Here is a 286,142-nt window from a genome sequence, read left to right as displayed (position 1 = left end):
AGTTTAAAATAGATTCTGCCTCTATCACTGCTTCATTCTTTATCAAAATTATTCACTGTATTTCTCAGAATTCAAATTCAAAAGGAAGAGGGTATTCCTTAACATAAGACTGACAAAGTTAAGTGATAAAACTAAATTTGATAAATTTAACTTAGATCTCAAGTTTGGGGGCATTTATGAAATGTTTTTAGAATGGTGTGGGGCTTTTTTCTAGTGTTTAAGGCATTTTCTTTGATATTCTAATTAAGATTCAGAGCCAAGTAGAAATAGCTACATAAAGGACTCAATTCTATGAGGTATGGATTTAAACCACTGATTTTATAACTTCATACAATTTTAAAGTAGAAAATAATTATTCCTATTAAGAAAATGACACAATTTAATTATTATACATATGGTATGCATTTAAAATGAGTGATAATAGAACTGGTCTATTTTAATCTTGGTTTTACCTCCAGGTTTTGTTTGGAATGTTCTCTTCTGATTCACTTGGGGTCAACTATTCTACTGCAGGGATTTAAATTCTTGATCTTTAGGCTTTTGATATTAAAGGCTTTTAGGTTTGCTATTTCCCTTGGCAACCAGTTTAATTGCACAAATAGAGTCCTTTCTGTGATCATAAACATAAAGGGTTGTTTTTAGTTTGTTTTTTAAAATATTCCCTCTCATCTAAGATCTCTCATTTCCTTTCATGTAAAAAACAGCACAAGTGGTCATTGCTATAAAGATTGTCCCTCTATTTTTGAAGCCCTAAGTATATCATGTTGTTTTTTTCCCCTGTGAAGTGGTTTCTGTTTCTTGACTCTGTAACAAATCATAACAGTTGTATACTGTCTCATAATTTATAAATCACTTTTATATTCCCATTTAAACTTTATAATAAGCCCATGAAGTTCAGAGTCATTTATTGAACCCTTGGCATGTAGTAGGTTGTTCAAGATTAACAGAATGAAGTGTACATATTAACATCTAATAAGATTTATAAGATTTATTTATAAAAAAGCTTTTGAAACGTTGAGAAGTTCAAATGTTTGTCTAAGGTTGCTTGGTGGAGTTGGATTCATTTTCAGCTTTTCTAGATCACGGGACAAGGTTTTTTCTACCATTCCAGACCATATTGATCATATTTGTGGTTTTAATTTTTGTTGCTTTTAAGGTAAAAAAATTACACAGATTCAAACATTTAGGTAGTAAGTATATAATTCAAGTTTAGAGAAATGCATTCACCCGCGTCACCAACACACCACCCAAGATAAAGTATTTCCACTTCCCCACCTTTTCTTAGGGATTTTGCCCCTACTCCTCATCCTGGGCAATCAGTGTTACAATTTCATTTCCTGCTATAATTTAATTTTACCTGCGAGAAAAGTTCTTTTTTAAAATTTATTATTTTTTAAATTTTTAATTTTAATTTATTATATATGATAGTAGAATACATTATAATTCTTGTTACATATATAGAATACATTTTTCCATCTCTCTGCTTGTATACAAAGTATATTTACACCATTTGTGTCTTCTTCATACATGTACTTAAGGTAGTGATGTCCATCTTTTTTCACCCCCTTGTCCCCTCCCTCCACTTTTCTCCCCTTTGCCCTATCTACAGTTTGTCTAAACTTCCCATGCTCCCCCTCCCAATTCCACTATGAATCAGCCCCCTTATATCAGAGAAAACATTCAGCATTTGGTTTTTTGGGATAGGCTAACTTCACTTAGCATTATATTCTCCTACTTCATCAATTTGCCTGCAAATGCCATAATTTTATTCTCTTTTATTGCTGAGTAATATTCCATTGTGTATATATACCACATTTTCTTTATCCATTCATCTACTGAAGGGCATCTAGGTTGGTTCCACGCTTTAGCTATTGTGAATTGTGCTGTAATAAACATTGATGTGGCTGTGTCCCTGTAGTATGCTGTTTTTAAGTCCTTTGGGTATAGACCAAGGAGTGGGATAGCTGGGTCAAAGGTGCTTGCATTCCAGTTTTCCAAGGAATCTCCATACTACTTTAAAGATTGGATGCACCATTTTGCAGTCCCACCAGCAATGTATGAGTGTGTCTTCCCCCCCATCCTCTCCAACACTTATTGTTGTTTGTATTATTAATAGCTGCCATTCTGACTGGAGGGAGATCTTAGAGTTTTGATTTGCATTTCTCTAATTGCTAGAGATGTTGAACATTTTTTCATATATTTGTTGATTGATTGTATATCATCTTCTGAGAAGTGTCTGCTCAGTTCCTTGGTCCATTTATTGACTGAGTTATTTGTTTCTTTGGTGTTTAGCTTTTTGAGTTCTTCATACACCCTAGAAATTAGTGCTGTATATGATGTGCGTGTGGTCAAAATTTGCTCCTAAGCTGTAGGCTCTCTATTCACCTCACTGATTATTTCTTTTACTGAGAAGAAGCTTTTTAGTTTGAATACATCCCATTTATTGATTCTTGGTTTTAATTCTTGTGCTATAGAACTCTAATTTAGAAGTAGGGGCCTAATTGGATATGATAGAGATTTGGGCCTACTTTTTTTCTATTAGATGTAGGGTCTATGGTTTAATTCCTAGACCCTTGATATACTTTGAGTTGAGTTTTATGCATGGTAAGAGATAGGGGTTTAATTTCATTTTGTTGCATATGAACTTCCATATTTCCGAGCACCACTTGTTGAAGAGGCTATCTTTTCTCCAATATATGCTTTTGGCACCTTTGTCTAATATAAGATAACTGTAATTATGTGGGTTAGTCTCTGTGTCCTCTATTCTGTACTATTGGTCTACCAGTCTATTTTGGTGCCAATACCATGCTGTTTTTGTTACTATTGCTTTGTAGTATAGTTTAAGGCCTAGTATAGTGATGCCATCTGCTTCCTTCTTCTTGCTTTAACTATTCTGGATCTCTTATTGCTTTAGCTATTCTGGATCTCTTATTTTCCAGATGAATTTCATGACTGCTTTTTCTATTTCTGTGAAGAATGTCATTGGAATTTTGATTGGAATTGCATTAAATCTGTATAATGCTTTTGGTAATATGGTCATTTTGATAATATTAATTCTGCCTATCCAGGAACAAGGGAGATCTTTCCATCTTCTAAGTTCTTCTTTATTTTCTTTCTTTAGCATTCTGTCTGTAGTTTTCATTGTAGAAGTCTTTCAATTCTTTTGTTAGGTCAATTACCAAGTATTTTATTTTATTTGTTTATTTATGAGGCTATTGTAAATGTGGTAGTTTTCCTTGTTTCTCTTTCAGAGGATTTGTCACTGATATACAGAAATGCCTTTGAATTATGGGTGTTGATTTTATATCCTGCTACTTTGCTGAATTCATTTACTAGTTCTAGTGGAATTTTTGTTTTCTAGTGGAATTTTTAGGGTCTTCTAGGTATAGAATCATATCATCAGCAAATAGTGCTAATTTGAGTTCTTCTTTTCCTATCTGTACCCCTTTAATTTCTTTCATCTGTGTAATTGCTCTGGCCAGTGTTTCAAGAAGTGGTGTTAAATATGAATGGTGAAAGAGGGCATCCCTATCTTGTTCCAGTTTTTAGAGGGAATGCTTTCAATTTTTCTCCATTTAGAATGATGTTGGCCTGGAGCTTAGCATAGATAGCTTTTACAATGTTGAGATATGTTCTTTTTATCCCTAGTTTTTCTAGTGTTTTGAACATGAAGGGGTGCTGTATTTTGTCAAATGCTTCTTCTGCATCAATTGAGATGATGATATGGTTCTTATCTTTAAGTCTATTGATGTGATAAATTACATTTATTGATTTCCGTATGTTGAACCAAACTTGCATCCCTAGAATAAACCCCACTTGATTGTGGTGCACTATCTTTTTGATGTTTTTGTATTTGATTTGCCAGAATTTTATTGAGAATTTTTGCATCTATCTTCAATAGGGATATTGGTCTGAAGTTTTCTTTCCTTGATATGTCTTTTCCTGGTTTTGGAATCAGAGGGATATTGGCCTCATAGAATGAGTTTGGAAGTGCTCCCACCTTTTCTATTTTCTAAAATAAATTGAAAAGTATCGGTATTAGTTTTTCCTTAAAAGTCTTGTCGAACTCAGCTGTGTATTCATCTGGTTCTGGGCTTTTCTTGGTTGGTAGGCTTCTGATGGCATCCTCTATTTCATCACTTGAAATTGATCTGTTTAAATTGTGTATTGCCGCAGTCCGGCTGCAGCAAAATAACCGGGGGGTGACGAACAACTTGTGTATGTTGATACAGCAGGAGTGGGAGCCGTTTATTGCAGGACAACAGAGGTATTTATACATTCCGCACAGCTTATCTAATTAACATAAACTAGATACATCAGTCAACCAATAAGAAATCTCCACACTTAATGGCTCGCTTTTGTTACTTCTCAAACCACTCCCTCTGGCATTTTGCCAGATGCCATCCAGACTTGTTTACAGACCCTAACATTTCTCTGGCAAAATGCCAGGTGCCATCCTGACTTGTTTACAGACTCTAACAGTGTATATCATCCTGATTCAATTTGACTCTAGAACAAATCATATGATTCTAGAAATTTGTTAATGCCTTCGATAGTTTCTATTTTATTGGAGTACAAGTTTTCAAAATAATTTCCACTTATCTTCTGTATTTCTGTGATATTTCCTTTTTCATTACATTAGTAATTTGAGTTTTTTTCTTTCTTTCTTTTTGTTAGCATGGCTGAGGGTTTGTCAATTTTATTTATTTTTTCAAAGAAATGACTTTTTGTTTGTCAATTTTTTCAATTGTTTCTTTTGTTTCAATTTCATGAGTTCAGCTTTGATTTTCATTATTTCCAGTCTTCTACTGCTTTTGGTATTGATTTGTTCTTCTTTTTCTAGGGCTTTGAGATATAATGTTAAGTCATTTATTTGTTGACTTTTCCTTCTTTGAAGGAATGAACTCCATGCAATGAACTTTCCTCTTAGTACTACCTTCATAGTGTCCCAGAGATTTCAGTACACTATGTCTGTGTTCTCATTCACTTCTAAGAATTTTTTAACCTCCTCCTTGATGTCTTTTGAAACTCATTGTTCATTCAGTAGCATATTATTTAGTCTCCAGGTGTTGGAGTAGCTTTTATTTTTTATTTTATCAGTGATTTTTAATTTCATTCCATTATGATTTGATAGAATGCAGAGTAATATCTCTACGTTTTTATATTTGCTAAGAGTTGCTTTGTGGCATAATATATGGTCTATTTTAGAGAAGGATTGACATGCTGCTGAGAAGAAAGTGTATTTATTCATTGAAGGATAAAATATTCTATATATGTAAGTTAAGTGTAAGTTTGATTGTATTGTTGAGTTCTATAGTTTCTTGGTTAAGCTTTTGTTTGGATGATCTATCCAGTGGTGAGAGAGGTGTGTTAAAGTCACCCAGAATTATTGTGTTGTGGTCTTTTTGACTCTTGAACTTGAGAAGAGTTTGTTTGATGAATGCAGATGCTCCATTGTTTGGGTTATATAAACTTATTATTGTTATGTCTTAGATGAATGGTTCCCTTAAGCAGTATGAAACATTCTTCTTTATCCCTTTTGATTAACTTTGGCTTGAAGTATACTTTATTTGATATGAGGATGGAAACCCCTGCTTCCTTCCATAGTCATGTGAGTGGTATGATTTTTCCTAACCTTTCATCTTCAGTCTGTGGATGTTGTTTCCTATGAAATGAGACTCTTGGAGGCAGCATATTGTTGGTCTTTTTTTCTTTTTTAATCTAATCTGCCAGTCTATGTCTTTTGATTGGTGAGTTTAGGCCATTAACATTCAAGATTATTATTGAGACATGATTTGTATTCCCAGCCATTTTTGTTTGTTTTGGTATTTAACTTGAGTTGGTTTCTCCTTTGATTAGTTTTTCCTCTAATGTAATACCTCCCTTTGATGATTTTCATTGTTGTTTTTCAATTCCTCTTCATGGACTATTTTGCTGAGGTTGTTCTGTATTTTAGGCTTTTAAGATGTAAATTCTTTTAACTTTTGTTTATCATGGAAGGTTTTCATCATTAAATCTAAAGCTTAATTTTGCTGGATATAAGATTCTTGGTTGGCATCCATTTTCTTTTATAACTTGACATATGTTATTCCAGGATTTTCTAGCTTTCAGGGTCTGGGTTGAAAAATCTGTAGTTATCCTAATTGGTTTCACCCTATATGTAATCTGATTTCTTTCTCTTGTGTTTTTAAATATCTCCTCTTATTCTGTATGTTAGGCATTTTCATTATAATGTGTCCTGGTGTGAATCTGTTGGTTTTTTTTTTATATATTTGTCATCCTGTATGTCTCTTGAATTTGGTTTTCCAATTCATTATTCATGTTTAAAATTTTTTTTGATATTTCATTGAATAGATTGCTCATTCCTTTGGTTTGGAAGTCATTCCTTCCTCTATCCCAATAACTCTTAAATTTTATCTTTTTATATTGTCTCATATTTCTTGAATGTTCTACTCATGATTTCTTACCATTTTAACTGTGCTGTCTACATTCTTTTTAAGATTACATATTTTGTCTTCATTGTCTGAGGTCCTGTCTTCCAAGTAGTCTAATCTGTTGGTGATATTTTCAATTGAGCTTTTTATTTGGTTTATTGCTTATTTTTTTTATTTCAAGGATTTCTGATTTTTTTTGAACCTCTGTCTCCCTATTGAAATAATCTTTTGCTTCCTCTATTTGTTTATGTAGCTCTTTGTCAAAATGATCTTTTGCTACTGTATTTGCTGTCTTATATCTTCCTTAAGTTCACAGAACATTTTATCATGTACATCCTGAACTCCTTCTCTATCATTTCTTCTGCTGTGCTTGCCATGAATTCTAATAATATGGTACCTTGATATGTTTGGGGCACTTTCTTCTCTTATCTTTTCATATTGCTTGTGTGTCTTCCCTTCTAGCACTGTGGATCTGAGGAGGAGTTACTGTTTTTACCCTATAGGCTTATAATGCCCCTGTTGGGATCCAATACCTTTCCTTTCAGATCAAGGACAATGTTATCAGATTCCAATATAAACAGTATACACCCTAAAAACAAATGTTTGCTATTAAGACGTTTTGGTCACAATGTACAGAAATGATGAATTAAATTATTATCTACAATATACTCATTAGGTTTGTAAAAGGGTTTACAGTTTCTGATGGTGGACAAAGAACTGGGGAGAGGAAAAGTATGCTATGCTGAGGAAGTAGGAAGTGAGGATATAGAGTTGTTATATCTTAGGAAGTGTGAAAGAGAGATCTAAAGATGAAGGTTAGTAGCAGGAGAAGGAAGAGGACGTATTTTTGGGTAGACAGTAAGTGGGAAGACAGTAGAGTACACAAAACAAACACACATATATATTGAGAAAAATTTAAAATGTTAAAATAGTAGAATTTGGTAGGATAAAAGAATATATATATATCACAGCTGTAATATACTATTCAGATGTCTCAGTCCTCAAAATCCTACTTCATGTAAAGTACTTGGTTGTTGGGGATGTGAGGGCTGGAGAATAGAGAGGGAGAGGGGAAGAAAAATATCTTGAAGGAAGAAACAGGATTGTTTTGATTGGAGATCCATATCTTTCCTGCTTCCTTTCTTATCCAATAGGTGGGGCTGTCTATTGTTAGCTGGTATCTCCACCCTCTGTTGGTGAAGTTAACCCGGGTGTCACTTTGCAGGGGTAGCGGCTGCTGAGGAGAGGGTGGAAATTAGAAACTGGGTACCTGGTCAGCCAGAGTTCCAAACTGGTGTTGCCCCCCACTGAAGAGGGTGATAAAGGTTGCACAAGATGGGGGCTCCTGCTTTCAGAGGTGGGTTGTTGGGTCATGTGGCAGGAGCCGGGCAATGGAGTGGGAGGTTGAGTTCAGAGATGAACTCGTGCAGAATGTGTCTGTCAGGTGACTTCAGAGCCTGTGTGAAGTTCTTGGGTGCAGGCCACTGAGCTCATTATCTCCACTGCTACAGAGTCCCAAGATGGTGGTAACCCATCTTGGAAGATGGGGGTCCACCAGGGAGTGGTGGCCTGAGTTCCTGCATGTGGGAAGCTACCGGATGTCCTGCATGGGAGTGGTGTTGGTGATTTCTGCTCAGGTGGGTGGTGGAATATTCTGTGAGGGTGTTTATGGTGCCTAATAGGGTACCTGGTAGTCCTGTGTGGGTGAGTATTTGGGAGATCTACTCTGACGCTGAGGCCTGGAGCCCTGGATGGGAATGGTGGCTGTGATTCCCATGTGGGAGCAGGAATATCACTCGTAGAAAAGCATTATTCTCACAACTTGAGTCTCAGGTCACAGAGAAACACAGAATGCTGCCCCCTCTGGCCCACCGTCTTGGATTCCCTCTCTAAAACTAAATGATAAATGGCATTATATAGAAGATAGTCTTTTATGCTCCACTTATTTCATCTCATATAATGCCTGAGATTAATCTACATTGTTACCTATAGAACGTAAAATTGCTGCATAAAATTCTTTATATGATTATAGCAAAATTTGTTCATCTGTTCTCCTATTGATGAGAATTTTGGTTATTTCTAATTTTAAGCTATTATAAATCAAACTGCTATTAACATTTAAGTACAAGTTTCTTTGGGGACATAAAATTTTTATTTTTGTTGAAGAGTTGCTAGCTTTTAAAGAAAACATAAGAAATTGCCAAGGCTTTCCCAAATGTTTATGCCAATGTATACTTCCACCATTAATGTACAAGCATTCCATTTGTTCCTCATCTTGTTGCTATCTAGTGTTAGTCTTTTTAAATATAGCTACTGTAGTGAGCATATTATAGTGGATTGCAATAGGTTTTACTTTGCATTTGCTTGGTTAATGTGCAGGCTCTTGTGCTTATATGTAATTTTTGTATCTTTCTTAGTTAAGTGTCCAAATTTTTTCTCCCTTTTTATGAAGGATTGTCTTTTTGTCGTTGAGTTGAGTATATGTATATATATATATATATATATATATATATATATATATATATATATTGCAAATATGTTCTCTAAGAATGTAGCTTGTCTATTGTTTTCTTGATAGTGTCTTGATGAGCAGAAATATAAAATTGATAAGTCTTTGTATGAGGGATTTAAATTTTACTAATCTTTCCAAAGAAATAGATTTGGATTTAATTTTTATGTTATTTGCCTTTAAAAAAAATGATTTAACAGTCTTATTCCCTTCTTCCTAATTCCTGGATAAGAAAATTAAACCTAAAATATTTTGAGCAATTTTACATTCTTTTAATTCTAATTTAATTCTGTTGTATTTAGAGTATGTACTACATGAGAAAATCTTTTAAAATGTACTTAAATTTATTCTATGGCACAAGATATGATCCATCTTGATAATTCTCTCTTATATAGTCTGTCTGTCTATCTTTCTATCTATCTATCTATGATTCAGTTGTTGCATATAATGTTCAAAATACATATGAATTAGGTCAAGTTGGTTTTCTGTATTAGCTATTTTGCTGCTATGACTAAAAGATCTGACCAGAACAACTGTAAAGAAGGAAGAGTTTATTTTAGGGCTTACATTTTCAGAGTTCAGTTCTTGGTCCATAGAAGCCCAGCCTCATTTCACAGGGCTTGAGGTGAGGCAGAATATCCTGGTGGAAGAGTGTGGCAGAGGGGAGCAGCTCACTCATGATCAGGAAGCAGAGAGAGGGTCTACTTGCCAAACACAAATATATACCCAAAGCCCATCCCCCAATTCCACCTCCTGCCACACCCTGCCACTTCAGTTACCCCTCAGTTAATCCCTATCAGGGGATTAATTCACCGATTGTGTTAAGACTCTTATAACTCAATCATTTCTCCTCTAAACCTTCTTGCATTGTCTCACATGTGTGAGCTTTGGTGGGGGACACCTCACTTCCAAGCCATACAATTATAGTGTTAAATCTTTTTTCTCTTTACTGCCTGATTTTGTGTAATTGTTCTATCAATGTTGAGAAAGGGGTATTGATATCAAAGTATCTTTGTGGATTTCTCTGTCTTTGGTTGTGTTGATTTATTGCTTCATGTATTTTGAAGTTCAGTTATTGGGTCTAAGCATATTTATAATTATTATTCTTTCTGTTGAGTTGGCTATTTTGTCATTATGAAGTAACTTTGGGGTAATGCTCTTTATCTTCAAGTGAGTTTACCCCACCAGCTGTTAATATAGCTGCTCTAGGCTTCTGTTGTTTCTCTTTGTGGTGCATTGTTTCCACCTCTTTACTTCCAATTCAGGGTCTTTATTTTGAAAATATTTTAGTATGCTTCTTATATACAGATGAAGTTGAGCATTTCTTTTTCACTCAATTGGAGTACCTCTATGTTTTTTTGGAGAGTTTAGACCATCACATATAATTACAATGACTGATATAGTTGGATTTGGTACTATTATATATTTTTAAATTTTTTTCATACAAATTTTTTTCAAAACACTTAACTTTCTCTTTTCTTGATTTTTTTAAAAGATAAATCTCTGTGTTTGGCTATGTGCATGCATGTGGCATATGTGTGTGTGTTCCAAGTTAACTCTTTGGATATTTAGCTATGCATTGTTTGTATTTTTTTTTTTTTAGTGGTTGATTCCAAAGGCTTCAGCATGCATCCTTAGCTTATGAAAGTCCACTTCAAGGTGATATTTAAGGCCTCTATATACGAAACTTTTAATATTCTATTTACCACATCCATTTTACTATTGTTGCTATATGTTTTACATATATACACTAAGAACCCCACAGTATAAACTTATTTTTGCTTCAAAGACTTATCTTTTCACAACATTAAGAGCAGAAAATGATATTTATTTACACACATACTTTAGTACTTTTGGCACTCTTCATTTTTCCTGCAGATTCAAATTTATATTCAATATAAATATCACACATCAAAAAGAATTTCCTTTAGGATTTCTTGTTTTCCTATATTACTATTATATATCAATATAGATAATTATTAAGATGATTGATGTAATACTTTAATATATATATTATATATGATATTAATGTTTATATATCCCCAAAATACATGGAAATTCTAACACTGAGGTGATGATATTAGGAGATAAGGACTTTGAGAGGTGATTGGGGCTCTTCCTTCATGAATAGGATTAGTGCCCTTATAAAAGAGGGACCCTGGAGGCCCAACCTCCTGCCTAGTGAGACACTTACCTCTTCTACCACGTGAGGGCATGTCAAGAAGGCCCCGTGTGTGAATCAGGAAGAATATCCTTATCAGGCACTGAATCTGCCAGTATTTTGATCTTGGACTTCCCAGCCTCTGGGGCTGTAAGAAATAAATTTTGTTTGTTATAAATTGCACAGACACATATATACTATTATAGCAACACAAAACATATCTATGATATAAAATTGGTACCTAGAAGGGGGCTGTTTCTATAACAAATATTTATAAATGTGGAGATGGTTTTGTAACTGAGTAATGTGTAGAATTTGAAGTAGCAGATGAATTTGGCGAAACAGGCTAGAAAAAGCCTATATGGTCATGAATGGAACATGATAAGCAATTCTAGTAAGGGCTCAGAAGAGTTTCAGAGAAAGTCTGAAACTTCTCAGGGATTAATTATGTAGTCATGATCAGAACACTGCAGAAATATGCACAGTAAAGACCATCTTGCTTCAGTCTGAGATGGAAGTGAAAAACAAGATATCGGAAACCAGAGTCAGGACTATTCTTCTTATAAAGTTGCAAAGATCTTGGCTGAATTCTGTAACTACCCTGAGACTTCACAGAAGGTGGGATTTTAGAGTCATGAGCTAAAGTATCTGGCAGAAGATTTGTCTAAGCAAAATATTGAAAGGGCTCTATGAAAGCTTTAACCGTATACAGTACGCTGTGAGTGGAGGGTAATTATTAATTATTTAAAGACAATTTATAAGAGGGAAGCAGAATAGAACAATTTAGAAAATTCACAGCGCAACCATGTTAAGATTATAAAGGCATGTTTAGTAGAGCAAATCAAGACTGTGGCCAAGTGACTGTTTGCCAAATCGATTAGTTTGTATAGAAGGGAGCCAAGTGCTACTGATTAAGACCATGAGAGAGAGACAGTTCAGAGATCTTCCAGGCCCAAAGCAGGGCCTTGAGGGCAAGGCTTTCAGGGAGATGGTGGTTGAATCTCAGCATTTGCTGCCCAAGGCTGCTCCAGGTTCCTGCTTTCTTCAGTCCCACTCAGTGCTCCTCAGCTGGTGCAGATGTGGCTCAAGTGGCATAGGTGTGATTCATGCCATTGCTCCAGAAGGTTCAGGCTGTTAACTTTAGTAGTGTCCATGTGGTGCTGACTCATGCCTTATCCAAGATTTGTGAGGACATGGAAATCTCCACCAATATTTTTTTAGGATGTCCTGGACAGCCCAAGGACCCAGGCAGGGTTTTATCACAGGGGTGAGCCCTCTCCCCCTCCGAGAGCAATGCCTACTGGAACTGTGGGCGTGAGACAGTCCCTGAGATTGTAGAACCTGTAGAACCACCAATATGCAAAGTGCAGGAGTAGATCGCAATCTGTAAGAGGTGCTGGGTGGACACTGCCCAGCAAAGCTAGAGGGTTGGGGTTGTGTGAGGCTCCGGAGGCCCAACCTCCTGCCCAGTGTGCACAGGATGTGGCACATGGAGTCAAAGAAGATATTCTCCAGCTTTAAGACTTAATGTTTTCCCTTGGGGTTTGGACATACTTGGGAAGAGTCAAAGCTTTCTTCTTGACTATTTCTTTTAGAGTGGGAAAGTCTCTCCTGTGCTTCTCCCACTATTGTATTTGGGGACTACATAACTTGTTGATTTCACAGGCCCTGGTGAGAAATTTGCCTCAGGATGAATCATGCCTGAGTCTTTTCTGATTCAGATGAGACTCTGAATATGGAACTTTTGAGTGTGTGGTATGAAGCTTCTGGAGTTTGGGAGATGGAAAGAATGTATTTTGCATGTGTCTGGGGGGTGTAGGGGAAGGATGCTGTGGTTTGAATGCCCCCCACCAACCATGTTTGTTTAGAAAACAAATCCCTGGGCTCAGCGGTAGAGCACTCCCCTAGCACAGGCGGGACCCAGGTTTGATTCTCAGCACCACATAAAAATAAAGGCATTGTGTTGTGTCCATCTACAAAAAAGATTCTCTCTCTCTCTCTCTCTCTCTCTCTCTCTCTCTCTCTCTCTCCTTTAAAAGCAATCCCTACTGTAACACTGTTGACAGGTGGGACTTTAAACAGATGCTTCATTAAGAATGAATTAAGACTGTTAACTTGGGAGTAGTTTAGGAATTGCAGGAGTGGTTTCCTTGTAAAAGAGTAAGTGAGGTCTCTAATCAATTGTGTTCTCTTTCCCATGTGCTCTCCTCCTCCATCTTATGCCCTGGGATGCCCCACCTTGAAGGCCCTTGTGAGATATGGGCTCCTCAACTGTGGACTTCCCAGTCACATATTCTTTCTTGTGTCAGTTTCTTTACTTACTAATGAAGGCTATTGAAGCAGATGATGCATGATTCTTTCTGGTATGTAATTTAATAACTATAAGAAATAAATCTCTGTTCTTTGTCAATTACCCAGTCTACAGTATTCTATTATAGAAATACAAAACAGACTAAGGAACTCTTATTTGTGCTTTAATATGATAGAAAGCACAGTCCAATAAGGGCTATGTGGAGAAGGTTCTAAGACCTATTTCTGCTACTAAACTAAATTACTATGAGGAAGTTACAGAGCCTTTTAACTTCAGTTTCATTAACTGTAAGATAAACATGTGTCCCTTCTATATAAAAATCGTTTTCTTTCAGTTTTTTAGGGGCAGCTTTTTTCTCTCTTCTGATCATAAAGTTTCTTCTTTACTAAAATATTCTTGTGAGCTAACAGATTGTTCAATATATCTGTTTTTTTCTTCCCTCTTTTAGACCATATTCCCCTCTCATTCCAAAAAAATAGACAATTTTCCTTTAAAATTCCGCTCTACCAAACATTCTATTGAAACTTACTTAAAAGAGGAAGGGGATGGGACTCTTTGAATCTATAGGGTAAATTTTATGTATTGTAAAGTAGCTCTAAGTAGTAGCATTTAGTATTCCTCTACTAACCTCAAACCTGCCTGCCATTATTTGTCCTTCCAAATTTATTTGGAAGCCTTTGTTTTATACATATTTTCATACAAACTTGCTTCTAAAATCAGCAGATTCATATGTATAGTTGAGATTATTATTTGAAAATTTTATACTTTTTAATTTGATTCATGCCCATTTACTGCTTTGAAAAACTACCCACAATTTTCATGGTTATCAGTATGCAATATTGCTCTCATCAATTCTGGTTGTTGGAACAAAAATACCATAGACTGGCTGACTTAACAGCAAACACTAGTCTTCATAGTTTTGGAAACTGGAAAAACCGAACTCAAACTTCCACCAGATCTGGTGTCGATAAGAGCCCATTTTCTGGGTTGTAGATTAATTTATCCTGACAGCATAAAAAGTGAGTTTGAGTCTTTTTTCTTGTAAAGATTTAAATCCCACCATGGAGGCCCCTGTCTCATGACTTCATTGAAACCTAATTATCTCTCAAAGTCCCCACCTCTTAATACTGTCCTATTGGGAATTAGGTTTCAACATATAAATTTGGGGGAGATTAAAAACATGTAGTCCATAAACAATATTTAATCAAATGTTCTTTACTGGTAGAAACATTCTAAGTATCATTTTATTAACAGAAAATATTGCAAGTGTTAAAACCAAATGATTGTTTATGGCTCACTTTTGTCTTCTATGGAATTCAGCCTGTATGAATAAAATGAGGGCTTTTGCTTTCTTGGGCAAATGTGTTTTCAGTAAAGTCACAGAGAAATCAGTTACCATGACTACAAGATTAGTTGCCCATTCATTCACTTATTAAATTACTGTCTAACAATAGTCATTCCTACTTTCTGGCCCAGGGACATGATCTGACCTTTCATTTTGAATTGCTAAGTAAAATTATAAATTCATGTATTCATTTTCCTATTTGAGAAAACTGGTTTTAATGTTTTTGGTTATCAAGATTAATTTTTTGGATTGATTTGACTCAATCTTATTAAATGAACTCGTAGGGTGGACTCACGTTTTATTGGTATCACAAGGACTCATAAAAAATAATTGCCTGCAATGAAAAATGATTTTTTTTCTTTTCTGTGAAAATTATAGCATGCTGATGAGTATCTGATACAGGGATTACTAATGCTTACATATGGGATTTTATATGTTTCTTGAAATGCATTCAATCAAATAAGCCAGCCATAACCAGAAACATTCTACATATTGCTTAAAGGAATTTTCTCAAATTAAGTTTGAGGTAGGATCACATTAGTTATTGATTTTTGCTCTGATGGTTAAAAAGTTTATTTTATAAACAATGCTTTTAGGCATAAGAGAGGTCTATTTTTTACATGATTTTCATTACTTAATACTTTCACTCTCCTGTATGCAGTCCTGGGAGGTATGTAAAAACAGGCTTTGGAAACTTTTGAGCCTCTGGGGGAAACTATGAAATTAATTCACGAAAATGTATTGTAATGTACTCTAACCCTTTATAAACACTGAGGGAAAGATTGGAATGGAGTTGATTTAGGAGTATTGGCATCAGGAGAAGTTAACAGAGAGTTGGTATGGTTGCCTTCATATGAATTAAAAATTTTCCCTCTCAGTATGTGCGAATCTTCTTTTACAAAATGGCTGTGAAGGGCATTGGACCTTCCTGAAGAAGTGATATGCAAAGATGAATGCAAAAATGTAGTGCTAAGTATTACTCTTCATTACTGCTAGTCTAATATACTAATACTACAGCACGCTGACTTGAAGATGAGCTATAGAATCATCCTGTGTTATGTTTCAGCTACTGCAACCCTAAGAACAGTCACATACGCTTTCTGCCCTCAGTGTTATTAGAAATAAACTAAAGATCTTGAAGTAGATGACCTAGGATTCTTTCTGGCATCTAATATCACATTCTGGGTTTTACTGATAAGCTGTAAATTACCTTTCTGGTGATAGCTGAAATCATTTGAATGTATATAGATTTTCATGAGCATTGTCTTCATAAACTCCAAGAATGTTTGAATAAATATGCCAACTATGTTAGACTTCTAATATATCGTGTTACTTTCCTAATTTTGTTTTCAAACTAGAAAGGCAAGATGTATCAACTCCAAAAGTGGTTTTGTCATTTTTGTGTTGGACAGTTAATTTTGGATATGAAAAGAACTCAGATCTTGGTTCTGCCTGTATCTGGTAAATATGTTAGTGAAACTTACAGAGAAAAGAAGTAAGTTATTTTAATCCCCAACAATGATGTCTCTTTCATGCCAAAAATGAACTACCCAATAGTAGGATTCTATTTTTCTTTTTTAAATGGAAGTGCTTGATTATCTTTAAGCATAAAATTCCTCTTACTCCACGGTCCCTCTATTATTTACCTATTCTGTGTTAATTCTTTTACTTGACAAATGAATAAGTTGAGACTGAAATAAGCATGTGAGGGGATTGGTGTTGAAGTCATTATGAATAAAAATGACGGGTAGGTTATACTGTTTCTTATTACTTTAAGAAATCAATGTTTATCTTCTCCTCAATGTTTAGGAACAAAATAGCTTCTGGATAAATACTAAAGTACTTACATGACCCAAATACAAGCCACACAGAGATTGGTTTGGGCCATAGAAAGAGTCTGTGTTAGTTGCACACAGTGTTGTTTAGTAGCCAAACCAAATGGAACTACGTTAGCACTCAGGAAGACCCCAGGTGAAATTGGTAGCCCATTGGCTCCCACCAGGTACCACTCTAGTGACTGTCAACAGATAATAGTGATGAGTACTTCCTCCTATAAACCTATAATCTTCAATATTAGTATTTAATTTGCCATGGTAAGTCTGACACTTACAATTCTATTACTTCATGAAGAGGTATAATTATGTGTAAATAGATGAAAGGAGCATTTACCATGATTTAAGGACAAAAACGTAGTCACAGTTTTTTGAAAGAAGATACATCGGAGCAAATTTTCAAAGCATTTCAAGTTTCATTAATCTTGAAGTATTATGCTATAATCATATTGTGCTAGACACGTGATTTTGTGAACCAGTGTAGATAATGAACATACATCATTTCATAAATAACAGTTTATGTTTAACAGTGGCAAAATTCAACACCAAGCCAGCTTTGCTTATCTGTACCCATTCTTTGTGTCTAACTCATACAATTTGATAGGTGAACTGCTGTTCTCATTTTTTCTTCTTTTTCTGTTTTTTTTTTAATATTTATATCTTTAGTTGTAGTTGGACACAACACCTTTATTCCATTCATTTATTTTTATGTGGTGCTGAGGACCGAACCCAGGGCCCCGTGCATACTAGGTGAGCATTCTACCCTTGAACCACAATCCCAGCCCCTTATTTTTCTGTTTTTCTTTCTTTGTTCTCGTACACCCACATGGAGCTGGCTTTAGCTCAGCCTTCCAGATGCAGTTCTGGCATTCATTCTCTGCCGCAAGGCTCTGAGACCCTCCTCACCCATTCTGCTTTATGGATCAGGTGTTTTATCTATAATTACCTCTATCAGAGCACAGTATTGTACCAATATCAGTATAATGTTTTAACTTGTCTTTATTCTCCAGTAGACTCTGAACTCTGAGGTCCGATCATTGTCTTATTAATTTTTGTGGCTTGTGTAGCATTGAGGTCAACTTAACATAGTAAGCCTATAAACAAAGTGAATAAAATATCTGAAATATCACTTCTGCCTGGATAGAACATCAGAATTGTGAAATTATTTGGTATTAGAGTGACACTAGCTTCATGGAATGAGTTTGGAAGTGTTTCCTCCTTTTCTATTTCATGGAATAATTTGAGGAGGATTGGTATAAGTTCTTTGAAGTTCTGGTAGAACTCAGCTGAGAAACTGTCTGGTTCTGGGCTTTTCATTGTTGGTAGGCTTTTGATGGCATTTCAGTTTCATTGCTTGAAACTGATCTGTTTAAATTTTCTATGTGCTCCTGATTCAATTTGGATAGGTCATATGTCTCTAGAAATTTATCAATGTCTTCATGATTTTCTATTTTATTACAGTATAGATTTTCAAAATAGTTTCTGATTATCAAAGAAAGAAAACTTCAGACCAATAAGCCTAATGAACATAGATAAAAAAAATTCTTAATAAAATACTGGCAAATCAAGGCTGGGCACAGTGACACATGCCTGTAATCCCAGTGGCTCAGGAGGCTGAGGCAGGAAGATCATGACTTCAAAGTCAGCCTCAGAAAAAATAAGGTGCTAAGCACCATCAGTAAGACCCTGCCTCTAAATAAAATATAAAATAGTACTGGGGATGTAGCTCAGTGGTTGAATGTCCCTGAGTTTAATTCCTGGTACCCCTTTCCCCCCAATACTGGCAAATCATAAACAAAAACATATTTAAAAGATAGTGCACCATGATTAAGCAGGGTTCATACCAAGGTTGCAAGGTTGGTTTAGCATGGAAATTAATAAACATAATTTATCACATCAACAGACTTAAAGACAAGAATCACTGGATTATCTCAATACATGCAGAAAAAGCATTTGACAAAACTTAGCATAGATTCATTCTCAAAACACTAGAAAAACTAGGGATAATTGGAACATACCTCAACATTGTAAAAGCTATATATGCTAAACCCAAGGTGAACAGCATTCTAAGTGGAGAAAAATTGGAAGCATTCCCTTTAAGAACTGGAACAAGACAGGGATGCCCTCTTTCACCACTTCTATTCAAGATAGTCTTCGAAACTTTAGCCAGAGCAAATAGATGAAAGAAATTAAAGAGCTATCAATAGGAAAAGAAGAGCTCAGACTATCCTGATTTGCTGAAAACATAATTGCACATTTACAGGCCCCCCCAAAAAACTTCACCAGGAACCTTCTAGAACACATAAACAAATTCAGCAAAGTAACAGGAAGATCATGACTTCAAAGTCATTGACACCCATAAATCAATTGCATTCCTATACACCAATGATGAATCAGCTGAAAGAGAAATTAGGAAAACTATCCCAATCACAGAGCTTTGAAAAAAATAAAACACTTAGAAAATAATCTAACAAAAGAAGTGAAAGACCTCTACCCAGCACTAAAGAAAGAAATTGAAGAAGACCTTAGAAGATGGAAAGATAGGCAGAATTAATATTGTAAAAATGGCCATACTACCAAAAGTGCTATATGGATTTAATGCCATTCCTATTAAAATTCCAATGACATTCTTCATATAAATAAAAAAGGCAGTCATGAAACTCATTTGGAAAAACAAGAGGCCCAGAATAGCCAAAGCAATCCTTAGTGACAAAAGTGAAGCAGGAGGCATCACAATACCAGACGTTAAATTATACTTCAGAGCTGTAGTACAAAAAAATGGCATGGAATTGGCACCAAGAACAGACATGAAGACCCCAATGGAACAGAATAGAAGAGACAGAGGTAAATGTAATATCTCATATTAGACAAAGGCACCAAAAACATCCATTGGAGAAGAGATAAGCCTCTTCAACTAATGGTTCTGGGAAAACTGGAAATCCATATGTAGCAGAATGAAAATGAACCCCTATCTCTCACTCTGTACAAAACCCAACTCAAAGTAGATCAAGGACTTAGACATTAGATCAGACACCCTGTGCTTACTAGAAGAAAATGCAGGCCTAAATCTACATCGTGTTGTCTTAGGAAACAACTTCTTCAACAAGCACAAGAATTAAAATCAAGAATAAATAAATGGGATAGTATCAAACTAGAAAGCTTCTTCACAGCAAAGGAAACAATCAAGAATGTGAAGAGAGAGCCTACAGAATGGAAGAGAAATTTTTGCCACCCCCATCTCAAACAGAGTATTAATCTCTAGGATATATAAACTTAACACCAAAAAGAAAAAATAAATAAATAAATGGGCAAAGGAACTGAACAGGCACTTTCCAGAAGAAGAAATATGAATAGTCAAAAAATACATGAAAAAAATATTCAACATATCTAGCAATTAGAGAAATGCAAACTACAACTATACTGAGATTTCATCTTACTTCAATCAAAATGGCAATGATCAAGAATACAAGTAACAGTAAATGTTAGTGAGAGGGATGTTGGAGAAAAGGCTCACTTATACATTGCTGGTGGACTGCAAATTGATGCAACCATTATGGAAAGTAGTATGGAGATTTCTTAGAAAACTTGGAATGGAACCACCATTTGAACCAGTTTTCCCACTCCTCTGCATATACCAAAGGATTTAAAGTCTGTGTACTATAGTGATGCAGCCATATCAATGTCTACAACAGTTCAATTCACAATAGCTAATCTATGGAACCAACCTAGGTGCCCTTACAGATGAATGGATAAAGAAAACGTGGTACATATACCCAAAGGAATATTACTCAGCCATTAAGAGAATGAAATTATGGCATTTGCTAGTAAATGGATGGAATTGGAGACTATCATGCTAAATAAAAGAAGCCTGTCCCCCAAAACCAAAGGCTGAATGTTCTCTCTGATATGTGGATGCTAACACACAATAAGGAGTGGTGGTGGTAACAATAGAAGTTCATTGGATTAGACAAAGGGGAATTAAGGGAAGGGAATGGGGATGGGAATAGGAAAGACAGTAGAATGAATCGAACATAACTTTCCTAGTTTCAATGTATATGACTGGTGAAACTCCATATAATGGGTGAATGGGATCCACATGAATGGGATCTTAATTAGAATAAGTTATAATCCATGTATGTATAATATGTTAAAATACACCCTACTGTCATGTATATATAAAAAGAACAAATAAAAAAATTAGAAAAAGTTATGAAAATATGGAAAATATCAAATTTTGATATCATTTGTTATATAGCTCTGGTTCCTTAAAAGTATCTTAAGTGTCTTTAAACAGACACATCTTATTTAGATCAATTCTTTAGGATTACTAGAGAAGCAATACAGTTAACAATGTCAACAACATGGCTATGATGACATCAATTTTTAATTTTTAAAATTTGTACAACTTAGGCGAGGCAGGGAATATTACTTTAGCTTTATAATGAAAGGTGATTGCCGCAATCTGGCTGGGCACAAAATAACCAAGCCGCCACGAGGTACTTGTAGGTTCAAACAGGAACTACTTTATTGCCCAAACTCCACCGGCACTCCACGTGCACTCCCCGGGAACTCTCCCATCTCTCAATGGGGCTCTGTGAGAACTCAACGGAAACTCCAGTGTGAGAACTCAAAAGTAGTGGGCACCCGAGGCAGCAGGAGCCGCCCTATTGCCGGACAGCAGGGGTCTATATACAACTGAATACACAGCCTGTTTCAATCCAGCATCATCCAGTCACAGCAATTATACACAGCTTAACTTAATTATCATCATCTTAATGGCTCCATGGCATCACCTCTCAACTACTCCTTCTGACAAAATGCCAGGCGCCATCCCAACTCGGCTGTGGCTCTCAACATCTCCCCCTTTCTGTTTAATTAAACAACAAGCATGTGGCTTAGGGACCATGCCTGTCGTAGGTTGTCCAATACTACATATGGTCCTTAACCGTCATCGGATGAGCTGACCTCAAGGCGTCAGCCTCCTGTCTTAGGTTGGTACCATTGCAATTGAATCTTACCCATCATTGACTACCGGCCCAGCATACAGCCATACTTGTGGATAGGCCTTTGCACCAGTGGGGGGGTGAGGTTCTTTGCCTCACCTCTGTTGGCCCCCAAATTTTAGCTGAACGACCATCACAAGCAGAAGGGAGGAGGATAAAAAAATGCCACAACACCAAGCCAATTGATGGCTCCTTTTGGAAAAATTGTACCACCGATGACACCATCAGCAAAAATACCCCGGCACTACCATAGGTCGCTGCACCAACAGATAGTTCACAATGCATACAAGTGATACATAGTCCAGGCAAGTTCTGCAAGCAGTTCAAAGCAGAGGAATCCATTAATATGTCCATTTCCTCCCAAAGCAAATCGACTTCTTGATTGAGCATCACTTGTTGAGTTACATTATTCATTGATGCATCAGTTTATACAGTTTGTTGTGATAGCTATCGCAGAAGCTGTAGTTTGGTTTTATCTTTGTCTTCACTGGCACTGGGATGAAGATAGGAATTCTGGCAATGATAGCTAAAAAAAAAATTATGTAACATTCCAGCAGGCACTAAAAAAAAGCAATTTTCTAAACAATTTAGTATTCTGAATAGAATTAGATATAATGAAAACAAAAGGTGAAAGTAAACAAACAGATCTGTTAACCTTTTTTGTTCACATATTAAAACAATCCTCAACAGCTGTTTACCCAATTTAAATTAACCCATTTAAATCACGTGAATAATAAAAAAAAATATTTGGATCCATTTTTTCATGAGCTCTCCTCATATATGATATATGGACATACGCACATACAGACATACAACACAAAACACAAGTGTGCACGCATACAACACATAAGACATTGTCGCGCTCAGAGTCCCTCAGTGCAGGCAGCCTAGGCGGAGCCAGCGGTGGCGGGTTGGCGGACGCTGACAAGCCTGAGGTGGTCGGGGCCTCTGGCCACAACAGCCCTCATCAACTGCCCACAGAGTCTCAGGGTGAACGGGGGGGGGGGGGGAGAATCGCACCCCAGCCGGAGAAGCAGACTCCGCAGCACAGCAGTAGTTCCAATGGCATTAAAATGGAGAATGATGAATCAGTGAAAGAAGAAAAATCTGACTTAAAAGAAAAATCTTCGGGAAATAAGAAGGCCAGTAGATTTCATCCTTATTCAAAAGACAAGAATTTGGCATTGGAGAAAAGAAGGGTCCAAATCGTAACAATTTTCATTAGCAACATCCCGTATGACATGAAATGGCAAAATGCCAGGCACCATCCCGACTCGCCTGTGGCTCTCAACAGGTGATCTTGGGCAAATATCTATAAAATCATGCTATAGATAAAGCAGGGTCACTTTCAGACATTTGGATCAGTTTACTTTCTTTAGCAGCATGAGGATTTGTGTTTGTAATTGGGGTTACCCTATTTCAGAGAGACCCTGTGACTATTGATCAGACGAATGCCACTACAAACTATTGTACTATTGCCAAGTTCATTGATATTCCTCTTTAATATTCCTGACACTTCTGTTTAACTGTTTCAAGATTGTCATTCCAGATTATATTTTCTGGTGATGCCTTGTCAATCTCTATTGTTTGAGGGCAACTTCAAAGAGATTATAATACTGTGTGTAGCATTTTAATTCAAAATTACACTCTTTAAAAAGAAAACAAACCTCAAGACTGTTCCTTGCCATATGATTTGACTTACTGTGTGAAAGAAAATTTCAAATACAAGGGAATAGACCTAGAAAATAATTTTTCTTGATTGTCCCAAAGGATAAATTATAAAAACATGCTTTATAAAAATAAATTAATTATATAAGTTTTTTAGGTGCCTAAAGAAAAATCAGACAAATTTCCATAACAGGCAAATATTTTATTAGGAATCTTGATTTCTTGCTCAAATAAGTCTTTCTGAATTGACTTATATTTAGTTTAATAATATACTTCTGATTTACTATAGTTTTCATTTTTGGTCAGTTAGACTAATTTTAAATTTTATCACTTTGCTCATAATTTATAGTTTGATTGGACTCCTCTTCACACTGTCTTAAGCATTGGATTAACTGTCATGAACAAAATATCCTGGACATGATGTTTGCCTCTGTGGAGCTTACAGCAATCTTGACAGCAATTTTGGCCCAGGATCAATATATGGTCCTATAGTAAGGCTGTCACACTATTGGCCTATGCTGATCTACTCTTAATTCTTATCCAATGAATTCATTTCAGATATATTTCAGATACTGAAAATTGAAGTTCTAGAATACCCACTGGGAATTTCTTTTTAGCTTCCATTTTTACATTTAAATATTACTTTCCAGTTTGTTCATCTTTTCCCTTTATTTTCTTTATCATATTAACTAATCATTTTCAGCTGTTTCTTTGGTCTGTTCGTCTTTCTTTCTATCCACATTTTGACAAAACATTTAAAACATGGTCTTGAGGAGGCCAAACATTATCAGTTTGCCCTTGAAAGGAGTGGGGCTTGCCAACCTGTCCAGTGTATGAGATAGAGGGAAAGAGCGCAACAGGGGATAAGTCAGTCTCAAAATCCCTTTAAAGTACTATGCCTCTCTTCCTCCAGTTGTTTTCAAAATTTTATCTTTGAGGTCTTTAATTTTCAGCAATCAGTGAGTAGGTATGGGTTTCTTGGTATTTTTCCTGTGTTAGAGCTCAGTGTTAGTTGCTATTGCTCATTAGATCTGAAAAATTCTGTCATTATTTCTCAAATATACCTTCAGTCTCCTCCTCTCCCCCCTTCTTTTGGAACAAGAATGAAAGGCTTTAGACTTTTACAGAATGTCTTATCTGTTTTATTCTATCCATTCTTTTTCTCTCTATGCTTCAGTTTTGATAATTCCTTCTGAACTATCTTTGCATCTACTAATCCTATGTTCTGTGTTTGTCTACTATTAAATCTATACAACGAGTTCATTCCCCATATATTTCAGATACTGAAAGTTGCAGTTCTAAAAAGTTTACTTAACTTCTTTTTAGATTTCATTTCTACATTTAAATATATTTTTTTCCAATTTGCCTATCTTTTCCCTTTATTTTCTTTATCATATGAATTAATCATTTTAGTCTGGCTTTTATTGCTATAGCTGAATACCACAGATTGAGTAATTCTTAAGGAATAAAGGTTTATTCAGCTCATGATTCTGGAGACTGGGAAGCCTAAAGTCAATGTACTTGTGGGACTGTCTGCAGGAGGTAAAAAAAAAAAAAAAAAATCACATGGCATGTTTTAGTCAGCTTTTTCTTTGCTGTGACTAAAATACCTGACAAGAACCATTTTAGAGAAGGAAAAGTTATTTTGGAGCTCATGGTTTCAGAGGTCTCAGTCCATAGATAGCTGGCTCCATTCCTCAGAGCTCATTGATGCTGAACATCATGGCGGAAGAGCATGGTGGAGGGAAGCAGCTCATATGATCAGAAAGCAAAGAGAGACAGAGACTCCACTCACCAGATACAAAATATATACCCTGAAAGTCATGCCCCCAATGCCCATTTCCTCCAGCCATGCCCTGCCTACCTTCAGTTAGCAGTCAGTTAATTCTGTCAGGGGATAAGTTCTCTGGTTGGGTTAAGGCTCTCATAACCCTATCATTTCTCCTCTTGCATTGTCTCACACATGAGCTTTGAGGGGATACCTTACATCCAAACCATAACATGGCAATATATAATAAACTTGCTTCCCTGTTCTCTCTTTTCTTACAAACACTTCACAACCTCATGTAATACTAATTACCTCTTAAGGATTATATGTTAAAATACCATAGTTATTTGGTAAATAAGTTTTCAATACATAAAATTTGGGGGATATATTTGAATTATGACATTTTCCTCATGGCTCCGCAAATTCATGTCTTTCTTACGTGTGAATTACATTCATTCTATTCCAATAGCCCCAGAACTTTAACTCACTCCAGCGTCATAACAAAATCCAAAGTCAAATGTTTCATCTGAATCGACATGGAGAAAACTCAAAACATGCCTGAGGTAAATTACTCCAACCTTGAATGTGTAAACTCCAAAACAAGCTATCTACTTCCAAGATATAATGGTGGAATAAGCATTGGGTAAAATTCCCATTTAAAAAGGGAGAGATTGGCCCAAAGAAAGGTAACGTACCCCATGGAAGTCTAAAATCCAACAGGGTGAACAACATGAAATTTTAAGGCTCCAAAATAACCTTTCTCAATTCCATGTCTTAGTTCCCAGGCACACAGTTTATGAGTTGGTCTCCAAGATCCTCATGCAGGACCACTCCTATGGACCTTCCTAGGTTCAGCCAACACTTCAATTCTCACAGACTGGGGTCTCATATCTGTACTCTCCCAGTCTGGCTTTGCATGCTGGTAGCTCTATAGTTTGGGGATCTTGGTGGTGGCTCCCATTCTGCAACTCTACTATGCATTGCCCTAATGGGCACACTGCAGCAGGCCTAACCTCACATTTCTACCAGGAATTGCCCTGGGGGAGGTTCTTTGCAGTGTATTCCCCCTGGCAACAAGTCTTTATCTAAGACCAGGTTGTTTCAAACAACCTTTGAAATCTAGATTCAGCAACAAATAGTCCTACCTGGGGTGGTTGAGGCATGCTGCATTGGAATGTGGGAGGTAAGACTTTGAAGAGCACCATAGGTCCACCCACTGCAAGTGTTTGGCTTTTCTGGAATCTTGGACCTGTGATGGGAGTGGCAGCCTTGGAGATCTCTAACATGCTTAAGAGGTCTTCCTCCCATTGTCTTGATGAGCCCTTCTATCAGTAATCATCTCCTTATAGTTTCCTTTCCTGAAAACGCCTTTTCATTTTCTACCACATAGTCAGGCTGAGAGTTTTCCAAATCTTTCCACTCTGTTTCCCTTTTGATTATAAATTTTTGTCATTAAGTCATTGTTTCCCCTTTTACAGATTAATAGAAGCAGTTAAAAGTAGCCATGCAGCAGTCTGGATGTTTTGCTATTGAGATGTTTCTTCTGACAGATACCCTAATTCATTGTTCCCTAAGTTGTGTTTTCCACAAAACACAGCTAGGGCATAAAGTCTAGCCAAGTTCTTTGTTTATAACAAGGTTTGTCTTTATACCAGTTTCCAATACTTTCATCTCCAGTTCCATCTGAAACTTCAGCAGAACGTTCTTTACTGTCCATCCTTTTATCATCTGTCTGGTCACAATCACTTAATAATTTTAATAAGTTCCAGCCTTCACCTAGTCTTCTTTTCTTCTGAGTTGTTATCATATTCACCCGTAATGCTCAATTTATGGCAACACAAGTTTTTCCTAGCCTGGTCCTTCAAATTCTTTCAGCCTCTACCCATTACCCAGTGCTAAAGCTACTTCCACACTCCCAGATAGCAAAAGCCCCACTTTTTTGTTCCATTTTCTTAGTCAGTTTTCTGTTGCTGTAATCAAATACCACAGACTACAAAAGAATAAAAGTTGATTTGCATCATGGTTCTGAAGGCTGGGAAGGGATGGCCACATCTGGCGTAGTCCTTCAGGTTAGTAGAAACTCTATAGAATCCCAAGGTGGTACAGGTAATCACATGGTGAGACAGAATGTCTTAACTCAGGTCTCTTCCTTTTCTTGGAAATCTATAGCCTCATTTTAATAGGATCACCCTAATGGAGTCATTTAACTTTAATTATCTCCCAATGGTCCCAACTCCAAATACCATAGTTGGGTTAAGTTTCTACCTACATAAAACATTGTAATAGGGATTAAATTTCAACATGAGTTTTGGTGGGGACATTCAAAACACAACATTGTTGTTATATACTAACTCTATATGTGAGTCATCCCTGGGTCTAATTATTTTAATTTCTTATCACCTTTTTCTGCTAATCACACTTTGGATAATATACATCATCATATTCCACATTATGCTGTCTTCCTCTAACAAGTGTTGAATGTTGTTCTGATGATTAAATTATTAGCAGACCACTTTTTTTTTTCTGTGGAGACTAGATTTTAGGCTTTTTAATAGCAGGTCGATTTTGTTTTGCTTCTATTTTGGGGGTGCAAAATGTGTGGGTTTAATACCCAAATACTAGAGCATTCACCAATGTCTCTGCTCTCTGATTCAGGCCAAACTCCAACCTATAACTTCCTAGAACTGTGAAGTATTCCCTGCTGATGTCTTAGAATTTTGCCTCATGGATACAGGGCTTAGAGTTAGCTAAAGACTCAAAAGAAATTTTTTTCTTTTTAAGAGAGAGAGGGAGAGAGAGAGAGAGAGAGAGAGAGAGAGAGAGAGAGAGAGAGAGAGAGAATTTTAATATTTACTTTTTAGTTTTCGGTGGACACAACATCTTTGTTTGTATGTGGTGCTGAGGATCGAACCCGGGCTGCACACATGCCAGGCGAGCGCACTACCACCTGAGCCACATCCCCAGCCCTCAAAAGAAATTTTTATCATAAACTTTAAAGTTCCTATTCTGTGGTCCTTGTCTCCAAGAACCTGTTCTGTGATCCTACCTGCCTTCATACCCCCATACAATGACTGTGTCTTCCTGCCAGAAAGACCACTTCTCTTTGCCTGGACTCTATATCCTTGCACTGGGGTTTGGAAGATGCTCTCCATGAGAGCAAAGGGAATCTAGGGCTCACCTTGTCTTTTCCCTTCTCTCAAGGACTGTAGCTATTCTCCAGTTGCTATTCAGTGCCTGCAAAGACTGCTTATATGTTGTAATGGTTAATTTGAATGGTCAACTTGATTGGATTAAGATATGCCAAGAATTAAGAGGTTTATGGGTGTGTCAATAAGGGTGTGTCCAGGAATGATGGGCATGTGGGATAGCCAACTGAAATGGAGACCTTTCTTAAGCAAAGTCCAATAGAATGATGGCTTGGATGCAATAAAAGTTGGAAGAACAAGGAAGGAGGAGCAGATGCAAGCTCATTCTTCTTGAATGGGTTCTTGATTCTGCTGTGATCTCTGAGGATATCGGACTCTCACTTCTTCACTCTTCCAAAGCGAACTCCGCCAGTGATTCTCTGGAAGCTTTTGCTGGCAGACTAGGGTAGCACTGTTGATCCCTCTTTTTCTGGGGCTTCAGCTTCTTGGACTATGCAGCTACTGATTCTTCTAGCTCTTTGGCCTGCAGAAAGTCACTGTGAACTATCCGGCTTCTGCTCATGTAAGCCAACCTGATAAATCCCCTTTTTATAATTATACTTCCTGTTGATTGGGTTCCTCTAGAGAACCCTGACTGATATGTATGTCTTCTATAGCTTTTAACTATTTATAGTAAAAGGATAAGTACAATACTAGTTAATCCCAATTTGTCTTTGATAGCATAGATTTTTAAAAATGTTTATCAAAATGGTTCTCTTCATGTGAAATCTATCACTTCTTCCAGGAATGCTGAAATAGGGAGTAGGGAGAATAGTTTATAAACTCACCGACTTTTGAGTTTTTATTTCTGGCCCTGCCAATATGATTTTTGACACCTTTCCTTTTCTTTTTTCTTCTTTCCTTTCTTTCTTTCTTTCTTCTTTCTTTGTACCAGTGATTGAAGCCAGAGGCACTTAACCACTGAACCACAACCCAGCCCTTCTTATTTTTTATTTTGAGACAGGGTTTTTCTAAGTTGCTTTGGGCCTCACTAAATTGCTGAGGCTGACTTTGAACTTGTGATTCTCCTGCCTTAGCCTCCTAACCCACTGGGATTGCAGGCATGTGCCACCATGCCCAGCTGGGAAATATTCTTTATAAGTTCAATGACTTTTTAACTTTAAATATTAGGCATATCTTGATCTTCCATCTCCCTGACCTCTGTAGCACTTGTCATTAGTAAAAATTATGCGATTCTTAATAGTTTCTTCTTTAAATTATTTTATTTTTATGTCTCCAACTTCAATAGACTAAATTTTTATGTTTCTTCAATTCCATGTTAAAATCAAGACTCCCAAGGTGACGGTGCTGGGAAGTGGGGCCTTTGTGATGCTTTGTCCTCATGAATGGTGTGAGTGCCCTTATAAAAGAGACCCCAGATATCTTCCTTATCCTGTCTGTAGTGTGAAATTATATTGAGAGGCTTGCCCTCTGTGGGGAATGGGGCCCTCATCAGACACTGGATTTTCTGGAATTTTAAACTTTATGCTGTTGTTTGGACCTTAAGTGTTCCCTGACATCCATGTGTTAAAGGCTTGGTCCCCAGCAAGATGCTATTGGAAAGCGGTGGAACCTTTAAGAAGTGGAGCCAAGTAGGAGGCCTGGAGGTCTCTGGGGTATGGCCTTGAAGGGATAATGGAACCCCAGTTTTCCTCTCTTCTGTCTTTATTTTCTTGGCCACAAGGTGAGTGGCTTTGCTTTACCATGCAGTCTTGCCAACATGTGCTGCAGCTCCACAGGTCCAAAAGCAACGTGGCCAACTGATCACTGAGAGCTCTCTAAACTTCCAAAACTGTGTCCCCCAAACAAAAAGTTAGTTCTTTATATGTATTTTATAGGTATTTGTCATAATGATAAAAAGCTGTTTAATACATTTCAGAATGTTGAGAAATAAATTTTTCTGTTGTTTATAAACCATGAAGTTTATGGCATTTTGTTTTAGCAGCCTAGACATACTGCAATATTGACAGTACTTCATTAAAATCTCTAGTTCATGTTTCCTGTATATAATTAAAAGGTTTGTCTCCTGAAAACATATTCTTTTTATTCTCCTTAGCCATTCTCATTGATTTCTGTGGCTTCCACCATAGCCACTAAGAACATGACATTTTTGGCTTAGAGTTGTAGCCCTAAACTTTCTCCCAGGGATGTGACTTCAATTATCTATTTTTTTTGAGGATATGGCGTTATTGAAATGGCATTGGTCTGAGCATCTCTGCTATTGTTTTGTAGAAAATTAAAAACAATTTATCTAACAACTGTGGAAATCCCTCTTTTCATCCCAAATGCTTCTCCAATGATTATCTACTGGTAAAAGCTCTGAAAAGACAAAGACAGAATCCTATTCATCTGTGTATATTTCCTTAGTGCTTTGGAAACAGTTGGAATACATTTTATTGAATAAACATCTGTCATTCAAGTCCATTTGAAGGGACTGCTTATATTTTCAGCACAATTGTCCTACTGGTCACCAACTAGATTTTGAGTGTGTAATTTTTAAGGTAATTTGAGGTGAACATTTTATTATAAACATTTAGCACAAATAAATATCTTTTAGAGAAGATTTATTAGTTTATATGAAAGATAATCAGGTTTAGGGTTTGGAAAAGCTGGTCACGTTGGGAGGCAGGAAGGTAAGCAGCAAATGAGACCTAAACTGTAGAAGGAGGTAAAGGATGAGAGGAAAGGAGTGAGGAGACATGAAGTCTGGGTGCTGGGGAAGGATAAAGTCAGAGGGAAACCGTAAAGGCATTTTAGGTATAAGGAAATCCAATCCATGATTGGAATCTGCCTTCAGTATAGAAAACTTTTCATCACCCTCAAATCTCCAGTGAAACTAACTACATTCATGAATAGTTTGGGCAAATGTTTTGTGTTTTACTTTACTTTGATCCTTAGAATTTGGAAAAGACTATGTTTCATATCCAGACCAAAAGATCAAGGATCAGTGATATCAGGTATCAGGAGACAGATGTGGCCACAAAAATAATTTGTAGAAATCTTTAGAATATCTTATATAATCTGTGGGGATTCTAAATCATTTACCTAGATCTTGGTGGGCAGGGAGGACTTCATTTAATTCCTAAATAATGATAGCATTAAGTCTCATTTTAAAAAATCTTCAAATATACTTTTTAATTTTTCTTGGTATAGTTAAGTTCCTTGTTTTAATAAGTTTGTCATCACTGTGATGAAAAAATCTGACAAGAACAACTTAGAGGAGGAAAAGTTTATTTTGTCTTATGGTATTGGAGATTCAGTCCTTGATTGATGATCTCCAAAGCTCTGGGACCCAGGTGAGGCAGAACATCATGGCAGAAGGGCATGGTGCAGGAAATCAGCTCAATTCATGACAGCCAGGAAACAGAAAGAAAACTCCATTCCACTGGCTAGGTACAAATTATAGATCTCAGAGGCATTCCCCCAGTGGCCTACTTCCTCCAGTCACACTCTACCTGCCTACAGTTACTACCCAAATAATCCTTATCAGTGGATTAATCCACTGATTAAGTTAAGGATATCATAATAATTTCATCTTTGAAAATTCTTGCATTGTCTCACACCTGAGCTTTTGGTGGACACTTCATATCTAAACCATAATACTCTTCAAGTGTTCTTTTCTTTTTTTCGTTTCTATTTTTCCATCTCTAAAACACAGACCAGTGACTTATATGATAAAGTATACAATTGATAAGTTTGAATGAGGAAAGTAAATTCATTAATTAATTTAAGCTCTTTTCTAACTGTTTAGATTTAACAAATGATCAGATTGACTTGATTTCAAAGCATCTAAAAAATAAAACTGAGGGGGTGGGGTTTTTTTCTATATGTTTAAACAATCAGAGATTTTAGGAAGCAACAAGATCAATAGTTCTCAGATTTTGACATACCTGAGAATGAGCTGTAGGGTTTATTAAAATGGACTTTAGGAGCTCCACACAGAGTTTCTGATTCAATAGGTCTGGGCAGGGCCAGGACTATGTTTCTAACGAGTTCCCAGGTGATGTGGTTGCTGTTGATCTGAAGACCATGCTTTGCAAACCACCCATCTAGGTGACATCATTAAGTCACACAGAATTCTCTTCACAGAAAACACTGCAGAAGCACTCTGTTCCTGAAATGTTTAAAATATCCTTCGCTGCCCTATAGCATAAAAAAGCAGGAGTTACTCACATTGTGCACCCTTAGCTCTGCCACCCACTCAGGGTGACCAGAGATGAACCAAATCATCTCTGCCTACTTTGGCTTCTTCTTATGAAAAGGTCCATGGTCACCTTCTTATTTTGCAAGCTGTTTCCAGTGTTTATGAAATGTAAATTCTTCTATGAAACTGAAAGTATATAAACCTTTTATGAAAAGCATTATCTAAGCTCTAGTAATTCAGTTACATTTTTCCTCTAGAAACTTTTGTTATGATATTCTTATCATTAGCCAGACCTGGAAAGGTGGTTTACTAATATTGAGTCTAATTAAAGCCAGAAAGTGACCTTAGTCAATATTTCATACTTTCTGTGACTATAAGGATATCAAATGCTTCTAATTTGCACTGGGGTCTAGTCTTTGTCCTTCCACATCATATGAGAATAGGCTGCACAGGGGAATGGGGCAGTTGCCTTCTTTGTGTCCCAGGAACACTTGAGCTATTGAGTACATACACAGTAATTTGAATAAGATAGTCATCCAAAATGAACAAGACAGTAATAACTTTCCTTTTTCATATTCTTTAGAATCAGAATGCCTTTTTGGTTTTTGTACATATTTGACTTTATGGATTTATGGATGTTACATAATTTGACAGCATAGCTTGGCAAGGCCTAACGTTAATGGTGGGCTTCTAGATATCATAATAGGTAACCAACTTGATTGTGAGCACTTCAAATTTACTGGCCATTAGTTGCTGTGCTTCTTTTTTCCATGGTTGACATTGACTGATACTGTCTAGATGAAACAATTGATTGTATTTCTTGTTCTTTCCAAGAGAAGATGTGCAACATCAGGGAGTCACTAGATGCTAAAACATTGGGGTTTTCTGCTCTGCATTCCTTTAGTTCTACATACTAGACCAACATTTGGATTCTGGTAGAAAGGAGAAAAGTGATATAGATAGCAACAGACTGAACACTTTTAATGAAAATCAAGTTACTCTTAGAATAATACTATATGTAGACATCAGTTTCCTTTCCTTGATACTACAGTATTTTAGTCAGCTTTTTTATGATCAAAAGATCTGACAAGAACAATTACAGGAGAAAAAGTTTATTTGGCTCACAGTTTCAGAGTCCTTAGACAGATGGTCAACTCCATAGCTCTGGGCTCCAGATGATGCAGAAAATCATTGCGCAAGGATGTGACAGAGGAAAACAGTTCAGGACAAAGCAACAGGATATAGATAGAGAGCTCTGCTCACCTCGGTAAGGAGATAAACCCCAAATATAAAACCCAGTAACATACCTCCTCCAACTACACGCTAACTGTCTAAACTTACCACCCAGTTAATCCATATCAGTGGATTAAACCATTGATTAGATTACACCTCTTGTACCCTAACCATTTTGCCTCTGAAAATTCTTGCATCCTGTCACACATGAGGTTTCTGGGGACATCACATATCCAAACCATAACATATAGCAAAAGGATTTACCAGTGGGATGGCCATAGATGCAGTGTTATTTAGAAAAGTCCTGCTTTATATCTGTTGTCTTGGTAAATCTACTAATATTTCTCTCTTTTATTCCCAAGTGCTTTAGTCTGTATGGTAAACATGGTCACCTTATTTATTAGGAAGGGCAAACCACACTAAAAATACAATGTTAAGATATTTGTTGAAGAGGTAAACATTTCCTGATTTATGATATACATATTGTTTCTCAAACATTGGGATGAAAACAGGCATTTACTTCAAATAATTAGCCTTTGATCTGGAGTGGATGGTCCCCAAAATACACATGGATGTACAATGCGATGAAATACAAGATGAGGCCTCTGGGTGACACAGTCCTTTCATCAGTGGTGCCTCAAAAGTTGTAATGAATTATTTGCATATCTGAAAAAAATGACTAGATATCATGTTGTGTTCTGAATTATTATGATTGGTCTCTAAAGTGCCAATAGATCTAGCAACTATTTTTAAAAATTTTCAGGAAATAGTAAAGAATTGTAACAGGTGATATTTATAGATGGGAGGGTCCATGATGTATGGAGGGGTGGAAAGTTTCCTAGGAAAGGAGGATTTCCCTGTAATAGTCATTACCAAATTATGCTGAAGTATAGATTCTATTTCATAATATCAATAAACATCACAAGTTTATCATAAAATTATGTTCTGATAAGTGTTTTTGGCTTAAAGTAAATGAAATATTTAGCACCAACTTTGTTTTTAGTACTATATTTGGTCCTGGAGAACATAAAGACATAATTTAAGGTTTAGTAAAGAACCACAAAATAATTACACAAATATAAGATCTTAACAAATAGGATATAGAATCATGAGACAAAATGTCTGACTTATAAAATTTTAAAGGCATTTTAGAGGTGGCAGCTAGAATTTCCTTGTTATTTGGGACTTCAAATAATGTATGAAATGTCCATGCTTATAACACACACCAAACATTGACCCTTCAGCAGCAACCCATGCCAAGTGCATGAAAATGTTACTGCCAGATTTGCAGTGCAATTAAAGAAATGCACAATAAAGAACTTTCTTTGTATTCTCGAGTCTGTTATTCAGACTTAGGAGACATTTTCCTCATGGAATAAAGTTGCTTTTTGGATATTTGGGCACAGGGACCGAAGGGGAAAAAGAGATTGAATTATCTGATGCTCTGAGAACATTAGATGGAATGGTGATTGATACGACTGACATTAAATTATACCATTTTGAAAAAGCCAAGTGGTTATAAATTTTACAGTTTTCTTTATTAGGGTTAAGTGTTCAATTGGAGAGCATGTCAGTACATTCTGGGACATTTTAAAATCCTATTTTTTTTCCTTGGGAAGTTACTAAAATGAAGAAGGGCTTAGAACTATTGGAATCTTTGCCTGAGTCTCTGTTCATGGCAGAATGAAGTCAATTAGCTTTGACCAAGCAAAAAACTTGGTATTGCAGAGTGGTGACCTCTGGCTTCTTCATCCTCTCCTCCTAAAAGTAGTAGTTCTTCATTTTCTACTTACCCAGTCTAAGGAGGCAAGTAGCACATTTTATAATCCAGTTGTCAAAAAGTACCAAAATAATGATTTTGCTTGAAATGTTGAAGATCTAATCCTTGAGAAAAAAGATGCCTACTTGTACAATTTTAGACAAGAGAAATAGAAAGTGGTCATTTCCTCAATCAAGGAAGCAAGCTTTCCTTGAGAAATTCAAGATGAGAAAGTTTGAGGTTTCTTTTCTTTTTTTTTTTTTAAGACAAAATGTGGTCACAAGGGTGGTTCCTAACCTAACAACACTGATGTCCTTTCTACGAAAAGGAGATTAGGACACAGACAACACAAAGGGAGGGACCATCAAGGAGGACACAGCCACAGAAGCCTATTAATAACCCTCTTTCCCTCTAAAGTCTCAAGAAAAAGTGGAGGTATAAATACTGGAGGAAATAAAGACCAGGGGAAAGGGTGTTGACAACAGCTCCCCACGACAGGAAAAAGTCATAAAACTCAACCTGAACTCTCACCTCTTAAGCTGCACACTCCTGTGTCCGCGCTTTCCATAGCTGAGATACAGAACAATTTCAGTAGGAATTCTTGCAGGGAAATTAGGTAAAGTAGTTTCCCATTGTTTCAAAAGCAACCTACATAAAATTCAAAAGAGCATTTGGAAATACCTCTGAAGTCTTGGAGATTATGCTTCTCCATCTGTTAAAAATCTTACTCATCTATAAAGGAACAGCTGTGTATTCTCCACAAACAGAACTGATTTAAATTAAAACATAGATTAAAAAAAATCCAACATACAAATCTCACCCAGACCAATTAAAGCCGCCTCTGGAGGAGGAGGAGGAGGATTGGCTTTGTTACAGGGAAGGCATTTTCATCAGTTTGTAGGGGTGCCACAATCAAGTATAAAACAAGGTGGCTTAAACAACAGAAGTGCATTTCTCATAGTCCTCCAGGCGAGATCAAGGGTGCCAGCAGGTTTGGCTCCTCTGAGGCCTCTCACCTTGGCTTACAGATGGCAGCAATTCTCACTGTGTCCCTTGGCTATGTTGTATGTATGTCCTCATCTCTTCTTATAAGGACACTAGTTCTATTGGACTAGGTTCCACCAACATGATGTCATTTTATCTTAATTACCTCTTTAAAGGGCCCATCTCCAAATGCAGTCCACATTCTCAGGCACTTGTTGTTAGGGCTTCATCATGTAAATTTGGATGGAAACAGTTGAGCTTATAACATCATACTTAGATTTGAAGTCCTACTTTAGAGGGCCTCTGGGCTGCTTAAAGGCATTGTACACCTGAGAATATTTAGTAAAAACTTCACGTGGTTTATAATTTTCCTAATAACAGGCTGAGTCTTGAAGGTAGTCTCTGAAGTCAAAAGCCTCGGCTTCTGCAGAGCAGTAAGGGAGGCTAGAAATGTACTGAATTTTTCAATAGCAAAATTATTTGTCTTATAGCTACCAGTAGCTATAAGAATTTAGGTGAGTAATTTAACCATTCAAAGCTCTACTTTTCTTATTCGAGCAATAATGCCTCATAGGTTATTTTATAGGCTGTGATAACATTTGAAATGATTAATATAGTGACTGATAGATAGCAGAACTGAAATATTAGTAAAAACAGGATTCTGGTCTTTTCCCTGCCGCTTATCAACTGTGCATCTGTATCATTTTTCTATTGCTGTATAACACATTACCACAAATCTAGTGGCTTAAAATTGCAGTAATTTATCATGCTGTAGTTCTGGAGGTCAGAAGTCTGATTCAGGTCTCAGTAGGATGATATTAATGTTGGCAGAGCTGCGTTCCTTTCTGGGGGGATCCAGGAGCTGTTTCCTGTTTCCTGGCTTCTAGGGACCACTCGCCATTTCTTGGTTCATGATCCGCTTCCTCTGTCTTCAAAGCTAACAACTGTGGGTCTAGTTCTTGTTTCTCTGACTCTACCTTGGTCATTGTCACATAGCCAGGAAACTTTCTCTGATGTTAAGTATCCACGTGGTTAGATTGAATTCCGTTTAACAATCCAGGTTAATGTTCTCATCTTGAGGTTCTCAGCACAATCACATCTACAAAGTCCTCTTTGCCAAGGATGGTGGCAAAGTCGCAGGCTCACAATAATGGGGCCGTTGCTCTGCCTACCACAGTCTCTTGGACACATTTTTCTGAGCCAATTCTTTAACAGTAAAATGGACACCTCCCTTGAGAGGCTTATTGTGAAAATTTGTTTCCTATTTGAGAATAATAGTACTATAATGAATAAAATATCTTTCCTCTACAGCCAAATGAGAAAAGAAGACTGATTATCAAAGCCATTCATAGAAATTCTATCAATTCTCCTTACATAGTGCTGATTTCTTACCTTTACTTTTTCTTTTTTCCCTTCTGTCCCTGACTGACCCTAGCCCTACTGATTCCCTTTTACTCTGGTGATAGTACTTTCTTATCTTCCAACTTCAAGTCCCTGTTCCTACTTTATCCTTGTACCACAAAGGCTACCACATCATTTATATGATTAGAATGTCTCATTTTCCAACTATTCTCCAAACAAAAACCTGAAACTTGGACATGATCCATGTCTATTTAATATTAACCTCGATACTGAGCTTTACACTAGATCCCAAGATTCTGAAAGCCTTAATTTACTGAGCTGATTCTAAGATAAACTGATGAAGTAGTCAGGAGAACACATGACTTTTTCCCTTGGTATGTTTCTCTTCTCCAATCAGTATGCAGAGGCCAGTGCTCCTAGGTGCATGGGAGATAAAGGAATATAAGGCACATTTTCTACCTTAATCTGTTATATCCATACACTATAAAGCAGTACTTTAAAATTTGGATTTTAAAATAAAATATATTTGATTAGCTCTTGGTTTGTTATTTACTAGCTGAGTGACCTTGTGAAATTTTTACTTTATTTAAACCTTTATTCATATATCGAACATAGTAACATCAAACCTATAGGCTTCATTGGGTATTAAATAAGGCAAGAAATAAATTAATCACAATGTTTAATACTATAGTAAGAAATCAATATTTTATTAACTTTTGTTATATTTTATCTTCAGTGTCCCAGATGGTTGCTCAGTAGAAAATGGGAAAAGAAAGCAACATTCATTTGTAATGATTAATGAAAATAAGTCTTTCCTTTCTTATATGAAGATTCAAAGGCATTTATTGGAAGGAAATATGGTGAGCCCATTAAAAGTTGTAAACATTTCTCAGATGAAAACTTTCCCTTCCCAACAAAAATGATCTTAGCTTTTCTCTATCAGTTTCTTCCTCTTTACTGTTCATTGAAATAAATTTCTGTCACTTTTAGATTTATCCTTTGAGTTTTAATAATGTACAATCTGGAAAAATGGTTGGATGGAGAAGAGGAAAGGGTGGGAAAGTATTTTCTGTACTATTGGATTAAAAATGTTCATTTGGCTGACCACAGATTTGGTGTGAAGACTTAACTGGCTTTGCTGGGCATGTTGATGCACGCCTGTAATCCCAGAGGCTAAGGCAGGAAGATTGCAAGTTCAAAGCCAGCCTCTGCAACAGTGAGGCACTAAGCAACTTAATGAGACCCTATCTCTAAATGGAATACAAAATAGGGCTGGGGATGTGGCTCAGTGGTTGAGTGCCCCTGGGTTCAATACCCAGTACCTTCCCTCCTCCCACCAAAAAAATAAAAAATAAAAAATAAAGATTTAACTGGCTTTCATTTGTGATTCTAGAATCAATGCCTCATTCTGTAAAATAGAATGAATTGGGGCAAGACAGAACAGTTGGTTTTTGTAAGGTGGGAATAAGAAAACTGAACAAGAAAAAAAGCACATTGGTAAACATCAGATTACTACAGGTGACTTCTCTTATAAAAGTTGAAGTAGAGGGGACTTCTTACTATGCTGTTTAAGGTAGACTTAGTTGTTTCTGATTGGTTTCTGTAAATATACTGTTTTCAAGTAAAATTGCTTTAAATTTTCAGTTTGATTAAATGGCATTTAGCATAAGGGACTCCATTTTGATTTGTTCTGGTCTGGTGGGGCCTAGTATAAGAGGCATTCACAACAATACACTCTCATAAACATTTTAACAGAGTTTAAAAAAAAAGGGAGGTATGTTAGTCAGCTTTGCATCTCTGTAACAAATATACCAGATAAGAACAACTTAGAGGAGGAAAAGTTTAATTTGGCTCACAGTTTCAGAGGTTCAGTCCATGGTCAGCTGACTCCATTGCTCTGGGCCCAATGTGGGACACAACAGCATGGCAGAAGGGCATGGCAAAGGAGTGCTGCTTCACTCTCATAGCTAGGAATCAAGAGCTTGAGTGCAAGGAGCCAGGGATAACATGATCCCCAAGGACACTGTTATGGTTTACATGTGGTATCCCCCAAAAGCTCACATGGGAGACAATGCAAGAAGGTTCAGAGGAGAAATGATTGGGTTGTAAGAGTCTTAACCAAATCAATGAATTAATCCCCTGATAAGGATTAACTGAGTGGTAACTGAAGTGGTAGGGTGTGGCTGGAGGAGGTGAGAATTGAGGTGTGGCTTGGGGGTATTTATTTGTATCTGGTCAGTGGAGTCTCTCTCTTTCTGCTTCCTAAACACCATGTGATCTGCTTTCTTTTGCCACACACTCCGCCATGATGCTCAGCCTCATCTCAAGCCCCAAGGAATGGAGACTGCTGTCTATGGATGGGGACCTCTGAAACCATGAGCCCCTAAATAAACCTTTCTTTCTTTACAATTGTTCTGGTCAGATCCTTTATCACAGCAATGAAAAAGCTGACTAAAACAACACTCCTCCAGTCACCTATTTCCTCTAGCCATGCCCCATCTTCCTATAGTTACCACCTATTATCCATTCAAATTATGAATCCAATGAATGGATTAATCCACAGATTAGGTTACAGCTCTCATATTCTAATTACTCAACCTTTGAACATTTGTCTCACATGTGAGTTTTCCAGGAGACATCTCATATCTAAACCATAAGGGGACTAAAAAACAGGTGTGAACTATGTGTTTACTTCAATTTATTAAGAAATGGAATAAAGAGATTATTATTTTGAATGTAGGTTTTACTTATGAAAGTATTTATTTTCTTCACAGCTCTGAATTTGGACCACATGAATCATAGCCTTAATAGCATTATACCAAGACAGGCTGGGGTCATCAAATAACAATGCTAAGTTTTGGATGTAGTTTGTGTGTGTCTCCCCAAGGTTCACATGCTTGGAGCTTGGTCCTCAGCATGGTAATATTGAAAAGGGGAAACCTTTAAAAGGTGGAGCATAATGCAAGGTATTTAGGTCATAGGTGACCATCTTCTAAAGGAATTAATACTGGTCTCATGGAGTGAGTAGTTCTTACAAAAATGTGTGGTTATAAAAAGAGTAAACCTATCCCTAAATCTCTATGGCTCCCTGTCTCATGTTATCTTTTCCATTATCATATAATTTCATCATGATGCTATCACAATGTTGTGATATGGTTTGAAGGGCTGGTATCATGTTCTTGAATCTCCAGACTTGTGAATTAAATAATCATTTTTCTTTATAAAATACCCAGTGTCAGGTTTTGTATTATAGTAAGAAACTATGACTAAGATAAGCAGATATTGAAAAAGAGAGAGAGAGAGAGGAAGGGAGGGAGGGAGGGAGAGAGAGAAACACAGAGAGAAAAAGAAGTAGAAATAAAGAATGGATATAAATAATGAAAGGGAGGGAGACTGCAGACAAACTGTTAATTTAAAAATACTGACTGAAGTAGAGCCCTGCAATATGGGTTGTTTGTATCCAAATTCAACTACTCAAAGTTCACATTTAAGTCCCATTTTAGGCAAGGCAATACCACAGATCAATTTGCTAACCTCAGATTTTAAAAGTCTTAACAAGAAGCTTATTTTAGGTCCTATGGATACAATAACTGGCTTTACTAACTTCACATTTTTAAGCTGGTGGTTTTGGCTCTGGGTAGTCACAGCTAGAATCATGGATCAAAACCAAGCCTTGATTGTGACTGAGTAAATGCTAGGATGTTAAATAACAAGCAACATTTTCATCTTGGACAAAGATCACAGATTACATGATCCTGAAATTTAAAGTCTGGCTCTGCCTTTGGGCTATAATTCTAATGCTGGTATGACATCCCATTTTGTTCTCACTCCTTTCTGGAAACAAGAGCAATTTTCATCCAGAAATGAATCTTGTGTCCAGGTAGCCGATGTCTCATATTTATGGGCAGATGCTGGTTTTATTTATTTATTTTTAGTTTTTTAGTTATTAGTCACATCCTCTGAAGCTTATTTATATGGAAGATAGGAACTATAGTAACTGAACATTAGAACAATAACTCTTGCACTTTCATATAATACAACAAAGTGTGGCTGAGTGCCACAATTCAGGCTATAGAAACCAAAGTCAAAACAAGGCATGTGTGGCTTTTCCAATTAAATGCATGATTATCTGGTTCAAGAGAACAACAAAGACAGAAATCACCACAATGCAAGTCAGAAAGAAGTCATTAAACTAATCTATGAGTGTAAAGGAGAAAAAAAATAAAGGTCAGGAGAAGGGTCATTTAAAAAGTGATGTTTAACCTGAATCTTCAAGTTAGGTAGCATTCATTTTTAAAAATGTTTTTATTAGTGCATTAAAGTTCTACATAGTAGTGGGGTTCATTTTGACATAATCATACAGGGCATGCATTTTAATACCATCTATAGCTATTTTCTTATCCTAAAATTATACATGTGCAAGTCACTGGGAAAAGACCAAAACTAGTCCTCTGTAATCTAGTAAAAGATTACCACACTGGCATTTTATTCTTTCAGTATTTATTCTTTTTATGCATGTTTTTTATTTGAGATTTATCTCATAATTTGTATCCTATTATGCTTCTCAAAGAATCTCATAAGCACTGTCCAATATTTAAATTTTTTAAAAAATAATATTGCAATGTTTATATAACACTTATTTACCTAGACTATGTCTTTTAACAAACCCCTTATCACTGAATGTGTGTTCTATTTTTTTTCTTTGTTTGGTTTTTGTTGTTATGGGAATACCTTTAATATGAAGTGTTCACTGCATTATTTTATTTCTTTAAAATAGTTTTCTAAAAATGAACTTGGGTAGAAACACTTGAGTCTATAAAGGCACAGATTTAGAAATAGTGTTCTAGGCACAGGTAATAGAATAATCACTGCCAGGCTATTTCCCTAATCATAAAAATAGCACAATTCATAATAGCTAAACTGTAGAGCCAACGTAGATGCCCTTCAGTGGATGAATGGATAAAAAAATGTGGCATATATATACAATGGAATTTTACTCAGCACTAAAAGAGAATAAAATCATGGCATTTGAAGGTAAATGGATGGCATTGGAGAAGATAATGCTAAGTGAAGTTAGCCAATCCCTAAAAAATAAATGCCAAATGTTTTCTCTGATATAAGGAGGCTGACTCATAGTGGAGTAGGGAGGGGGAGCAAGGGAGAATTAAATGAATTCTAGATAGAAAAGAGGGGTGGGAGGGAAATGGAGGGGGCAGGGGATTAGCAAGGATGGTGGAATTTGATGGACATCATTATCCAAAGTACATGTATGAAGACACGAAGTGGGTGTGAACATACTTTATATATAAACAGATATGAAAAATTGTGGTATATATGTGTAATAAGAATTGTAATGCAAAAAAACACAAAGTACATGTATAAAGGCATGAGTTGGCATGAACATACTCTATATACAAAGATATGAAAAATTGTACTCTATATGTGTAATAAGAATTGCAATACATCTGCTGTCGTGTATTTAAAAATAAAATCAATAAAACTAAAAAAATAGTTTTGAAATAACAAATATCATCCAGGAAGATGATTTTAAATATAGAGATGATTTTCCCATGAAGCATCATTGAGGTTGTTTGGCTGGTTTTCTATCTACAGCTGCTGGGAGAAGCTGACCTCTTTAGAAATTAGTCAGAAATTAGTGTATTAATCTCCTTCCCCTTATACCTTCAATGTGGTTATGCATAATTGAAATAAGGGTTTACCATTAAAGGAATCTGACAAGTTAATGCCAAGGTTATTTAAAAGAAATATCTGTTCTGGAATACAAAATAGAAAGAAGACTAAGGAGACTTTGGCATTCTCAAATGAATGATGGTGGCCAGAGTTCTTTATACCTTTTTTTAGTTAAACAGGTATATGAGTATGAAGTTGAAGAAGAGAAGCTTTGTTTTAAACTTAATTTCATTCCACCTCTAGGATCTATACTGATTACCCATATATTTCATCAAACCTCTTCTAAATTTAAGAGCCTTGGAGAATTCTGGCTGTGGCATGGGAATGTGAAGGTTTGTTGGATGGCCAAAAAATGCTACAATTTAGAGATGATTCCAATCCTATTAAGAACCATAAGTTTTTCAGAAAATAGGGTTGACAAAGGTTTCTCTTTCTGTCTCTTTGGCTCTACTGCAGAAGCGGTCACACTCTGATGTCCATAATCATCACCTAGCTTGTTATAGTGCCAGTTTCCAGATTTCACACCTGAATATTCTGATTTAGTGGTTCTGGAGTGAAACTGGGATTCAAATATTATACAAGCTTCCCAGATGATTATTGAAAATGTTCCATGGACTGGATTTTGAGACACACTGCCACAGGAAACAGAGCAGCCAGTGGCAACAGAACCAAGAGGCAGTCTTATGGTCCTCTGGCCATACATAAGCTTGGAGTAGAGATGGGATACAATGATTTACTCTTAGTGTCTTCCCCAAAGATTTTATCCAACATGGTCTAGTCCTCTGTAATCTAGTAAAAGATTACCACACTGGCAATAAGGACTACTTATTCATAGGTTCAGTTTTTCCACCTTACTCTTTGGTAAGGACACAATCTGCCACATGGAGGAAACACCTGGCAGGTTTGCAGTGTGGTGTATAACCTAGTTTTATGCTAAGTAGCATTCAGAGACAGCAGTATGGTTTGTGGTTTATGGTTGGTGCCTAGTAATTATAGTGGGTGGAAGAAGAGTTTTATTTTGTTTTAATTGCACATAGTGTTTTATGATCACAATCAGATCATTTAGCAGCATCATATATTTGTCTAGCATAATTTCTGTTCTCCACTTTAACTGTGATTTTAATGGATTGTTTATAGCCAAGGTGGTAGCTAAAGACAGGATGTTGATTCACTGTTAATTTATGTCAACTGGGAAGATTACCAAACAAGCATATTTCTTGTTTGCTTATTTGTCATTGTCTGTGAAAAATAGAGCTTCCCCTGCCTTGTTCTCACCTATTCTTTGATTGTATGGCTTTTCTAACCAAAATAGCTTTCATTTGGTACACACATGGATGCATAATATTTATTACTGCTAGAATTTAGAGTAATAAATTTAAACTAGCAAATTAGAGACCTACTTTTTAGCAAAAAGTCAAAATAGATGTGAAATGTTCCAATCTTCTCTGGAAAAGTGGTTTTAATAAATGTGTAGCTAATTAAATCTTAATTAGCTTATTCATCTACTAGCATTTTAATATTTTAATATTTATATTTTTCCCAAGGTCCTAATGGGTTTAATGGAAAAATTAAAAAACTGAGTTTTACAATTCAAGTTGTAAGTGATATCATTGGGCTTCGGGATGAAAGCTAAGCAGATAAATTGAAACTGGATCCCAATTTTCTTGAGAGAAATGAAGAACTAGTATATCACTAATTTTGTTGAAGAACCTGAATTTATTATATGTTTGTGCTGCATTTTCATACAATGTAAATATAGCAGTAGACAAGAATTGCTTTTAGCTGTGTATGGTGGCACACGGCTATAATCCTAGCAGCTTGGGAGGCCTGAGGCAGGAGGATGATAAGTTCAAATCCAGCCTCAGCAACTTAGGGAAGCCCTGAGAAACTTAGTGAGACCCTGTCTGAAAAATAAAAATGGGTTGTGGATGTGGTTCAATGGTTACACACCCTTGGGTTCCATCCCTGGAATACATCCCCTGCCCCCGCCACCGCCAAAAAAAGAATTGCTATTTAATCTACAAAATATGCCCTGATTTTATGTTGGCACTAAAAAAACAAGAATGTGGCATCACTTTCTGCTGTGGATATAGTCTGAAAAATGTGTTTGCAAGTTGAATTTTTGTAAAGATCATGTGTTAAGTTTTCTGGAAGTATTCAATTTTTAAGAGTAATTCTCTAGTAATCATTTTTAAAATAAAGTTAGAAATTCTTCTTATAAATTCAAATTTTAATGGAAAACGTTTAAACAGTATGGTATAACAGGGCCAGGTGTGCCGCAGTCTGGCTGGGCACAAAATCAGGAGCCACTCAAGCAGGAACAAACTTTATTTCCAAAACTCCCGCGAATGCCATGCACGCGGCCTTCTCCCGGGACACACTACACCAACAGGAAATCCCTCCTCCGGAATTCCCTCCTACCGTACTTCCCCAACCAATGGGAACTCTCTGGGAGTCCCAAGAGAGCTCCAAAGTAGCAGGCCTAGGCGGACAGCAGGGGTCTAATCTCCAATTGAATGCACATCTTAACATAATCATTATCATCTCAATGGCTTGCTGCTGTCACCTTTCAACCAAAAATGCCATGAATCATTCCTACTTGGCTATGGCTCTCAGCACAGGTGCATATAACCTAGCCATCAAGAGACCTGCATCCCAATTCTGTCACTATTTCATTATATTGTTGTAGAATTCAGAGAATTGTATTATGTGATTTCTAAGAATACTGTAAAATTCCCAGATTCAAATTTAAAATTTTTAGTGACTGGATTTGTTTAAAATAAAAGATTATGTCTCAGTATATGGTATAATAGTCTAAAGTTGCACCAGCCAGTGCGGTAACTACTAGCCACACATAGGAGCACTTGAAATACGCATGGTTGAAATTGAAATGTGTTTTAAGAATGAAGTACACATTGGATTTCAAAAATTTGATGCAAAATAATGTGAAATAGCTCATGAATTAATAATTTTTATACTTCTTATGTTTTGTAATGATAATATTTTGAGATAGTAGGTTAAATAAAACATACTAAAATAAATTCACTGTTTCTTTTATTTTCTAATGTAGACATTTTAAATTTAATTTTTTTTTTTTTTGTGGTACTAGGGATTGAACCCAGGGCCTTATGTATGCTTGGTAAGCACTCTACAAACTGACCTATATACCCAGCCCCTAAATTTAAGTAATTTAAATTTAAGCAGTTAATAGTCATTTGATGGTCTAATAGAAAATTTTAATTTCCATACATGGCTTATATTATTGGTGTAGAGCAGCAGCATTCTAAATGGACAGCACATGGTACAAAAGAAACTTCCTGAGGACCAGATAATTCTCCATATCTGGTATTTTTCAAGAAAAACCTTCATGATGTAGAAGAGATTATCATCATTTTCTGTTGCTTACCAGAATACCTGAAATTGGGTAATTTATGAATAAAAGATATTTATTTAGCTCACAGTTTTGAGGGCTGAAAACTCAAGATAAGGTAGCCCTATCTGTTCAGCCTCTGGTGAGGGCCTTCTGACCAAATCCCAGTATGGCAGATGGCATCATGGGGGAGTGTGTGAAAGGATTTCATAGCTAAACAAGGAGCAAGAGAGATACAGGGGCCAGGTTCTGTCTCTCTCTCTTTACAACAACTTACTTTTTCAGGGACTAAACTGGGTCCCCTGAGAAATATAAATCCCTTCTGAGGTGCTCCACCAATGACCTAATGACCTTTCATTAGGTCTCACCTCTTAAAGGTTCCAGAACCTCTCTATATTGCCACAGGGAGGATTTAGCCTCCATGAACCTCTGGAGATATACTCAAACCATGTCCAAATCATAGCAGAGACCCTTTGAAGATAAGATGAAAGTATTATCCCCAAAACATAGTTCATAGTCCACTAGTCCTGCAAGAGGCACCACGATAGTCAAGTAAGTACAGGCAATACTATACTAACTGAGCCCCTCTTACTGACAACATTCATTAACCTAGTGAAGTCAAAGTTTAGAAACTTGCTTTACTTGAGTCAATCCAATTCTTTCCAAATTTATTTGAGAAAGAATCTTGTCTTTCCCTATCACCGCACCACCTTTTATTTTTTAATAGTAAAATAAAAAATAAGAAAGTCACTAAGACAAATGCTGGTGAATTAGATAATCATTATTTCCCATTTTTCTGTTGTTTGTTTATGGGCAGTACATAGGAATATATCTGAGGGGTTAGGTGTGCTTGCTTTGTTTATGTATGCTTCTATGCTAAAACCCTCCTATTATGCATAAAATGTTTTCCTTAATGTTCCTAGGATATTTGAAATATTGCCAGCTAGATGTGTTTATTTTAAATCCCTAATTTGACTTATACTGCTAAGAAGATTTATAGTCAGGGGTTCAAGGAAGGGCTAACAGAATATGTGGAATAGATACAGAAGAACAGGTGAGGAAATGTTGACAGGATATTTGCACTTTCTGAAATGTTATGTTTAGTGTATTCCCCAAAGAAATATGCTGCTATGTATGGTTTCAATAGGCTCCCATGGACTGGCAGGGACGCTTAGATATGATTTACAACTTTGCTTTCCAGGGAAACTGCATCCAGCATTCCAATTCAGCAGTGAATGTTCGGAGCATAAATTTTAAGTTGAACACAACTGGTACAAAGATTGACTCCAAAGCCCAGGAAATAGATGCAATCCGCATCCTTTATTTGTTTCAATGAACTATCTTGCTTTTGGTGGTAAGCCTTTTACTTCCCCAAACTCAGAGAAGATGGAGATAATGATAGAACAAAATTTTCCATGACAATGTTCATAGGATCTCACAAATCATAAAGGAATATTAAGAAGCCCTCATCAAGAATTTCCCTAGCTTTCAGCCTTAAAAAATACTCCTTCACAGAGTAAATCAAGTTATTTTCTTTTCTCATATGACATGTATAGAATAAATGTATACATATACATGAAAACAGCCCAAACTCAAAAAGCTTCCTACACTCATCTATAGTTTCTTAAGGAAAAATATATTTTTTCTTTAACTCACAGGAAATAAAATGACAGATTTCATTTGTAATGGCTGGATGTACTTCAGCATGAAGTAAAACAAAAGCAAAGATAATTTAAGTAAAACTACTATTTTAAAGTAAAATATTGACATTTCATTAATATTGGAAAGATGCAAAATGAAAACCTATGCTTAGACATTGAACATTTGTTTTCAGTAGGTTTCAGGAGGCTTACTCATCCAAATGGCTACATAGCAGGTGTCCTATGAGAGCCCATTGGGCTGCCAGTTTCTGCTTAGGGACAGCTATTATATTTCCAGTACTATTCATTCTGTGTGTAGAGTTATATTTCTACCTGGTATATTTTCTTTCTGCCTAAAAAATCCTTTAACCTTTCTAGCAGCACAAATCTGCTGGCATTTGGCAGATCTTTTTATCATATAAAATGGTCTTAATTTTACATTTATTATTGAAAGATATTTTCACTTGAAATAGCACTCTAAGACATTTTCCCAATAATTGAAATATGTTATTCCAATGCATTTTGGCTTGCATAGTTTTGGGAGAGAAATCAGCTTTATCTTTGTTCTACTGGATGTGATGTGTACTTTTCCCCTCACATTGCTTTTAAAACTTTCTCTTTATCAATATCTTTCAGCAATTTGATTTGGATGTACCATATTGTTTTCTTTCTGTTTTACTCCTTGGGTTTTTTTATTTTTTGAGATTTTTTGGGTTTGAGGGCTTATGGATTTGGAATGATTTTTAGTAATTACTTTTTTAAAAAAGTTTTTTTGGTCCTACCATCATCTCCTCTACTTCTTGTAGTTCAATTATCTATGCATTAGACTGCTCAATTTTATCCCAGAGATCACTGATGCTGTGCTCATTTTTGTCTTTTTAAGTTTTTTTTTTTGTTTGTTTGTTTCTTGTTGCCTTTGGATGATTTCTATTGCTGTTTCATCAAGCTGACGGGTTATTTTCTCAGGATAAAATCTGATGTTCATCATACTCAATGTATTATCATTTCATACAGAAGTTATATTTGGGACACATTTATATCTTTCATTTATATCCTGACTATGTTCATGTCTTTCCTTACTTTCTTGAACATATGGAATATATTTGTAATAGCTATTTTATTTTCCTTCTTTGGTAATGACATCATCTGCCCTTTCATAATCTGATTCTATTGATTGACTATTATTCTACTTATGGGACATATTTTCCCTGTTTCTTTGTGTGCATAATAATTTTTGACTGGATGCCAACCATCATAATTTTTAACCTTGTTAGGTACAGGATTTATTTTGTATAATTTTATATAGTATGTTGGATTTTTTTTTTTTAGCTTGAAATCAAGTTACTTGAACTCAGCTTCATCAATTTCAGGCTTTTTAAAACTTTGTTAATACTTAGCATCTTGATCTAGGGAAAATGTACACTCAAATACTACAATATCCCTTTGAATGTCATGTGTACTACTTATATATTACAAGGTCTTTTCAGCGTGGCTGGTAAACTGTTCCCAGTCCTATGTATGGCTTACCTGAAATTTGACCTACTACTTTTCTGTATTTCTTATTTCAACTTTAAGTAATTTCCTCTCACCATGCATTCATCCATATTTAGTCAAAGGCTGAAGGAACCCTTTCACAGATCTGTAGGGTTTTTTTCTCTGTTAAGATCCCTTCCTGCAGACATTATATCCCACAGATCTTAAGACCTTGGCCTCCTGAAGTTCTAATTTTTGTTTCTTCAACTCAGTGAGACCACCATGGTCTATTTGAGTATTTCTTCACAATATTGCTTTCTAGAACCTGCTACTTGGCTACTGGTGAAATCAGAGGTATTTTTCTCAGTTCTTTATTGCTTATTATTCAATGTTTAAATACCATTGTTACATATATTTCATCTGTTTTTTCTAGTTGTTTGATATGTAAGAGTAAATATGGCACCTATTATACCATCATGTCTAGTATGATATGCTTTTAACGCTGAAAATAAAACCCTATCCCTACTCTTTACTAGATGAATCTTCTTGCATCATTGGCACTCATGAAAATGTGACTCAGTTTCCAAATTACTAGTAATATTAACCTCTTTGTGACCTTTCTCTGTGGAGGAGCCTGGGCATGAGAGAAATAGCTAATTTATGTTTATGTAATCTCATGTTCTTCTATAATCACCAGTTGGAACTTATGTCAGTGGTTCTAGGATTTTTAACAGGTCTGGATTTGAATTCATATGTCTAGGGTAATTACTGGTGTTGCTGGCTGGGTATTTAACTTTCTTAGATTTTTTTTTTTTTTTTTTACTGGAAGATGACACACAAGTATTTTACTGTCTCCCTAGGAGCTTGATTTTAATAGGAGCTGAGAGAGCTATATTTCCAAACACAAATATGAGAGAATGGAAGAGATTATAAATATAGAAGGTACCAAATTTTCAAAGTAATTTTTACTGCATCCTTTCCCTTTACATTGTCTAAATGGACATTACTAAAAATGAATCACAGCTGAGTTTTCTAACTTAGTCCTTTAATAGGTAGTTGGTTGCAAGACTATGAATTTTTGGCATTTTATTCTTATTTCCTATTCCTTTACTCCTTTTCTTTCTATTCTTCTCTTCTGATATCCTCTCTTTTTCCCCCTAAAAATTACATATGTGGCCATATAAATTCCTTTAAATTCTCACACTTACCATCAACTTTCATGTCTCCATGAAATGTGCCTACAATATTCTTTGCCTATGATAATTTCACCATTTTTCTTTCTTAAATTTTTCTTATATATTCCTTAAAGTTCAGGTCTGACACCATCCAGTCGACAAACTTGTATTGAATTGTGTATATGATATATATACATCACAATGCATAGACACTGCTGATGCTGATAATAACCCCTTAATCACTATTCTTCATATCCACTTTTGTTAAATGTCTTGGTTGTTTGCCTTCCCAAGTTTACTTTCTCAATGAGTTTGGAATAGGAGCATTCCTTACTCATATCAAGATACTTCAGGCAATTCAAAAGGTTCTAACTCATAGACTAAATTTCTACTTTTAATTTTTCTTGCTATATTCTTACATATATATATATATATATATATATATATATATATATATATATATTCCTTTATCTTCATACCTACAGTTCAAGGGTAAGAACTACATAGTGGGTAGTAGTGTGGACTGTACAGTCTGAGTCTTTGACCCTCTGAGTTCAAATCCTGGTTCTACCCACTAAATTCTGTGTAGATGCAGCTGCATTACTTTGTTCCCCTTATGACTCTTTGTCTTTAACTGTGATCATTGTAATACTCTTTCATAGGGTGATTGTGATGATTTGGGGGAATAATATATAACATGCCTAAAATAGCACCTAAGCACTCTAAAAGTAGCAGCTATAATTATCAACAGGAGCTAAATTTTAAAAATAGGGCTTACTTGATTTTTCAACTCTGCAATTCAATTGCTCCCTCAAGTGTCTCCTAAAATTACAAAATGTTTCATGTTTTTATTATAAAAAAGACTGCCAAAATTTGAAAATTATGCTTTTTATTATAGTCACATAAAATAAAGTCAGTTACACCAAGTTGTCCAAATACATGGTGAACTAAAGCTTCCAACACTTACAAATTTTATACATATATCTATGCATTTACAAATACATACATATGTAAAAGATATATATTTTCTTCTAAAATAAAGTGCCCAAATGTTGATATATGGGGGCATAAGAGGGAGAAGAGAGTTATAAAGCCTTGTTAGTTATAGGCTGTACTTTTATAAGAATCTGTTTTATGCACATTTATTCAGATATAATGAACTCAAATCATCTGTTCTTTTCTGAATTCTTCTAAGTGAATTAATTTACCTAAAATTTTAAAGAAGTCATGTGGTCATCTTAATGAAGCAGAAGCTTCTTTTTCTGATGTGGCTGGCACAGAGCCTTGGCTTCCCTACAGAGGGGTGTTTAAGCTCCATTCCTAATTACCCTGTTGTTTGGATTATTGTCTTTCTGCTAGGGTGATAAACAGAGTGAGAAACAATCAGGCATCTCTAAGACTAACTCCTACATGCATGCAATGAAATTAGAATTTGGTGAAAAGATTGCTAATGTTTTACATCACCTTGGGTTTGAGGAGAAAGCTTTATCAAGATTTGAATAGTGGGTCTTGCTGCCTCTGTTATTACAGAGGTGTATAAGCCAAGCAAGAAGAATCAGGGCATAATGGTTAATATGTCATTGAGATAATCAACTCAAATTGAAATGAACTCTATTACAGTGAAAAACCTTCACGAGTTCATGTTTCAAGGTAAGAACAAATTGCAGGGTTAAAGAAAAACTCAGTGATTTAAGATAATTCAGAAAATCCTCACTTCAAAAAGGAACTGAGTTCTAGTCTTAGCTCCAACAGCTCAGCTGTCCTTATGGTGTTTTTACTTTATTTTCTGCTATCTCAGACATTTATGATGATCATTGGTAGTCTTTGACAAGAAATGGAATTTAAAATTTAATTTAAAATGCCTCTGAAAAGACTAACTTGTTTAAGCAATGTGGAGATGCCTAAAAATAGCTGAATATGAGCCCAGCCATTTCTCAATTTCTGGTAGCTACATCTTCAAGCTGTAGCGGAGTGGATCCTATGCAAGCAGGAAAGGGAATAATTGTCAGCATTGAAACTGCACAAGACACTCTAAAACCCCCAACATATGAAAGGTGGGGAACAATGAGAAGCCCAGACAATTCCCCTAGTCAAAACAAGGAGTGGGGTATTTCATTTCATTTTTGGAAGGAAAAAAGAAGGGCACAATTTCCAATGACCCAACCCACCTCTGCAGTGCCTCTGAAAGACCAGAGCGGCCTAACTACTGATTTTGGTGAGCATCTTGTTGATGGCCTGCTTGACATGTGTGGTGGAGCTGCGTCTCCTCGTCTTGCCCTGCACCATCCTCCGGCGACGCACCTCTCGACATAACTCGTAGAAGATCTCTGTGATGTTCCCTTCTCCAGTGCAGGCAGAACACTCATAAAAAGCACATGCTAATTCTGTGGCCAGCTTCTCCCCTTCTTCTGTACTCACTTGTCTGGAGTGGTCCAAATCAGCTTTGTTTCCAACCAAGATTAAAGTCACATTCTTGGGCTTTTTGATCTCATCTAGGATGTTCTTCAGTGGTAGCACTTCCTCAAAACTTCCTCGGTCAGTAATGTCATAGACCAGCACAAAGCCTTCCCCCCATCGCATGTGCCCTTCTCTCTGAATGGTGTCTTCCTGTAGGCCAAGAAAAAATAGCAGCTCAGAAAATTGGAGGTGATCACAATGCATAGACACTGCTGATGCTGATAATAACCCCTTAATCACTATTCTTCATATCCACTTTTGTTAAATGTCTTGGTTGTCTGCCTTCCCAAGTTTACTTTCTCAATGAGTTTGGAATAGGAGCATTCCTTACTCATATCAAGATACTTCAGGCAATTGAAAAGGTTCTAACTCATAGACTGAATTTCTACTTTTAATTTTTCTTGCTATATTCTTACTTTTATAATCACAAGAACTATTAATAAATTATACCCTTGGTTGAGCATATTGCTATTGAGACTTTTTCTCATCACAATTGAAAATTAATAAATTAATAATAGACAAGTGGTTGTTACCCCAATATTTAGGTGTCAGAATTAGAGCCAAAATTCAGCAAGATGTACCCTCTCCCTTTTTTGGTTTCTTTGTGTGTTTTAATCTCCTTTTTTATTGAAGACAATTAGGGAAAGAAAGAGTCCAACTTTAAGGTGGGCCTTTTTTTTCCCCCTATGCCAATACCCCAAATATGTCACATAGTACCAATAATGATGGAAACTTATTGAAGTGATTCTTCATGGGAAGGTATACCTATAATTTGAGAAAGCATTGCCTTTAAAGGTTCAAGTGGTTTCTGGAGGCTGTGGCCTCTCTCAGTAGGCTCAGAGTGTGAAGGTCAGAGCATAAGGAGATGGTGATGAGAAGTAAATGTGTGAAATTCATTTCAAGAACATTTCATGGATTAAACTCTTCAATTCAAGTCTTGTTGGAGTTACAGATTATTGACAAAGGACCATGGAAAACTCCAGTTTCTTAACTCATCCCACTGGTCATTTCTATACAAAGATATGAAAAATTGTGTTCTATATGTGTAATAAGAATTGTAATGCATTCCGCTCTCCTGTATTTAAAAAACTAAAATCAATTTAAAAAAAGAATTAAACCTATCTATGAATCATTTCATCGTTTCAGATCTAACTGACCTCAAATTAGATTTACAAAGAAAATATTTCAGGAGAGAGTTCCAAAATAAAGCATTTTGAAGCAAACAGACAAATTTATATAAGGCCAGAGAAGTCCAGAGAAGTCAATATATACTATATACTTTCTCTTAAAGGGTTACCTTGCATATTAGCATATAAAACCTCTGCAAACTATCAGTAAAGGCACTTGTTTAAGTATATCTAAACATTTCAAAATACATTTGACCATGAAAAACTTATTATCCTGCTAAGCCACCAAACAGGTGGGAGATTCCAACCTGGACAATATATGAATATTACAGTATTTTCAAAACCTTCTTGAAGCACAGGGAAGTTTACATAAACATTATACACAGGCTCTTAGAAATGTGTTAATATATAAAATTGTAGAAATAAGTTTTTAGTTATGCAAAAGTTACTTGAATGACATGCCTCAATTTTGTGCACATTATTCATGTCTTTTTTTATTTGATGCAGAAAATATTTTAGTTCAATTTCTATTCACCTGACCAGCAGTATCAAGGATCTCCATGGAAACAACTTCGTCATCGATGGTTGCTTGGTGTCGGTAGGTTGATTCTGAGAGAATGAGCAAATAAAGAAGACAAACAGGTAAATAAATGCAAGATTTAATTTGATCCTTAAAATGAGAAATTAGGCATGGAGCAGCATATCTGTCTTGTAGTACAGGGGATTGTGCAAGCTAGAGAAGCAAAGAAGAATGTGCAAGAATATAGCATCTTTGTACTCACAGAGCTTCAGGCATAATTCCTAATGAGCCACTACTTCAGGGCTTAGAATGTGAGAGCTCTCTTTGTTTCCTTGATCCTCTGTCTGCTCCTCTTAAGGTTCCATTTTATTCCATTTTGAGGTCAGTTCTCTATAGTCTCTTTTCTATCTCAATAAACTGAGGCTTCTATTTTCTAGAATGATAAGGTGGTTTTCCACAAAATGGATTTGGTCATGATGGCCCTAAATGTCCAGTTTCTGTAAAGCTCTGTTAATTTATTTTCCTAACAAAGTTACATACAATCAGAAACTAATATTTTCTTTCTAAACCTCAACCCAATAGATATTAGAGGGAAGTGGATAGATCTTACCAAATGATGTAAAACATGGGAAACACTTGGGGCAGTAATAGACAGGTGGGACCCAGTGTTTGTAGTTGACAAGGAACAGTAACCCATATTAGAGGTGGGCTGGGAAGCTTGGAAGAGAAAAGGAACAATGCAGATTTCTCTCATTTATGTTGCCTCTTCAAAGCAGGGTGCAGTAGCTACTCAGTATCAGCTGAGGTGGGTCAAGAGCAGAGTGGTACCCAAGCTGTGAGCGGGTGAAGAGAAGTTAGCAGGTGTAAGAAGACTAGGTAAGCTTGAATGTAACCCTCATCACATAAGTGAAAACCAAAGGTAAAAAACAAGCGCTTTATATGAAAACTAGAACAACTGAAATAAAGGAATCAATAAATAATTGGCAGCTGATGAAAATCAGGAGGAGGAACTCTCCCAGAAGGTCTCAGGAAGTGATAATAAGAAAACTGGAAGCTGAAAACTTAATAGGAAGTATGGTCAATACAATTAGAAATTTCGTTCTTTATAAAATGAACCTCAAAGACAGAAGAAGAAAATACACAGAGATGTGGAAATATTCAAAGTTGTAATGACTAAGAATTTCCCTGGATGAGAGTCATTGAACTACTTCAGATCAAAATGACTAATGGAATATGTGAGGAAAAGGTTTTCAATCTAAATTTCGGTGAAATTTAAGATATAAATGGAAAAGAAAAAAAATCTAAAGAGATTTAGAGAATAAAAGCTCTTCACCTACAAAAGGATATGACTCAAATTTGACATTGGACTTCTTAGCAGTGACACTGGATTTATGACATCTATGGCATAAAAGAAAATAACAAAACTATACCAAAAGCAGTCCACAGTTACAATTCCATGTGATTCTAATATATTATATCAGGGTGGAGGTGAGGAGAAGACCTGGGAGGCAGGTGTGAGTAAACACACTTATTTCAGAAGACAATAAAATACAGAAAAAGTTAAAAAAGCAAAAGAGAATAATTTTTAAAATATATAAGAAAATAAATAAAATACAAAATATCATGAGAGAAAAAGTATAACCTTTTATGAGAAATTATTCTGACTCCATTAACTAGTAGTACAAAAGTAACAAGAAGAAAACAAAATAATAATATATATTTGAACATAGATTCAAAACTTATAAATAAAATATTATCCAATTGAGTTCAACAGTTTAATAAATATATTATGAAAATAGCATTTATTTCAGGAATGGAAATAGTGTTTAAATATTATCAACACAATTTAATATATTAATGAACTAAAGAAGACAAATCACATGACTATCAAGAAGAAAAATACTTTCCTCCCTATATCTCATTATCAATTTAAGATTTTTAAAAATATTCAGAAAACTAAGAATAAAAGGAATTCCCTGACATGAAAAAAAATGTTACATATAAAACCCCACAGCATACATAAAATAAATGGACTAAGTATACAGATTGTCTTCAAACTCTTAAGCAAGGAAATTATGTGCTATACAACAATATAATCCAACATGGACTACAAATACTGGATAATTCTTTTTTTCCTCTGTTTTTTTGTGGTGCTGGAATTGAATCCATTGCTTTGTAAATGCGAGGCAAGCACTCTACCAACTGAGCTATATCCCATTGTAAGGCATTCTGCTGTCATATATAACAAATTAAAATAAAAATACACACAAAATTTTAAAAAAACACTGGACAGTATAAGATAGGAAAAAATAAATAAGAGACATAAGTGTAATGGGAGTCCACTTTTCGATCTGGGTACAAACCTTGATGCTTGATCATGATTGACTTATTTTAAACCTGTCACGATTGTTTTTCCCTTTCTTCCTCTTCTCCTTACCCTCCCTAACAGTGGGGGAAAGGGAAATGACATGAACATTTTTCCTGTCCCAAGCTAAGCTGTCATGTCCTTCACTGCCTGGAAGAATGTCACTGCCCACAAGAATAAACAAACTCTAGACCTGGGAACTGGAGCAATGGCTTTCTCAAGGACAGCAGATTGACACTAATTAATTCTATCTACTCATAATATTTGGATCCCCACCCTTTATTCCTCTTTTAAAATCCCTGCGTTCCCTCTAGCAGGGAGAATCACAGCTTCTGGGACAGGAGTCCTCTGCTTCTCCTTTGCTAGCAAAACAACAAAACATTCTTCTTTATATCAAAACTTGTTCTCATTTTTGGATTGGAAATGGAAACAAGGACTGAGCTTTTAGTATCATAAGGGTGGGAAAGGGATTTAAAAATCAAGGCTATGAATTTGAGGTCTATCAGAATGAATCACTAAAATTCTTCTATATCAGCAAAAACCACATAGGAAATATAAATGACAAGTAACCACTCCCAAGAGCAGTAAAATAAATATCAATATCTAAGAAACAATAAAGAACAAACACAACTAGCAAAGTTCAGAACTTCATGAAAAGGCCCTAAAGATACTCGAATAGATAGGAAAATTTCCAAGAAAAGGGCATGAGCAACAATTTTTAAAAGATGTTAAATTTCCCTCAGAGTGATCTCAAATTTAATTGCAATTCAAACTCAAAGTCCAGTCAGACTTTTTGAGGAACTAAATAAGCTTATCTAAAATGATGTAATGCAAAGTAAATAACACTACCCAAAACAGTATGGTACTAGTGTCAGAACATGCAAACTCACAAAGCCTTAAATAGATGCTCATTTATATAGGAATTTAGTATATGACTGAGGTGGCACCACAAACCACCCGGGGTGGGGGAAGAATACATTGTTCCATGGATGGTAATAGGAACAACCAAGAAAGAATAGGTCACTCTATGGACCCCCTGGAGCATGCACTAAAAGTAAATCCAGATGGATTAAAGATTTAAATCAACTAGACTTGAAAAGTAAACTTAAAACAATAAGTTAAAAATATAAAAACACACACAAAATGAACTAAAAATAAACAAGTTGACTATATTAAAAAATTATGCAATACAAAATAAGCTAAAATCTGGAGAAAGTATTTGCCACATCAAATCCCCAAACTGGTAAATACCTAAACTATAGAGAAGCATTTAGAAATTAAAAGTAAAAAAAAAATACGGATGAGGAGAAAATAAATATAAGCAAAATATACAAAGAGGAAGTTTGCGGAGAGAAAGACCAAGTGTATATAAAATGATGTTTTACCTGGTTACTTACCAGAGGGAAGCTTATAAAATTATTTTACAACCATAAGAGTGGCCTAAGTTAGAAAGTTAGATAATGAAATGCTTGGTTAGATTCTAGAGAGGTTCCATGTACCAGCAACTGGAGGGTAGACTGGCTCAGCATTTTGGAGGGCAATTTAACAATATTAAATATTCATACACCCTAAGATCCTGCAACTTCCTCCCAGGCGAAATTATAAAACAAAACAAAAACCTGGTCCAGGCTCTTATAGAAGTGTTTCTCAAAGTCTAGTGTCTGGATCAGCAAAATCAGTATCAATTAGGAATGTGTTAGAAATGCAAATTCTCAGGTTCCACCCCAAACCTGTTGGGTATGGGATCCAACAACATTATGTTCTGACAAGCCCTCCAGGTGCTTATGATGAATGATAAAGTTTGAGAACCATTGATTTAAGGCAAGGTTTTCCCTGGTGATAGAAGGAGTTCACTTTGAAGGTAACTAACTGGGTGTTTAACACAGGGAAGACGTGTTAAATGTGGCACACTAAGGAACGCTATGCAGAAAACTAGATAGATATATAACAACATACATGGACTTTATAATGTTCTGTTATAAAGATTAGAAATAGAGACACAACACAATAAAACTTATGTAAATTTAAATGAATAGACAAAAATTTATTCTTTATATATATAATAGCACAAACTGAATGTTTGAACAAAAATTGTTCTCAATGCTTTATTTATGTTAACTCATTTACTCTTCACAAACATCTCATAAAGTGTTTATTACTATTAGCTCCATTTTAGAAAAAGAAACTGAGACATAACAGGAGTAAATAATTTGCTGAAGGCCACAAAGGTGATAAGTGGTAGTAGTCAGATTTTGGACCAGGAAGACTGGCTTTGGAGTGGCTTTGGAATGTAATAGAAAACCTACATTTAGTATCAAACACACTAGAATATACTTATGGGAAAGAGGAGCACAAGGGTGTCAGAATAAGGTATACAGGGACAAATAAAACAATAATATAAAGGCTTCATATATACAATAATGGCAAAGTACAATGAAAAGAGAATTTAACTAACATAATTACTATCTTGATCAAACTACCTAAATGACCAATCAACCAAGCAAAAGTTTCTGCTTCCACAGGGATAGGCTATGAACAAGTGCTCCTATTATTATTATTATTATTATTATTATTATTATTATTATTTTGTCTATCTACCTTTCTTCCATTTCATCCACTATTTTGCAGAATTTTAACCATAATTTTACCATAAATATAAATTCCTACCCAAAATACAAACTGTAGAAAGGAAGCTGAGTGAAGTAGCATGAACTTAGCCTCAACGTTTACGTATGTGCCATCTGCACTGGGCCATAATGGTCACCACAGGCATGTACCTTGTCATAGTATTTTCCAAAAGTAGTATTTTAAAATGAGATTAGGTGTATTTTGTACTATTTTCATTCTCTTAGAACTTGCAATCTGTACACAGTATGAATGCTGATTCTCAGTTCTAGAATATTCCATCCCTATCATGAGAGATTATTAGTTTTGTATGATGGAATGCTCTAAAATTCCGTTTACAGCAGCTACTTGTCTCTAACTGTTCTCTCAATGATCTCCTTCTTCCATCTTCGGTGCCCAAGCTCAGGGAGAAGTCTGGGCAGCGTCACACGCCCTTTGGTTTTCGGCTTCACTGTTCTTTATACTGACTTTCCTTTTCAAAAGACTGGCATCAGCCCTGGAGCCTGGAAAACAGAATTCTGGGCTCTAGTCCATCTTTTTTTTGCACCAAAAGTTGTCTGAGAGACAGGGCAAATTTTCTGTGTTGCTTCCATGATAAATAGGATATGTATTTCAACCACAGAAGGCCGCAGCAGGGGGGCAAATAGGATAGAATGAAAATTGTATGAAGTCGTGTGACTCTTTGGCTGTTTGTGATTGAAAAAAAAAGGATGAAATGCAGGAAATGAGAGAATGTCTGCCACAGGCTTAGCAGTGGGTGGCAATGGGGATTTCATCTAAGACCAAAACCAGTTTCACACCATTTTGAACATATTTTCTTTAAGTGTCTTTCATTAGGAACCCATTTTCTCTATATGTGAAACTCTGGAAGTACTAGCCACAGAGTCAAAACAATGTACATGTATGTGCTAGCTTCTCTGAGATAGTTTTGAAAAAATGCACTAAGTTATTTTTTTTGTAATAAATGCTGATGTTCATTTTAAAACACATGAGAAAAATGTGTATGTGTCTGGATGGTGAACAGACTTTTTATTTTCTTCCTACTAACAAAAATGATAATTCGAGTCTCTGTTTTTATTTTTTATTTTTGAAGGGTAGGGGATTATTGTTTAGGAGGTACTTCTAAAATGAATCAAAATGTTGTTTACTGCAAAACAAATATTAGCTTCAAAATGGATTTAGGCATATTAAAAAATCTTAGTTTCACTGTGTATATGATTTAAAACCTGCATTCAGTCATATTTTTATAAGTAGAAATATATTTTGTATACTCCGAGAGGAGTTCATGCTCAAAGGGATGTTGAATGTGGTTAACTCTTACAGTAACTTAGTTGGTACTTTTTTTTTCTTCAAATTTCAGCACTTTAGTATGGACACTAAGCAGCACAGAAACAACAGCAGTTAATAATGTTATTTATTTTGGAGTGGAAATTGCATTGACTTCAGTTCTACTGCTGGTCTAAGTAATCTTGGATAAAAATTTACTTTTTTGGACCTGCTTCCTTATTTGACAAAGAACTATCTCCAGGTTCCCTGCAGTGCTGTATTATATAGCGCTCTGAGTTGGCTGAGCACTTCTGCTTTGGTATCCAGTTGAGAGAATTTGTTCTGGGTGTGTATCTCTCTTTGTATAAATCTTTCCAAGCAGAAAGAGCTGTAAGGCAGGCAAGAAGAACCACATAGGGAATCCAAACACCAGTGGGTCTAATCTGTCTGAATCCCACCCTTTTACTATGCAGATACAGAGAGCCTCCATCCATTCAAACACAATGCAATGTGCCTCCTATGCACCAGCACAGAAATGTGTGTACCAAAATGCAGTCTCTCTCCTCTCCAAATGTCTCCAACACACACGCGCGCACACACACACACACACTCACTCACTCACGGGCACATACACAATTGAAGACAATCTAAGTCTCTGTGTGTATCCTCTTCTATGACTCACATTCTTAGAGGGCAATTTAGCTCTTGGAGGTAGAAATTCAGTTCTTGGTTGAGATTGTACAATATGGATTCTGTTTGTCTACAACCAGAATTTTGCAGCCATCCCCATTAGGGGTTTTCTTGGTTAGATGGTCCACATCCCAAATATTACACACTTGAGTGGTGGTTTGTTCATAAACAATTACTGGCCTTTGACAAAGATTTTATTGGTCTGCTGTGAAATGCAAAAAAAAAAAAAAAAAAAAAAAAAAAAAAAGAGGGGAACTAAAATCATTCAATGAAAAGGATTAAAGGATTAAATGGTTTATTTTTTTTTTTTTTTTGTATCCTTCAAAACACTGGATATTTTTTTTAAAAACTCCCATTTTTATGAAACAGAAGTTTAAATATGTGTAGATTTAGTTCCCTTCACTTTCTACCCCTTACATCTCTAATTGAAATTCTTATGATAGACCCTCTTTATAAAAAATCGAAACAAAATAAAACAAAAACGAACAAACAAAAACCAGTGGGCTTGCCATCTAGAAGTTTGGGACTACTACAGTAGCAAGCAATTTCTTTCTAGAATTATTTTGTAACAGTAAATATTCAAGTTTTGTTAATATGTAGAATGGTATTTATGGCTTCCAACTACATGGAGCAACAATTCTGTTACAAGTTTAAAATGCTGTCCCTTGTTTCTGAGGAAGACTGAATTCGGAATGCAAGACTATTTTTTCCCCTAGCTATGTCAGTTTGCTCTGTAATGTAGCCATTGCTGTTGGTGGTTGTCTTGGACTTTTAAAATAGCCATGACTTCAACAAAGGATCTGGTCTTCTCTATAGTAATGTGAAGTTAAGCCCAGGAAATGCTAATTTCTCTTGAATCAAATGAATTGGAGTCTCCTTTATGGCAGAACATTAGTGGTTTCTAGTGGTGTGCACACCCACACAGATCCCAGTCTCCAGAGTGAAATCTAAAGGAAACCATCACCTGGGAGTGAGTCATGCACCTGTTACTCCTGAAGTCCTAGGTCAGAGCACTCTTGTTGCCTAGTAGCCACAGTACTCTCCTAGCAGAGCTGAGCGAGGGCACTCAGAGAAATCTTGCCATTCTCAGTGATGAAGCCTGCATTGCCAGCAATGGAAGCAGGCTGGTTCTATTAATAGCAGTTGTTTTTCAGAATGAATAAAACAAAAGGAAAATGGTCCACCTAAGACTAATTAAAAATAATAGCGTTAGTTACTGGAACATATTCAGAGCAAGAGCAAAAAATGATTATGAGATCCTTTTTAGAGCATTTCATCTTCATTGAGATGTGTGAGTATAACAAATAATTAGTATTTTTTAAACTCCTGTAGATCATTGAGATTCTCAGATAATCTCTGTAAACTTATATAAATAATGAAAATATAAGAAGACAACAGGTGTCTACTTAAGTGAGGAAAACAATAAAAAATAATTTTTTAAAAAACAGGTGCATTTTTAGATCCAAATAGATCATCTTAAATTTAGTGTGTATATATTTAAAAAATATGTTGAAAAATTTTGATGAACAAAATATTTAAAAGAAAAATCCTAGAAGAAGAATAAATGCAGAGAGATATGCTAGGTTAAAAACTTGAATAGCATAAAGATATGAATCTTCTAAAAATAATTTTTAGTTTTACTACAATTCCAATCAAAATCATATCATATTATGACAGTTTTGAAAACTGACCTGAAAAAAATACACTGGAGAAAGTAGCCAAGATGATTTTGTAAAACACAGTAATGAAATAAAATTTCTTAGTAATGCTGAGTAGTAAAATATTGCATACAAATATCAAGAGTGTACTATTGAATGTGATGTGAAAAGCGAATCTAAATTGTGTCCTATCATAAATGATTTACTACACAAAGACAATACTGAAAGTAATGTGGGGAAGATAGGAGTTATTTAACTATGGGAAAATTGCTCAAATATTTGGAAAAAAATGTTTGGTCTTTACCTTGTACTTCTCACTCAAGTAAGTATTGAATAGACTTAAAAATTAAATATTAAAAAAAATAAAGTGCAGAAGCATTCATTATTTCCTGTTCAGTCCTCCTTTACAGCATCATCTGATATATATCTATTTACTTACTGATTCTTTTCTTTACTAGACTGTTAGCAGGGAAAAAAAAAAAAAACAGAGGTTTTTCTTTTTTTTTTTTTTTTTTTGCCATTGAATTTATCTGCAGTATCTGAATATGACTGACACACAGAAGGCAGTTCATAAATATTTGTCAAATGAGTGAATGAAAATAATAAGGCACAAGAGAGAAAGAAGGCTCCCCTTTAAGCTGAACATATGTAACCTTAGAGTGATAACAAAAACCAAACCAAAACAAAAGAGCTCAGAAATAGTCTGCCCACACTTTATGCATAAACATTATTGTTACTTTCAAGATCTGCAGACCACACATTTTGCATCTTTATTTAAACACATTTTAGTCTGATTCATAGGAGAGAAGAATTGGTGGGAGGACATAGTTTATTCTTACACTTTCCCCAAATTGGTATTCAGAACTTTGGGATTTTGTTAAACTGCCTTCAGCTTGCCATTCTACCCCACACCAAATTTGCTTTGTCTGTTTTTTTTTTTTTTTTCTCATTGGAGTGAGGCTCTTTTTTGATGGGCGGGCATCATATTGCCACTTCCTTATGTCTTAGGTTTAACTTAGTCTCTTCATTTTCACGTTAAAATCTTGCAGGGTTCTAAGCATATACAACATGAATCACAGCTCTTGCCTCTTAGAGAGATTCTTTGCATGATATGATAACTATCTTACTTCCAAAGCAGCTGCAAGGGGCTTTAAAATGTCATAATGGAAGATGATAGAAGGAAACAAAATTTGACCTACCGAGGGTGGGATCATATTCCCAGATGAACCGTTTGGTCAGAAATCTCACTACAAGAGCTGTGGGGGGAAAAAAAGAACAGCATGTCAATCAAATTTGCACGTTTGATAGAGTTCTTAATCTTCTAAAGAAAGGGAAAAGGTTTATACAACTTTATATGCATTTAATATTTCTGTAGTGAATATAATCCCAATAAATTTATGTTTATTTGAATACTTTTTCAATTTCATATTGAGGCCTAAAACTGAAATCATGTTGTAATGTGTTTATTATACATTAATCAACAGCTTAGATGTGTACCTTCAGTCAAAGGGTTAAAAACAAAAATATCACCATGTGACAATGCTCATCATACAAAATTTTTAGGAATACAATGATTTCAGATAAAAAGAATCAAAATAGAGGTGTCCAAAGTTTAAATACCGATAAAGAGTGAACAAAATTATGTCATTTGCAGGAAAATGGATGGAACTAAGAGAGCACAATGTTAAGGGAAATAAGCCAGACTCAGAAAGGCAGTATCATGTGGTTTCTCTCTTATGTGAAAGCTAGAGGAAAAAGATAGATAGTTAGATACATACATACATACATACATACATACATAAAAATAGATCTCTCCAGGCATATGGCACATGCATGTAATCCCAGATGTTTGGGAGATTGAGACAGGAGGATTTAAAGTTCAGGGTCAACCTCAGCAATGTAGCTAGGTCCTAAGCAATTCAGTGAGACCTTGTCTCAAAAAAAAAAAAAAAAAAAAAAAAAAAAAAAACGGGTTTAGGATGTAGCTCAGTGGTTTAGTGTCCCTGGGGCTTAATCCCTAGTACCAATACATACATACTATGAAAGTAGAAGGGAGACCAATACAGTAGGGGAAAGCAGATAGAAGGGAGTATTGAGGAGTGAAATTGATCCAATTATATTATATGCAAATACTAATATGCCAGAATGAAATCCACTATTCTGTAGAGTTAATATGTACCAATAAAAGAAAGATTGACAATCATGAGTTAAAATCATGATAAGTTTTACTATAATGGAAAGATCACAAGCTAGTATTGTAGATTATAAAAACATAGATATTCAAAATTAAGAATTCTACTGAAGATTCATTAAAGCTCCTCCAAAATAACATTGATGAAATACAGTCAGAGCCAGGTCTGGAACTGTCCTAAGCACTTTACATGAAGGAATGTCTCAAACCTCATTCCACCCCTGAGGCAGGTACTATGTCCCATTTTTTAGATAAGGAAACTGAGGCCATGAGAGGCTAATTCAGTTGCACTCATCTAACTAGTTAGTGTCTGAGTCAGGATTTGAATTCGGGAAATTTGTTTACAATGATTATAATGTATCCATTGTATCCAACTGATTTTAAATCCTAGGTCACCTGAACCATATTTCACTGGAATATGGGTTGGAGAAAAAATTTGGAGTATATGGACTCTATTGTCCTTAAAAATTGATGGGACATATGCTGAACATTTTCCTATACTTGTATTAGAGTTGATTAATACTGGTTGTTAATACTAGGAAAGATTTCAAAGGGGTCATCACAGATGCTTTGAATATGGACTGAAAACATTGGATCCTTTTTCTAGAAACATGTACATACAATTTGGCATGAAATTACAGCAGACTTTCAAGCCCTCTGGAGACCCTTGATGGTCTCCCTGGGATTCCACTGACCTTAACTAAAGAATCAATGTCTATCATTTTCTAGTTTTAAAATATTGGTTATTAGTGCATTTTTATTTTTACTGAAATGCCTTGAATGTAGTAGCCAAAAGATACTCTTGAAGAAATAATACTAATTAGTTGAAGATTATTGCCATTCTTTGTCTGTTGTCACTTTTAGGAATAACAGGGTTTTTGCCTGCTATCCTAGTGTCTCATGTGGGAGATGACAGTGAAAACTGAAATGAGGACTTTATAAAAGAGACCATATCCCCTGGAGACTAAAAGTAGCAGTGTCCTTTCTAATTACAGAGTGAGAGTGTGAGGCTGGATTTGAGCCGAATCTCTGCAGAGCCTAAAGTAGCAAGGCCACTGACCCTATAATCCTTCCCACAGTGAGCCTATCTGTGGTTTGATCTGCAATGTTCACAGTCTGTCGCTGTTCATTCTCTGGAGACTGGGATTTTAATTTTTTTTTAATATATGAAGTAGTAAACACAGACAGATTTTTTTCTCTTTTTAAAATTAGCAATGTTAGTAAACATAACTGCCCATGGGATTCAAAGAGTTTCATCTTTTGTTAGAATATGTAATTTTAACTATGAAGGCTGTAACCTAGAGAAAATAATTGTTTGTCATCTTTAAGAAAGGAGATATCAAAATTAACTAATTTTCTTTTTTTAAAAAAACATTTTTTAGTTGTTGATAGATGTTTATTTTATTTATTTATATACAGTGCTGAGAATTGAATCCAGTGCCTTACACATGCCAGGCAAGTGCGCTACCACTGAGCCACAGCCTCAGCCACCAAATTAACTAATTTTCATATAACTGAAATTGGAAGTTCTCCCATTCCAAAATCATTGAAATGTTAATCATTTCTCAATCTTTCTGAAATGTATTAGGCACTTGCTTTTCAAAATAAAATACACTGAACATAATTACATCATTTTTAAATGTCTGGATCTGGTTAAGAATCTTGATTAGTGGCCTGTGCAGTTATGCAGCAATACTTTTGTGAAGTGGATGAAGCAAAATAAATCCAGAGTGCTAGGGCTTTCAAAGTTTTAAAGCTTTTGAATGTGCATATATAATTTTATTCTTCCTTCACATACTACATCTGTCTTCTTTGGCTACGGCCACTGAAACCACCTCTAATAAACTACCTGTTCTTCTCTGTTGTTATTTTATTATGTCATAAATTGATAAGCCACATTTAAAAACTTGTTACAATTTTGTATAACACAGGAGGAAATTAGCTCTGGGGTTAGGTCAGAAAGAACATGACTTCTATGCAACATCGGGTCATAGTGTTTGTTGCTGAAAAAGTTGTTCCTATCGACTTCTGAGTTATTGGCTCCATTTTTACAACATAACCAGAAAGGCTAATTCAGGTAATCCCCATAAATATTTTCAAGTATTCTTTTAAAAGAGACACATGTGAATAATTATTTTTAATAACATAATCATGCATTTCAGAAAATCTATTTCAAATATTTTAAAGACACTGAAAAATTGACATATTAGCTATGCAGTCTTTGAAGATATGATTTCATGTCTTATAGGTTACTTATAGAAAAGAGTTCTTCAAAAATGTTTCAATTTAAAACTATTAAAGAATAAAAATAATAATTTTACATCTGTGGACATGATGTCTTTTCAAGGTTTTATTATTACTTAAATTGTGTCTGAGGTACTTAGGTGACATTTCACCATTTACTGGTGTGATCATCAAACATCATCAGTATTATTTATTCCCAATTTTTATTTTAAGTTTACTACGGAACATGGTAGCCATGTGCAATGTATCCTTCTGTCTCACCTCCTCAGCCACTGTGGCTCCCATTGCCTGTTCTCACCGTTAGCACCCAGTTACTTCCTCAGCAGCTCTGCTTCTCCAACCCTCACAACCCCTTAGACTACTGTTCACAAAGCAGCCAAAGATTCTGTCAAAACGTAAATCATCTCATGTTATATCTTCACTCTCAATTCTCCCTGACCTTGTGGCTTTATCCAAATCCTTATGGAGTGCTTCTTCCATGCTGTGTTCTGCTCTAAGCATTTGGAATAATCCAAAGATCCCTGACCTTGTGGGGTTTACCTACTACTAGGGAGCTACTGCTACTACTACAGCCACCACCACTGATGAGAGAAATAAAACGACCAAGATGATTCTATATCATTATTTTTATCATTATGCTTGATTTCCTCTTTGTTATTGTTTTTTTCATTCTTTTATTTGTTCATATAGGCTATACATTACATTAGGAATCATTTCATCCATAAATATATGGAATAAAATTTGCTCTAATTAAGTCTTCAGTTTTTCCCTCCATACTCCCCCCTTCTCCCTCCCCTTGTTTCCTTTATTCCACTCTACTTATCTTTCTGCTATTTATTTACAGTTTTTTTTAAAATTAGTGTCTCATAAATATACACAAGATTCACTGTAGTATATTCATATATGTACATAGAAAACTTAGGTCAGATTCATTCCACTCCTTTTCCTTTATCTCATCCCTCTTCCCTCTCCCTCAATCCACTTCTGCTACTCTAGTGGTCATCATTCTCCTCCTCCTCCTCCTCCTCCTCCTTCTCCTCCTCCTCCTCCTCTTCCTCCTCCTCCTTCTTCTTCTTTCGGGAGGGGGTACTGGGGATTAAAGGAAAGACATTCAATCACTGAGTCACATCTCCATCCCTATTTTGTATTTTATTTAGAGACAAGGTCTCACTGAGTTGCTTAGCACCTTGCCGTTGCTGAGGCTGGCTTTGAACTCATGATTCTCCTGCCTCAGCCTCTGGAGCCACTGGGATTATAGGCATGTGCCACCACTTAACTCTTTCTTCTATTTTGATGGAATCCCCCAGTCATTTATTTTCTCTATTTTCTTATTTATTTTAGACTAGCTTTTTCATATCAGAGAAAACATTCAAACTTTGACTTTCTGGGTCTGGCTTATCTCACTTAACATGATTTCTTCTTCTCTATTGCTGAGTAATACTCCATTGAGGACATAAATACATTTTCTTATCCATTCATCTGTTGAAGGGTACTTAGTTTGGTTCCATAGCTTGGCTATTATAAATTATGCTGCTATAAACATTGATGTGGCTATATCCTTATAGCCATGTTGAGTTTAGATCTTTTGGATATATACTGAGGAGTGGGATAGTTGGGTCATACAGTGGTTACATTCTTAGTAAAAAAGGCACCATACTGCTTTTCAGAGTGGTTGCACCAATTTGTAGTCCCAACAAAAACATGAAAGTGTATCTTTTCCCCAAATCCTTGCCAACATGGTAGACTAAAAACTACTTATTGAATAGATGAAAAAGATGCATCAGTATATGCCACAGATTACCACCTTTAATAGTTAAAGAAGCAGAAGAAAAATTAACACAAAAGAGCTCACATTAGAATCATGCCATCTTTCCATCTTTCCATAACTATTTTCTTGAAAGGTTATAAGAATATATAATTGAAATCCTTTATAGTAGCTATTCTATGATCCTTACACAAATTATAATTCTATTTTTTTATTAAAATGATTATTACAAAAAGTGGTCTAATTTTCTTTTGAATTCACACTCTCTCTTTCCCAACAATGCTGGGTGAAGTTTTTGTTTTGAGTTAAATGATGACGTTGATCATCTTAACTTCCACCACAAGTCTGATATAAAGTTTTTTCTCCTGAGTTTTAAGGTTTGACCTGTTTGGTTTGTTACAGTTAATTCTCTGTATTCTAAAATTATTTTTTTCTTCTCCACTGCCTTGAAAACCCATACTTTTCTAGTAAATATGTTAAACAGATCTAATGACAAGCTTAAGGAAGAATATTTTCCTCCTTTTGCTTAATTTATAACCTACTTGGATAACTCTTCATCATATGTGATTCATTTTTAGTATTACTAGACTATAAATTTCCTTATTAATGAAAGTTTGTTTCTAGTAGAATGGAAAATTCAGTATGGAGAATTTAACCCAAGGAAATATTTTTAAAAGTCAATGTCATAAATCAGGGGGATGATATTCTATTCATAAGTAGAGCTAACTGGCAAAATTGCTACATTAAAATACCCATGCTATTTTAAAGATTAACAAATTTGCACTGGTTACTCAGAATAATTCTTCATGTGGTTTTAATGAAGAGAGAAGCATCACAAGTGCCAATTTTAAAGATCAAAATAATATGTTTAAATTAAAATTGATTAGATATGTTCTGTACAATAAATATGTTAGAAAGAAATAAACTTTTCATGGTAAATGAAAACTGACACTGATATTCTTACATTCTAAAAAAAAGTTAAAAGCCATACTTCAGAGAGATGTAGACAGAATTTTCAGATGGTAACCTTTAGGATAATACTCTAAAATTCTGTTAGGCCATTAGTTTTCACTTATATAGTTTATGAAATAATGTGATTAGCAATGTATACTTTAACAAAAATTACCTGCTAAATATCTGGGATTGTTTTTCTCTCTATTGGTATATGATAAATCTGTCCCCAAACACAGTGCACACAATGATAAGTGCTTATTTTAAGGCAGAGAAAAAACTAGCATGCACTTACAGAGTTATGGTCAGTAGTTGGTGGTATTGGAGAAATTAAGCTGGAAGTGTTTACAATGGACAGGCCACATTTTTTATAAGAGAATTTTTGTTTCAATGAGGAACATTTCAAGAAACACAACTCATAATCTGGTCATCATTAATACCTTCTGAATTTTGCCTATAATTCTTGTAACATACATAAAATGAAAACTCTTGGTTTAATTTAAACTATAAGATAGTGCTTTTTCATTTCTTAACTTATATAATAATGAAAAGTTATTATGGACCTATATTTGTAATTTATATTCTTTGTATTTTGTAAACTATGAGACCTTCATTTGAAAAAACAACAACAAAAACAAAAAACAGTTTTAAGTTGTAAGATCAGGTAACTTTAAAATACTTTTTAATGGACAATTCTGTCCATTAAGACAGGTCTGTCATAGTTTTAAATATTCTGTGAAAAATAAGAATTTTTTTTCTATATAAAATGCAGGCAAACATGGATAATACTAATACAACCATAGTCTGTTAGGGTTTGGGGTAAGTACAGCTATCACTTATTTTCTTAATTATTTTTCTCATATACAACCAAATTTCTCAATTTTTAATAAATAGAAATATTAAAACTTAAAAACTGCACGAAGATATTATAAAAAACTTACATAATATTCTAAGTGTGAAACTTTTCAAAAGCAGGATGCACCCAGGAAAAAGAGTGTCTCCTTCCTTGCCTCTTCTTCTTTTTCATTTTATTATAGTAATTGCTTGACCTTAATACCAACAAAAACCCCATAAAGCAATGGTATGTATTACCAAGCCCACACAAGTTGCAAAATCAACACTCAATCTCTTTCAGTTTGAATTTTATGACCTATACTTAAAATGCCATAATAAATAAAGCAAGCATTAAAAATAATGAAAGAGAGAAAGATGAGAAGGTTTAATATCACTTGGGAATTGCTTATTCACATCACTGAACACAGCCTTAATTTAAAAATACTGTAAAATTTATAATGGGAAAAAGTTTTAAATTAATGCAGTGATGTTAGTATCATCCACCATCATTTACTGAGTGTGCACTATTAGGTCAGACATTGTGCTAGATATCTGCATATATTTCATTAATTTCCACTCCCTTATAATATGAAATATATAAATATGGATATGGATGACTATCAATGTAGAGATTAAACCTGAAATCATTTATATTTTTGCCTAAAATACAAGCCTACTCTTTCAGGCCTCAAGATCCACAGTCTTTGAGTGCATCACCCTAACTCAATGCAATCCCCTCTTTTCACAGATGAGGAATTTAGAACCAGAGACCTTAGGGGTCTTATTGGTACTCTATTATCATTAAACCTTCAATGTGAAAAAGTTCACAAGGAATGTTACATATAGCTTATACATGGGTACATTGTTACACACATACATACAGGTATTCTTCATTTTGAAAAAAGACACATTGTCTTACTCAGCATTCCTTTTGTTACAAAAGAAAAGAATCAAAACCCTGCTAAACATAAAGTTCAAATTATCTCTCAAAAAATGGTTTTCCAACATGCAAAAATCAATACCTTTGAAATAAGTCAATCCCCCCCAAAAAAAACAAAGGCCAAATGTTTTTTCTGATATGTGGATGCTAATTTACAATAAGGCTGGGAAGACTGGGGGAGTGAAGGAGAGGAGAGGAGGGGATATGGGAATAGAAGGATAGAAGTATGAAACAGATATTATTAACTATATTATGTTACATATATTACATATATGTACCTACATATATGGCTGCATAACTGATGTGATTCTACAACATGTACAATCAGAAAAATGAGAAATTATACCCCATTTATGTATGATATATCAAAGTGCATAAATGCATTCTAATGTCATGTATAACTATTTAAAACAAAAGAAAATCAATAGCTTTCCTATATGCCAACAATGAATCTGCTGAGAAAGGAATCAGGAAAATAATTCCATTTACCATAGCCTTAAAAAATACTTAGGAATAAATCTAACTAAGGAGGTGAAAGACTTCCACAATGAAAACCACTGAATATTAAAGAAAGAAATTTCTTCAGAAGACAGAAAGCTCTCCTCTGTTCATGGATAGGCAGAATACATATTGTTAAAATGGCCATATTACCAAACATAATACACAGATTCAATGCAATCCTCATCAAAATACCAATGACATTCTTCACAGAACTAGAAAAAAACAGTCCTAAAGTTCCTTTGGAAGAATAAAAGACTCAGAATAGCCAAAGCAATTCTAAGCCAAAAAAGCCATGCTGAAGGCATCACTATACCAGACTTCTTATACTAAAAAGCTATAGTAACATGATACTGGCATAAAAACAGACACATAGACCAATGGTACAGAATAGAAGTTGCAGAGACAAACTTACACATCTACAATTACTTGGTTCTCCCCAGAAGTGCCAAAAACCTTGGAGAAAAGATAGTCTTTTCAACAAATGGTGGTGGGAAAACTAGTTATCCATATGTAGAAGAATGAAACTAGACCCTTAGCTCTCACCCTGCACAAAAAGCAACTCAAAATGGATCAAAGACCTAGGAATTAGACCAGAAACCATGCAACTCCTACAAGAAAATGTAGGGTCAACACTGTAGTAAAGGAAATAACTTTCTCAAAGGACCCCTAACGTTGAGAAAATAATGCCAGGAGCTAATAAATGAGATGACATCAAATTAAAAAGCATCTACACAGCAAAGGAAACAATTAGAATGTGAAGAGATAACCTGTAGAATGGGAGAAAATCTTTGCTATCTACTCTTGACAGAGAAACATCTAGAATATATAAAGAACTTGGGGCTGGGGTTGTGGCTCAGCGGTAGTGTTCTTGCCTAGCATGTGTGAGACGCTGGATTCGATCCTCAGCATCACATAACAATAATAAAATTAAAAGTATTGTGTCCAACTACAACTAAAAAATATTTTTAAAAAAAGAGCTCAAAAATTTGATACCAAAAATCAAGTAGCGAATTAATAAATGGGAAATCAAATTAAACAGTCATTTCTCAAAAGAAGACATACAAATGGTAACAGAAACATGAAAAAAATGTTCAAAATTGTTAGAAATGAGGAAAATGCAAATCAAAACTACTGAGAGTTCATCTCACACCAGTTAGAATGGCAATGATCAAGAATACAAATAATATTAAATGCTGGAAAGGATGTGAGAAAAAGGAATACTTTTATACTGTTGGTGGGACTATAAATTAATATAATCACTCTGGAAATCAGTATGGAAATCTGAAAAGACTAGACATGGAAGCATCATATGACCCAGCTGGTATTTATCCTGAGGAATTAAAGTGAGCACAGTGTAGCAATATGTGCATATCCGTGTCCACCATATAACCCAACTATCCTACTTCTTGGCATTTATCCTAAAGAATTAAAATCAACGTGCTATGGGGATTCATGCATACCATGTCAATAATAGCACAATCTGCAATAGCCAAGTTATGGAACCAGCCTAAGTGTCCCCATTGATGGATGAATGGATAAAGAAAATGTGGTATGTATACACAATGAAGTTTTAGTTGGCTATAAAGAAAAATGAAATGATGTTATTTGTAGGAAAATGGATAGAACTAGAGACCATTATGTTGAATAAAATAAGTTAAACTCAGAAGGTTAAGGGTCATAGGTTTCCTCTCATATGTGGTAGCTAGATAGGAAGAAGGAAAAGAAAGGTGGGAGCAGATCTCATGAAAATCAGATCAGTAGAAGAAAGGGCAGGAAAGTAATAGGAAGTAGGGAGAGAAGAAGAAATACTGGGGAATGATATTGGCTAAATTATACTGTTAAATTGTGTATAGTGTGCATGTATAAATTCCATCAGCATGTACAACTATAAAAAATTGCAAATCAGGGAAGAAATAACCACTGAATGTGGAATTTTTTGTAGGATCCATATAAGTAAAATAATAATAAAAATAAATGTATAGTCTAAAAAAAATGATTTTCTAGAGGTAAACTTCTAAATATTTACTTGTATTGCCTCACTATTGAACATGACAATAATAATTTACCATTATTAATTTAGTAATATTATAGATAATAAATTATTAGTAAACTTTAATAAAAATATTATTTGAAATATAGTAAAAATCACTATATATTTGGGGTGCAACATAAATACCTTTGGGCTGATTTTGTTTAGTTTGGCCCTCTTAAAATTCCAAATAAACTAATACTTATTCAACATATTGGGAGGTAATACAGAATAAAACTAAATCAAGTAAAGGAGAAAATATGCTAGAATACAATAGACTCATACATAATGTTACTCTTCATCAGATAGTACATCTATCCGTAGTAAGTGATGAGGTATATTTTCCCTTTTAAAGTATCCCTTGGCTTTGCCATGCAAGTAACTGCTCCTTCTGTGACATGGAATTGTCACTCATTTCATCTCTGTTACAGAAGGCATACACCTATTTTGTAAATATTCTTTTATATTACTGTATGCCTTACCCATTATAAATGATCTAAGGTCTGAGATTAAATCTTACTGATCTTTATCTTCATCATTATCATAAGTGCCTGATAAATCATATATGCCCAATATACATTTGATAAATGAATGAGGAAACATTTAAAATGTGAATAAATTATTTGGTTCCAATTTTACTATTTTACTGGGGTCTGTATTCTGGAGTGTTTATATTGTTTGAAAACCATGGTCTTTAAAGTAGAACTTCTATTTCTTGAAAATATATCAACTATTTCTCAGGTTCAATGTCTGGTTGAGATACCCATCTGGTCTGCCTGCCAGATGATTATGAAGCTGAGGATTTGCTTGACCTCAGCTTGCCAGGCCAGAGAAGAATCACTATCCCTACCCTCACACTACAATCAGTTCTAAATTTCATTCCAATCCCTTAGGTAGTCAACAGTTTTCAGAGATTTAAAAATAAACATTACTCACAAAACAAGAAGACCCCCTACATTAGATTTGTGAACAGTTTCTTGGGGAATTAATTTTGTGAAGAAAAATACCTATTTATTAATCATATTAGCTATTGGATTACAGTGTATATTCTCTTGGTAAATTCCATTAGGTAGGTTTTAGTTGTTTGAAATAAAAACACTAAAGGAATGTTAAATAGCCAAAGGGGAGTTAGGTATATATTGGATACTGACTACAAACTTATTTATTTCTCAAGAAAACTCTGAAAAGAAGAAATTAATGTTCCTACTTTACACATAAGAAATCTGAGGTAAAAAAAAAATGAATACACTTGTCTATGCTTAGAGAGCAGTTAAATGACAGAACTGAAATTGAACCCAGTTTTATTTACCTTAAAACACATGCTTTTTCCAATACACAATATTTACCACTATATGTTAACATTTCTATGAATACAATTTAATTCTGCATGGTTGAACTTGTTTTTTCTTATGAGCATATATCCCATGGAGAAGCATGCTTTGAGAAAAGAATTTTTAGTTCGTGACTAGAGTTCTTCTTCAACAGAGAAAATATCCATGACCAGAAGCCATGGCAACACAGAATAGGAATTTCAAGAAACGAAAGGGAAACTTTAAGATAAATAAGACTTTTTTTTTCCTCTTCAAAAAGTCTTTAAGAAGGCAGTACATGAGGAAAATAAGAAATATACAAAATGATGTAGTATATAAAGTAGTATGTGATAAGCAACTGTCTAATTAGTAGTTTCCTTAGTCATTAAGAAGTTCATTCTATCAAAAACAATAACAAAAAATTAGAATTTTAGGAACCATTTTGGCAATGAGAAAGACAGCAAAGAAAATCAGATACACTTTCTATTTTTGAGGAGTTTTCGGTCCCTTTTCATGTCCCAGGAAAAATAAAAAGATGTGTGAGTAATTTGGAGTACAATCTAATAATCTAAATCCTGCCTTGAGGCCTAGCATTCTTCTTGTAAGGACTGGGTAAATGAAGGAAAGCCAGATGCAGAGTGGGGTGGGTGGGCACTCATTTTAATGCCTCAGAGGGAGGAAATTTGTGTTTTTTGTAGGAGAAAATATAATAGATAAAATCGTAATAGCACTTTCTGAAGTGTCAACTCTATGTTCCAGTTTAGAGGCAGCAAACTTGTATTCTTTCATACTTAACGCCTGGGTTTTTTCTCAACCATTTCCTATGTACAAATTTTTCCTTTCAATAGTCCTTCCTCTCTTTTTTGTTACTGTTCTGGCCTCCTCCAGAAAACTTGGGCTATTGTGCCCTGGGGGAAGAGTGAACCCAGAAGATCCCAGCATTGAGCTCTTAGCTAGTCAGCCCTGTGGGGGCCAGAACAGCTCTTTGAAGCTTTGGCTTGTTGCAGAGGCTGAGAGCAAGAATATCCCAGTTTGAAACCTCAGAATCCTTCATGAAAGGAGACTAAAAGCCCTTTCTGAATGAGCTATGCTAAAAGGAAATGGAAATGAACTGGATTAGAAACGGGATGTCAAAAATACCAAACTAAACCAAACCAAACCAGAACAACAGTAACAACAAAAAACCAGAAACCAAAAACAACAACAACAACAAAATCAGGTTTTAAACATATTTATAGATAACTGAATTTAACATTTTTAAAATTTCTAGTTAGATCTCCTTTCTTTCTCTTCTCCACATATGTGAATTTCACATGCATTCATTTAATTAATAAATAGTTATTGAGTTCTGCGCAAAATGCCAAAGAAAGCAAGACTTAGAAGATTCAATAGGCAAGATATTCAAAATGACTTCATATTAGAGCTAAATGGTGAGCTCAGCTTTGGATGAATTGAAGCTCGGTAATTTAGGAAAAGCAGTTCAAGCAGAGAACAATCGTGTTCAAAGGCCTAGACAAAAGAGAGCCTCATTGAGCTAGGAATCACATGGGGTTTGGGGTAGGTAGAGTAGTATGTAGTGGAGGTATGTTTGGGCAGGTTGTAAGATTTTTTGAGCCCAGAATATGTAGGAACTTGTATGTCACTTTGAGGAGCTTGGATTTTACTCTGATTTATGAACAGATAGAGGTTCTGAGTAGGAGGACCACTGGGTTTGATCTGGTCCAGAAATTTTAATTGATTTGATATGGAGATTGAGGGAAAGGGATTAAAGTTAGCATTCCATATGGAATAAGTCTGGAGGTAGAGGTATTATTTGAAGGAGAATGTAATGAGGAAATGAGTTAAAAGCAAGTGATATTGAACTTGAATGTGTTGAGCCTAAGATATTAATGAAAACATTAGGAGAGAATTACCATTCATCCATTCTTTATCATTTCATTCATCCATACATCTATCATACATTCAACATGTATATACTGACTGTCTATCATGCACCAGGCACTTGCAGGTAATGTTCTATGGGCAGCAGACATTATACTCTGTAGCTGAAAAGAGTGATCCTTGCCAGAGTGCCACCTTCTAGTGGGTTTTAAATGTAATGGGTATGGTTGAGATATCCCAAGTAAACATTGAAAAGTAAAAGAAGAGGAATTAGTCCAGCACTCTCAAGGTGGCCTCCCTTGTTTCCTATGTTTCCTTCCACCTAAACTCCTCAAAGTTAATAGATCAAATCAGGGTGCACAAATATTTTTATATAGGTGTACTTTCTGAAGAAGCCCCATCCTCCACCCCTTATCTCACCTTCCTCATTGTGCTACTCCCCATGAAGGTCAAAATAAGCTGACATTAAAAGCCCTTAAGCCCCATAAAAAATAGACATTGAGCAATTGAATGGAAATGCAAAATGAATGCAATATAAAAATGCATGCTTTATGCTGCCAGAAGTTAAAATGAGAAGTAAATTAGTTCCAGATGGGGTCTAAGGATTGCTTATAAATTACTGTGTTTGTTTAAGCATGAAAATTTTGACTTATTCTGCATTCTGACAAAAATGCCACTCTGAGAAAGAGTTATAGAATAAATGTAAGTTCTATGTGCAAGACACTTCTTAGGAATATATGGTGCAATCTCCAAGAATTATTAGGAAACACTTTTGTTTCTAAAAATCTAGCTGGAGTGTCTAGCTTCAGTACATCTCAAGTCTTTAAAACTGAATTATTTGCTATGGAAATAGTAAGTCAAATATTAATTTGATGCTGGCAACTGGCTTTTAAGATGACAACTTAAAGATTAAAAAAAAAAAAAACCCGGCAGAACCATGGCTTATAATTCCTGACATGTTTGTCGATGCTTACAAAGAATGTAAAATCAAGAAAAAGCTTTAATATTAAATAGAAAAATCAACTTGAATTGATTTTTTATATGATTGAATGATAATGGTTTCTTACAGAATTTTTGTTGAAAGGAGAAACAAGAGGAAATCAATTTGGAATGTGGTAATCAGCTGCTTTGGTTTTATCTTTGTATCCTAAAGTTTAATAAATCAAAAGCTATGAGTTCCATGTCTAAGTCTAACTATTTCAAACTAGTTTCATATAAATTGAAAATTATTATTGCCTTAATTTAAGAGTGACAAATAAAAATGAAATTATTGAATTTCCCAAGCCAGTACTTTTAAGTTTACAATTTATAGTTTGTAATATATGTATCTTAAAAATAACATGTCATTCCAAGACATCATGTCTTTACAGAATTGTCTGTTAAGTATTAAGTGGTTTTTTTTAAGTTATCAAGGGATTTATAAAATTTGGATTTTTAATCTTTGCTTCTTTTGAAAGAGGGAATACATATGGTGTTAATGTCTAAAATTTTTTTCCTATGCTTTTATTACTAGAGCATATGAGAAATTGACAGATGGAAACATTCAAATTTTATTGTGGACATAAAAGTGATTCAGAATGACTAAGTGTCCCAAGGAAGCAGAGAAATATCTGGTGTAATTCTTACTGAGTCGCCTCTTCTACTCAGTCTCTGGATCTTACAAGCTACTCTGCTCATGCAAGTCCTTTTTCTCCAGCCAGATCTTGCTTCCTATCAATGTGGGCACATACAGTTTAATAGACTGTGCCTGCAGACTCTATTTGAGGTCATAACCTCTGGCAATAGGAAATCTCCATTTTCAACCCCATCATCACACCCACTGCTATCTGGGTAGCCCCATAAAAAGACATGGAATGTATGAAAACACTAGAACCTGGCAAAACAAGGGTGTAGGTGAGAGGTAGTATAGGTGAGTGGGCTGGAAAAGTACCTACATGATGAAGAGTTTATAAGCCAGGCTAAAAATTCCAATTGTTCTTGAAATGATGAGAAGCCATTATAAGCAGAAAGACATAATCTTTGTTTTACTTTATACAGGTCACTGCTATTTTACTGCTGAGATGACCTGGGGGATGTATGTGGATACGACTAGAAATAGAAGGACTAGTTAAGAAGCTCTCCCAGCACTACTGAAGGAAAAGTGCTAAAACTGAACAGCTTTCCCTTCACTCCTGCCATTAGTAAATGTGCTGAATCATAACTAGAAAAACATGTGGGCTTTTAAACTAGCTTCCTTCACTTTGCAACACACACTTAAGGCTCATCCATGTCATTTCCTGGCTTGATGGTTTATTTCTTTTTATTTCTGATTATTCCACTCTCTGTTAGTTAACCAATAAATAACTACTTGAAGAATGTCTTAGTTGCTGTCAATTTGGGATCAATATATTTTGGTGATAAAATATTCATATATAGATATTTCTGTAGACATCAATCATCAAATTGGGTAAATATTTAGGAGCACAAGTGCTAGTTTAGATAAAACTAGCTTTAGATTTATAAGAAATTGTGAAAATGTTTTACAATGAGGCTGTAACATTTTACATTTCCACCGGTAATGAACAAGACATCCTTGGCAGCATTAGAATATAATAACATTGTCAGGTTGTTTTACTTTTAGCTATTCTAGTACATTTTTTCTTCGACTTGCAATTATCTAATGAAAATTGATACTGGGAATCTTTTCTTATGATTATTTATCATTTGTATATCTTCTTTGGGAAAGTGTCTGCTAGATCTTTTGCTCATTAAAAAAAAGAAAAGAAAAAAACAACTATTTCCAGTGCTGTTTTAAGCTTACAGCAAAATTGAGCAGAAAGTATGCAGAATTTCCATATACTTCCTGACCCAACACATGCCCAGCCTCCCCCATTATTCACATTCCAAACCAGAGCGGTGCTTTTGTTATGATTGATAAGCCTGCATTGATACATAACCAGGCAATGTCTATAGATTATACTAAAATTCACTTTTTTTGTGGTATTGGGGATTGAACCTCCTGGCACTCTAAGAATGCCAGCCTTTTTTATTTTTATTATTTTACATTTTTTATTAGTGCATTATAGTTACACATAATATTTGGTTCATTTTGACATGATTGTACAAGCATAGAATATAATTTGCTCCAATTCAGTCTCTAGTACATCTTTCCCTCCCCTCTTCCCTCTCCCATTTCCTTTCCTCTATTCTGTCTTTCTTCTGTTCATATATAAAAATATATATATTTTAATTAGCTCATTCTAGATACATATAAATGTGAAATTCACTGTGCCATATTTATATATATGTATTTACATAGTTCCCTTTTTGTTTTTTATTTGAGACGGGGTCTGGCTAAGTTACCAAAGCTGGCTTTGAACTTGTGATTCTCCTGCCTGAGCTTTCCAAGTTGCTGGGATTACAGGCATGAGCTACCATGCCCAGCTTGAGGTTTGTTCTTGAGCTTGTATATGCTATGGATTTTGACACATATGATGACATGTAGCCAAAACTGCAGGATAGTTTTACTGTATTAAAAACCTTCCCTGCCCTGCCTTTTGTTCTTACCTCCCACTAAATTCTGGTAACCTCAATCTTTTATTGTCTTCATAGTTTTACCTTTTCCAGAATGTTGTGTTGTTAGAATCATACAATATGTGGCCTTTCAGATTAGCTTCTTTCATTTAGTAATATGCGTATAAGGTTCCTGCATGTCTTTTCATGGCTTAATGCTCACTACTTTTTCGTGATGAATAATATCCCATTGTCTGATGTACCACAATTTACTTATCCATTCACTTACTGAAGGATATTTTGGTTGCTTCCAAGTTGTGCCAGTTGTGTGAATAAACATTTTTCTACAAACATCTCTGTGCAGGTTTTTGAATGGACTGTAGTTTTTAACCTACTTGGGTAAATCTCAGGAGTTGATAGAAGAGTCTGTTTAGTTTTGTAAGAGACTGTGAAACTGTCTTCCACTTATGTCGTGCCAACAGTGAATCAGAATTTTTGTAGTTCCACGTGCTCTACAGAACTTTGTGTTGTTCGTGTTTTAATTTTGACCATTCTAATAGGTGTGTAGAGAGGTGTTTGTCGTGGCTATTTTCTTTGCAAACCTAATTTATATGAAGTTGAACATCTTTTCATATGCTTATTTGACATATATTTTTTGGTAATTCTTTTGGTATATTCTTCTGAGATATCTGTTCAGATCTTTTACTCTTTTTTTTTTAAGTCAAGTTGTTTATTTTCTCATTGGTGAGTTCTAAGTGTTATTTGCATGTTTTGGATGAGTCCTTTATCAAATATGTCTTTTGCAAATATTTTCACCCAGTCTGTGATTCTCTTTACAGTGTTTTTCATAGAGAAGTTATTAATTTTAATGAAGTCAAATATGCCATTTTTAAATTTTTTTCTAGATCTTTTTCTGTTGCTGCTTTTAAAAAGCCATTACCAAGACCAAGGTCACCTATATTTTCTCCTATATTGTTATCTAAATTTTTATAGTTTTCCATTTTGCCTTTAAGTATGATCCATTTGAATTAATTTTTATAAAGAGCATATTTCTATCTCTTTTCTTTCCTTCTTTCTCTTCTCTTTCCCTTCCCTCTCCTTCATTTCCCTTTCCCTTTTCCTCCCTCCCTCCCTCTTTCTCTCTGCCCCCTCCTTGAACAGTCCCTTGTTCTAGAACCAAATTATTGATTAGAAATTCTTTTTCTACTAGGTGTGGTTGCCCACTCCTGTAATCCCAGTGACTCAGGAGCCTAAGGCAGGAGGATTGAAAGTCTCAGGCTAGCCACAGCAACTTAGTAAGAACTTGTCTCAAAATAAAAAAGGACTGAAGGTGTGGTTCAGTGGTAAAGTGCCTCTAGGTTCCATCCCCATTACAAGAAGAAGAAGAAGACGAAGAAGAAGAAGAAGAAGAGGAGGAGGAGGAGGAGGAGGAGGAGGAGGAGGAGGAGGGAGGAGGAGGAGGAGGAGGGAGGAGGAGGAGGAGGAGGAAGAAGAAAGAAAGAAAGAAAGAAAGAAAGAAAGAAAGAAAGAAAGAAAGAAAGAAAGAAAGAAAGAAAGAAAGAAAGAAAGAAAGAAAGAATCTTTTCCCATGTCCATAGCCTTTGCTTCTTGGTGAAATTTCAGTTGACATTATTTGTGTAGGTCTATTTCTGAGCTCCTTGACCTGTTCACTAAGTTACACGTCTCTTTTTTCCTAAGAATCATGCTGTCTTGTTGCGATAAGTAAGCCTTGAAGTCTGGTAGTCTTTGTGACAGACAGAATTCACTCTTCTTTAATATTGGTTAGGTGATCACCAGTCTCTTGGTTTTCCATATAAACTATAGATTTTACACATAAACTATAGATTATTATTATCTACAAATTGACTTGCTGAGATTTTGCTTGAATTGCATTGAATCTTTGCATCAAACTGCAAAGAACTGACATCTTAACAATATTGAGTCTTCCAAACCATAGACATCAAATATCATTCCACTTATTTAGATGTTTAATTTCTTCTATTAGAGTTTTATGATTTATCTCACAAAAATCTGCTATGTATTTTATTATATTTATACCTAAGCACTTCATTTTCTTTGTGCTGTTTTAAGTGGTATTATTTTTAATTTCAAATTTATTTTTTTCATTGCTAGGAAAAACAATACACTTTTATATATTAAACTTGAATCTCATTATGTTTCTATTATTGCTTAATAATTGCAGAGATTGTGTGTTAATTTGGAGGGGGGTTATATAGAAAATCATATCATCTGTAAATAGGAAATTATATTTCTTTCTTCTGTTCTGTATATATTTATTTTCTTTTCCTGTCTTAATGTACAATATAGGGCTTCTGGTGCAAGGCTGAACAGGGTGGAATGAGAAATGTATTTTCCTTTTTTCTGAAATATATCTATTTTCTTATTCACTAAGTATGATATTAGCTTTATATTGTTTATAGATATTCTATATCAAGTTGATGATGTACCTCTTTATTCATAATTTTTTGAGTGAACATGTGTTGGATTTTTTCTTTTCTATATCAACTGATGTACGATTTTTCTCCTTTAGACTTTACCACTGTTGATGGGGTAAATTACGATAATTGATTTTTAAGGTTTCTTTTGTTTTTAATTGTCAAAAATATTCATTTTATTATTATAATACTATGTATTATAATTATCTATTATTGTATATAATTATGGGTTAAGTGTGATGTTTTGATACATGTACACATTGTTTAATGATCAAATCAAAATATTTGTCATATCCATTATCTCAAACATTTATTTACTTGGGAGGGTGAGAACATTTGATATCTTCTCTTCTATTATTTTGAAAATTGAACATAAGGCAAAATTCTCTTTATACACTGTTTGATTAAATTTACTAATAATTTGTGGAGGATTTTGCATCCATGTTTATGAAAGACATAGGTTTGCAGTTTTCTGTTTTGCAACTTCTTTGTCTTCTTTTGGAATTAGGTTAATGCTGGCCATATAGCATGAGTTAAGAGGTGTTCTCTCTGCTTCTATGATACAGTTTTCTATAATTCCCTACAACCTTTCTTCTTGAAATGTTTAGTAGGATTTACCAGGGGAACTGTCTGCTTTCTTCTTGGAAAATTGTTACGGACTAAATGTGTTCCCCCAAAATCAGTGGGTGGAGAAACTCCCAAATGATGGTATCAGGAAATAAGTCCCCAGGGAGAGAATAGGTCCTAAGTGTGAAGCCCTTCTAAAAATGTCTCTACAGACTTCTTTCACTCCTTTCCCCCAAGTGAGGGTAGAGGAAAAAGACAATCCTTTGGAAGGAGGCCTTCACCAGACTCTGAGTCTCCTAGCCCCTTGATTTTGACTCACCAGCATCAAAAATTGTGAGAAATAAATGTGTGCTTGTTTAAGCCATCATTCTATAGTACTGTGTGACAGCAGTCCACGCCGACTAGGACAGGAAGTTTTTAATTATTAATTCACTTTTATATAGGCTTATTTCATATAGGTTTATTAAGTTATCTATTTCATACTATGTGAGTTTTGATTTGTATCTTTTAAGAAATTGGATTTAATTTAAATTATCAAATTTGTGAGCATAGAGTTGTTATGGCACTCCTTTATTACAAATTTAATGTTCAGAGGACACTAGTAATAATTTCTTTTTGATTCATAATATTAATTTGTATCTTTTTTTGTTTGTTAGCCTGATGAGAGATTAGTCAATTTTATTGACCTTTAAAAAGAACCAGCTTTCAATATTGCCAAATTCATTGATTTCCCATTTAAAATTTCATTGATTTATGCCCTGATGATTATGATGATGACTAACATATTATTATTTTATTTTGCTTGTTTTTGATTTAATTGTTCTCATTTTTTCTACTTTCCTAAATTGGAAGCTCAGATAATTGATTGTTACTATTTTCTCATACTTCCCTATAAACACTGCTCTTACTGGATGGCATAAATTTTGATAAAGTACATTTTTATTCCTTTTGCTTCAAAATATTTCTAATATTTCCTTTGAGACTTTTTTTTGTCCTGTGTATTATTTAGAAGTACTTTCTTTAATCTCCCAGTATTTGGGGGAGATTTTCCAACTATCTTTCTGCTATTGATTTCTAGTTTACTTTCACTGTGGTCTGAGAACATACTTTGAATGATTTGTATTCTTTTAAAATTGTTTAGATGCATTTTATAGCCTAGAGTGTGGTCTACCTTGGAGAATATTTCATATGAACTTGAAAAGATGTGGGTTCTGCTGCTGTTGCTGACATTCTATAAGTGGCAGTTAGGTCAAGTTGATGGATGGTGCTGGTCAGGTCAACAGTATCCTTCCTGCTTTCTTCCTACCTCCCTGGTCTATCAACTGCAGAAAGCAGGGTATGTCTTCTCTTGTTACAAGAGTGGGTTTGACCATTTCTCCTTGTAGTTTGCCTCTTATGTTTGGATGCTTGTTTCTGGGTGCTCTTTAAGAATGTTATGTCTTCTTGAAGAATTAACTCTTATTATTATGTGATCCCCCTCTTCCTTAGTCCATTCAGGCTGTTGTGACAAATACCATAATTTCAATGCCTTATAAACAAGAAACTTCCATTTCTCACAGTTCTAAAGGCTGGGGAGTCCACCATCAACATAACATCAGATTCACCTTCCTAGTTAATAGATGGTGCTTATCACTGTGTCCCAATATGGTAGAAAGAAATGTCTAGCTCTCTGAGGACTGCTTTGTTTCCCTATGATCTAATTACCTCCTAAAACTCCCATTGCCTAATACCATCACCTTGAGAGTTAGGATTTCCACATACTAATTTTGGGGTGAAACAAATACTCATGCCACAACACCCTATTTATCCCTGATAATTTTTCTTGTTCTCAAGTTGACTTTGTCTGAAATTAATACTCTTGAGTGGTATTAGGATTGTATGCCATTCTCAATTCACTTACTTTTAATCTGTGTCTTTATATTTAAAATCTATAGGGTTTTTTTCTGTTTGTTTAATCCAATCTACGATATTTTTAAGTTGATGTGCCGACAATTCATATGTGAATTGATGATTGATATAGTTGGATTAATATTTACCATGTTTCTAATTGTTTTCTATTTGTTGCAATTATTTTACTAGAGTTTGCAGTGTACATTTACAATTAATCTAAGTCTACTTTTGAATAATACTATACTGCTTCACACATAGTACAGTTTACTTCATAACAAAATATTTCTTACTCCTCTCTCCTTGTTCTTACCACCTTACCGTCATTCATTTTACTTATTCATATGCTATAATCACCCAATACATTGTTAATATTATTATTTGAACAACAATGATCTATGAGATCCTTTAAATAGTAAGAAACAAAAGGTATTATTTTACCTTCATTTATTCCTGCTCCATTTTTCCATTCTTATGTCATTTCAGTTTCTGATCTATATAATTTTTCTTCTCCAATGAAGTTTTTTTTTTTTTCCACTTCTTATAGGGCAGGTATGGTAGTAATGAATTCTGTTAGTTTTTCTTTAAGACAGATCTGAATTTTTTCCTTCATTTTTGAAGGATAATTTTATTGTGTGTGTTATATGTAATTCTAGGTTGGTGATTTTTTTTCCTTCAGCACTGCATATTTTATTTCATTTTCTTTTTGATTGGTTTCAAATGAGAAGTCTACTATATCATTCTTATACCTTCGCCTCTCTAGGAAAGGCCTCTCATTCCATCTTCCTTCAAGATACCTTTTTTGTCTTCCTTTTCTTTCATCCTTCTTGTTTAATATGAATATGTCTATATGTAGATTTTTATTGATATTTACCTTCCTCTGAGCTTCTTATATCTGCAGTTTGGTGTCTGTCATTAGTTTTGGAATATTCTCAGTTATTACTTCAGGTATTTCTCCTGAACCATTTTTTCCCTCTATGGTATTCTCACTAATGTGAGGTATACCTTTTGATATTATCTTATGCTTCTTGGATACTCTGGAAGGTGTGCTTTATTCATTCTCTTTTTCCTTCACATTTTGTTTTGGCGAGGGTCTATCAACATATCTTAAAGCTTATGGATTCTTTCCTCTTCTGGGTCCAAGTTACTGATGAGCTGCAAAAGCATTTCTGTTACAGTGTTTTTTTCTTATTTATAGCACGTGCTTTTGATTTTTTCATAGAACTTCTTTCTGCTCACACTATTAGTCTTCTTAAATGTCGCCTTATTTTTAAAGTAGAAAACAGTTCATAGTTCCATCAGCTTCTGTCCAGGAAAACTGATTTTGGATATGATTATCTGTATTTTCCTGTTTCTTTCCAGATTTCAAGGTCTGATGGATTGTCCAGAACCTTCAATTTCATGATTGATCCAAGAAAAGTAATTGATTTTAAGTTTATTTAGCCTTTTCCTTGTTTTTAAGGATGGCGTTATGATTTACCAGATCTTTACTTCAGGACACAAATTGTTTTTTTGTTTATTTATTTTGCAGAATAAGAAAGTCTCCAGAGCTCCCTTGCGTGTTGATTTTTTTCTGCCTTTTAAATATACTCTCATTTTTATTTCGGCTCAGCCATGCAAAAAAAAAAAAAATACCCCCCCCCACACACACACACATATGGGCATGGTGGCACGCATGCCTATAATCCCAGCAGTTCAGACTCTGGAGGCTGAGGCAGGAGGATCAAGAGTTCAAAGCCAGCCTCAGCAAAAGCTAGGTGCACACTAAGCAATTCAGTGAGACACTGTCTCTAATTAAAATACATAATAAGGCTGGGGATGTGGCTCAGTGGTCCAGAACCCCTGAGTTCAATCCCCAGTAAGCACCCCCCAAAAAAAATTATGTTCATTTATTTATGATAATCACAATCTCAATATGGATATATAATTGATAAAGATCATGTGGCATGATTTGAACATCAATTATGTTTTATTTGGCAGTGATTTATCGGTTAATCTCTCTATTTTCCTTCTTCTTTCTCTAGCATTTCTATGGATAATAATAAATTTGGAGATCTCAAGGGAGAGAAAAGAGACAGAGAGTAACAGAGCACAAAGAAAAAGGCAATACCAGTTTCTCCCATCCCATTAGGTAGTTAAACCATTTAAGAAATTCATAGCAGTACTTTACATATATATATATTTTTTTGAGAGAGAAAGAGAAAATTTTTTTTTAATTTTTTATTGTTGGTTGTTCAAAACATTACATATTTCTTGATATATCATATTTCACACTTTGATTCAAGTGGGTTATGAACTCCCATTTTTACCCCATATACAGATTGCAGAATCACATCAGTTACATATCCATTGATTTACATATTGCCATACTAGTGTCTGTTGTGTTCTGCTGCCTTTCCTATCCTCTACTATCCCCCCTCCCCTCCCCTCCCCTCCCCTCTTCTCTCTCTACCCCCTCTACTGTCATTCATTTCTCCCCCTTGTATTATTTTTCCCTTTCCCCTCACTTCCTCTTGTATGTACTTTTGTATAACCCTGAGGGTCTCCTTCCATTTCCATGCAATTTCCCTTCTCTCTCCCTTTCCCTCCCACCTCTCATCCCTGTTTAATGTTCATCTTCTTCTCCTGCTCTTCGTCCCTACTCTGTTCTTAGTTACTCTCCTTATATCAAAGAAGACATTTGGCATTTGTTTTTTAGGGATTGGCTAGCTTCACTTAGCATAATCTGCTCTAATGCCATCCATTTCCCTGCAAATTCTATGATTTTGTCATTTTTTAATGCAGAGTAATACTCCATTGTGTATAAATGCCACATTTTTTTTTTTTATCCATTTGTCTATTGAAGGGCATCTAGGTTGGTTCCACAGTCTTGCTATTGTGAATTGTGCTGCTATGAACATCGATGTAGCAGTGTCCCTGTAGCATGCTCTTTTTAGGTCTTTAGGGAATAGACCGAGAAGGGGAATAGCTGGGTCAAATGGTGGCTCCATTCCCAGCTCTCCAAGAAATTTAATATTTATCTTTTAGTTTTCGGCAGACACAACATCTTTATTTGTATGTGGTGCTGAGGATCGAACCCGGGCCGCACACATGCCAGGCGAGCGCGCTACCGCTTGAGCCACATCCCCAGCCCTACGTATATTTTTTTTGAAACTGTATTTTCATCTGTTATGTTCACATTTTGAAAAACATTGGCATGAATCTTCATACCTGTATCAGCAAAAACACATAACCAGCTAATTGTTCTGAACTGACTCTTCATAGTGTGGGTTAGAAAAGCAAAGCACACCTAGGAAGAGTGTATTTGCAGAATAGTGTATCTCTAGCCTGGCTCTCCACCCCCAACTCCATCCTATTGTGTATAAGCATCTCCATTGCACATGTAAAAAATATCACCAACTTATGTTGTTCAAAGCTGGTGTGCAATCTTTTCTCTAAAAACCACTTTACCTACAATATTCTTCCATCTGAATAAGGTCACTTGGAGCCAGTTTAGTTCTCGAAGCACCCTGAGCCATGAGTCACCTCTAACTTTTAACAGTTGAGTTAATGAGGTAAAAACCAGTGGGGGTGACAGGAAGGTGAAGTAGAAGGACCACCAGGAGAGTTTAGAATCCTGGAAGCTGAACAAGAAAGTTTTCTATGGAGAAGGGATTGATCAGTTCTTTCAAATGCTGCACATAAAATGAGGACAGAGAATTGGATTTAGTGTGTAAAATCATTGCTGATGGATTAGTATAGATGACAGCTTAATTGGGGTGGGCTCAAGGGAATATGGAGGAGAGGAAACAGCAAGAGTGAATGTAGGCTTTCAAGCTTTTAGCAAATGGTTCTGAATCACAGTCAATTCACAGCAACATACCCATTTTAAACATCAGTCATCATTATGCATGAAGATAAATTGTGAATCACACAAATCTGATGATACATCCAGTTATATTCAGTAGTGTTCCAAATATAGTTTAATTGCACAGTGGTGTAGAAACAGGACTAAAACAAAATGACCTAAAGTTGTAAAATGTGAGTGATAACACAGCGAAGCATTTTCTTAAATATTTTTTAGGTTAATTTTTTTTGTTTCTTTCATTTTCCTTTCCTCTTAACATTGTACCTTTATCTCCATGTCCCTCAAGGAAGGTAAGCCAAAGATTTACTTATGCCTGAATTTCAGCATACCACATGATCTTGGCATTAACAATGAGATTCTAGCCAGAGAACTCTGCTTCCCCAACCCTCATACGATTCCCATCCTCAGATGCCTGACATAGCACTCCATCTGGGCTAGGAAGACAGGACTATTTTGAAAAGCATGCAAGAGAAATTTTGATGTCTCCCTCTTAGGTCGAACCAGTGATGTGGAGCTGGAAAAGAAGCTGGCAAAGGAATCCCTAGTTAGATTTGGTGGACTTAGAATAAGAAGAAACTTCTCCTCTACGACTGTCTGGGTCCTGAGAGCCCTCACCAAACCCCTATGAGTAAGGAGAAACAGGAGGAATAGCTCTCATGGGAGGGATAGGCAAATGGACCTCAAACAGAGCCACTGTCCAAAGGTAGCCAAGGTGAATCCAATACTTGCTCCCTGGCTCACAGTGTGCAATAGGTGTTCACATGTGTGCCAGCAGGAGCCAGTCCTATGTGCTACAGCCTACCAATGGGATTTTGACAGCAGTTGTGCTTAGAGTCCTCAGTGGATACAGCACAGAGTGGTGACTATGTCTGACCAAATGATGAGGATTTTCCAATGCCTGGGTTAAGTTAGATTTCACACCAGGAGTGAAGAGGCAGTGGCAGTAGACTATAGTTGGTTGAATTTACCACGAGTCCACCAAGAGAAATCTGAATTACCAGGCTAAATTCATGGAAAAGTGATTATTTTTTTTAAGTTTCATGTTAGGAAACAGAATAAAACTTGGCATTGAGAATGGGTTGTTATAGAGAAAACAGAGGTACAGTTACTTTCCATGCCCGTGGTTTGAAAAATTTTCAAACCACAGACTGAGAAATTTACACTGGGCCAAATGAACCCACAGTTGCATAGAAAATATGTTTATAAACATTTTAGGAGAAATTTGTAAGATGGGGTAGAAAAAAGTACTCCACTTGGAATATCAAGAACTGATTGAGTCCCACCTTGTTACTCTCCCTACGATCCAAAGCAAGATAGCAATGCTGAATCCTATCACTTTTATTTACAAAATGAAGACAAGTAAATGCATCTTACAAGAATGCTGTGATTGTTAAATGTCATAAAGTATGCAAAAGTATTTAATAAACTTTAAATGGTCCAAAGTAAAGGATGAAGAAATTGATATCAGGTATTGTAACATGCTAAGTTCCTCATTTTATTTTAAATCTGCATTTATACATATTTTTATTTATATATTATGTATAGCTATTGCATTATTCTATTATGCTCCTGATTTACCTGAGTCTGATTTATTTTACTTCATTTTTTTCTGGCATAATTTTTAATAATACCCATTTTATTTTAAAATTTTTTGGTTTGAATGATGAATTGTATGGTCACTCTATATATTCTTTCTATCCAATATCTTTGCAAGGTAAAGCAGGTGTTTTATTCTCTTTTTTACAGGTGAGGTCACTGATGCTTATATGGTTTGAGAAATTAACCTATGCTATAACCTAGTTATGTTGCTATATTAAAAATTAAAATATGGTCCATTGACTTGGAATATCAGACAGTTCTATATATAAAGCCATCATGCAAGGTACACTATTATCTTTCCCATGTGCAGTAGAACCATATGTATGTAAAATTACCACTTTCTATGAGGCACAGGGCATGGAACCCAGCCACCCTGACCTTAACAGGCTAAGAGTAGAGTGAATGCTAATCCTTGGATTCCTGAGCCAGCAGCCACCCAGCTCTCTTCATTGGAAGCTATTTTGCCTTGGTATTTGAATTTGCAAGCAGTGCAAACATGTAGATTAGCCCTAAGCAAATTAACTTAGAAATATTACACTATAGTCCTCTCTTTATTTTTATTTTTATTTGGGTTTTATTCAATATTCCTAAATGGAAAACCTATATCTCTCTTAAATCTATACTTTCTTTGGCATTCTAAAGCTTTTAATTGTGTTCTACTTCTAGATTTAATTTAATTAAGTGTATGTGTATATATACATATATATCTATGTGTATGCATATATATATGTATATATAGGTGTGTGTGTATATATATATATATATATATATATATATATATATATATATTTATTTATTTATTTATTTATTTATATAAAGCTATGCATGTTTCAGTTTAGTCTGGAGTTTCATGCCAAATCTTGTTTAAATAAAACAAATTCACTATTCCTAGTAAACGTGGTGTGAAACTTATAATTATTGTAATTGACTAGAAAGATTTGGTTAGCTTTGGTTTATAGAATTATGTTGACTAGAAAGACTTGGTTAGCTTTGGTTTATAGAATTATGTGACATTAAACTGGTATTATAAGTCAAAAGTGACTGCAATATAGGTCTATCAATGAGCATAATTTCAATTGTAAAACTTTATTTTCTGAAAAAAGGCATTTTATTACATTCTTCATTAAAACTATGTCTTAGCCAAATGTGATGGGTAAATGAGGGTCAATCTTAGGCTGAAGCAATCTAAACAGAGGGGGAGGAAAAGTGGCATCATGTTATAACTACTTCTGCAGATGTTTACTTTTAAAAACAGTGAGGGCATCAATTAATGTCCTTTTGCACTAATAAAATATGGGGAAAAACTGAAAATTTGCTTTAAAATACACATATACCTATAAGCTGTATCTGTTATTGGGCCCACTGACCCAGAACACTTCCATCAAAATATGATAAACTGTCCAGAAACATTCACCATCAAACAAAATATTACTCCAGAATTATCACTAAGGACAAAACCTGAATGCACTATAAAGTAGACTGTCAGAAATTCATATATGTTGAACAAAGAAAGAGCACTCAATTGTTTTCTTCTTGGAAGAGTTTATGTTCATTTTAAATTAGAGCCAATCCTTCTATGATATCTGTAGATTAAAAAATGAGTCTCTGCAAAGAAGGCCATTGCATCCTAGTAAAAGGAACAACCAACAAGAAGACATAATCATAGTAAACATTTATGACCCAAATGTCAATGAACCCAATTACATGGAAAAAATACTCCATGATATTAAATTTCACATAGACTCCAACACAATACTAGATGACTTCAATACATTCTTATCAGCAATAGACAGGTCATCAAAACAATCAACAGATATCTCCAACCTAATCAACACTATAAACAAATGGACCTAATGTACTTCTATAGAATATCACACCTAAACAGCCAAATTTACCTTCTTCTCAGCTGCACATGGAACTTTTTCCAAAATCATATTCTAGGCCACAAAGCAAATCTTGGAAAATATAAAAAATTGATATGATCCTATGTATCCAATCAGATCATAATGGGATAGAGCTAGAAATCAACAGCAAGCAAAATAATAGAAATCATATGAACACTGAACAATAATTTTAAATTAATAATGGATCAAAGAAGAAATGAGAACAAAAATCAAGAAATTCTTAGAAATTAATGAGAATAAATATGTAATATATCAAAATCTCTGGGAGAGTATGAGAGCAATCATAAGAGGCAAATTTATAGCAATGAGTGCCTACATTATAAATATTAGAGAGTTCCCAAATAAATTTGCTTATGTTCCATCTCAAGGCCTTAGATAAAAAAGAACAAACTAACCCTCAAATCAGTAGAAGACAGGCAATCATTAAAATCAGAGCTGAAATCAATGGAACTGAAAATAAGAAAACAATACACAGGACCAATGTAATGAAGAGTTATTTCCTTGAAAAGATAAATAAATTAACAAACCTTAGCCAAGATAACCAAAAGAAAAAGTGGGAAGAAAAAGCAAAAATCAACAAGATCAGGGATGAAAAAGGAGATATCATCAGAGAACCCTCTGAAATTCAGAGGATTATCAGATCCTATTTTGAAAATTTATATTCCAATAAACTGGAAAATCTGGAAGATGTGGATAAATTTCTAGACACATATGACCTGCCCAAATTGAACCAGGAAGATATAGAAATCCTAAAAGACCATTATTAAATAATAAAAATAAAACAGAAATTAAAAGCCTTCCAAAAAGAGAAGCCCTGGACCTGATGAATTCTCAGCTGTGTTCTACCAGAAGTTTACAGAATAACAAACACCAGTCTTTCTCACATTATTCCATGAAATTGAAGGAGAGGGAACACTCCCAAATACTTTTTTATGAAGCTAGTATAACTTTGATACCAAAAGTGGACAAAGACACATTAAGGAAAGAAAACTACAGACCAATTTCCCAAGAACACAGATGCAAAAATCATAAATAAAATATTAGCAAACTGCATTGAAAAACACATCAAGAAGATAATATACCACGATCAAGTGGGTTTCATTCCAGGAATACAAGGATGATTCAACATACACAAATCAATAAATGTGATTCATCACTTAAATAGAATTAGGAACAAAAAAATCATATGATCATCTCAATAGATTCAGAAAAGTCCTTTGATAAAATCTAACACCCATTCATGTTAAAAAACAATGGAGAAGCTAGAGATTGAAGGAACTTACCTCAACATTGTAAAGGCAATATATGACAAACCCAAAGCCAACATCATACTAAATGGAGAAAAACTAAAAGCATTTCCATTAAATTTAGGAACGAAACAGGGCTGTCCACTCTCACTACTCCTATTCTATATAGTCCTCCAGTCACTAGCTAGAGCAATAAGGAAAGAAAAGGAAATCAAGGGATACAAATAGGAAAAGAAGTCAAAATACCTATTAGCCCATGATATGATCCTATATCTAGAAGATAAAAAAACCTACCAGAAGACTTCTAGAGCTTTTAAATTAATTTAGCAAAGCAGCAGGATACAATATCAACACCCACAAATCAGTAGCTTTCCTATACTCCAACAGTGATTCAGTCAAGGAAGAAATCAGGAAAACCATCCCATTAACAATAATCTCAAAAAAAAAAAAAAAAGAAAAAAGAAAAGAAAACAAAGAAAGATAACTTGGGAATTAATCTAACCAAGAGGTAAAAGGGCTTTCAAGGAAATTTTTAGAACTCTGAAGAAAGAAATTGAAGAAGACCATATAAGATGGATAAACATCCCATGTTCTTAAATAGGCAGAATTAATATTGTCAAAATGTCCATACTACCAAAAGCAATATACAAATTCAATGCAATCCCCATCAAAATACGAATAACATTCTTCACAGAACTAGCAAAAACAATTGTTAAATTCATTTGGAAGAATAAGAGACTCAGAATATCCAAAGCAATTGTATGCAAGAAAAGTGAAGAAGGAGGTATCGCAATAGCTGATCCAAAATTATATTACAGAGCTGTAGTAACAAAAACAGCACAGTATTGGCACCAAAATAGACATGAAGATCAATGGAATAGAATAGAAGACACAGAGAAAAACCTACAAACCTATAGCTATCTGATATTTGACAAAGGAGCCGAAAATATATCCTGGAGAAAAAACAGCCTTTTTAACACGTGCTGCTGGGAAAACTGAATAGCTATGTGTAGAAAAATGAAATTAGACCCCTATCTTTCACCCTGCACAAAAATCAAAATGAATTAAAGACTTAGGCATTAGGCCAGAAACCTTACAACTGCTAGAAGAAAACACAGAATCAACACTCTAATATATAGATGCTGCCACCAACTTCTTTAACGAGACCTCCTAAGCACAAGAAATAAAACCAACAATCAATAAATTGGATGCCATTAAACTAAAAAGCTTCTGCACAGCTAAGGAAATGATTAAGAGCATGAAGAGAGAGCCTACAGAATGGGAGAAAACCTTGGCCAACTATTCTACCAACAGGGGATTAATATCCAAAATATACAAAGAAATAAAAAAAATTAATATCCCCCAAACCAAATAACCCAATCAATAGGTAGGCAAAAGAACTAAACAGAAATTTATCAATAGAAGAAACACAAAAAAAGCCAATAAATGTATGAAAAAATGTTCAACATCTCTAGCAATCAGGGAAATGCAAATAAAAAAAACTACACTAAGATTCCCATCTTATTCCAGTCAGAAAGGCAAAGATCAAGGATACAAACAACAATAAATGCTGGGGAGGTTATAGAGAGAAAGGAACACTTACACATTATTAGTGGAACTGAGACTAGTACAACCACTCTAGTTTGAAGATTCCTCAAAAAACTAGGGATAGAACCACCATGTGACCCAGCTATCCCCACTCTTGGATATTTTTTAAAAGATCTATAATTGACATACTAAGAAATTCAGCTACATCAATGTTTATAGCAACACAATTCACAATAGCTAAATTTGGAATCAACCCAGATGCTCGTCAATAGATGAATAGATTTAGAAATTGTGGTAATACGCAATGAAGTTCTACTCAGTCATAAAAAAGAAGGAAATTGTGGCATTTACCAGTAAATGGATGGACATGGAGAATATCATGCTAAGTGAAATTAACCAAACTCAAAAACTCAAAGGTTGAAAGTTTTCTCTCATATGAGGAAGCTAGAGTAAAATAAAGGAAAGGGGGAGGAAAGGATCATATTATGTAAGGAACTAATCAAATACAAATTACTAGATAAGCAAAAGGAAGTCTAGTAGACTACAGGAAGGAGAAGGGGAGGTGGGGGAAGAGGATAGGAGGGGAAAGGGAAGGGAAAAATGGGATCATAAACTGAAATCAATTTTCATCCATGTATGAGTTTGTCAAGATGAACCCAACTGTTATATATAACTATAAAGCTCTAACAAAACAAAACAAAAATGAGTCTCTGGACTTGGATAGCATTATCTACGAGGGTTGGTGGGTAATTATAATCAAAGAACATGAAACATGTAAAACACACAGGTAAGGTACATCCAATTCCTTCAATAGAGCATGGAGCAGTGTCCAAAATCTGAGTTCTGCACTTATTGGGTAATCAGACCCAGAAAACACTGAAAAAGTGGAAAGAAGACAAGCAGCCCAGGAGTTGAATGGGATATACTCTTAGATCATGTGAACTAAGAGAGAAAAGCCAGAGGGAGAAGTTTTCCTGAAGGCAGGGCTTTAGATGTATTCAAAAGAAACAAATAAAAGGGAATTATAGATTTGGAAAAAAAAAAATCAAAAGATGCCCAGAAGGCTAGACAGACTGGCCATTATGGAGTCTTGGGGGATTTTTCAAAAGGACCTAATTGGAATATGAGAAGGGTAAACAAATAATGTAGAGATGGAAAAGAATAGGACCTAAAACAACAACAACAACAAAAAAAAACAGGAAATGAAGGAGAATGTCAGCACTTGTCTGTTATAGGGAACCTCCTGCTCTAAAAGAACATGGAGCTGAGTACTGCAAGAACCAAACTCGGGCTGGAGTTGTGACTCAGTGGTAGAGCTCTTGCCTAGCATGTGTGAGGTCCTGGGTTCAATTCCCAGCACCATATATAAATAAATGAATAAAATAAAGGTCCATCAACATCTAAAAAAATTTTTAAAATATCAAACTCAAAGAAAATATTTCTATCCATGTAGACCCAGAAGACTTTGTATCAGGTTATTTAGCCTAACCTAACCCTAACCCTAATTATTAATAAATAAATATTATGTGCAATGACTCGATAAATCAACCGGTGATTCCAAAGGCAGAGAGAGACACACTGAAGTGACATGAAATGAATCAGAAAAGGTCATTTTTGCTAAACCTACCGATTTAATTAGCATTTAGAGGCTTTACAAATATTCACATGCTCTAACTCCAATATTAATCACTAAAATTTTGGTCCCCACATGAACATTAATCCTTTGGATAATAGTTCCATGCAATTTGTTAGCAGTCCTTCAATTGTTGATGTTTAGTCCTTAGTAGTGACAGGAAAATAGGCCTGTGCTTATTTGCTTATTCATTCTTTCTTAAAAATCAAGAATGTTTTCAACTATTTTTTTAATAATTTTAATCAATGCATTTTCCATGGTCTTAGAATCTCTTCTTCTTGACATATTGTTCCCAAGAGTTGCTATCATTTGGTTGAGGGGACACAAAGCTCAATGTATTTTATTACTTGGGGTATATACACCAGTTCTCATCCTATGTTTCTTTAGTGGTTACCCTTGAATGCAGGTATAAAGGAGTTTTTTGTTGTTGTTGTTGTTGTTGTTTTTTGGGGGGGGTCTAGTAAAGTTATAGTGAAAATAACTCAGGTGTTTTTCATTTGTAAAAATTCAGAAAGCTTTTAACTCATGATGTGCATTTTTATGTCTTATATTTGTATTTTAGAGTTTCCCCCATATTTTTGTTGGTACACTCAAATTATACATGAAGTTGGGATTTGTTGTTACATATTTGTTCATGCATACAATATAACAATATAACTTAGATAATATCATTCTCCAGGATTTCCTTTTTCCTGTTCCTCCTTCTTCCCCCGGTCTCCTTCCTCTCTTTTACTGATCTCACTTTGATTTTCATGAGATTCCTCCAAAACACCTTTCTTTTCGTTTTATTTCTCTAGCTTCCACATATGAGAGAAAACGTAGCACCTTTGACTTTCTGAGTTTGGTTTATTTTATGTTCTAAAGTTCCATCTATTTTCCTGCAAATGACATCATTTCACTCTTCTTTATGGCTAAGTAAAACTCTGCTGTGTCTATATACCACATTTTCTTTACCACTAATCCACTGATGAGCACCTAGGCTGGTTCCATAGTTTGGCTACTATGAATTGTGCTGCTATAAATGTAGATATACATGTATCACTATAATATGATCCCTTTGACTTTAATTCTTTAGAGTAGATCCCAAGGAGTGGTATAGCTGGCTGGTATAATGGTATAGTCTTTTGAGGAATCTCCACACTGATTTCCATAGTGATTGTAATAACCCCACTCACAGTGCAAAAGTGTTCCTTTTTCTCTACATCCTCTCCAGCATTTATTATTGTCTTTATTCTTGATGGCTACCATCCAAACTGGAGTGAGATGAAATCTCCATATAATTTCGATTTGCATTTCCCTAATTCTAAAAGTGTTGAACATTTTTTTCATGTATTTGTTGGCTGTTTATCTCTCTCCTCTTTTGAGAAGTAGCTGTTTAGTTCATTTGCCCATTTATTAATTGAATCCCTGTTAAACAAACAAAACATTAACTAACCTACCACCTCCAAAATAAGACAGGAAGCCCAAACTTTATAGACTGTCAAATTTAAGTTTGTATTTAGTCTCAACAGGGCAACTTGCCATGTGACTTGGGCAAGTCATTGGGGATCTCTCTCTCATTGTCTTTCTCTGAAACAGGAATAAAGAATATCTAATTTATAGGATTGTTATAAGGGAAGATAGCATAGTGAAAAATAAAGAGCTTAGTATAATGTCTAATATATCATCAAAATATATTAACAATAACTGACATTTGTAGAGTCCCTTCCACCTCCCCAGCTTTGTTATAGGGACTTAATATCCTGAAAGTCCTGTTGGGGCAGGCCCTTTATTTTATAAAAAGGAGGTACCTGAATCAGAGAATTTAACCACTTATCCAAGATATCATAGCCACTACGTGGAAAAGCCAGAAATGAAATCTAATCTTCAATCAGCCTATGCGCTTAACCACTGCATTATCTTACGTTATAAGAACCTAATAAACTGTGGTAATTACTATTATAAGAACAAATCCTGGCAGAGCAGTGGGAGATTATTGGGAAGAATTGAGCATTGATGGAATCACTGTTCTCCAGGAACCAAATGGCAACTGTGGGGTCAGGCTTTGAAATTCTGTACTAAATTAATGCTTATTATTATGCAATTACCACACCTAATTTGAGAGAGAAAATGACAGTACATCAATGCAATATTAGCACTGCACTTTATAAACAGAGGAAACAGCTGTGTGGAAAAGGTTAATGACATGCTCACCCTCCGTCCATTAGCGTCTGCTCCCTCAGGACGCCTGCAGGAAAGCCTGCCTTGGTAGGCTACAGTCAAAATCAGTCTTGGCTTCGGTATGACTACGGGTGAATTTTCCTTTGTATTTTCAGCGTCTTCTATAACAAGCCTACTTTATTTCACAGTGGAAAACTAACATCAAAAATAAAATGAAGTGAAAACAAAAACCAATCTCAGTAAGGCAATTTGAACCACATGTCTTTTAAATGGAAAACATGCTTATTTCTCCTTTGTTTCTTGGAAGCAGATGGCCAGACACACAGTCCACAGCTTTGAACCATTTACATAAACACACCCAAGCCAAGTGTTTGCACGCAACAGCAAAATTGCACCCACGTTGGCAATTTAATGACTTCGAAGGCAATGGTAAAAGCTGATAGGCACTTTGGTTGAATTCACCTTAGATATTTCTTACAAACCGCAAGCCGTGACAGTTGATGTAGATTGTAGCATCTCAAGTCACTTTGAAAGTTAACTCTATTCATCATGAGATGGGGAAAAAGTGGTAGGTGATAGTAAAAGGTACAAATTCTTCAGGTGAACTAGAACTCCAGGAATTGAGTAGTACCAGATAATTGCTACCATCCACCAGAGGGCACTACCAGTATGTAGAAAGTCTCCTAAGGAAGCCTCGAAACCCCCATCAACCCTCTCCAACCCCAATTGTAAGCAGAGAAAGCTAATGTGATTAGGTCACCAGAATTCCACTTTTATTATGCTTGCTTTTCCTGTATAAATTAGGTAAGATTTTTCCACCTTATGAAGGGATTGATGAATTGCATGCTATCCTTACTGTTACCGCTCTCTTAAATTGCTGGAGCCATTTGATTGTAAAAATGTTCTTTTACGGTAAATATTGAGTGTATCCGTGTACAAAGTTCTGAGCTTGTCACCATGATGGTATAAATTAATTATAAGACCACCTTCTTGCCTGAAGATTGTAGATAGATAAAGGGCTGCTGAGATCATTACAAAGCACATGAAAAAGAACTCAGAATGATAAAATACAGAGGGTGATGTTGTTTTGTTTTGCACTGTTAAATACCATTGCTAATGGGAATATTGGCCACAGTCATTGTGGAGAGCCATCTGAGCAAGGTACAAAAGGTTGTACAAATAGAGCAGGCAGAAGGGCAAGCAGAAAACAGTATTAGCAAAGTCATAGAAGGAGAAATTTCAATGCTAAAGAAATTTAATGCCTTTTGTTTATTATTTCTGGCTGTTCTACATTGATGTGCAATGCTTCTAAATGCATCACTTAGCCTGCTTTAGATCTGGACACTTCTGCTCCTTCTACTGTAGTAGGTGAGTTTTTTATACTTTCTGAAGATATTACCCATAGTGTTTCCCTTCCATTTTTGAAAGCAAGCCTATCAAAAAACAGAACAATTCTTGTTTTGGACACTGTGGGCTGTGAAGCAAGTCACCTCTTAGAGACAAATATTTTCTTTGTTTTCCCTAAGCCAGGTAGCACACAGTAGGGGCCATTGTAAGAATAGAGAGTGTGTAAAACTGTCCCTTTTGTGCCACTGTAAATTCAAGTTTTCAGGTTGCAGTGACTTATTAAGATGATAACTTGAGTGGAAGAAACCAGTCCAGCTGGTACTTCCTTGTGGTTTCCCATGTATTTGAAATCGAAATGTGCTATAAACAAATTCATTTTTAAAGGTCCATGTTCACATAGAATTTGAAGTTTAGTAGATCTTATTTGAGGGGGGGGGACCAGATATAGCATGCATGCTCGTAGATATGAAAACCTAATACAATTATATTATTATTTGAAAAAAATTACTGGTTCCTTTGTCATAAAAATGTTTCTTGGAAAACAATATTGCTTTTTACTTATACTGAAAGCTTTTTACTTATACTTACTACTGTCTCTCATGTTATGCCACTTAGGAAAAATTCTATCCTAATTTCTTGTTGAATGAATATGTGCAGACAAGCATTTATTCATCACACACAAACATGACCTCTTTTAAGTCTTCACTCCTGATATTTATGGCCTAAGAATGAGGTAGTTCAAGTGAGTCATATATTTACACTTTGTAGAGAGATTAAGAAAAAAAATAACACCACAATTTCCCTTAAGTAATGGAAAAATGTGACTTGTTACACATTTATTTTCAGTGCTTTTCCAGCCATTCTCCAGACTTAGGGTCACCCAAGATTACCTTAGGTTTTCTTGAAAGAAAGAGTGAAGGAGTTATGATTGTGTTCTATTTTAAATTAGAAAATTATCTGTTACTTTTAGGCAACACAAATAACCACAGTGAATTTTACTGTTCTGGATATTGAAAAACATGAACCAGAGATACAAGCTTTGAAGATTTGAAATGAATGATTTTGAATTAAATTTCCCACATAATAGGGCCCCAGACATGCACTATGTTTACAAAAGAGTTCCTTTATTCCAATATTTAGACATTTGTTTAAGGAAAAAGAGTATCTAGTGTTTACAAACAAAAGGGAAATGATAAGATTCAGAAAAATCCAATGAGTTGCATGAGGTAATATTAGAGAATCACAGTCCATGGGAAATGCAGGAATAGTTGGAGAGCATTCTAGAAAAAGAACATTTGTGGTGTATTACTATCATGTAGATAAGGCATCTAAAATAAATACATTCATTAAAGGCAAATTATACGAGTCACATAAGTTTTACTAACATCTATGAATTATCTTCTCTGGAGATTTTCCAAGGTAGAGATTGGTATAGGTTGAATTATGTCCTCCCTAAAGATGTTGAAGTCCTTACCCCTAGTACCTGTCTATGCATATGAGCTTATTTGGAGGTAGTGTATGTGCAGATGATCAAAGATGACTTAATGGACCCTTATGGATTATGGCTGAGTTCTTACAAAAAGGGAGAGTCTGGATACAGAGACAGACACATACAGAGCACAGAGGATGTGAAGACACAGGCAGGAGAGCATGTATAAGACAAGTGCATCTGAGGTTACTAGAAGCTGGGAGAAAGATGGAGCTGATTCTTCCTTACAGTCTTCTGAAAAAACCAGCAGCTGACACCTCAATTTTGAACATCCAACCTTCAGAACCAAAAGATAACGCATTTCTGCTTTTTGAGCTACCTAGCTCATGGACCTTTGTTAAAGAAGTGCTGGAAATGTAATACAGATTGTATTTTTCTAATACCTGCCTTTGGGCCTATTGTTTAGCCACCAAGTTTCCCTGGCAATCAAGCGAGCACGGAAGTTTTGTCCAGATTGCCCTGAGATCCAACCAGCTGGCCCTGTTGTGGACTGCCTCACACTGACATCTACATAAGGCAAGTTCCTTTCAAAATTTGCCAGACCAGGACAATTAGAAGGACAAATCTGTTGTTAAAAACTCACATATTTCATTATGAAGCCATATACAAATTCTACTTTATCAAACTCAAAGAAGAATGAAGGGTAACAATGTTGCCAACAATGTGAAGAATCATTTTGAGGAAAATTTGTCTGAACAGCTATGTAGCCTGAATGTGAGAATTTGGTAAAATGGGAAAAACATTGTAATTATAAGCAGCAACCATGGACATTCACCAATGGTCCAAAACCACAGAGAGTGGTTCATCAGCTGCTTCTAACATGTGTCAGCTCGTTGGCCCCCTGCCAAGCAGTGCAATCAACATAAGTTAAAACTCGCCCCAGTAATCCTCAGCAATCAGGTTTATAAACATTATCTCTGTGCATTACTTACATAAGACAATGACTTAAAAACTATCATACAAACAGAATGTTTACAATTAGAATTTTTAAAAATATATTGAAATTCAGAATGGACATGTTCTGGTAGAGGATGAAAGTACTTCAAAGAAGTTAATTTAAATTAAATTGTAACACCATATATTTTCAGTTTTTGAAATATAAATTACAAGCGTTTAGGTATTTAGACACTGCCATGAGACCACCTTGATCCTTGCTCCACAAAGAGACTTGGAAAAGAGACTATTGTCTGTATAAAATAATTAATTGATATAAAAACTCAGATAAAAGATATTTAGATTGAAAAAGCTTATTAAAGCATAGAAAGCAAACAACTAAAAATAAAGAGGAAAAAAAGCCTACATTGTATTAGAGTATATAAAGTAATACAACACCACTAAGTTTTTTCATCTTTCACTTCCTAGTAAGCATCTATGATGCATTGTAACTATCAGAGAAATATGCACACACCTGGGGCCACCTGTGTAGGTGTGACCAGAATCTGCCTGTTGGAAAATAAAGGATTAAAAAATGAAATTAGAGAAAATGACACATAAAAGGACAACTTAAGTTTCCAGCAAAGCAAACATATAACCAGGTTTATCAACCCTCCAGCATAGTCCTTCTGAGCTGTGTTTCCACAGGAAAATGGGGGTGGAGGGAATCACAAAAGTCTTGGCTCCAGTCCACCCCGCTGGCCTGCTAACACAGGCCCAGCTCCCCGGTGCACTCAGGTCTCACTAAAGTCCCTCCCAGAAGAGCTGCTTTCATTAAATTGAATAGGAAGGAGAACAGGCAACAGGATTGGGTAGAAATTGGGACCTTGAAGGAGCTAGGGGGTGGGTGGGTGTTGGGGGGGGATTCCATCTTCTGATTGGGAAATGCTAGTTAGTATGCACTTGATAGCATCTAACAATCATCTTCTAGAATTTAGAAACCTTTTTCCTACTCAGGGTCACTGCAATACCCCCAGAAGTCTCTGACGGCCTCCAGTTGTTAAGTCAGGACATTCAACCAAGGCACTAATTTACGGTTCAGAGTATAATCCTTAAACATTTTTGTGCTATGGACCATTTTTGCATTGTGTGTGAACCACTTCTCATAATAATATTTTAAAATATATATATATATAATATAATGTATATAATTGCAAATAAAACCAACAATACTGAAATACCACTACTACAATATTAAAAGAGTATTAACATACTCTTTTTAAAATATTTTAAAAAACAAATTGGTAAAATAGTAATTGTATGGTTACCATATTTAATATGATATATTTTTGAGTCTAATAATTATCATACTTTGACCTTGATGAGTATAAATGACATTTTGAGAATCAGCAACTTATATGACTGAAAATACCCATGATTCCTATTGGTGACAAAGTCATAGGTATTGCTAACAACACTGTGATTTATTTCTAAATTTATAATAAATACATTCTAAATTATATTAAAAGTTAATGAAAATGAAGGTGGAATATTTTCCCAAAATAAACTTCACAGAACCTCTGAATCTATCAGTGGACTCAGTGGCTCTGGACCTAAACTTAAGAATTCTGGTATAGATTAAAAAAAGAAAAGAATTATGCTATAGAGGTTTACCCTTTTTGATACAGAAGTTGACTACAAATACCACATCGATTTTTATGAAATTGTATCATGAATTACCAAATTTTCAGTGTTAATTGAAACTCTATTTTTGATGATTTAGAAGTCTCACTCCAACATCTTCAGGAGAGGTAACATTGTGTGTATCAAGCACTGTTGCCCTGCAGACTTGTGGTGTGCTTGTCAATGAAATTGCTGGGTTCAGAATGGACTTGTAACAGTTGTCTGTATATTCTTTCTAAACCAGGCTGTGCAAAAAATTACACATGAGTGGAATGGTATTATCATTGCATCATGAGACCTCAGGAGAAAGAAGTACAGTTGAGTGATCAGCCTACTCAATAAAACAGGGTGGTTCAAACTTAGACTCTGAAGTCAGGCAGAGTTTCGTCCAAATTTCAATCCTACCACTCTCATTTGTCACTCATTAACTTCTCTAACTAAGCTTCAGTTATATGAGCTACAAGATGGAGATAAAAATAGTGTCTATCCCTTGGAGAAATTATTAAGGGGATTAAATGAGATAATGCATGACAAAGGGCTAAACCAGCACCTGTTGCAAAGTATCTGTTGCTTGTTGTCAGATGAGAGAATGAAGGCTAGCTAGCTACAGTCCTGTCAAGCATCTCAGCCTGTCTTCTCTTGAGGCTTCTTTTCTTGAACCTGCTCTCAATTCTCTGATTTAGTAGGTAGACTCTGTTTCTCATTCTGCATTCTAGATCTCTTCGGCTTAAAAAAAGCAGGAGAAAATAGAAAAAGTAGAAGAAGCCACTTAGATTGTACAAAGGGCAGATGCACAGGGCCTATCAGAATAGCTTAAGACTATTTGTAACCAGCAGATAAGACTCTAGGTCTGGTATCAGCTTTAAACTATTTTGTAATTTTGGGAAATATTTTACAATCCAGCCACCCCCAGTTTTTCTGTGCCAAAATGTCAAGTGGGACGTGCAAGAAGCTTGAGAACTAGCAAGTAATTTTTCATATAAATTCCCACTAGTTGGGACTGACATGAAGGATGTAATTAATGGCCATTTTTGGGAAACAACCATATTCTTGTTTTATAAAAATGTGGTGCTCAGACTTGTCAACTGCTTCCTGTTCCTAAAGTAACTGAACTTACATGGAGTGTGCCATTTTTAATTTTTGATTTCTACCGCATACTTAAAGAAGGAAAAAAAAAGAAAACAAAATTGAAACAGAATTTTAGCTCCAAAACACACAAAGATAACTGAGGAGGACTAGGAGATGAGCCCTCTGGTCACTTATTTCAAGAAGTTGAGCTTGTCTTTCTGATTTCAGTGAAACACAAATGACTGTCTCCACTGATGGGGGAATTTTTCTTTCCAATATTTTTGTCACTTTTTGGCTGTGTTTTCAAACAGAAAGAAGCTATGAGAATAGAAACATAATAACTCTAAGATTATTTAATCTAGATCCACCCATTGCCTACAGTTTGTCCCACTTATTTTATCATTCACTCCTTCCTCTCTCTCTCTCTCTCTCTCTCTCTCTCTCTCTCTCTCTCTCTTCATTTATCTACATTTGCACATTTTCTTACCATTTGAAATAAAGTTGGAGACATTATTCCTCCTCACCTCTAAATGCTTCAATATGTAAACTTAATAAAGATGTTATAAGAAGAGTGTCATTATCAATTTCAGAAAATTTGTCACTGACATGGTAATAGTACCTCATTTATAGTCCACAATCATATTTCTTCAATTATCCCAATTAATCTCTTTAGAGCTACATTTTTTTCCACTTGGTAAAGGATCTAATTCAAGGCTAAACATTGTACCTCAGTGTTACGTCTTTTCTCTCTTTTAAATTGAAATGGTTTCTCAGTCTTTTACACACACACACACACACACACACACACACAATTTCTAGTCTTTGACATTTTTGCAGAGTACAATTTTTGAACAGAGACAGGCAATTGTCTAATATTTCTTCATGATTAGATTCAGATTATGCATTTGGGGATAGAAACATTACAGAAGTGAGGCTGTGTCCTTCTTAGTGCATCATGTTAGAAGGCACAGGTTGCTAGCTTGTACCATTATTTGTGGTGTCAAATTTATTCACTTGATTTCAAGGTGGCATTTGGGGGGTTTCTCCACTGAAGTTACTATTTTTTCCAAAGCTAATTAAGAAGAAATCTTTAAGGGATACTCTGAGACTTTGTAAATGTCCTAATCCTCATCAAACTTTCATCCACTAGTTTCTGCATCCATTATGCCTGAATCAATTATTATTTGGATGGTTTCTAAATGGTATTTTTTTTACTCTCATTTCTTCTGCAATTATTAGTTGATTTTCTAGTATAAGGAACAGTTTGTCTTTCTCCCCATTGACTTATCTATTCATTTATTATTATATCAACAAGAAACACATGCATTATTATTTTGTTTAATGGGTTACAATTTATTACTATCATTCCTTACTTTCGTCTCAGAAGTAGTCAATGATAACCATTTCAGGCTGGGTCTTGTATCCTTGACAGGTCCTCATTCATCATTTGTTGAACACAAACATGATATTTTACTCTTTTGCACAATTTTCTGCCTTGCTAATACATAAATAAAATTTTAATTCTTACATAAAGATGACTCACTTTACTTTCACTGTAAAAGAAAAAAAGTATAAATATATGTATATTTATGTACATAAATATGTGCTTATGTATGTAAATACACACTTATGTATATAAATATATATGTTTATATATGTAAATATATAAGTTTATATTTGGCTTCTCGGGATTTTAAGTTCTTTATTCAGCTATTGATTTTGGACACTTCTTTATACTTACTGATGCCAAAATACATCAGATCCAGAATAAAAGAAACAATAAAAATTTCCTACCGAATTTATATCCACGACAAAAGGGATATTTAATGGATCTTGGCCTAAGACAATGGGGGAGAATTTTGAGATTCCACAGTTAATCTAAGAAGAAAGAGAGAATTAGAGATCACCATAAACTTTGGAAAATGGAAAAGGAAAAAGATGAGCATAACTACTAAATATTTATGACAAATTTCTCTTTGTATAAAACTACAAATAGCCATTTATGTTTCACTAAAATAGTTCTTTGTAACTAAGCAGTTTTTATTTATGGAGTCTCTTCACACAAGTGTGTGCATACACACACACACGCACAACACATTTTGGTCATTTTTATTTTAAAACTTTTTATGAACGCTGTACTACGTAAGTAGTTTAAGATTGTGTTTATTTCACTGATTTTTAGTTCTAACTACTATGAACCTGTGGGGCTTAGTAACCCTGTCTGGGTATAAGCCAGCTGACAGGTTGGGATGAAGCATACAAGGACTGAAGCAGATACTCAACATGTGCAGATGCCACTGAAACATAGCTGTTCAAAGCCCACATTTCTGGAAACTTTGTAAGTGTTCTGTCCCTAAATGAAACAAAAAGGAATCATACAACAGAAGGTATGCAGAATTTGGAGTGTGACCGTAAATATGCTAACCTTTTAATCTCAATTTTATTATCACTAAAGTACAGAAGATGACAGCACTTTACCTACCCCACAGGGTTTCTGTAATGATTAAAAGAGGTACTGAAATAAAATACTCTGCATATGAAGAAGTCATATTAATTATGATCACACTTTGTCCAAAAGCATTTGAAGACATTATATTGAGTGTTGAAAATGAAGAATTCAGTTTCAGACATTTCTCAAAAGAAGAAGTAACAAATGGCTATCAAACACATGAAAAAATACTCAACATCCCTAGCAAATCAAAACTATACTAAGATTTCATCTCACTCCAGTAAGAATGTATCCATCAGGAATACAAATAATAATTAATGCTGGCCACAATATTGGGGGAAAAGTGCACTCATATATTGTTAGTGATTCCTCAAAAGAGTAGAAATGTAACCACCCTATGACCCAGCCATCCCACTCTTTGGTGTTTATCCAAAAGAACTAAAATCAACATACTAAAGTGATACAAACACATTAATGTTTATAGCAGCACAATTCACAATAGAAAAGTTATGGAACCAGTCCAGGTGTCCATCAACAGATGAGAGGATAAAAAATATATGGTATATGGGCTGGGTTTGTGGTACAGTGGTAAAGCACTTGCCTAGCATGCATGAAGCACTGGGTTCAATCCTCAGCACCACATAAGAATAAAAAAAAATAAAGGTCCATCAACAACTAAAAAAATTTTTTTTTAATATGATATATAGACACAGTGGAGTTTTACTCAGCCATAAAGAAGAATGGAATTATGGCATTTGCTGGTAAATGGAGAGAACATCATGCTTAGTGAAAAAAGTCTCAGAAAGTCAAGGGTCAAATGTTTTCTTTCACATGTGCACATGTGGAAGCAAGAGCCAACTAAGGAAAGAAAAGGGGTGAGGATTCCATGAAAATAGAAAGGAGATCAGTGGAGTAGAGGAAGGAGATTGGCAGGTAGAGGAAGGAGAGATGGAAAAAGAGAGGAACAGTGAAATGAAATTGATGTGAATATACCACAGTGAATTACACATACATACATACACACACACACACACACACACACACACACACACATTATACACATTAAAAATCAGTAAACAAATGAATGGAAGACCAGTCAAGTAAAGAAAGGGAACTGGGGAGAGAGGAGGAAGAGGAAAGAGGAAGTACTGGATTCTGATCTGGAGCAAATTATATTTTATGTATGTATGATTATGTCAAAATGAACCTCAAATATATAACTATCATATACTAATAAAACATTTAAAAGTAAATAAACAGGTAATTTAAAAATAAATAAAATAAAAATTATCTATTTTCCCCTATGGCACTATATTAAAGGTAGAAATTTAAGAACTGAGTTAGAAAAATACATCTTGGGATGCTCAAAAGCATTAAAACCTTAGGGAATAATGCCTCTAACAAGCAGAAAGACATCACTGAATGTATAGATCTATGAGCTACATTCCAAGTCCCTGGTATAAATAAAGTATGTCACACATAAAAGTCTCCATGTATGGGTCATGTTAAGGAAAACCTTAGCGTTGATGAAAATGTATTCTTTGGAGCACATTCATCTTCTCTTTAAGTACTGCCTGTCTCGGGGATAACAGGCTAGTTACTAAAAGCCCCTTGCACAGAGAACAGATCTGTTCTCCATTTAGACTAGACCTCCCACCTTTTCCCATTTATATTTTTCTTGTTCAGAGTCCAGCCAGATCCCCTCCCTTCTGTGTTAATGACTGATGTACTAAACCGATTCTCTTAGCAGTACATTCACTTTAGGAAGAGATTTGAGAGTCTCACGAATTATTTACCTATGGGCACCTATTTTGCATCATTCCCTGCATTAGTAGTTTGGACAATGGCTGTACACTAGACATATACAGTCTCTGCCTTCATTTAGGTTCTCCTCTGGTAGTGAAGACATATAGCTAAAGAATCAAATGTCAGTAATAATCAGAGTAATAACAACAAACCATATCTTTGAGCACTTATCACATGCCAAACACTATTCTAAGTGTTCCACATGAAAAATCCTCCAAATAAACATCTGCAGTATACATTGTTATTATTCCCATTTGATTTTAAACATTAAGCCTTATGAAGCTTAAGTAACTTTCACACAATTACTACATGGCAGAGACAGAATCCAATCACAGTCCGAAACCAGTTTCTACATCCTTTGGTAAAGAAAGTAGGAAGCACTGTGGAAACATAACCTAACCTAGACATGGAACAGGAATGAGAAGCTTTCCTGAGGAAGTATTGTTGAATTGGAGATTTGAAAAATGAGATTAATTCCTTAATAAGATGAATCTTTTATAAAGCTTTCAAGGTACTTAGACAGGATGAGGGCAGGGTGAGGGCAGAATGACCCACATTTCACTGTTGAAAGGACAGCCATCTCTGGTTAGACACCAACTAGACCAAGGCCTGTTGCCAGCTCTGTCTGAGAAGTACCCCCAGAAATAAAAACCCAGTAATCTTCTCTCCCGTTCTTAGAGCCAACTGCTAGAGCACAGCTCTTAAGGGGAAGGTGTAATTAGGTAATGCAACCACAGCCACTGATCAAAACATAAAGGATAACATAAATGATAAAACACACTAGTGTTTCCTACTGGAGTAGGAAAAGGGAGCAGAAAAAAAAGCTTACTTGTTGTTTATTTTTCCATGCTAATGATAATCTCTTTTGTTCTCAAGGAAGGAAAGTAAAGCATAAAGACTTTTTTTAAAAAAGACTAAAATGTATTGTAGTTATAATTTTATGTTTCTGGGCTCTTAGAGAGCTATCTAGTCTAATTCTCTTATTTTTCAGGAAGATGAGTAGTGTCTTTAATCACGGCCAATTTACAGTGAAGAATGGGACCTAGACCTCCTTATAGCATTGCACTAGACCTTAGAATCTCATACTGTGAATGGTTTTAATTCTTCCCATTAGCAATAGCTTTGTGGTCTTGTTAAGCCTTGATTTTTGCTAAAAATTTTGACAAACTTTGTCAAAGCAGTATGACTACTGTTTTCTTTTGATCCCCTGGTTATATTAATGAGGATCCCCAGTTTCTACCTTTTGTTGAAATATCACAGAATGTATGGAAATTGTGAGCAATTTCCTTTGCTGTAACCCAACAGTGTCACTACACAAAACCTGAGAGGTGACCTGATGTTTAAAACAAGAGAAAGGATTAACATAGGAGGGAAGGTAGATATGAGGGAAGGGTAGATGACTCCAGCAACAGGGAAGAAGGGATGAAGATTAAAATTTGGAATTTCATTCTGTGATAGAGTCGTTTTTCCTGAATTGTATTTCAAATGGTGCCTCTGTTAATTTTAAGAGGAACAACATAGAGGTTTGAGATGAAAGAGAGGATGATCAAAACACTTAAGATTCAATATGAATAGGAAAAGCTAGGTGAGAAAGAGGAAATACTCCCAGTAGGGGATAGACAAATGTGGAACAGGGGAAAGGAAGTCATTTAATAGTCAAATGGTGTCTACTGCAATTCCAAATCTGCTCAGTGGATCTAGTCAGTAAGACAGAAACCACTGTAGGTCTTTCAAACAGAGGGCATTTAAAAGAGGGTGGTCATGACCGAAAATGATGGAAGACCTGAGAAGCCAGGGAATAGGAAGAAAACAGCGAAAAACTATAGTCACACTAGTGTTGAGGGAGAAACATGAAGAAGTGGATACCAGGATCTAGGATATGGAGCCTTCCAGAAGAAGCTGGAAGATGGCCAAGTGAAAGAAGGGATCATTGGTGAAAGAAGCTTTCTAAGGTCATTAGAATTCTAGATAAGATGCAATTACTCTAGCAGACACCATGGGAAGCAGAGAAAGAGAGGAATATTGTGGTTTTCCCTCCTTCCCGGTCTTCAGTCTCTTGCCACTGCCTCACATTGGCAATCATACTTGGAATTCAAAAGGTGAGGCAGCCTAGGAAACCCAGCTCCATTTAAAGAAGTGCAAAGCTAAGACCAGCCTGTGGCATAGTTGATCAAGGCTGACCCCAAAAGATCCTGGATCTCTGAGCCAATCCTGACTGGGGCAAATTTTACTCATTAACAGCTCATTAACATCTCATTAACAGCTCATTAGCAGCTCATTAACATCTGTGAGGCTTTGATTTGTCCTTCCTCCTCTTTCAGGCTTCTGAAAGTCAGCTCCAAACTCATTGTCTGTTCACCAAACTGTGGAATTCCATTGATCCACCAAAAATGTTTCAGCCATCCATAAAGACAACAGAGGCTCACCACAGGAGATCATCACTGCATTTTTCTGAGATCTTGACACTCTATGAAGCTCATTACTTCTCTCTGCCAAGGGACATGAGCAAGGCCTGAACCCTTAACCCTAAACCCTAGAACATGGATCCACCAAGATTGATCATCTGCTGCTTCAGTACAGCTGCCTATGAGAAGTCCTGGACCACCACTAATGAGCATCCTCTGGCTCTGTGTCCCCACCTGCCAGACTGGAGTCAGCAGTCACTGTGTGTGTGTGTGGGGGGGGGGCAACAGTATCGCTATATATTTTCCTGGGCTTGGACCACATCTGGTCTACCACGCAGTCACATTGAATTTTCCTTCTCTACCTTTCCCTCAGTAATTTGCCACCCACAGAAGGTGTTAATTAGTACAAAATAGTCAAAGGTGTATGAGAATGAAATAAAAATAAAACCAAATCTCCTCTGGAAACTTGACCTTTTGACCCTGGAAAGAATCCAAAGGGTGTTACTGAAATTTTCCAGAAGAGTGTTCTCTATTCATTAAGACTGAGTGCCACTCTGAAAATTTTAATGTAAGGACAAATTGTAAATAATCCTCTCAGCACAGAAGATTGGGCTCTCTTTGAGGATTCAAATCTCTTGTCTTCAGAGCTAAATGAACAGGAGGAACAAACTGTACCTGATCCAAATTGATTCTGAGGACATGATCAGATTCCCATTCATTTTGCTTCTCCCTATGGCACTTCAAAGTGAAGTCCGGGAGAAGAAATGCTGCTTCTCCTGGCTGCATTAGTCACTGCAGGGTGGCCAGCATTCCAAGTCTGCAAACTGACTTCTGCCTCTTCATGTAAACTGTCACAGTACAACTAAGGAAACTAGATTGGAAGCCCATATACCAGCCACTTCTTCTAGCCAGCAATATCTTTTAACTTCTGCCAAGACTGTTTCTTTTTTTTTTCTAAAATAAAGTTGCTCAGGCTCCAAAAATAACATCTGTTGCTCAGAGTAACATTTTCAAACAACATAATAAACTATACTTCCAGAAAATATACAGTCTGTGTTTCCCTAAGGGCACTCACAGAGCGGATGATGTGAATTCTGGGCTCCCTCATTTTATGTACTCCCTGCCCTTGAGCAAATTATTTAGTTGCTGTTGAAGGTGGTAAGACATGCCACATTCAATTACCTTCATTTGCAGCATGCAGTGACTGAAGTAGCTTTAAATAAAAGCCCTACCCAGATATCTCTGGCAGGCTTTTACTAGCAAAATGTATTTTTAAACAGGGGTCATGGTGCCCTGCAGTAGGTACCAGGAAGATTCAAAGGATATAAAAATTAATAATAGCTATAACACTCCAAGTGCAGTACAGTTTTAGATTTCCTAAAGCGTAACTGGGTTTCCAGGGATGACAAAACTTTCTAACTCTCACCTCCCAGTATTACTCTGCAACTTGTTAACCTTTATCCTCTCCATTTCTCCTGCCAACCTTTTAGAGAAGGAAGAGAAACAAATTATGGGGGTCCTTGGATCAAAGTCCTCTTCATGACTATAATGAGTTGCTCTGATCACTTTGCAGGTGGAGCTCATTATAGTAGGCTGATGGAGGATATATAGGTGGTGTGTAAACATTGTCACTACTGGGAACATGCAAAGCACTCATTTTTGTGTAAACAAAGTGAAGAAGGAATTAGCTCTATGAGAATCCATCATTTCTAAATTGAGAAGGAATGCCAAAGACATTTTTATTGTTATCTACTTCTTAAAAGCATGAGATGGGCCTGCTGCCTATCTGGACAAGGAGGCATGGTGGAGGTCATGAAGGAGAGTAGTGGCTGAGGGCAGGGGATCAAGGAGCCATGGATTGTAATTCTAGGGTGAATTGATAGGCTGAAAGATGTTGAAAATGAATAAACACTCTCTGGGCTTACAAGGAGAATTTTTAGAAATAAAATATCAGACAATCCAATTTATCCCATTTCACCTAATTCCTTGATCTTACGAAGGTATGTTGAGGAAAGGATGAGAAACATGAATTTCAGTATTGATCTCAGTTTAACTTTAGGACTTTCACAAGTGACTCAGCCTTTAGTTTCCTGATGATGACAATAATGATGATGATGCCGCTGTCACCCACCTTCCCTAATGAATGTTATTTAAAATACACAGTAAGTTAACATATACAAAATGACTTTATGAAAGATAAAATGCTTTGAAAGTATTTTTACTGTTATTGCTATTGTTCAGAATGTTGTAATCAACCACCACCCTGCCTGAGAAAGGGCTGGAACGACTGGCTTTTCAGAACCTTTATAACCTAAGATTCTATTATGACAAGTACTCATGTTCTCACTCATCATCTAAGGTCAAAACGCTAATGAAAATATAATTTCTTACAAGTAAGGCACATCTTATTAAGGAGATAATGCAAAGCAGCATTGGTGCAGAGGATTGATTTCCTTATCAAGTAAAGACCAATGAGGGTTTGTTTAACTTGGCTTTCCCAACTGAGTCCATCTGGAGTACTGGGCCTACCAGAATTTCTGAGTATAGACACAAGCTAGGTTGAATGTGACTCTGTGCTCCATTGTCCTGAGAGGAATTCAACCTTCCTGTTCATTCTATAGAGGGATTTAGGTTCTGTCTTAGAAAAATTCTGCCCCATCCCAACCCCATGCCTTTCTATTCTGGAGCAGAGGATCACAAAAGTTCAGTACCATTAGAATCCACTGAAGGGACTTGTGAGACTCAGATTGCTGGACTCTCCACCCCCAGAGTTTCTGATTCAGTAGGTCTTGGGTGAGGCCTAAGATGCGGATGCTGCTTGTCTTGGGATCACATATTGAGAATCAGTCTTCTGTAGGAGTTGTCGTGTTTTGTTATCTAAAATGATACTTTAAATATGTCACAAAACAAGCAGTCTTGTGAGTTGGTTCTGATGGAAGATGGGATAGGAGACAGTTTTAATATGTAGCAGGGCAGGTTTTAACTTTAAAGATAATCTATTTAAGCTGGGTGTGGTGGCACATGCCTGTAGTCCCAGCAGATCAGAGGCTGAGACAGGAGGATCACATGTTCAAGAACAGCCTCAGTAACTTAGCAAGGCTCTAAGCAAATAAACAAGACCCTGTCTCAAAATAAAAAATAAATAAGGGCTGGGGATGTGGCTGAGTGGTTAAGCACCCCTGGGCTAATACCTAGTACCAAAATAATAATAATAATAATAATAATAATAATAATAATAATAATAATAATATCTATTATTTATATAAATCACATCTAAATAAAATATATTTTATAGATTTATTCCCCCCCTTCCCCTAGCCCTTTTTTTCAGTTTTTATTTTGAGACAGGGTCTTGCTAAATTGCTAAGGTTGGCTTTGAACTTATGATCCTCCTGCCCCAGCTTCCCAAGTCGCTGGTATATAGACCTGCACCACTGAACCTAGTATTAAAAGTAAATAAAATTTTTAATTTTTAATTGATTCTTGGTTCAAATCAAGGCAAAAGGCTATCACATTGGTAACATAGATTTATAGACTGCGCTTTGAAAGTTGAATAATAATTGGAAATTATACCCCTGAGAGAAAGTAAGGTCAACTTTACACCTCAGGTTTCCCTTTCATTATACCTACAAGTCTGGCTTATGGTAGTTGCTTTTCATCTAATTAACCAATTATTCTTTTAACCATTTGCTGTGGTACTTTGGTCTCCAAGCCTCCACTTTGATAGTATATTCCATTATAAAAGAAACGTGAACAATTTCTGGCTTCCTAAAACAATTACATTTCCATAATTATGAGCTGTTCCTAAGTTCAATATCAATGATTTGGATGTATCCCTGAAGCTTCAATCAAGAGACTTGTCTATGCACCACTTAGCCCCTGCCATATGTGCTCGCCCTATTAGCAATAGACAAACACCATAGCAATTGTGTACTGCTATGATAGTCTGAGGACTCAGGTTCCATCCCAGCTCTAAAACCTGTTGGTTCCAGAAACTTTCAGGAGCTCCTTGACTCCCCAGAGTTTTTTCATTTGCAAAATGGAGCCAATAATTTGTGTCTGGACTTTGTTAGTCAGAGGTTTGGTTTCTTAATGACCAACATAAAATGAGATAACATGAATGAGGGCTCTTTGGAAATTGCTAAGCCTTAGAAAATCAAGGCCTCCTTCTTGCTGTCATGATACAATATATTCCCTTTGGTGGATGTTTAGTTTTCTCTGGTCCATGTTCACAGACTATGCTTTCACTCTCGGGGAGTGTTTTCTCACTTGATGACAGATGAGAAATGATAACAGCTCCACGCCACCTCATTACCAGCACAATACTAGCATTTCTTCATTGCTGTGATAGGTAAAAAAGTCATTTCCAAGTGCACTCTGTAACTATGTACAGTTAATTTTTCCCCTAATGTGCAACTGAGGAAACAAAAATCCAGGTTCCTATTGTCTTCTTAAGTACCTAGTAAAGGACAGAACCCAAACTAGAGGCAGATCTTCTAAAAAGGTCCATTCTTTTTCTGTCTTGTAGGAAATGAAAGTTAAATAAATGAGCAGATAGTTATGAAGGAAGACAGATAGCCAACTATAATGTGTATGTTTCTGATACATTAAAGATATTTCTTTGGTATGAGAATAGTACTATTTTAATAACTTTTGAGAAAAAGTTGTAAATCAAAGGGATCCCAAAGTAAGGAAGAAAAACAAGAGAACTCTGCTTTGCTTTGTTGTTTCACCTCGTGACAGGTTCAATAAGAACCTATCAAGACAGATCTGTAGGGTTCCTTGTAGCTATACAAGGGTATGATGATTAATTTTATGCATTGAAATTAGCTAACTGGATCAAAGGGTTTACAGATATTTGGCTAAATACTATTCCTAGATTTGTCTGTGAAGGTGTTTCCAGGACAGATCCTCATTTGAATTGATAGACTGAGTAAAGATGACCTCACCAATGCAGGTGCACCCTCCAATCCTTTGAGGGCCTGATTAGCCCAAAGGATGAAGAAGGCAGAAGCTTCTCCTTCTACCTGTTTGCTTAAGGTGGACATTGATCTTTTCCTGCTCTTGGTACTTTTGGTTCTGAGGCATTCAGATTTATACTAGAATCTACAATCATCTTTGGAGCTTCCTGGGTTTCCACATTGCAAGTGGCACATCATGGGACTACTCAGCCTTCATAATTGTGTGAGCCAATTCCTATAAATATTACATATCTTATTGGTTTTGTTACTCTGGAGAACCCCAATTCAAGGGATACTTCTCTCAGATATCTACATCTTTTTTATTTTTATGAGTTTCTAGACAAGCAATCATGTGACACTAATTCTTGGTCATTACTAAACTAATCTTCATAAAGATAAACCCACCCTCCAAACAGAGACAACAGGAAAGGTCATTATCAGAAGCCAAAACACCACATAAACAATGATACAAGGAAGGAACACATTATTCATTAAAGATGTCTCTGTTGTGTGTGTGTGTGTGTGTGTGTGTGTGTGTGTGTGTGTTTAAAATCCAGGGTCTATAATGCAGGGATTCAGGAGATCAGATGCTTAGACCCAACTTACAAAGTGTTTTGTATTTTTAATAATTATAAAACTCCACCAATTTCAAAGTCAGTGAGAAATACATATATGCAACTGGCACTTATAACTGAATTCAACTGCTTCAAGTGAGAATAACACAAGTTGTTATGGGACAATGGTTTATTTCCAGAGTCCTAAAAAGTTGATTTTACCAATTTTTGTCAGTGTTTTCATTGGTTTTTGGGACAGGCAATTTTCTACTTTGACAAAGGGGTGAAATTTTATTTAAATAAAATACTTTAAATTATCTGAAAATAAATATTGAGAGAGTAAATCTTAACATAAACTATGAAATTAAGTGATACTATGATATTGAGTGTTCATTGATGGTAACAAATGTCTTGCTGTGGAATAGAAAAGTGATGATGGGGAAGGCTTGGGGAGAGAGTAGGGTGTCAGGGGGCAGGATCCAAATGGTAGATGGGAATTTTAAAATTTTTGCTCAATTTAACTGTGACCTCAATTTACTCTAAAAACAACTTTGTTTTTTAAAAGGAAATATTATTTTTTAAAGCACACATTCTTTTTTTTTAAGTTGGAGGCTTCAGGATTGTTGCTATTTTCTGCATTTTATAAACATGCAGAGGCTAGTAGTTTTTAATTGCTAAGTCTAATTCATTGGTGTAGAGGCTAGCTTCTAGCTTAACTATTACATAAAGATTCGCAGCCTGAATGAACATCCTTGCAGGACATGTGATTGGCAGCTAAGCTAAAGGAAACCTGAGGAATTATGCAATATGAAGGAGATGCTCTGCTTTCCCATGCACTCTGCCTCCTTCCAACTCAAGCCCTCAAAATACAAAATTATCCTAAACAACCACTTTTAAAAGTCAAAATCACCTCCCTGAAAACCAAAGGAAGTAAAATTACAGTTCATGTAAACCAAATGTTATTACCTTCTCTTAGACTACATGACTGTGGGCATAAAATAAAGTTCTGCAGACAATTCAAGGAAGGTTTAGAAAATCCCAGCTTCCTACATAGGTTTTTATTCATCTCAGTTCTTATTTATTTAAGAATGTCTTAATTTCCTTTTTGATTTCAAAGTGTAGTTTTACTGGATGTTGGATTCTTGAATGACAGCCTTTTTCTTCTAGCATTTTGGATATGTCATCCCACTGCCTTCTGGACTCCGTGGCTTCTGTGGAGAAGTCAGTTTCAATCTTCTTAAGTATTCTTCATACCTAATGGATAATTTCTCTCTTGCTGATTTTGAATTCCCCTCTCTGTGTTTGTCTTTGAAAAATTTGACTGTGACACTTAACAGCTTGCTTAGGGCCTCAAGGGCAGCCAGAGGTTCAAGATTAGAGCCCTTTCATGTCATTCCTGAGAATGTATCCAATCTTGCACACAAGTGCAGCCTTCTAGATCCTCAGGAACATGTCAGAGTTTTTTCAAAGCCTCTATGGTCATCTCATTTCCTTTATCTTCCTTTTAAATTTCTGACCCAGCTCTTGTTTGTCTCTGATGTTAAACAATTACCACTGATTGTTTTTGACAAATGCCTGCAGAGAGGGCTTCACCTTTAGAAGGTGTTCTGAATCATATCAAATAACAAAGACCTTCAAAGGGCTTTTTCAGAGGCTGTGAGATAGGTCACATAGTGACAGGACTCTGCAGATGAAACTTTTGTGGAGTCCCAAACCCTATCTACCCTTCCAGCGCCTGTAACACTGCTGTTTTTCCCAGACGCCATGGTTGGAAAGCTGCTAGTTTTCAAAGCTAATGCAGAGCTAGAAAAACAGTGATAATAGAGGATCAAATTCAAATGTCACAAGCCCTGCATTTCTTCATGAGTTTCAGCAGTTTTTCCTGAATAAATACTTTTCAGGTTGTTATGGGACAATGGTTTATTTCCAGAGTCCTAAAAAGTTGATTTTTACAATTTTTGTCAGTGTTTTCATTGGTTTTTGGGAAGGGCAATTTTCTGCTTTTCCAGAAGTCCCCCACTACTATTATTTTTAAAGGGAAACTTGAAATTTAATTGAAACTTTCCATATATTATAAATTATTAATCTTTATTTCTATTTATTTAGATGATTGAACATTCTATTTTAAAATTCATTAATTTATGGCATGTGGCAGAAATATACATTTTCCTAATTTTTATCAAAATCTTTTTATCACATAGTTTCTAAAAAAATATTTTGATTGGCAAAGCCTATAAGGAAGCTAGAGACAAATGAAGCTAGAGACAAAATGAGAGACCGAAATTGGGATCTCTCTGGTTCTCTCTTTTCTTTTTTTTTAATTAATTAATTTATTTTAATTAGGTATATATGATAGCAGAATGCATTTTGGTTCATTTTATACAACTGCAGCACAATTTTTCATCTCTCTGGTTGTACATAATGGAATGTCACACCATATGTGCAGTCATACATGTACCTAGGGTAATAATGTCCATCTCATCCCACCATCTTTCCTACAACCCACTCAGGACAGTAGAGGGCCCAAGAGAGTCTGATAATGACTAAGTCATGTGGATTTAACCCCAAAACCTTCTCCTCCCCTCCCTTCCCTTTGCCCAAATTTCCTTCATTCCCCCAACCATATGGTTCTTTCTTTTCAACTTGTATGACCTATTAGATTGCTGCTTATAACTATGACATTACATATTTCTATTTATGGCATTAAGTAGAAGTACAGAGAACATGGGAAAGGAGGATTGGATGTGCATATTTAGATTTTTCAATACTATAACCCTCCTTGTTTCTTTTATATAGCTTCTTTCCAAACAAATTGAAACCTTACCCTAGAAGACCAAAGTTTTACTCAGTTTTATTGTTGACTTGGAGCAGGAAAGGAGAAAGTAAGTGCTATAATGGAATACTTTAAGATTGTCCATTTTCACTTTGCAGTAGGGAGAACTTGATTCTATAATGAAATAATTTCAAGAGTATCTCTAAACTCTCTATAAATGGCTAACTACATTCTTCTTACTTATTTCTATCATTCTTCTAACTGAAAAATGTTACCTCTCATTCCACTTAAAATGGTATCACATTTCTTTGGGTCTCTGACTAAAAACATGAATATTGGGACCTTGGCATTAATGAATGGATTTGGATAATACCAGGCAAAATAAAGTTTTATAAATGATCAATACACAATCTAGGAAGGAGCCCAAGACAATATCTATCTTTTCCCCCTTCATTTGATAGACAAATTTTTGAATATTAGTTTTATTTCTTATCAACTGTGTGACCTAATGCAAATTACATATTATATTTGGGCCTAAATTTCCTTATTTGTAAAATGTAGATAATAAAGTATATTGTGAGGGCCAAATCAGTTGAATGACTACACTGAAAGGACAGCTTGACTCCTACAAAACTCCAAGACATTCTTCCAGGATGGAGGTACCGTCATATCCTCCAAGTTCCTCAGTTTACATAGAGATTCAATAAGGGGTCATTCCATTAGCATTTTGGAAAAAAATATGCTTTTCTGAACAGGTTCTTCTGATCAGATAGTAGTTGTCTTTTCTTCTAGAGTTATAATTATCTCTAAAAAAATCAAGCCAATTACTTTTACCTCAGTTATAAGGGGTGAGTGCCTAGAATAAAGGTTTCTTAAGTTACTAAGAGTTTGTGTTAGTCAGCTTTCTATTACTGTAACAAATGCCCAAGATAATCTACTTATAAAGATAAAATGTTGGTTCACAGTTTTAGAGGGTCTGTTCCATAATCAAGAAGAGCCATTGCTTTTTAGGTGGGGGTGCCAGATGGCAATGGTAGAGATCCTATGGCAGAGCAAAACTGCTCACCTCATGGTCAGGGAGTGGAAGAGAGAGAGAGGAAGGGAACAGGGTTGAGGGCAATGATCCCAATGACCCAAACACTTCCCACTAGGTCCCCCACTTAAAGTTTCCCCTGCCTCCCAATAGCTCTTCTCTGGGGACTAAGCACCTACCACATGGAACTTTGGGGGACATGTCAGCTCCAAACTAGAGCAAAGTTTCTGTTGACATTGTAACGTTATTTTCTCTAGCTGATGTGTTGCCTGGAACAAGATTGTCTTCCTATGCCCCAGTTAAACAAAGATTTTAACATCAGAAAGTAGATATAAAAGAAAGAAGGAAAGAAGGGAACAACAGAAAATATATGTTCATGGGTTGTGGGGAATGGGTGATACAAAAAAGTGTGTTTGCTTGTAGGGGGCTGGTGGTGAAGGGAGCCCCTTCTTAGCTATCTAAGCTAAATTCAGATTTTTCTCCTTATACAATGAGCTATGCCTTTTTTTGCAATCTCAAAAATGGTTCAGAACAACAATAAAAAAAAGTGTCAAAAGCCAATAAAGTTTGAGTCCCAATACCAAACAGTTTGTACTGCTTGTATCTGTCTAAATCGACGTGCAAAAATGCATTAAGGTCTTTGCCATCATTCATAGTTGAAGTCCAGGATGAGAATTCTCTACTTGATCGAAAGCAATCTCTTACCCCACAGAGCTTCAGTTAAATGTATAGATTTTGTGAAATTTGCACCCAAACTTTTTAAAGTATCTGGCTTATTCCCCTGAATGCATTATCTTCCATATGTAGATTACATCTTTCTCCACAAAATTGTTAGGAAACATTTGCTGGCTGCCATGTAACATCCAAAAATATCAAGGCATTAAGAGATGTGTGAGAAAATGCCTGCGGGTTTTTTTTTTTTTTACTTCAATTGCCATCCCTGAAAGCCACAACAGAGTGATTCACTGCTTTTCATGGAGAAAATTACCAATCAACAAAGAAAGCAAAATGAGACAGTGAGGAATATAGTGTGGGCAGCTCCAGTTATAGTCATATGTTATCACAGCTTATCCACCGCACAACAAGAGCTTCAAAAGATCACAGCTGGAAATTTCGAGAAGCACATGGAACAGGACTTCACAAGCTTAGAGCCAGACCACCAGAGTTAGGGACCCGACCAAGGCTGGAATGAGAGGCAGGTGGATTGAGTTTAGTAGTTTTGACAAGGAGGAGGAAAAAGAGACATATCAAATTCACTCATATGAATCTATTTTGGGAAAACTTAATGGAGGAAGATGAAAGAAGAAAAGTGAGATAGCAATGATTCTTTGCTATAAATTTAACTTTTTCTAACCTTAGAAAGCCAGAGAAGATAATGTAATAGTACCCTTTCAAACAGAGAAGAATATCACTTCACAGGCAACTGAGGGCTTGGAATTTTACTGCAAAGGACTGACATAATGAAGTGAAGAAAGACTGGAATTATAAAATCAAAAATAAAGACGTAGGTCTACTTCTAGTGTAAAATGAATCCATGAGGGACATCCACTATGAGTCCCAGGAGTCCCTGGACCATTCACACCCTCAGGAGCCTTCCCCAAACCACACCTTGTTGTCCCAGAACAAGGCTTGAGCTAATGCCAAAGGCCCTGGTGTGCAGAGGAGCCTTGTCTCTGCACAGGCCCAAGAGCAGAAAGCTTCCAGCAAGCAGTAGCTCTGAGAACTGTGGCAAGAATGTTCAACTGCAGAACTACCCCCGTGAGACAAATCCAATAAATCATCTGTAGGATCCTCAAATTTCAGGCACAGGCTGTGAGACTGAAGTCACACTGGCTAAAGTCAACAGGGACAGCCTAGAGCCCTTCTACCTGCTAGGAGCTACAGGATTCTGAGCCTTCATCTTTCCCTGCCACTACTCATAAAAATAATCTCTGAGGTGGATCTGACAGTCTCACAGCTAATTCTGTGGGGATGTAGCTTCTTCCCCTCTGATGTGGTAAGAGCTAGAAGGAGCAGCTCCCAGCTTTGGGAGAAGAAAGCCGAGTTTTCTAATATTCCTTCTCCAAATGGGGAGGAAGACCACACAGTCAGGTTGCTTCTAGTTGTAAAGATATTTCATATGCTCTCAACCTCTATTCTTTTAACATGCACAGATGATTAATAGTGGCAATTCTATTGCATCCAGACATTCATTTTTCCAATTGTTTTTCTCCCCCTGGGATTGAAGAAGAAGAAACCAAACACAGACATCACATTGGTTTAAAAATGTGTTTTTGGTTCACCTCTGCAACTGAGACTCTAGTTTCATTTAAAGCTAGCATATAACATGGCAGTCCAACCAAAGCTTACAACCCACCCAGGACAGTAGAGGCCCCAAGAGAGTCTGATAATGACTAAGTCATGTGGATTTAACCCTGAAACCCAAGGCCAACAAGCTTGGCTTTTCATCCTGAAAAATCTTAATAATCCAAACAATATGTTAAATACTATGCTACAGCACGTTTATGAAATTCCATATTCAATTCAAAAGCTAGTATGGGATTCATTCCCTTGTTGGTATTCACAGATATCCCATTTATCAAGATTGCTAACGGCTGGACTTTGCAGACTACATGAGTAAAGAATAAGCTATTGTAAGGAGATGGTGTATTGCTTTGGCAATTGGGGGTACTAGGTTTGAAATCCTGGCCCTTCTACTTATTGGTTGTGTAACCTTGGAGAAGATGCTTAAACTCCCTTTCCTTAATTTCTTCATCTCTAAGTGGGAAGAATGTTAGCTGTTTTATAGGACTATTATGAAAATTAATTAATATATGTAAATCATTTTGAACAACTCATGGATATCATGAAGCTCAATAAATGTGAGATTTTATTATTACCTACTCTTTACCCATAGAGGACAAAAGGAAATTACTAACCTCCTGGAGGTAGCTGTGCACATTTGTGTAAATGAGAAGAAAATAGAGAATGGAGAAGAGAAGGTGAGAAGAGATGTCACACATACTTCCAGATAGCTTTGCTATATAGAGAGTAAACCCTGGGAGAGTGGCATTATGACCACTAGTAGAAGCCATCTGGAAATTCATTTTCTCTCTGTTATATTTTGGAAAATTAAATAGCAGTTCATGAGCAATGTCAGGAAAAGAAAACAAGTAGCAGATGAATTTTTGCTCTGGATTGAAGTCCCCTTTAAAACTCAGGTTGAAATTTCATTGCCACTGTGACAGTATCAGGAGGGGGGACTTTAAAAAAATTGTTCTCATTAGTTATACATGATAGTAAAATCTATTTTGATATATTACAGATATATGGAGTATAACTTCTCATTCTTCTGCTTGTACATGATGTAGAATTACATTGGTCATGTAATCATATATGCACATAGGATAGTAATGTCCAATTCATTCTACTAACTTTCCTATTCCCATTCCTCCTTCCTTCCCTTCATTTTCCTTTGTTTAATCCAAAGTAGTTCTATTCTTCCCTACCCTTCCCCCACTTATTGTGAGTTAGCATCCACATATCAGAGAAAACACCACCATTGTTTCTCACTTCCCAGACTCCAAAGCATAAGCCAAATAATTTCTACTGTCTATAATTTACCCAGTCTGTCTTATTCTGCAACAGCAGGAGATAACAGATTAAGACAAGTTTGAGAAAGATCTCTGGGTTTCTTGCTAAAAGAATTCTCCATCCTCACTAAGTAACTCCTTGTATGTCTTCACCATAAAGGGATCAGGGACAACTGTTGATTAAGAAGAGTTTCAGAAGTTAAAAATCATCAAATATTATAACATTACATCATGAAGTACATGTATTATTTCTTCTCATCTGAAACCATTACAGATATCTAGCATTCTGGGAAAAGATGAGCCAATTGCTACTGCAGTTGCAATTGCTAAATTGCAAAGCATGAGCTTTCTACACATTCATGTGGATTCCACAGTGACATCAACATCCCATAACATAAACTGTCCATCTCTGCATTCTGACTTAAACAATAGTATTCTTTCACTTCCTGATGGCCTCAAAACACTTATCAGATATTAATTAGAGATTCCTACCCAAACATAAAGGCAGGATGGAAGATATTTGAGAGGTAAGGCCTGAATTGTGATGAATCCTCAAACTATAATAATAATAGCAACTCATTATCATATCATCTTTAATGGTTTAGAAAATATCTTCTTCTTCTTTTTTTAAGGTACTGGAAATTAAACCCACAGGTGCTCTACCACTGAGCCACATCTCCAGCATTTTTATTTTTTATTATAAGACAGGTGCTTAGGGCCTCGCTAAGTGGCTGAGGCTGGCTTTGAACTCCAGATCCTTCTGTCTTAGCCTCCCCAGCTGCTGAGATTACAGGCGTGCAGCACTATGCTCAGCAGAAAATATCTTCTTATGCATGCTATAATTTAAATTTTAACACAAACCTGTGAGATAAGCAAAACATACAAAGCAACAGAGTATTAAAATTAATCAATTTAGTTTAACATTTGAAAAAGTAAATGCCACGTTAAGATAATTTTGAATATAAACTTAAAACTTTGTATCATCTTACTATAACACATATATATACACACATGTATTGCTGAAAAATAGTCTTTATGTCTGGCAGCCCCAAACATAGGCGTTTCTCTCAATTTTTAGTGAAAGAAAATCAATGAAATCAATGAATCCATGAAATATGGTATTCAATTCAAACTTCTCATTTAGGTATACAATTTCTAAAGCAGGAAGAATATTTCCCCAGATGTTATGTAAAGTTTTATGCCTACAGCAGTTTATTTTATAATCTGTCATTCTGAGATGTCAGAAAAAAATAAGAAGCTATTAGTATATTTCCTCCTCTTTAAACTACCAGCCTTGGGCTAGGGATGTGACTCAGTGGTAAAGTGCTTGCCTAGCATGCACAAAGCCTTGGGTTCAGTCCCCAGCACTGCAAAAATTAGTAAGTAACCAGCCTTGTATTATCTTAGAAAAATGATTGCACTATAGATCTCAACTCCAGAAAAACACAGCTGTAATACAGGCCCATGAATAGTGTGGAAAGCAAAGGGTCTTCCTGATTCACTCTGAACTCACTTGTTTCAGGGCTAATCTGCCATGAACCCGATGGGAATAATGCCCAGGCTTGTCAGAACTATATATCTCTTTACCTTCTATGAAGAGTAGAATAAGGAACCTGTAAGCAAATACTTGATATCTCTGTTCATCCATTTTTTTTTATTTGTAGGAAGACAAAGAAAGACCTTTCTAAAATAAAATATGTGATGTGAATTTATGAAAACCCATCCTAAACCATGATCATTCCTCCAGGTCCTGCAGACTATTGACACTCCACTCCCAAGTCAGAACGCCATGGTAAGCACGAATGGGAGAAGGAAAGAGATGCATCGCTTAATTCTCTGAAAACCATTTCCTCATCCACCCCACTAGTCTCCAAAAGGGTACAAGGAGATAGCCACACTTCTGCTTCTATTCATTTGAGTCTCATCCTTTTGAAGTCCCTACATTCTTTATTCTTAATAATTTGAATAAATTAGAACAGTAGTGACAAGTCATAATTCTGAATGCACCTAGTTCAAACAGGAAGGGAAGATGTTTCTTTGGATATGAGACTATTTTTGCAGGGAAGATCTTTATATTCCAATAGATGTCTTTTGCTTCTCTAAATTAGCTTGCTTCTTGAAAAAAAGAAAATATCTAATAAAAAAATTTTTTTAGAGTACATGTAATAATATCTGAAATTATTTAATCCAGTAAACTATTTTTCCATACATGCTATGAAAGCATTTATCAGGAATGCAGAGATCTCAATCATTATTTTAATCTGTAAACCTGGGAACACAGTGCATTTGAACTGATGGATTTAATAGCATCTAATGACAGCAAATCATAATGACAGAGGGTGTGTCATAGAAGCAGTGAGAGACAAATTTTGAAAAATGCATATTGCCAAGTCAGTTTGTGGGCGACTATGTGATTTTTCCCTGTACTTCTTAAGAAGGCCAATCCTCAGGAGTTCTTTCAGAATTTGAGCTGAAAGAGGTCTTCTAGATCATATAATTGGAAATACCACAAGAGTGGGAGCAGACATATAGAAGGACATTCTGTTTTATGGTAATTTTATTTTCCTTTCACCTATTATAACACTGATGGAAACTGACAGAAAAGTAGCTCCAGTAATTTGCCAAACAGATTAGGCACTGCACAAATTTGATTCCCCCAGTATTTAAGCAGGCAAGGTCTCAGGGGAGAGTACATGCCCACAATTTTTCCCCCTATGGCTATGTTTATATAATGTTTGTTCCTCCCAAACACTTAACATGATCCTGCAGTTGCATGGTTTACATAAATTGAACCCAAATTCTGCCAAATTTAAACAACTGGAATATAGAGCACAAAATATTTAGTTTCTTTCCTTATGAGATATGGTCTACATTCTTGAAATATTGCCCTTGAACAAACCAAAACTCAAGTACATTTCTTAAAAAGGGCCACCATGGGCCAGGATGTAATTCTGTGATCTTGACCCAAAACTCAAGTACACTTCTTAAAAAAGACCAGCATGTGCTAGGATATAATTCTGTGATCTTGACCTTGATAATCTATGGCTATTATCTCTCCATGTGGAGAAATGTGTCTCACCTTTTTTATAGGAAGAGCAAAGGTTTATGGTTTAAGGTAATTCTCTTTGATTAATTTTCCCTCTACACAATCTGGCCCTGGAGGATTTGGCTGCAGGCTGACCCGGCCTATACAAGTTTATACTTTCTAGAGAAATAAGTTCTAATATACTCTTTCCAGATAAGCTGCTACAATTCCAGAAGTTGAGCTAAATGAGGGAGGATTTAATCTTGGTGACTTGATTATGAGTATAAAGGTGACTAATAGATATAATAAAATTATTTATGTTGATCTTTTTAGTAGAAAGTAAGATTTATGTAGTGACTTCTAAGAACTGTCAATTGCATCATAGTTGTGTGCTTACAACTCTGCCGTAGGTGTTAGTTGTTCCCATTTTAAAGGAGATAAAACCATCTCAAAGTTAAACAGTTAGAGCAAGATCATAGATCTACATAGTTTGAGAGTACATTGATCCCATTTTTTTTCTTTTACTCCACACAAAGTTTCCTTCAATGCATTGTTTCTAGTTATTTAATGACTTTGGTAAAATGCCCATTTAGGATATTGTGTGGATCACAGCAGAGTCATAATGATTTACAATAAGGGGTTATGTGAACCCTTCGCCTCATGCCCCTGCTTGAGTACAAAACCTGTTATGGCACGTGACCAATAGGACATGGCACAGGTATGGATGCCACTCCCATGATCACCGTATGTGAGCCAGAAATGAGGGAGTTTCCCTAGCTGGCTTTGAAGGAGTAAGCGGCCTCTTTGTGATATGGCCCGTGGCAAGAAGCTGTGGCATCTCTGGGAGTTGAAGGAGGACCCTGGCTGATAGTCAGGAAGAAAATGGGGACTTTAGGCATAAAGCTGGAAAAAAAAGTCATCAAAACCCTAATGGAGCTTGGAAGCAGATATTTTGCCCTAGTTAAGCCCCTAGGGGAGAACGTACCCCACCCAATACTTGACTGAGACCCTCAACAGAGAACCCACCTAAGACAAGTCCAGACTAGACATCTGGCCCTGGAAAACTTCAAGGTAACAAATAGGTATTGTGTCAAGTCACTACATTTACAGTAATTTATTATGCAGCAATAGACAATCAATATAAATAGCATCTATCTTATAATGTATGGGTCTTAGGCACACAGAGTACAAGGCACTGTGTTAAACATCTGTGAAGAGAAAAGAGTTAAACTGCTTCCTCTGTGCTAATGCACTCCTGAGCCATGAGCAGTCACCTGCTTAATGATATTCATCAGTGCCAATCTATAGGGAACATCCTTTCCACCCCCTCAAGGAACACTGCTGAAAGATGAGCTCTTGAAAGTTTCCCTATAAGGTATGCAAATGTTCCAGAAGCAGTCAGCAGCATTGGTCTTGCGTGTTTCAACCTGAATCCATAGGTTCTGAAGTTTGGTTAAAAATGAGTATTCCTTCAGTTTGGCAGGATGGAGTTAAGAATGGTCCTCTACGTTATTCTTTCTACTTTTTCACATCCCCATCTTCAAATTATCTTGATATACATAGATTCTTCCCTTTATAAGAGTGCTGTGTAGTTCTACATTGACATCAACAAGCAAGTTCAGAACAGCAGTTTTGGGGAATGCAAAACTGTGTCCACACAAGGTATCAGATCACCTCTATGCTTTGATGGGGTAGCAAGACCCCAGAATGGTCAATTGCTAGAAATACAGGCCCCATCACTCTATTTCCTCCCGGAAACTACCTTTTCTGCCACAGTAGTTTTGGAGTTATCTTACCACTCTAAGAACATAATATATTTGTTTGACAGCAAAGATGAGCTTACAAGAAAAATAGTAATAACAAAGACTCATTCCCTGAAGCAACAAATCAGCTGCTCCTGTCTGTTTTGAAGACTTGTAGGACTGATTAATTCAGTATTTAGGAAACACTATGATTTGCTCTCATTCTTTAGCAATGGTAAGGGAGTTGGATAATGATTGAAAGGTTCAGTTAGGTAATTAAAGCAGACTTTTAAGTCTTACTGTGGCAAGGACCTAAGCTAAATTCTGTCTGGACAATGGCTCTCCATTTTGGCTTCTTCCTCAAATCACTAGGGAAACTTGAGTAATGCTAATACCTGAAGTTTGGTTAAAAATGGTACAAGTAATGGACATTAGAGAATGGCCTGAAATACTGAGATGCTTTTAAATCTTCAGGCAATTTAAGGATGCACAAATGGGTTGACAGTCAAAGGGTAAGAAAGGTTCCCAGGAAACCTGCAATTCAGTTCAGTTCAGTGAATTAAATTTTGAATCCTCAAAAACAAAAACAAAAAAATAAAAAGAAGAAAGAAAGAAAAGAAAAATCAAAATACTTCTCTTTTAAAGATTAATACATTTGATTATTCTTCTAAGCTTCACTTCTCAGTCTTTGCAGGACTAGTTCTCAAAGTTCTTCTCTCACTTCTGACTCCTGATAGTAACTCAGATGTGTATGGTATATATATACACACACACACATATGTGTGTGTGTGTGTGTGTATATATATTTTACTTATCCTCACATACTATGTAATACATACATATACATATAAATAGTGTGTGAGAGAGAAAGTAAGATATGAAAAGAACTCATTAGTTCATTCACTAGAGAAATATTTATTGACTACTTGGTTCCATGTACTATGCAGGGTATTGGAATATGAAACAGAAGGATTTCATTCCTACCCTTACTAACCAGATGGTAACAGATGGACTTTAACCCCAGCATACATTTTACCCTTTTCAAGGCAGGCACCAGTGTGGGAAGAAAGTTACTAAAAGAGGGCTGATGTCTGATTGTGTGACTTGAAGAATGATCCACAGGTAGAAACTGAGCTTAGCCATGAAGGATAAACAGGACTTTGCTAACAAATCAGTCAAGGGGATTCTTGTGGTTAGAATGAAAAATGTGTGCAAAATTATGGAAGCGTGACTGAGAATACGAACACTGGATCATCTACTGTGAAGGCGTGGACATTGAGGGAGTGTGCAGCAGAGGTGAGGAGCATAAAAGCCATCACACTCCACCATATGCCTCTTTTTTGGTTTTGGCACTGGAGATTGTACTCAGGGGCACTTTATCACCAAGCTACACCCAAAGGCCTTTTCATTCTATTTTAAAATTGGGGACAGGGTCTTGCTAAATTGCTGAGGCTGGCCTCAAACTTGCTATCTTCCTGCCCAGCCTCCTGATTCACTGGGATGACAGGCATGAGTCATCACACTTAGGCACAAGGACTCCTTTAATAAAATGATGTCACTTGGCAGGTACCAACTAATAACTCTGCAATAACTTGTCCCCTAGTGGGAACCCTCAGACTTTTCTCATCATCATTTTCTGCTTTAGTTTTACAAGACCAATGTTCTGTCTCCATAGAAATCATCCCTCACATCAGTCTTGGGTGTGGACGACACATCAAGGTTTTTGAAAACTCTTATAATTGCAATATGCACTCAAAGCTGAGAACTAATAGATGAAGGTTGCAAAAATGGGTGGGAAGGCTCCTTAGGGAGCATGCAGTTCAATTCAGAGCACAGTGACCATGTGGTCTCAGAATCCTTCCTCCCCTAGACCTAGCAGAGATGCTACCACATGCCATCAGATGGAGAAATCCCATTTAGTGTCAATAAACCTCTCCTACCTGCATGGAAGGAGTGGTGTCATCTTTGAACAGCAATTGGTATCTGAAGGGAAATTTTTACTCTGGGTAAAAATAATACTTTTGAACTACCTTCCTGTAGTATCAGGTTATGGTCTTTGTTGATTAAGAAATGACGAGTATGTTGACAACATCAAGAAATGAAACATCTGTTCCTCTTACTTATCATTTATAGCAATTTATGCCATCTGGATGTTTTCTGGACCATGCACTCAAGCAAAGATTAACCTTAGTGAGGTGGAAAAAGAGAAGAGAAACATATATTCAATTCTAATGTTTTAAATCTTTTTCCTTACTCAGAAGAGATTAGGAATAAAATAAAAATCGTTGATAAATTATTATCTGATAAATCATTTAGAGAACATGGATTTGAATCAGAGATGAGGAAGAATAATATGAGAAGAAAAAGAGGTAGGAGGAGGTTAAAACAGAGAAAAGGAAGAGAGGAAGAAGGAAAATAGGAGGAGGAAGAGGAAAAGAAGAAAACTCCTTAATTCAGAAGAAAAAAATAAAACAGAAGAAACATCGGAGGCGTCTTCTTCACAGCCATATGGAATATATAACAAAGAACAGGCCCTGCTATTAATGAAAATAAGCTGCCAAAGTACAGGACCATGAAGAAAATAACAAAGCATTTAATTATACAGTGACAGTTGTGGTGCTGGGGATTTCCCAGAGATTAATGGAGCAGCTGGGAAGAGTCGATGGCCCCGGGGACAGCCAAAATGATCACAGTCAATGAATAATACTTAGGAAAAGCTTCTTGTTAACTTCACCATTAAGCAGAAAATGGAGGAGAACTTGGGTGTCTTCCTCTTATTCTTCCCATCAGAAAAAAATTAGCACAGGGAAAAGCGTGGTTTCAATTAAGACTCCTACAGAGATAATTAGGACTTTTAATCTTGAATAAAACCTTTCTACTACCCCAGCTAAACTGGGAATTATGACCAAGATAATTTTTGAGGGGGTTGGAAGGAAAGAGTAGATAATAAAAAATTGACCTTTGAGGGGTGGCAGAACCAGCTCCCTAGTCAACAAGTAGGATCAAGGTACAGTGATGAATACTGAGTAAAAGATGCCACTCTCATCAGCCAGCAAAGCTTATGATGTGCCTGAGATTAACTGCAGCACCTCCCCAACCACATGCTGACTGTCTTGCTGCAGACTTCATGCCTGGCTGGACTGGAAGCCAGCACAATCTTCAGGCCCAAGGTCTTAACATTAGTGCTAATTTGTTTTCCCTCCAAGGACCGTCCACAACATTGTTAACTGAAGTTTAATACTGACAGGTACAAATGTAAATTAAGGTCATACATATTTGCTGCCTTTTCTTCTTCATTTGGCCATTTTTATCAGCAAAGCCAAGTGCTTGGAGACCTTTATTGAGTTGTAATAGGTGAATTATATTGAAGAGAATCTTTATCAGAATTTTATAAGATTACATATTACTCTCTTCTGCATCATCAGGAAATGAACAAATAGCTGTTATATAAGAACCGAGAGAATGTCTTCTCATCAGAGTAAATAAGAAAAGAGGATACTAAATTGTTTTATATAAAGTTCTAAAACTAGAATGATCCCTAGGCAGGCAGTACTCTTATTTTAAGGGTTAGAAAAGATATACAGTGAGATGGCTTGTCTTCCCAAAGTCACAAAACTAATTAGTGATAACGTCAAGACCCCAACTTCTGTTTACTGTTCCCATCCAGAACCAGGTCCATGTATTTCTACCCATGTTTTCTTTTTCTCACATGGCTAGCTTCTATGCCTCTTTGGTGAAGGGATATTTATCTTTCATGCTCTCACAGAATCAGCTTCTGACAAAGAATAAGAAAGCACATCCTGCCCAAAGACCCAAGCTTGGGTAACCACTGTTACTTAGAGAAGGTCACCGTGTCTCTAAGATATAGTCAGGGAGTTACACAAACACACACAGATTTCTAATCTATTAGCATTCTTCTTTGATCATCATGCATGAAGAAATGTCCAGAGAGGAAGCAGAATAAAATACAGGATGAAAAGGAATGATACGTGAATCAGTTCTTGCTCTACCATTGACTCCTACTCTGGGCATGTCCTTTATCTTCTCTGAACTTTGACTTTACCTAGAAATGAAGACATATTTTACATAATTAACGTGAACATAATTTGAATGAAAAAAAAAAGTAAGTGTATTTAGGACACAGTGTATGTTTATACCAAAAGCATATTAATATCGTATTTAGCATATAATGCTGCTTAGTAGTATGAGTTTATTTGCTCCTCCTCAAAAAACCATCCCTTAGAGATATTCTGATTGAAAAAAGGAGAATCTACTGTCCTTTCAATAGCTTTCTGTTCTCCACTGATAGTTAAGGAATGACCCAGACCTCATGTCCTCCCATAGTAAGGAGAGATCAGATCCCTTGGTTTCTTTACACCAGTGTCCAGAAAAAGCAAGGAATCCCATATTGCCCATCCTCTGCATAAGTCCAGTAGAACCGTCTGTGATGATGGAAAAGTTTTATATCTGCACTGTCCTACATGAATTATTACACTAACCTCCTAAGCAATGTATCGGTTTCTACGTGTTTTTAATCTCTCTCATATAGCCCACACCATATTGAATTTTTAGCACAGAAATTAGAGTGATGGCTGTAAAATGTGAGTCACTCTTTAAAATATTCCAACGGCTTTCCAGCTTATTGTAGTAGGAGTCAAAAGTATTTGCAGTGACCTATATAGATCCATATGATTTCAACACTCAAGAAGAAATTATGACATTTTCCCCTTTTTCCATTCTGCTCCACTTCATCCTGCTAAACTGGCCTTCCTCCTGGCACACACTTTGCACTTGCTGTTTCCTTTGCATGGAATACTCTTGGCCCATATAGCCACATGATTTGCTCTCTTCAGACCTTTCCTTAAATTCAGTCTTCTCACTGAAAAATTTTCTGACTATACTGGTTAAAATTGTAACCCTTAGTACTCTGTTTCTATTCCCAACTTTTTTTTTTCTATTATAGCTATCCTATCAGACACATTATGCATTATAAGTATTAATTTTCTTATTATGTCTCTACCTTTAGGAAGCAAATTCCACTTATTACAATTATTTTGTCATCATATTCCCAGAATTTCAAACAGAGACTGACAATAATAGATAGAATAAGTGGTAAGTAAACACTCGTTGAATAAATGGTTATATAACTGGAGGATTATAAAGACTGGTCTTCTGGGAAAAGAATTTATACAATTTTTAGTAAAAGTGAGAACCAAGGAGTAAAGAGCTTGGTAAATCTGTCCTCAAAAAGTCATGAAAAAGCCAAAGGCAGAGCCTCCTAATTATCACCTATGTCAGCAAGGGGTCAAACCAAGCAGCTTGAAATTAAAAACCCTGCATTATTTCTTAGATTCTGTACATATGCTATTTTCATAATCAACTCTCTATTACCTAGTACTAATTAAAAGTATCATTTTTCTTAGTAACACTACAGTAGCAAAAAGTTGAGGTCTCATATAAAGACTGTCTTAACAATGGAAGTAAAGAGGGGTTCAAAGAAACAGAAGAACTGAAGTAGACAAAAAGGCTGAAACAGAACCCTAAAGCACCTTAGGTCCACAGGCTATGGCACGTATGAGAGTATGGGAGCCAGCTCGGATCTATGATGGGTCCTTAGGCTTTACGCAGTGGGAAGCACCTTTGAGGTGCTCCAGCATTTGAAAGCAAATGTTTTTTGTAATAGGTTACATATATATCATAGTTCTAGGTTTGTCCAAAGATGGTAAAGCTGTTCCTTAATTTGTAAGTCAACCCAGCTCTGAGAAATAAAGCCAAAGAGAGAATTTCAGTATTGGGAATATCCAGGTTAAGTGCTGAAAACCTAAAAGATAGGTAAAAAGAAGGGCCCTGGTTTCAGACCATGATGATGGTCAGAGGTAAACATGGGAAATAGCAAAGAGTGAAGAACAGAGGTATGTGGAACAAATGGATTCATTCTCTTGTCACAAACTTAGTGGCTCCAAACAGCACCTTTCATTATCTCACAGTTCCTATGAGTGAGGAAATTTGCTCAGAGCATTGCAGGATTTGGGTGGAACTGGGGTCTCATCAGAGACTTGACATGGGAAGATCTATTTCCAAACTTCTTCAGGTTGTCGGTAGCATTCAGTTCCGTGAGGTTGTTCTATTCTTGGGCTGACTGTCAGCTCCTAGGGTTTGCCCACCATTCCTTACCACATAGCCCTCTCAGGGGATGGTAATTTACTTCCTCAGAGAGAAAGAGAGGTCTCACTTCCATCTGCTAGACAGCCTTATATAATGTGACTTAATTATAGACGTGGCATCCCATCACCCTTGTTATTTTCTATTGGTTAGAAGCAAATTACACATTGTGCCTGAACTCAAGGAGAGGGGACCTGACTCCTTAGGGGCCATGTTAGGGTGTGTCTGTTACACCCATATAAGCATCACCACAGATATTTAGACAATTATGTATCAGTGAGAGGCCACTGCTGTCCCAGAGAGCATGGGGGCATGCATAGAATAAAATGACTAACAGATTCCAGATGGGGAAGTGAATATTCTAAATGTTCTTCATCATTCTCATTGCATCAAGCATTAGCTTCTGTGGATTAGATCTTCCTGAGACTTCTCAAATCTGTCCCCTTTCTCTTTAAAGCACTTGCCAAAGTGTCCAGGCTATGTCATCCCTTGCTGAAATTGCTGGAACAGTGATTGCTCTCCCCATCCACTGTCCCTGTCCCATTCCCCCCATATAATCTATTTCTCGTAAGGGAAGTCAGAGATTATTTTACCAAAATATAAAACTGATAACATCAAACCCTGATTCAAGCCCTTTACACTTATGTTTCCTATTACACTTATGTTGTCACAAACTTCTTAACATAATCTAGTCTCTGCTCATCTTTCCAGCTTCAGCTCTCTCCATCCTCCCATTGAACTTCATGATCCAGCCAAGTTAACTATTTGTTCTTTTTCCAGAAGTCCAATGTTTCTTCTAGCTTCTACTCCTACTGTGTTGTTGTTGTTTTTTTCTTCCTGAAATACATTCCTATCCCTGATCTCCTCTCCATAAATCCCAGCTTTGCTAATTCATGCTCATTTTCAGCTCTGTAATCTCTGACTGCCCTCTAAATTCCTGGCAGGCTAAGTTAAGTGTTGCTTCTGTGTTTTCCCATAGGTTCATGTCATTCCCTTAGTCTGGCATTTATGGACCTGTCAGGACCTGCTTGACTTGTTAGCTGCTAAATTCATGAGGCTAACATGGTGATTGACCCAGTGACTGCTGAGTTGCTGTTGAGCAAACAAATGCCAAGTTTTATTGAAAGCAGCTATCTTGACACTGACCTAGGTGCCTTACACTCATTTATTTTTTAGTGTTGAAAGATAGATTAAAAAATATGTTCTATTCAATATATTTTATTTTGAGACAATTTTAGACTGACAAAAGATCTGTAAAATTAGTTCTAAGAGTTCCATATACCCTTCACCCCAGATACACATAATGTTAACATCTCATGTAGCCATAGTGTAATTATCAAAACTAAGAAATTAACATTGATATAATACTATTAAACAAACTGCAGATCTTATTTGGGTCCACCAATAATGTCATTTTGTTATTGTTGTTGTCATTTTTGTTTTACTGTTTTGCTTTGTTTTCTTCCAGGATCTGATCTAGAATCCCATGTTGTATTTCATCATCCTGTTTCCTTGGTCTCCTCCAATCTCTTTTCAGTTCTCAGTCTTTCCTTGTTTTTAATGACCTTGACACTTTAAGAGTCCCAAGCAGCCTTTTTTCAGAATGCTCTTTACTTTGGGTGTATCTGATGGTAACACATGATTAGATGGAAGTGGCACATGGGAAAGACTGTCACAAAGGTGGTGTGCTCCTCTCATGGCATCACATCCTCCGGCCCATAAGCCTCTTCCAAGTGATAGCAGCTGTTAGTTTTGCTTAACATGGTATCTTCCCAATTAATAAGTGTTTCTTTAAAGGGAAATACTTTGGGGCTATGCCAGTATCCTGTTTCTGCTTAAATTTCACCCACCAAATTCGTTGATGGTTGACTGCAGCAACTATGACTCTGGTGTTCTACCATTCTATTTCCTGCATTCATTCTATATTTAGTAATTTGAATTGTTTTCAAATGAAGACATATTATTTCTTTCCCCTTTCTTACTTTGTTCAGTTGCTATTTATTCATATGAGATATCTATTTCCTTCTGTGGGTTATAACCAATATTCTTGACTTTGTATTGTTCTTTGTTCAGATTGTTCCAACACTGGCCTTTGGGAGTTCTTATAGGTTGATACACATGCTTCCATTCTCTTTTTCTCTCATGACACTTTCTGACACCAAAAGATGCTCCACCTCTTGAAACGAACACTTCTCCAAGGAACCCGAGTTCCTTTTATTAGAGAATTTATACTTGCCTCTCTGAACATTGTGGGAAAAAATGTCACAAACTCTGCACCATTCCATGCTCCCCACAGTGGAGGCCCCTTTTCCATTTTCTTCAAAGAAAAACAAACCTAAAATGATGATTTTAGGAATGTACGTGGGTCATGACATGACCATTTAATACAGCAGAAAGAGTGCTGAACTTTGAGTTGAGAAATGCTCCTGATCACGTGGCATTGTGACTCTAAGTCTAATTTGGAAAGAAAAGGTATCATAAGTAAGATAAATTGTAAATAGAATTGCAATTGAGAAAAAACAGCCTAAAACCACTTTGGCTATCATTTACTCTATGTTCTCCTATTTCTGGATTTCAATGGCAGTAAATAATTCTGGTTATTATTACCTTATAAAAAGAAGTGAATCTGTGAAAAGAAGTTTGGTTTCTTTTCCTTTTCCTCTCTACTTTCCCACTCCTCCCCACAAAAGGATTTGAACCTGAAATCTCACTTTGCCTGCAAGAGGGGGAAAAAGTAAGAACATTTACAAGAATAATCAAAACAATGACTCACAAACTCTGTGCAAAGATTTAGGATTATTTTCCTGTTTTGAAAACCTTCAGGGGATTATGCTAAATCCTATGCTAAAGGGTGGAAAGGAGACCTTGTGCAGCTGGAGTTTGCATGTTTGTATGGCACACATTCATGGGATGTAGGCTGGACTCTAAATAACAAACATGGACTTCCTTCAACAACACATTCCAGGCCTTGCTGTTGGGCCAAGGCAAAGACATTAAAGAATGATCATAAATGATCATTTGGAAGTCACTAGAAACTGATCTCTTGAAACACTTTTTTCCTACCATTTCACATATTGTCTGCTGCTCCCCATTCTCAAAATATATATATTCTCCTCTTAGAACATGTGCTTTTAAATATCAGTTTTATGAAATTGAATGTTTTAATTGAAACAACAACAAAAAAGTTAGAAGCAATCCGACTTTCCTGAACTTAGCATTCAGTGCACTCTCTACTGTGAATGCTACTATTTTACTAGCATTCCATTATCTCAAATTCATGCATTGTATATATAGCCTTGGTGTTGTTTAAAAGCCTGGAGCCCATCTCTTCCAAGAATGCTTAACATCATGTCCAGTTCTTAGTTGCCAAGAAAATACTTCTATTTTCTTTGTCGGTTAAGAGCAGTTCTGTTGACAGCAGCAGGATCTCATGCTGTGTCCATTTTTCACCCTCTGGTTGCTGCAGGATGTTGAACTGATTGTGTCTGACCACTGAGAACTTGATGAAATCCACAGAGAAATTCTTCCTGGGGATGTCATGTTTTCTAGGTGCTATTTCCACAACCATCTCAATATCCCCTCTTTCTGCAAAATCAATTTGCAGTTAGCTTATATCAAGGGTTCACCCCATATCCATCAGCAATTGAGAGTTTTGTTTTGTTAATATCTGCATATATTATCTTCCAACATACATCATATGGAAAGGTTTAATCTATTACTCAGAAAGTTAAAGACCCTGTCAAATTAATGCTTGCAAAGTGGCTTGGAAAAATCCCTTGTGAATATCAGTAAAGTCATGACTAATTAAATAACTGCTGACATGAGAAGATTCTGATTAGCCACCTAGAGATGATGGTAGAGTTGAGATTTCCACAATGCCTCCAGGAGTGTTGCTTTGGGTAAGGTCCAACATGGCTAAGGTGCCAAAATAAAATGAGGAGCAAACTCTGTAGGATCATCCTACCTCTCTTTCCCCCTTATGTACAGTGCAGCTGCTCAGAATGCATAGGGTACCTGATTAGGAAATAGAGAGTGGGAGCAACAGAGAGAGGCCATTGTTAATCCATCTATTGTGCCCACTCATTTTCTTCCTAAGTAGGTGGCCTTTACCTCACTCCATGAATGACTATATATCCTGGTTCTATAAGCTGTCATGGAAAATTTCCACTTACTTCTTAATACACAGCAAGGTTGGCTGTTTTTTTTTTTTCTTTTTTCTTCTTCCGTGTTCATTCCATTAATTACCAGACCCATCAGAATTTATTTGTGTATATAAACTGAACAGAGGTCAAAAGAAAATCAGTACAGGAAGGTGGGAAGGAATCAGTATTAGCTGTCATATGGCACAAAACCAATACTAGCAGATACCTAGAAGTTGCTTCACTCAATACCTTCATTGCTAATATGTCATCCTGCTCCCCAGAAGCCTCATGTATCAGTTCCCACACTATTCTCCTGTTTCCAATTCATGGTTTAAATCAATTTTGCCATCAACTTAAAGTGAAGAGCCACTCCATCGGACGGCTCTGTGTACCTTGAGATACTTTACAAGCTACACGGACAAGCATGTGAAAAGAACAAAACAATCCACCTGTTACAGTCCGCAGGTTGCACATATGCCCCATCCAACACAGCCCCGCAAACCGATGACCATTGACCACCTGAAGAATATATTCCAAAGACTTCCTTCTCTACTTTGGGCCACTTACAAGTTGAGAACAGGATTGTATCCTTCCATAAGTTAGCATGATTTAGGCTTATCTAGCCAAGAATTTGCTGAAAAGCATTTATTTTTAAGTGCAATGAGAAAGCAGCCCAGTAATAGAGATATATAGGACTGAAAACCCTGCCCAGTCCCATGGAATGAAGTGGTTGCAGCACTTTTATTTATATAAAAAGATGAAAAGCACAGCTTTTCCTTCTGCCCAGGCACAGCTTTTCTGACTGAAGAGATGACCCTGGTTTCCTAAACTGAGATAATTAACATTGTCAGCTTATTACAAGGCTGGCATAAACATGCTAGAAAATGACACCTTGTCTTAATCATTCTTTGCCCCTGAGGAAGTATTTCTCAAACACATGCAACCTGGGCTGGGGCTTCATACTAGGAACAGTGGTCAAGTTCAAAGCCCTGGTGTGAAGGTCAACAAGGTCTTCTGCTCCGAAGATTGAACCTTGCACAAAAATATGCTCAGCCAACTCAAGTAAACACAAAAGCAAGAAGGAAACTGTTAGTGATTGGGGAACATTCAATTAACATTAAAAACAGAACCCATGCCACCTCTCTGGGATGAGAAGTCATTTTAAAAGACCTTTAGAAGTAGTAATGATTCCTGAATCACTGTCAGCAATTCATTTAAAACTGGGTATTTTATACATAATTATACTGGAATGGAAAGGCTATTCTTAAGTATTCATAGCATAGCTTATATTTTATAAATACTGTCTAATCCTTCTTAATTGCCACCACTGAAACAAAATAGCCCTAGGCAGGAATGAGAGGGGAGAAAAGCCAGGAACAAGAGAAGGTTCTGATCATAAAATAAGCAAACCTTCTGATGGTTGGCATCTCAAGGGAACACAGGTCTATTCAGTCACAGATGCAGGGGCATCTATCCAGTGCATAATAATAGCTAACAGTGACTGAGCATTTATTAGGTGTGAGGCACTGTTCTCAAGTATTTTCATGGATTATTCCACTTAGTACTTAAAATAACAACTTGAGGCAGGCTTTTACTCTTCAAATATTTATTGAGCACCTACAACATGTCAAACACTAATCTGGAGTTTTTGCATAGATCAAAACACACACACACACACACGCACACACACACACACGCACACACACACACACACACGTACACGTCTCCCTTCATAATTCATGTGTTCTAGTACAGCCAGGAAGCAGTGGAGCCAGGATTTGCATCCAAGAAGTCTGGCTACTGGACTGTAAAATTATTATAATTATGGTATCATAAAATGCAGCCTCTTTTGGAAACCAGTGAGAATATCATAAATCACAGTTCAACGTGCAACTAGTGGGAGACATTTGTGTTCTCTGACTGATATTACTGAATGGCTGAGATTGAGCTTTTCTCAACTGGAAAAGTCTGAGCAGGGCCTGAAACAGGAAAGAACTGGCATTTGGCGTAAGCACACCTGGGTTTGGGTTCTGGCTCTGCCAGAGTTTTCATTGATAAATCCACACAGTTTAAATCACCTTCAGTGACCTCTTCTCTCATGTGTACAGCTGTCACAGCATCCTTTTTTTAACCAACAGATTAAATGGCAGGACTCAGCTCTAATCAAGCTGTGCCTCACTCTAGTGACAGCTCAATGTGATCCCCTAAATTTTAGAAATTAACTATAACTCCAGGATGTTGGTTCCATTTGGTGAGCCCCAAGTCTGCTTGGGATTCCAAAGGCTAATTTGAACCTCAGGGAAAGGAGTGTGTACAGATCCAGACACCTTATTCTGTATAAAATATATCCATTCTCTGTAGTATCTTCCCATACTAATTTAGACATAAGTGTGAAATCAAAGCTTTTGGGAGCCATGCTCAGTTCTCATGCATAAGAATCTAAGTTATCACAAACTATAAAAAAATACAAATTTACCCTCTTGCCTTTCTGTGGGTGAGAATTCTAATGTAGGTCTTAAGGATCTCTCTGGACATGCTAGGACAGGGCTAATTTCCCTGTCTCCTTCAGCTTCCAAAGCACATCTACATTTCTTGGTGAATGGTCCTCAAATCTTGTAATGTTACCTGTCTCATCATTCCTCCTTATCACACCACCCACAGTGTAGCTGTTTTGAAGTATTTCAGTTGCTGTTGTTTCTAGAGTTTATACATTGTATCAAATATTATATTCTAGACTAGTGTTTGCCATGTGCAGAGGGAAAAGCTAAACATAAGACTAAATAATAATTTTTTTATTATCTCAAAACTTTCTACACATTTAAAGTCTTGAAAACATTACAATTCACAGATGGTTTAGGTTCTGATTTTCTGGAGTAGCAATTTAAGTCAAAACACATACACACACATTCATCATATAACAGTAGAGATCTGAAAATCATAATTTAAACTAGTAGCTAGTTTAGTATCATTACGACCTGGGTAGTTCAATTTTATTGCTACCTGTGTTAATGTACCTTTTTAAAAATAGCATTCCAAGATTAAAATGAACTTGATATTTCTTGACAATCCCTTTGTTTTATTTAGTGTGTCTGCATTTGCTAAAATAAAACCCTTTACCTATTTAAAAAAAAACGGTTTTTAGTGATGTGATTTTGGTTCATTCAAACTAATGTATTTTAGAAACAAAACATACTAATAGTAGAAATGATATTATAACAAAAGACAGGTCTATTAATAATCTTGGCTGATCCAAGAGACAAAGGTGTTTGGTAAAATGTAATGAATATTCTGTAGATGACAAATAAGACAAAAATATGGACTTGTTGCAAACTATGGTAATGCTACATTATGTAGAGACAACTTTTAAAATCTTGTTTCATGATGCTTTCAATAAAACACATTTACAATAGCTTATGTTGTCTCAATGATGGTTAATTTGAGGGCTTTCTTAATTTGCACTGAAGAAAACTTCTATTCTTCTGAATCTGAAAAAGATGATCCAAGAAAATGATGTAATAGAGTTTCTACTTTGCCATCAAAGCTGTGCATGTTGGGGCAGGGGTTGTGGCTCAGTGGTAGAGTGCTTGCCCAGCATGCTTGAGGCACTGAGTTTGATCCTCAGCACCACATAAATGTAAAATAAAGATATTGTGTCCACTTAAAACTAAAAAATAAATATATTTTTTAAAATGCTGTGTATGTCAATCATTCATTTTAAAAAAAGACATCATACTGTAATTTTGAATAACCAATAATAGAATCAAAAAATTATCAGTAACAATAAATGACAGTGGCCCCTTGCTTTTATAAGAAGCATCATGGTTTTAACAAAATTTACTGACCTACAAACCTCCAGCAATAATTAATCATGAATTATTCATAGAAGATAAAACATCTCCAGTTATCTGATGGGATCCAATCCTAACCAATCTGCCTTCATAACATGTTTGAAGACTTCTGGCATTTTGCCCTGTGTAGGAGCTTGATTTTTCCATCTATTTGGTTCACAAGAACATCTTGTATTTCAGAGAAAAGAAAAAAAAAATCACCCTTCTATTGTGATGAATAATGAAGAAGTTTTTTGCAATCCAATATTTTTAACACATATCATCATTTTAAAATGTTGACTTAACCATATATTTTCCTTAATGTTGAAATGTTGGGAGTTTTGTGCTTTCAAAAGCTTCTGAGTTTTGCTTCTGGGGCTCTTCCAGGTCAATTTTTAATATATCCTCCCTTTCCAGTAAGGATACTTAACACACTGCACATTTTTTACTTATTAAAAGTTGTACTTTTTCGTCTTTACAATTTCCATTCTCCTCCCTTAACACCTCTTTCACATACTGCTGGGCCACGAGAACCAAATAAGAGGTTTCAGCATGAAATCATAGGCAGAATTTGGAATAGGAATACTATTTTTAAAACTGAGTTGAATAAAAATTTAAGACTGTAAGATCTTTTGGTAGTTTAATTACAGTTTCTTCTGGTCAGGTTCCTCATTTTTCTCTAGCAATGTTCAAGTGAAGTAAAGAATTTTCATAGATACTGTTTAATCTAAATGAGTGTTCCTCAGAGAAAGAGGGAGGCAGAGAGGAAGAACACATTCGTTGATCCCCTACAGTTATGCATTTTAAAAGAAATTTTTAGAATACTGGGGATGAAAGCAGACACTAGAGCCAAATTGCCTGAGTTTGAATCCTAACTCTGCCAAAATCCCATCACTACCTTATGATCCTGGGCATGTTCCTAACTCAACCTACTCATGGGCAGAGAAGGGATAAAAATAGGATGAAGGCCTGGAGTGTTGTGGAAGTTCACGGCTATAAAGTCCTATAAAGAAGTGGTTTGCTGATAGTAAATGATATCCAAACATTACCTCATTATTATATTTGTTAATTAATACTATATCTCAGTGTGGTTTGGGTCCACAACAGCCCTTACAAACAAATGCTATTTTCATTTGGCATTTTACCTAAGAAGGGAAGAGGGTTCACTAAAGTTAACTGACCAGTTGATCATGGCCTGATTCCAAACCCCTGCTCCTGCCACTGAGGGAGGTAGAGATTGAAGAGCTGACCCCACAAAACTTTGAAGGGGCCTTTCCTGTGACCGAGTCAACAAGTCTCACAAAGTTCTCTACCTCTCTAAACACCACTTACTTCCTTTCCCTTCTTTTTATCATTTTTTTGTTCCTTTGCCTTTTCTTATGTAACTTTGTTAAAGTATAATTTATATACAAAAATTACATTTGATTTTTACAACTAAATACACTTAATATTTACAATTAGATAAGTTTGGACATAGGCATATGCCAGTGATTTCATCGCTACAATTAGGGTATCAATCCCCTCCAAAAGCTTCCTTGTGTCTCTTTGCTCGCTGTCTCTCTCTCTCTCTCTCTCTCTCTCTCTCTCTCTCTCTCTCTCTCTCTCTCTCTCTCTCTCTTGAATTAAAGATGAAAAGTTGCAAATATCTCTCATTCGGCTGAAAACAAACTATTACTAGCTGATTTTTAATCATAAGCCATACAGTCCCCCAAAACACTGTGGTATGAGGACAAGGACAATTTTACATGGTGCTTTGGAATTCCTCTATACACATCTGCATTTTATTGGGCTTACAGTAGAGGTTATGGAGGAGAGGGCAGAAGACTTGGGAATGTAATAGGATTTTCATAAATATTTATAAATTGATAAATGGGAGACATAAAAAATTATGAGTTATATTTTGGGCTCAAGAATTTAAATGTACTATGTTCCTGAATTCACCTCTTCTGGAATACTGATAAAAAATAGATTCAAGATATAAAATATTGGGATGGAAAAAAGTTCCAGGCATTTGAAGAGATAAGCATTGTTCCTATTACCATGTGTAGCTGAGTTTTCCTTTAAAACATTTAACTTAACACGTGTTGCCAAATGACTAGAAAGCTGGCTTAGCTGTTAGGTTCAGTGGTGATTTATGGGGCTCTAAATGCAAAAAGAAGTCAGTTACTTTTCAGACAAATAAATATTTGCCATTTTTACTCTAATATTTTTTTATTTTGGCTTTACCTATTATGTTACTGTCCAATGGCACAAAACAAAAGAGAACTTTTAAAAATATTTTTAAACAACAGGAAACGCATCATTGAGAAAAAGACATTATCTTTCACCTAAAACAGCGGAAATCCATGAACTTTTCTCAACACTGTAGTTCCTTCTACTCAACTATTACAGAAGTTTTATAAACATCACTTATCATAGAGCAATTTAAAATATTTTTTTCCAAATATTGAGAAAAGAACAACTCTGTTACTTTTAGTTCTACATAAGACTTAACTCTATGGAGTATGCTGTTAATAAACTCAAGGTTATGGGTTCAATTTCTAGGTGGTCTGCTTAGCTTCTGTCAGTACAAAATTTGGTACATATTGAGTATCCCTTATCTGAAATGCTTAAGTCTAGAAGTGTTTCAGGTTTATAATTTCTCAGATTTTGTATAGACTTTATCAGTTTAGCCTCCCTAGTCTGAAAAATCTAAAATCTGAAGTGTTCCCAAATTGGAAACAATTTGAGCATCTTTATCAGCACTTAAAAAGTTTGAAATTTCAGAGCATTTCAGATTCAGATTTTCAGAGTAGGTGTGGTTACCCTGTATTCTAGTCAGACTACATGTTTTATTTCCAGCCACTTACCACTGCAGATCAGCCCAACCCACTCCACTACTGCCAAACAGCTCAGAGAATCATCTTAAATTCAAAGTTCAGAATGTCACAGATGTTGTGGTGGACACTTAAAAAAATAGTATTTACCCTACTATGATGTAAATGAGAAGTCCTAATTTTAAGGAAATACAAAAAAGCCTCACATTTAATCTGCCCCACAGAGTAATTTTCGACACACTTTGTCTACTCCCACCCTATAAAGTTAACACCACAGAGCAGAGTGTGTGTCTCTTTTATTTATCACTTTATCATCTGTACCTTCAACAGTACCTGATAGTGTCTATCACACACAACTCATAAACATATGTGATACTTTTTTTTGAAGTTGGAGCTTTTTTTTTTTTTTTGTAAATGGAAATTGAATACTTAGCAAACAATTAAATAATGTAAGGATTCCTAAAGTGTGGGCCATAGACTGGCATAGCATCACCCAGGGAACCATTAGAAACATGAATGCTCTGGCCCCACTACAGACCTACAAAATTTGGTACATATTGAGTATACCTTATCTGAAATGCTTGGGTCTAGAAGTTTTTACTGAGTCAGTACCCCTGGAAGTAGTGTTCTGAAACACAGAGCCTAACAAACCCTCCAGATGATTGTGAGGCATGGCAAAGTTTCATTGATTGCTATAACCCAATAAAGAAAACTAGCCCACACTCTGCTCTAATTTGTAGTAGCAGGTCTGAATCCATGAATGCATGCATCCATTTCAGTACAGAAGTATAAATACAGCTCTTGGAATAAATATCTGGAAAATGAATTTCTGTATAGAAAAGATATTTGAGCCAACAATGTTTGAAAACTGTAAAAAAATTATGTAGCAATGTACCTTGAGTTGTAAGAAAAACGTGTAACACAGAAACAAGAGATATAAAAGACAATAAAAAATAATAGATTATTACTGTGAGACTTCCTTCCATATCATTTTTTATGGTATGTGTCCTAAACAGAAGTTATTTAATAAACATAGGAATAATGTGGCATGGTGTTTATGTCCCTACACCAAGACTCAAAGACCTATGCTTTTTTTTCAAACCATCTAAGCTATAAGTTATTTTAAAAAATGACATAATGTCACTGGGACTTCTCATTTTAATGAGTCAAGTAATATGAAAGTAGAAAATTCTATGATTTAAGAGCATCAAAGTTCTATAATGTTCCAAAGTGAACAAACTTTCAGATGACAGAAAGCAGGGAGGGGCAAAACATATGTGGATCCAACAGGCTCCTGACAGGCCAGAAGAACTGATTAAATCTAACAAAACAATATTTAAGAGGATGAAAATAAACTTCTACACCTGGGTTAAATACTCACACCCTGTTTAGGTATAGGTTTGGGAATATTTGGCTCAGCAATAGCATATATTAAGAAACCAAAAAAGGACATACCAAAACAAAACAGCAAGCCCAAAAGCCTTCATTTGCAATGAACTCTCTCCATGGGCGAGCATCTTATCCCCTGTCACCCTGAAAGCAGCAGTGACCTTAGGATGCCTTAGCAGCAGTGTCTAGAAGCCAAATCACAGCTATGCTCTGGTCTGTTCTGAGTGAACCACCTCTGCAATGACTGTGTTCCATTCCTGGCCCCACATTTCATGGAGTGCATGGTGGAGTATATCAGGGAGAAGAATGCTGTCACTAGAAACCAGGATCTCTTTGCAGAAAATGAAGTAACTATTTGTCCCTAGACTAGGAAGAAAGAACTCAGGCCTGAGTGAAGGCATGCTAGTTATCTCCAAGTACGTGAGGGGCTGTATAAGAAGAGTGATTTATCATGTGTATGTGACTCTAAACTATGAAAGTTAATGTCCATGAGGAGAAGCTACAAAGCCTTTGGTTCCAAAGAAGTTAAAGCAACCAACAGGAAGAGTTTTTGTAATAGTTTCATGTGTTAATTTGGCTGGGCTGTAGTATGCATGCATTCAACACTAATGTAGGTGATAATATGAAGTAATTTGTAGATGTAGTTGTAGATAATACCACCCACATTATCCAGAGTAAAGGAGATTACTCGGGATAATGTGGGTGGGCCCCATTTAATTTTCTGGAAGGCCTTAAGTGCAAAAAAGTCATCATTGACAACACATCTGGTACTTCCAGAGGCTTTTGCCATGCATTAGTTGTTCACTGATTACTGGATTTCTTATAAAACATAACATCAGGTTTTACAGGGTTCTTAGAAAATTCCAATGGTCATCTCATTCCTGACAGAAAATGTTTAAAAGGAAGTGGAAAAGAACTGCATGATACAAAATGAAAATATTTAGTATAAAAGTTGCAATAGCTTTGCACAGTCATAAACTAGGATTCTAACCCTGGCTCTAGCACCGACCATCAAGGTGATCAATCCAAGGCTCTCTATAATAGGTGTCTCTCATACATATGCATATAAGTTTTGCATATCTGTTTATTCATGCAGAAATTACCTATTTCAGACTGCTTTGCCTTTACAATATTTTTAATGGGGTGAAAGAAGCTATGGTTGTTTTTCTGAAACTACATCAATTTTCAAAGGCAGCTATGGCAACAGACATGTATTTGCACTGGAATTTTGGCTTCAAGGCCAGTACCACCTTGAAATTTGGCTGATTTCCCCAAACCTGTAAGTTGGAGAAATACCAGGAATAAAAAGGGAAATTACAGAGATGATTTAAAATTTATTTCATTCCCCTTAATGTTAGTTCTTGTCAGTTGCCTAGAAAAAAAGTCAAGATCAAAGTGGAACCACTATTCTTTGAAAATATAAACAAAATTGATAAACCCCTAGCCAAACTAACAAAAGAAAAGACAGAGAAAACCCAAATTGCTAAAATTTGCAATGAAAAAGGAAATATCACCATGGATACCAATGCAATACAGAAGATAATCAAAAGCTACTTTAAGAATCTATAATCCAATAAAACAGAAAATCTTGAGGACATCAACAAATTTCTAGATACATATGAACTATCCAAATTGAATCAAGAGAACAGAAATTTAAACAAATCAATTTCAAATTCAAATCAATTTCTAATAGTGTCTTCAATTTCATTTAAATGAAATTGAAGACACTATTAGAAGCCTACCAACAAAGAAAAGCTAAAGATCAGATGGATTCTCAGTCGAGCTCTACAAGACCTTTCAAAGAAGAACTTTCACAAATATTCCATGAAATAGAAAAGGAAGGAACCCTTTCAACTCATTCTATGAAGCTAGCATCACTCTGATACCAAAACCAGACAATGATTCACCAAGGAAAAATAAGTTCAGACCAATATCCCTGTTGAACATTGATGCAAAAATTCTCAATAAAAAAATGGCAAATCACATACAGAAGTAATATTAAGTAAATACAGAATCATGGCATGGGCAAATAGGGATATTTGCACCATAATCAAGTGGGGTTCATCGCAGGGATGCAAGATTGGTTCAACATATGGAAATCAATAAACATAATTCACCACATCAGTAGACTTAAAGATAAGAATCACATGATTATCTCAATAGATGCAGAAAAAGCATTTGACAAAATCCAGCACCCCTACATGTTCAAAACAACAGAAAATCTAGAGAATAATAGGAACATACCTTAACATTGTAAAAGCTGTATATGCTAAACCCAAGGCCAACATCATTCTAAATGGAGAAAAACTGAAAACATTTCCTCTAAAAACTGGAACAAGACAGGGATGCCCTCTTTCATCACTCCTATTCAACATAGTTCTCAAAACCCTAGCCAGAACAATTAGACAAAAGAAAGAAATTAAAGGGATATGAATAGGAAAAAAAAGCTCAAAATATTCCTATTTTCCCATGCCATGATTCTATATTTAGAAGACCCAAAAGACTCTACTAGAAAGTCCTAGAACTCATAAATGAATTCAGCAAAGTAGCATGGTTTAAAATCAATACCAATAAATCAACTATATTTCTATATACCAAGGTTATATCAACTGAAAGAGAAATGAGAAAAACCATCCCCTTTACATAAGCCTCAAAGAAAATAAAACATTTGGGAATCAATCTAACAAAAGAGGTGAAAGACCTCTACAATGAGAACTACAGAAAGAAATTGAAGAAGACCTCAGAAAATAGAAATATCTCCCATGTTCTTGGATAGGCAGAGTCAATATTATCAAAATTGCCATTCTACCAAAAGCACTCTACAGATGTAATGCAGTTCCTATAAAGATCCCAATGACATTCTTCACATAAATAGGAAAAGCAATCATGAAATTCATTTGGAAAAACAAGAGGCCCATAATAGCCAAAACAATCCTTAGCACACAAAGTGATACAGGAGGCATCACAGTACCAGATCTTGAGTTATACTACAGAGCTATAGTAACAAAAACAGCATGGTATTGGCACAAAACATACATGAAGTCCAATGGAACAGAATAGAAGACTGAGAGACACACCCACATAAATACAGTTATCTCATCCTAGACAAAGGTGCCATGAATATACATTGGAGAAAAGATAGCCCCTTCAACAAATGGTGCTGGGAAAGCTGGAAATCCATATTTAATAGAATAAAACTGAACCCCTATTTCAATCCGCACAAAACTCAACTCTAAGTGAATCAAGGACCTAGGTATTAGATCAAAGACCCTGCACTTACTAGAAGAAAAAGCAGGCTCAGCTCTACAACATGTCATCTTAGGAACCAAATTCCATAATAAGACTCCTAAAGGGTAAGAAATAAAATAAAGATTCAATAAATGGAATGGTATCAAACTGAAAAGCATCTTCACAGCAAAGGAAACAATCAAGAATGTGTACAGAGATCCTACAGACTGAGAGAAAAATCTTTACCACCAGTACCTCAAATAAGGCAGTAATCTCCAGGGTATACAAAGAACTCAAAAAACTTAACACCAGAAAAATAAATAACCCAATCAATAATGGGCAAAGGAATTGAACAAATACTTCACAGAAGATGGTACATGAGTGGTCAAAAAACATGAAAAAATGTTCAACATCTCTAGCAATTAGAGAAATGCAATTAGAGTGAGATTCCATCTCACTCCAGTCAGAATATAAGTAAAAATAAATGTTGGTGAGGATGTGGGGGAAAAAAGTACTCTCATACATTGTTGATGGGACTGTAAATTGGTGCAACCACTATGGAAAGTATGAAGATTTTTCAGAAAACTTAAGAATGGAACTACCATTTGACCTAGCTAAGCCCACTAATCTGTCTATACCCAAAGGGCTTAAAAACAGTGATGCAGCCACATCCATTTTTATAGAAGCCCAACTCACAATAGCCAAGCTATGGAAACAACCTAGGTGTCCTTCAACGGACAAATGGATAAAGAAAATGTGGTATATATACACAGTGGAATATTATTCAGCCATAAAGAAAAAAAATGAAATTATGGCATTTGCCAGTGAATGGATGATACTGGAGAATATCATGCTAAGTGAAATAAGCCAATCCCCAAAAGCCAAAAGCTGAATGTTCTCTCTGATTCATGGATGCTAACCCACAACAAGGGAGAGTAGGGAGGGGAAGAATAGAAGTCCATTAGATTAGACAAATGGAAACGAAGGGAAGGGAGTGGGGAAAGGAATAGGAGAGACAGTAGAATTAATTAGTCATAACTCTCATAGCCTTGTATTTGTATACATGACCAGGGCACTCCACATCATGTACAATCACAAGAGTGGGAACCTAAATAGAATAAGTTATATTCTAGGTATGTATATTCTACTGTCATGTATAACTGAAAATAAAAAATTGGAATCAATAGATGCAGGATATTTAACTACAGAAATAATGTTTTAATGAATAAATTAGTCATCAAATACAAATAAATGACCATCAAATTTTAATAATATATTAAAACTGAAAAAGCAAAGATAGAAATATATCCTTTTGACTTTGAAAAATTATTCTTGGTTTTGTTTCATTTTGTTCTCCAGTATTATTTCTTCCATATATTTTTCTTTTTATTTGTTTTTAATTTTTCCTTTTCATACCAGCCTCCCACCCTTCCCCCCCATCATAACATTTTGGTTTGTTCATTTGTTTGCAGGGCTGGGGAGTGAACCCAGAGCCTTGTGCATGCCTGGCCGCTGCTCCACCACTGAACCACATCCCCAAGCCCCATCAGAACATTTTTAAAGTATTTATTTATTTATTTATTTATTTATTTTCAATTAAGATAGTGATATTTTTTCCAGGGCTGGGGATTGAACCCAAGGTCTCACACATGCTAGGAAAGTACTCTACCATCATACTATACCCCCAGCCAACTGTGACATTTCTTAACAGAAAAGCTTTAACTGAGAATTGGTTATTGACAATCTAAAAGTATTTAACTTGTCACCAATGAACAACTAATTTTAATTTCACTTCATCTCTTTTCTTTTCCCAGTCCTCTTAACCTCAATTCCTCATCTCTGCTTTTCTTGCTGGACATGCAAGAAAAATCCACAATAATGGATAAATTACTTAGAGGTCTGTTTTTAACACATATCCATAGGCATCTGCAATTTGAAAATGTCATTTTATTGCCCTTAGGGTGGACAAAACAAATAGCAATTATCTCATCTGGGCCATTTGCTTCTTCTTGGTTTTCCATGTGCAGGTAAAGAAAGATAAATTTTAGGAAACCAAAGTAACCATATTGCCTTATTTTATGACAACAAAAATACAATTTTTTTTCTAGTCTCAGCAAAACATCCCAAGCATAGCAAGTTGCCCTCCTTTGCTCCAATCCTTTAAAAACTAACTATTCCGGTAACCAACAACTTCACAAGGAATCAATGGACCTTATTTCTGGCAATCCTTTGATTTAAAAAACCAACTAGGAAAAACTTCTTCACATGCACACACACACACACACACACACACACATTTCCAGGGGCTAGGACACTTGACTAACATTTTAAAAAAATTACCATTAAGATTATATAATCTTACATCTATACCATGACACAACCAAAGTGGCTATCACTGGAAAAATAAAGAAAACATGCACGCGCGCACATACACATGCACACACACACTCATACACACACACACACACACACACACAAACACATACCAGAATGCTACTCAGCTTTATGAAAAACAGGAAATTTTATGATTTGCAACAATACAGATGAACTAGCAGACTTTAACTAAGGAAATAAGCCAGGCACAAAGAGACAAATACCATATGATCTCACTTATATGAGGAATCTACAAAAGCCAAATTCATAGAAGTAGACAGTAGAATAATGTTTACCAGAGTGGGGGATGGGAGTGGATGGGGCAAGGGAAGGCTTTGGTCAAAGGATAGGAAGTCTCAAACAGGAGGAATAAGTTCTGACGAGCTATTGCACATCCTGGTGACTTTAATTGATTTATTGTTAACTTATTAATAAGTTAATGTATTACAGATCTCAAGATATCTAAAGGAAGATTTCACATGTCCTAATTACAAAGAAATGACAAATATTTAAGGTTATGGATATGTTAATTAGCCTGATCTGATCATTTGATGATGAACATAATGATTATTTGTCGAAAAACGAAAACTTCAAAAGCCATAATTGATGGTAAAGAAAAAGAGATTATATAATCTTAGAAAATAATGTCCTCAAACTTGACAAGATGATTGGGACCTGGAGAGGTCAAAACAGGTCTAAGGTGCTCATCAGTTTTCTGGTCTCCATCTTGAGCACACATAAATCCTGCCCATTTTATTCACTGGGCAGGAAGCAATTGCTTTTATATTCAAACAATATTATGGATTAATATTAAATTTTGCATATGTTTTACATAAATAATAAAATTCAAAAAATAATCACATGATTATGAGACGTTTACATCCCCAAAGCTCTCTGGATCCTTCTCTTCTATTATAAATACTTTGAAAGCACCAATTAAGAAGCATTGTACTGCACCATAAAGTCTAAAGGAGGGGAAAGAACTGGGGTAGAACTACTTAAGTTTTAAAACATAAAAAATTATTATATAAGAAACCTGACTTCGCAAAATACTATTGATATTTCTGGGTTTGATTTAATATATATGCGATCTCATAAATATATCTGTCATGAAGTACACATATATTATAACAGGTTTTTTGGTACTTATTGGGAAATTCACATTTAAAATCAGAATTGAGGCTGTCTTATTTGAAAATAAATTGAAAAAAACTTAATTTTTTTATATAATTGAGAGTGAGGGGAACAGCAGGCAAGAACAAGAAAATGGTCCAAAAAATTGAGGAAAAATTAAACTACTTCTCTTCATGCCAAGGGAAAAATATATCACAAGTTTGTTTTATTGGGCACCCAATTTATAGTACAGCAATCTGAGTGTATGAACTTGAGCTTTCATGGGTGAGTGCATCAATTAGTTTTTGAATTAGAGGATAGCATTACTCAATTAACTTTGAGACTAGCCCTTTCAAGAAACATATTTTTGCAATGGCACACGAAATTTCAATTCTGAAATGAGAATGTCAACTGTGAAACTAAATTTAAAATTTCAGTTGTTTTTTTCTATCAGGCCTTCCTACACTTACTACAGACTTGAATAGTATGAATACAAGAAGCACTTAAATTAAAAAAAAATGTGTGCATTCCAGATTTATTGGCAAGTCTTATCGCTTTAATTACTTGGAGCCTGTCAAAATACAGGCTGATGCACATAAGTAAGCCTGCATGCCACATTATCAGAGCTTTGCCCTCAGTCAGTGAAGGTCAGTGTTTACCCTGTGGGGTAGAAGAAGATGAAAACCCTGTCCTACACTAGGCAGCACCCCCACGGTGCTCACTATACTGCCCCTCAGCCAGCAAGCTCATTTGAAGATGGAACTGCAAGGTGAAATTAGACAGAAGGAAGATCTGAACATTTATAATAGACCATGTAAATACCGCCACACACATATTATACACATGCACACCCCTCACATGTTTTATCAGTCCTCCTTAGTGGTTAGCACCTTAGTAAATTTTGCCTCTGCTGACACTTCTATGGTCAACCTGTCAACCAAAAAGTTCTGCTTAATGTTAAATTCTGTTTTAAACAGAGAGGGCCCATCTATCACATGGCTTAGGAAGTCAGCTAATACATACCAGAAGCACTTTCCAATTTAAGGGTGTTAATTTATTGATGACAGTAACATATTTCTGGCTATTTTTCCAAGATTGAACATAAGCCACAAAAAAAGGATCATTATAATCATCAGTAGCCAAGCTGTAATTGACATTAACCAGACTTTGAGTTCAAGAAAGAGAGAAAAATGTGGGGTGTATGTGTGTGTGCGCACGCAAGCACATTGATGGTATGCTGAGTAAAGATAAAGTTTTTTTTTTATCTTATAAACTTTCTGACTTTTGTGAAAACCAAAATGCCCACTTGAATATATCTTTGATTATACATGTTCATCAGAGAACTTCTAAATTAAAATAAGCATACTTGGAAACATTATACTAATACAAGTTAGTAGTTGAGCATTTGCTATGTGCCAAAACAGTTGTATAGAATTCATTTGATCCTAATAACTGACATAGGCACTACTATATGCTTTTTATAACTGAAGAAATTGAGAAGTAACTTGCCACAAGTTGCCAAATTCAAAGAGTTAATAAAGCATAAAACTTTAAGTCAAATACCATGTGATTCTAGAGCTCATGTTATTGATGACAGTTATTCAACTAACTATTAATTAGAAAATGGACAATATGGTCTTATAATCCCCAAATACCAATTTGGAACTTAGTATGGGGAAAAGAGGAGGGGGACAAGTAAGACTTGAAGCCTTGGAAACAATTCTCACAGATCCAAGTCAAATCAGAGATGCTCAGTTTCTACCAGTCCAAGATCTCAAGCTCGCTCTCTTAGGGATGCTTCCTACACCATTTGGGGAGAAATTAAATTGTGAGGGCCCAGGGGAAGATCATGGCCAATCTTGGGAGGCAGCTGAGTAACTAAGGAGTTGCAGTACATTGCAACAGGAATAATTTCTTGCAGACTTAAAAATGCAAACATTACTTATGAGACTGATATAGCTAGCCTCTACAGTAGAAAAGTGACAGTGTGGGACAATGACTAGGCAGAGACAAGATAGAGCCATATTACAAACAAATAAAAATAAACATGATGGTACTGCTACCATCTATTTTCAAAATTGATAGGTATGAAATAGTCTGAGGTTGTTGGCACTGAACTATAGGAAAAGTTTTCTCCCATGTGCGAGTCAAACTGGTGGTATTTTTCAAATGTGAGGTGTGGTGACAGGTCTCAAGCAAACAGCCTGATGTTGAAATAGGGAAACAAGGTCTCTACAGGTAGCAGACAAAAAAAGGCAATTGTTGAAGGTACGAAGTCTATTATTGTCATTTTCACCCAAATGAAAGTGATGAATGTATAAAAGGTGGACAGAGAAACCAGTCCAAAGAAGGTTCGTTTACTAAGAATCACAATTTTCGAGCTGGTAAAGGACTTCGCGAGCAATTTAAACCTAGCATTTTACATCAAATAAAACTAATCAGCAGAAGTTGTCTTCTGGGTGCAGGTATTATTTTTGGCTATGGTTGTAAGGAATCATCCAGAGAGATAGCTCATAGTGTAAGAAGACAAGAGGATGCGTGCAAAGACCCAGTTTCCTAAAGGTTGGCAGATGAAGAGCAGCCCATGAAGGCAGCTGTTAGGGGCAATAGAGAGGGAGCAGAAAGCCAAGGAGCAGGAAGCCATGCAGCTTGGGAAGGAAGAGAAGAGTGGTTGTGTTATACGGTAGAAAGAGGTCAAAGAAGATCAGACTAGAAAACGTTCATCAGTTTTGTTAAGTATTAACCAGGGGTGACTTTTTCAAGATTGCTATGTTTTAAATAATGAATTGGAGATGGTAAAAAGTTCACTTGAGAAAAAAACAAAGATAGCACAGTGGACAGAGTCATGCTCAGGGGAAACAGGTCAGGAGAGAATGACAGGAATAATTGAAACAATTCAGGGAAAGACAGAGAAGCTGGCGTCATAGCTCAGGCTTGATGGATCAGCCTTAATAGAGGGAGGTAGCACGTGCTCTCTGATGGGGAAGATGGGAAAGGAATGGGTATACACAGCATTAAGTGGTTCTTCCAGCTGATTTATATTTTTAAACCATGTGGAGTTTATTTTAATAGGTGATATGAGGCTTTAAAAAAAAATCCCTTTCCCTTACTGTTTATGGTATGTGTGGAATGAACAAATAATACACGGCCAGCCCGGGGCCCAGCCCTTCATTCACAAGAACTTAGACAAGCTGTAGTTGGTAGCACAGGCATGTCCCATGCTCCTGTCGACAGCTACAGAAGCCAGGTTCTCACACCATTAGGAAACGTTGAGATTAAGAGGAAGGGGTTTAACTATCTTCAATCTTGTGAATGCTGGCAGTTTCTTAGCCTTGCCAACTATTTTCCTAGCTCGGATTCTGCCAGGGGCGAAAGCAAATAGCAAGTAGAAGAAAAGCATGATGGAAGCAAAAGCTCATGAGAAAATTAAAAGAAAAATAGAGAGTAAGAGTTATAATAGGGAAGATGACCGCTGAAAATAACGAGAGAGTCGGTCAGGAAAGAGAAGTCAGTCAGTCACGGAACTGAAATATGCTTATGTGTGTGTGTGTGTGCGCTTGAGATCATGTGGATTACCTGCTGCATTGGATTACCAGTTCATTTCCAAATGGGTTTCCCTCTACAAACATGCACTCACTAGATCCCTGTTTGAGTCCTTTCCTGAGATCCAGAAACACTGTGTGCAAAGTCAAATATGGCTCCTTCCTCCAATAAGACAGCAAGTCAGTCTCTGAGAAGCCATATTTTCCTGATATTTTAGCAACATTTCTGTTAGTATATTTTTATTATAAAATTTAAAACATTGTGTACAAATTGAATATCAGTTACATTTCTTGATTCCAACATTTCACCCGTAATCTTAAAGTTATGGAAACCTTTTCTCTGGTGGGGAATAAAAAAGCCTTTGAATTATTAATGCAAGCCAAAATTTACTAATTAAAATTCATACCAGAGCATTGGTAATGGTTGTCTCAGCGTCCTCCTCTAACTTAAAAGTGTTGGACCATAAGGTAATTTTGTTTCTCATAAATATATATTCATTCAACACCAGTTATTAAGTACTGAATACATCCTTGACATTACACTGTTTTCTGAGAATATCAAAATGAATGAGATAGAAAACTAACCCCTTAGGCTCTCACAGAGAGTAAAGAGCAAATATAATTTTCAATTTCCACAATCTGATTTTTTTGGAGTTCATTTAATATCCTCCCTCAGAATACCAAGAACTATGATATATCCATTTCTTTGTATATTATCAGCAAAACTACTTTATTATTAAGAAAAATGGTACATACATACAGTCATTTACACAACATAAGAATTACAGATAAAGAAAAAGAAATTCATATAAAAGAACAGCCAGTGAGAATATGAGAAATGCCTACCACCCACTTGTCCAATCATAAGAAGCAGTAGCAAATACACACATGCACGCACCCAAACACATATACACACAACAACCACAACAAGAGTCTTACCTGACTTGCCCACTCCTGCTCTCCCAAATACTGCCAGCTTGACCTCTGCACTTTTAGCCATGATGGGTGATGGTAGAACTTACTGTTGTTAAAACTAAAGAGCTGAGCAAATGTTTTTGGTCCCAGTCTCTGGATTCACTGTATCATTGTAAGTCTTGGAAGAATTCACAGTCCTTAGACAAAAGAGATTTGAAAATTCATAAGTGACTGGAAAATGAATTAATATTTATTAAATATCTACTCTATGCCAGTCACATTCACTTTACCAACATTTTCTAAATTTATCTTCATCCCCATCCTGTGAGAGTGCTATAGTAATCGACTTATAAGCTGCTCAACTAGTTAATGGTGGACTGAATTTGAATCCATTTGATCCAACATGTGCATTTACATACTCCATATCATTGTTTCTTGGCAGTCATTGATAATAAACACTTGAAGTATTGAATATGTGTGTTTGTCATCCAACTATAAGTATCCAGCACACAGATGGAGTCATCTTGGAGCTCTTTATTTCCCTTTGGTTTGAGTAACATTTATTTTATGAATAAATGATCAACTTCATTGCCACACGATTCAATTTTCCATTTCAGGGTTAAATTTTATCTCAGTTTACACCAGATCACATGGTCAAGTTGTATAAGAAATATATGTTTATGAAGTCAATAAAAATGCTCTGGTAAAGAAAGAAAGAAAGAGAAAGAAAGAAAGAAAGAGAGAGAGAGAGAGAGAGAGAGAAATAAAGAAAAGATAAATACCATGCTCCAAATTCTGAGTCCTTTTTTGTGGCACCCTTAAAAAATTAGTTCTAATATTGTCCTAACACTTGGCATGTGACATTGTATAGAGTGTAAGCACATTTTATATAGGTTGGTGCTTTGGAATACATCTAGGTTCTTACCACCAAGGACATGTAAACTTGGAAAGATCCTTGGGAGGACAGCCAAAGGGATCTTTTAGTCATTGCAAGAATCTGCATGTCCAGATAATCATCCTGTGCCTGATTTACTACTTTCAGCAATGGAAGGTGGGTTCATTACATCTAAAAACTGTTCCATTTCTAGTCAGTCCCTTCTAATTAGAACTATCTTTCTTCTACTGATCTCCAATCTGCTTTCTATCACTTCTTCTCACATGTCCTTACTTTTGTCTATGAAGTAGCTCAAAACAAGTCTATTTTTTTCTTTTCCTTGGAACTCTTCAAGTAGCCTAGCATCTGTTAGAATGCTTTGCCCCGTTCCAGGCTTCTACTTTCCAGCATGTTTATTCAGCTCTTTGTGGGATCTGCAGCATGGGATATTTCTTGTTTATAATATTTTGACTTTCACCTTCCCCTTTCACCATATGCACTATTCCCCTCTGGCTCTGGCTATTCAATCACTCCACTGTGGCCTCCACTATATTCACTACTTGACATGTGACCTGAGAAACTGACACAGCAAAAGTTCTCTGAGAGGTTTGCTCTCCATTATCTGCATGCCACAGTTGTGCAATAGCCCAGCTACTCACAGTAGGGCTCACATCTTTTACATGTATTGCAAACTTCCCCACTCAGAACTTCTGCAACCAATGATTTCAACACAAATACTAAACTTCAAGTTTGTCTGTGTTAAACTTGGTCACAACAGTCCACAATGTACCCATTTTCCAGTCTATAAATATACACTTGAAATAAATATGTGTTAACTTCTCCTTCCAGCATTTTTTCATCTACAACTTTTAAAAAGAACTGAAGAGAAAGAGAAAAAGTGGAAAATCCTTCTGAAAAACTATTTCCACAAACAACACAAAAATATTTTTTACATTATGCTCTGAAGCCATCAAGTTGTACCTAACAATTTTTGTATTTGCTGATTTCCAAAGTGCCAGAGCTTTCTCTGAGCAAAGCTATTAACATTAGCTATTGTTTACTTCATTTTCAAATGAAAAATCTTAGTAATCATTAATAGTACAAAACCCAAAAGCTTAAACATCTGCAATTTGTCCAGTCCCATACTTTTGGCTAAAGATAAAAGAATTTCTTTATTCGTCATTTTACATGTATTCATTAAGAAAAGGCCTCTGTTTTTCAGGTTCAGTGCTTCATCACAGAAGCAGAATATATTAAGAAATATTAACTATAAAAACTCTAGGTGAGAATAATTTCTGGTTAGCATTTCTTTGAAATATACAAGTGCCAAAAACTTGCATAAAAATAATTGAGTATTCCACACAAAAATGGCTTATTCTCATGTATATAAAAGACACATAATTGTCCATTTGATTAATGCTTCATAAATCCCATCAAACAAGTTTTTTTTTTTTAATGTCACATATTTCAGTAACTCCCAAATGGCCTCAGAGGCATAGGACTTTCACATATGAAAGAAAAATTATGTGGGTTATTTTTTTCCATTTATAACCTAATAAAGCTACAGCTGGTTATTATCAACCTTATGTATAGTTAGAACAAAAAAAAATCACTTTAAAGGAAGACACAAAACTGACATAGATTGTTCATTTTATTTCTCTCATGAAAATATGAAAAGTTACATTTGACAAGATAGAAAACAAAGATAAATGTATAAATTGTTGTAATAAAGAATCTGCTGCCAAGTTTCTGATGTTCAAATAGCTCATAATCTGAGCCCTTCCATAACATGGATCTAAGAAAACAGTTTTGTTTTTTTTCTCTAATGTTGTACAGAAATATTCTGACTATGGCTAGAAGTTGCCCTTCATTTCTTATGTGGATAGGTAGTGCTTTAGTAGGGACAAAACTTTCAATTCTTATCAGTCCTAAAGGTAAAGTCCTAACTATTCAAATTAAAGGTGTAGTCCCCCCCCAACACAAATTAACAGAAAATTTAGAGAATATAAAGCAAAACCTAGCTCCAAATTCTGTATTATTACTAATGCGTTCATTGATCCATTTCACACTCACATTGAGCATATATAAACAAAAGCAGCTACTCTGGAGGTGCTCAGACTCTATTTAGACCTATGACATTAGTCACTAGAACCTTATTTATTTATTTATGAACAGGTTTCATTCCTTATAAACGATTCCCAAGACTATACTTACCAAGGTTCATGCTTTCTACTTCCTCTTCAGGGGCAGGGGGAGAGAAGGGGGAGCATCTTTATAATCATTTTTCTAACTAAATGCAGCTGTTTAAAGGGAGCAAAGAACCTAGTCCGGTCGTGGGAATGAGATTCTCCTCTCTTTGAGCCAATCCTTCTCTGGTTTTGAAATCAAGTTTTCCTGGTTCCATTACTAGGAATTTTCCCTTATCTTATCACCACGCAGCACCCACAGCAACAAGGATAATTGTGCAAGCCCCTTGGCTATGGCGTTACTCTGAAATCAACAGGTATCCTGCACTCATAGACAAGCTCCTTGTGGACCGAAGGTCACTGGCTTTCAAACTAGAGAGTAAATGTCACTTATATCAAAAGGACATTCCCAGTCTCAGCTCAGAGAGTGCTGTCAAGCCTGGGTGCTGGCGTTCACGTCTCTTACCGAACTCCAAAGACACCCTACAAAGACCCAGTGACTAGGAGAACTGACCCAGAGGCCGAGGGCTCAGGACTTAAAACGGGTCTGCAGGGAATCGTCCGAATGAGCAGCCTAGACACGTGCGTGACACTCACCTGTTCACACTCTCCAGGCCGGGAGAGCGGCGGTCCTTTGCAAGTTCGTAGTCGGTCCCCTAAGACCGCGAGGCCCTCCCGCGCTGACCCGCCCAGGCTGCAGGCTGCGTTTCGGACTTGCCAAGCTGCGATCGCGGGTGGAAGAAGCAACAGTAGCAAGTGTGGGTGGCCAGGCAGCGGGGGTCGCCTGCCTAGCGCTTGCTGGGACTAGCGGCGGAGAGACTGCGGCAGGACGCGAGCACTGCCCGGCTGAGGCCGCTGCGCTCCACGGCCAGGATGCTGCAGTGAGGCGCTTTGGCGCCCCCTGCTGGGGCCTGGGGCTGGCTCCTCCCGCACTGCTGCCTCCCGAGCTTGACAGCCTGAGATGCCGCCTTTAAAGTACTGCACCCAAGGCTGGCTTCTCTCCTTTGCTCAGTTCCAGGCCTCCAGGCTCTGGCAGACCGACTTTCCTGAATTAAAACCTTGAGTATGAAAGCGTCACTACGTGGTGTTTTCTATTCCTTTCTTCAAATGATTTTCACAATATTTCTTGGAAATATACTTACTAATCCCCATAATATCTAAAGGAGAAGATTAAAAGAAGAAAAAGAAAAGAAAAAAAAAATTAGTCAAAGGCTAGTAAATGACTGGAAGAAAATCCAGGCTGGGTTGGGAGCTGAGAGATGCATGGAAAGACATAAATGATGAATTCAACAGAAATTCATATTTCTATATCTAAGAAAGTTCCAAAGCTTTCCACCATCCATACTAGACCAGTGTTATAAGATTTGTCTTGGAGTCATACCCCACCATGCTGAAAACCTAACAAAGAAGTAATATGCTATCTTAGACCTGTTTTTGCATTCTTCACCTCATTTAATATTTACAGCCTCCCTTGAGGTAAGCACTAGTATTGTAGTTGCTAGCTCTTCACAGATGAGAAGGGGGACTTAGCTTCAGAGAGGTTAAATAATTTCCCAAAGATGATGAAATTTGTAAACAAAGGAGCAAGAAACACCTATGTTACCGGTTTTTGTTGTTATTGTCATTTTGTTTTGTTTGTTTTTATCATTCCAAATGTGAGCATTCTTACCAAGGTACCAGGTGGCTTCCAGAAAACTACTGCAGTATGAGCAGACAGGGACCCAAGGCTAAGTGAACAATCTAAAGAATGTCAATGATGGAAGGGAGGTAACTATGGAGGCAGTTTCCAAGGTTGGTACTGCCTGGAAAAACCACTGCAGCCCCAAGCTGGGTACCAGGTTGAATTAAGTGGCTGGATGTGTGCTAGAAGTAGGGATTGTCTAGTTGAGCAAGGATTTCTCTGAAAGTTCAAACATCACTCCTCTATGAGTTTCCTGATTCCTAGCTTACCCCCAGCATTTTCTGTAGTGCCTGGCATATAGTGGGTATTCAAAAAAGTAATTGTTTGATGAATGAAAAGAATGAGTTTGTAGCAGGATACATGTGAATTGTTTATGGGCTGAATTTGGGACAGAATATCCAGTAAGAATTGAATAGATGGGTCTAAAATTTGAGAGATAGATATTTTAAGTGTCTCAGGGCACACTAGATCTTTGAACCCTGAAATGGAAAAACAATTGCCCATGCAGGTTATATAGAATTTTATAGAATTTCAATTGCATGGAATATTGTGGTGTTAATGTGTTCAAGATTCACCTTTATCTTCTTCCCACATTGAATCTTGTATTCAGAACAGTATTTAATAAAAATATTCATGAATATACATATACTGCATATAATATCTATATATTAACAGTAATAATAATCAATACTATGGTTGATTATTTCCAAGGAAGGTTAGTTTTGAATATATTCTATATACTATATGCAATTTAACACATTTAAATATTTAATATATTAAATATACATTTATGTATAATATATTATGCATACTGTATATCCTATACACAATTTAAATATATATATACATATATATACACATATGTTTATAATTTTACAATGACTTAAGTTGAGATTTCCATTTTCCACTCTTTTTTTATTAATCCCATTTTTAAATTTTTTAATTTGTTTTAATTATACATGACAGTAGTTCTACTCATTATTATTAACTAATGTCTATAATTTTAAGATTTATTCTTTGTGTTGTATAATTCTACGGGTTTTAACAAATCCATAATGTCTTATAGCCACCATTATAGTATTTTTTTAATTTTAATTTGTTATATATGACAACAGAATGCATTACAATTCATGTATATGTGTGTGTGTGTGTGTGTGTGTGTATTTTTTTTTTTTTTTTTGATGGTACTAGGGATTGAACCCAGGGCCTTGTGCATGCTAGGCAAGCACTCTACCAACTGAGCTATATCCCCAGCCCTCTCACCACTCTTATCTAAGAGATAATTATTGAAAAAGGCCCAAGTCAGGTTCTATTTGAACAGTTGTCAGGAAATCTTGTTTCTCTTCATTTTCATGCTTAACCCATATATGCCAGGGCTCCTGTCTCCACCAGAGAGGCATTGTCATGCATACCTGCAGTTCTTGCACTGAGAAAGATCAAGTTGCTATATTGCAGCATGACACACATTATATTTTCTCTTCTATATGTGTTCTATATTTCATGGAACTGCTCCTTTATCTCAAAAGCAGCAAAAAGCAGCGAACTCCTTGGCATCACCTGCCCCATGGATCAGTAAAAAGGGCAGAGTACACTTCACACTTATGATTTCATAATGTATGCCTACTGGGGAGAGATCTTGTCAGTCTCTTCACTTCAAGCTTATGCTAAAATTTCTAACACAAAGTAGTAGATGGAGAGGGAGTAAATCCCAAAACACATTAGAAAACTGAAACTGTGTGTGACTGTATGGGTGTGTATAGAAGATAATCATATTCATTATAAACACTTCAAACAGGAGGAAAAAAAACACAAAGTAGAAAATCATCCCCCACAAATCACACTATCCAGAGCCCATCATTAACATAAGGGGTAGCATCATTCTAGACAATGTAGGACATAAACATATTAACAGATAGTTAAATGTCATACAGATATGGTAAGTGCTATTATACTGCAAATGCCATTTTTAATTTTAAAATACACTTAGATAAGCAGGAGATAGAGAAATTAAAATAAATCTTTAAAAACAATGGCTGAAATTCAGCTGTGTACTCATCTCATGAGATAATTCATCCTAATGATTTTTCAAGGCAAAATTATTACATAAAACCGGATCTGAATTCATTATGCTTAAACACATATTTGTTTTACTCAGTATCAAAGGACTTCTTGCTATTTAAAAGAGGAAATTATATTTCTTATTATGCTTCTGACTTTTTCTTACCTCCTCTGTATTTTCACTTAGGTACTATTTGCTCATTGTCAAGATTTACAACATTTGCATTTCATTTAAAATTCTCCTACCCAAAGTAATTTAAATTTAGTCTTCTACTTAACTGGAACAGATTCATTTAATTAATTCTTCTACCATGGCTTTTCTATTATTGGTGCTTTATTATGATTCATCCCTGGATTTCCTCATGAAATTGTGCTTTCAAGAAGGCTCTGCTGTATACTTTAGAATACCTGTCTCTTTCCTTCTTATTGTTTTAAATTTATTTTGCAATTAGCTTACTTCTCGTACAATTATCCTTTCCTCCTTTTTTATGCATAGCATGTTTTCGTATTATTATGTGATTTCTTTTTTGAAATCATATTTACAATGATATATATTATATGAATTCTGCACGGTTCCATTCCTACCTTGCCTGAGACCTGTGCATTTTCTCCATGAAGTGATATTTTGAAGGTAAGCATTGCATTCTGCCTGCTGTCTTGTGAGATGAGAAGATACAGGATACAGGTCATCTGAATCTCTGTGCAGCCTCTTTTATAGGTTACATGCTCTGCTTTCCCTCTGAAGTTGTACCACAGACCTTGCCTGGAATTTAGAACAAATAGTCAGGGTCAGTTACTGTAAGGACCACAAAGGAAAGATTTCCTCAGGTCTGAGGTTGCTTCCCCATTCATTCTTGGAGCCTTTTACTTTCAGCCATTCCTGTTGTAACTACTCACCATTGCCTCTCCTTCAGTTGGAAAAACGATAACATAGTTGCTTGGTTCACATGACTCCAGATATGGAGGCATTCTCAGTTGGTGAGGAAGAATATTCAATATTTGATTAGACATTAGTACTACTTCTGGAAAACAGGGATGTCTACACTATGGTTGATTATTTCCAAAGATTAGTTTTAAAGTTTTATGGCCAAAAAAGGCACCTTTTTTCTTATTTTGTTGCTGTTAATGTTATTTGTTGCTGTTGGGTGGGTATTTATGGTTGTTATTGTTTATTTAGTTAGATATTAGGCAAGTCTTGTTTTACCTATTATTGGACTTCCTGCTTACTGGGACTAACTATAAAACATAATCAAAATACCAAAAATAGTCTTTTGGAAGCATTAAAAAACCACCAAGGCAGAGCTACAAGCCCTGATGGAATGTACTTAAGTTAGCACAACATACACCCAAATTTTCTCTTTGGGGGCATCACCCACGAAGGTAGATACCAAATAACGGTAAAAGATTACAACTAAGGGCTTCTAAGATAGCTGGGTTCAGAAGGTAAAAATGGCAGAAAGGATAGTCACAGAAACCCCCATATATTTTCAGGAAAATGCATCTGAACTTTGCCAAATTTCCAGGCAGCATGTTGTATAATAAGTCTCTGGGACACCTAATAGAACAGCAGCTGTCTGGAGTCTGAAAGTTAGATTGTTCCAGAGATCTTGGAAGGCTGGAAAGACAGTGGAGTTGGAGCTTAGCCAGTGCTTGGAAAACTTTGTAAACATCCTGGGCATTTGACTGTAACTGCAAAAAGACCACGTTCTAAGAATGAGGGCCATGCCTTAGGAATAAGGGTTATGCCCTAGGATTAAGCGTAAATCCTAAACATATTCCTCATCCAACATAGAGACTAAAATAAGACCTTGAACACTCTAATCCACCAGCAAATTATCTGCCTGTCAAAGCAATACTCAACACTCTTGAAAAAGATAACATGATCCAGAGTATCTATAACTATCATTTATGATATCAAGTACACTGTAATAGTCTGCTGAGGCTGCCATAATAAAATGCCATAGGATGGATGGCTTCTGGAAGCTAAGAAGTCCAAAATTAAGGTGCTGACAAAGTCGGTTACATCCTGAGGCATTTTTCTCTTGTTTGTAGGTAGCTTTAATTTTATTCTGTGCTCCCAGTACAACTCTTTTTGTGAGAGTCCAGAGAGAAGGCTGCTTTCTGTTGTCTTGCTTTGTAAGAACATCAATTCTGTTGGTCTGTGTACATCCTTATAACTTCATTCAATCTAAATTAGTTTTGTAAATAACCTATCCATTCTACTATCATGTATAACTAGTAGAAACAAATTTTTAAAAAATTCATTAGGAAATACAAAAATTATAAACTTTTACTAGTTGAAAATTTTAAATTGAATTTCAAAATGTTATGACTTAATTACTTTAAATTTTAATTTTCAAAATCAGAACCATTAGGCATCATTTTTTTGTATATACATGGTTACTTTTGTTTGCCACAAACAATTGCAAAGCACAAAACATATTGGAAGATTCAATGAACAATCAAAATATATGCTTACAAAATACTTAAAAAAAACAAAGAATCTATATGTAAATTCAGTGACTCTGGAGGTTACAGCAGCAAAATACAAACATTGAGAATGCACACAAACATTCAGTAAATAATACAATAAAAATTACTGAAAATCAGCACAAAAATACCAATAATCAAGAGATAAAAAAAATCAATAGAAGTAGGCAAAAGATTAGATACTGGAATAAATAAATAAGGCCTTCAAAGTTGCTAGCATTATCTTATTATGCTAAAGCCAACAGAGAAAATAAAGGACAAAAATAGATTAAAAAGTATAAATTATCATATGTTCATCAATTTGGAGTATTTCAACAGAGAAATGGAATGTATAAAAATGATCAAATAAAAACTTTAGACTATAAATATGGTATCTGAAATTAAGAAATTAAGAACTTATTTAGTGAATTTATGAGATTAGAAGACAGAATCAGTAAATTCAATGATATATTGTTGGAAAATATCCAGAGGAAACTACAGAGAAAAATAAAGAGTAAATGACTAAAACAGCATAATAAATATAGAATATGATCAACTGGTATAACACACATACAATTGGTCTTCTAAAAAGAGAAGAAATAGAGAAATAAAAGTAATGCTGATAAAACAATGACTGAAAATTTGGCAAACTGATGAAAGATAGCAGTTCTCCAATTCAAGAAGCTTTATGAACTCAAAAGCAAAAAGAGAAAACTACATTTAGAAACATCACTCTCAACTTATAGATACTAATCAAGGTAGAAAACATTAAAAATAACCATGAAAACAAAAAAAATACATCATCTTTGAGGAAGAAACAATAGAACAAATAATAAACTCTCAACATAAACTATGGAAGACAGGAGACAATGGAATGACATTTTTAAAATTCAAAGCTAGAATTTTCTATTTCTTGAAATAAATCATTCGACAAAATTTGAGAGAGTTCATTGAGATCAGAACAATTTTTTAAAAAAGGAAAATAATTCTAAATGGAAGCAAAATATTAACAATTGTAACGCCACCTAGTGTAAACATTCAGGTTAAAATAAATAAATATTGATCATTGAAAGCCACAAGCATTAAAACACCTTGTGGATATAAATAACACTTGGAAGTAAAACATAGCATATTAGCAAACAAAGTAAGAGATATATTTAAATTTATGCTGTTATAAGTTTCTTACACAGTTTGGGATGTGTTAAAATTACTAATTTAAGATGGCCTGTTAATTAAAGAAGGCATTTTGCACTTTCTAGGAAAATACTACAATAATCCAAAAGTCTAACAAATAAAGTAAATAAATGAAACAACTGAAGTAGAAATATTTCATCAATACTAAAAAAGCAACAAAGGATGAATAAAGGAACAAATTGACAAAAAAAATAGACTTAAATCCAACTATTTCAATAATGAAATTAGGTATAGATGTACTAAGTATTCCAGTTAACAGAATATATCAGACTGGATTAAAATTGATGTAACTGTGTTTTTTACAAAATAAAAAAAAAACCACTTTAAATAATAAAACACAGATAAACTGAAAATTTTTTAAAAAGGAAAACAATGTGTTATATAAACTTACAAACTCTAACCAAAGCAAAGAGGAAATTCTGCAGTTAAGTGTCATTCAATACCATTATGTACATGAAAGTTAGTACACACACACACACACACACAAACATATCTGTAATCACTGTGCTCCAATACTTTTATCTTGCAATGGAGTTCATCTCTCTCAGTAAGATTTATTTTGGCTTGGGCTGGGTTGTTTGTCTCCATTCTCCTTTACCATTCTCATTTTCCCATTCGGTGCTGACCTGAGCATGACAAGCACACCAGGAACAATTACATTTAGAGAAATGTAACCTGTGCCTAGAATTCCATGTCTCTTCTGCACAGATTCTCATCTTGGCTCCTTCCCCACCTCACCCCAGGGTAATCAAGATGGTAATAATTGCAGTCCCATTTATTAGGAAAGGGAGAAGAAAGCATATGTCCCATGCTACAAAAGCAAGTTTCTAGTTGAATAGATCTTTCAGCCTTAATCCCTGAATCGAATTTACCTCTCAGGAGTCTTCTCTGCCTAAACTATTTTTCCAGACCACCAAAGATTAGATTTTCCTAGTAGAATTGGATTTATTTTTGAATTGTTATTGGTATTGCTTTTAATGATTTTTAAGTGGGCAGTACAACAGTTTCACAATTACTCTGTGTGTGTGTATGTGTGTTCATAGTGTGCAAGGGAGAAGGAGGTAGAAACAGCAACAAGTAAATTCAATGTGGTAATCACTAGAGTTATATAAACACTGTAGTTATATAATCTGGAATCCTGAAAAAGTCAATTCAAATGGAATAATAGATTTTATTGGCAGTTAATACTGGTCAGATTATATTGAGTGTTCTTTACATAATAAACTGTCAGGAAATTAGAAACACATTTCCAAGGTCTTGAAAATTTGTGGACCTGAAATAACACTGAAAATATAATTCAATCTACCACAGGGTTAATGTGAAAAGCTAAATTTATTTATATAGAAAAGTTTATGTGGTTTTCTACTTCCTAAATTTGCCTTAATGATAACGTGAAAGCAATTTCAAACTGGAACAGTTTTTTTTAAACTTGACAAAATCTGATTTATCACCTATAGTTCAAAAGGTTAAGAAACCGTATGAACCAGGGTAACTTTTCATCTTGGGATTAGATCCATCATGGATTTAAAGAAGAAACCATTCTTTTGCCAGTGAAAAGGTGATTTAATGATTCCAGTTGATACAACTGTGGTCTGGAGTGAGCCCATGATGCAGTAGGAAAGTGGCTAAGTAGAGCTTGACAGCTTAAGAATATTTTACTGGCTAAAAAAATTCCAAAGTTTAACAACAGCCAGCAACTGATGCAGATCAGCGGCAAACTCAAGCAAGATTGTAGAAGGTAGAAACCGGTACAGTTTTGCCCATGATTTACTCATGTTTTATCATAGTGCCTGGCACAGAGAGGGAGCTTAACTCATTGTCAGTACTGTCAAATAAAATAAATACAATAAAATATGTGTAATCCATGGATAATTACACATAAATAAACACATAGTAACATCTATTTTAATATTTCATCTGGTTAGCTGTCCCTGGATAAGTCTCTCTAAAATGTACAAAAATGTATAAAATAAGACATTAATAAAAAATGAAAACGCATACGAACACCAAAATCTAAAGGCAACATCCAAGTAAAACCAATCCCTTTAAGAGTTTAGGGTATATTCTTCCGCCTTTGTCTATGTATTCACACATATATACACATGCACCCACACGTCCATAATTATACTTAAAAAATGTGCATATTGGATTAGAAATTGTTCTTTTTTAGAGATCTCATCACTACTTATAAATGTACTTCATCTTCTTCAACTGTGTCATGGTATTAGGGACTATGTACCAAGCATAACTTATTTAATTTTTTAACAATCCAAAGAGTATATTTTTAATTTAGAAATATTAGCCATTATTTTTAATAATACAGTAAATCTGTATATGCCAACATGAAAATATCTCCAACACATAAACAAGGTGCAGTGTGTAAAATCTGGTGCCACTTAGATAAGAAGACCTATATATAATTTCTATGTGGAGACATACACAACTCCATAGTAAATGCTTGAACAAAAAAATAAAAAAGCTTCCCGGGAGCTGATGGAGTTGGTGTTGGTAGATGGGAATGTTAGCCTTACTGGTAATGTTTCAGTCTGTTTCATTTAGTTTATCTTATGATGAAGATATACATATTATGCTAGTTGGAAACTAAAAATCATATTATCCTTTAGAAAATAAGCTATAAAATTAGTACATGTCTTCTGGAGATGGCTGAGAAAGCTTGTCAAGGAAAATTGGTCCATCTGTAGCAAAATCATCAGTGCAAAAATGTAAAAAGGTTGGATTGTACAGTTATGTATCTTAAATGAACACTGCCAAAATGCCTCATATGCTTTTCTCTGGTGACTGTGAATAATGTTTTAGCCAGCTTGTTTATGAAGGGTGATGATGAGAAGGCATGAAAGTAAATTAAAAGATGCTGTCATTCATGTCACACTCAGTAACTGAGAATGGGAGCCATGCTGCTGTCAATCATTGGGGGTCCATGGCATATTAGTGCCACCACCAGGCTAGCTACACAAAGGGATTAAACTAGATTCAGTACAGTCAATATTAGTTGCCTTGTTGTTGGTACCCTCTTGTGCATTTCACATATAGTTTCTTTCTATTTTTCCTTTTACATTAAGCTATGTGGTAATATAAGGAGATAACACTGCTGGAGCTTATTGAAAAACAAATACAAACATTTACAATTAATTTTTAAAACATCCAGAGCTCAAAATTTCAGAGATGGGCAAAATACATAAAACAGATATAAAACTATTTCTAGGTTTTTACCAAAAACATTGGAACAACTCAATTTTCCTTATATTATAGTAACCTGAAGAACTATAATTGAAAGGAGCTTTTAACTAATAAGAGTGGAGAAGTCTCCAATTCTAATGTACAGTCATGATTGTTACAACTGAGACTGGAACGAGAATAACCTTGGACCAGCAAAGAGGTGTCAATAGAATATGGATTGTATATATATAAAAAATCTGGAACAAATGAGCAGAGAGCTCATTCTCTTCCAAACTGCCACTAAAGGCTTTTACTGGTTCTCTAACTGGGTTGAATTATACAATAATGTCAAAAGACTACTGTGTAACATATGCAAATTTAGGCCATTATCCCTGAGTTTGCACCATAATGCAGTCATTCACAGATTACGTATTTTTTCCATCATAAACTCTCAAGTCAAAGAACTTCCTCAAAAGATGTAAGGTAGGTAAACCCCACCTAATCATGTTTTAAGATTCTGCCAATTAAGTTAGCAGACCTCTTATCAAAACTATATTTAAAAATTTGGAAGTATTTTCAAATGTTTTTTGCTGTGCTTCATATGATTAAGGCACAACAAGAAGAGACCAGCTTGAGGCTTTCCAGTGAGCTGATTTCAGCTGGCCAAAGAGAAGAAGAATGCACACCTGATCTTCTCTTATAACACACCACAAAAATCTATAGAAATGTTTGCCTAATGGTCATTAACCTTTCACTCCAACCAGAGAAACTTAGAAACGACAGGGCATATACAGACCTGCCAGACTAAGCCAAGTCGAAAATACATAGGTATCAAATCCTAGAAAGTTGTGAAGTGGCTGAAGGGCAGAGGGGTAGTTTTTATGAAAGTCAAAATGTAGAAGTAAGAATCAGAGATCAGAAGACAAGCAGAAGCAAAAGTCAAATGGAGTATCTTTTGACTTTACAATAAATCATAGCCTGGCTTTCAGGAATTAGTTCTCCAAATTGATTGAACTCAGCTGATTTGCATTGCTCAAATTGACAAGAGATTCAAGTATATACTTCAAGTTGACTATTTATTAAATTTTCATGGTGTACATCAATTTTCTGTGACCAAAATATTTGTATTTCCCATTCAGATCACTCTCTTTCTTGTATATCTGCAGAGTTAAAATAACATTTACTAGGACTCTAAATAATATAAAAATGGCACAAAGAAATATTTTTCCTGGAGTAGATCATAGAAAGTTATATTTCCTTCTTCATAATTTTTAGTTATGTTTTTACATTTTTACTTATCAAGTTGAGGAATTTGTATCATTTGCACACATTCAAAGGGAAGGATTTCTCTATATATCTAAAATCTACTCAAACATCCAGGAAAGAGGACCCAATTTCAACTTTTATCTTCATTTTGCTTCTACTTTCTTTGCCTGGAGAAGATAACAATAAATTTAACTGGTCCATAGTTGGCTGGCTTGAGTCTGGGGCAAGGCAGAGAGCATAGAAGAGCAAAGCTGCTCATACCACAGCAGCAGGGAAGCAGGGTAAGGGACTGACCAGGGACAACATGTAGTCTCCATAGGCAGGCCCCAAGGACCACTCCTTTAACTAGACCCCATCTCCCACAGTTTTGACCACCTCAAAATAAAGCCATGAAATTGTTATTCCACTGATGAGGTCAGAGCCCTCCTGATCCAATCACTTCCAAAAAGTCCCACCTCTGACCTTTGCTGCACTGGGGACCAAAGGCTTATGTCTCCCGCGGACACTTCATCCAAATCATAATTCGATGCTTCTGGATCACCAACTTTCAAGTAACATATTTGAGAGTTTGGCTTTCATCATTTTTCATTGCTTTGAAACATTCCATAGAGAACAAACTTTCATCTCTGGAGACCAAGGTGTTCCTTTCCACACAGCTTTCACTCTCGTGTGTATTAGGGAGGTTTCCTTAGTCCCTGTTACAGTTCTGATATGAGATGTCCACCAAAAGCTCATGTTTGAGATAATGAAAACAATTTTAGAGGTGAAATGATTGGGTTATGAGAGCCTTAGCCTAATCAGCACATTAATTCACTTGAATAGGATAATTGGGTGGTAACTATAGGCAGGTAGGTTGTGGCTAGAGGAAGTAGGTCATTGGGGGCGTGCCTTTGGGTTATACATTTTGTCTCTGGTGAGTAGCTCTCTCTCTACTTCCTGGTTGCCATGTCCTGAGCTGCTTTCCTCCACCACACCCTTCTGCCTTGGTGTTCTGCCTCGTCTCAGGGCACAGAGCAAGAGTCAGTGGTCTACAGTTTGAGACCTCTGAAACTGAGTGCCCAAAATACTTCTTCTCCTCTAAAACTGTTCTTTTCAGGTATTTTGGTCACAGCAGTGAAAATGTTGACTAGAATAGTGCCTTCTATTAGGGAAACTTTTCACTGGTGTAAAACTCTCTAGCAGCCTTGGTAAGGTAAGAAGGACATGAGGTTTGGATGCTCTCTGGAAGACATTGCCTATTGAGCTAAACCTGCCCATTATAGTGATGTGACCTTCACTCTGTAGGTAATTATTAAGCCATGGATGTATCTATCCTCTATTATGCCTATATGAATAATAACTGCTGACTGCTGCTTTACAGGATTTTCCTTTTAATATTTTGTGACAACATACTTGTATTATTTTCAGTTCAGGGAATAGTTTATTTAGAGGATTAATAGCAAAGATATGTTAACAGCTAGAACAGAATACAGAACTACTTAATTTTGAGTTGTCAGCCCTGCAGTAGACACACTCCATAAAGTTGGTTTTTCAATTTGTTTAGTTTTGTTGTTTTCTTGGGAAGAAATCTCTTAATTTCCTCTCTCTTTTTTAATTTGGTGAGTTTTTTCTCTTGGTAGTTTACATTTTACTTTTTATGTTTTTATTAGTACAGTATATTTATATATCATAGTAGGGCTTATTGTGACATATCCATAAATGCTCATAAAATAATTTTCTACCTTTTGATATAAAACACGAAGTTTAAAATATGAACAGAGATGAAAATCAGACTGATCAAATTTCTAGTTTCTTTTATCTCTCTCCTGCTCTATGGGCAAGAAAAGTCTAAGGATGAATGAAATTATACATAGTAAGTTAGGGACTCCTGAACTGTTTGTCATATGTCATATATAATCTAACTAGCACATAGTCATGCACTATTCTCATTTTAAAGGTTGAGAAATGGAAATACACGATTTCCTTTGTGCTCAGTGCATCAAGGGCACATTCCAGGGGATGAGCTCTGGTGAATTTGTGACTGAGACCTAACACTTTTCATATAATGCAATAGACACTAATGCAGATGATTAATATTCTTCTAGAATGTCAATCTCTATTGCCAATATAGAAAAAAAGCAATAACCTCCAACATCAAGGTAGCACTTCTGTGATATTTTCATCCTTTCACTCTGCTTCATTTTAGAGGGGAAGCTGAGCCTCAAAGGGTATATTGTCTAATTTTACAAAGGTAGTTATTATCAAGTATTAGTAATACTTTCCTAAGTAATAAAATTAGATTTTGTTTTGGAAAACATATATTTAGCCATTTAATATTTTGCTTCTAAGTTATTTATACCATTTATTCGTTAATATACATTGAGTCTCTAACATATCTAAGGCACTATGTTGGCACTATAAGGATCCTTCAGGGAAAAATTCAGGCACATTTCATCAGCTGAATCATTTACAGTATATTGGTACAATCAATTATTAAACAAGTAGTAAGTGTTAAAGTTTCACAAGTTCTCCACACTTGCCCTGTGGTCAGTCAGACATGGTGTGGTATTTCTCCAGTGCATTTTGTGTTGTACAGCATATTGGTAGAACAGGATACGTTGTCCTTTAGTTGACTGATAACTTCATGGAAAGAACTAAGACTAATAAAATTTACGCAAAGAGAGCTGGTGGTTTCCAGGGGATAAGGACAGAAATAAAGTGTTCCAGGTTTCAGTGGAGTGAGTAGTCTCTGCAGTTGAATTTTAGTGAAGAAGCTTAGACAGGTGAATATGAATGAGTAAACAAAAGCAAAACCTCCTCATAACAGGAAAGGGAAAAATTGTGTGTTGCGACCAAATCCAGCACATACAAGGACAGAGTCCACAAACTACATTCTATTGAAAATAGCTAATAAGAACCAACCAGAAGCAGATGCCAGAGTGAGTCTCAAAAGGGCAGCTGTGGCCTAGGAGGTGGGCAAGTTGGCAAGTGCTTGAATAGGGTGATTGAGGGCTTGCCTCAGAGTCTTCTCCAAGACATGGCTTCTAGTTGGAGAGTGAAGTCTGTCCTGAGTTCATTTCCTCAATGCAACTAGGAGTCAGGTGAGAAGCCGCTTGATAATTCCAGTGAAATTAGTAGAGAAGGGAGGGATTATTTTTCTTATAAATCCCCTTCTAGGTATAGACTCTACTTTTGTTGAGTGAATATTTTGCTAAGAAGGTCAAATAAGAGCTGAGGCCCTCAGGCAAGGTAAATCTCAATGGGTGTTGATAAATTTTCTTTTAAGGAAGGTAGGCTCAGTTCATCTGAGTAATTCTTCAGGTGAGATCAACTAAGTTTTGGATAAATCTGAATTTGCTGGAACAATAGAAGAAATTTAAAAGATTTCTGAGAAAAACATTAAGAAAGAAAAACACCTATTGATTAGTAGCTAAAGAATCCCTGTTGAAGAAGAAAAAAAATAGTAGAGATTATTACTAAATTTTTTGCTGCAAATTATGCAATATAAATTCACTCTTTTATTTCCCAATTAAAATCTATATTGTTCCTTAATGCTTCTGTGACTTACATTTGACTTTGGAACTTGTCACCAAGTATTGAGTGCTTATAAAAGTTGGTATAAGGAATAATAGAGGAAAGCTACATATAGGTTGGGTTATAATATTAATAATTATAGATACCATTTGCTTAGCTTTACAATGTCTTAATGCTTTTCTTACTTTGCCTCATTTAATATTTATCCAAATTATTTAATTTATTATATAGTTGGTATTTTAATTGCTTTTGCCTGAAATTGATGCATTACTACAATTTCTCTTCCTTTTTTGGCAAAATTTGGTCAAATTGTAACACTTAATATAAACAGAGATAGGAAATATAGTCCCTAGATGATCAGCCTTTTGCTAGAAATAACTCTACTTTGAAAGAGAGTTAAAATACAGCCAACCGTGTTGCCTATATCAGTGAGGTAGATAGTGTCTCCATTATACAGATAAGAAAACTAGGCTTAGAGAAATTTACTTCCTCAATGACACACAAATAGAAGTAGAAGAACTGAATCTATGTCAGGTTATTTTTTAGATGCTTAATGTATATGATCTAACTTAAATGTAAAACAAAGCTGCTTTAAATAGATCACGTTAGATAAATAGAGTTAAGCTGAGGGCCCTAATCACCAGGATGAAAATGCAACAGAAGCCATTAAAAGGAATAAATAAAAACTTTCTGAGTTCATAAGGAATGGACCAACGTGTGCATTGTTGAATGGAAATGAAGGGGTAAACCCATATGATGCAGTGTGTCTATTTTAAAATTGTGCTGACATGTATTCATGCATACACAGAACATCTCTGGAAGAACATACTACTGGTACAGTGGTTTCTTTTGGGAAGAGAACTAAGGACTGAAGAGGGACTTCCCCTTCATCCTATACCCATTTATAACTTTAGAATATTTTATTATGTGTGTTGTAATTACTTTTGCAAATTTTAAAATGTAAGCAAAACTACAACAAAATGATCTGAAGACATCTCAGCCCCTTAAGAACTGCCAGTTTGGAGAATTTTTTTGCTGACCTTTCCACTCACACTGTTTTTTGGCTACATGGAGCTTGCAAGGATGTCTTTCTTGACTTCCTCTGGCTTGAAATTGTATTGACTCCTGGAAACTTTAGGGAACATTGACCCTTGGGCTCACTATCAATAAGCAACTATTTGGCCTGGTTCTGCCTCCTGTTTCCTGGCAGTTGAATCATCCAGGTTGGCTAAGTACTAACTAGCCCTCCCTTCAAATTCACCACTTGTGCTTGGATCTGCTCTCCCAAGACTGAAAGTCTAGCCAGGTTTTCTGGGTGACTGGTCCCAATGCAGCACACATGTAGAAAATCTGCAAAAATAATCCAAGATGTATGATCAGCAAGTGAGTGACTTCAGAACAAAGGATAATGAAGTTGCAAATGTGAATTCCTATGATTAAAGATTGAAAGAAAATAAGAATCATTTTTTTTTTCCTGTTCATGTTTATTGAAGCAAATCATTAGTAATTTTTATACCAGCTATCTAGTTAGATCAGGCTTTACCATGGCCAGAACTGATTTGCACAAACAGGAAAGCAGGTGCAAACAACTTAAAATAGTTTTAAATGGAAATAATTACCACTTTGTTTAATCAAGAAAACATATCTTTATGCCCCAAAGCCCCTTTCCTATTTTGCAAAGTCCTAATTACCACTGCATACAAAAACAGTTGGTGCATTAGTTGAAATTTCTAGTATCCAATATTTAAAGTAGTTACTACAGTTTAGAAAATGCTAGAAATTATCTTTTAGTGAAAAAAATAGCTTCACAGACAATAAAGGCTGTTCCACTGATGCCTATTGTTCAAGTTTTTTTTCTTACTCTCAATCTTTTTAAGGAATAGAATGCAACTAAACAGATGTAAATCTTCCTTTAAACTTATGTGTATAATAGTTGTCCCCATTAGAAGTTAAAATAACTTGAACAGCTATAAAGTCAAAACAAAGTTTGTAATTAAAGACACAATTGTAGTGCACATGAGGTTAAGCTAAGTTATACCACATTCCTTGATGTCCTGTTTGGAATTCAGGTGGTAAAATATAAATCTGACTTTCCATATGTTCTTAAAATTAATTAATTTATATATTCACTGAAGCCAAACAGACATTTCTAAAATTATTCATCTTAAACTTATTTGGACAGCAAAAAATGTCAGCATACAATATGCTTATTCTACTTCAGCCTAGAAATAGTTGCTTCAGCTCAAATGTCAACTTTTAAAAATAAAAAGCCAGAAACATTCTAACATTTTGATATGAGAGGGAAAATAATGACTGGTGGCTCTCTTAGTAGTTTTCCGTTTTTGTTTTTGTTTTCATTTCAATTCTCCTCCTTGCCCCGCAAAACTTTAAATTTGAATTATGGTTATTTCCATTTCTAACACTTTGTTACTAATTAACTGCAATAAAAGCAACTTACTTGTATCGAAAAGACTAGTTTATTATGTTTTGATTCATAAACGAATAGGAGGATCCCAAGTTCAAATTTATCCTCAGTAACTTAGTGAGCCCCTAAGCAACTTGGTGCGACCATGTCTCTGAGTAAGAAATAAAAAGGACTGGGGAATGTGGCTCAGAGGTTAAACGCCACTGGGGTTAATACTTGGTACCAAAACAAACAAACAAACAAAAAAACCAATGTTTTCAATCTCATTATATTATAGTACATTTCCACACTAACTAATGGATCTACCTCTGTTGAGAAATGACAACAGAAGCAAACTTCTCTGGTAGAGAAGAATCCAGCATGGTGCTGCTTTGACTTTTACTCTTCAAAATGCTGTGATACCAGCCATATATTTCTTTCCTTATCATCCCTATGTTCATCTCATCCTAAACTCCTCAGCAATTTTTTTCCTGCTTTTTTTTTCTTTTTTTGGTACCAGGGATTGAATTCAGGGGCACTTAACCACCGAGTCACATTCTCAGCCTTATTTTGTATTTTATTTAGAGACAGGGTCTCACTGATTTGTTTACTGCCTTGCTTTTGCTGAGGCTGGCTTTGAACTCACAAGCCTCCTGCCTCAGCCTCACGAGCTGCTGGGATTACAGGCATGAGCCACCGCACCTGGATTTTTTCTGCATCTTACCTATAAATATTGGAGCCTCTTAGAGCCCTTAGGGGAGATCTTCTTTTCTTTTCTCTCTTGCTTCTTCCATGTTCTCAGGAAGCCCTGTAGTTAACCTGAGCAGATGAGTGCTGCATTCATATAACTATGATAACTGAACTTTTCCTAGTTCAGGGGCAGAGATCTCCAAAACTGAGGTGCAATACAATACTATGCTAGTGTTTGTCTTTCAAAGGTCCCCATGTTAAAGGCCAGGCCACTGGCCTATTGGGAAGTGGTAGAGACTTTAGAAGGTGGGACTTAATGGAAATAAGATCAGTCCCTGGGGACATGCCCCTGAAGGGGATACTGGGATCCTGGCCCCTTCATCTCTCTAGCTTCCCAGCCACAGTGAGATGAAAAGTTCTCCTCTGCCATGCACTTCACTGTGGCATGCTGCCTTGTCAAAAAGCAGTATGGCCAAGTGACCAGATTCAGGGTAAATGTGTGTTTTCTAGGATCGAAGTGTAGTCTCCAAGAGCTATCTTGAAAGATGTCCTTCTCAGGAAGTCTTTCTGCCAAGGGTAGGGTGACTCTGCAAAGAACTAGAAATGCACTAGCTGCTCACTTTTGCCCTACTTGGAGGGCACCAAGGCCACGTTTATATCTCATCAGTTACTTCTCCTCTGTCCCTTAAGCCCCTTGGAATCCTGTCAAAACTCAAGAATCATCCTGAACTACTGGAAGACGGAGAGCTGCTGCTCTCTATGGGCTCAGAGTCCAATATAGGAGAACTAAAGGAGATGAGAGGTTCCAATTTGGATGAGCATTTAGAATTTTACTAATTTAGAAACGATCATGGATTTTTATTTGCCTGATACTGATGTGAAAAGCCATGACAGTTCCCTATTTAGGGGGAAAGAAAGAATAATTGAGCAGAAAGGAGTTAGAGACAGGTTGGAGAAAGTTATTAAGCTGCCTTCTAACTGCAAATAATGGTTGCAGTTGTATATTAAGCCCAGACTTCTCCTCTGAGCTCTGGAATTAAATATGTTGCTAACCACTTATCATCTACTTGGATACTTTGTAGGCATCTCTAACTTAACACATCCAACACTTGATTCTAGTCTCCTCTCAGCACTGATCTGATATTCCTTCAAGCTCTCCCCATGCCCTGACAAGATCCTCCATCCACCCACTCTCCAAAGCCAGAAAACCAACAGTGCTCCATTCCCCACCCACCACATGTCTACTATTTTAACAAGCCCTCTTCATTCTGACTGCAAAATATGTAGCATCCTCATCTATCCATCATCATTATTTAACTCTTGTTCAGGGCACACTCATCTTTCACCCAGACCACACTACAATAATCCCTAATTGGTTTCCTTATATCTATGGTTGCCCCTTTTCAATCTTCAACATAAAAGCCACTGTATTGATTACATAAACATTTAATCAAGGTGTCACATCACACAGGGTTTTAACATAAAGCAAGTTTTCCTTTTTTGAATAGTTGCTAAACTATTTACTCTTAAGTTGCTAAACTGTTTACTCTTAAGTAGTGTCTCCCTGAGCAATATTTCAGCCTGATCCCCCTTGTTCTTGGTCACTTTTGGTTAGTTGGTCTCATTCAGCTTCTAAGACTGAATCCCATTTATCTGAACACTTTAACCCCATATTCAGTCCGGCTCCTTTCCCAATCTCATCAGCCCAGGGGACTCTTGTAGCTCCCATGGCTCTGAATGGAGGGCCATTGCTCTTCTTGGCTGTTACTTTTCTAGGTCTGTGGTAAGAAGAGGCTAGGGTGACAGAGTGATGTCATTCGGAACCACAGCCTATTCTGGCACCTCCTATTCTAACATGTGGCTGGCTGGGTTCTATGGATTCTTTTTCATTTGCTTGCTTGGTTTTCTTTTATTTTTAATCCATGTATGAATGTTGGAGTGCTACTTAAAGCATAGCCCATGACAGAATAAATACAGAAGGTATGCATCTAGAGCAATTTGTCATTGACCTGGCATCCCACCATCCATGAAAAGGGAATGGACAGCTTGTTTTTATTTCATTTTGCTAGTAATTTATTCTTATTGTCTTTTCAGAAGAAACAGTCCATAATAGCGTGGGAAAGTAAGAAGAAAAGAAAGAAGGAAAGAGAGAGGAAGGAAGGGAGAACATGACAGGAAAGAAAACAATAAGAAAGAAAAGAAAAGAAAGTGGGGGGGAAGCCAGCCTTTTATCACAAGTAGTTTTAAAAATCAATGCACTGGCATATGTTATATATTCTCTATAAACTGCCGAAAATTTCCTGTAAGAAGTACATAAACACTCAACTCCACAACTTCAATTCTCTTAGGTGATAATTTACCCTCCCTCCCACTGATGTTCTCTTTCTACATGATCCAACTATATGCACCTACTCCTTACCCACCTACCTGACCAATTTCCCCATCACAACATTGCCAACCACCATGGCTTTTGTCAATTATGTTATTTGAATTGCTGTTTGAATTCAAATGAATCTATATTATAGTGCCTAAATGTAAATGCTTTTTTGGCCCACCACGGATCATGATTCTCAATAACAGTCTTAGGCCCTATTGATTTGTTCCTAAATTTCTTTACCATTTATAATGAAATTACTTGCCTTTATTTACACATCATTCATTTCACACTTTATATAAGAACTTTCTTCAAAATGATTGTTCAGGGAGATTAATGAATCCATTTGCATTAGGAAAAGCAAATATCACAAGGAACAGGAGTAGAATGTTTTTATAATGATAATGTTACACATTTTTCTGAGTGCAATCTGTTGGAAACTCTCCTTCTAATTAAAAAAAAAATGAAGATAAATTAAAATCAGTTTGGATTTATCTCAGTTTGATTGTTGTGGTTCAATGTACTCCAAAGAGAAAATGCCTTGTTAAGGATCAACTGAAGGGCTGCTTTTCCTGCAATCACATTTGGCTTTTTGTCAATGTTAGGGTTATTTTTCTCTTCTACATAGAGTAAATATGCCAACCTGTCTGTCTAAAATATAAAAAAATAAAATTCAAAGATGTTGAGCCCTTACATCTGTTAAATTTGATTGATTTTGTTACAACAAGAGCATGAGTTGTACAGAATGCATTTAGAATTGTACAAGTTAAGAAAATATGTTTTATGTGTGTGCATGTGTGTGTGTGCATGTAGGAGGACAAGAATGAAGAAGAGAAAAAGAGAGAAAAAAGAGGGAGGAGGAAGAGTCTATAGAGAGCTCATGTTTTGTTTTTACAATATTTGGAGAGATTACAACATTGCTTTTCTGACATCCTCTAATTTTATAATCTTTTCTATTCTACCTATTCTATCTATCACTTTACTCTTATTTTTTTACCATTTATCTCCTGAAAAGGAATCGCTAAAGAAGAAAAATACAAGCAAGCTTTCCAATCTCACAGCCATGGTAGCAGCATCTTGGGACCTGAGTAGCGGTAACCGGACATATAACCTCTCTGTGGCCTTCCCATTCCTCCTCTCAAATTCACCTAGGCTGTCCTTGGAATGCTTCCTTTATCTGTCTTCCCTACCCTCAACCTTAAAAAACCAAACCAAAACAAAACAAAACAATAAAAAGATACTTAAAGGGTAAGGGATATAGTGATGATTATTATGAGTGAATTCATAAAAATACACAGACCTTGAGTCAAATATTATTGTCATAGGGTCTAGATGAGCTGATGGCATGTCCCTTCCACTTCTCCTATTCTCACCAAGCATTTCTGGACCTGCTGGTGTGTTGGGCATGCAGTGTTCTCCCTTTCTGTATCTACGATGCAACCATGGCAAATCATCTTCTGCCACAAACAAGCTGGTAGTTTGTGATTGAACTGGTAGATGGTAGGAACTACATGAGGCTGATCATGTTTGTGTTTTATAAAAGCCTAAACTTATTAAAAAGATTCTTACATGCTTCAAGGTTATGGAGGAGAGAAGCATCTTTGTGGGTAAAATGTAAGGTCGGCAGGGGACAGAAAGAACCAGAAAGAAAAGAAGGGACCCAGCATCTCCCCAGGTGGAAAGAGGATGGAGCCCAATAGGCATGAGGAAGGAGACTTGCTCTGCTTTCTGATAGGGCCCTGGGGAAGGAGACAGGGGATTTTCACATCTGAATTTCACCACAAACACAGTCTCCAAAGGAGCTCCAAAACTTTAAAGGATTGTGAGAGCTTAGAACCAGCAGGCATCTGAGCAGAGACCAATGTGGATCCCATTCTAGAAGAGCTTTCTCAAATATTTACCTTTCATAAAACCTCAGGACCTTTGCACAATTCTGAGGAATGTTAAGGATTTAGTGTAGGAGCATAGAGTTGTATTTAAGTTGATTTCAGGAAATCAAGAGATGTTACATTTTTTATATGAAATTCACAACCATTCTATAAGTACTGTTAATATAAAAAGAAACAGAAAAAAATCACAATATGTTTGTATATGATTATATAATAATCGTAAACTTTACATCTGTGTATTGTATGTGGAAGTCAAGAATCCTTCAATTAAAGATCTATGTCCTTTTTAAGTGTCATAAGCATCACTATGGGCAGGGATCCTTGTCCACGGGAGTCCTCCACTCAGAGCACCCCTTGCATGCCCATGAAATGCCAGTACCCATAATCCTGTGTCTCCATCTAATTAGAAACTAAGTAGCTTTAGTTTTAGTTTCAGCTTTCCTTAGTGCAATTCCATCTAAATAGTTGCCACCTTGATTCTCTGACATAGTCCACAAGCTTGTCAAAACTCATTCAGCATTTTGAGATCCAATTTCTCACATCTCATCAACAGGAAACCAACAGGGTTGTGGCAGGTCCTCAATAAGTACTTCTGTGCAATTCTTTGTACTCTTTACTCAGTAGCAAGTCGTGTGTGTGTGGGGGGGGGGGCTGATTAGTGGATACTTCCATTATTTTTTATGATTTATCATTTTTCATTTTTAAATATTCTTTCTTGTTATTGATCCTTTATTCCAAGGATACATTGCTTCCTGCCTCTGTACCAGAGTATTGCAACATGAAAACTCAGTCAGAAATTTATCCAATGACCAGATAAACTCTCATAAATGCGTTGTTTACAGCGTAAGAACATAAATACTTATTTATGTGTATCTCTTGCAAAATCTCTCTTTCATATCTGATGGCCAGTAATTTGAACTTAACTAATTTCCTGTAAAAATAAATTGTAGGAACCAAGGAAGAATATTACATGTTTGAAAAATGTTTTCTGCCTGGCATAAAAAAATTAAATTAAATTTATATGCTAATTGTGACAAGAATGGCCGTTTGGATGATTCGACATTACAAGCATCCACTGAAATGAGGTCCCCAGTTGTCACCGAGTACATCAAAAGGATCTTAATTTGAGGAATAAATATGTGATGATAGTGATTATGTGTGAATTGTGATTATATTCTTCAATAAAGAAAACATGCTGGGATTTACAACTTTCCTCTGAGAATCAATCAATGAATTAACACATATTGAACACCCACAGGGTTCCTGGAGCTGAACAAACAAATTACTTCATCAACCTGAAAAAACATCAGTTGGTGGACTAGCTGAGCAATGAACAGGGCTGAGCATGGCCCCAAGCAGAACCATCAGGCAGGAGGAATTTTATTTTCACGAAGATAGCATCTCCATTGTCAGTGAGTCCAACAAACAGTTCAGACTAGAAGTTCCAGCTCACTTCCATTCTTAGCTCTATCACCTGCTAACTGCTTAATAGTATCCAGGATGCTTCACCTTCCTGAGTTTTAATTCTCTAATGATAAAATGAAAAATGATTGCTCTGTCTTATGGATAGTTTCAAAGGAAACAAGAAAAAAACAAGAAATGAGAAATTACTTTTCAAATTATTAAATACTAAAAAGTTTCATTTTCTTTTCTATTTCCCCAAAGATGTTTCTTTTCATGATCTCTAATCCCTCTTCTTCTTTTTCGTCTAAATCCTCTCTCCAATGCCCTCCATATTGCTAAATCAAAACAACAGCCTGTTCTGGATTTTCATCTTGCTGAACCTGTCAGCCACCTTCAACAAGCTCACCACTCATTAGCTCCTCTTCCTTCAAATACTTTCTTCATTGAGCTCCCAGGACATAAACTCCTGCTTTTCTCCCTAAATCACCGGCCATGTTTTCTTCTAAATTTTTAATCCTTAGAGTTCAAGGGCTTGAGTTCTCAGACCTTCTCTTTTTTCACTAAATGTTACCTGTTCTCTTCTCACGACACTCATCTAGTGTCATTACTGTATTACACCTATTTTGATTATTTAGACATCAGTCCAGATGTCCCTTACAAATCTAAACTCTTGTGTTCTACTATAGTTCCACTGAGGTAGCTCTTAAAATTATTAATAAAAATGTGTTGAGATGTGTTGAACAGTTCATTTTCTCCCCTGTGTCTATCCCGCTCTCAGACTTCCTTTCTCAGTTAATGACAACACCATCTTTCCCTTTGACCAGCCAAAATTCTAGTCACCTTTGACTGCTCCCTTTCTCTTATATTCTGGACCCAACCGGGAATCCTGCTGACACTGCCTTCAAGGTCTGTCTACCAATCTGCACTTCCCTCACCATGATGCTGGTAAAAAAAAGAAAAGAAAATATCATTTCTCTAGATTACTACATGCGCCTCCTAACCATCTCCCTGCCTTTCTATGGCTTACTCTCAATAAAGCAGCCAGAGTGGTCCTCTTAAAACATGTCTCATTGTGTGCCTCCTTTGTCAAGGTCCTCCAATGGCTCCTCATATGATTAGGGTAAAATTCAAGACCTTTACAATGAGTTACATGTCTTAGAAAAAGTAACACACACACACACACACACACACACACACACATACACACACACATACACAAGGGCTTGGGGGGGAGACCATTATCTCCAATCTCATCTCTTACTCATTTTCTCCTTACTCTGCCCCAGATATGATGGCCTCTGTGCTCTTCCCTAAATACTCCAACTTACCCCCTCCTGCCTCAGGGCCCTTGCTTTCTGCATGCTATCCTTAAAAAGATATTTCACCAAGGTAGACAGGACTCACTCTTTCAGTTATTTCAACTTTCTTACTCAAATTTCACTTTTTAAGTAAGATATTTTCTGAAATACTTTGTAAATGGAAAACTATCCGATTCCTGACCCCCTATTGTCCTCCTTAATGTGTCGTAATTACATTTTTGTTGCTTATACGTTAAAGTGTTCCATAAAGAAATGTAAGTTCTGGTACTGCTGTATGCCAAGCAATGAGAACAATGCTTGTCACAAAATAGCAAGACAACGAATAATTTTTAAGTGAGTAAGTAAATGATTATTGTTATTACTGATCCTGTACATAAAATTATCCCTGATAATTCCACATTCTAGGGAAAAGACATTTTAGAACTTAAATGAATACTGCAGTACATACTTGTATACTGATTGGGAAGTTGGTTTTGATTGTTTGTTCTAGATTTATTATTGAAGCTGCATATCAATTATTTATCAGCTAGAATAACTAGGGGAGCCAGATGAAGGAGAATTCACATCTGCTCAGTAACTCTTGTTTTCCATGACCTGCTACCCGGTGCTCATAGGAAGAGTAGAGAAGAAACTGGAGAGACCCCTTCACAGAATAGTACATATGAGAGGAGCAGATTGGATGCTCTGGGTTCAAGCAAATCATCACCTACTTCTCTGAAGTCTTCTTTCCCATGAAGTAAAGGCTCTAACCACTGATGCAAGAATAGAAACTTCTTTTCCTTAAGAGCAGAGGAAGAGATCTTTATACTATTCCATAAGTGCTTTAATATCATTATGTCTAAGTAAGGCACAAGCTGTGTTTTTAAGAATTCTTCATTCAATTTTCCCTTTCATGAAAGTTACTTTGCTCTCTGGAATTTCAGAAGTATCCCCCCACCACATTGGATTAAACTTCCTCTCAAAGTAGCAGGATGCCAGACAATATCCTTTGAGACATCAGCAACTCCACGTAATGGGTTCCAGATGCCATCATCTCTAACATTCAGCATAGAGACAGAGACTATAGGAATGGTTAAGTAAAACAGCTAAGAAATGGGAGTTCATAACCCACTTGAATCGAATGTATGAAAAATGATATGTCAAGAGTTTTGTAATGTTTTGAATAACCAATAAAAAAAGAAAAAAAAAGCCTACCTAGCTGAGATCTTGAGCAGGAAAAAAGATGATTGGCTGGAATGGATAATCTTAATAAGTCTTCAAAAACATGACATGATACGATACTTCAGATGTTCAGGCACCACAAAATGGAGGCAAGAACAAGAAAGATTCATTCATACTGTAAAGATTCTGTATCTGGTCTGTTGCTTCTTTATTGTATAAGTTTGAAATTTATGAAGGTCAGTCTCCTGACTTATAAAATGTGACTAATGATACTTACTGGACTTGAATGTGTATGTACAACATACACATTCAAGAAACAAACATGAAACACAAGCTAAAAATTCATTGTATCCCACTACTTCTATTAAATAAATACTAACTAGTAAAATAAATACTAACTAGAAAAAAAACAGCTAAGAATTTTTAAAAATCATGAAGTCAAGAATTCCTTTGTTTTGCCTATCAATAGGCTTGACAGAGTAGAAGGAATAATCAGTCACCATGAAGATAGGTCAACATAAATATTAAACTAAAACACAAAGAGAAAATAATATGAAAGCAGGAAGGAGTACCCAAGAGCCATGGGACATTTGTCAGTCTAACATGTAGGACGCGGTCTTGCAGAATGAGAATATACAGAACAGAGCAGAAAAATATGTGAAGAGATAATTGCCAAGAATATACCAGAATGAAGAAATACATGAAAACATAGACCCAGAAACTCAGAAAGTCAAAAACACAAATCTGCAAATTGCACATACATCTGGGTGCACCAGTCAAACTGCTGGAAACCAAAATTAAAAGGGAAATCTAAAAGGCAGATGGGGGGGGGAAGGACTTTGTATGCAAAAATAAACATACAGCAGAATTTTCATCAGAAACTGTTTTACTATACTATACGATGATGTGTGTACTGGACTATACTATGCACTGGAAGACAACAGAGTGACATCTCTAAAACATTGTCAAACAAAAATTCCAAGTCCAGGTAAAATGTAGAAAAAAAATGAAAGATATATATGTTAAAAATGTAACACAAAGGTGTTCAAAAATGAATGTGTGAGAATTTGTTGTCAAAAGAACGGTATATTAAAAAATACTAATAGTAGATCTTCAGACAAGATCCCTATCTCTCACCACACATAAAAGTCAACTCAAAATGGAGATTCATGCATGCCATGTCTATAACAGCACAATTCACAGTAGCCAAGTTATGGAACCACCCTGGGTGTCCATTGATGGATGAATGGATAAAGAAAATGTGGTGTACATACACGATGGAATTTTGGTCAGCCGTAAAGAAGAATGAAATTAAGTCATTTTCAGTAAAGTGGATGGAATTGAGAGCATTATGTTAAGTGAAATAAGCCAAATGTAGAAAGTCAGGGGTTATATATTTTTGTCCTATATGCGGAAGCTAGAGAGGAGAAAAGGTTAAAAAAAATATATGTGTGTGAGATGGTTCTCATGAAAATAGAAGGGAGATAGGTAAAGTAGAGGAAGGGGGTCGTGGAGGTATTTAGGAGAAGCAAAGGAAGTACAGGGAAATGAAACTGACCAAATTATATTGTGGTATTTTATGCCTGTACATATATATAGAAAAAAATAGTAGACTCCAGACACAAAAAGTGTGAAATCATTTCAAAGCTTAATTCTATACAACACAACAACAAAAGAAAAATGTGCAGGAAAAGATTAAAAATGAAAATAACTGAAAGATATTTTATTGCATTACTAATAATATTAAACAATGATTGAACGCCTAAAATAAAATAACAACAATATATTGTGGGGTTAAAAACATGAAATTAAATTCTTCATCCAAAATCCTGTTCAGATAATTGAATGGACAATAATAATAGTACAAAGGATGGGAGGAAGAAATTGGAAGCACACTATTGTAAGATTCTTACACATTGTAAATGAGGAGGCTTGCTATTTAAAGGTTATCATGATAAGTTAATGATTCGTTGTAATCTACAGAGAAAGCACTAAAAGATGTATAGTTAATAAGCCAATAGTAATAAAAAACAAATAATTTTTAAATGTTAATTATTTCAAAAGAAAGAACAAGAAAAACAAACAGATGGTTTAAAGAGAATACAACTCATAAGATAGCAACTATTAATACATCAATAAAGAATTATATCAAATGTAAATGACACAAACATCCTGATTAAGTAGCAGAGATAGAATGATTAAAACAAAACTTTTCAACAACTAAATATATTAAGAAATCCTATTATAGAGGCACATAAAGATGGCTAGAAAATGATAAAGGATAGAAAATGATATAGTATAGAAGCATTAAACAAGATAGCTAGAATGATTATTTATAATATCAGATAAAGTTGACTGCACAAGGAATGGTGCTGGAGGTGAAAGGATCTATAACAATCAAGTCATCAATTAAGCCTAAACATTTTATATGAATATACACTAAATCAGGCAGTTTTTAAATGCATGGAAGCAAAAATTAGAAGAACTGCAAAAAGAAATAGAAAAATTGGAGACCTCAATAGTTTTACTTTCATAACTGATAGAATAAGTTGACAGAAAATCAGTAATGTTGTAGACAACCTAAATAACACTGTCAACAACTTAGCCTAATTAATATTTATAGACTACTATACTACATGGGCTGAACCATATCCTTTTATAGACACATGAAACTTTCCCCAAGATAGACTATGTTTTGAGCCATAAAGAAATATCAACAAATTTTAAAGAATTTAAATCAGACAACTTGCTATCTGACCACATGGAATTAAAATGAAAATCAATAACAGAAAGAAATCTGGAAATGCCCAAGTATTTGAATCTAAATAATACACTTCAATAGCCCCTGGGTCAAAGAGAAAACAACAGTGGAACTTTTAAAAATTTGGCACTGAAAATGCAATGTATGAAGCATACAAATCAGTGCTTGAATGGAAATTTATATGTACTAAATGCCAATTTTAGAATGTAAAAAATTTTGAAGAGGGGAAGGGAGGGGTGACAGGAATGGGAAAGACAGAATGAATCAGACATAACTTTCCTATGTTCATATATGAATATATGACCAGTGTAACTCCACATCATGTACAACCTCAAGAATGGGAAGTTATACTCCATGTATGTATGATATGTCAAAATACATTCTACTGTCATGTATAACTAAAAAGAACAAATGAATAAATAAATAAAAAGAATTTTTGAATAAATAAGGAAGAGGAGAGAAAACGAACAGACAAAAGAAAAAACTAAAAATAAGAGCAGAGCTTAATGGAATTTAAAACAGATAAAAAAATAGAATTAAAAGCTGGGTTGGGGTCTTAGCTCAATGGTAGAGTGCTTGCCTAGCATATGTGAGGTACTGTGTTTGATTCTCAATACCACATATAAATAACTAAATAAATAAAATAAAGGTCCATTGACAACTAAAAAATATTTTAAAAAGAACTAGTAGCTTTTTTTTTTTCTTTTGAGAAATGATAATAATAAATGTGGCAAAGTTTCCCAAGGAAGGGCCCAGGGCCTGATGCTCTCACAGCTGAATTCTATCAAACATTTAAAAAAGAATTATTTGCCAGTCCTTCTCAAACTCTTCTAAAAAATTGAAGAAGCAATACTTCCAAACTCATTTTACAAGGCCAGAATTACCTGGAGACTAAAGTCAGAAAAAAAAATACAATAAAAGAAAGTGACAAGGCAATATCTTTGATGAACATAGATGAAAGAAATATTAGCAAAAGAAATACTATCTAACCAAATCCAATTGCACATTAAAAGAATCATTTGCCATGATTCAGCAGGAGTTGTTCCTGGGATACCAGAATTTGTCAACATAGGTTTATCAGTAAGTATCATGTACCATGCTACCAAAGTGAAGGATATGAATTATATGTAATTTAAATTCTGCATCTCCATAGATAAAGAAAAAAGTGTTTGATAAACCTCAATAACTTTTATGATAAAAATTCTCAACAAATTTATGATAATCCCAAAGTTAATGAAACTTTGATAAGCCCAAAGTTAATAACATTCAATAGTGAACAGCTGAAAGTTTTTCTTCTAAGATCAGAAATAAGACGACGATGCCCAATTTTACCACTTTTTTACAACATAGTTAAAATAAGATATCCCAATTGGAGAGGTAGATGTTAAATTTTCCCTATGTACAAATAACATGATCTTATATGCAGAAAATTCTGAAAACCCCATCAGAAATACTGTGAGAACTGACAAATAAATTAAGTAATGTTGCAAATTATAAAATCAACATACAAAATCCATTGCCTTTCTATACACTAATGATAAACTATCTGAAAAATAAAATTAAATATTCCATGTATGATAGCATTAAAACAAATAAACATATTTAGGAATATTTTTAACCAAGGAAGTGAAAGGTCTATACACTGAAAACTACAAAATACTGTTGAAAGACAGTGAAGAAGACACACAAAAAATGGAAAGATAGTTTGTGCTCATGGATGGCAAAGTTAATGCCGTTAAAATGGCCATCTTACCTAAAACAATATACATATTGAAAATTTGACGCCACCAAAAATTTCAATGAAGTTTTTCACAGAAATAGGAAAAAAACCCACTAAAATTCTTATGTGAACAACAACAACAACAGCAAATAGACAAAGCAATCTTTGGGATAAATACACAAATCTTATAAATGAATAGCAAATATAAGACCACCTAAAGAAGAATGAGCAAAGGAGACTTCAACAAATTCCTTACAAGTTCAGGTGACCAGTTATGGATTGAATTGTATCTCCCCCAAATTCACATTTTGAAGTCCTAATCCCTAGTTCTTCAATATGACCCTAATAAGGTTGTTGCCTATGTAGTTAGTTAAGATGAGGTCATACTGGATTAGGGTGAGGCTGCTCACCCAATATGACTATTGTTTTTATAGAAAGAGGAAATTAGGACACACACACACACAGAATGCCATGTGATCATCACAGTAGTAATTGGGGGGGTGATACCTCTGTGAATCAAGGCGTGTTAGGGGAGAGGTATGGAACAGATTTGTCTCCACAGTCCTTGGAAGGAATTAATGCTACCAACTATTTGGTCTCTGACTTCCAGTCTCCAGAACTGTGAGACAATAAATTTATGTTTGAGCCACCCAATGTGTGGTATGTTATTACAACCGCTCTATCAAATTAATAAATGGTCAATAAACCTAGGAAAATGTGATCAAGCTAATAATTAGAAAATTTAAAATAATAAAGATCTATTTCTACACACCTGTCAGATTGTCAATAGCAAACCATACCAATGAAGGCTGAGGATGCAAATCAATAGAACTATCAAGAACCACTTTCAAAACAATTAGAAACAACTCGTTGATATCATCCAATAAAGTTAAGTGTATACATAAGCCTCTGATCCATCCATTCCACTCTTAGGTGCCTAAGTGACTAGTCAATACATAGAAAATAATGATTTTTTTGTACCCAAGACACATTCACAAGAATGCGTTAAAAGAAGCAAAATGAGAAACAAACTAATCAATCAACAGCAAAGTAAATAAATAGATCAGGGTATATGCATATGGAATACCTTGAAGCATATAAGCTACAGCTATATATTCCAAATGTATGACTGTTACACACAAAATTTTTAAAATGATATGTTTGGTCACACAGAGGCTGTAGTTTGGATCTTGAGTGTCCCCTGAAGATCCATAAGTTGAAGGCTCTATCCCTAGGGTGATGCTGTTGGGAGGTAGGTGGTGGATCTCTAAGAGGTGGGGCCTCATAGGAGGTCCTTAGTTCATTGGAGTGTGCTCTGGAGAGAAAAAGTGGGACCTTGGCCTCTTCCTCTACGTTCTTTTCACTTTCTGGCCATGAAGTCAGCAGTCTTTCTCCCTCTCATGCGCCTGCCATGTTATGCTGCCTCTCCACAGGCCCAAACCAACAGGCCCGATCACTCACAAACCTGTCAGCCAAAATAAACCTTCTCTTCTATAAGTTGATTATCTCAACTTACAAGTATTTTGTTATATTGACAGAAACTTGTCTACCTCAATAGGTGTTTGTTTCATGATTATTTATTGAACCAAATACATCATATATTCTCTAATTACATTTCATAATAAAAATTCTAATAACTTTTTTCCATTTGGAGAAAGTTCTACCCAGTGGCTTCAGTATTTAAGGAGAAATGAATCAGTTGGCCATCCATAAACACATAGTCTGGAGTGTAAAAATAACATGATTTTGTTTAAGGAAAATGAAGATTGATATGTGGTAAGGAGTTAGTGTCTATTGTGCACGTGCTATTAATTGCTTGAGACACTTGAGTGCAAGTATACTGGTAAAGCTATATAATTTTTCATAAAATAATGGGCACACATGAAAGTCAACTATTCCATCTTGTGGACAAGGGGAAAAATGGAGATCTGCTTCCAAACTTGAAGCCAAAATTTGCTATACAGAGCTGCTGAAGAATCAATGTCAGTGGTTAACTTGATTCATTGGTAAAGGACTTTTAAGAGAAAGCATGCATGCTTGAGAATTAATCCCCATGGAGACAGATGTAGACACTCCCTCCCTGTGGATTTGCTTCTTTCTCTACTTGGCACAGTGCTCTAGAGGATGGTAGGCTCTGAACTGCTTTCTGGCTCTGCTGAAATCCTAAGATTATAAACAATAATATTTTTTAGGACTCATTATTGAATTTTTACTCACTTTTTTTTCCCTAAATTTTCTGAGGTTTGGGGTAATTCAGCTTCTGTGGGTTGTTGGAGCTAACTCTTATTCACAATGCTCTTCTCTCTGGTCACATAATGGGCCCATAAAGAAGGGAGAGATATAGCAGGTGGGTCTTCTTAGAAAACTTTTGCTTTCTTGATCCAAAGGAAATTCTTGTTGTATGGAATGCCATCAAGATGTAAGCAGATGCCAAGGGTATAGGTGGCACACACCTGTAATCCCAGCAACTCTAGAGACATAGGCATGAGGATTACAAGTTCAAGGCCAGACTCAGAATCTTGGCAAGGACCTGTCTCAAAATAAAAACAATTAAAAGGGCTAGGGACTTAGTAGTAAAATGCCCCTGGGATTATTCCCTAGTACCAAAAACAAAACAAACAAAAAACAAAACAAAACAAAAAAACAGAAACAAAGATGCAAGCAGTGCATCTTTCCACGGTGAGGCAGCAAGCATGAAACCTGAAGCTAACATCCCTATACCATGGATTGTTGAGCAGAAACTTTGACCAAATCTGTAGGCCAGTCATCACTGCTGAACAGCAGCCTTAGCTGGGATCACCTATCTAGGATTCTTCTCATCATATAGTGCTAATTAAAGAGGCTATATTCTATGATATAGCATTTCCAGAAGTATTAGAACCTAATTATTTCTCACTTTGCCTGCCTGGTGATAATACACTCCATGTTGTAAGGCCCTATCTGCAGACCTGTGTCATATAAAATCACTGAATGACAGTCATGTGAAACTTGACTTAAAATCAGCAAAATACCTAGATTAGAAATTTTAATTTCAAAATCAATTTGATAACAAGCTTCTAGTAAACTACAACTCCTAGGAAGACCCACATTTTAAAAACAGGCAGTGAGATCTAAAATTAAACAAAAATGATAATAGTGAGGAGGCCTTTCAGTGCCAAAGAAATAACACTGAATTTGGAGCAGATGTTTCTGAAATTCACTCCTGAGTTTGATTTTCTCCTTGAGGAAGTGACTTAACTACTTAGTCTCAGTTGCCTTGTCTGTTAAATCAGCTAATAATTCCTTCCTTACAAGATCGTTGTTACATGAGGAAAAATAGCAATCATATCGTAGGACAAGGCATGTGTTCAATAACTGCCAGCTATCATTAAAGCTCCAAAATCAAGGTCACTCGTTATGTGATTTTGGATCCATTGATTCTTCTTTTATATAAGTGGATTAGCCAATGACTCTCCAACATTCTACAACTACATAAGTTGCCCCTGTAATAAAACTGTGTCTCATAAAAGAGGGGCGGCAGAGAAAGAGAATGATCCCTGAGGTCCAGTTCTAGCTTTGTCACTGCCCAGCTGTTTGACCTTATTATGCAAATCAACCCAGGAGCCACAGATCCTCCTGTGTAAAACTGTAGAGCTGGGTGAGTATGCTTTCTGATAGTCTCTGATTGTTTGGGTACCAGATGAAGTTCTCTGATACTGTTGGTCATGGCTGGCAAACAGACAACATGAACTTTCATTAAAGCAGAAGGGAGTTCAAAGTTAGCGGAGCTCATTTGGCTGTCACCGCATTCCATGATCAACCCCTAAGACTTGGATGTCTGGCACAATTTTGATCAAAGGCTCACACTTGCATGTCTGGATTCTGGTGTCTTGTGTCAGGAAGTCTGTTTGAGACAAAGATGCTTCTCTGGCTCTTGGATAAAAAGGAAGATTCAGACTGTTGTTAAAAGACGGGTGTAAAATGTGGGTGGGTGAGACACACAAACAGTGAAAAATACATCACACTGAATTTAACCATCATGTACATCCACAAGAAATTAATTTTTTAAAACTGGGTAAATGACAGAAAGATCAATAGAGAGAAGGGAGCAGGAGGTGGGGAGAGGACGAGTGGAACTGGAGACTGAATTAGAACATGATATGTTCTATGCTTTAATAATTATATTAAAATGGATTCTATTGTTGTGTATAACTGAAAAATAAATTTATAAAAATTTTAAGAAATATATGTAACTCAGCCTAAAGAAGCATTTTGAATTTCATCAGGACATACAAGGCCTCTGTAAGAAAATGACATAATAATTAAAGAAAAGGAATTACAAACTTGAGACCCCCAAAATCTATTTGCTTACCTAGGGGGAAGACACTGGGGTGCAAACATATCGACTTAAGTAACTAGTTGATTTCAGGAGAAAAGACTGCATTTCGGAATGCCTCTGCTTCTGCAGCAGTCAAAAATATAATCGCAAAGAAAGTCCACAGCAACATTGCTGGCCGGGTCCAGTTAGTAAGAACTTGTGCTGTTGTGTGTGGTCTGGGTCTGAAGTCTTTTCAAACACTTAGAGGAATTTGATCTTCTATGCTTGGAAGTCTGATTTATTTGACTTACAAGATCAGCACTTAGCAAAGTCTCCTTAGATCTGTATTAGAGTGTTTAAAATAGTTTGTGTCTTAGACAATTAAATATTTGAGAAAACACAGATGTTTTAAAATTGTTGTCATTTATCAGAGGCAATTTGATTAGATATATAATGTGTTGTTTGAAAAAGAATTTGATCTGAAATATCAAATTCACAAAAGCATTTTTTTTTCAAAATTACTAAATGGAAAAATGAAGATCAGTAAGTCAAGATTAAAAATTTTTAATTTTAAAATTCTAACTTTAGTCAAAGAAATTTTGATTAAAATGAAGTATCAGATAGAATTCTCATTGCTGCACAAAATCCTCACCTGCCTCAGGACCCTCAGTATTTATGATCTGGCTCTGGCTAGCACAGGGGAAATGCAGCCCAAGAGTACATAAATCTCCTTCTAAGTAGGTAGGCTCAGTAATCTGACACAAAGGTTCATGCCAATGCCTACATTTGTCTGCCATCTCGTGGTAGAGAAGGATAATTGCATCTTCAGAAGTTAAGAAAATTCTAAAGTCATAGATTTGTTTTTAGCAGAATTTTCACTTCTGTAAAGATATCTATCACAGCTGGTTCACATCATAATGATTTATATACATGGCCACCTCTTTCGCTGCCTGCAGGCAGTTTTCTACAGAATGCTTTCTTACTAAAGAGGGCTTTACAGAAAGTGTTCAGTAAAAGTATATAGAACTAAATAGGTGTGCAAAAGTGTTGAGCACAATTTACAAATCAATCTCATAGGTTCCATATTCCTTTTACCTTAAAAATTTGAGCAAAGATTATTATTCTCTTTGTATATTCTATCACACTACTGTATACTTTCTGACTAGAGTAAAAGATAAGATAATGGAATTTCTCTTCCTTTGCATTGAGAATATAGAAGAGAATTTTCAAGTATACAATCTGTTAAAAATAATGTTATTGTTCTATTAATTTGTAATGTATTCTATCTCTTAGTCTATCAAATATTACGTGCATTTGAGAAAATGTATTCAAGTACTATGTTTATCAAACATCATCTTCCACAAACAATGTCATACTTTTAACAAATATATCACTTAAGAATCTTAATTTTATCTGGGCATAGTGGTGCACACCTGCAATCCCAGCACACAACAGGCTGGGCCAGAGGATTCCTTGAACCTGGGAGTTTGAGAGCAGCCTTGTTAACATAGTGAGGCTCCATATCAGACAAAGAAAAAATAATCTCTATCTTTCAACTCAAATAAAATGATCGTATTTTAAAATGATAATTAACTAACACAGATGAGGTAGAGTGAAAATAAAGAGACAACAGAACCCTTGATTTAATCTCAAGTGTCCTGATATCAAATCTGCCTTGTAATTAAGGAATTTTACTCATCTTTTATATATATAAAAAATTTTATATATAATTTTACTCATCATTTATATATATAATTTCATCTAGATTCACAGTGAAGATGCCAGTCTGTACAATTTTCATGTATTTGAAGCTCATGTAAATATAAAATGTAAAAATACTTTATGATGTTTTGTTTCCCAAAATAATGTCCCATTCTAACCTCTAGAATCTGAGTATGCTATATTGTATGTTAAGTTTGCAGAAGAAATTAAGACTACTTATCATTTTATCTTAAAGTAAAGAGTTTCTCCTGGATTATCTAGGTGGGTCCCATGTAATCATGAGGGTCCTTACAAACAGAAGAGAATCAGAAAAGAGAAACAGGCCCTGGCTATACATTAATTTTAGCCCATAAGACCCAAGCCAAACTTCTAATTTAGGTAATAAATCTGTGTCGATTCATACTACTAAATTTGTTCTACTTTGTTGTGGTAACAATAAGAAACTAATATATACCTAGAACCTCCACATGGAAATGATATAAACTTTATATAAGTACCATTAGATTTTGAGTACTAGAATTAGACTGTAATAGTCAAGTAAGGAATAAACAATCCAACCATTCAATATAGATGCCTAAAAGAGTTCATTAATTTGGGAGTTGTTAACGTAAAATAGTGGTATATTGGGAAAGACTAAGAAATTTCCATATGGAAGAAGAGTCACAGTCATGACTTTAGTGGACATACAGAAGTTGCATATATATATTCTTTTTTTTCCCAAAACCTATCAGAGTCCATTAATTTTGAAATTGTTAACATAAGATAGTGATGTATTGGGAAATATTGAAGTGGAGTATGAAGAAGTATGAAATAAGTAAGCTGTTCTAGCAGATACTTGATCATGACAAAAGTGATATCTATAGTTATTCACACATACACACACACAAAAAAAAGAAATTGGAAAATGCAAATTGCTAACACCCTAATAGAGATCTGACATCTAGTAAAATATGAGGATGACTAATTTTGTCTTTAACATAATGGGTTTTTTTGGTAAACAGTCAAGTAGATCTACTGTTAAAACATTAGGTCTGCCACTGCAAAACAGAGATAAAGACCACTATTTATTTCATTTTCAGTGAGAATAGATTGAGATCCTGTATATAAAACACTTGACCAGTGAAAGGTGTATAGCAAGTGTTTAATAAATACTGATTTTTCCATCCACTGTTGTTGAAATAGCCTCTCATGAACACCTGCCTATTCCAACTATCTGAAAAAGTCAAACCAGTTTTTTTAAAATAATTGTAGTCAGTCACATTTTAGCTCATTTTCTGTTATAATGAAAGTTAAAAGATAGAGCTGCAGGGTAAAGGTGTGAAGATCAATGTGTTGATATATAATTATTTGACACAAGAGAAACAGGTTTGCCCTTATTTCATATCTTTACCAAATTTGGGGCAATTTAATATGCATTTTGTATCACTTCTTCAATGGAGAATTAATTAATCTTATGTCCTCTAATTTATAAAATCTGATAATGTAATTGATGGAGAATTTATCATCTGGCAATGGCATTATGAATCAATGAGTTGTTATTGATTTTACTATAAGCCTGAAATATACATTTAAATCTACATTTATGTCAAGTGTGAAAGAGCTTCTGTCTTTTCTCTATTATTAATAATTCATAAAGTCTTCATAGTGAGCTAAAATGGAAATAAATATATATGAGTAGCAAGGATTAGTATAATTCATTCAGTTCAGTTACTTGGAGAGGTGATTCTTATCTGAAACATAGAAAACAACAAAAAGTCAACCCTAACATTTTTTTTCTTCTTCCAATCAATTACCAATTATTAAAAAGCAATTATTTATATTCATTATTCATTGTACCTATGCATTGAATTCCCCCCTCATGCACCTAACCAGAGAATAACATAAATAGGGACAATTAAAAACAGAATGATTACAACTCTTCTTCTTTTGGTGCAAAATTTAATTTAACTTTAAAATAAATTTTAAATTGTGATTGCTTTTAATCTGCAAAATTTTCCACTGTCTACTTCCCAAATATTAATGAACACAGGGAAATTAACTAAGGAAAAAGGAATTTAGCCTCTATTCTGACATCAACTAATTTTGGGGTCTTGGGCTATTTACAAAAGAAGGTCTGGGTTTTCTATTCTTACACAAAATGATAACACCTGACCTATCTACTATTTGCAATTATAGGATGATGTCTTAAGTCACCATTTGTTGAGGTCTAAAGGTTAACTGGCCATTCCATTACTGGTGTGAATGACCATGCTGGCTAGGTTGACATGCAGAGCTCCTGGTCTTAGTGAGGAGGTGTTCCAACCACACATGTCAGGGTGGGCGCTGTGTGGCTGTAGGCTGGGATAACTGGAATGCACAGTGCATATGACCCTGCTCCCTCCTAGACCACAGCTGCCACAGTTCAGCTGCAGCAAAATAACCCCGGGGGGGGGGGGGGGGTGACGAACAACTTGTGTACATTGATACAGCAGGAGTGGGAGCCCTTTATTGTAGGACAGGAGGGGTATATATACATTCCACACAGCTTATCTTAATTAACATAAACTAGATACAGCAGTCAACCAATAAGGAATCTCCACACTTAATGGCTCGCTGGCGTTACTTCACAAACCACTCCCTCTGCAAAATGCCAGGCGCCATCTTGACTTGTTTACAGACCCTAACACACAGCCATCATATCTTCACACCTTTTCTCTGACTCTTGTTTTCACTTTTCCTGCAGCCTTAACTGCCGCCATTGCTTAAATCCACTTGCATCAAATTTTTAGCGTTTTCACTTTTTGGTGGCCACTATCTATCCTGGAACCTGAAAGGAAGAGCTCATCAATAAGATATCCTCAACCTTAAGCCCGTAGCATATTCTTCTCCATTATACTATCTTTGAAAATTACAAAGCTTTTGTTCTGGATTGCCTGACTTGATATAAGGGGGGATATTTACTGTCTGATGTGGGATTTATATATTTTTATTCCAGATAAATCCATTAGAATATAAGTTCTGTGAGAGTGAGTACTTGTTTACTGTTATTTCTTCATGAGCTAGAACATCTCCTGGGACAGAATAAATACAAATTTTTGATGTACACTGAGTTATATACATAAGAATTGCTTTCAGTGCCAGGGCATTGCATATGCCTGTAATCCTTAGCTGTTTGGGAGGCTGAGACAGGAGGATCACTAGTTCAAAGGCAGCCTCAGCAACAGTGAAGTGCTAAGCAACTCAGTGAGACCCTCATCTCTAAATAAAATGCAAAATAGGGCTGGGGATGTGGCTCAGTGGTTGAGTGCCTCTAAGTTGAATCCCCAGTACATGGCGCCCCCTCCAACCCCCCAAAAAAGAATTGCTTTAGTAAAGTTTTAATAATTTTAAAATATATTTTCTGCTCACTTCTGAATATAGTATATTGATATATATGAGGCAGAGCACTCAATATTTAATTTTTTAAGTATATAAAATAAAAGAGAAAAAGAAAAGAGACTCCCAGTTGTATATCTCAAATTAAGTTAATTAACATTACCTTTAATTCTTAACTTCTAGATAGCAAAACAAAAAGCATATTGGGTTATAATTCTCAGGTTTTGGTAACTATAATTAAGTAACATTTTCTGGAGAAAGGCTTTTTTTTTTTTCTTACATCAACAAGAACCTAGCTCTGATTTATTGCATAAAAGAGTATATAAGGCACACTGGCTAGAAAAATGGTCAGCTCTTTGATGGTGATTTTATAAGCGATAGAAATGTAAAACCAAAGCGTATCAAATACTATTCAAGATAAGGTCACAAGTTATATTACAAGGGAAGATGTTTCTTGTGAAAACTAAGATGACCATTATCTAGCTAAATACAAGGATGAGAACAAAACAAAGTGGATGGATAGTGCCTTTTTTAGCTTTGTCACTATGAAATGTCTTCCTAGAGCTACTGGAACACACTGTATCACCAGTTGGTAATTACAAGGTGCGACAGCTACCAGACTGTGAGTGGTTGGACTTTCTCATAATCCTGCAGTGCCCAAGTTTTATGTGCTTTGGAGGCCAGATGGGCAGGCAATGGAACCTACACTGTGCGGGAGCTTCTGTTCGTATTTGGAGCAGGAGTACCCCCAATTCTGCTTCCCATGGAGAAGTCAATTTTTTTCTTCATCAACAACAGACCAATATCAGAACTGATACTGAACTAACAGTAGCTCCTATTTCCTTTTTCTTCATGCTTTCTCTTCTTCACTTTTCATTGCTGTTTATGAACTGAATACCATTTGAGCCTCTAGAAACCGTACAGGGAGTGCTTACACAACGCTTTCCAAAGGACTTTATCCAGTTGCCTCAACTCTAATTTTCTGATAATTTTTGTTTCCCCCCAGTGTTTGTGGTCTTATTTCCTTTTTCTATCCAGAGTTGCTTCCTCTTACTTCACAATTGGAGGAGTTTTCCTAGAGTTAATAGATTGCATCCCTCAGTATGGTGTGTGGAGAGGATGGTAGAGGAAGAGTTTTCATACTTGTCCTGGGGTCTAGGCATTCAAAGAAAGGGGATGTTAGATTTGCTCACACTGGTTATAGTTCAGATGTAGCAGAAGTTATAGAGATCTCAACATTTTTAGGGTACTCTCTCACTTCCCTGGCAGAAGAAAAAGGGATGGTAATGGGAGGAGCAGTGTCCCTCTAAAATCTCCTCACATGTTGCCTTAGGTGAGGTCACAATAGATAATTGTTTCTCCTCTATAAATTTATCATCTTTTGGGTAATTGGTTCCTTCCTCCAGAAAAGTGACTCCAAGTGAGATCATTTTAAAAGAGTAGAATATTTGATGCTACTCAAATTGCTATTTTAAAAATATTTTATTCAATACACATTGGACACCTAACAAATGAGAAAAATGGACCAGCCAATGGGGAATACAAAGATGAATTAGACAAAGAACTTTACCTGCTTCAGTCTTGTGAAAAAGACAAGCATGTATCCCGATAAAATGAACCATTCCACAGTAGTGAACACTACCAGAAAAGTAGGCATCATCCAGAACTAATGTCACTGGCTTATATGTATATGGATTCAAGTGCTAATATAATATGCTGAGACTGTCTTTATCTCTTAGTTATGCTTTTTTTCTGCACGCATTGACCTTATTTTTAGGTAAGCCTTCTCTTCCCAGTAACAAAATTATTGCCAGTTGCTTAATTCTTTCAGCAACTACAACAGGGAAAAAGGTAGTCTTTGCAAGCTACTTCAGTAAAAGTCCCAAATTAGTTCTATCGACCCTGATTGAACCATGTGTCCTATTTCCTAAAACAATTACTGTGTCCAGGAGAATATGAAGCTTTTATTGGACAGCCTGGTTCATAGAATAGTTAGCTCCACTATAAATACTACATGGACATGGTGGAAGCTTACTGGAATAATTGAGTATATTACTGTCATTTATGCTCCTGTGAGGAGAGGATGAGAGGCCCGTGAGAATTACCACAGAGGAGAGAGTGGCTTCAAGAAGCCCCCAGCTGGCAGACTGATGTACTGCACAAATTCCAGGCTTGCTTGCTTCTGATATGGGGCTTAGTGAGAGAGCTCTTGGGGAGAATTGGCGTGTATCCCCTGGCTTATTGGTGGGAGCACTTACCTCTTGCCTGGAGAAGCCTGAAGGCAGGAGGCTGATGGATTCTCTGTGATGACAGTGAGACTCGGTGGGAACCAATAGAGGCTCAAATTATACCTCAACCAAGCACTTGTCAAGGCGAGGAGGTCATGTTTATCCAGGGACTGGTGAGATGTTTTAGATGATAAGTGAGATACCATTAAACAGGACTAACAGAAAAAAATAGCAGAGAGAGGCCAAGGGGGTTCTGCTAGGGCATGCAGCTGCAGACTTAATACATGCAGGGCGGGTATCACCTCAATCAGAATCCTCAGAGAATGGTGCAGTTGTCATTGTGCACGAAGGCCTTAAGATATTCAAGAAATCCACAGACACCCCATTCCAAAAGGCACCCTTCGGATTTATAAGACATGAGGGCAGCATCAGCTGAATTACTCTAGTTGCATTTTTCTAGAAATATAGCACCCACTTTCTCTTCTACTCAGAGGACTCAGAAATAAAATGGGAAAGGAGAAGTAAAAGATCTAAGATGAATCATTAAAAAAATTACACTACACACTTCCCTGTTTAGCTGCAAAGATTCTGTACAAAGGTTTCTGATCGGGGCCCAAGCAGTAGGAAATCCAGCCAACCCTCCTCTTGATTCACCTGACTGGAGCCTAAGGTGTCTTTGTGTTTGGTGTGGTCCTGATCATATCCCCTTCCCCACCACACATCCCCCAGGCATGAGTCATGGCTGAGTTGAGGGCAGATGATTTTTTTGCATTGAAGAGGAGATTAATGGTTTTTTTTTTTTTTAATATGTAACTAGGCATTTGTTAAAGTTGAGATTTGGAATGTTCTGCAAAGTCCATATGTTCAGGCTTCTAAGAAATGATTGGATCATGAGGGCTCTGGCCTCACCAGTGGGTTAATCCATTGGTAGAGGAAGAATGGATTAACTGGGAGATGGAATCTAGTTGGAGGAAGTGGGTCACTGGGGGCACGACCTGGAAGGCTTTATCTTCTTCCCAGCCCTTTGCCCCACATACCGCCTCTCTCTCTCTCTCTCTCTCTCTCTCTCTCTCTCTCTCTCTCTCTGCTTTCTGGTTGCCATGAGCTTAACAGCTCTTCCCACCATGATATTCTGCCTCATCTTAGGCCCAGAGCCCAGAGCCATAGAGCCAGCTGACCATGAAATAAATCTTTTTTCCGCTAAGTTGTTCATTTCAAGTCAGAGTGACAAACAGCTGACCAGCAGAGCATTTTAACACATAAAAATAATAATGACACATTGAGGCATAAAGAAAGATAAGACAGAACTAACCCAAATTTGGTAGTTGGAATAAAAACATAAAGCTATCTTTAAGTCGTACCTTTTAAATTCAGGCCGCTCAATAAGCTGGTTACTTGTAGGCATTTGTGGTCTCTTTAAACTATTGCTGAATTTCAATGTTTGTATAAAGAATATACTTACAACCAGGCATGGTAGAACATGCCTGTAATCTCAGTGACTTGTGCCTGAAGCAGGAATATTACAAATTTAAGGACAGCAACAGCAAATTAGCAAGACCCTGTCTCAAAATAAAACAATAAAAAAGGGTTGGAGATGTAGCTCAGAGGTAGAGTGCCCCTAGGATAAATCTTCAGTACTGAGAAAGAAGGAGGAGAAGAAGGAAAAAGAGAAGGAAGTGGAGGAGGAAGAGGAGAAGGAGAAGAATATATTCATCAGCAGTTTTACTTCTCTCAAGAACAGAAAAAGGGCTGGGTATGGTTGTGCATGCCTGTAGTCCCAGCTACTTGGGAGGCTGAGGCAGGAGGATAACAAATTCGAGGTCCACCTCAGCAACTTAACAAGTTAACCTTTAACCCAGCAACTTAGCAACTTAACCCTATCTCAATATATATGGAACAGTGATGGAGCATGCCTGGGTGCAATTCCCAGTATTGAAATATAAAGAAACTGAAAAAGGAGTTCCAAGAAGAAAGAAAAGCTAATATTTATTGATCATGATACAAACCTGGCATTTTATCTTCTTTATCCCTTTTAATACTCCCAGTAGTCCTAAGGCATACCATATTTTTGCAGTTGAAGAAATTGAAGGTCAAAGGATTTGGCCTAACTCAAAGGAATTATCAATGGCAGATGAGGCATGCAAATACAGTCTATTTTAACTACATGGTCCTTTAATGTCGGCTACTATTTGGATCTAGTGTTTCCTCCAAAGGCCTGGAAGTTTAAATCCTTGGTCCTTAGCTTGGGACTGTTGGAAGACTGTGGAACTTTGAAGAGGAAGGTCTTAGTGAGAGATCTTTAAGTCACTGGAGCATGCCTCAGAGGGGATACTGGAGCCCTGACCCCTTCTCCTTTCCTTCTTTCATTTTCAGGCTATGAAGTGAGCAATTTTGCTCTGCCACTTGTTCCCACCATGACATACTGTCCCAGGCTCAATGCAACAGCACCAACCACTCATAAACTAAAACCTCTAAAACTGTCAGCCAGAATCAACCTTTCCTCTATATAAGTTGATTGTCTCACATATTTGCTATGATTACAGAAAGCTGACTCACACAATTTTTAATACCCCGTTCTGGGAAAGTGATAGCAATTATAAAATTTGACCCATCTAAGCCTCCATGATCATTTAGCCCTTACATTGGAACACACCTGTTAGTTTTCCAAACTTTAATCTGCCGGGAATCAATGCACAGCCTTGACCTGGGTCAAAGTAAATGCTAACTGGAAAGGGTGTTGTATAGTCTGGTTTCTAATCCAAACAGCTGAAGAGTAGGGAATGTGCTTGCTTACTGAACCATAAATCATCCAACTGCACAGCAGTTAGCTTTTAATGTGGAAGCAGGACATTTCTTTCATGTTGGTGAAGAAAAACTTTTTAAAGTTAAATGAATATGTCAAAATTCCACCCTCATTTCTGAGGTTAATAAGACCATATCCCAACATTTAAAAAAAATACGAAGAACTGGGGAGGTAGCTCAGCGATGGAGCCTGCCTGGGTGCAATTCTCAGTACTGAAAAAGAAGGAAACTGAAAAGAGAGTTCCAAGAAGAAAGAAAAGCTAATATTTATTGATTGTGCTACAAACTTGGCATTTTATCTTCTTTATCCCTTTTAATACTCTCAGTAGTCCTAAGGCATACCACATTTTTGCAGTATGAAGTTACCATTAATCCATTCGGACAGTTTTGACTTGAAGTAGTGACTTTCCAACATCCTTTTTTATTCCCCACCCCCAACACTTGATATTTTTTAGAAGATGGAATTGGTGGCTCTCCAGGGAAAGCATTATCTCCTTTTTCAAGTACTTTGTAAAATTTCCTCTTTTAATTGGGCAGTGGAATATTTTTCTCAATTTCTACAGTAAGAAAAAAATCAAGTTTTTATTTTCAATTAGTTTAATTATTTACTAATTATTCCCATTACTTGAGTTATATTTAGTCAGTATTACGAAGCATTGGGGGGAAAAGAAGTTTAAAAATATTCTATTCTACTTTATTGAATAGATGAAAAAACAGGAAAGATAGATATTTTGCCCAACATTGCATAGTTAATAAGTGCTCCTCCTTCAACTGTTGTATTGAGAACAATTTTGAAGTTATTAGTAGACATTGCTGAGCAGGGTGTCATGGCTTATTAGAATATCTGCCATGAGTGTGACACATTCATGTGATAAGTATATGCTACACCTCCTCACTGTACCTTGATGTCTCCCAAAGCAGTACTTCCACACTTTAAGGCACACATATTACAAAACGAATGGTGTGCTTCAGTAGGTCTGAGGTGAGCCTTAGTATCTGTCATAAGTCTCAGACCAGTAGTCTGTAAACTGCAACTTGCAGACCAAATCCTACCCACCACCTGTTGTTGCTAATAATGTTTTCTTGGAATACAGTCCACACCCATTTGTTTACATATGGTCTGTGGCTGCTTTCAAGCTATAATGGCAGAGTAGTCGCTGCTAACACTGTATGGCCTGCAAAGAAAATCTAAAGCACTTACTGTCTAGCTGTTTGTGGAATGTGGGGGGCCAATCTCTGGTCACAGAACCTCAGTTGTCAAACTTGGTTGTGTATTGCAATTGCCTGAGTAGCTTTTAAAATTCCAGATGCCCAAGCCAGATTGCACATTCCAAAGCAGTTATTTCAGAATCTCAGGATGTAGAGCCAGGCATCATTTTTTAAAGATTTGTACAACCCTGAAAACTGTTATTCTAGGGTAATAATTCTCAAATATTGGTGAGCAGTAGAATCACAATCCCTCACTTAAAAATACAGAATCCAGGTCTGCATTTTCAGAGTGAGATCTTATAGGACTTGGGGGAGGCGCAGGAATCTGCATTGACACACCGGGTTCCCGGTACAGAGATCCCAAGACCTCCCTTCAGGAGTAATACGGCAAACTCTTTCTAATTTCATGGAAAATTGATTTCTTGAAAGTTTTACATCAACTCAGGTATTTACAGATTTATAGTTCACAAGAATGAGTTCTTACTACAAAGTACAGCTAGTACCAGCAGCTTGACTCTTGACCAAGAAAATGACCCTGCACACACACCAAAAAAGGCTCACTCATATCCTGATTTCATCTAGCTTCTGAGTGTTGTTACTACTATAAATTAGACAAGAAAAAGACAACAAGTTTTCCAGAGCAATTTATAGTCTCTATGATTGTTTTTAAAGGTTTGCTTTTATAAGCATGGAAAGCCAGAATGAATAACTAGTACCAAATAATTTAAAATTCCTGGAAAGATTTTTATTTCTCTGACTATTCTTAGGGTTGCTTTAAAGATTAGTAGATATATAGTTCACTTTCACTTAATTGTAATATTTTAAAGCTAATAATGATCTAACTTCCGTGGTACCAGTATAAATGTACACCAAAGCCACGGTTTTTCCAGGGAACCTGGTCACTCTACCATCTGCCTGCTGGCAGGAACCTGCAATCAGGTGTTCCTGCATTACTTCACTTTTTACCTTTGCAGGTTGTGTGTGGCAGTGGCTTTCAAGTGAAAGATGCCTCCTTGGTTTTTTTTTTGTTTTTTTTTTGCCGGGGGGTGGGGGGGGGGGTCTGCGGGTGCATTGCCCGGACAGATGAGATTAAAGCAGTAGACAAGATCATCGTTAAGCCTGGATTTCAGGTCCACTGGGATGCAAGAGTGTAGTTTCATGCAAGTCTTCTTCAGTATAATTGAATAATCGCCATCTCATCACTTATTTATCTTTTATCTATATTTATGCCTGGTAGAGGCTTGTTAGGATCCAGTTAAGTCATTTGGCTACATGGATTACAATCCTAGCTTTCCACTAGATAAAAAAAAAAAAATGTATTTTGGGAAAGAACGGAAAAATCCTCTTTTAAAAGGGAAGATGCTGAGTGTTAAATAGAGAAGCTGGAAGTAAATAGGTCAGTTTACCACAAATGTGCTGGTGAAGAAGCCATTCTAAAGAAAGGTGCTATTTCCCTATCAAAGTGTCAAAATCCAGAAAATCAACAGATGTCATTTCCGACTTGGCCACAAGATGGCAGGATTTCAGCACACTCTTGCAGAGAGCACAGTAATGGCCTCCTCTCCCTATCAGGGTTAATGGACTGCAATAATTTAAGCCTGACTCTCTTCTCTCAAGAGATTTCATGCTCTCATAAATGAAATACAAATATGGTTCAAGGACTTATGTTTTATAGTTTTAAAAATATCAAGAGTCAGCCATTCCCAAAATATAGTGGGTATCCACAAACTGAAAGCTACAGAAAATTTTCTAGTTTTATTTATTAAAGGATGGTGGGTCTGCCTCATTGGATGAGGTCTGGGATTCCACCTGGAGGCTGTTCTCCTTGGCTAAGTCTTTCTAAGAAGCTTTTGGGATTCCTACAGGACGATGTGGTGGAAGAGGGAGGCAAATTTTGCCAGTATAAATAAAGAAAAAGGTTGTGGGAATAAGTATTTTCACCTGGAGAGAAAGAAAGATGAATGAAGACATTCCCAGTAGAGTACAGTTTATAAGAAAACCACAGACAGAGATACAGCTCTACCACATGCGTGCATTCCTTCATTTTTCCATCCCACATTTATAGAGCACTTGTGACTTACGGGATAGCATGGCTCCTAGGCACAGGGAGGTGAGCAAAGCAAATAGCTATTAGAATGTATTTAGAGATGACTGAGAAAAAGATGCTCACTGCACGATAATGACAGCAAAACAAAGCAAAGGTGCAGAACAATTGGGGAAGACAATAACCAAATTATAAAGCATGTGAAGAGTGAAGAGGGCAGTAGGAGAGGATTAACAAGGAGGGAAAAAAGGCAGTGAGATCACATGGAGAGTTGGAAAATGGAGTCATCCTGGGGAGGTCAGCGTTTAACATCTGTAAGGGGGTTGGGACTCAATGTCTGAGGAGCAGCAGGACTGGGGGGAAAATAACAAACAAAACAAAACAAAACAAAAAAACAAACAAACAAAAAAACCACTAGTTTTCAACATTGATTTCAGGACTGGCTAGTTGTGTGACCTTGAGCAGTTAAACAGAACTTTTTCTTCAGTTTCTTCATCTGTAAAACTGAGCCTGCAATAACTAACCCAATGAATTAATAAGAATATCAAAAGTGAAAACATAAGTGTGCCTGGAATACAATCGTTCATTACGTAATATCAGTTGCTTTACTTCCCCTGTCATGGTTTTTACAATAGTTACAAAAAATTATAGGGAGACCTGGAGACCACCCTGCCAAGCACCCAAACCAAATACACTTTCACCCCACTAGATGCAACAGCAACGCCCTGGTTTGAATATCCTGCAAAACAGAGGCTGTGCCCCACCTCACCAAGGAGGCAAGCTCCTCATGGTGTGGAGAGAGAAGGAAGTGTATTTAAACTGTGAATCCTTTTTACACAACATATTCTCGTGGCCCCTGTTATCATTTGTAACCATAAGATAGTCCAAGATGTGATCTGCCAGCACTTGGCTGATGTGCATGCATGTGCGTGTGGGCATGTATGTATGTGTTTTGAGAGAGCATGTGTCCCTCACATGTGCATGTCCCCATGTAACTTAGATGCTGCTTGACTCCAGTGAAGACCCCATCTTTTTCCCTTTACATCCAGGAAGTTGAATGGAGCCTTTTCTACACTCTACACAAAGGAAATTACTTCACAAAGCATCAGGAAGCTATGTGGCATCTGCTGAGGGGTTTTTCACCTGAGGCATTTCTTTTCTCTTTGAAGTCTTCTTCCTCCATCACCACCACCACCAACAACAGAGGACTGGAGGTCCACTTCTCTTTGACCTTCCCTAACACTAAACTGGCCCCGAGCCTGCTCACTCTCCCTCCTGCATACTGATCCTCTCTGCTCCCTCACTGTGAAGTTGACCCTAAGGCAGACAAACTTTTCTAATGCACAAGTCGTTTCAAAGCTTCTTTTCAACAAAGATGGTCCCTTCCCACAAAATAATGACTGTATCTGTGAATCATAAGAATTAATGATGTTTCTCCACATCATAGAGGCTATATGCATCTAGCCATCATATACAGTATAGACATAATTTTACACATCAACACTTTCACATAAAATGGGATTGTATAATCATACATCATGTTGTGATTTTCAGTTGCCTCTCAATTGTATGTCTTTTCTTTCCAAGTCATTAAAATAAATCAGACTCATTCTTTTTAATTGCTACATAAAATAAGTATTTTAATGTGAGACAAGGTGTATTTCTTCATGCTGTGAATTTTTTTATTGGCAAGGTAGAACATCATAATCAAGGATTTGGTGAGAATTCACCCACTGTGATACTGGAGGCCTTTCAGTTTCATAGAACAGGAATGCTACATAAATAATAGAAATTACATTAGCTATACAAATAACACTAATGAAGTTGATAATACTTCATCAGCATTTTTCTGTGTGCCAGGAACTATTTCTACTCATTTATATGCAGGAACTCATTTAATCCTCATACCAATCCTGTAAACTAGGTACTACTATTATTCTCATTCTGAGGCATAGGAATCTGAGTAAATTGCTCAAGATAATGCAGTGGATAAGTGACATTTCCAAAATGCAATGTGTCTGGCTTTTGAGGCTGTGTTGCTTATCACTAAGCCATATATCATCTCTAACAGGAAATACTTTATACAGGTTTGATTGCCAAGGACCCTAACTGGCTGTCACTGACCGAATGTAACAAACACTCTCTCTGCAAGGCGAGGTCCACAGAGCAAGCCATGGCTTTGAGGGAAAAGCAGAGGGTGTCGAGGGGGTGGGGCTGGGGGGGGCAAAGCTGAGAGAGGGAGACTGAAATAATGAAAAGGAATTCTGCCAGGCACCTGGCCCAGCTGAGAAAGCCTCTGAGGTGAGCATGCCAAACCTTTATAGCTCCAAGCCCAGATCCCAGAATAGCTGGACAGAGGCATGCTGCCAGAGAGTCACTTACTACAGCCAGAGCTGGGAGCACTTAATCAGATGCATCCGGTTTGTATTCACAAGATATTAGGCGGAAATACGTGGTCAACTGCGATGAATTGGCATGCCCTGAAGTGGACCAGCCATTGCCGGAAACCAATTCTCTTGCAAGTTGAAATCTAATCTTCCTCTCCTCTGAGTGTCTGTTCTACATCTAATTGATGCTGTGTATTTTATCTCCAAGTAAGGCACTTACTACTGAAGAAGAAATACTTCTTTCTTATGATGATCAATGTAAACAAAGTGGCAGGACCACATCTGTGGGATACTCACTAGAGGTCCCAGCGAGGCCAGGCCCTACCTACTGCAGATGACTACCCTGATCATGCCATCTGATGCGTCGGGCCCAGGGAGGCTGGCACAGGCAATGTGACCCTGTATGGACAGGGTCAAGATGACCCTGAGAATTGATGAGCCTCCTTTTCTGCCAGGAGTTACCACAAATGATGTCCTGTCATGATTGTTCGTTGGCTTCAAGAACTTCCTGGTTTTTAGCCTCTCAACCATCTCAGTGGACTTGGGGTTGTTTCCTTTTAAGTATCCTTTTTTTTTCTTAAGCAAATGTAGCAGATGCTCTTGGTGTTCTGTTCCGATTCCTTTGACCGGGCCAGTGCTCCCACCCACCAGCTGCTGTGATATGGTTTTCTCCCCAGAGGATTGCCACCTCACAAGGAGATGCCACGGAAATTATGCTACTCACTATGACCAATGACAGATTGAGCAAGGATATAGTAGCTCAGTCTCCTTAGCACTGGGCAGGGCAATGTTTTTGTTGCTTTTACAAACTAGAAGTTCCTCTGGGGCCAGTCTGAAGCTAAGATTTTCCTAAAACAAGAAATTTTCTAGTTTCTTCTTCATCCTATCCTGCTTCCCTTCTTCCTCTACTGGTTTTTCCAAAAAGTATCCTCACAAAAACTCTGCCTTGGACTTTGCTTCTCAGAAACCTGGCTAAAATAGCATGTGAGACCTTTGTCAAAAAAGATCTTATGGTAAACACATGGCATCAAAAATGATGTAATACGATATTTCTTAAATCTTGGCTATTCCTAAACTGCCTACATTACTTTGCTATATTTGCATATTATTTATACAATTGTTTACCTAATGGTTGTTTAAAAATAGTTTTCAAACTAATTAAAAAAAAATTTTTAAAAACTAGCCTTGGCCCAAAAAAACACTTCTGAAGTCATGAGTTTAAGGGCCTAATTAGGTTTTTTAATCCACAGTAGAATAAATGTGTGTGATCATATATGGGTATGCATCTACACACAACTTAAAACCATTCCATCTACTACTATGCATCATGTGGAAACGGACCACAGCTTTTAGAAGATTATAACATGGAATGTCTGATTTTGAAAATCTGTTTTTATCACTTTATAGTTCCATTAAAAAGCCTTGCTCATTTGGGATGTGGAATCAATTCTTGCTAATGTTTCAAAATTCAACAAATACTTTTTTTTTATTTCCTCCAAGTCCCTGATCTTCTCAAAAGTTTTCTAAAAGCATGCTCATAACACAGAGTTAAAAAAAAAGTGCCATTTAAAAAAAAAAAAAGCTCAAAATCCTTTAGCATCTGCATTTTTGTCTTTGGTGTTTAGATTTTTTGGGGATCGTCTGCCAACCTGCTTCTGATACATAGAAACATTTTGCTTGATACTTATTGAAGGTTAGGTGTAAGGAAAACAGTGTTTTTAGAAACATGAAACTGTCATTGCTAGAACAACTACCATGAAGCTCAAAGGCTCTTTTCAGAGGAGGGAGAGGCACTGGTGAGTGCCTGAGCAGCAATGGAAAGTCTAGCAGCTGCTGCAATAAAGTTAGAATGTATCCACAGAGTCAGGACCCTCATGGATGGAGGTTGAGGTCCCAGATAAAAATCTTTGAAGAGAGATGTGAAGTTGGACCACTCTGTTCCAGGCATGAGGGGACTAAAAACATACAGATAACAGACAGTGAGGAGTTGGGGCCTTCATTTTGGCTGATGTGTTCCATCCTGAATCCACTGACTTCAGGTTTTTTAGTAGCTCCTGTGAAGAAACAAAGAGTATTTTGGAAAGCAGTATGGAGATTCCTCAAAAGAGTAGGGATAGAAGCACCATATGACCCAGCTATCCCAATCCAAAAGAAGTAAAATCAGCATATTACAGTAATATATGCATACCAATGTTTATAGCAGTGAAATTCACAATATCCAAGTTATGTAACCAGCTTAGTCACCTGTCAACAGATGAATGGATACAGAAAATGTGGTGTCTATACACATGGAGTCTGATTAGCCATAAAGAAGAATGAAATTATGTGATTTGTAGGAAAATGGATGGGACTTGAGAACATTATGGTAAGTGAAATTAGTCTGACTCAGAAAGTCAAGGGTCAAATGATTTCTCTCATATGTTGAGGCTAAAGAGAAACAAGGAAATATAAAGTGGAGATTTCACGAAAATAGACAGGAGAACAGTGGAGTCCAGTCAGACATTCCAAGGGGAGACAACCCAGGAGGAGGGAAGGAGGAAGGGTGGGAAAGAGGAAGAACTGAACAAAATTGACCAAATTACACTATGTACACTTTTGAATAGATCACAATGAATTTCACTTCCAATCATAACTCTAATGTACCAATTTAAAAATAATAAATAAATAGAAGGAAGACCAATAGAATAGAGGGAAAAGATCAGGGGAAGGGAGGAGAGGAGGGGAAAAAAAGGATCACTGGGAATTGAAATGGAGCAAAATAAGTTCTATGCATTTATGGATATGTCACAATGAACTCCACTATAATGCACTCATAAAAAACAATTTTTGACAGCAGGGATTGAACCCAGGGGTGCTTAACCACTGAACCATATCTCTGGCCCTTATTTTATTTTATTTTATTTTGAGACAGGGTCTCGCTAAGTTGCTGAGGTTGGCTTTGGACTTGTGATCCTCCTGCCTCAGCCTTCTGAGTCACTTGGATTACAGACATGTGCCAGCAATAAAGACATTTTTAAAAAGAAAAATAAATTAGAATACAAAAGCGAATAAATTAGAATACAAAAGTGAATTAAGCCTAAAATAAATATAAGACAGAAATAAAAAATAGAAACAAGGAGTATATCAACATGGAAGGTGAGAAGCCAGTTGTCAATGAAGCAGTTTAGGGTCAGGATTTTGCATCTCATCTCCAGCATGATGGTCTTTCTGACTTATTCTCTCATTGCACTCTTTTTGGAATAATCCAGCATTGAGGAGATAGAAACCTAAGGACCACTGCATCTTGGAATGCCAACATTATACCTTTGCCAAAATACAATTAGAAACTTCCAGGACAAGTTTATAATTAGACACTCAGAAAAAAATAACACCTGTTAGGAAAATGAGGGCAAGCTTGGCAAGAGACCTCTGACTTAATCAAGCTGTAAAATCCTTTCCAAAACCACAACTTCTTTTTAAAATGTTTTTGACGTTTTTTTCCCCATTTGTTCATACTTTATTGAATGACAAGTTCTGTTGACAGCAAAACTCCAACTCAATTTTATATTTATATAATATATATATATATATATATATATATATATATATATACACACACACACACACATATATATAATACATATATGTAATACAGATATACTGATTAATACTTTTAGCTCATATATAGTTTTATGCTTAGATTTTTTAGGAAAATTGCATACTGTGTTCCATATGACTGTACTAATTTACATTCCCATCAACAGTGTATAAGAGTTCCCCTTTCTCCACATTGTCTCTACCATTGTCAATTTTTGTCTTTTTACCTGAGCTTCAATGTTTGCTACACCATTATTGACTATAGCCAGGATATGAAATCAACCTAAGTTTCCATAAATGGATGAATGGATTTTTTTAAAAAGGCTGCATTATATAAATGCAACGGAATACTATACAGACATACAAAGGATGACATTTTGTTATTTGCAACAACAGGGAGACCAGAGGACAGGATTTAATAGGATTTAATGTTGTTTTCCTTTTTGGGTTTTAGACTCACTTGAAAACTGTTTTCTCTTTCTTCTTGCCTTTTTCCCCTTTTGGAATTGGAATATCTGTCTAATGTCTGTCTCACCATTTCATTTTGGAAGTAGTTATTTGTTTTGCTTTCACAAACTCATAGTTGTAAGTAAATCTGCTTAGCATAAAGTGTGCTTTGAGTTTCACTCTATGTCTGATTCACAGGAGACTCTAAAATTTGGACCCTCCAGTTGGTGCTAGAATAAGTAAAGAATTAGGGCTATCGGAATGGAATGAATGTATTTTGCATGTGACAAGGACATAAAGTGTTGGGGTCTAGGGAGGAATGCTTTGGTTTGAATGTGCCCCCTCAAAAACTGTGCCCCTCAAAAGATGTTAGAAACAACTCCAAAGCAACCATGATGGGAGATGGAGACTAATGAGGGGCCCTGAGGCCGTGAGGACTCTGCACTCAAGAATGGATTGAAGCTGCTATTGCAGAAATGGGACCATCATCATGGAGTGGGTTTCCTATAAAGAGAGGAGCTTGGCCCTCTTCCTCTCTCTCTCTCTCTCTCTCTCTCTCTCTCTCTTCCACTCTTGTCCTTTCCCATTTTCCCATGAGTTAACACAGGAAGAAGGAGCCCGTCACCAGTACTGTCACTTTTGTCTTGGACTTTCCAGCTTCCAGAATTGTGAAGAGATAAATTTCTATTTTTTATAAATTGTCCAATATTCTGTTACCACAGCCTAAAACAGACTAACACTACAGGGATTCCACTAACCATCCTACAGTGCACAGGACAGGTCCCCAGACAAACAAGTATCTGCCCCCATAAAATCAACAGGACCTCTCTTGACAAATCCTGATTGCAAACAATAATTAGAGGAAATTTTATAACACTAAACACCTATATTAGATAAGAAAAAAGGCATCTTAAATAAATGAATTCAACTTCTGCTTTAAAAAAGTAAAAGAGTAAATTAAATCCAAACTAAGAAAAGAAAAATTAAAAATCTAAGCAGAAATATATTTAAAATTTTTGAAAGATATATAAAATCATTGAAATCAAGAGTTAGTTTGCTCTGAAGATCAATAATAATATTTATAAACCTCCAGCCAAACTGATCAGGAAAAATTTAGGGAAAAGACAAAATTATCATATCAGAAATGAAAGAGGAATTAAGAAGATAGTAAGTTCCTTAAAAAAATAATACTCTGGATAGATGTATATTTATAATGAAAATTAAAATTATAATTAAAAGACTTCCATCTCAGAAAGCTGAAGTTCTCTATGGATTCATTTGTGATTCATGCAAACATTTACAAAAGATATAACACCAATTTTACACAAACTCTTCCAAGAATATTAAGGAAATGGGAGTACATGCCAAATTCTTCTCTGAGACTGACATTACTCTGATACCATAACTAGACAAAGGCACTAAAAGAAAATGAACTTCACTATAATATCCCTTATGAACATCAGTGCAAAAAAATCTTAAAATTATTTTTTAAACACTTGACAGTGTTTATGTACTGAAGACTCAATCTTGCTAAGATGTCAATCTTCTCCCAAGTTGATTTACAAATCCAACAGTCTTAATCAAATTCAAGCAGTCTTTTTTATGGAAATTTATAAGCTGATTCTCAAATTCATATGGAAATGGAAGGGACTTGGAATAGCAATATAACTTTAAAAAGGCAGAACAAATTTGGAGAAATAATATTACCTGACTTCAGAACTTACAAGTTCCCAGTAATCAAGACATTGTCTTATTGTCATCAGGATAGATAAATAGATTTCTGGGGCCACTAGAAAGTTTAGAAATTGATCAATGCATATATGAACAGCTTATTTTTCTTAAAAGTACAAAGGCAATTCATTGAAAAAAGGTGGGCTTTTTCAAAATGATGCTGGAAAAAGAATGGATACTCATATCTTTTTAAGTGTTTAATCCACACCTCATACTACATACAAAAACTAATTCAAAATGTTTCACAAATTTAAGTATAAAACCTAAAACTATAAGCCTTCAAGAACAAACGCTGGAAACATCTTTTTTTTGATCCAAGGTAAAGCAAAGATTCCATAAATACAACATCAAAAACATGATCCAGAAGGAAAAAAATGTTTTGAACTACATTAAAATAAAAACTTTCTGTTCCTTGAAAGGCACTATTAAGAGAATAAAAAATGAAGCAGATATTGGGAGAGAATATTTGCAAGTTTTAAATGTGTCAAAGAACTTTATCTGAAATGGAAAGAACTCTCAGAACAAATAATAATAATAATAAAAACAAAAACAGACACCTCACAAAATAAAATAAATGGATAGCAACTAAATATGTGGAAAGATATTTTCAACTAGTTTTAAAGATAATGTTAATTAAAGAGATAGCAAAATTAATATTAAGGACAATGACCATACCAAGTGTTGGCAAGGATATGGAAGAACTGGAACTATCATACACTGCTGGTAAGAATCTAAAATGTTAACCATTTAGAAAACCAGTTTGCAGTTTCTTAAAAATCAAACATACACACCTCCATATGACACAGTCATTCCACTCCTAGGTACTTACCCAAGATGAATGAAAGCAAGTTTCCACTCAAAGGCTTGTATATCAATAATTACCTCAGTCTTATTTGTGTGATTCACCACATGGAATCAACTCAAATGTCTATCAATAATCAATAGATGAAGGGATACACAAATTATGGCAGATCTACATATGGAATTCTATTTAGCAATTAAATGTTATAGGTGCGGAGGTAATAGGAATTGAATCCAGGTCCTTGCACATGCTAAGCGTATGTTCTATCACAAAGCTACAGCCTCCCTCCCAGCTATGAATTATTGATAATGCAACATCATGGATGAATGCTAAATAACTATTCAAAGTGAAAAAAGTCTACTTTAAAAATGCATGCAGTGTAATCCCATTTATATAAGATTTTAAAAAATGTGGTCATGGTGCCTATGCAAAGAATAGACAATGGTTGCCATGAGATGAGAAGGAAGAGCAGGAGGGGTGGCTTATAAAGGGAACTTGGAAACTTTGGTATTGATAGAGGTCTTTAGTATCTTGATTATAGTGATGGTGTCATGGTTACATATATTTGTCAGGAGGTTTTACCTTGTTTTTAAAATATGTATACTTTATGTATATTAATTATACTTCCATAAAGATGTTAAAATATTTTTTCAGAGTTAAGTCTAGAACTAGTCTTGTAATTGCTATATAGTAAACATAGTTGTAATATTCCCACCCAAAGTCATGTTGAAATTTAATCCCCAATATGAGATACTAAGTGGGTAGAAAGTTAATTTGACCATAGTATTTGGAGGGAGGACCTTTAGGAAGTAATTAAGATTAAAAAGAGGCTTTAGGCTGGGGCCCTAATCTAATGGGACTGTGGCTATCTAAAAGGAAGAGAGATCTGAGCCAAGATGTTCTGTTTTACAATGTGATACCCCACATTGCCTTGGGACACTGCAGAATCCCGGCCAGCAGGAAAGACCTCACCAGGTATGGCTCTTGATCTTGAACTTCCTAGACTTCAGAATTATGAACCAAAAAACCTTCTTTCTTTAAAAGTTATTCAGCCTGGAGTATTCACTTATAGCAATATAAAGTGAACTAAGACATTCTTTACCCTTGAGGGATACATTCTAAGACCCCTGTCTGAATCTGTGGATAGTACCAATGTTAGCCATTTGTCACTATGACCAAAATATCTGACAAGAACATCTTAGAGGAGAAAAGGTTTATTTGGGCTCATTGTTTCAGAAGTTTCACTCCATAGCCACTGGTTCCATTGCTCTGGGCCTGAAATGAGCCAGTACATCATGGTACAAGGGAGACGGAAAGATGCTCATCTAATGGCAGCCATAAATCAGAGTGGGGGGGCGGGGGGTAGGAAGGGGCCAGGGACAGGATATAGTACTGAAAGCTATGGCCCCAGAGACCTATTTCCTCCAAGCATGTCTCACCCACCTATAGTTTCCATCCCCCAGTAGTCCATTCAAATAATGAATTCATCAAATGGGTTAATCCATTAAGGAGATTACAGTCCTCATAGTTTAAACATTTTCTAAAAGGTCCACCTCTGGACATTGTTATATTGGGATCAAGCCTTCAACACATGAGCTTTTGGGGAACCATTCCAGATCTAAACCATACACATCTAAACAGTGCCAAACCCTATGTATACAATGTTTCGTCCTGTACATTTATGCCTATGTTAAAGTTTGTTTATAAATTAGTTACAGTAATAAGTCAATAATAACAAATTAATATAATAAAGTTATATAACTATGGTCTCTCTCTCTCTCTCTCTCTCTCTCTCTCTCTCCCTTTTTCTCTAAAAATGTATCATACTGTTCTCACCCTTCTTATGTGATGATGTGTGATGATACAGTGACCACATAATGAGATGAGGTGAGGTGAATGCCAGAGGCACTGTGACACAGCATTAGGCTGCGATGTAAGGGGTATTCAAATGTAAACTCTGTGACACCATGACAGTGGATCTGATAACCCATCAGTACTAAGCGACTGACTCTAAGGGTTTCACAGAGCAAATTTGCTGGACAAAGAGATGATTCATATCCAGGATGTGAAGGAACACCAAGGCGAGAGATTTCATCATGCTACTCAGAACAATACACAATTTAAAATTTATGAACTTTTTATCTCAGTAATTTTTCATGTACTCTTTTTGGATCATGGTTTATGATGGGTAAGTGAAGTCATAAAAGGTGAAGCTACATAGCTGGGCACAGTGGCACATGCCTGTAATCCTAGCAGTTAGGGAGGCTGAAATAGGAGGATCATGAGTTCTCAGCAGCTTTGCAACGGCCTAAGCAACTTAGCAAGACCCTGTCTCAAAAAAAAAAAAAAAAAACTTCGGAGGGCATGGGATGTGGCTTAGTAATGAAGCAGTCCTGAGTTCAATTGTTGCTACCAAAAAAAAAAAAAGTGAACGAACAGATAAGAAGGGCTACTGTTATCACAAAAAGTTAAAGATTTTTAATATTAATGATGTTTGATTCTTACTAAAAATTGCTTGTCATTTGTCTTCACTGAGCACTAAATACTAACATTTTATTTAGCTCTATCTCATTCTTAAAATGTATAGTATGTTTTTAATAAAGTAGATATTTTATTAGTATAATTATACATTTGTATAGTTCATAAATTGAAAAAATGTTCATACATTAATGTTGTAGTGCTTTTTTTAAATTTGTTGTAGTGCTTTTTTGATTAGTGAAAGTGAGAGCTGTAAAACCTTTAAAAGCTACTAATATAACAATGCAAAGCTACTATATTAAAGTGGATACATGGAACTTGAAAAATATGCAGGTAGATAAATACAGTCTGTAGGCTGAAAGTGGAAAATAGCTTTAATGACTGTAAAAGAAGCCACATTTTTTTTTTAGAGGTGCATTCCCAAGAAGCCACATCTTAACATCAACTACAGACTAGGCTGTTTCTTCTTTGGCCCTCCCACAAGTCCATAATCCAAGTTATCCCAGAATTTTCTGTTTGCTCAAACAGGTATCTTTATCTACACAACAAATTCTGTTCCCAGTGTAGTTTATATTACACCCATGTTTCTTCTCCTTCTTGTCTTTTACTGAATTCTCTTTTTTGACTACATGTCACCTCAAAATGTATTTTTATAATGTATTCAAATCCATTTACGACAGACCTGTTTGTCAGCTCTCTTCCAGTTGCCCTTCCATTTCTTTTCTGTATCCCAGGGGGCTGACTTAACAAGGCTCCTTTACTTTTGGTGTGGTCTGTCAATGGGCCATTCTTAGAAGGAGATTCAAAATTATGAACGTACAATGAATAACATACAAAGTAACAGTAGGTCATGATAACATTGACGGAGTCCCCTTTACCCTGCAGATGCAGATGGACCTGACCGAAGACGAGTTTAAGGCCTACAGCACTGCCATCCTCAATAAATGCTCATCTGTGACAACTCTATGTTTAAAAATGGTGGGAGTCAATTTGGGCTTGAGACATTTGGTTAGTCAGAAGAGGCTGAGAATTCTGAACTTCAGCATCACCAGAACCTGGATTGCCTGTGGAAACACCCTCTCCATCCTTTCTCCCTTAAAGAACCCCTCTCTGCATAGAAATTTTTCAGTGACAACACCTGGTGGTTATCTCACAAGGTGGTGACAGTTCTCCTCAGTACCCAACTCTATCAGCTTTCATTGCCAAAAAAAATTAAAGAAAAGATATAAGTCCTAATCCCGGAGAAGATGACCTACACATAAAAATAGTTTTAAAAAAACCACCAATTTAGGTCGATAGGTATCTAAGAGAAAGGAGACCCCCAAAGAGGTGATATCAAGTTGGACAAAAATTTAGTCTCAACTGGGCTGACCCATTAAGGTGGTTCTCACCCAGGATGTGGGATTTATGGTTGTCTGGGAACAATAATAATGGTCTGTTAGGTTGGAAAATTGATAAATGGATTTACTAAAGACCTATCTTTAGTGAAGCCAAAATGCCCGAACTTCATGGCACACTAAGAGGAAAATATGCAAAATAATCTAGTGGAATGGGTGTGACCTATAGAAAGGGAATAAAAGGAATGAATGTCCTGACCTCTGGAGCCACCAATTGAACAAAGGATACTGCTCTTACCCATTTATTAGTGCAGCACCAGTTTCCTTGAAAACTGCTAAAGAAGCTGCCTACTCTAAGCCAGAGATTGTAGTGGGTGGAAGGTATGTCTTGGCAAGAGAAATGGGTTCTATTATCTCAATGGGGGAAAATGGGATCTTGGAGTGGTAGAAGTGGATTAACTTAGTTATTCAGGGTGAATGCATTTGCCATGAACACCTAGAGGGACCAAGGCATAAGCAGATTATTTTGACACTGAGGAAGTTATAGCAATATATTTTCAAGATTGATATACAAACCTTTGAATGGACAATATATTTACCAGAGAGACCACTGATGTCCCTAGAACCTCAATGAATGCTCAGACTATGAAGCTGTTGCTTTATATAGAGATATGGGGGGAAATATTCTAGGTCTTGGCAAGAGAAGACCTGAATTGCTTCCAAAAGCATTCACAACCTCTTACCAAAATTTCACTCTTCAGCTCACAGTTTATATTTTTTGAATGAAGTGGAAACCAAGGTTTATTAGGAAAGACCCTGAAATGACTCCAGAGGTATATCCCATAAACCCAGACCCAAGATTTCCCTAAAGAGACTTATAGCTATTAATAGTGCAGCAGGAACAGGAAAATATGCATGGCTTCTAGAAATTAATAGATGTAAACAGATGCCACAACTTGGAGACTCAGAATACCACATTTGTCTATCTGTCAGAATGGGTGTTTTTGAAGGACAAGATCAAATAAAATAGATTAACGTTGGCTAAATCTCCCGCAGTTGGCCCAAAGAGACATAGACCTATTCTGTAGTTATTTCCATAGAATCAGAATCATGAGAAAACATACATAGTTAATGAAAGACAGAAACTCCAAGTTGGTTCCCTCGTTTATTATGTGAAGAACATTATGTTATGAAGATTCAAGTGGAAGTCATTCCAACTAGGCCTCCTCCCAACTTCCTAGCCAAAACAGTAAGCAAAAAGCAATACCACATTCTTAAGTCTATTACAGAGATCAGCGCTACCATCAAAGGCCTGAAAGTTTCTAGAGGATAATTCTTACCTGTTAACTCCTCTGTTTGGTTGGGGAAGCCCAATAGGTTTTAATAGGATAAAAATATATTGTTGCAAACTTAACTCAAATATAATGCAAAACATAGCTCTGCCTTAGAATGTAGTATCCTTGTTAGATAAAATTAGTTCAGTCCCTTCTCTTGGTGTACTGCTATTCTAGGTATGGAAATGCCTTTCTTGATTGTAGAGTTTCTACCCTGTAACTATTTGTAGACTTCTAGAAAATCTTATTCACTGTTGTGATATTCCATGAAGCACCTTATTCGCTGAGAAAACTTTAGTATCTAGGAAATGCAGCAAAGGGCTCTACCCATAGTTGGCTGATGTGGCAATGAATCACATCATCCAGAAAAACCAAGCAGTAGAAAGATGTTAAGGACTTGTTATACTATCAACTGGCATGCACGTCCTTAAACGGTGGGATTCTGTTCTGTTCTGTTGGATACTCTATGTCTCAACCAACCAACAGACAATAGATGGAACTGTTGCTACAATATCTATCACAGATGGAGCTGATACATGGCCTAATTCACCTGAATATCCCTTCACCACAATTGATGTGGCTGTTGCCAAGTGGAGTGCCCAACCTGCCAGCCATTCAGATCAATGTTGAGTCCCTCACATGGCACCATTACCCAGGAGATTTGAGTTTGAAACCTTTTGGTAAGGTTGAGTAGGTTAGAATTTCCCCATCCTCTGGGATTGGTTTATTTTCTTCTAGAACAATGTACTATGACTGGTTTGTAACATTGATTTTTCTTTTTATCATTTTGAGCATATGCTCCATTCTCTGCAGAATGAGAGATTTTTATAAGGCTGAAGCGAGGCAGGAAAGGATGTGTGATTCCTTTGGTTGGAAAAGATCACTACATTGTTGGAGATCAACCTGGAAATGGATGCATTTCAGGTGTGTAGTTTCATACCATGTCCTGTGCATTCTCATTGCCTGGCTTCCTAGCAGTAATAGTTCAGGTTCATTGAGCATATATGTATGGTAGCTATAGCAGTAATCCTAGAAGAGCAGTGGGAAGAAACATTTTAAGAAAAAGTCTAGATAATAAAGATCTACATTTAAGACCATCCTTGGAATTAGGTAAGGTTATGGTGACTGTTATTACTCAATTCAAATGACACAGAACCAGAAAAAGATATTTAATGCAGTGTTCAACTCTAGAATAATGAGCACCCGTGAGAGTCTAAAAGTTCTTCCAGTAAAGAGACCGGTAAAATTGTAAGTAGAGGATTTTATCTTCAATTTTTTATTAATATGAACATTCTCTCAAATCAGAAGTGAATGGATAATTATGAATGTAATGCATTCCACTATTGTCATGTATGTAAGAAATAAATTAAAAAATTAAAAGAAGTTTTAAAGTGTACCATATACAATTATAAGCAGATTATTTTTTGTCCTTTTTGATGAAAAATAAGCAAATGTAATTTCCACATATTTCATGACCAAAATAAAACTATACACATAAAGTAAAAATGCATGAAAATTAAAGATTTATATATTCCAAATATTAATAATAAAATGTACATTTTGATCCACCAGCTAGAGGAAAAGTGAGTAAAATTTAATTCTTCAATTGAAAATTATATTGCAGTTTCATTTTCAAAGAGGCAATGAGACTATGCATCAAAAACCAAAGAAAAAAATTATAAAAACGATATGGCAAGTAAAAATGTAGCCTGGAATTTTATGATGTTTGTGATGTTTGTTAACTTTTAAAACTTCATGATTCATTGTGATTGTTTTGTCATTCTGAATAGGTATTTGCTTTCTCACTTAATTTTGTATTTTTAGTTTCATATTATTTGTATTTAAAAAGAGCCCTCAAGTTGTATAACCTTTAAGGCCCTAGAACAACCTCTGCCTCTGAAGTTGCTTAATGTCTCTTGACTTGATCATTTCTTTCTTACCAACACATGGTGCTGGAATGTCGCTATATGAGGGACTGAGGATGGCTACTCTGTTTTGCTCTATTGTTAAGGTCACTTAGCAATTTGATGTTAGTTACATTCCAGAGAATACACTCCAAGTTTTACAGACCCACAATATCCTCAAATACAGGTGTACAATACATAACAAATAAAGCTGAGTTCATTTCAATATTCTGTCTAGACAACTACAAAAGGAGGTTTACGGATTTTATAAAGCTTATTTATTTTTTTATTTCCTTTAAAAATAAACCTTGTCTACATTTCACTTGTTTCCATATGCAAATATGCTTTCCGTCTTCAGCACTGGAATATTTAATTATTTAGAAACATTCCACATAAAACATGGAGATGCCAAAGTTTTTTAAATGATCACTGATGTCATTTGAGAGTAGATATAAATGTTAATGCTTTCTCTTTGTGATGATATTAATTGTTCTCAGATTTAGAATGTCAGAAAGAACTAGTGACAAAAAATGCCCTAAAGTAAACTGTGTTTACTGAAATCAGAAACATGAAATAAGTTTTATTCTTGTGTGCAATGGAATCAAATCATGTATGGATTTAGGGATGTGCATGTGTGTGTAAGAGAGAGAGAGAGAGACAGAGGGAGGGAGAGAGAGAGAGAGAGAGAGAGAGAGAGAGAGAGAGAGAGAGAACAAACAACATGTTTCTTGTTTTCCTGTCATCCTTATCTCTGCTTAACCATGATAGGTTAATGGAGACATCTTACTGGTTCCATTATTTCAATATAGATGTCACTAACTTCTCTCAGACATATTATAATTGGTGTTAGTTTCTAATGAAATTCATAATCCTGAGGGAAAGTTAAACTCATTGAAGGATCTTCCTAGCTCACTGCAGAATACTAAGCAGCACAAGTGTCTAATACTGACATAATTAGTAAGACTGCATGAGGAAAAATTCATTCCAAAGGATTGACAAAGAATTAAGTCTATTAGGTATTATACAGAATAACATTTTCTAACCTATCACTAATCTAATATAATATCCTATAATAATAGTGATTTTTAAAGAAAATATGGATTGAGAATAGCTTATTTGAAACTCAAAAGTTCACAGTCATCCTTATAATGGTATCTTGTCATAGCAGCCAAAGTGGAATTTTGCCAACCAAGATGCTGGCAATATTCTTAGTAAGATGAAACTAGTTTGAGGGACTTTTGCAGCTATTCATCCTAATAATATCATATTATGTTAATCTTTTTATTCTATTTCAAATGCATTCATCGTATTTCCAATTAAATCACCAATATTTCCATAGTAAACAATTCATTCATCCATTTAAAAATTAATCTATTATATTCCAAATATTTTTAATTGTTGAGCTTCCTATTTTGTGTAAATTTTCTCTAAGGAGCTGATCAAATATTCTCAGTGTACATTTTCCACATTGTAAAAGTATGTAGCATAGAAAATGTAAAATCATCCTTTCTGTATCTACTCTGAATTATCCTGCCTTTTTCAGAAAGTCATACCTTTAGCAATGTTTTCTTTCCACATCTACAGATGTGTATTTTTGTACATTAGTAAGATCAGAGATCTTAATAAAATTTTTACACTTTTATATTAAGGAGAATAAACTTGTAGAACAGCATATACAGTACAATTCTATCATGTACAAAAAATTATATATGTATATATAGACACACATACACAACAAATACATACATACATATAGATAGGAAAAATTACTAAGAGGGTAGTATAATATAAAATAAATAGTTTATAAGAATATTTTATACTTTAAGAAATATTAGAAATATTAAAGTTAATGAAATAATAATACATATGCCTAATACATTTCTTAATATTAGCAATTTTCTTCTTACTAAAAAGGTTGAATATCTTATTTTTAAATTTCTTTTGTGAATTTATTTTTAAATCTATTCTCGTTTTTTAAAATGTTGATTTCTTGTTCTGTTTTTTATTTAATTTGAAATACTATAAAGGTATATTGCAAATATACCTTTCCTTTGAATTTTTTGTAAAGTATGGGTAAGATACACATAAAAATAATACAACTAAAATTTACATAGGCACCATATTGGTTTTAAAAACTACACACACACACACACACATATAAATTGAAATCCCCTGTGTGCCCCTCTTCATACCCAATCATTGCCTCTTCTCTATGGAACCACCATTCTGAATTTCATGTTTATCATCCACTTGACTATACTCATAGTTTTACAAATATTTTCATATTCTTAAAACAAAACTCTAGTTTTGCTTATTTTGTCTACATATGTGACAATACTAATGCACTTTTCAGCCACATGAAATTTATGTTCAAAGTGTTATTACTTAGATTTGGTAATGTTGTTGCCGTAATTCATTTATTTTCATTGCAGTACAGCAAAATTAAATTTTGGCATGAATGTACACAATTATACTATGGCTTATTTATCTGTGATGCAGTTAGAGATCAATTGGTTTGTTACCAGGTTTTAGTTGTTACCAACAGGGCTGTAATAAACATTTTTTACTGTGTTAAAGAATATTTGTGTCAAATTTTTTTCCTAGGGAAGCAGTTGTCAAACTTTTTGTTCTTAAACAGTTCTCGTTGATAGAGACTGGGATTGTGGCTCAGTGGCAGAGCACTTGCCTCGCACATATGAGGCAATGAGTTTGATCCTCAGCACCACATAAAAATAAATAAATAAAATGAAGGTATTGTGTCCATCTACAACTAAAAAACATTTAAAAAAATGTTCTCATTGATAAACTTAAGTTTACTAGGGATTTCAAAAATCACTGTCCTATGTAAGTTATAGCTTTCATTATACATTAGAAATTTAAATAAAGAATTAAAAGATATTTATTTGAAATTCACTCAAAAATTTAAAAATTACACATTAATGCAAATAACATCCTTTGAGAAAAATAGCTTCATTTTTAAAAAGAAAAAAGTTAGCAAGAAATGTGGCATTGTTTTATATCCTGCATACCTTTTATATGTTTGGCTTGATAGAAATCACCTGTTTTATTTATTATTGCTGTTTCTGCATATGTTTTGTTGAAATATATTATTTCAGTTGAAATATAAGAAGAAAATCAAGTGTCACACAGACATGTACTTAGAAAAGAGAGAAATATTTAATATCCTTTAGATATCATTATAAAATCTTTTTAAATACTACACCCAAAACCTGACAAGCTAATGTTTTTTTGAAGAGTAAATATAATGTGGAATCTGAAACTATAAAAATGCACTTTCATAGTACATTAAAATTTACTGGTCCATTTTATACTTTCATTAATCTTTGACCCATGAATGATTTCATAATATTGTTCATTTAGAATATATTGGTTCATAGGCACCATCATACAGTATCAAAAATCAAAACAGCCGGGAGTGGTGGTACATGTCTGTAATTCCAGTGGCTCAGGAGGCTGAGGCAGGAGGATCACAAGTTCAAAGTCAGCCTCAGCAACTTAATGAGGCCCTGTGCAACTTAGTGAGACCCTGTCTCTAAATTAAAAAAAAAAAAAAATTAAAGGGTGGGGATGTGGTTAGGTGGGTAAGTGCCCCTAGGTTCAATCCCCAGAACTATATATATATATATATATATATATATATATATATATATATATATATATATATATATATATATATATATGTATATATATATATAAACTTTAAAATATCAACACTGATCTCACCAGTAAACCTTTAAGTGTTAAAACACTGTCTAGATCACAGTGGCAAATGCAAATTTCACATTTTTATGTGGTGGCAAAACTTGAAAAGCTCATTCTGTTATCCTTTTGTTGTAATTTTAATGGCTATAGGATCTATAGTGATACAGTGTTTCATTCGTAATCTTGGTGATTTTATTTACCAAGAGTCTGTTTTATGCAAACCTGGCTCTCCAATTCACCTGCCTCTCTGTCTACTCCTGTTTCAATAGTATACTTTCTGAACTCTTATAGACTCACAATATTTTTTAATATCTGGTAAGTATTTTCTTCTTCTCCCTCTCCTTTTCCTTCCCCTCTCTCTTTTATTCCCTTTCTTTTTTCTTCTGCTTCTGTTTTTGTTTCCCCTCCTCCTTGATCTCTTTTTCTTCCTCCTTCTCCTCCTCCTTCTTTTTATTCCCCTTCCTCTTCTTTACTTCTTCAAATATTTTTTCTTATTCTTAGATGACTGGCCATACACATTTAGAACGAGGTTTTCAAGTTCTACAACAGAAGACAAGGACAGAGATGATCAAAGAGAAATAAATATGTATGTTCACAAAAGACTTGTACAATAATATGCAAAGAATCTTTCTTCATGATTAGCCACAAACTGAAAATAACACAAATGTCTATTAACAATAGAATGAATAAATATACTAAAATACATTGGTAAAATGGAATTTACTACTAAGCATTACAGAAGAAGAGGCTGCTATATCACAAGTACCAACAAGTCAAAGCAATCTTAAGCATAAAGAAAAGCTGGAGTCATACACTGCTTGATTTCAAAATAAATTACAAAGCTATAGTAATCAAAAAGATATGGAACTACCATAAAAACAGACAAATGACACCAAATACAGAGTCCAGAAATAAATCCATTCATTAACAGTCATTTGATTTCTAACAAAGATGCCAACAACCCACAGTGGGAAACAGTCTCATTAATAAATGGAGATGTGAAAACTGGATACACACAAGCAGAAAATGAAATTAGACCTTATGTCACACCATATAAAAAGCAACTCAAAATGTGTTGAAGACTTAACAGTTAAACCCACCAACTGAAAACATCGGGTAAAGCTCCATGACATTGGCCTGGACAATGACTTTTTTTTGGCCTGTGACACCAAAAATACTGGCAACAATAACAACAACAACAAAAGGCAAATAGTATTATATGAAATGGAAAAGCTTCTATACAGATTAGGAAATAATCAACCAAGTGAAGAGACCTATGAAATGGGAGAATATATTTGCAAAATTTATGTTAAGGGGTTAATATCCAAAATATAAGACACTCAAACAACTCAATACTAAGAAAACCAATAACCTGTTTAAAAAATGAGCAAAAGATCCAAACAGACATTTCTCCAAAGGGGACATACAAATGGCCAACAGATACACAAAGAGCATTAGTAATCATCAGGGAAATGCAAATTAAAATATTAATGAGATAATACTTCATACCTGTCAGAAAGGCTATTATCAAAAGAAGAAAGATAACAAGTGTCTGGCTTGAAAAGATGTAAAGAAAAGGAAACCTCTGTATACTGATGGTGCAAATGTAAATTAGAACAGCCATTCATTACAGGAAACAACATGCAGGTTCCTGAAAAATCTTAAAGAACTGTCACATTATTGAGCAATCACACTCCTGGGTACATAGCCAAAAGAAATAAAATGATTATGTCAAAATTATATCTGAATTTCCAGATTCATTGCAGCAATATTCAAAATTGCAACAGTGTGAAATCAACCAAAAATTCATCAACAGATGAATAGATTAAGAAAGTGTGGTACATATACATAATGGCTTACTATTCAGCCTTAAAAACAAAGGAAAGTCTGTCATTTGCAGCATTGTGGATAGACTTCAAGGACATTATGCTAAATGAAAAAGAAAAAAGTAAGTACAGAAAGAAAAACAGTGCATGATCTTATTTATTTATATGTGAAATCTAAAAAGAGATGAACTCATAGAAGTGGAGTAGAATGGTCAGTGGCTGCAGGTGGGGGTAAAAGTGAGATTGAGGGCATTTTGTTCAGGAGACTCCAGTTAGGAGTGAATTTCAGTTAAGAGTAATAAGCTCAGGAGCTCTATTGTAAAACATGGTGACATTGATTAATAACCATGAAATTATATACTTGAAAATTATAGAGAGTAGACTTAAGTGTTTTGACCACGTACAAAAAGAAATGGTAAGTATATGAAATAATATGTTTTTAGTCCTATTTAGCCATTCCATAAAATATACATATTTTAAGACAGCGTGTTTTCAAATTTTGTTATTAGTAGATAAATTTAGAAAATCTAATTTACTTCTACATGAATTCCTAAGTTCAAAAATCATAATGAAAATTATTAATTATTTTGATTTAATTATATCAGAATTTTTGAGGTATATCTAAATTAAATTTATGATGTAGAAATATATATTAGAGGATTAAAAGGTAGAATATTAAATATTGCACCCGTGTTTTCAAATAGATTAGTACTTTGTAATATACTCTATATATTGTACCTAAATCTGGATATCAATAACTATGCATTATCATTTATTTTTAAAATTTTGTTTCATATTGATTTTATCTTACATATTACAATAAGATTGTTCTTTAAGGTTGTTCTTTCATTTATTTTCTCAAAAAGGAAAACTGCATCTTGTTAAGTCACAGATATTATGGTGTATTTTTATGCATACTTTTGGAAAGTTTTTAGCTTGTTTATTCTTGCCTTCTTTCAATTTTATTTGGTATATTTTATTTTATGTTTGCTAACCTTTAAAGTTTTCATGTTCTACATTTATTTTCTAAGTTTGTGCAACACAAAAATTCATACCAGCAAATTTCAGAGCATTCATTATTTTTCACAGTTTAGTGGATAGTTGCAAATTTCTGACCAATTCATGGAAATTCTGACATTTAGTTACTGACCTCTCATATTCCTAAGTATATATTTCTTAATGATTGGAAGTAATGACATTTAAATTTTTTTTCTTCTTTTGGTTTGGTGTTGATTTGCATTCTCTGAAGCAGAAATTTCTTATATTACTAGTTTCTAAACTTCATTGCTGAGAATCAAGAGGCTTTTGACTATTTTCTTAGCAGAGCAGTACTAGCATTCTCACCAGGCCTGGCATATGTTTGATTTTTTTTATGCACATCTGTAAGTAGAGTAATGTTCTCCTTCATGTTATATGGATCATTACTTTTATTTTATACTCCAGTTCCATTTCATAATTCAGTAAGAGTACATAATTTCATGCTTTATGAATAACTTTGAATGGTTTGGGATATTTTATTTTTAAGAAATGGAACTGTAGATAATTGTTAGTTACTGATATTATGGAACATAGTAATTAAGAGTCAATTTTCTACCTTTTTAAAGTTCAAGTGTCAAAAGGAAGATAAGGGGCTGGAGTTGTGGCTCAGCTGTAAAGGATTTGCCTCGCAAGTGAGAGGCCCTGGGTTGAATCTTTAGCACCACATTAAAATAAATAAACAAATAAAACAAAGGTATTTTTTAAAGGAAGATAAAGAAGAGACATATGTTATCAAAGCAAATGAATCACTTTCCATTAGATCATCATTGACATGGTCTATTAATTTGTGAAAACCTGGAGTCTTGAAATAAATCTGCAGCTTTTTAAAAATCTGTTTACCTCTCCTTTCCATTCTTATCTGGAAAAATGACTATAAACAATGCTAAGATTTTATATTTAGGCAAATGAAAACAACAAGTATCCTTGATATCAAGGGCAAGCTAGGATAGTTAGTTTAGGATCAAAAGCCCAATAATAGTTGATATGGATCAGTGGAGACCTACAAAAATTAGCAACTTCGAGAGAGCAGTGGGATTCCCAGGACATCCTTCAGTGATTCAAGGTCATTGCTGAAAGAACCCACAACTCCAATATTTAATTAGCTTCTTAAACTCAAAGTAATTTAACTCATTTTGCTTTATAATATCCTTGGATATCCCAGAAGTGAATATTTCTTAAAATTCATTTTCTTAGAACAAAGTTTCTAAACCTGAAATCTTGTTGATATTACTGAAGCTATAAAACAATAGAAGCATGTATATGCATTTGATTTTGCATATTTAATCTTGACTTCAAAAAATTGGTCTGAGGATGTAATTCAGTGGTAGAGCACTTGCCTAGCATGTATGAGACTATGGGTACAATCCCCAGAACCACCCCCAAAATAAAAAAATAAATACATATAAAAATATTCACACATGCTTCTATTAAAATGAATCATATGGAGGGTTTTTCAAAGCATAAGAAAGAGAAAAATAACAAAACCAACAATGTTTATAGCCACAGGACCTATTCAAAAATACTTGACATATTAAACACTATAATCAAAATAATAAATGGGTGAAAGATTTTGCCTAAGGATTTGGTAATGATAAAATAAACATATAGTCCAATAAGATTGAAATGTTGTTGACCAAATGTTTAATTAATCACTTATACACACAGAAAGTTCTATTTTGGTGCTTATTTATATTCACATATTTACATTGATCCATTAAATTATGATATTTACTTGATAAACCAATTATGCTATCATAGCTATTGAAGAGAACTTACCACAGACTTAGGTATAGTACAATTTGTCTGCATATAATGGAGGGAAAAAAGGAGGATCTTCCCTTCCATCTTCTTCTTGAGAGCCTCTCTCTGCATTCTGCAAAGCCAGAAGATAGAAAGCAGACCAATTCTCAGTCTTTGGTTTTCTTCTGTATAGTATTTATATTCTCTCTCAAAGTGGGAATCTCCCTCAATGATCTCAGTTTTTAGAGTTTTAAATATCATTTTTATGCCTGATTGTGTTACTCTCATCTAAAATCTAATCCCTCATTTCCAGAATAATAATCCTAATTTTTATTCAACACTTTTACTCAAATGTCTAATAAATACCTCAAAATTAACATGTCCCAAACTGAACTATTCTTCTCTCAAATCCTGTACCATTTCTGTCTTCATTTTCAGATGACAGTAAATCCATCCCTTCTCTTTATCCTTTCTTTCATCCTTTCTCCCTCCAGGCCAAAAAATCTGGGTGTTGTTCTTAATTCTTCTTTTTTATCATTATGTCTCAGTCATGATCCAATCTTAGTTTTTTGTGGTTATAAAAATTTACTTACCTTCAGGATTCCATATCTTCACTGCACATATGTCTTACCTGCGTTACCCAATCGCCTTCTGTCTTCTAACCTTGCTACTTGAGGAGTATGTTATCAATGTAGAAGACAAGTTAAATTAATATCACTGTTGTTAACACTCTGGACTCATTTGCTACTTCTCAGGTTTAAAATCAAAGTCCTTACAATTATCTTTGGGGTCCCATGCAGTGTTCCCCTACCATTCTCCATCCTCATTACCCAGGATCCTTTACAAACACACTGACCTCTCTCTGTCCCTTGAGCATACCAGAGACACCATTGCTTAGAGGTCTCTCTAGGTTATCATGCCTTCTCTTAAATGCTACCTGTATTCTGAGCACTAGAACAAGAGCCTGAGACATGGTAAGAGCACAATAAATATTTGTCAAATGAATTAATAAATTATTTTTGAAACTTATGTTAGTTTTATCTGAAGTATATATATATATTTTTAAATTTTTTATTGTGGGTTGTTCAAAACATTACAAATTTCTTGACATATCATATTCCACACTTTGATTCAAGTGGGTTATGAACTCCCACCTTCACCCCATACACAGATTGCAGAATCACATCAGTTACACATCCATTGATTTACATATTGCCATACTAGTGTCTGTTGTGCTCCGCTGCCTTTCCCATCCTCCACCCTCCCCCCTCCCCACCTCTCCCCTCCCCTCCCCTCCTCTCTCTCTACCCCCTCCACTGTATAACCCTGAGGGTCTCCTTCCATTACCATGCAATTTCCCTTCTCTCTCCCTTTCCCTCCCACCTCTCATCCCTGTTAAATGTTAATCTTCTTCTCCTGCTCTTCGTCCCTACTCTGATCTTAGTTACTCTCCTTATATCAAAGAAGACATTTGGCATTTGTTTTTTAGGGATTGGCCAGCTTCACTTAGCATAATCTGCTCTAATGCCATCCATTTCCCTGTAAATTCTATGATTTTGTCATTTTTTAATGCAGAGTAATACTCCATTGTGTATAAATGCCACATTTTTTTTTATCCATTCGTCTATTGAAGGGCATCTAGGTTGGTTCCACAGTCTTGCTATTGTGAACTGTGCTGCTATGAACATCAATGTAGCAGTGTCCCTGTAGCATGCTCTTTTTAGGTCTTTAGGGAATAGACTGAGAAGGGGAATAGCTGGGTCAAATGGTGGCTCCATTCCCAGCTTTCCAAGAAATCTCCATACTGCTTTCCAAATTGGCTGCACCAATCTGCAGTCCCACCAGCAATGTACAAGTGTACCCTTTTCCCCACATCCTCTCCAGCACTTGTTGTTGTTTGACTTCATAATGGCTGCCAATCTTACTGGAGTGAGATGGTATCTTAGGGTGGTTTTGATTTGCATTTCTCTGACAGCTAGAGATGGTGAGCATTTTTTCATGTACTTGTTGATTGACTGTATGTCCTCCTCTGAGAAGTGTCTGTTCAGGTCCTTGGCCCATTTGTTGATTGGGTTGTTTGTTCTCTTATTGTCTAATTTTTTGAGTTCTTTGTATACTCTGGATATTAGGGCTCTATCTGAAGTGTGAGGAGTAAAGATTTGTTCCCAGGGTGTAGGCTCCCTATTTACCTCTCTTATTGTTTCTTTTGCTGAGAAAAAACTTTTCAGTTTGAGTAAGTCCCATTTGTTGATTCTAGTTATTAACTTTTGTGCTATGGGTGTCCTATTGAGGAATTTGGAGCCCGACCCCACCGACTGTAGATCGTAGCCAACTTTTTCTTCTATCAGACGGTGTGTCTCTGATTTGATATAAAGCTCCTTGATCCATTTTGAATTCACTTTTGTGCATGGCGAGAGAAAAGGATTCAGTTTCATTTTGTTGCATATGGATTTCCAGTTTTCCCAGCACCATTTGTTGAAGATGCTATCCTTCCTCCATTGCATGCTTTTAGCCCCTTTATCAAATATAAGATAGTTGTAGTTTTGTGGATTGGTTTCTGTGTCCTCTATTCTGTACCATTGGTCCACCTGCCTGTTTTGGTACCAGTACCATGCTGTTTTTGTTACTATTGCTCTGTAGTATAGTTTGAAGTCTGGTATCGCTATACCGCCTGATTCACACTTCCTGCTTAGCATTGTTTTTGCTATTCTGGGTCTTTGATTTTTCCATATGAATTTCATGATTGCTTTCTCTATTTCTACAAGAAATGCCGTTGGGATTTTGATTGGCATTGCATTAAACCTATAGAGAACTTTTGGTAATATCGCCATTTTGATGATGTTAGTTCTGCCTATCCATGAACAGGGTATATTTTTCCATCTTCTAAGATCTTCTTCTATTTCTCTCTTTAGGGTTCTGTAGTTTTCATTGTATAAGTCTTTCACCTCTTTGTTAGGTTGATTCCCAAGTATTTTATTTTTTTTGAAGATATTTTGAATGGAGTGGTTGTCCTCATTTCCATTTCAGAGGATTTGTCGCTGATATACAGGAATGCCTTTGATTTATGCGTGTTGATTTTATATCCTGCCACTTTGCTGAATTCATTTATTAGCTCTAATAGTTTCTTTGTAGAGCCTTTTGGGTCTGCTAGGTATAGAATCATATCATCTGCAAATAGTGATAATTTAAGTTCTTCTTTTCCTATTTTTATGCCTTTAATTTCTTTCGTCTGTCTAATTGCTCTGGCCAGTGTTTCAAGAACTATGTTGAACAGAAGTGGAGAGAGAGGGCATCCCTGTCTTGTTCCAGATTTTAGAGGGAATGCCTTCAGTTTTTCTCCATTCAGAATGATGCTAGCCTGAGGCTTAGCATAGATTGCTTTTACAATATTGAGGTATGTTCCTGTTATCCCTAGTTTTTCTAGAGTTTTGAACATAAAGGGATGCTGTACTTTGTCGAATGCTTTTTCCGCATCTATCGAGATGATCATATGGTTCTTATTTTTAAGTCTATTGATGTGGTGAATAACATTTATTGATTTCCGTATATTGAACCAGCCTTGGATCCCAGGGATGAATCCTACTTGATCATGGTGTACAATTTTTTTGATATGTTTTTGTATCCGATTTGCCAGAATTTTATTGAGGATTTTTGCATCTAGGTTCATTAGAGATATTGGTCTGTAGTTTTCTTTCTTTGAAGTGTCTTTGTCTGGTTTAGGTATCAGGGTGATGTTGGCCTCATAGAATGAATTTGGAAGTTCTCCCTCTTTTTCTATTTCCTGAAGTAGCTTGAAAAGTATTGGTATTAGTTCTTTAAAGGTTTTGTAAAATTCTGCTGTATACCCATCCGGTCCTGGGCTTTTCTTAGTTGGTAGTCTTTTGATGGTTTCTTCTATTTCCTCAATTGATATTGGTCTGTTTAGGTTTTCTATATCCTCCTGACTCAATCTGGGCAGATCATATGACTTAAAAAATTTATCTATGCCTTCACTATCTTCTAATTTATTGGAGTATAAGGATTCAAAATAGTTTTTGATTATCTTCTGTATTTCTGAAGTGTCTGTTGTGATATTGCCTTTTTCATCCCGTATGCTAGTAATTTGAGTTCTCTTCTTCTCTTCGCTAGCATCACTAAGGGTCTGTCGATTTTGTTTATTTTTTCAAAGAACCAACTTTTAGTTTTGTCAATTTTTTCAATTGTTTCTTTTGTTTCGATTTCATTAATTTCAGCTCTGATTTTAATTATTTCTTGCCTTCTACTTCTTTTGCTGTTGTTTTGCTCTTCTTTTTCAAGGATTTTGAGATGAAGTATGAGATCATTTATTTGTTGGTTTTTTCTTTTTTTAAGGAATGAACTCCAAGCAATGAATTTTCCTCTTAGAACTGCTTTCAATGTGTCCCATAGATTCCGATATGTTGTGTCTGTGTTTTCATTTATCTCTAATAATTTTTTAATTTCCTCCTTGATGTCTTCTATAACCCATTGATCATTCAGTAACCTATTGTTCATTCTCCAAGTGATGTATGCTTTTTCCTTCCTTCTTTTATCATTGATTTTCAGTTTCATTCCATTATGATCAGATAAGATGCATGGTATTATCTCTACTCCTTTATATTGTCTAAGAGTTGCCCTGTGACATAATATATGATCTATTTTTGAGAAGGATCCATGTGCTGCTGAGAAAAAAGTGTAACTGCTTGATGTTGGGTGGTATACTCTATATATGTCAATTAGGTCTAGGTTATTAATAATGTTATTGAGTTCTATAGTTTCCTTATTCAACTTTTGTTTGGAAGATCTGTCCAGTGGCGAGAGAGGTGTGTTGAAGTCTCCCATGATTATGGTATGGTGGTCTATTAGACTCTTGAACTTGAGAAGAGTTTGTTTGATGAACATAGCTGCACCATTGTTTGGGGCATAAATATTTATGATTGTTATGTCTTGTTGGTGTATGGTTCCCTTAAGCAGTATGTAGTGTCCCTCTTTATCCCTTTTGATTAACTTTGGCTTGAAATCTATTTTATTTGATATGAGTATGGACACTCCTGCTTGTTTCCGAAGTCCATATGAGTGATATGATTTTTCCCAACCTTTCACCTTCAGCCTATGTATGTCTTTTCCTATCAAATGCGTCTCCTGTAGGCAGCATATTGTTGGGTCTTGTTTTGTGATCCATTCTACTAGCCTGTGTCTCTTAATTGGTGAGTTTAAGCCATTAACATTTAGGGTTATTATTGAGATATGGGTTGTTCTTCCAGCCATATTTGTTTATTTCTGTTACTAAACATGGTTTGTTTTCCTCTTTGATTATTTTCCCCCCCTTTACTGTCCTACCTCCCACTGTTGGTTTTCATTGTTATTTTCCATTTCCTCTTCCTGTAATGCTTTGGCGAGGATGTTTTGAAGAGATGGTTTTCTAGCTGCGAATTCTTTAAACTTTTGTTTATCGTGGAAGGTTTTAATTTCATCTTCCATCCTGAAGCTTAATTTCGCTGGATACACAATTCTTGGTTGGAACCCATTTTCTTTCAGTGTTTGAAATATGTTATTCCAGGATCTTCTAGCTTTCAGAGTCTGTGTTGAAAGATCAACTGTTATCCTGATTGGCTTACCCCTAAATGTAATCTGCTTCCTTTCTCTTGTAGCTTTTAAAATTCTCTCCTTATTCTGTATGTTGGGCATCTTCATTATAATGTGTCTAGGTGTGGATCTCTTATGATTTTGCACATTCGGCGTCCTGTAGGCTTCTAGGATTTGGGATTCTGTCTCATTCTTCAAGTCTGGGAAGTTTTCTCATATTATTTCATTGAATAGACTGCTCATTCCTTTGGTTTGGAGCTCTGTACCTTCCTGTATCCCAATGACTCTTAAGTTTGGTCTCTTAATGTTATCCCATATTTCTTGGATGTTCTGCTCATGGTTTCTTAACAGTCTTGCTGAGCTGTCTATGTTCTTTTCCAGTTGAAATACTTTGTCTTCATTGTCTGATGTTCTATCTTCTAAGTGTTCTACTCTGCTGGTAGTATTCTCCATTGAGTTTTTAAGTTGGTTTATTGCTTCCTGCATTTCTAGGATTTCTGTTTGTTTGTTTTTTATAACCTCTATCTCCCTGTATAGTTGATCCTTTGCTTCCTGGATTTGTTTGCGTAATTCATTGTCGAAGTGATCTTTCATTGTCTGATTTTGCTGTTTAATGTCTTCCTTGATACTCCAGATCATCTGAAGCATGTATATCCTGAATTCTTTATCTGACATTCCATCTGCTGCAGCTGTTACCTCTTCTAAAGTTGCGTTGACCTGCATTGCTTGTGGTCCTTTCTTTCCTTGTCTTTTCATACTGCTTGCGTATCTTTCCTGCAGGCGTGGGCGGCGGCTCTGCTCTCTCCTTATTCCAATTGGGGTGTTGTGGCTACCACACCGGCAGGTCACTGGGCCTGTTCTGGGCGCTGGCGGCGGCTCTGTTCTGCCCCTACTCCAATTGGGTGACGAGTGTACCACGCCGGCAGGCCACCGGGCCTGATCCGCCGGTCGGTTGCAGGTTTGCCTACCCTGCAGGCGCGGGCGGCGGCTCTACTCTGCCCCTACTCCAAATGGGGTGACGTGTCTGTCGTACCGGCAGGCCACTGGGCCTGTCCCGCTGGTCGGTCGCAGATCTGCCCACCTTTCGGGCACGGGTGGAGGCTCTGCTCTGCCCCTACTCCAATTGGGGTGTCATGACTACCCCGCCTGCAGGACGCTGGGCCTGTTCCTGGCACGGGCGGCGACTCTGCTCTGCCCCTACTCCAATTAGGGTGGTGTGTGTACCACGCCGGCAGGCTCCTGGGCCTGATCCGCCGGTCTGTCGCAGGTCTGCCTACCTTGGAGGCGCGGGCGGCGGATCTGCCCTGCCCCTCCTACCACGCCTGTGGACCCCTGGGCCTGATCTGCAGGTTGGTCAGAGGTCTGCTCACCCTGCGGGCATGGGTGGCGGTTCCACTCCAATTGGGGTCACGTGGCCACCACACCGGCAGGGCCTGATCCGGGCGTGGGAGAAGGATCTGCTCTGCCCCTACTCCAGTTGGGGTGACGTGTGTACCACACTGGCAGGCCACTGGGCCTGTCCCGCCAGGCTGTCACAGGTCTGTTTACCTTGCAAGCGCGAACGGCGGCTCTGCCCTGCCCCTCCTACCACGCCCATGTACCACTGGGTCGCGGGTCTGCCCACCTTGCGGGTGCGGGTGGCGGCTCCGCTCCGACCCCTCTCCAATTGGGGTCACGCGGTCACCACGCTGGCGAGCCACTGGGCCTGCTCCGGGTGCTGGCGGCGGCCCGGCTCCTCCCCTCTGGCTCGACGACAAATTGAGGAGACTCGGGTGTCTGTGCCTCACCCCCCCTACCAGGAGACCAACTGTTTATGTCGCCGCTGGTATTGATGAAGTTCTCTCCTCCGCCGCTTTCTGATGACATCAGATCTCTGCCATGTTGGTATCCTATGTGAATGGCAGCATTTCGTTCCCCTTGCCGGGCAACCAAAGCAACGGGTGAGTCCTGACCGGCCCTCAGCAGGACCCGGACCGAGAAGCAGTTTCCGTGGGCTCCTAGCCCCGGGCCAGGGAAGTTCTGGGAGCCGGAACTCGGCCGCTCCGTGCTCGGTGTAAGCTCCTATAAGAGTAGGCTCCAAGAAGCAGTCCCCGCGGGCTCAGTTCCGGGAGCCGGAATTCGGCCGCTTAGTGCTTGGTGTATGCTCTGATAGGAGCAGGGTCCAAGAAGCAGCCTCCGCAGGCTCCGCAGCCCTGGGCCAGGGCGGTTCCGGGAGCCGGAACTCGGCTGCCCCGCGCTCGGTGTTCGCTCCGATAAGATCAGGTTCTAAGAAGCACCCAGGCACTGAACCCTAGCAATCTGTCTGCAAGCCGCAGGCGAATGGCAGCCTGAAATTACCTGTTCTATGGCTGAATGAGCTGCGGTCAGTCGAAAACAGGGATGGTGACGTCAGCTTTCCAACATGGTGGCTGCTGGCCTCCTCTGTGGTCTGACCGGTGTGGAGAACCGAGATGGACCACTTCCTTCCCCCGTCTCGAACCCAGAATTCAGCCCTGAGTATGGTGCTTGCACGGCTGGCAGAAACTGCAGCACTGTATCCCTGCGTCGCTATCTCCTCGTTTCCCAGCGCGCGCTGCAGACTCTAGCCGCGGGGCGATTTGCTGAATAAGCAGTGTTACCCTCCGTGCGACAAACCTCTCGCATTTGAGTCCCCGTAGCCGATCCTCGTGCGATGGAAATCCTTCCTCCAGGTTCCGGAGCACCCCACTATTGCTGGAAATTCCTAACAAGATAGCCTTTAGCCGTCCTGACTTGTCATACTCCCACACAGTGAAGCAGCACACGGGGGCAATGCACTCCCCTCGCCGCCATCTTCTAGTTTCCGAGAATCCCTGAAGTATATATTTTTAAATTCTTCATTTAGACTAGAAAGTGCTCAAAGATCAATGGAGCACTGTAAAAATGACCCAGAAGCAATATTAAAGGAACTAATACAATCTAAATTGCAACTGTTAGAACATCAAAAAGAATAATTATGGTAATTGGTGATAACATATTGATGAAAAAAATCTGAGAGACATTTTGGTTTTTAGATAGAACTCCAAAATAATCCATGAAAGAAAAAAATATTGATAAGTCAAATTTCATTAAATTAAAACATCCACTCTATGAAACATACTGTTAGGAGGATGAAGAGATAAGAAACCAACTAGAAGAAAATAATTGAAAAACATATTTCTTATAAAGAACTTGTTCCCAAAATATAGGAAGAATTTTTAAAACTCAACAACAAGAAAGCAAATAATCCAATTTTTTAAATGGGAAAAAGTTTTTAATGACATTTAACAAAAAAAAAAAGGTTGATGTCAAAGAAGCATGTGAAAAAATGTTCAACATCACATATCAGGAAAGAGTTGCAAACTAAAACAATGAATAACCACTACTTAACTATTAAGATGGTCCAAATCCCAAACACTAACAACACCATGTACTATTAGGGATGATGAACAGGAACTCTCAATCATTAATGCACATGGTACAGCCACTTGGGAAGATAATATTTGGCAGTTGCTTACAAAAGCTAAATATCCCTCTACCACATGATTAGCAGTTACATTTATAGATATTTACCCAATCAGGTGAAAACTTTATATTCACACAAAAACCTGTACACAAACACTTATAGCAGCTTTATTCATGACTTCCTAAACACAGATATAACCAAGATGTCCTTCAGGAGGTGCACTGACAATCTGTAGTGTTTCCATGCAATGGAATATTATTCAGTGATAAAAATGTTATCAAACCACAAAAACAGAAATGAATAAATCTTAAATATGTATGGCTAAGTGAAACAATTTAATATAAAAGTGCATACACTGTATAATTCCCGCTACACCACATTTTGGAAAAGCAAAACTACAGAGTCAAAAGATTAGTGATTGCCAGGGTTTTAAGCAGAGTGAAGGGAGGATGAACAGATGGAGCACAGGGCAATTTTAGGGCAATAAAATGTAAGGCAAATTCTGCTAGGGGACTTCTAGAAAGGATTTTCTTCCTGGCAGAAGCAGAGCCTCATGCTCATATTAAAATGACAGAGCTGTATTAACCCTTTTAGTGGCCTGCCTTTGCAGAATGAGAGGGTATAATTCTCAAAATTTGGCAATCAACTTTCAACTATGAAATAGCAAGTTGGAGGACAAAAAGCCATTTCACTAATGTTGAGAATGGAAAAAACAAAAACAAAAATGGTTTACTATGATTACCTTGAAAACTCGCATTTCCAAACTTCAGTCAAATAAATAGTTCAAATTTACACTTTTAAAACACATCTAGGAGAACATTAAGATACTAAAAAATAGAAGAAGGTGAAAAGAAAAGGCTTCCTTATGAAGGATGCTAGCTAATACAAAACAAGAGAAAGAAAAGAGAAAAGTCAGTATTTTTAAAATTACCACCTTGAAAACCTAGCATAATACCAACATAAAACCCAGTATAAAAAGGTTCATTAATGCATGCTAAAATCATTGGGAAAAAACTTATGAAGAATGGGATATATGTCAAGATCATTGTAATGTTTTGAGCAACCAATTTAAAAAAAAAGAATGGGATATACATAAAGTTTCAAAATATTAACCTGCAAGTTACCTACTCATTATAAAAAGAGAAATATACCTGTATGATGGAAGATTTGCTTGTCATCATCTTGTCCAAAACCAACCTGAGCCTCACTAGTAGTGAGACAATCTGACATTATGTGCCTTCCAGTTTGATACAATATAAAGTGCACACACTTATAAAATATTTTTACAAAAAATGTTTAATATGAGTCTATAAATCCTCCAGATCTAACTTCCAATTTATACCAAATGCAGGATCTACTGAATTAAACTGACACCCTCCAAGTGGAACCATTAACTAAGCTCACAGTGTGGAATATCCAATATGATAACTAATGTGAGAGGTTTATTTGAAAAGACTAAAGAAGCATACATAGCATGCACAATGAGTGAACTTTGATTTAATTATGAATTATAAATAAAGGACTATATAAAGACATCTTGTTAACAATATGGAAAATTTGAATTTTTTTCTTTATTTTATTTTGTTAATGTACTTAATAGTGCATCATAGTTTTACACAACAGTGGGGTTTATTTTGACATAGTCATATACGCATAGAATATAATTTGCTCCACTTCCATCTCCCATGCTTCCTCTTTCCCTTCCCTCCCCTCATTCCATTATTTACACGTCTTCCATATATTTATTTATTGTTTTTTAATTGGTGCTTTATAGATATACATAAAGGTGAAATTCACTGTGGAATAATCATATATGTACATAGCAAAATTTGCCAATTTCATCCTTCAGTTCCTCACTTTTCCTGTCCCTCCTGCCTTCCCCTAAATCCCGTTCCTTTACTCCACTAATCACCCTTCTATTTTTATGGGATTCTCCCCCTACTTTTCTTTTTTTCACCTGTGAGAGAAAACATTTGACCCTTGATTTACTGAATCTGGCTTGTTTTACTTAACACAGCATTCTCTCTATATGTGTGTATGATATATAGCATATGTATATGAATATTTTTATCACATATATATCATATACACACAAACATATATATATTATTCATCTGTTAACAAGCACCTGAGTTGGGTTCATAACTTGATTACAGTGAACTGTGCTGCTATAATATTGATGTGCCTATATCACTAGAGTATGCTGATTTTAATTATTTTGAATAAATACCAACAAGTGGAATAGCTGCATCATATGGTGATTCCATTTCCAGTTTTTTGAGGAATCTCCATACTACTTTCCAGAGTGATTTTATTAATTTCCAGTCTTACAACAATGTATGAGTGTACCTTTTCCCCTATGTCCTCATCAACATTATATATATATTCTTGATGATTGCTATCATAACTGGAGTCAGATGAAATCTCAATGTAGTTTTGATTTGAATTTCCTTGATTGATAGGGATGTTGAACATTTTTTCACGTAAGAATTTGTCTTTTGATTTCTTCTTTTGAGAAATATCTGTTCAGTTCTTTTGCCTATTTATTGATTAGATTATTTGTTCTTTTACTGTTAAGTTTTTTGAGTTCATTTTATATTCTGACTATTAATCCCCTTTGGGGGAGTAGCTGGCAAAGACTGACAATTTAAATATTGACTATATTTTTTCGTGGGGGGTGGGTACCAAGGATTGAACTCAGGGGCACTCCCCCACTGAGTCACATCCCCAGCCCTATTTTTTGTATTTTATTTAGAGACAGGGTCTCACTGACTTTTTAGCACCTTGTTGTTGCTGAGGCTGGCTTTGAACTCGCAATCCTCCTGTCTCAGCCTCCCACGCTGCTGGGATTACAGATGTGCACCACAGTGCCTGGCTAAATATTGACTAGATTTTAATGGTACTATGAAATCACCATTAACTTTTTTCAGTACTATAATGATATTGAAGGTCATGCACTGTTTAGGAATGAAGCATATCTTATTATATGTAACTTAATTCCAATTCAAAAAAAAATAATTCACATTAAAAGGATAGAGAGATATGTATCTCTCTCTCTATATATATATCTACACACAGACACATATATAAATTAGATGATTGATAGATAATACATAGGTCATTGATCAATAGATAGAGTAAATTATGTTAGCAGTTGGTAAAACTAGGCAAAGGTATAAAGTTAATCATTTTTCCTCAACATTTTATTTTTAAAAATTTCAAAATACAGAAAAGATGGAAGAATTGGATACAGAACATTCATATGCCCATCAACAAAATTCTGCAACTGAAAACATTTTGCTAAAGTTACTTTATCATATGTCTATCCATCCAGTGACTTGTCAATCTTACTTTTTATGCATTTTAAAGTTGCAAACATCAGGATATCTAATCCCTAAACACATCTGCATGTGTCTTATTAGAGTGATGATCATTTATTGTACCAGTTTTTCAACTTCTCTGTAGGTTTGAAAGCTCTTCAAAAGTTGAATAAAAACACAGAAAAATAGCTCGCAGAACGTGGTTCACTCAAATTGGAAGTCCTTATCTTCAACCATTATTGCCACAATTTCTAAGTGTATTACTGCTCAAATCCTGAAGGATCTACTCTTTATTATGTCCCTTCTATCAGGCTTTACTCTGAAGGGAGAAGCCAGCAGAGTATATTCTCCCTAGAGGTTCCTATTGGATTTGGTGAGAGTGATAGAGACATCCTGAGAGCAGAAGCCAGAGAGAGTAGTTTGAAGCACAAGTAGGTGGCAAAAAGAAAAAAAAGAATGGAGACAGAGATAGTCACAACACTTAGGAAAATATTATTATTAATGGGCAGTGGCAGAAGGTGAAGGACAGGAGAAAGAAAAGAGAGCAGACAAAGCTATGAAGGGTCCAGTGAACATTTTCTTTTCTTCCATTGTAAAGATAATAACATGGCTAAAAATCACAAGGAATGGAACACGTTAAAAGTCAGTCTTCCACATGTGGTTTTCAATGGTTTCTATTTAAGTTTTAGGGTAATTAAAGGAAATGTTAACAACAGAAATTCTAGAATATAAGAACAGGGAAGACTGGAAAGAATGAGATCCAGAGAATAGATGATAGAGTTTGTCTTTCAAGTTTACCTAGCTTCTTGTTTTTGACAAGACAGGGAGTTGGAATGGGAGTAGATAAGGGATTATGTTTACTCTCAGGAAAAATGCAGGAAAAATACTAAAATTTTAAGAGTCATAACAATCCACTGAGATTTTTGTTAAATCCAATTAAGAGATGAAATACCAAGGTATTTAAAGTTGCAAACATCAGGATATCTAATCCCTAAACACATCTGCATGTCTTATTAGAGTGATGATCATTTATTGTACCAGTTTTTCAACTTCTCTGTAGATTTGAAAGCTCTTCAAAAGTTGATGTGAAAACACAAAAAAACAGCTCGCAGAACATGGTTCACTCAAATTGGAAGTCCTTATCTTCAACCATTATTGTTATGACTCTTAAAATTTTAGTATTTTTCCTGAGAGTAAACATAAACTTTTGACCTCTACTTCCTCTCTAAGGTCAAAAGTGAAGCCAAAGCACTGAAGAGTTGGGAGATTTGAGATGAGTAGAAAGGATAGGAAATGGCACTGTAGGTGGCAAGTTAACAGAATGTCCTCAGGCTTCACTCATAGTGATCCTCAACTGGATTTTATTCAGATCATCCTCTAAAGGTATGTTAAATGCTTGCCCTTGTGATTTCGCAGTGTTGCCAAATTGTCAAACAAAACAGGTATAATCTGCGCTCCTTCTCCCAAATTGCTCCTTTTATAAATATTTATCATGTATGAGCATATCAGAAATAGGCAGCTAAACTGTTTGTTCCTTTCCTTTTATGGTGAGGATGTTTTAGTCTTCCCTGGGCACTAGGATTCATGCCTTTCTCAAATTTTTTCTTCTAGTTCCTCCTGCTGGCAGGTAATAACACCAATCCATCTATAGCCTCTCCTATCCCTTCTCTAAACTGTAATCATCTTCATCCCTTCTCTCACAATTAAATTTGAGACTATTACTAGCTTTGTCATTTTAGCAAAAAAAATTGATTGGATGTGATTAATTTGAAGTAAGTGTCAACACATCTTATTATATCTACTGGTAGAATATTACCAGTTAATGCAGAGCATTTTCAAAACACATGATTAATGGTTTCATAGTTTTTACACAGGATCTGAAATCACCATCACTGAATTTTCTATAATTATGTATTTGCAGTCCCTTTTTAAGTAATACACATGTAGACACTATGTGTGACACATAAAAGGCTATAAATGTTGTATTGCATTTTTAATTTGAAAGGAAGTAAAGAAAGAAGGGAAGGGAGGATCAGCAGATGCCATTTCCCCTTAGCAAACAATATGTCTTGCTTTAGCTATAAATTACATTCAAGTTCTATTCTTACATTTTGCCAAGCTAAAATGAATCCTCCTGTGCAGATGTTAATACTTTAAGTCATAATTAGTCAAGAAACCAAATTATTTAAAGAAGCTAAGTATGTTGATGATAGCAACATTTGGAATGCTCAGAAAAATATTTTAGAAGTTTATATTGTTTAAAATATTTTAGAAGGTATTACATATGAACAAAATGTAAATAATATTACATAATTTAAGGTTATTTAAAGTTTTTTAAATTAAAGTTTTAGGTTAATTAAAGGAAATGTTGACGACAAACAGCAATAATATACAACTGAAAGAAGGTATAACATCTAAAAAAATGATAATCTGTATTCCTAATTAAGGATTGTTTATACTGTAATCTGCAATTTATGTCCCGTGATAAATATCTGCTCACATTTTCTATGTTTTTTTTATTCCTTTAAGAAGATAAGTTTGTGTTATCACAACCATACCTCATGATACAGCATTTCTATTTGGCTCTTTAAATCTATGTCTACGAAAGAGTAAACTTTTTATTTTTTTAAAAAAAAGATATTTTAGAACTTATTCAGAGAAAAAAAGTAATTAGAAAAAAGTCTCCATGTAAAAGAAAAATGACCTTCTGTAGTGTATTTCACTGCTTTTCAAGAGTGGCAAGAATAATAAGTCTTGGCAGTTGAAACATGCTATTCACCTGAGAGCTGTCAATCATTCTCATTTTGAAAGACACGGAATTTATGAATTGTCAACACATCTTTTAGGCGAGAAACCAGTGCTCATCAAGGAAAAAAAACTAAAACAAATGCTAAAATAAATTGAAAATCAAAATTCTGCCTGGTGTTCTTATCTTAAGAACACATTCCACATAATCTACAGCTCATATGCTGCAAAAATTGTAATATGTGAGATATGGGTGACAAACTGAATGGCTATTACTGTGCTTTCCAAGTGGAGATCAATGACTAGAAGGGTTTTTTTTCCTGCAATCCATATAAAATAAATTATGTGTCACTGAGAAGCCCCCATATATACAACTATCTAATACTAAAACTGCTGACAGCCTTGTAGGCTATTTCAGTAGTGGAAGCCAGAACTAAACACACTGAACCACATTAGACTTGGCCCCTGGAGGACAGAATTGAGCTTCATTGGCAAGGGCACCATAAGAGTTCCATTTGATTCTTCATTAAACCTCTCACAGGGATTCTAGCTACTTTTCTGTGGCTGCTATTACTTCTCTTTCTATAGAAGAGATATATGTGAACTCCATAGGCACCGATACATCTATAAATACTTAGGAAAAGATTGTTTTTCCTGATTAAAAAAATACAAAGTCTCTTAGAGACTTAACAAAGGCTGTCCAGTTTCTTGATCATCTTTCATCACCTTAATTTACTTTCAAAGAAAATAGATTTACTTTGATTTGTGAAAATTCATTTTTAAATGCTTGCCTTATATCACATAAGAGAGTCTATTTTTCCATTTTTATTTATTCTCCAGGAAAAGCAGCCTTGGGAGAAAGTCATTGGTGATAATGATCTCTGCCCTCTTTACCAAACAGAATGGTGTGTGTTAATGAAATCAGAACAAATGTGTTAAAGTGATTGGTGAAACACATAAATTGCGATATGCACTATATGTTGCCTATGGCCATTCTTGCTGATTTGGAGTCTTGAAAATAGCATCATAAGATTGCCTATACTTTGGAAATATTGCATTGAAACCCCAGTCAATAGTCAACAAAAATAAAACAGAAACACACACAACTGAAAACCCTGCACCACTGATGATGCAACATTCACATTTTTCATGGGAATCTCTTGTAGGAAAATTCACAAAACTGTTATTGCTTTAAGTGCAATAAAAACAAATGAAACTATTTTCTCCTGCAATAACTGTGCAAAATACTTCTCTCTGGAGAGGAAATTTTCTGTGATTATGAAATAATACCTTCAGTCTTCAGGCCATCTAATCACAGTGTTGCTAATGGAATATTAATAATGCTAATTATGAATGCTTTACAGGGTATAGCTTTACTTACTGTTGAATGTTGTTCTTCCTCCAAAGTAATCCATGTGTACATCTGTATGAGAGCAGAAAGAGCTAAGCAAAATAAATTAAAAAATAAAGACATAGCATAATATGATTATTTAAAAGTATGCATTATTGTGAAAGTTCTTTTTGAATTTGTAAGATGTACATATTCATGAAACATTTTGATCAGTATGATCAAAACTGCTTTCTAATGCCCAAGATACCTCAGGCAAGTCTATATTAGTGTGTGCATGTGCATAAATATATATACATATGTATATAACATATAATATATATTATATTCTGTATGCATATACATATACACGCATATATGCATATGCATACACACACATGAACAGCCTTATATATTTCCATAATCCACATACAAACATTCATTTTAAAACCAAACTGTTCAAAAGAGAAATGATTGGCATCTTGTGAGTGAAATTCTGCTACTGGTCTAAAAACATTTGTAGTTCTAGAGATTGATTAGAGCACCTTAGAGCCAATTTGAGGCTGGGTAGGAATAAAATGCTGCTTTCAGGAACTTCAAAATAAAAGGGAAAAACATAAAGCTCAAAGCTATACAAGTGTGGTCCCAAGCATAAAATTTTCAGAAAGCCCAAAAGTCTAACCCAGAAGGAGAGAAAAGCAGCTCATATTTTCCCAAAATATTAGTTTCATGAGGATCCAAGCCAACGAAGGACGGACAAAATGGCATTATTTCCCCTCCAATGGGAGGGGGAAGAAGGTGAAAACAAAAGCAGCCTCTAAAAGAGGCTATTTTCACACCAATTCAGGCCATCTCTATATTTTATGATTACAAACATTAGGGCATAATACCCATGAGAACATAATCGACCTAATCCTTCCTGGGAGGAGCAGTGTCTGGCCACTTCTCCTCTGGATAAAGGCTCGGTAAACACAGCTCTGGGTCCTTCTTCAGGCCACTACTCTTTAGCTGTGTGAGACAGAACTGGTGCCTGAACTCCTACATTGGTGACCAAGGTGACCTTTTCTGTCTCCTGGTGCCCAAGCATGCCGCAAAGATAAATAGGAAGTTCCATTACTGGCAGGACACAGTAAGGGTACTTTACATGATAATAAGAAATGATTTATATCTGAACAGTGCATCCCATAGTTTATTTTGACAGACATATCTTTCAAAAAAATACACATAACAACAAAAGGAATAGGTAAGTAGATTGGGGACACACGGTATGGAAGTCATTGCATGTGACTCTAAAAAATCAGGTTAATTATTCCAGGATAACTCAGAATTTTTAGAAAATATGTATCTTTTTATAAATAAGAATAAATTATCGTGATCCCCTTCTACATTCTGCTTCAGGTGACATGACAGACTTTGGTAAAGGGCAGTCTTTGAAATTTACAAGAACTCCTGATTTTAAATGGGAAATGTACATATTCATGCTCTTTCTTCTTAGTTGACTAAGGAATGGAGAGAATAGAGGAGGTGGCAGTGGTGTGAGGGTAAATACCCTGCCCTTCTCTTCCTCCCTGTCCCCACTCACAGGCTCTGAATCTCAACCACCCAAGTGTTACTACTGCTTTTAACTGCAGCTGAGGGCAGGGGTATAAAATTGAGAGGAGACAGGCTCTGGATCCCGATTGCTCAAAGCCCATCAGGAAAACCCACAGAACTCCTGAGTCCCAGATACTGTGGGAAGGTTGAGGCGGAGCCTGGAATGGGGCTGTCCAGCAATAGGAGGAGGCTGGCGAGAGGGTTGGGAGGCTGCTGTCACTTTATGAGTCCGCAGCATGAGTGAGAGTATCCCTGTTGCTAAGAGGACCACAGCGGGCAGGACTCAGGGCCCCCGCCTCTCCCTCACCACTCGGACCCAGTGACTCCACTCGGGCAGCTGCCGTTGCGGTGGTGGCGGCAGAGCCTCGCCCACTCCAATCTCCACCCTCTCCATCCTTAGCTATTAAAGAACAGCGGCGCCTGGCACATTCTTGGAGGACCCCCGGCGCAGAAGAGGAAAGGGAGCAGGCGCAGGGGGATTGGAAAGGCAGCATGCGCCCGCCAGGAGCTGCCTCGGCGCCCACGGTCTGAGGCTGCAGCCCCAGTTCGCCATTGTGAGCCATCGCCGGGGGACCCCGCTGGCGCCGCTGTCCCCCTAGTTCCCTGTCCGCTCCGCGATGGGGCACCTGCCCACGAGGACGCGCGCTGGCCACCGCCTCCTGCCTCTGCTCTGGCTCTTTGTGCTTCTCAAGGTATGAGAGCTTCCCGCACCCTTTTCCCAGGCGGTCCAGCCCGCAGCAGCTCTCAGGCGCTCTTGCTCTGCGGTGGGGAACGATGCGCCCTGGGGCGCGATGGCCCCGCCGGGGAAAGCGCCAGCCGTGCAGCCTGGGCGCACGCTTTGTTGTGCTTGCGAGTGCGTGCTCCTGGTGGTCCTAACGGATCGGGGTGGACGAATAAGGGAAGTTTTCTGTCTCCAGTTTTCAGCCTTTGTGCTCTCTTAGCGCCGTGGATAGCCTCATCAAAGGTGGGCTTGTTAGATAGAGCTTTCTCCAGCAAAATGAGGTCACTTTCCCTTCTGGTCCCCACTGCTTCCCAATGCCCGCTCAACCTCCCCGCCCTCCGCCAACCCAGTATGTGATTGCTTTGTCTTAATTTACCTTCTTCGAGAATTATACACGGGGTGATGAGCTCCTAGGTCACAAATGGACTGCTTGGGGGCGGATCGAGGACACGATTTTCCTTGAATAAGGAGTGTCAGTGTGATCCTGGAAAGGATTTTTCACTCTGTCTTACCTCCCCCCTGAGAATTCCGTGTAAAAAGTCTCCAGACTTTCTCCTCTGTATTTACAGAAGATGCTATCTCTAATTTTAATGGTAGAAAAAATATGTGATTCACTTTTTCCTGTCTTCAAAATGTGGTCCCTTGAGATTATACTTTTGAGAAAAAAAAAAAGAGCTGTTTTTTAAATATATAGCTTGAGATTTATAATAAACAATTTGTTTTGAAAGAAAATTAACTAGATGTTTTCTTGGAAGATGGTGTGAAGTTAAAAAGGGATTAACTACCACTCCTGTCTTCAACGGGTCTGCTTTATCTCCGTCATTAGTTCTTTCTTTCCCTTCTCTCTTTTTGGGCAGAGCAAACTCCAGAATGTCGACAGGTGACCTGGAGCTATCCTTTCAGCACCACAGTGATACCTAGCCAAGAAATGAATGAAACATTAATGGCTGCAAATGTTTTCTTACTAAGGAATCACTTTTTGCTTATATGAACCATTAATTATGAATGCCTGACAAAGATACAGTGGAACAGGACTGATGAATTAAGAACAGCTTTAATTTTAAATACTCTATATTTTCATTTATCTTAATGGAAAATAGTAAAAGATAATTTCAGGGCAAAAAAAGCAACAGAGGACATAAGATTATAAATTATATTTAATGTGTTGTAATTATCTTAAGTTATCAATAATTTTTTTTTATTTTAAAATCTGTTAAGCAACAAGTTCAGTCAGGTTTCCCCCCCTAGGAGGTTGTTCCCCAGTACACATCACCAATGTATTAGACTTAAGTTTTTTTTTATTATTATTTACTCTTTTATTTGTCAAACTCTGCCATAATCATTTTATCTATGCTCATTATGAAATTGAAATGAAAAATTGATTCACCACACATTTTATCAAGTAACAGCTAAGACTTACCTGTATGTTATTGGATCTAAACCATGTTATTGGATCTAAACCTAACCTGTGGAACAAATGCAGGTTTTGCTTGAGCTCTTCATAATGAATGAGAATTCCAGAAATGAGAATGATTAGTTTCAGAATGGGGTTAGAGTGCTGTCACTGAAATGTAGAAATATGATAGAAGTTTGAATTCAAAACTGAATATTGAATAAGAAAACAGTCAGTAATGGCATAAGGACCATCTTAGTGACTGTAATAGAGGTTTGCTCTGTTTCACATAATAGGTGTATTCCTCAATATTTTCAGGTAAATATCATTTATGGCAAAATGCATAATATAGGAAATACATTGACAAAGCTTACCATTTAAAGAAGCATTATTGTAAAGAGACAAACAATCTTAAAGGAAAGTTAATATTTTTATTTTATATAAGCACAATATTTGTTCTTTAATATAAAACATATAAGATATGTGTGTATGTGTGTTATGTGTGTGTGTGTGTGTGTGTTGTAGCATGTGCCAGTCTTCTAGGTATTTTTCTCACATATATCATTTCATTTAATCCTATTTTGTTGCAGCTAAGAAGAGATATTCACAGTGGTAAACTGGACACAATAAAATATCTTACATTTAGGGGTTAATATATTACATGGTGCATTGGGCATATAGTATAATCTCTTTATAATTTGGAGATACTTTTGAAATAAAGGTCCTGAAATGTGCCAGTAAAATAGATCTAATGCAGGTGGTGGCCAAAACATGGAGAAAAGCTTCATTATTACATACTAGTATGTCAACCAGATCTTAATTACAAAATCTAAAAAGATTCATGTGTATTAAAAACAAACCAGTCCTCTAATTTTCCCTCAAAAATCTCTGTAGTTTTTGTATAGTCTACAAATTTTCCAATATGAATATTCTCTGTAAGAATAGCCTTTATATGAGAGAGTATTCCAGAAATCCCTAGGGACCATAAGTCAAAGAAATTCAGCTCTGAGTCATGATTTATAGTTTTACATCTTCCACAACTCCGAAACTAGCAGCTGAATATAGCAGTGGGAAAGTTTGAATCTGAATGAACGACTATAACCAACTTCATTGAGAAAACCTCAATGTGACTGACCATGCTTTGTTGTTTCTACGTGGTTGAAAGGCATGTTTAATCAGGTATCTCAGGTGGTTTAAATCATTGATGCACACTGAAAAGCTAAATATCTCATAATTTATGTTGCATAAACACAATGTTAGTTATTAAAAAGATTTTAATTTTGTAAAAATGTGCATGGAGTATATATAAAATTGAAAACAAAAATAGAACTATTATCAAATGAAAGTCTACCAATCTGAAAGTCCTCTATGAATACAGATGGAGTATTTATGTAGTGAGTCTCCCACCTGTGCATTTTCCCATGATTTCCTGTGAAAACAATGCAAATTCCCTTACTTTAGTAACCCCTCCCTGAAAATGGCTTTCTGTATCATTTCACTCAATATCAGTACTTTGTCTACAAACACACAAATTGTAGAATATGATGTCATAGGAACTTTAAGTCTGATTTTCCTGAAATGTTGCTTATTAATGTTCTACTGGAATGTTCCCTTGAACTCAGAGGTGTGGCATGGATTCTTCTGTCTCTCTTAACCTCCTATCTCTATTTCCTCATTTCTGTTCTTACCAGAGATATCATCAAAGAACATTACATTTGAAAGGGGTATTAATATTGTATTTTTAAAAGAGGTTCATGTTCAATTCTATAAAGCATGATTGTTAACATGTTGGCCATACTACTCGTGTACTCTTACCCAAGATAAATATCCACTTTCCATTTCCATGTTCTATCTACTTTTCTTTACTTCCCTGGGTGGTGGCTCTCTCTCTCTCTCTCTCTCTCTCTCTCTCTCTCTCTCTCTCTCACACACACACACACACACACACACACACACCTACACACACCCCTCCCTTTCTTTGTCAAGGTTTCATTGTCTTTTCTACAATACTGGCAGATGATCTATCATATTTCATTTTTCTCGAGAACCCTAGATTATCCATTGACTCATTTGATAAATGGCGTCACCAACCTTTTAGAGAATCCTTTTTACTTGTGGTATGCTCAGTAAGTTGAAGAAGGCTCACTGGTTATGCTTCTACAGATAATGGAGCTATAATCTTCCATTGTGAATGACTGCTTTAGTTATTTTTATGAAAAACTGTTATTGTATGAAAAGGAAATTCACACTATTCTCCTTCATTTTGGCCTCAAAGAAAATGCACATCTTTTTGTATAAGTGATTAAAGGCATTATGAGAGTTGTACTTTAAAATGCAGCACATTCTTAGTGTCTAAATATCCAGCATAAAAGGATTTAAATTTATTAGGGGATTGACTCCTGAATAAAATCCTAGCTTGAGTTTTGAGGGTCTCACAAGGATTTTTGGTGTTGGATATAGTTGGCACACATGGACAAAACATTGGTTGTTAGCAGTGTGGCGTAATACAAGATTTAACAGCAGTGACCACAGATGCATAGTTCTCATTTTCTCCTTGACTTAACGCCCCCAGTTCCTGTGATGTCACATTCTCTGAAGTACAGCTCCTTGCAAGGATGAACTTTACTGTAAAGTGCTTAGTGTTTTCATCTAATCATTACAAATATGTCATAAATATTTTTTAAGTAAAAGAATGTCTTCTATAATTTTTTCTTCCATTGAATCAAATATTTGCTGTTAGCAGGAACTGAAATGAAGCAGATTAAATTCCATGCCTGTGTGATTATGTCAAAATGAACCCTACTATTATGTATAACTACAATGCACTAATAAAATCATTAAAAAGAAGTATAATAGAAACTAATAAATAGGATACAAATTTTCTGCACCTTACAAATAGCTTCTGTCATAATTGTGAAATGTTTTAATATTGACAAGTAAATAGATCTTTAAGGAAAACATGAGGAAATTATCATTATATGAGTTAAATGAACATAACTACAATGATAGAGTATTATAAGTAGTATTACTATAACTATTAACAATTATATATAATTATATAACTATTATAAGTAACTTACATTTATCTTATTAAAACATAAATTTTACATTAATCTTATTAATATCATAAATCAAGACACTAATGTTATTTTCCCCAAAAATGTAATACTTCCAATTGCTCATTTATTTATTGTTTTGTTTTTCTTAATTTTTTATTCTAATTTGTTGTATATGACACCAGAATGCATTACAATTCATATTACACATATAGAACACAATTTTTTATATCTCTGATTGTATACAAAGTATATTCACACCATTTGTGTCTTCATATATGTACTTAGGATAATGGTGTCCATCTTATTCTACCATCTTTTTTACCCCCTTTCACCCTCCCATCTCCTTCCTCCCCTTTGCCCTATTTAGAGTTCATCTAAACTTCCCATACTCCCCCTCCCAACCCCACTATGAATCACCCTCCTTATATCAGAGAAAACATCCAGCATTTGGTTTTTTGGGATTGGCTAACTTCACATAGCATTATATTCTCCAACTCCATCCATTTACCTGCAAATGCCATGATTTTATTCTCTTTTATTGCTGAGTAATATTCCATATATATATATATATATATATATATATATATATATATGTGTGTGTGTGTGTGTGTGTGTGTGTGTGTGTACCACATTTTCTTTATCCATTCATCTATTGAAGGGCATCTAGGTTAGTTCCACAGTTTAGCTATTGTGAATTGTGCTGCTATAAACATTGATGTGGCTGTGTCCCTGTAGTATGCTGTTTTTAAGTCCTTTGGGTATAAACCAAGGAGGAATAGCTGGGTCAAATGGTGGTTCCATTCTCAATTTTCCAAGAAATCTCCATACTGCTTTCCATATTGGCTGCACCAATTTACAAATTCAAAATAATTTCTAATTATCTTCTGCATCTCATCTCACCAGCAATGTATGAGTGTGCCTTTTCCCCCACATCCTCAGCAGCACTTACTGTTGTTTGTCTTCATAATAGCTGCCATTCTGACTGGAGTGAGATGAAATCTTAGAGCTTAGATTTGCAATTCTCTAGTTGCTAGAGATGTTGAACATTTTTTTCATATATTTGTTGATTAATTGTATATCACCTTCTGAGAAGTGTCTGTTCAGTTCCTGGGCCCATTTATTGATTGGGTTATTTGTTTTTTAGGTGATTAGCTTTTTGAATTTTGAATTCTTTATATACCCTAGAGGTTAGTGCTCTGTCTGATGTACAAGTGGAAAAGTTTTTCTCCTAAGCTGTAGGCTCTCTATTCGCCTCACTGATTGTTTCTTTTGCTGATAATAAGCTTTTTAGTTTGAATCCATCCCATCTATTCATTCTTGGTTTTAATTCTTGTGCTATAGGAATCTTATTAAGGAGGTAGGGGTCTAATCTGATATGATGGAGATTTGGGCCTACTTTTTCTTCTATTAGATGCAGGGTCTCTGCTTTAATTTCTAGATGGTTAATCCACTTTGAGTTGAATTTTGTGCATGGTGAGAGATAGGGGTTTAATTTCATTTTGTTGCATATGGATTTCCAGTTCTCCAAGCACCATTTGTTGAAGAGGCTATCTTTTCTCCAATGTTTGTTTTCGGTGCCTTTGTATAACATAAGATAACTGTAATTATGTAGGTTAGTCTCTATGTCCTCTTCTGTACCATTGATCTACCAGTCTATTTTGGTGCCAATACCTTGCTGTTTTTGTTACTATTGCTCTGTAGTATAATTTAAGGTCTGGTATAGTGATGCCACCTGCTTCACTCTTCTTGCTAAGAATTGATTTAGCTATTCTGTGTCTCTTATTTTTCCAGATGAATTTCATGACTGCTTTTTCTATTTCTATGAGGAATGTTATTGGGATTTTGATCGTACTTACATTAAATGTGTATAATGCTTTTGATAGTATGGTCATTTTGACAATATTAATTCTGTCTATCCAGGAACAAGGGAAATCTTTCCATCTTCTAAGGTCTTCTTTAATTTCTTTCTTTAGCATTCTGTAGTTTTTGTTGTAGAGGTCTTTCACCTATTCTATTAGGTTGATTTCCAACTATTTTTATATTTTTTGAGGCTATTGTAAATGGGATAGTTTTCCTTTCAGAGGATTTGTCACTTATTTACAGAAATGCCTTTGATTTGTGGGAGTTGATTTTGTATTCTGCTACTTGGCTGAATTCATTTACTAGTTCTGGAAGTTTTCTGGTGGAATTTTTTGGGTCTTCTAAGTATAGAATCATATCATTAACAAGTAGTGCTCATTTGAATTCTTCTTTTCCTTTCTGTATCCCTTTAATTTCTTTCATCTGTCTAATTGCTCTGGCCAGTGTTTCAAGAACCATGTTAAATAGAAGTGGTGAAAAGGCATCCCTGTCTTCTTCCAGTTTTTAGAAGGAATTCTTTCAGTTTTTCTGCATTTAGAATGATGTTGGCCTGGAGCTTAGCATAGATAGGTTTTACAATGTTGAGATATGTTCCTATTATCCCTAGTTTTTCTAGTGTTTTGAACATGAAGGAGTGCTGTATTTTGTCAATGCCTTTTCTGTGTCTGTATGGTTCTTATCATTAAGTCTATTGATGTGATGAATTACATTTATTGATTTCTGTATGTTGAACCAAACTTGCATTCCTGGGATAAACCCCACTTTTGATATGTTTTTGTATTCAATTTGCCAGAATTTTATTGAGAATTTTTGCATCTATGTTCATGAGAGATATCAGTTTGAAGTTTTCTTTCTTTGATGTGTCTTTGCCAGGTTTTGGAATTGGGGTGATGTTAGCCTCATGGGATGAGTTTGGAAGTGCTCCCTCTTTTTCTATTTCCTGAAGTGAATTGAAGAGTATTGATATTAGTTCTTCTTTAAAGGTCTTGTAGAACTTGGGTGTGTATCCACCAGTTCCTGGGCTTTTCTTGTTTGGTAGGCTTCTGATGGCATCTTCTATTTCATTGCTTGAAATTGATCTGTTTAAATTGTATATATCATCCTGATTCAATTTGGGAAAATCATATGACTCTAGAGATTTGTCATTGCCCTCTATATTTTCTATTTTATTGGAGTACAAGTTTTCAAAATAATTTCTAATTATCTTCTGCATCTCTGTGGTATTTCCTTTTCATCACATATGTTAGTAATTTGAGTTTTCTTTGTCCTTCTCTTTGTTAACATTCCTAAGGGTTTGTCAACTTTATTTTTTTCAAAGAACCATCTTTTCGTTTTGTCAATTTTTTTAATTGTTTCTTTTGTTTAAATTTCATTGATTTTTGCTCTGATTTTAATTATTTTCTGTCTTCTGCTGCTTTTGGTGTTGACTTGTTATTCTTTTTCTAGGATTTTGAGATGTAATAAGTCATTTATTTGTTGACTTTTTCTTCTTTGAAGGAATGAACTCCAAGCAATGAACTTTCCTCTTAGTAATACCTGTATAGTGTCCCAGAGATTTTGATATATTGTATCTGTGTTCTCATTCACCTCTAAGAATTTTTTTAGTCTCTTCCTTGATGTCTTTTGCAACCCATTGTTCACTCAGTAGCATATTATTTAGTCTCCAGGTGTTAGACTAGCTTTTATTTTTAATTTTATCATTGATTTCTAATTTCATTTCATTATGATCTGATAGAATACAAGGTAGTATCTCTACTTTTTTATATTTGCTAAGAGTTGCTTTGTGGCATAGTATATGGTCTGTTTTAGAGAAGGATCCATGTGCTGCTGAAAGATGAAATATTCTATATATGTCAGCTAAGTCTAAGTTATTGATTGTATTGTTGAGTTCTATAATTTCTTTTTTCAGCTTTTGTTTGGACAATCTATCCAGTGGTGAAAAGGGTGTGTGAAAGTCACCCAGAATTATTGTGTTGTGTTCTATTTGACTCTTGAACTTGAAAAGAGTTTGTTTGATCAACGTAGACGCTCCTTTGTTTGGGGCATATAGATTTATTATTGTTATGTCTTATGTCTTATGGTTCCCTTAAGCAGTTTGAAATGTCCTTATTTATCCCTTTTGATTAACTTTGGCTTGAAGTATACTTTATTTGATATGAGGATGGAAACCCCTGCTTGCTTCTGCAGTCCATGTGAGTGGTATGATTTTTCCCAGCCATTCACCTTCCTTCTGTAGATGTCTTTTCCTATGAGATGGGTCTCTTGGAGGCAGAATATTATTGGGCTTTTTTAAAAAAAAAATTCAATCTGTCAGTCTCTGTCTTTTGATTGGTGAGTTTACGCCATTAACATTTAGGGTTATTATTATTGAGACAAGATTTGTATTCCCACCCATTTTTGTTTATTTTTTGGTATTTAACATGACTTGGTTTCTCCTTTGATTAGTTTTTCCTTTAGCATAATATCTCCCTTTGCTGATTTTCATTGCTGGTTTTCAATTCCTATTCATGTAATATTTTGCTGAGGATGTTCTGTAGTGCAGGCATTCTGTTGTAAATTCTTTCAACTTTTATTTATCATAGAAGGTTTTTATTTCATCATCAAATATAAAGCTTAATTTTGCTGGATATAATATTCTTGGTTGGCATCCATTTTCTTTCAGAGCTTGATATATGTTGTTCCAGGATCTTCTAGCTTTCAGGGTCTGGGTTGAAATATCTTCACATAATCTAATTGTTTTCCCCTTATATGTAACCTCATTCTTTTCTCTTATGGGCTTTTAATATTCTTTCCTTATTCTGTATGTTAGGCGTTTTCATTATAATGTGCCTTGATGTGGATCTGTTGTGATTTTGTACATTTGGTGTCCTGTAAGCTTCTTGAATTTAGTTTTCCAATTCATTCTTCATGTTTGGAAAATTTTCTGATATTATTTCATTGAATGTATTGCTCTTTCTTTTGGTTTGGAACTCTATTCCTTCCTTTATCCCAATAACCTTAATTTTTTTTTTTTATGCTATCCCATATTTGTTGAATGTTCTGCTCATGGTTTCTTACCATTTGCACTGTGTTGTCTACATTCTTTTCAAGATTATATATTTTGTCTTCATTTTCTGAGGTCCTGCCTTCCAACTGGTCTAATCTGTTGGTGATGCCTTCAGTTGAGCTTTTAATTTGGTTCATTGTTTCTTTCATTTCAAGAATTTCTGTTTGGCTTTTTCTTAGAACCTCTGTCTCCCTATTGAAGTAATCTTTTGCTTCCTGTATTTGTTTATGTAGCTCTTTGTCAAAATGATCTTTTGCTGCCTGTATTTGCTCTCTTATATCATCCTTTAATTCGCAGCACATTTTAATCATGTACATCCTGAACTCCTTCTCTTTCATTTCTTCTGCTGTGCTGGCCATGAATTCTGATAATATGGTACCTTGATATGTTTGGGGCCATTTCTTTCCTTGTCTTTTCATATTGCTTGTGTGTCTTCCCTTCTAGCACTGTGGATCCTAGGCATTACCGTTTTTACCCTATAGGCTTATAGTGCCCCTGTTGAGATCCAATTCCTCTCCTTTGAGGTGAAGGATAATGTTATCAGATCTCAATATAAACAGTATACGCCCTAAAAACAAATGTTTGACATTAAGACATTTACATTTTGATCACAATGTATAGAAGTGGTGAATTCAATTATTATCTACAATATACTCAGTAGGTTTGTAAAAGAGTTTACAGTTTCTAATGGTGGACAAAGAACAGGGGGGTGAGAAGTAGGATGATATGCTGAGGAGGTAGGAGATGAGGATATAGAGTTGTTATATCTTAAGAGGTATGAAAAAGAGATCTAAGGAGGAAGGTTAGTAGCAGGAGAAGGGAGAGGAAGTAATTTTAGGTAAACAAGTAAGTGGGAAGACAGTAGAGTACATAAAACAAACACACATATATATTAAGAAAAATTAAAAAATGTTAAAATAATAGAAATTGGTGGGATAAAAGAAAAAAAAGAATATACAACACAGCTGTAATACACTATTCTGATATCCCAGTCCTCAAAATCCTAATTCATGCAAAGTACTTGGTTTCACATATATTGGGGATGTGAGGGTGGGAGAATAGAGAGGGACAGGGGAAAAAAATCTTGAAGGAAGAAACAGGATTGTTTTGGTTGGAAATCCATATCTTTCCTGCTTCCCTTATCATCCAATGGGTGGGGTCATCTGTTGTTAGCTGGTATCTCCGACCTCAGGATGGTAAAGGTAACCAGGGTGTCACTGTGCCTGGTTGTAGCTGCTGGGGAGAAGGGGGAGTTAGAAACTGGGTACCTGGCCAGCTGGAGTTCCAAACTGGGAGTTGCCACTGAAAATGGTGTTGAAGGTGATCCAAGATGGAGGCACCTGCTTTCAGCATTGGGCTGTCGGGTTATGTGGGGCGAGCTGAGCGATGGTGTTAGATGATGAGTTCAGAGACAGCTCTGTGGCATTGCTGTGTGTGGCTGTTAGCTGACTTCAGAGCCTGTGTGAAGTTCTTAGGTATAGGCAGGATATTGTGTGTAGTATCTCCACTGCTGCAGAGTCCCAAGATAGTGGTGACCAGGGGAGCCCCACATTGGTAGAAGGGGGTCCACACGGGAGTGGTGGCCAGAGTTTTGGCATGTGGGAAGCTGCCGGGTGTCTTGCGTGGAAATGGTGTCGGTGATTTCTACTAGGTGGGTGGCCAAAAGTTCTGCACAGGTGTTGGTAGTCCTGCTCAGGTACCCAGTAGTCCTGTGTGGGCGAGTAGTTGGGAGACCTACTCTGATGCTAAGGCCTGGAGCCCTAGATGGCACAGTGGCCATGATTCCTGCACAGGAGCAGTAATATGGCTCACAGAGAAACAGTATTCTCACTTCTTGAGTCCCAGGTCACAGAGTGACACAGAATGCTGCCTCCCTTTGGCCCACCATCTTGGATCTCCCAATTGCTCATTTATTGATCAACATTGCCTTATATATTGTTTGAGGTCATCAAACAATTGACATAGTAGGGGAAATGGTCCCCTTACCTTTGTATGTAGCCTTCAACTTCAATCAGTTCCCAGATATGCAGGCAATATATTGCATTCCTCTCTCCTGTGACCACTACTATCCAGAACTGAGATTTCTGCATTCTGTTGGTTGGAGACCCTCAAATCTTCCCATAACATTGCCCTTAGCACACATATCCCTTTCTATACCCAGATCTCCATTATACCAATGGTGGTGCTGAATATAGGTCATAAACCAATGACTGAAAGAACTCTTCTACAGTGACTTAGAGACCCATTGTTTTCACCTCTTTATGCTTAGATAAGTGTGTAAGAACTTCTTTGTGTGATTTAAGGAGCCAAAATAAATTGAATGTGGCACAAATAGAGTAAGCAAGAGTATGAATGAGTCAGGAAGCAGAACACAAAGACTCTAATCCTCTTTCTTCCTGGTACTATTGACTCCAGCAGGGTCTGTCTGTATGGTTTCTGCCAGACATCAGGACTGTATGAAACTCTCCTCAAAAACGTCTCATGCAATCTGCTCTCCAATTACTCCTAGTGCTTTCCTCTCCCAAGCTTGCTTACCCCAAGACTCCAAAACACCAATTCTTAGAAATTTACCCCCTCTGCTTAGAGTGCCTTCAAATTTATTTTTGTAAGAAAAAACATATCTCATCCCTCCATCAGAAAAATCATCCTCAATTTTTTTAGAATCTAATTCTGTAATGAAAGATTTCTTCTTTCCTTGGGCATTCTAGTTGCTTAAAAGCCAGCTCCTTTTTCTTCTGTATTTTAAAACCAAAGAGACGATTTTTGAAACAAGGTGGAAAAGGCTTCTTTATGAAAGTTTTTTTTTTCCTTTTTGTCGAGAAATTGAAATTCAAGAAGAGAATGATACATACTTGGAAAAATATTTCAAAAACAGAGAATCAAATTAGGAAGTAGGAGAGTTGTATTGCAAATTGTAAATATGCATGGAAATTTCTGTAAAAAAATGAGTAGGGGGGCAATTAGCCAATAAAATGAAGAAAGTTTGATAAAAACAAATATACTGCCATCTTCTATTTATATGCAAATAAATGTGTTTCCTTATCACATGCTATTTGGTGTTTCACTGTGGTGTACAGTTCATTTTTCTAACAAAACTGTTCTTATCTTAAAGTAAATTAAAACCAAGTGAACCTGTCTTTAAACTGGTAATTTGTGTACCTTTACCAACAGATTTTAAAAAGTATAAATGTTATTTTTCTACAATGTAGGAATCACAAATCAGTTAATAACAATGTATGTAAGATTCAAATTATGTTTCCCTTTTTTGTGTAATTATTGTTCAGATACTTGAGATGTATGTGTGTTCTATTTTTCTCTTTCTGCCCACTGATATTATAAAATTAGTGATTTATTTGTGCATGGGTTAAGAATATCACCATGACTCTATCACATTGTTCTATCTAATCTAATATTGTTCTTTCATCATAACCCCAAAGGATCAAAATGAGAGCAGAGAAATTTCTGTCTCTGGTTCTCTTTACTCTTAGCCCAGATCAGAGACCAACAATGAGCCAGTGTGCTCATCCAGATTGCAAGTTCCTCTTGGTTCCACCCCTAGGAGCTTTTGTTTGGCATGTACAAACAAGATGGCAGAGAATTCCAAAGAATCCTTTGTACTGTTGGTCCTATCTGAAGTCTGATTCCTAATTCCCTGTACTTACTTCTGAATAGGGATTTTTATTTTGATTAACTCCAGCATTTCCACTTTAGAATCCTAACTTCAATTTCTAGTTATTTCTTCTTATCCTTTAGCTTCCTGGAAAGAGCATCCTATCAACATTGTTTTTTTTCTATTTGACTGACCATATCCAAAGCAGTGGAAACACTGAGAAGTTACTTTTCTTCTTCAATACAAAGATTGTCTTTTGGATTCCAGGATAATAATTTACTGCCCAATTCTATTCAGTTAATCAAACATATTTTTAAAGGACAGAGAGAGAGAGAGAGAGAGAGAGAGAGAGAGAGAGAGAGAGAGAATCTTTTTTTTTTTTTTTTTTTGTAGATGGACACAACACAATGCCTTTATTTTTATGTGGTGCTGAGAATCAAACCCAGGTCCTGCCCGTGCTAAGTGAGCGCTCTACCACTGAGCCACAATCCCAGACCAATCAAACATTTTTGGGGTACCTGTTACAAGCCAGGAATTGAACTGGATGTTGTAGGTACAGGAATAGATAACAGGTAAATATCCACAAAAGGTTTAGTTGGAATACAGACACAGAAAAAGAAAATTGTGATTAAATTTGGTCAGACTTTTTCCCACTTTTTTTTTATTGGTGCATTATATTGTACATATTGATGGGAATTTTTGTTACATATTCTTAAATACACATGAGATAGAATATAGCAATATACTTTGACCAATATCACTTCCCAGCATTTCCTCTCTCCCCCCGACCTCCTACTCCTTGCAGATTTTTTTTTTAAAAGAAGGAAAATATGGGGGTGTTTTAGGAAAGACATTTAAAGTATCTAGAGGTTTAAGATGTCGCATGGGCTAAATCCTAAAGCATAGATATTATTTATTTTTGCAACACAGTGCATTCAACATGCTGGTTAGTGTTTGTGTTAATTAAAGTGTTAGTACACATATACACCAAAACCCTGATTTATCAAGATTTTCAAATGACTAATATACACATAAAACAAATACCATCACTTAAATAATTCAAGATGTCTCTGAGGACTTGAAATGTATTATGATCTTGTAATAATCTGATCTATATCCATAGATTATATCCATAGATATATTACTATATCAGTAAAGTGGTAAAGTTTGGATTAATTGTAAATTTTTTCTACAACTTTAATTTTGTTTTTTGTTTGTTGGAAAATCAGAGATGAAAATGGCAGAATTATTATCAAATTATTTAAACTTTCATATACATGGCCTAAGTAATTTTTCCAACTCCATAAATTTATAAGGAATACTGAATCTGAAGAATATAAAAGTAACAATAATTCTTTAATGAATGAATTATTTTATTAAGTTTAATAATCTTTAATTAATAAAAAGTCAAATTTTCTAAAACCCTCAGAGAACATACTTACATAAGTCTCTTTCTGTCCCAAGAACAAAAATATAATTAAAAAACAGGGGTATCCTTACCCAATGCCACAAAACATATGCATCATATTTACCATAATAAGTGTCAACACTTAAACCAAAGGAGAGACATAAGAAAATACTTTATGACATAGATGTAACTAAAATTTTTAGATTTTTACCTAGGAAAAAAAATTCGCTTCTGAAGGTTTTGAATCTTATGTTGATTAATAAAGGGAATAATGAAAGACCAAGGGAATTAAATATTGTCTATAATATATTATTAAATTAAACATGGAGTCATGTGGTTCTCCCTTAAAGGATTATAGGAAAATACATTGTATGTCACGTATTGAAACTCATTAGTACGATAGCGTTATTTACGTACAAATATAGTGAGATGCAGCCAAGTTTAATTTACACTGTCATAAGGAATTTCCCCTGCAATTGTCCCTAACTAATTTATACTTTTTAATTAGTATCTCAGGAATGAATATAGGATGCATTCAAAATGGTTAAGGTCTTGAGATTGTAATATGGAAATTCTGGTATGGTCGAAGCTTTGCTAAAATAATTGCAAGGGTTTAGAATTAAATCATTTGGACTTCATTATAATAACTGAGTTTATGAATTTTTTGCTTTGTTCTTAATTATTTGTAATCTGCTAATTATCTGTAATCTACCCATTTAGGGTACCTGAATTGCTTCTTTCAATTCACTTTTTGTATATTTGCAACTAGACAGCTATATCTGTAAGCCTTTTCTCATGAGTATACTGTTACCCTGCCAATTTCAACTGCTTCAATGATGCAAAAGTTTTCTTTTTTGAAGGTTAATTGATGACCTAATAAGAATATTTCTATTGATTTTTGTTGCTATGCTGAGCCCTTAAATTAACCTTTTTATTCAGTGATTTCTTGTGGCTCTGAAGTAAGGAGTTCTTAATTTGAAATCTTTAAATCTGAATCATGTGTGAATCATCAGGCATAATAATTTTATAATATATTAAAAATTGGAAAAGTCATAGATGTTTATCATGGGAAAAGTATAACATGCAACAGGCAGAAAAAGAAGAAACTAGTTATTCTAAACACTTCATTCCAAAATAACTCTCCTGTGGGTATACATATTTCCAATCTTTTTCTGTCTATGCATCTGAGTATTTATATTTTAAAAACATTTTCAGAATTCTCTACTATATATGCTCTTTTCACATAAGTGTATAATTTTTTTTCCAGCACTTGGGCATTTTCAGTCCTCTGCAATTTATGACATTAAGTCATAGGTCTTTGGGTCAAATGTATGCAATTCACAAATGTATTTGACTTAATTAAGGACATAGATGAGCATCAATACTTGTCATGACCATGAAGCGGGGAACAGGAAGTGGTTTAACAAGGGGATCATCACCTACATATATGCCTTCCATTAGTATGACTAGTTAAGAATGAATCACAAAGAATAATGTTAAGGTGCTGTATTGACAGGTATTCATTTCCCACTTTTCCACAGATAAGTACTATGCTAAGAAACTAAAAAATATAGCCTTTCTAGTTAAAAAGAAAAAAAAAAAGCCCAAGACCTGAATTCTGGCTATGTTCCTTGATTGTATACATTTGACAGTGTACTGACCTCTTAATGGAAGATGAATTCCAGTGGCTCCCTCTATCACCATTTCACCAATTCCTCCAGTGGCCAAATCTGTTATCCTTCTACCTCCAACCTGCTATCCTGTGAGGGAAACTCCTTTTACCTTTTGATCCATATGCTCTGAAGGGAAGATAATATCCTTGTACTTGCTTGCCCTCAATGTACTGGGCAGAGTGATCAGCCAAGGGGGGAATACCTAACCCAGACTCAGCCCATTTTAAAACTGCACCTCACTGTGCACTGTCCTTGACACACAATCTCTGCTACAATAATTAAAATCTAGCCCTATTTTCTTCAAACTGGCCATGGTTGTGGGGCTAGGAAATAAGCTCAAACACTTGGAAGCTGTCTTCAACCATACAACTGACAGGAAGGAACATTTCATAGCAGAAGAGAAGCAAGCAGGGACAGTTGAGACTTCAACAAGACTGTCTTTCATTGCAAGAAGACAATCTCATTTCTCAGACTCCAGAGAGTGACTCCACACAGATACACAGAAAACAATTATAAAACAGCAATCTACGAAAATTCAATTCCATCATAGCTGAACGGACATAAGAGTGATGCTTGGGGTCATTAAGTAATTTGAATCAGAGTGATTATATAATCATACCAATTGGGGCACTTCTGGGAGTGAAAGGATCATTATACCAGGACCAGCCAACACAAATCGACCTGTTCTGGGAGAAACAGGACAGACAGTTCACTCCTGAATATACTAGCAAACATATTTTATTCAGAATTTAATCACTAGCCCCTCCCCCATCACAATCATCTCTGAAGACTTTTGCCCTATGTAAGAACTAGTCATATAAGAGGAATTGTAATTGTCTTCATCTAAAACTAAAACATGCATACGAATTCTTATACAAATCGTGCAGAATGCTCCAGAAACTGAAAACAATGAAATGTTTGAATGGTCAGAACAGTATGGCCCATTCATACCACATAATACTGCTTGGTAATGAAGAGAAATGAACTATTGATACACAGAGAAGCTTAAATGAACCTCAGTTAAGACTATGCTGAGTGACGCCGGGCATGTTAGTGCACACCTGTAATCTCAGCTGTGCAGGAGGCTGAGGCAGGAGGATCACAAGTTCAAAGCCAGCCTTGGAAACTTAGCAAGGCCCTAAGCAACTTAGTGAGACTCTGTCTCTAAATAAAAAATATATTTTTAAAAGTGCTGGGTATGTGGCTCATTGGTTAAGCATCCTGGGTTCAATCCCCAGTACCAAAAGAAAAAAGAAAAAAAAAATATTATGCTGAGTGAAGAAAGCCAATCTGAAAAGATTGTGTACTGTGTGATTCCATTTATGTACTAGTTTTGAAGTAATGAAATTATGGAGATGGAAAACAAATTCATGATTTCTAAGGATTAGGGATTGGGTGTATGGGAGAAGGTGTATGTAGCCACAAGAGGACCGTTATGTACCTTGATCTTGGTGGTAATTACCTTAAGTTATACAATTGATTAAAATGTATATGTGTGTACATAAATATGTGTTGTGTGTGTATATATATATATATATATATATATATATATATATATACACACACACACACAGACATGTGTATATATTCATACATGTCTATATATACATGCACATGTATCCATACATGTGTATGTATATATACACGTGTATACATACATATATGTATGCACACACATGAGCACATATACAACTATTAAAATTATAAAAATGATTAAGTTGTATCGATTGTTCCAATATCAATTTTACAGTTTAGGTATTTCCTTGTTTGGAAAGGCAAGACATCAGCGTTAGTGGAGGCAAGGTGAAGGAAGAATCCATGCTCTTTTCTGTACATTTCTTTGCAACTTTCTATATGTTTATAATTATTTCAAAGAAAAAGATTTAAAAATGTATGGTTTACTTCATCTTCTGTTTTTATTTTTTGTACCTGGCACCCCGTTAAGTATTATAACTTACTAGTTGACAGTCTCTGCCTGTAGCGAAAGCCTCAGAAAGACAATAATTGCTCTTGCAGGGAAAATAAGAGTATCTAAGCAAAGGTGAAATAATTTAGAAAAATGAATGAAATATATAATCATCTTAATTAAAGGCTATTGGCTGCAAACTCAAATTCATTATGAGGTAGGTTTCATATTCTTATGAGATTTATCTAGAGAGTTCTTGAAAGGACCAAGTGTGAAAGCATTCCCATTCCTAATTCCCACAACACCAACATTAAAGGCAAATTTTAATGACTCTTCAGAGAATCTGATAAGAAATAGTCTTGGAAATTACCATTGTAGGAGGTAAGTACAAAATATATTATTGACTGATGAAGCTATTTTCTTTCATTCTTTTAGTAATCATCAAATAGCATATCTGGAAATAATATAAAATATATTTGAGTGAAAATATATTTGAGTAAAATATATTTGAGCTTATAATGTTTGAGTACATTTGGGATGGATGAAGAATTCATAAACATGAATAGATATTTAAGCATTTTAACCAATCATCAAACATGTATTAAATTATATACATAAGGAAGGCATTGTGTTTAACATTTTTAACAGTCTGAAATAAAGTTATGCCCTCAGAAAATCTGTAATGTAAGCGAAAATAACAAGAACATGTGACAATTTAAAGAGCAGACTTAACAGTGAAAGAGCAGTCCCAAAATGGTAACCTAGTAGTTTGCAAATTCATGGGACAGAACTATATTCAAACAAGGGCCCTTGTATTCAGATAAAGGAAAGAGCAATTGTGCTTGAAGGAGCATGGATTTCATGAAGAAGACAAATAGTCATTTAATAGAGCTTAGATAGATAAAGTTAAGGAAAATCTTTCAGATCACAGTCACAGAAGAACATAAATAGGAATATGAGAAAAAAAAAGTCATGTTTTGGAGGTTTGAGTAAAACAAGACGGATGGGTTTGAGTCCTGGGGAGGGTGAGTGGTTGGAAGTGAAGTTGAAAAGGTGGTTTTGCCTAACCATGAGCTTCTGTTCATAACCTTCTGTTCAATAGTGCTACATAGGCAAACATTAAAATGTGCTTTAGCTCAGCAGTGGTGTACAGGAAAAAAAAATATCATACCTCATTTTAGCTGTAATTGCTTTTATAATTCTGAATTTGCTGTTAAATGCAAATGCTTAATTCTAAATACGTGTGCTCTGTCTTAATTAGATAAAATAATCCTCTGTTGCTTGGGTAGTTCAGTAAATTAGTCCCCAGACTTAAACTCCCCTGGATCCTGTTGTTTATGCATTAATCTGTATGCACTCTTAGAGATAAGTGGAAAATAAATGAATTTTTTTCAGAGACAAGTTGTAACCATCAGCATACTTTCAAATTTATATTCTCTGAATGTGACTAAAAAATTGCCATTGTTACTAGAAGAGTTGTAATTTGTGTACAAATGCTCGAATGCTTGCGGAATTTCTTCTAAATGTTTGTAGTTTATGATTTATTTAAAACCAGTTAAAATTATATCTTCCTAGCCAAAACTGAATAGAGAATCTGAACCTCACTATTATACAGCCAGCCCTCCATACCTGTGGGTTCCACATATGTGGATTCAACCAATCTCCAGTCCAAAATATTCAGAAAAAAAATGTGTCTATACTAAACATGTGCAGTATTTTTTGTCATGATTCAGTGTAACAACTACTTACATAGCATTTTCATTGTATTAGATATTATAAATAACCTAGAGATGCTTTAAAGTTTATAGAGGGATGTGCATATATATATACAGACACTACACCATTTAACAGAAGGGATTTGTGCAGTCATGGATTTTTTTGACCCTAGGGATCCTAGAACCAACAGCCAACTGTATACATAAAAATACTACCAACTCAAGGTACCAGTAGTGCCACATTTGTAAATCAGTTATGTCCAAAGGAACCAACTGATACAAGTATGCTCAATTTAAGCAGAAATTAAATGATAAGATTTTCCAAACCCTTCTGCCTTATTGACAATAACGGTAAAGACACTGACCACTACTAGCATATATTGAGTGGCTGCTATATATCAGGGACTCTCCCAGGAACTTTATATTATCCCATCTTGTACATCATTATCACCATTTTAAAATGGAGAAACTGAGTTTCAGACAAGCACTGAAGGAGTTAAAATGAAACCTTGGTCCATTTGACCATAGAACCTATGCACACTCTATCATACTATTTTGTATGAAAACACAGCTATAGTTTTTATTTCCCTATCCACTAGCTAACCACTTTTCTCTCTCTCTCTCTCTCTCTCTCTCTCTCTCTCTCTCTCTCTCTCTCTCTCTCTTCCTCCCTCCCTCCCTCCTTTTACTATAGAAATATATTAAGACCTAGATGGACTCTCAACTTACAAGTACTTGGTTGGGACTGCCATTTGGACAGAAATGTGGTTGGGATTTCTCCTGCAGATGGTTGGTTCTTGCTCATTTAAAATCTTTCTTACAGTTTCTACTTTCTTTCAACCAGTCTGTTAGTCCAATATTCCCAAAGCCTGCTGACTGTCAAATTCCTTTAAATTCACAAATATCAGGTTTATACATAACTTCATTTATCATCATCTTCAGTTTAATGTATCTGATGCTTCTGCACTTTGCTAGACAATTACACAGAGCTGAATGTAATATAATGTACTGATGTGGAGAATGCATGCTTTCAATTCTTGTGCGTCTGGAGCTTTTATGATCAATGGTATGAGTACCCAGACAGACCTATGCCCTGGGTTTACAGCCTTCGTGAAATTTTGTGGCTTGCTGGTTTTATGTGACTTTTACACCTCAGCTAAGCCTTTCCCCTTTAAGAAAGATACCACCTGGACAACAACAATTTTAGCACTAATGTCTTCCTCTTGATTGCATTAGATTTGCAAATTAAACAGATTAATGGTAGTGTTCTGTGTTCCTCTCAGCTCTTCTGTTTAATACTCTTATCTGACAAAGTGTAAATAGAAGACATAATTAATTACTCATGACTTGCATGTCAAGTTGCATAAAAAATTACATCCCCAGGAGGCCCATTATTACATGTCTGACTGTTCAGGGAAATTAGTTTTGAGGAAAAAAAAAAAAAGCATACCTGAAGATAAGGGTTTTGTTTGTTTTTCTTTTTGTTTAATTTATTAGAGTATCTGTAAAAAGATGTGGAAGAACATTCACTGTGAATACAATTTTAAGAAGCTTACTGCACTTGCTCAAGGATAGTTATTTTTTCCTTCTATTATTTTTCAGTTTGTCTATGAGATGCTATACTCCATATGTGATAGTTATAAAGTTACAATGTTTTTACAGAAAGAAGGCCCCAGAATATGACTACTGCCTCTTTAGAATATGTCCTGTGAGAAAAATCATTAATCAAGCATAGTATTCTGTACTATCCCATCCATAAATTGTCTTCACCTTCAGCTGGGAAGTGTCCTATCATGACTGAAAAGAAGGGGATAATTTTTCAGCCCTTCCTTCCTTCTTATATGTCTAGAGTTGATCCGAATGAAATGAGGTCTCTGCTTTAACTGGAGAGCTCAGCTTTTCATATTTAGCTCTCAATCTGCTTCATGATAATTTCCGAAGGAACAGACTGCTTATGACAAAATGTGCTGTACTATTATTAAAGGTGCAGTTTCTTTATAGATTTCCACCCCCTTTGAAGGAAACTGATGGCTGGGAAGAATTTTGAATGAGCTAGTCTTCCAGTGTTTTAATAGATAGTTAATAAAATATAGTCTATGCCTCAGGTAAGAGCAAACCAAATACTTGATAAAATTGGATGGTAGAGTTGTCCGGGCTTCAAGGCAACATACAGGAAGACGATGTTCACAATCACTCTGTCACTTCATCTCTCTGTAAAAATGAGAGCTATGATCACTTCTACCTCATGGGATTCCTGTGAGGTCTAAATGAAGTAATCTGTGAAAGCACTTTGTAAACTGTTAAGCACAATTTAAACACATGATGTCTGACTAAAAATGATTGCATCACCTGTTTCGTGCGCCTTGGTAGAAAGGTGTTTATGATCCCCACACTTATGAGTGTCCATCCATACATTGCGAACCATGTTTCATAGAAGGCTCTAATTAATATGGGGTGCATTTTTTTTAAACTGAAGTTTGCTATACAAGGTTAACTTTAGGTCACCTATAGTCAGAGTTTAACTGTAGGACTGGAATGACTTAACATATAAAATATTTACATGAATTGGTAAATATTTTCCTATCAGCTCTAACTCCTATCTACTGATGTCATTCCCTACTAAAAATGAGCATTCAAGAGTTAGCATGCATAGGACTGCCGAGCATTCTGTTTGTAAATGATCACAAGTCATCTTTCACATTATGTTTAATCGTCATTCATTCATTCTTTCCATGAACATTTATGGACCATCAATTGTTGGCCCAACACTAATCATTCACCATTTTTTTTGAGTTTCATTTGTTTGTAGTTATTAAGTGTGTACACATGGATGATAATAATTCCAATTATAAAGCAGTTGGCTCCATTGGTACACCTGAGACGTTAGCCCTTTTTTCTATAAAGAACCCCTCCAGGTGTTTCTCAGTGTCCAGTGGGGCAGACTATGAAATCCTAATGAGTTGGGGTACCATCTCTGCCATTCCAGGCCCTCCTCCTTATTAGCAAACTTCCCTGCTATCTCAGGTACAACCTCAATCAACCCCAGCACACTTCCTGATGGACTCAAAATTTAACCACCACCTTAAAAATGAAGGCTATTTTACTGGGCCAGCCTTGTGTTTTGTGTTTCAATTTTTGCCCTGAGTTTGTAAGCTGCAGCTCAAAGGATTCTGTATGTTTTATCCCACTAATCATTCAGGCATGTCTGAATTCCCTGCAGACACAAGCCAGGATCTCCACCCTCCTCCGCCACCCCATCCATTAATAATATCAAAAATACTTATCCAATGTTATTTTCTTCTCATTTACCTTTTCCATCTCTACCTTTCTGTGGAGATGCTAGTGGATGATGGAATAATAAAATTTCTCATACCATGCAAAAGTATGCAAGGAAAAAAAAGGATAAGTTAACAACAAAAGCCTCTGAAAAAATATATTCTGTTTCATGGCCTTTGTAAAAGTTTGACACAGTAATTGAATGTGAAAATAGATCCAAGATCAAAATTTTATTTGTTTGATTCTCTGCCTGACATATTTAATCCCACAGTGGTTCAGTTATTACATATTATTGAAAGCCCTATTTGTATCAAAAGTGTTTGTTACAAATGCTTTTAGAAATACAATTTAATATGAATTCACAATTATAATTTTGAAATATAAGCTTTACTGTTCACATGAACACACCCCAAGCTGAAGGAGAATTTTATGTGATTTTATATGATCAGTTTTAGGATCCAAATAAAACAAAAGGTAAAAACTCAGGCTTTCTGTTTTGAAAAAACAAAACAGGAAATATTAAAAAAAATATGCACCATTCAAAATTCCCATTTTGAATACTGTTAATACTGAAATCCCAGAATTAAGGGAACATGGGAAATATGCCACATTGCTAGTATAATGCTTGCTGATCATATTGTTTTCAGCATCAATATTAAGAATCATTCAAATGATTCTAAAATGCATTTATTCATTGATTTAAATTCAATGATGAAATCATCTTCAAGTAATAGGATGTATTTCACAAACATGGTAATGATTCTGCAGAACAGTCTTTCAGGGTGTTCCAGAATTATGTCAAATTCTATGAGACCCCCCCGAAACAAAAGTAATATAAAACTCGAATATATGCAAATAAATCAATGAAAGAATTACCACTTCTTCCTCTTAACAACTTCAGGTTAATAAGATGCCTATTAAAGGAATTGAAAGCAAATGTAGTATACATTATTGAAATTGTTCCATTTTGAAAATTGAAACTTCGATAAGTGATCTTTCAGATCATACAAAATTCATATAAGATTTATTTCGTGAAGTTTTCAAAATACTACATGGAAAAATGATTTTTAAGTTTGCAATTTCATGGCTCTTTTCATATGCTGATCTCAGTTCAATATCAAGTCTCTCTCTTTTCACAAACCATCTGGGAGATTGACAAGTTGCATCTCACCAGATGGCCTAGCATACCAACCTCACACTTCCATGGCACCGTACCTCCATGATAAATCCTGGAATGCTTTAATACGACGTTCCTGCTCAGGAAGAATTCCACCACTCATGGCCCCAAGAACAACTTCCTCATTGCCACTTCATTTCCCGAGGTTGCAATTGGATATGATTTACACTGAGTGCTAAATTGTTCTAGGGATCAGAGGAATTAAGTGATTACAGTTGAGCAAACCTACTAACTTCCTATCATTCCATCTTTCTACAATTTCTCTTTTATTCCTTCTTTCCTTCTCTCCTCCTGGGTCTCTACTTTTGTTATTACATTTTAACTTTGGAGTCCTTCTTTTTTCCTCTCACTTTTCTCACACATAAATCATTGGAATGTATGCTTTACAGCACCAGAAAACTACTAGTTATGAGCTGTGTGGGGCCCCATATCTTCCTAAATCTAGCATGCAGATAGTTTATATCATGCAACACAAAATTCAATTTCCTGTGTCAATCGTTTTACAGTGTAACTACATATTTTAAAGTTATTGATTGTGATGTGGTTCTCAAGGCCCTTCCTTCTTCCTTTTATCTTTATAAATGTCAGAGAAATACCCATGAAGGACAAGGACATGAAATGGACTTTTTCCTCCAGCTTAGAAATCAATCTAAACTCAATATCTGCTCCAATTTCCTCCCTCAATTCTCCCCTCTGAGCCCCTCCCACAGTTTTATAAATTCTTCTAGCCTTTTGCTGTTTAAGAAGAAAGCATGAGTCAGAAACTTTGACATAGGTGAACAGTCTTATTTTTTTTCTGGTACTTTGAGCATCTTTCTTTTTACATCCTGAAATTTAGCTTCCAAGTTTTTGCCTTCTTCTCACTTTCTTAACTTTTAAACTTTAGTGCCTCTGTATTCTCTGACAAAGAAAAACTCTGCATCTCCTCAATCTCATGGTTTGAACAAGAAGCCTAACTCCCTGCTAAATTTTTCTTCTTATGTAGCCCTAATTAACTACCATAAACATGCAACCACTATAAGTAAGAACAAACCATATTCCATAGAAATTTGCCTTCAGAGACTGTATCTCAAATTTCCTTTTTACTTAAAGTTTCAAAATGTTTCCTTGTGTGTTATTTTACTTCTGTAATTGCATTCCCTAGATGGATCTGATAACAGTACAGTGGCCTTGTCTTTGTATATATAAGCTCACTTTCCCCTCCCATTCTTCCAGATGCAGAGCCATAGGAAGTTGTTCATGGCTTGTCAGGCACACAGGATCCTAAAACAGCCTCTGTTCAGTTTTTTCTGACATTGCTCCCAGATGGGTGGCAATGCTTTCCTTAGGTATGATTTTGTAGACTAGGAGAACAGGAGCCAGTCTTTTCCAAGAATCCTGCATGATCTATTTGGTGTGGATAATAAGAGAGATGGAACAATTGATGCAAAAAGAATTTCTTGATATGGAAAGAATATATCAGTTCTGGTGTGGAGTAGGTGGGCCAGCAGCTAATTCAGTTAGTTAAAGGATAATGGAATTGAGCAAGATGAAAATCTGCATGCCATTTCCCTGATTAAAACACAAAAACATATTTCTTTGGGTTTTGCAGAAAAGTGCCTGCTGGAGTCTAAAGTGCTTTCATGATCTGGTTTCTGACTACTTCTCCAGTATCATTTCTTCTCCATTCTTCCATTTTCATGCTGTAGTCACTTTGAACTTAGTTTTTCAAACTTGATGTGCATTCTTACCTTCCTATAATGCTTTGCATGTACCATTCTCTCTGGTTGGAAATTTATTTCTCCTGTTCTTTCTCCTTGACCCAGAAAGTGGCTGTTCATCCTTCAGGTCTCAGCTAAGGGGGCACTGTCTACATATGCATTCCAGACTTCTAAAACTGGAAGGATCACCTTCTTCCTAGAACCTCTCCCTGCTCCATCCCTGTATGCCCATTTGGAAGAGTCCTGTTTATACAAGACAGAACTTAAAAATATTCTCTTTTTTGAAACCATCCCTGCCTCTGTAGTAGACACTTTCCTCCTTAGTGTATCTCTATAACTTGAAGATATGTCTTTTAATGGTTTAATTATGCTGTGATGGCAATATTTGTCCATATAATACATTCCTGACCAAACTATAACATTAACTTCTTGAAAAAAGAGATTTCCTTAGAGTATTATACATCTTTGTTATCTTTGAATCTTAAAACATGCACTTTCCTCACCTGTTCATTTTATAGAGGTAATTATTTTTTAGTTATCTATTTCTCTATTACTCTGTAAGCCTTGTAAGGGTGGGATAATGTTTTATTCACTACTCTTTATCTCCCACTTTTCAAAAAGCTTTGCACATACAGTTTCTCAGACACTTTTAGAATGAAGGTATGAGTTCACAGTAACATCAGTCAAAAATATAAACTTTTCTGCAAACAGTCATGAGAAGAACAGAACAAGAGATTTGTGCAGTCTGTCCTCGTTTTTATAATTCATGATAATCAGAGATTAGAGAAAGATTCATGTAGTTTATTATGTACTTATAATTCATTGGTATGGTCCCAAGAAGGGCAAAGATCTGGAAAAATAGTACCTAGGAGTCTTTTACAATTTTTAGCAACTAAATCAAATAAGAATATCAAATTTTCTGATTATCTATGGCTTAAAAATTGGCCTAAAGTGTAAGGTCATCTGCACACATTTATTTTGTTGTTCAACAAAAAGTATTTGTTGATCACTTAAATTTGCTACACTCTTTTGATAGGAAGAATAATAGCCCTCCGGCAAAGATGTCTACACCCTAACCCTACCGCTGGAACTTACAGATATGTTACCTTACATGACAAATATAATTTGCATGTATGATTAAGATGAAGGACTTTACAGTGGCAAGATTATACTAGAACTTTCAGCTGGGCTCAATCTCATTACACAAGTCCTTAAAGCTGGAAGAAGTGGGTAGAAGAGTGTATCAGGGAGATACACAGAGAGACTCAACCTACCATTGTTGGTTTTGAAGATGAAGCAAGTGGGTCAGGAACCAATGTCTGTAGACAGTTTCTAGAAACAATATGGAAACAATTCTCAAGTGACACCAGGCAAGGAAACGGAGAACTCAGCCCTAAAACCACCAGGAACTGAAATCTACCAACAACCTGAATGGGTAAAATGATAAATCCTTCCCTAGAGCCTCCTGAAAGGAACAGAGTTCTGCAAACACCTTGGTTTGAACCCAATGAGGCCCAAATCAGACTTCTGACCTATATAACCACAAGTTCACAAGTTAATAAATGTGTGTTGGGTTAAGTCATTGTCTTTTTAGGAATTTATTATGATAACTATAGGAAATTAATATAAGCACTGGGCTAAATGCTTGAGAGAAAATCATAAAGCCATGGTATTCATTGTTGTCTGTTTCTTCAAGGCATTCTTGAAAGCCATAGCATAGTCTGGTCAGGAAAATAGATTTATGAAATAAATAATACCAATACAATATAATTAAACCTATGCTAGAAGTATAGGAGTTTTCCACTTTAAGAAATTGTTTTGGAATTAAAGAAGGAGTCACCTCCATTTGGAAAGAGATTAGGGGAAGTTTCAGAGAAGAGACAATTTGGGGAAGGTAATTTAAGTGATCTAGTTTTCCAACTGGATGGAAGAGAAACACCATTTAGTAAAATGCTGAGTTAAGGAGCAATAAATTTGAAATAAATAAATTGGTGAGTGACATGGGTTTATTTATTACCAAAAATATTTTGGATGTATTATATAGAAGAATTTGTATTCTATATAGCAGTATATAGAATAGAATAGAGAGTGGAGAAAGGACAAGAAGAAAATGAGAGACTATTATAATAGTCTAAGCAAGAAAGGATAAAATTCCTGCTTTCATAATAACTGCAGTATGCGTCAACAACTGTGACACTTTGCATGTTATCTCATTTAATCCCTATTATTCAGCCCTTTAAAGACTATATTTCCATTTCACAGATATGAAGCTTAGGCAGATGTGTCTGCTCCCAAAATATGCTAAAAAAAAAAGCTAAGGAAAATGAGATTCAAATCTAGATGTCAATGACATTAGAGTCTGCACTCTAATTCATTCTGCCATAGCAGGAACAAGGAACAAAGTGAAAGGGTAGAGTAGAGAGATTTAATGGGTAAATCAACTAGGATTTTTACTAATTAGATATGGTGACAAGGAAATGAGGAGCTATGCCTTAACACTAGCTTTCTAAACCAAGATGTGGTCAGCTAAGAGAAACCACAGGAGTTTCCCAGGTTGGAGTAGTGTGGAATAGAAGTCAAGTTTTGGATAAATTTAGGTGTGTATGGGATATCCAGGTGGAGACATCCCAATGTCAGTTAGTTATGACTCTATTGTTTAAAATTGGGGCCGGGCACTGAGGCACACGCCTGTAATCCCAGTGGCTCAGGAGGCGGAGGCAGGAGGATCTTGGGTTCAAAGCCAGCCTCAGCAATTTAGTGAGGCACTAAGGAACCCGGTAAGACCCTGTCTTTAATAAAATACAAAATAGGGCTAGGGATGTGGCTCAGTTGTGAAGTGCCCCTGAGTTCAATCCCACCCCCCACACACACACAAAAAGAATTGGGACATGTACTAAAGATAAGGACTTGAAAATCATCTGCCTCTTAATAACTTTATAGTCTAAAATGTTTCATATAAACACTTTGGAGAAATCTCCTGTTTCTAATGGATTGTGAAAGAGTCTATTCTTAATAATGTTTTCTAAAAGAAACTCTCATCTGAAGCTATAGGAAGAGATGCCTTATTCCAACAATGATGTGCTTAATGCCCAGCTGTGACTGCTAACAGAAGGGCAGACAACCAAGCATGCTGGGGATCCTATCTATGTCCTGCCTGATGAGGTCAGAGCTCATGCAAGAACCAGTGTGTCCTGCAGTGCAGCTGGTGAGCAGCCAGCTCCAGTGTAAGGTCCTGGCTTTAGAAATCTTTGTTCACCCCTTAATTAGCATATTGACTTCTCACCCCACCCAGACTAGTTGCATATCACTCAGTCAATTAACAGATTGACAGCTCAGCCAAGGGAACAGGAAGGCTGCTGTTGCAAGGGACTGTTAAATCTGGCTTGAGTTTGCTATTGGAAAATGAGAGAAATTTACAAAAATACTGCTCCCTGCGCCCCTGACTGAAATCTTTAGATGAAATAATTGCCATCAAATATTCTGATACAGGATTTCTTGAAACTGCTCGAAGACTTTGCTAGAGGGAGAAGCAGCCACTAACTGCAAAAGACTACCTCTGTTGTACCAGACGCACAAGAAGAGATTTTCACCATTGCAGAGCTATTTATACACAGCCAGCTTCTGTCCTCAGTTCCCATACACACACAACTCCCATTGATAGCAATGGAAGCTGCGGACATGTGGCTGAGAACAGAATTTGGCCCACTGAGCGGTGAGGCTTGGCATTCCTTTGCTCACTATGACAACTTCAGAACTGGATCCCTGAACACATGAGCTTTCAGAGGAAGAGTTCTTGATTTAATTTCTTTTCCCCCCCTCTTTATCTTGGCCTTGAAATACAAAATAGAAACTTGAGAAACTATTGGCAGCATTAGATTCCTTGCATAGAATCAACTATGCAAGGGACTTGGAGAAACAGAGAACTTGGAGAAACAGTTTTTCTGGATTCAAAAACAGAAAGAACACTTTCATGTATGTGTGCTGCAGTCTCCAGGGTGCAGACTAACAGCTTGGCTTCACAGTGTCATCCTGGAAACAAAGCAAAAGATGCCCTTAAAACCACTTCTGAACCCATAAAATTCTCAAGACCAACGTTTAATTTACAAAAGACGTGTTCCAGACAATATTTGAAACCTGCACCTTATATTTTTTGTTGCAATCTTCTTTAGTCCAAGTGACTCTAGTGGAGCTGTCAGCAAGAATTCTGCTATCTTTGTAAGGGTGCATGTCAGGCTGGGCAATCAGTGTATCTAATCCTTTTGAGCACAACAACTGGCCTAGCAGCAGGCATCTGAACCAAGAAAAGAAAATCAGCATATGCTATTTCAAAGACTATGGGAGACAGGGAAGCTGAGACTGTCCTTCTAAGAACAGGAGAGAAAACTATATAACATTTTTAACTGTTTGGGTCATTTTTCTG

General features: G+C 35.9%; 1 protein-coding gene and 1 non-coding gene across 2 annotated transcripts; both read right to left on the bottom strand.

The window, feature by feature from the left end:
• Positions 1 to 51,994: 51,994 nt before the first annotated feature.
• Positions 51,995 to 164,878, bottom strand: Rerg (RAS like estrogen regulated growth inhibitor). Its single transcript, XM_027955984.2, has 5 exons — positions 164,686 to 164,878; positions 161,053 to 161,225; positions 64,955 to 65,011; positions 55,167 to 55,240; positions 51,995 to 53,654 (listed from the first exon to the last, which is right to left on the bottom strand). Exons 2-5 carry the CDS (start codon positions 161,111 to 161,113, stop codon positions 53,247 to 53,249), a joined length of 600 nt encoding a protein of 199 aa, XP_027811785.1. The 5' UTR covers positions 161,114 to 161,225; positions 164,686 to 164,878; the 3' UTR covers positions 51,995 to 53,246.
• A 2,070-nt stretch (positions 164,879 to 166,948) lies between these two features.
• Trnaa-agc (transfer RNA alanine (anticodon AGC)) lies at positions 166,949 to 167,021 on the bottom strand. Its single transcript has one exon. It is a non-coding gene; the product is annotated as a tRNA-Ala (tRNA).
• Positions 167,022 to 286,142: the final 119,121 nt, after the last annotated feature.

This window comes from Marmota flaviventris, chromosome 3, assembly GCF_047511675.1.
Source record: "Marmota flaviventris isolate mMarFla1 chromosome 3, mMarFla1.hap1, whole genome shotgun sequence".
Lineage (NCBI taxonomy): Eukaryota > Metazoa > Chordata > Mammalia > Rodentia > Sciuridae > Marmota > Marmota flaviventris.
The sequence above is the reverse complement of the archived record's forward strand: the minus strand, read 5'-3'. Positions and strand labels throughout refer to the sequence as shown.

Excerpts from the sequence above, each read along its gene's own strand:
- Rerg (XM_027955984.2), bottom strand. The coding sequence starts at position 161,113 with ATGGCTAAAAGTGCAGAGGTCAAGCTGGCAGTATTTGGGAGAGCAGGA. Across the intron at positions 65,012-161,052 it reads AGCAGGAGTGGGCAAGTCAG|CTCTTGTAGTGAGATTTCTG; the intron begins GTAAGACTCTTG and ends TTCCCCCCACAG. Across the intron at positions 53,655-55,166 it reads TCCTTGATACTGCTGGTCAG|GAAGACACCATTCAGAGAGA; the intron begins GTGAATAGAAAT and ends CTTGGCCTACAG.